The 280017-nt window shown below is 44.2% G+C and overlaps 3 protein-coding genes, 1 long non-coding RNA gene and 1 pseudogene across 16 annotated transcripts; 2 read left to right on the top strand and 3 right to left on the bottom strand.

Annotated features, from left to right (window-relative positions):
* The first annotated feature begins 76765 nt into the window (after positions 1 to 76765).
* On the top strand, positions 76766 to 84899 carry LOC123808814 (annotated as a pseudogene).
* A 19298-nt stretch (positions 84900 to 104197) lies between these two features.
* CA12 (carbonic anhydrase 12) lies at positions 104198 to 156290 on the top strand. 6 transcript variants are annotated; one of them, XM_045822027.1, is made up of 12 exons: positions 104198 to 104638; positions 109701 to 109721; positions 136174 to 136353; positions 137209 to 137351; positions 140685 to 140780; positions 141595 to 141658; positions 141884 to 142041; positions 143199 to 143325; positions 151790 to 151822; positions 152614 to 152701; positions 152823 to 152883; positions 153791 to 156290. In XM_045822027.1, the coding sequence occupies exons 1-12, from the start codon at positions 104554 to 104556 to the stop codon at positions 153800 to 153802; spliced, it is 1068 nt and encodes a 355-aa protein (XP_045677983.1). In that variant the 5' UTR covers positions 104198 to 104553; the 3' UTR covers positions 153803 to 156290. The 6 variants fall into 6 exon arrangements, with proteins under 6 accessions (XP_045677983.1, XP_045677986.1, XP_045677984.1 ...); XM_045822028.1 differs by having other exon boundaries at positions 104199 to 104638; positions 153788 to 156290; XM_045822026.1 differs by lacking the exon at positions 152823 to 152883 and having other exon boundaries at positions 104200 to 104638.
* APH1B (aph-1 homolog B, gamma-secretase subunit) lies at positions 117703 to 191674 on the bottom strand. Of its 8 annotated transcripts, none has more exons than XM_045822033.1 (7): positions 191491 to 191674; positions 189984 to 190154; positions 183701 to 183771; positions 182762 to 182884; positions 171259 to 171386; positions 165584 to 165778; positions 117703 to 117766 (listed from the first exon to the last, which is right to left on the bottom strand). In XM_045822033.1, the coding sequence occupies exons 1-6, from the start codon at positions 191601 to 191603 to the stop codon at positions 165611 to 165613; spliced, it is 774 nt and encodes a 257-aa protein (XP_045677989.1). In that variant the 5' UTR covers positions 191604 to 191674; the 3' UTR covers positions 117703 to 117766; positions 165584 to 165610. The 8 variants fall into 8 exon arrangements, with proteins under 8 accessions (XP_045677989.1, XP_045677994.1, XP_045677988.1 ...); XM_045822032.1 differs by lacking the exon at positions 117703 to 117766 and adding an exon at positions 148914 to 150639; XM_045822035.1 differs by lacking the exon at positions 117703 to 117766 and adding an exon at positions 190714 to 190782 and having other exon boundaries at positions 162451 to 165778; positions 191491 to 191622.
* Positions 191675 to 200854: 9180 nt separating this feature from the next.
* On the bottom strand, positions 200855 to 260665 carry RAB8B (RAB8B, member RAS oncogene family). Its single transcript, XM_045822935.1, has 8 exons — positions 260456 to 260665; positions 219729 to 219789; positions 216367 to 216427; positions 210705 to 210782; positions 209631 to 209720; positions 208035 to 208100; positions 205834 to 205884; positions 200855 to 205084 (listed from the first exon to the last, which is right to left on the bottom strand). Exons 1-8 carry the CDS (start codon positions 260577 to 260579, stop codon positions 204992 to 204994), a joined length of 624 nt encoding a protein of 207 aa, XP_045678891.1. The 5' UTR covers positions 260580 to 260665; the 3' UTR covers positions 200855 to 204991.
* Positions 260666 to 262255: 1590 nt separating this feature from the next.
* Positions 262256 to 278404, bottom strand: LOC123808906. Its single transcript, XR_006783849.1, has 3 exons — positions 278279 to 278404; positions 273518 to 273639; positions 262256 to 262612 (listed from the first exon to the last, which is right to left on the bottom strand). It is a non-coding gene; the product is annotated as an uncharacterized LOC123808906 (long non-coding RNA).
* Positions 278405 to 280017: the final 1613 nt, after the last annotated feature.

Here is a 280017-nt window from a genome sequence, read left to right as displayed (position 1 = left end):
AAATTGACAGCAGCAGGGGGCAAAGGGTATTTAACATTACTACCATCTTAAAGAACAAAGGTGGGAAAGCAGGGAGAGGGCCTTAGGGCCTTTTTGGCCTTTCAGTTATCTGTGGAGAACCTGTCACTTTCAGATTGGAAGTGGAGGCCAGAAGGAGCAAGGCTTCATGGAATTACCCTTGCTAAGAGCCCTTAGGGCAGAATGATTAGACAACTGGAAGGGTTGGGGGTTTCACAGAGGAGGAAACTGGTCTCAGAGGTTTCACGTGCTTGTCCGGCACTCCACGAGTTCTCCGCTTGGCTCCTGACACCTCAGTGTCCTTGCTTTCTAGAATCTGGGTGCAGCCCAAGTTGCAAAAGAGTTTTCTTGTGCATCTCACTTGGACTTTCCTGGGCTCATGATGCACAAGCTGGTTCTACTGGAGAAAGAAATGACTCTGGAGGGAAAAGCTCTGAATGCAGCAGTCAGTATAGCAGGTCCCTCCATAAATAACCTTCAGCCTCAAGCCAGCGAGCCCTCTGAAGGCAACAGAGGTTTCAGCACAGAGTGCCTGGCATGTAGGAGGCACTCAGGGAATTGCATTAGTTAGGGAAATAAATGTGCATTAAGCAGTGAGAAGCTCAACCTAAAGCTTACACCGGAAGGACACATGAGGAACTGGCAATAGCTGTTGGCTCTGGAGAGGGAGGCTGAGTCAGAGGAGAGGGAGGGAAATTTACTTTTTGCCATACATCCGAGTATTCCTTTTGAATTTGGTACCACTGGTTATGAAAAAAGTAAGTTATATTTTTTAAAAATGTAAGCCTAATGTGACTCCCCACTCAGGGAAGTGTGCACTGCAACAGGAGGGAGAGGGCTGGGCCTTTGGAGTTGAACAGACTTAACTTTGACTTCCAACTGATCCTGCTACTTCCCAGCTGTGTGTCCTAAAACAAGTTACCTACCTTCTCTGAACTCCATAGTATCTAACTACACTGGGGACAATGATCCTCCATTGGACGGTTATTGAAGGTAAAATGGGATGACGCGTCAACACGTTTAGTGACTCACCAGGTGCCAGGCACTTTTTCAAACCCCTTCTGTCTGTGTATTGACCTGTTTCATCCTCAAGTCACCCCTTTATGAGGGATACTATTGTTTTCCTCCTCCCCATTTTACAGATGAGGAAACTGAGGCCCAGAGAGACTAAGGAACTTGTTTAAGTCTCATAGCTAGGCAGACCACTTCCTGAACCTGGTTCTTCCTATCCCCACTCTGCTGCCTTGAAATGCTAGCATCTCCTTTTCAATACATAATTCTTAAATATGTAAACATCTTCAAGATCCCCAAAATGTCTTTATAATTGTGGGCTGTGGATGCAGTAACTGGTTAGTGAGGGCAGTACTGGTTAAGGAATCAGCAAAGCAGAAGCAGGCAGAGAGCCTTCTAATGCTATCAGAGAATATACCATATTTTGCCATGTATAATGTGCATGTTTTTGCCCAAATTTTTTAGGGAAAAGTAAGGATGCTCATTATACATGGGTAGTACTAATTCTGTATCTATATAAATGTTTTTAATTCTTTTTAAAATTTCTTGTACCTTGCATCTGTTCATGTGTTTTATAATTACTTGTTACATAAAATTTCCTGTACCATAATATGTTAAAAAATGCATGTTAAAATTCCTTTATAATTCAAAAACAAGTATCTAAATAAAAATAAATAAATAATTGAATTAAAAAGTTAAAACAAAAGATTTTTTCCCTGAAAGTTTGGGCCAAAAACAGGCGTATGCATTGAATACAGCAGAATATGGTAGTTGAATTATAGCACGTGTGTCATTTTCCTGTTTTATACTTTATTTCTATTATTTTTTAGAGTTTTTATTATTTTTAGAGAGAGGGGAAGGAAGGGAGAAAGAGAGGGAGAGAAACATCAATGTGTGTTTGCCTCTCGCACATCCGCTACTGGGGACGTGGCCTGCAACCCAGGCATGTGCCCTGATTGGGAATTGAACTGGCGACCCTTTGGTTTGCAGGCCTGCCCTCAACCCACTGAGCTACACAAGCCAGGGCTATTTCTATTATTTTTAAAAATTCGAGTTACATATTGGAAGAGGACACCAAGAGTTCATCAGGACCTCAGGTCTCCAAGAACGTTAAAGGTGGAGCAAACTTTTAGGCAGGGTTGCTGCCCTCATGCCCCTCGAGTGGGTGCTTGGCTGCATCATCTGCTTACGTTGCTGATTCTGCCTGTGGTATTGATAGTAGGTGTTTTTGTGGTTTACATCTGATACTAACTTATCAGATCATTTACCTCTTTTTCTTCTAATTTAATCAAAGAACAATTCCAATGAATTAATTGAACACCCAGGTAATTGGGTTTTTAATTTCATTGAGTTTTTATTGCACTTGTAAGAAAAATATGGAGTTACCTCAAAAAGTTAAAAATGGAACTGCCTTATGACCCAGCAATTCCACTTCTGAGACTATATCTGAAAAAACCAAAAACACTAATCTAAAAGAACATAAACACCCCTATGTTCACTGCAGCATTATTTACAATCACCAAGATTTGGAAGCTGCCCAAGTGTCCATCAGTAGATGAGTGAATAAAAAGCATGTGCTACATCTACACAAGGGAATACTATGTGGCCATAAAAAAGAAGAAAAAAATTACCCTTTGTGACAGCATGGATGGACCTGGAGAGCATTATGCTAAGTGAAATAAGTTAATCAGAGAAAGACAAATACCATATGATTTCAGTCATACGTGGAATCTAATGAACAAAATAAACAAACAAAATAGACACAGACTCATAGACACAGAGAACAGGCTGACAGCTATCAGAGCAGAAGGGGATTGCAGGGCTGGGTGAAAAAGGTGAGAGGATTAAGCAAAACAAACAAACAAACAAACAGACACCTCAAAGATACAGAGAACAATGTGATGATGACCAGAAGAAGTGTTGGGGGAGGTAGAAGAGGGTAAACGGTGATAGAAAAGTTGACTTGGGGTGGTGAACACAATACAATATACAGACGATGTATGATAGAACCGTACACCTGAAACGTATATAATTTTATTAACCAATGTCACCCCAATAAATTCAATGAAAAAGTAAAACACAAACCCAAAAACAATTCCAATGAATTGAACACCCAGGAAATTGAATTTCATTGAATTTTTATTGCACTTGGAAGAAAAAATTTCATCTGTGCTTCATTAAAAAAATGATTTTCAAAGTCAGAAATTAGTCTCAACTTGTATGGGGTGAAGACCCTTGTTTTGCTTGGCTGAGTTGAAAAGCCTTTTTCATTATGCCCCAGATTGTGTTTCCTCCCCATTTCCCTGCCCATGCCCATCATCTACCCCAGGACGCTCAGCATTTCCTACAGTCCCTCCCACCCACCCAACAGTCAGGCCGCTCCCTCCTCTAGGCCCTTCCCCTTTGGGAGGGGCCTTGTGCTCAGACAGGGAACTCTCACTGCTGGAACCAATCCCCCTCTTCTTGTCCCCCTGAGTGCTCAGCTTGGCAGTGAGCTTGGCCAAAGAAAGGAGGAACGACAAAACGAGCTCATCCCCACCTCCCACCACCTATTTTCACTGCAAACTTGCATCATCTCTTCCTGCCCATGCTCTTATCAGAAGCTTTCAACAGCTCCCCTCTAATCCCAGAAGCACAAAGTCTCCCCCACGTTTGGTCCTGACTGATCTGCCAGCCTTGCTTCTCTTTACACCCTCACACGGGCCTGATTGCTGAGCAGGTCCTGAAAGCTCTCCCCCTGGTTTCTCCCTCAAGCCGTTTCCTCTGCCCAGTTCACTCCAGCCTGCAGAAGTCCTCCCATCTTCTTGAAAAATTCTTCCCAGCACCCATCTCATTCATACTTTCTCTTTTCCTCCCCCTCTCCCTGCCTCTCTCAAACACAGTGTGAATTGATCTCCTTCATCCATCCATGTTCCCATGGGCCTCTGCTTGTACTTGAGAGATAGCACTTATTTCAGTCTGCTTTGGAATAGAATTCATGTTTGCCACACCTCCCAGTTAAAAACTGCATCCCTAGAATACAAGAGCTACTCATTCCTCATTTATCTGCACATTTATCATAGTACTGGCCCCGGGGTTTTGCACATATTAGGGTCTCAGTAAATGCTTGGCCCTTGAGTACAGTGACTAGATGGACAGAGCCTTGGCTTTGGCAATGGACAGAACTGAATTTGAATGTCTCTCCACTTCTCAATAGTTGTATGATCTTGGACAAACAACCTACTCTCTCTAAACTTCTTAGGTTCAAAACCTATAAAATGTGGGTTATAATAGTTCCTACCCCATTGGGTAATAAGGAATGACTGAAATAATGCATGTAGACCATGTAACTCTTGCCATTTGTAAAGTAGGTTCCTAATAAACTTGAGTGACCAGTTTCATCCTCCATATAATTTTAAAGCCCTGGGGAAAGGTTACTAGAACATTTACATTGGAAGACAAAGATGACCTTTCAACCTGCTCGTGTCTTCAGAGATGGCAAAGACTGGAAGAATTCTGAGGAGAGCAGGGGGCACAAAACTGGCAGTCCCGGGCCTTGTAGGGTGTGGGCCACACCCTTCCCAACTAGCGATGTCAGGTACTGGCCAGGAAATCGGCTCTTCCAATCTCATGTAATACAGTAGCACCCACTAGAGACCCTCCTCAAAGCCATCCTCATACTTTAATGTGAGCCTGGGTAACTGGAGAATGGAAAGGGCAGCTTAGAGCATGGAGAAATGGCATTTTCAAAGCAATGGGCCCGTGTATCTCTGGCACTGGGAGTTGAGGGAACAGAGGCCCAGTAGGGCAGGACTGTGGAGGGCCAGGGAGCCCCTCCTATTGTGGAGACACTTGCCAAAAACCTTCTGATTTTTCCTTGGTTTCCAGGAGTAGCGATCCTAGGAAGGAGTGATGGGGGACAGGGTATAGTAAGGGGTAGAGAAGGGTGGATGAGAACAGAGCACTGTCCTCTCTGGCTGCTCTGGTTCTCAGTGCACATTATTAAATGGTGTTTTGTTACATTTCAATCTCCTGAGAGTTTGGGCAGGACCATCAGCTGTTCTCAGGCTGAGCTCCCTTGAATAAGCTGATGTATTTCTTTCTGTGCACCATCCCCACCAGCCTGTCTAAAATCTAGGTCCCTGTGATGGGGCAGCGCTGTGGGGTCACGGGTGCTGGTGATACTGGTTTGCCAAGCAGTCATCGTGGGAAGATTTGAATACCATACGGCAGCCTTTCCCTTGTAGGTAGGATCCTGAACTAGGACCTCGGCATTTGAATGACTTCTGGAGATCATCCAGTCCAATCCTCCCTTTTATAGATGAGAAAACCGAGACCTAAAGAGGTCAAGTCAGTTCACAATGTATATGTAGATCAAACCACCACAGTGTACACTTGAAATCTCTTATATATAAAGCTGAAAAAAATTAAAATTAATTTAAAAAGAGGCCAAGCCAGAAGGAGAGCCCAGGTCTCCTCATCTTCAGTTCAGAGTTTTTGTCCAATTCTTCTATGATGGCCCCTAAAGAGATTTTGGTATGGTATGATGCAAGTATTTCCCCACGGTTGAGAATTATATATCTGGCTTTGACTAGAAAGTGTGGATCTTACTTGTTCTAATCTCAAATTGGAGCCGTAACTTACTCTTGGCCTGACGAGCAGCTGCGCATTGTTCTGGAGGTGTGGGAGTGTGGGGGAAGGGTGGGACCTGGGCAGACTGTATCTAGATTCACACTCTGATAAAATCTTGGGGTGGAGTTGGGGAAAGTCCAAGGCATGAGAGTTTTGGCTTGATCAGCCCGATTTTTTGAGTGCTGAATAGACAGGCAGGCAGGCAGGCAGGAAGGCAGGCATTCTCTCCTCCTTCCCTAAGAGATATTCAGCCTCCTTAAGTCCAAAGAAGGTTGGAGTACCAGGAGACACCCCTGGGAGGTAGCACCTGGCACTCCTCCCGGTGGTGAAAAATTGAGAGTAACTCATGTGTGTTAAAAAAAAAAGCACCAGTACAGGAGGCTGGCATGGGGGTGACTAAAGGAAGGGGGGTGTCAAGAGGATTGCTGGAACATCCATTCACTCATTCAAGAGCTCTTCCATTGAACACTTAGTTAAACCAGGTACAGTTCTTGGCACTGGGGAAATCAGAGCGAGAAGGGTACAGAGCTCCATGCAAGTGATCTGGAGGAGGAAAACTCAAAGTCATGGACAGATTTGCAGTTACGTGGAAAGTGAGGTTAAAGGAGGACAGTAGAAGGAATGGCATCTTCAAAAATTAGTCAGAGATTTCCAAAGGATAACATCTGCGCAGATAACATTTTTTAAAATATGAAAGAAAGGAGCCAGAGGGAGATGCAACTTGAGAGCCACTTTGGCATTCTGAAGACTAACCTGAAGTGTTTGCACCGCATTCTGGGATAACTCATTCACTCGGCAAGTACTGACTGAACATGCCCTGTTTCTCAGGCCACCGCTGGCCCCTGCTGCTCCCTTCTTTACCAGACCCACGCCCTCACCCTGCCTGTAATCTACCAGTGTCCCCTCCGTTTGAGGGCTCCCCTGCAAATACCACCATTTAGAAGAAACATAAACCAGCTGAAAATGCTATGACAGAAGAACAAAGAATATCCTACCGAGGACCCTGTCTATCTTTGTACACCAGTGCCAGGCACATAGTAGGCATTTTGGAGATGTTTGATGAATGAATGAATACCACTGCCAGGCACTGAGAAGGCCAAATTTTTAAAATAAGGAATGTTACCATGATTACAACGTTGCAGAAAGTTCATTTAAAAATGTTTTTAAAATCCACTGGAAAAACACTAACAGGGTTGATGATGGGATTATGGGATTTTTCCTTTCTTTTCTCTATATCTGCCTGCTTTGTGTACTATAGCAGCATTTTGGATAATGAAAAAAGTATATTTTAGCTCTCCCCTGCCCTGCTTCCTCTCCATAAAAGAATTGTGAGACATATAACTTACTACCTAATTTTTTGCCATGTGAAAACCGAGAAAACATGACCTGAATTTCATAATGCAACCAAGTAAAATTTCCCACCCCATTATTCTGGTGTGTTTGGTGGTCGATGTGGCCGTTGTGTAGCCAGGCATAAGTAACAGTTCTCATAAACACTTTGATGAGGATCGACCTGAAACAGCCAAACCGAGCCTTTTGTCAGGGCGCTGGGGGAGGGGAAACAGGAATTGGGCCAAGGAGGGTATGACTCTGTTGGCCTCACCAAGGGTCCCACTTTGGCACAGAAAGTGTCAGGACACGGGAGTTCTGGTGACCTAGGCTGACAGATGTGAGGGCCTCCGAGTGGCCGCAGAGCAGAGCAGTAACTGGGGCTGCTCCGGCTTCACAAGGAGCTTTTCACCCTAAGAGGAGTGGCGCTGTCACCCCAAACTCTCCTTTCCTTCCCCCTCTAGGGTCAGCCTTCTAGATACAAGAAAGTCAATAAGGATACTGTCTATAATGTCATCAGTACATATTTATTTGGGCAGCGGAACCACTGGTTTTCAGAGGGCTAGAAGGACGTGTTCATTCATTCACATGACACATATTCATTGAGAACCTTCAGTGCACCGAGCAGAAGCAAGGTCCTATACACACACGACATCATTTCTTGCTTCCATCAGACATTATGTAGATGTTATTGTCTCTATTATATAGATAATGAAACAGGCTCAGAGAGGTTGAGGAACTGGCCCTATCCACACATTTAAGACAGCGGTGGGAATTGGGTGGACGGGGACGTAGAGAGGGAGGGAAGGAGAGAGGGAGGAGGGATCCGCACTGACCTCTTTTAGACTTGGAAAGCCTCTCCCCCCACACTTCGCGTTGGGACAAAGCAGAGGTTTCCAGACTTGGTGTTTAAAGTCTGTGTGACCATCAACGATCGGTCTGGGCCTCTGTCTAAAAATAAAAGGCTTGAGAAATATGTTCTTCAAGTGCCCTTCCATTATTGGACTATTTTTGTGTGTGTGTGTGTGTGTGTCATAGTGTTTCCTTTTCTTGCCTTTGTAAAATCTTTTGGAGACTATTCTCTCTGGCCATCCACGCGGAACAACACAGGGGACTCAGGCCTCTGCTGGGATCGCCCCCTAGAGGACATCGGTGGTGCTGCCGGGGCCTGGGCTTCCTGGGAGAAGACAGCCAGCAGACAAAGCAAACAACGTGATCACAAGGGGGAAGCCAGCATTAATGACCTCTTTACCTTCAAAAAACAGATTTAGAAAACCTTCTCACAGCCCTTCCCACGCTCACCACACCAAGGCTGCTGGAACACTTAATGATGGGGAGCATTTGTAGCCTGAACTACTGGTTCTATGAGTCATTTGAAGATTGGATTATATTTTACTTTGTATACCTCAGTTTCTTTTAGGCCTTGTGAGGCCTCTTAATGATCCAGTGCTGATCTTGCCGGGCTGCTGAACTGTGATGAGAAAGTAATATATTTGTCTCCCTTTAGTTATTTTTATTACAATAGTCAATTTTTGGTTAGGTAATATATATACATTCAAAAGTCACTACAGAGTTTTCAGTAATTATCATGTGACCCAGCAATTTCACTCCTGGGTGTATACCCAAAAAATTGAGAGTAGGCATTCAAACAAAAACTTAAACATGAATTTTCATAGCAGCAGTATTCATAATAGACAAAAAGTAGAAACAACCCAAATGTCATCAACAATAATGTGGTTCATCAAAACAATGGGATATTCTTCAGTCATAAAAAAGACTGAAGTGCTGATACCTGCTACCACATGGACGGACCTTGAAGCCGTTATGCTAAGAGAAGCAAGACACAAAAGGCCACATATTATATTATTCCACTTATATGAAATGTTCAGAAGAAGCAAATCAGTAGAGATTTTCTTATCCATAGATTAGTGGTTGCTGGGGTCTGGTGGGGGAGGGGGCACTGGGCAGTGACTGCTGATGAGTACGAGGCCTCCTTCTGGGGTGATGCAGTTGTTCTGGAACTAGATAGTGGTGATGGCTGCAGAACACTGTGCATGGGCTGAATGTCAATGAACCGTACACTTTAAAATAGTTACAAAGGTAAATGTTGTATGTATTTTACCACAGTACAAATAAAGAAAGGATAGTCATAAAAACGAAGTCCCCCTTCCTCCAGGTCCACTTCCTGAAGCAACTATAAACTCTCTTCTCTAGCCTTCCAAATATATTCTATGTATGTATGTATGTGTATATGCATATATGTAGTGTTTATATTATTATACAAGTGCTTATATTATATATGGTATGTATATGCCTATATATGGAAAATATATATTTTCTCTCTTTTGGGGGGACACAGATGGTCACACCATTCTGTAACTTGCTTTTTCCATTTAAATGGTTTGGATGGTTCTAAGTCAGTACTTGGTCTTTTTAACAAATTTTGATCTTTCCAAAATGAGGCTTCTGATGGCAGGCTCTGGGGAAGAGGCAGCAGGCACCATGTCCAGCCTTGAAGGTGGCAAGAAGCAGCTCTGGAAGCAGCCCAAGAAGCAGGCCAAGGAGATGGACAAGATAAGGCCTTGGAGCAGAAGCAAAAAAGAAGCAAAAGGAACTTGAGGAGCTAAAATCGAAGGCCACAGGGAAGGGCCCCGTGGCCACAGGTAGAATTATGAAATTTGGCAAAAAGTGAGCTATTCCTTATGCCTTGGGCAAGGACGATCCTCAATCCCGTTCCTGTTTGGACATCTGGATTCCCTGTCATAACATCTATTGCCACCTAGAGCTACAATGAAGTGTTGCCTCAGAGCCTGTTGTACATTTAAGAATAAACTTTTGTAAAAAAGAAAGATGATAATAGTTGTGCCGTGGCCCATCTCTTCAGTTCTTCTCACTCTGCCATGTCAGCCTTAGCTGTGAGGTCAGAGTGACCCCAGCCCAGAATCCTGTCGAAGTGTGTTCTTCAGCCTGTGTTCCCCCCAGAATTCTGTACCACTTGGAATTAAACCAACTCACCTGAAAAAAAAATGGTAAGTGAAAAATGTTACCTCATTATAGTTTTGATTTTTCTTTTCTTTTTTTAAAAAATATTTTATTCATTTATTTTTAGAGAGGAGAAGGGAGGGAGAAAGAGAGGGAGAGGAACATCAATGTGTGGTTACCTCTCATGTGCCCCCTACTGGGAACCTGGCCAGCAACCTAGGCATATGACCTGACTGGGAATCCAACCAGCGACCCTTTGGTTTGCAGGCCAGTGCTCAGTCCACTAAGCCACACTAGCCAGGGCTAATTTTTACTTTCTTATTAATGAGATTGTGACTTTTTCATGTGTTTGAGACTCATTTGTATTTTCTCTGATCTGTGAATTTTCTTTTTCTATACTTTGCCCATTTTTTATGTGAGGTTGTTCATTTTTTTTCTTTTTGGTCTGTAGGTGCTCTTTATAAAGTAACATTCTTAGCTCTCTGTGTTGTGAATTCCAAGAAGGCTCAGCTTATTATATACAGATACCCGATTGTCTTTGGCCCTCTGCCCCAGTGTCTGCATAACCAGATGCATTAATTTTCCCTGTTTGAGTTACCTGCCAAGGTTTCTGTTTTTCTGACTGGCTCTTAACTAGTGCAACTGGGGGCGGGGGGCTTTTTTTTTTATTCATTGGTAAGAACTCTTTGAATATTAAGGAGAGTAGCCAATTATCTATTATTTTTACTGCAATCATCTTTATTAGCTTGTTTTTACCTTTATTCTTATTCAGAAGTTTTAAAATATTATATACTCAAATTTATTAATGTTTGCCTTTGCAGCTTCCATATTTCATGGCATGCTTAGATAGGCCTTCTTCATTCCAAGGTTATAAATATATTCATATATATTTTCTTGTTATACTTTTATGGTTTCATGTTTTGCATTGAGTTTTTTTACTCGACTGGAATATATTTTGGGGGAAGGAGTGAGGTAGCAGTATAATTTAAATGGTTTTCTCAAATGGAAAATGGTGTTTAGTTAATTGTCTCAATACCACTTATTAAATAGTCCTTCCTTTCTCTTTTGATTTGAGATGCCAATTTTATTAAGTATTACACTCACATGTATACTTGGGTCTATTTCTGGATTTTTTTTCTTTTGGCTTTTGTGTCTATTTCTAAGTCAGTTACATTCAATACTTTATTCGTTAACCAGAAATCAGCATTTGATTTGAACGACTCATTCCTTTAAACACCTCTACATTTGACGTAAGTAATTCTTGGAAGTCAAAACACATGAAAGGGAGGGTGGAGTCCCTGCATGTCTGAAAAGTCAGGTGTGGATTCAGGAGGATATATTGAAAAATGAATCTTCTAAACCAAGGCTTCTTGAATAATTTTTGGTTGATAATGCAAATGCATCTGAAATGTCTGATTTCAACCAAAAGTTATAGCAGGTTTCTTTTTTTTTTTTGGTTTGTTTGTTTATTTTCTGGGAGATTTCATAAATTTTATTTTCCAACTCTTTTACTGAGCTGTCATTTCTGCTGTCACTTTTTAAAAATTCCAAGAGTTCCTTTGTAAAAACAGCACTCTGTTCTTGTTTCATGGGTATATGATTTTCTCATCTCTCCTCTTTTCCGTATGCTTCTATTTTTTGAGTTCTTTGTCTTGTTTGTTTCAGCTTTTCTCATTTAGAGACCTTCCTCAGCTATATATATTATTTTTGGTTCATTATCCTTAAGAGTGAAGTGTGTAAAAGCTAATTGGAAAGGCTGTGTGTTGGGGGGAAGGGAGGAGAGAGAAAATAGGGTTATTGATTAAAAGACTTGAGGCAGGATAACTAGGCAGAGATCCCCACTGTTTATGTAGGTGATCTTTAACTCTTACTGCCTTCAGGTTTTTTCTTGGGCAAGTTCCTCCTGAAAAGAAACTTCTAGTCTCTTGTCTGTGGGTACATATCTGGCTGCCTGGTCCTTGGGAGTTAGGCTAGGAAAGAAACTGGGGGGTGGGCAGGCGTTGCTGGCAATATGGGGACACTGCAAAATGGGAAAATTTGGGAAGGGGAAATTTGATGTTTGCTGTCTCAAAAAAACATGAAAATACTACTATGTGGAAAATCTATGTTCAAGAACAGTAAGTTTGCTGGGAAAGGGCTCTGATACATGAAGTACCCCTGAGTCGATAACTATTGACATAAGTGTGTGTTTGAAGTACAAATGCAACACATATCCTGTACCACACCCTTCTCAGTTCAGCCATCTCTGGCCACTGTGGTGCTACCACTTAACACTGCTGTACCTACACCGAGGGGTGGAGACAGAAGGTGTGTGTGTGTGTGTGTGTGTGTGTGTGTGTGTGTGTTGGTGGAAAGTGGGGGATGTGGTGGAGGAAGGAGCCCTTGGGAAACAATTCCATCCACAGGAATCTTGGGTCTTTTTCCCTACATCCTTTAGGATTTTATGCTGATGAGCATTGTTTCAGGGGCCTGTCTGGCATCTCTATAAAGCTCTCAATTGTTCCTTCTTCCCCTTTAACTGGGGATCAGATGTGTGGGAAGATTTTCCTTTGAAATGTTATTATTCCAGCAAGAAGGCTCAGCTTTAAACACAACATGTACTTGTTTGGGGGCTCTGCTCTCAAATTCCAAAGGGAAAATCTTTTATAAATTTGCTGAATTCTCTGTGAGCCTGTATTCATTAAGCCCCACTGTTTGTGAAGTATTTTGCAGGGTGACATAAACACCATTTTAAAAACAGGAAGTTAGCTTTTAATCATTAGTCTGAAATCAAGTGCTTCAGAAAATTAAAAAGGCTACAGCCTGATCATTTAACATGACAAAGGTCACAAAAGAAAGTTAGGTGACTCTGGCTTTGCCTCTCCATTCACAGCCTCCTGGAATGTTCATTCATTTGTCCATCTCTTAAATACCTGTTTTGTACATGGCCTCATTTAACATTCCAGTCTACACCAATCAAATGAGCTACACCAGCAAAATGCAAGAACTCCGTTAATACATAGACTTTCCACGTAAAAGATGGGGAAGAGAGGCTTTATTTTCACTGCTGTAAAATATTCCCTCGTGTGAATGAACCACAATTCATTTATTCATTCTCCTGCTGATTCATGATGTTTGGGTCCATTTTTTTCCTATTACAAATGGTGCCACAATAAACAATCTAGCACAGCGCTCCTGGTGCCCATGTGCGAGTTCCCTTTAGGCAACAGTGCTCCAAGCGTGATCTGGGGACCATGGGGGGTCCCTGAGTCTATTTTAGGTACTTGTTCAGATCGATATCATTTATATAAAACCCCACCCCCAAACCCAGCACAATTAAAGCATGTATAGTTTAGAAATGCATTTGTGTTCACAAAAAACTGAAAACAAAAAATAAAAGGCAAGGTTAAACTCAAAATATGAAAGAGTGGTTGCTTTTTGTGGGGAGGCAGGGGCAGAGATGGGAAGAGACAGATAGGATTAGTTCTTAGGCAGCGTGTATTGTAAGGGGAAGAAGATACTGTTCTCTACTTTTTAAAGTTCTTTCAGCAGGTCTGATAATTAAATCTGCATGAGACAGATTAATAAGAGAAAATAGCCAAATTCAATTACACATGGCTGTGCAGGACCCAACGTGCATGAGAGAGTCACAGACCCTGCCTACGCGAGGGGTTCAGGGACAGAAGCAGACAGCGAGGCGTCTGTGACATTCTGAGCCACAGCTGAGGTACAGTGCCCCGGGGCTCTAGAAGGTCACTGCGGAAAGATAAGAGCAGATATTTGGTAATTAGTAGTTTGCTCTGCCATATAGATGGGTCAGAAAAAGTTACTTCTGGTGGTAATTCTTAGGAGGCGCAAGGTCCCTAATTTAAATTCTTTAAGGGACAGGTGAAAGTTTCTGGTGAGCCCTGAGGCCTTAGTTGCCTTTAGCTCAAAATAATCCACATACCGCAGAAGCACATCTCTTGAGGTGACTGACTCTGAACCCATATTGTTTATTATTGTGCTTTATAATTTACAGATATGCTGCATTTTCTTTTTTTAAAAACTTTTTTTTTTTTAATTTATTGATTGTAGAGGAAGGAAAGGAGAGAAAGATCAATCCATTGTTCCTCGTATCCATGCATTCATTGGTTGATTCCTGTGTATGGCCTGACCAGGGATCAAACCCACATCCTTGGCGCCTCAGGACGACACACCAGCCAATTGAGCTACCCAGCCAGGGTCTGCATTTTTGTTTTATATGTGTGAAATGCCATGTAAATTTTCTGTTCACTAAAAACAAGGAAGAAACAGTTTCTGCCATCAGGGACTCCCATCTGCTGCTGAGGTCTGAGTGGAAATCACACCCCTCTTCCCTCTGGGTTTCAACCAATCAAGAAACAGACCCAGGGCTAAATTTTTTTGCATGGGCTTTATTGTTGGCAAAGCTGGATTTGAGAAAGTGGAGGCCAAGTGGTTTTCTCCTCCTTTCTCACTTGATCCAGGTGGTCGGATGCAAACTGCTGACCTCTCCCCAAGTGGAGGGGCCTGCTTGGTGGAGAAGGAGGAGGCAGGAGGGAAGCCGCTGCAGGGAGAGGAGGGAGGGGCTTTCCTTCCTGGGGAGGGAAGGAAAAGTCTACTTCTCTGCCTGGTGTATTTCACCGGGAGGGAGAATTAATTCACTGGGATGCAGGGCAAGAGATGACAAGCGCCATAAGAGGGCCTAGAGCCAGCGAGCTGGGCCGAGCAGAGTTGTTTGCAGGTATCAGTGTGATGGGAAATGTCCCAGGAGAGGCCACAAGTGTTTTGCCTCCACATGGAAGATGGCTGGGGTCTGGGCCAGTAGGGGAGAAACGGTGAGTGAGTGTTAATCCAGTGGCTAAAGTCGTGAGACCCGGCATGGGTCCGAGGTCTGAATTAGGGCTTCTGTGAGCTTCATGGCACAGAACTGGCCCTTTTGTGGACACTAAGGTGTGTCACCTGAAAACAAGTGCAGCAGAGGGGTCAGCAGGCTGGGCAAGTGAGGCAGGGTCAGGGCAGGGCTGGCCAGGAGCCAGGAGAACCTCCTCCCTGTATGTGCCCCACTCCAGAGAGGATCCTTGCAGCTGGTGATGATTCCCGGGCAGGCACAGGAAGCCGGGAGGTGGCATGGGGGTCCTGCCCTAAAGAGGAATCCCTGCCTCACCACCCCAGGGAGACAGGTGACCTGGGTTTGTGACCTGGTGGCCTGCCAGCTGCTTGGCTTTGAGCAGCAAAAGGAGCCACATTCATTGAAAACCTACCTTCTATGGGTCAAGGCCTTATTTTCTGTGCGTCATTTTCTGTAACTGTACTTAATCCTCACAACCGCTCTTTGAGGCAGGCATCACTATATCGCCCACTCACAGATGAAGACTTTGAGGGTCAGGGAAGGTAGGTCATCACTCAAAGTCATGCAGGCGGTAGGGGATGCCATCCGTGGTGCTAGAACCCAGTTCTGTCTGCCGCTGATGGTGATATCCTTTCCATTACACTCCTTAATCCTTGTGGGCCTTGGTTTCCCCTTCTGTAAAATGAGAATAACAATGACCATAATTTGCCATGCATAATGTGCCTTTTTTGCCCAAATTTTTGAGGGAAAAATAAGAGCGTGCATCATGGGTAGTGCCTGAAATACCTGGTATCCGTTCTTATGTTTTGTGGTTATTTGTTACATAAAATTTCTTGTACCATAATATGTTCAAAAATAAATGCTAAAATTCCTTTATAATATAAAAAATAAGTATCTAAATATAAATAAATGAAAATTGAATTAAAAAATCAAAATGAAAGAATTTTTATTTCTGGAAAGTTTGGGCCATGAACATGGGTGCATATTATACACGGGAGCCCATTATACATGGGAGTGCATTATACATGGCAGAACATGGTGCCTCCCAGATTTGTCATGGAAACCAGCTGCACAGCCTAGCACAGCGATTGGCTTCCCTTCAAGTCCCAGGCGTAGGGCCGGGCTGCACCCTGAGGTTGACTACACCTCTCTGGGTTTGGTTATTCTCAGCCTCTTTCAGGGCAGGGACCTGCCCACAGAGGGCAGGACCCTGAGTCACACGGATCGTTTCACATTGTTCACTCTGTCTTGTTTCTAACTGTTAGATTGTTTCCCCTCACTGACTGTAGGGGGAGTGCCCCTCCCCCAGTTTATGCTCATTCACACCTAGGCTTAGCTCTATGCAGCCTCTCTCATGAGTTAGAAACTCTCACTCTTGACCTAAAAGCTAATCGTTTACCACAGGCAATGACTAAGAAACCAGAGTGCACCCACAGGGCGATGAGCTCGGAAGAGAAACCCCTCACACTGCCAGAATGGGCCCCAGCGTGGTGCCTGCGTCCACTTAGACACTGTGGTTTCAACAAGGCTGCATTTACAAGGCCAGTGGACCTTGTTTTCAAGGCTAGTTTACAGTTTAATTTGGTGTGATTCTATTTGATTTAATTCCTTTCAACCGTTAAGTGGCAGGTGCTGTGCAAGGCTAGTGTGTTTAGATTGCTGAAGCTCAGATCCCCAGGAAACAACTTTGTTGGGGATGTAATCCCAGAAATGGAGCAGGTATTCACAGATATTTTAACTAGGCTATGAGATGGAATGAGAGGTACCTGAAGGCTCTGTGAGTTTTATTATTATTGAGGAGTCTACTTCTCTGCCTGGTATACTTCACCGGGGAGGGGGAATTAATTCGAGTCTCACCCCAACCAGGCCAAGCCACAGGCAGCTGCTCCTCCACTGCAGTTTACAAACATGTATGTTTATGTCTCTGTGGAGCTGGGAAAGGAAAACCAAGGGGGAAAAATGCAGATCAAGTGGGAAAAACAAACAGCATCCTCTCAACTGGAAATTTCCAATTCTGACATCCTGATTAGTTTTTAATATGTTGAAAATATATCTTCATCTATTTTGAGTGAGCCATACTGACCACAAAACAATAAAGGAGGAGTGATAGATACCAAGTTTAGCTGGTAAGAATAAAATGAGTTAAACTAGCCAATTGCAGGAGAAACTATACATGTCTGTGGGACCTTACAAAGAGAGACAAAACAAGATGCAGAAAAAAAGACACACAGCAGAACTGAAGAATGTTTACATTCTTGCAACCACAAATGTGAAGTGAGCTCAGAACCCAGTGGGAGTTTAGCAAAATAGAGTGAAGATGGAGGTGAAGGCCGCCTGTGCTCAGTCCTGTTCTGGTTGCCCTGGTGATGAAACATCTGCCTTCCAGTAACGAAATCAGATTGAGAAGAAATTCACAAGCACAAGGGACTTGGTGGTGGGTCTACAGACTTGGGTCTCTCCCTCTGGTTTTGGCCTCATGAATGTAGAAAATGGATAAGGTAGTTGTGTACGGCTGTGGCCACCCCTTTGTACACACTGGTACCAATGCCTGGCAGGGAACTTCAGGATCCAGGGACTGGGCAGTGTCAGGAGCTTATCCTTCTGGAGGCCTGCCTGAGGGGACATGGATCAGAGATCTAACACTGGCCCTGCCACTCAGGAGGGGTTAGAGAGGGGAGAGCCTGAGTCCACTTAATAGCTAGCCAATTAATTCTTGACACGTCATGGAGATGTCACGGAGGGGAGGGGAAGGCAGATGCATCGACTCGACTAGTTGGGACACAAGCGAGCCCCATTAGGATGGGCAAGCAGAACACTACAGAAACGCTTTTCCTTGTCAGTGTTCTTTTTCTTATATAGGCCATGCTTTCACAGGAAAAAAGAAACAGCAGAAGGGAAGAATTAGAAGCCACTTCATATTACCCCACCCAGACAGAAGCATCATTAACATCTGGAGTATATTTTTTTCAGACTTTTATGCAAATAAAAGTCTTATATGCATGAGTTCAAGGCATATATGTGCTCTCCCTGTAACACATTTTTCTGAAACAGAATCATATTATATGTAAGATTTCACCTATTGGCACCATGAACATCTTTTCAACTAGCATATATATTAGCATCAATGTATTTAATATCTCCATTGCATTTATTATTTGACCTTAAAATAATCTAGTTAATTAAGGTGGAGAGATGGGTTTCCCTCAAGTCAGGTGAGGGGGACTCCAGTGACATCACTCAGAGAACCTGATGTGTGTTTCTTACAGTTTTTGGAGCCAGCGTTGGTGCCGATCCTGCCTAAGAAATCTAAATGGTAAGTGCAGGCTGGCTGGCAGCTGATGGACAAGATAAAGGCGAGGGGGCCATGCTGCGATCAGCCTCCTGTCCCTGGGTTGCTGGGTTGAGGATGAGTGAGCACATCTGAGAAACAAGTGGCTTGGTGAGTATGTCAACATGAAGGTTCCAGCAGGTAAAGGAGCTCAGACTTTACTTCCATGCTGAGGAGGACCCTGGGAGGCTGAGGCTGGAACAATGCCGTCAGAGCCTTACTGTAGGAGATGACTCTGCTAATTGTGCGTAAGACAACTGGAGGGAGGGGAGACGAGAAGACAGAAGTCAGCTCAGTGGCTGTCACCGAAGTCTGAACACAAATGTTGCCCCCTTCCAAGGGAGCTCAAGGGTCTGGGTTCAAGTCTGGCCTCTACCATCGATGGACTTGGATCCGCCAGTCTCTTCACTTTCCTGAGCCTTAATATCTCAGTGTAACAAGGGTATAAAAACACCCCCAAGGGATGATGCCCACGCTTTGGAACTTGCTAAAGGTCAAGGTTGTACAACATCCTGAATAACTGCTGAACTGTACACATTGTAATCATTAATTCAATGTTATATGAATTTTACCTCAATTAAAAAACAAAAACAAAATAACCCCAAGGTTGCTGGGAGGGGCAAGTGAGTCTAGTGGGTTTGTTTTTATTATGTATGAGCAAACATGAAACTAGTTTTCTTCTCATGATTACATTAACCTTTCTTGGCCTAGATCCCTCCACAGGCTTAAGGCAACTGCTTATTTAAGTCCCTTTAAGGTGGCCAGGCTTGTAGTTCAACTTGGTTACTAAAAATCTCAGTAACTGTGCTGTTTATAATTTAAATATAGGCATACCTCAGAAATACTGCAGGCAGGTTCAGATCCAGACCCCTGTGATAAAGCTAGTGTCACAATAAACTGAGTCACAATCTTGTTGCTGGTGGAGGATTTTGCCTTCAGTGTGTAAAAACACAACATCTGTGATGTACAGTAAAACCAGATATGCTGTGCCCTTCTCCTTCCTGGGTGTGCTGCTTCTGCAGGCAGAGCAGGCTGAGCCTGGCTGCACAGGGGTGCAGGTGAGGGGTGGGGGTGGGGGTTGAGAGGAGACAAGTGACGGCTGGCCGGCCGATGACAGCAGGAGGTGGTGTAACTGGTTCACAGTAACCTGCCTGGGGCTTCCCTTGCTTGAGTCATCACCATGTGGCTCCTGGGCACAGCCTCATCTGGGTGCTGCAGGGGATGGGAGGTTCTCTACCCGCTCCGCTAGGGGCAGTCTCAGTGGGGTGCCGTGCAAGGTTTCCTTGGGCAGCATTCAGCCAGGCCCGCTCTGAGGACCCCAGAGGCGCAGATATGTCTGTCTGGAGTGGAAGACTGGCTGCCCCGTTCCCACCCGCATCCCAAAGCTCTCTTGGTGCTAGCTGGGCTGTGACTGAGCACCCAGGCAACCCAAAGGGCCTCAACTCCCCCTCCCCCACCCGACCGATGTCTAGTTTCCTTTTGAGAGTCCCTTCCTGTGTCCTCCCAGCTCCTGGTCCCCCAGCTGCTTAGGGTGAAGCCCTTCTGCTGAACTGCAGTCCACAGCTAGTTTCTCACTGGCCACCAGTTATGAGAAGCATTTAAATCTCCTCCCCTCTGGCTTTATGCTCAACTTTTCATTGATTCCAGGCCAACTTTTTTTTTCAGTGACTCAACAAGGACAGATGATGGATGTGGTTTGTAGCTCCTCCCTCATTTGTCCCTGGCCTGTCGTGGTCATTACGTGGTAGACTCTAGAAAAGTAGTCATTGAGGAAAAAGGAATGGCAGAGAGAGAGAGAGAAAAAAAAAACAGACATTCTTAGCATCTGTCTCCCAGCCAGCCCTTGTCCGCCAGAAGCACACCCACCAGCCCCCTGAGATGTGTGCTTGCCAGCCCTTGAGACGTTCTGGCTCCTCTGGAGGGAGCCGTCACTGAAGACATCACTCAAGACGTGAAAACGCCAGGGCTTTTCCAACTGAAATGGAAGAGGCTGAGAGGCCTCTCTGAGGCCACCCTCACCCAGGTAAAGCTAAAAGTGCTTACAGACACCGGCATCACAGTATGGGTAAACAATGGCAGTGTTTCCTCGACCTACAGCAACCTCCGTGTTCTCTTTTCCGTGTGAAGAACTCCTACCAATGGTTCCAAGCCAAGCTCAAGTGCTGTCTTCTGGGAAGCTTCACCCACCCCCTGGGGAGCAGCTAGGACCCCTCCTCTGTGCACCCAGGGAGGACAGAATGTGCAGCACAGAACCTTCCTCTGTCCCTGCAGGAGTGTCCTGTGAGGGTCACTGGATGTCATGCATATATGCGAACAGGTGCTGTAGACTACAAAGCACCGTAGTAAAAATACTGTTTATCTGGCTGGGTTTAGTTAGTTGCTTGTACCTGTTCCTGAGCAGTGAACTCTTTGATAATAAGGACTCTTCATCTATTTATTTATTTTAAGTGTAGCCTCAACATTTTACACAATGCTGGGCACAAAAGTAAGCACTGGACAGGCGTGACAGGCAGGGAAGCTGTGTTAGGTGGACAGGCCCAGCGACTGGCCCAGAAGGCTGACCCCTGGCTCTGCAGAGCGGCTCTGCCCATGCGGAGGCCCTGGCTGGCTCTCCCTTTGAGACTCCTGTGGTCTTGTTCGCCTTCGCCTGCTCCCAGTGGCTTTGGCCACCAACTCTTCCGGACTCCAGGACCTTCCCACGTGCTCACCCGGCACTTGACCATGGCCTCCTTCTCTAGCTCCTCCTCCCATCCCCCTGGCAGATTCTCCAGCTGGACCTGCCATCACCTCCCCAGCACTGACCATTGCTTGACTGACCCAGGTTTTGCCTTATTAAGAGAGGCTATAGGCCACATGTGTGATACAAAGTTCCATACATTTGTATCAGGGTTAGAGAGAACATCGGCGTTGTGAACTAATGGGCCAGTCAGTGGTCATGGAAGAGCATGGGCAGACAAGGGTCAGACCCTCAGCGACTTCCTAGTTGTGTGATCATGACCAGTTGCGTAACTTCCTAGAATCTCAGCATTCTATCTGTACGTGGAGATTAACACACACACACACACACACACACCCCTAACTCAATAGTCTGGTTGTAAATACTATGGCACATATTAAGCCTCTGGTCTTGTGCCTGAGACATGGCAGCTTCTCGGTGTCAGTTTCTTTCCCTTCCTCTTTCCAGCTAAGTCCCTTCAAATCTAAAAGTCCAGGAGCTTGCCCTGGCAGGGAAGCTCCGGTGGTTAGAGCGTTGTCCCGGCACGACACGGTGGTGGGTTCAATCCAGTCAGGGCACGCACAAGAATCAACCAATGAGAGCATCAGTAAGTGGGACCACAAATTGATGTGTCTTTTGCTTCCTCCTCCCCTCCCCCCTCTCAAATTAATAAATGAAAAAAAATATTAAAGTCCATGAGCCTTTGCAACACATATTCCCATGTTAAACTACAATTTGGGGGGTCACCAAGCTGCTACAAAGTTTATCTTCCCAGAGGACCAAGGTTTCAGGTGACAGATTCTCACCCGCAGGCCCAAGTCCGGCAGGTCAGGAGGGGGCGCTGTAGGCATTCTGAGCACACGAGGAACACTGACAGGGTAGATGGACGCAGGGTCAGCTCCTAGAGAAGCAGGGAGTGAATGAAAGCTCTGGGAGGCCTGGGAATGACCCTGGGGCCCAGGGGAGGGCGGTGACGAGAGTAGGTGAGTCTACACAGTGGAGAGCAAAGGGCTCAGCCAGGAACCCTCTGGGCTGGGCGGAGTGCAGTCTGCAGGCGCTGACACAGACTCCCAGGAAAACAGGAAGAGCCGAGGCAGCACTTGCCCTGCCTTCTTCTTCAGGCCAGTGAAATGGGTACACTTTGGAGATGCCAAACTGACCAGAAAAGTGGTGGCCGTGCCACTTAGGGCAGTGGTTCTGAGAGGAACCCCAGGATCAGCAGTGTCAACCCATTACCTGGGTTTGTTAGAAACACAAATCAGAGGTCTCCACACCCTCCCCCCACCCCGCCAGGCCTACTGAATCAGAAACTCTGGGGGTGGGACCCCGCCGTCTAGATTGTAATAATCTCTCTGGGTGATTTTGATGCTCACTGAAGCTGAGAACCATAAACTTGGCGGGTGTTCTTTTTGTTCATTAACCTGAAATGTCCTTCCTCATGTGAAGTGGTGGGCGATGGTGAATGATTATAACTTTCAGAGACAAGATCTGAGTTCAGATTCTGACTCTGCCCCCTAGGGGCAGTGTGGTCTTGAACAAATCCATTTACCTGTCTGAACCCTGGTTCTTCAAGTGTAAAATACCCACCTGGCACGATTAGGTGGCTAGGTTTGGAGAGAATGTACGGAAAGGACTGAGCAGAGTGTCTGGCACAGAGTAGGTGCTTGTCATCACTGTGATCAATAACCACCACGGCTAGGAAGGGGCCCCTGGGGGAGCTACTGCCACAGGTGAATCAAAGGAAAGTTGTCAGGCCACACAGGGCACATCTTCCATGAGCATTTGATAAGCTGATCAGCATGTTACTTTATGCCACTTGTCACTTGGCTACATCCTCATTACGCTGAGAATGACTTAAAGATAATAAAATTCTTTTCAAATTTGAAGAGAAACTAACTTCCCTCTCTAATTTGCATATTCCAAGTAAAACTCCAAGGAGAGAAATCTTCTTCATTATAATGTAATCCGGACATCACCCCACCCTATGCACTTTCCCTTTCCTTTTTAGGTGAGTCCCTTATGCACACAGAAGCATTGGGCAAATATTTGTTGAGTGTGGAATGAATGGGTTGACTCAATGTGATTTGAAAATGCCCAAGCCTTGTGCAGTACAAGGAAACAAATGTGTGACCTTTAGCCTCCTAGGGAGGAAGCTCGGTGGGACAGGCCCTGGGCCCCATCTGGTGACATGTTGAAATCTGGGGAAATCAGGGCTGAGGGTGACTGTAGACCTCATTGGCTGGGACAGGGGATGTAGGTGGTTTTCTGAATTTAGCAAAGGCCGTTGGTGATGAGACAGCTAGTGGCCCTCGGTCCCTGGCTGTCCACCTGTCCATGCCTGCTGCACCCCCTAAGCCTTACCCCTGCTGGTGAGTCAGTTGTCCAGCGGCCTTCGCAATGCAGAGCAAACTGGAATCAGAGCAGCAAACCCAGCCTGCCAGTTTGCCTCCCGGCGGTGTGAACAGAAACATTGCCTTTCCGGTCTGCCTGAAAGGCGGTAAACCAGGCCCTTGGCATCTTCTTTCACTCCTGAATGCCGCAGTAGTCACCTTGTGGGCTTCCCTGCTTCTGTCCCAATCTTCTCAGTTCATCTTCCCCACGGTCTGCAACATAATATATTGGGTTGGCCAAAAAGTTCATTTGTTTTTTTCTGTAAGGTGGCTCTAGTAGCGCTTAGTTGTCTTTAACTTCATTTGAAATAATTTTGTTAGATTGTATTGTGACAGCTGTCATATCAGTGTCCATTAAAAAAACATCGAAATTGGTGGATTTTTGTATTGCCATTTTAATATTGAAAATAGAAGAAAATATGCAACATTTTGGCATATTATGTTTTATTATTTCAAGAAAGGTAAAAACACAACTGAAATGCCAAAAAAAAAAAAAGCATTTGTGCAGTGTGCGGAGAAGGTGCTGTGACTGATCAGACATGTCAAAAGTGATTTGCGAAGTTCCGTGTTGGAGAATTTCTCTCGCTGGATGAGACTCTGTGGTCGGGTGGACCAGTTGAAGCTGACAGCAATCAAATTGAGACGTTAATTGGGAACAATCAATGTTCTACCATGTGGGAGATAGCCAACATACCCAAAACATCCAAATCAACAAAGTTGTTGGTGGAAATGAAAAATGTCTCTTTTATTTTATGGAAAAAACTAAACAGGCTTTTTGGCCAGCCCGTTGTCTTCTCACTCACTGCCCACCTGCTGTTTACAGATTGAAGCCCCAGGGCCTCAGCGGGCCGTCAAGGGCCTTTGCAGTTTGGTCCCAAGTTACATGCCCAGCTTTAGGGCCCACAGTCAGCGCCGTGGCCTCGCCTGACTCCCGTCTGCTGGGGCCCTGCCCTTTGCCACTCGCCAGCCACCGACTGCTGTCTGCCTGGAGCGCCCGAAGCCTCTCCCCAGGACCCGCTCACACACAGCTCTCTGTGCAGGGCCCGCCAGCACCGAGGTGCTTCTTGAAAGCTTCCTGAAGTTTTTACTAGACCTGGAATTCCCTTTTCCTCCTTTTCCAACCCACAAAGTCCTAGTCTTCAGAACTTGGTTCTACGATTGCTTTAAAATTGTTTAAAAAATGATTCCTTGACATAATTTCAGACTTCAAGGGAAATTACAAGGATAGTAAGAACAAAGCATTCCTGTACATCTTTCACCCAGATTTCCTAAACATTAAGGTTTGGCCACATTTGTCTTAATCTTATCCATTTGTATGTATAATTTTATTTTTTCCAAGGTGTCTGCAAGTTATTTGTAGACATTATATTTCTCTATTCCTTCAGTGTGTGTATTTTCCATAACCAAGGGCTTTCTCTTACATAATTACAGAACAATAATAAAAGATAAAAGTTAAGAAATTAACTTTGATACCAACTATTATCTAATATACAGATCTTATTCAGATTCCACAAATTATCCCCTTAAAGTCCTTTATAGTGAAGGAAAATCCCAGATCGTGCCTGCATTTGGCATCATCGCTCTTTTTATCCCTTAAACTAGAACATTCCTTGCCTTTTGTTGTTTTTGTCTTTCATGACAATTGACGTTTTTAAAGCATCTAGGCAGTTACTTTATAGAAAGTACCTCCTTTGGGTTTGTTCGATGTTCCTCATGAGGGTTTATGTGGTATAGGTTTGGTCAGAGTATCCCAGAGGTGATGCTGTGTCCACCTTTGTGTCCTAGCAGGAGGCATTCGACCTTGTTTTGTCCCATGCCAGTGCCATTAACACTGGTCACATTGTCGACATGTTTGACTCCTCCCCCAGCCCGTGAGGCCCTTCCTGAGGTCAAAGAGGAGCCTGACCTGAAGTCCAGTACCTGAAGACGTGGAGATGCAGACAGGTGCGGAGCCAACACTGACTCAGCCCTGCTCTGTGGCTACTTCCCAGCTAAGCTTCTCGGCAGCCCTGGAGTGCAGTGGTGGCTGTGCTCGTTTTATAGGTAGGTGTGCTCGGAGGAGACAAGTCATTCGCTTAAGGCACTTACCGGCAAGTAGCAGATCCAGATTCAAATCCAGGTCTCTTTGCCACTTTCTATAGTACTAATAGACAGTCAACAACATCCATTGTTTAAAAAATGCTTTAGCCCTGGCCAGGTAGCTCAGCGGGCTCGAGCACAGTCCCAGAGTGCCAGGGTTATGGTTTCATTCCTGGTCAGAGCACATGCGAGTATCAACCAATGAATGCATACATAAGTGGAACAGCAAATTGATGTTCCTTTCTCTCTCTTAAAAAAATTGTTTTAGGCCCTGGTTGGCATAGCTCAGTGGATTGAGCGTGGGCTGCGAACCAGTGTCGCAGGTTCAATTCCCAGCCAGGGTACATGCCTGGGTTGCAGGCCATAACCCCCAGCAACCGCACATTGATATTTCTCTCTCTCTCTCTATCTCCCTCCCTTCCCTCTCTAAAAATAAATAAATAAATGAAATCTTTAAAAAAAATTTTTTTAAATTGTTTTAAATGGAAAAATCAAACACCAAAACCAACAAAACACTTAACAGCCTCCTACATCAGGGAGGATGGTTCTTATTTATTTATCCCATTAACAAATGCTTCTGGGGGAGGTAGCATGGTGGGGCTCTGCAGCCCAACTAGAAGGGCTTGAACGGTAACAAGAAGGCCAACGGCAGGGCAGCTCCAGGGCTGACTGCGCAGATCAAAGGTGTCAGGACTAAGATTTGGGTTCCCCGGAATTCTCTTAGCGTTTCTTTTGGGGATACAAGATGTTTGCCTTAATTTTAAGCAAGACATCCTCAAAGGAAACAAAGGGGACATTCCTGTCATGGTCCCTTGATGTGGGAAAAGAGTCTTGCTAGAATCGACCTCCTAATCGACTTCCCTTCTACCTCATCGGCCAGAACTACCTCACCAGCTTTGCCTAAATCCACCGCTTGGCAAGAGGAGTCAGACACCATCCCTCCCGCCCAGACCACCTCCATGCTCAGCCTTCCACGAAGCACTTGGTCCTCAGAGGAGTAGAAGGAGAGTGAACAAAATCCCAGTTTTTTCTTAAAAGGAAAAGAGGGGTAAAGGCTGTTGGGGAGGCAACTGACAGTATTTGTCAGCTCTCCCATTTACTACCTTACCAAACATTTACACACTCTGGCTTCTTAGAAACTCTTGTTTATATGAACGTAAATTTGCCTCATTGCTATTCCTTATATTCATTGTATCAAGTTCTACTTTTTTACTTAGTAAGTTACATAATGTCTCTATTTATCCCTGCATCTCTTTTGTCATCCCAAAATCAAGTCTCCGATTTCTAAGTGTACAGAATCTTAGCCAGGGAATTTTTTTTTAAGATTTTATTTATTTATTTTTAGAGAGAGGAAGAGAAGGAGGAAGAGAGGGAGAGAAACATTTATCAGTTGCCTCTCATGCCCTGCACTGGGGACCTGGCCCACAACCCAGGCATGTGCCCTGACTGGGAATCAAGCCAGCAACCTTTTGGTTCACAGGCCAGCACTCAAACCACTGAGCCACACCAGCCAGGGTGGTTAAACCAGGAAGGTTTAAAAAAGATTTAATAACTGGTTCTAGGATGTTCATGGACCACCAGACAGGATAGGGACCTGGGGGGTTCTGCTGTGTCAGGCACTTAGTTGCTGGGTGGGGAGATCCAGAAGGATCCTCATGGGGGGGCCAGGAAAGCTGGGGAGACACTCAGGGCCTACTATTTGTCAACTGGTATAGAGGTAGGTATTTCAAAATTTTAGCCACTAGAATGACGGTGCCCACGCGACAAGCGAGGCACCCACGCGACAAGCGAGGCATCAGCTCCGATTCCCACACGACCATTCACAGTGTCAGAACGATGCCTGTAGCACTCCCTGCTTCGGCCCCAGGTCAGGCAGTGGGGCTGCCTCCAGTTTTGTTTTAATCCTCGCCCGAGGATACATTTACTGACTTTAGAGAGAGAGGAGGTGAAGGGGACAGACAGGGGGAGAGAGAGGGAGAGGGAGAGAGACAGAGAAAGAGAGGGAGAGGACATCAGTGTGAGAGAGAAGCATCAGTTGGTCGCGTCCTGTATGCACCCCAGCTGAACCTGCAGCCTAGGTATGTGCCCTGATCAGGGATTGAACCTGCGACTCTTCGGAGCATTGTCCAGTTTCAACTGCAGTATTTTCTGTCTGAGCATCTCTGTATACACTTTTGTTACATTTTATAACATATAAAATATGTTTATATGATATATGAGTATTCGTAAATAGGTATTTCATATTTTTATTTGTGTCCTTGGAATACATTTCTCAAAGTGGGGTTCCAAGGTCAAAGGGTACAATCAGGTTTATAATTTGATATCGTGGTTTAAAAAGCATTAGCCGATGGCTTAGCAACCTCCACGCCTGCTTTTTCATGGGCCGTTGCTGGAGAGCTAGGGGGCACATGGAGCAGTGGAAAGAGGGTGGGCACTGGCAAGAGGAGAGCTGGGACCATGTGACCTTCCAGTAGGGGCTGGGGACCTGGCAGTCTCTTAGTTTCTCTGAGGTTTGTTCCCCTAGCTGTGAAACGGGGGAGGGGGGGCACGCTGCCTCCCACCGCACCAGGCACAGTGGGCATCGATTGCTCCCATCTGTTCCTGACCCTGAGGCCCTCCGAGGTCTTGTCATGGCCTTACCTACCACAGCCCACCTTTGAGTGATTAACTTCAAAGTATCCTGGAAGGTTCTGGCTTTGTACCTTAAGGAAGTGTGTAGACTGCCACCTTCTGGTGCAAACAGTTAGTGTCCACATGAGTTGGGGACTAAGCTGCGCCCCTTGTGTCCCCTTGAGGATCTATCCCAAGGGTGAAGCTGCAGGGGAAGGATAGGGAGGTTCTCCCACATATACTGGTCCCAGTGTCGCTGGCGACTTCAAGGTGATGTCCTCCTTCTGCCAGTGAAACCTGTGGAGAAAGATGCTGGGTTTTGAAAAAGCTGCTTATCATAAATGACAGTGTTTGGGGTTTTGAAGACGGTGCAGGTGCTGGCAAAGGCACCTGTGCAGAAGCAGGGTCTTTGTCAGTGGCCGGTCCATCCACAATCACTTACAGGACACCCACTGCGTGCCAGGCAAGTGCTCTGGCATACAGTGTTGAGTAAGACAGGCAGGGCTCCTGCTCTCCTTGTCTAGTGGGAACATTATTGGTAAGATGAACTATTCTAAAGGTAATGTACTTTCTTTCATTTATTTAATTGAAGACAAAATGGCATCTATAACAGAAAAATTTAAAACACATTTCACCTCCCAAACACCATAGCTACTTTTATTTCTATATCTTTCAGCCCTTGTACACTTGCATGTACATTTTTAGAGCTATACTCATAATGCCTGTAACTCTGCAGTTTGTTACATTTTACTGTAATAAACGCTTCTCTATATTGCTACTTAATCTTCATAGTCACCCTCGTGGCTCTGAGAAATGCAAACGTGTGACTGTTTAAAACCTATGCAGCAATTCCCACCAGCTTAGACACACACGTTGTTTTTTCCTTCCTCTCTTTTTGCTAGAATAGATGCCGCTGATGCTAACTTCTTCACAAAGATTTTTATTGCATTACTTTTCAATAGTCATGAATATGGTCCATCCCCTATGTTGCCATATTGCTTCCCAAACAAACTATTACTAATTTACAATGCCACCAGTGCTACATCAGGTGCCTTGAATATTGTTGTTTTCATATATATTTGAGAATTAATATTTTAAAGTGGGGTCCCAAACTTGCTTTAATCTGTATGGCTTTGGATACCAGTAGGCAGGTTCCTTTTTAGCACATGTGCTACTTATAATTGCTCTTGTGTGAAATGTCTGTTCACATTGTAGTTAAATTTTGAATGAGTTTCTTGTTTGATGTCTTTCCTTGGAAGAGAGGAAAGCAATAGAAGATTGCAATATTGCAGCCCAGGGTGTCAGAATGGCACTCGCTATGTTATTCATTGGGTTAATAACTCCTTCTGGAATCCTCCTTAGAAAGCTCAGCTGTTCCAGAATCTGGAGTGCAAGTCTCTCCTGCTGCCCAGAACTACTAAGTGAGAAAAGTGATTGTATAATATCCTTGGCTGTGCTTGACTCATCAGTGGAAATGACATAATTTCCCACTGTTTATGAAAAAGAGTTGGACCCCAGCCTAGGTTACAATAATCCAAATGAAAATTAATGTGATTGGAGAGTTAATTTCTTTCCTAATGACTCTGACAAATACAGAGTGTCCCTGTGAGTCTCAGTTGGAGGGGTCCTTCTGACATGGTCCAAACCCCTGGCCCGGAGAAGTGAAGTGACTTGCCCAAACTCACACAGCAAGCTAGAACCCCAGCTCCTGAGGCCCACGGTGTCTTTTCTGTGTCCCCAGTGTGAACGCAAATGAACCTGTGATTCTCTCCTTCCAGGCGCCGCCCCACCCCCTGCCCCGGGATAGTGTGCCTCCCTGCCTGGATGACTTCCAGAACAAAGACCAGGGAGTGCTTTCTGTGCTGGGAGTTGGTTTCCTTTTCCTGCCTGCCTCCAACAAGGACTCTGGGCCTCTTCTTTCCAGGAACTCGAAGTATTGCAGCATGTGGGGCCCAGAGCGGTAGCTCAAACAGTTTGCCAGAGCACAGGTCCTTCTCCTGAAGGAAGACTACAAACGTTAGCCACTGGGCCTGTACGAGGGTGAGCCATTTTGACTCTGTTTGTACAGCTTTTTGGTTTAACACCTCACTTCCATTTCCTGGGACGATTAGGTGAAGAAGGGAACTAACATTTGATTAACACACACTATGCATTAAGCACTGCTTCTTTTAATGTTTTAAAAACACCTGTAGAGTAACAGACTTGGAAATGGAGGCTCAGAGAGGTTGAGTGACAGCTAAAATGTCATTATCTCATTGATCCTCAGTTGGGGTGGGGGACCTAGAATGGCCACTCAGGATCTCCGGGAGCTTTTTCGGACGATCCCTGCATGTCTCCCAGCGTGTTTCCCACCGGGGACAGCTGTATCCTGCAGTGCCATCTGTGGGATTTGTTTGCTCTCGGGCTGCTACCCCACAGACGATCTATTCTGGACAAGTGCCAACAATCTGGTGCCGTGGAGTAGGAGGCAGAAAGAAGCCCATGCCAGAGGGGTTGTAACAAAGACAAGGAAAGTGAGCCCCTGGAAAAATTCCTCATGGAAGAAGAAATAGAAGAATACCAAGGACTGTGACACAGGGGACTGTGACTCAAGACCTGCGCTCATCCTGGTGGGCAGAAGGGTATGGGGGCAGGCCCCAGGGCAGGCTGGCCTGTTCCCAGGGAGAATGTGGTCGAGGGAGGGGGGCCTGGTGTGGGGTTTAGGGACGCCTGTGGCAGAGTCTCCGTCTACCACGTTCAGAGCAGAGTGGCAGCAGCTTCGGTAGGAGGAGCACTGAACCAGGGGTTTGAAGACCCAGTCCTGGCCTGTGACCTCAGGCAGGTCACATTGCCTCTCTGTGACTTGGTTTCTTTCTCTTTAGAATAATCATAACAATGACTTCTTTCTGGTAACCTCTCAGAAGGGTTGTGGGGACTGATGGGGCCCACTCGTACTCGAATGTCTTAGGAACGGTGAAACACTGTGCAGCTGTCACGGGGGCGGGGGGCGGGGGCTGTCAGGAGCAGCTCTAAGCTCTAATTTGTTATCACTCAGAAGTCCAGCCCCTCCGTTTGTTTTTGGTTGGGTTTTGTCAACGAGACAGAACTCGATGTCTGCTGACAATCTGCACAGTAAAGCTGGGCTCCGGGCAGGCCCCAGTGTTGTTGTATACTCGGCCCAAGTAGCATGGATTTCAGCTGCATAGAAAATGCCCTCTGACAGTGGGCCGACTGCCCTTTCAAATACCCAGCTCGTGTTCTTAAAGTAGAGTTTTTGGGGAAGGCTTCATTCATATAAGAATACATAGAGCATATTGCCCTGGCTGGTGTAGCTCAGTGAATTTAGCATGGGCCTACAAACTGAAGGGTCACCAGTTCTATTCCCAGTCAGGGCACATGCCTGGGTTGCAGGCCAGACCCCCAAGTAGGGGGCTCGAGAGAGGCAACCACACATTGATGTTTCTCTTTCTGTCTTTCTCCCTCCCTTCCCCTTGCTCTAAAAATAAATACATAAAAATCTTTAAAAAATACATACAGCATGTAAGTACAATATAAAGAAGAATAAAACAAACCACACACTAAGCTGAATTAAAAATATCCCCAGGACCTGTAGTGCCCCTACTCATCCATTCCTGATGCATTCCCTTCCCTCTCTTGTCCTCATTTTGTGTTAAGCTCTCTCTTCCTTAAAAAAAAATAGCTTTGCCATTTATATTATCCCTAAGCAATATGTTATTTAGTGTTTCCTGTCTCTGAACTCCTATAAAGGGGATTGTATTATGAGTACACTTCTGTAACTTGCTTTTTGCATCTGTGATCTCTCTGTGTTGAGAGATGCTGCTGTAGTTTGTTCATTTTCTCTTCTGCACAGCATTACATGGCAGGAGCGTAGTGTTATTTACCCATCCAACAACAAGTGGGCATTTGCTTGTTTCCAGTTTGGGAATATTATAAACAATGTTGCATAGGTCTTCTGTTGCATCTGTATGAGATTATATATATCATGAAAGTGCTGGGTCATATGGTATGTATGCCTTTAATTTTACAAGATAAGGCCAAGCTGTTCCAAGTGGTTGGACCAATTAATGCTTGCACCCACAGCATATGAGAATTCTCATTGTTCTGCATTGCTGTCCCTGCTTGAGATCCTTCTACATTTCTGCCAACGTGGTGGCTGTGAAACTATATCCCATTTTGGTTTTCATTTGCATTTCCCTTATTACTGAGGAGGTTGAGCATTTTTCTCATGCTGTGGTTTTTTTCTATTTCTTTATCTCTGAAATGCCTGCTCATGTCTTTTGCCCATTTAAAAAATTAAGTTGTCTACTCCTGTATGATTGATTTGTAGGGGCTCTTTATAGATTCTGGCCATGGCTGCTTTGCCAGTGGTCTGTGTTATTCATCTTCTCTGGTCTCCAGCTGGTCTTCTCTGTGATTTTTTTTTGATGAATAGACACTTTTAATTTTAGTGCAGTCAAGTTCAATCTCTTCTTTCATCTTTCCTTTCACATTTGACATCTCGTTCAAGAAATTATTTTTTACCTGAGATTAGAAAGATAATCTGTATTTTCCACTCTAAGTTTAAAAATTCCAAATGTCTGCCTTAGGACTGTTCTATCTCTGAGCTCCTGAATCTTTTCATAAAATGCTTCTGGAAGCCTGAGGTTATTTCTACTCCCATGGGTCTCATCTCAGCACAGAGGGCTTTGAGTTCTGATGAGTGCAAAAGAAAGCCTCCATTCATGGAGTGGGCGCTGCAGGCCCAGCTCCCAAAGGCCCCTGTGTCCTGAGCTCTCTAACGGCCTCAGGCCCCCAGGGGGCGCCCTCGCACCAGACAGGGACTCCCAGCAGTCCATGGGGCTTGGAGACAGCCCACCCAGGGCTCCTGGTGCTCAGCTCCTGCCAGCACCCTGCTTGCCTGCAGGCTGCAGGGGCAGCACCTCTGTCAGCCACGCCCTCCTGCTCTCCCCTAGCTTCACCCTGGGCCTGAACCACCGGGGCCCCAGCCTCTCTCCTTGTTTTTGAAGGAACACCATGGAAGTTTCCTAGCGAGTCTTGCTTTCAAATCTGCTCTCCTATCTCTTGCTGTCTTTCTCCTTGGAATCATCCTGATTCCCTAATATCTTTTGGAGGACAACTCAGTAAAGATTTTTTAATTGGGTCAAAAGCTACTGTGGTTGAAGTCTACCCCAAACCCTGCAGCATGTAACTGATGTAACTACAGCCTCCCCAAAGGATAAAAAAATAAAAATAAAAATAAATCCACTTTGGGGCCACAAAAGGTATAAAATGTAAGGCTGAGGCATAGAACCCTTTGCTTGTTTGAATATTCAATTTTGCCTTACCTTTTCATCTCCACCAGTTAATAGCTAGCTAATTGTGTCCTCTTACCTCAGTTTTGTTATCTGTCAGATTGAATTAACCATCACTGTCTTCCAGTTTTTGTGAGGATGAAATGAGATAACAGAGGTAAGGTTCATTGTGCCTGGCACAGGCACGTAATATGACGAGTCCATAAATAGTGGTTTCCATTTGCCTTAGCTTCAGTTCCCCAGAGAACAGAGCCCAATGCCCAGCTTACACACTTGCGTTTACTGGCTGGCTTCATCCCAGAGGAGCGAGAGGGAGGGGGAACAGGAAGCAAGACAGGGAGGAAGAAGGGCAAATTCTGGATGGCACTACTGAGCTGGCCACAGCTGGTTCTGCCGTCACGCAGGAACCCCTGGAGGACAGGAGAGCACCTTCCCACCTCCTATCTCTCCGTAGTCAGAGCTGGCCCTGTGGAATGTTAATCCCCTGCATTTCTGGGCTGGTACCTGAGCCTTCTGGGCGCCCTCTGGAGAAGCCAAGGCTTCTGTGCGTCCCCGGTTGGCACAGCCCTGGGTGTCTGAGTTGCTCTGGTGCCTGCTGCAGTGGGTAGGATGAAAATGATGGTGCTGCACTCCAGGCCTTGTCCTTGGGGGAAGCTGAGGCAACCAGGGGCGCTAGGAAAGGGAAGGATGGCAGTGGCTGCTAGGGCTCAGAGATCGAGAGCAGGGTGAGTTACTGCTAGGAGCACTTTGGCTAAGTAGCAGGCTGAGGGGCCCAGGAGTGGGACAGGGAAGGCTGGTGGCCAGGTAGCTCTAGGGAGTGTATGAACTGGATCTGGTACACCTTTCGCTTTTGTCCTGCTTCTGTAAGCCCTGCTTCCCAGGACAGGTAGCATCAGTATGGTGTTGTTCTGCCTGCACTCATTAATTCATTCCATCGTGATTTGCAGAATACCAATAAGAGTGCAGAGATGAATGAAGCGTGCATGGAGTATATGATCTCATGCACTGTGAAAATTCTGTATTTGGGAAGGACGTGGTGTGAATGGGTTCTGTGCTGTGCCGGACACTGTGGAGAGTTCTGTTAGAGTTATAGTTTCATCCAGGGGCCGGCAAAATGTTTTCTGTAAAGGCTAGAGAATAAACATTGTAGGCTTTGCAGGCCGCATATATCTGTTCCATTTATTTGTTTATACCTCTTTAAAAATGTAAAAACCTGGTTGGCGTGGCTTGGCTGGTTGAATCTTGGTCCAGTACACTAAAAGGCTGCAGGTTTGATTCCCTGTCAGGGCACATATATAGGCTGTAGGTTCAGTCCCAGCTGTGGCACGTATGGGAGGCAACCAATTGATGTTTCTCTTGCACATCGATATTTCTCTTTCACTCCTCTCTTTCTCTCTTTCTCTCTCTCAACCTCCCTTCCCTGCCAAAAGCAATGAAAAAATGTACTCTGGTGAAGATTTAAAAAGTATAAAAACTTTTCTCACCTTGTAGGCCCTACAAAACCAGGTTGGGGGCCTGTGGGTTAGTCTGTGCTGTACTAAATTCTAAAGCAAATTAGAACACATTAAAGACTCATTCGTGCTCACCACCATCCGGTGCAGGTCAGGGGTTCTCCTGCACAGCTGCGCTCTGACTTGGGGACTAAAGCACCTCTATCTCATGAGGCCACCATCTCTGCAGTTCTGATTCCTGTGAAAGAGAGAGACGGGGTCAAAGGCTTGCATGAGATCTTTTAAGGGCCACATTACTTCTGTGTAAATTTTCTTGGTTAGAACTCAAATGGCCTGAACTTAACAGCAAGGGGGATGAGGAAAAGTCATTTTCATATGTGTCTAGGAAGAGGCAATGGCATGGCAAAGCATAGCCTGGTCTGCACCACAGCGTAAAGGGCGGTTTAAGATGTGCTCCTGTCTCGGAGGGCCACAGGGTTGAGGTGGTGAGGAACACGAGCACATGGCTGAAAAGCGGAATAACAAAATACCACTGCAGGTGCTAAGTCAACAGTATTCTGATGATGTTGAATATACTGAAACATAACAATCAAAGGACTGTCAGAGTTCATAGGAACAAGAGATCAGACTGAGCTGGAGTAGTTGGGGGAAGTTTCATGGAGACAGCGGGACCTGATTTAGGTTTTGAAGGACTGGAGAGATTCAGCCAGAGGCAGAGGGGTGAGGATGGTTTCCCAGGTGGAGGACGCAGGATAAACAAGGGCCCACCCTGGGGAAGGTGAGGAAGTGCAGGGTTCACACTGGTAAAGTGCAGGCACTAACAATTCCTAATGGTGCTATGTGGAGGGTTCCTCTGGAGGGACTGGAGTGGAGGTGAGGGGTGCTCAGGACAGCAGTCAGAGGTGGCTGCCTGGCAGGTGAACTCCTCTCCCCCTGCTGCAGTCTTTTAGTACGTTAACAGCCAGGAGGCCTCTGTCAGTGCAGAGAGGCTGAGCATGTGCCTGCATCAGAGACGGAGGGCAGCCGAGGATGGAAAGACAGGTTAGAGTTAAATTGTGAAGGGCTTGAATTCCACAGTGTTTGGAATTCCTGAAACAAAGATGAACATTATCTTCAGAGACAAAATATAAGGTGTTTGTCCCACAGTTCCCTCCACAATGAATATCTAATAATGAACAAATGGTTAAATAAACAATAGTGTATCTATGTAATGGAATAATCTATCATGATTAAAATCAAGTTTCTGATGACTTGTTAATGACATGGAATAAGTGAAAAACTGTACATACAGTATGATTGATACCCCACTAGTGCCCTGACTGGTGTGGCTGTGTGGGTTGGGTGTTTTCCCACAGACTGAAAAGTCTTGGGTTCAATTCCTGTCAGGACATGTGCCTGGGTTGCGGCCAGGTCCCCGGGTGGGGGAGTGCAGGAGACAGCCAGTCGATGTTTCTCTTGCACATCAGTGTTTCTCTCCCTCTCCTTCTCCCTCTCTTCCCCTCTCTCTAAAAGTAAAGAAATAAAATCTTTATTTTACCTCTTATTTTTTAAAAATTATTTTATTATTGTTCAATTACAGTTATCTGCATTTTCTCCCCACAGCTCCTCCCCCACCCCAGCCAAACCCATCTCCCTCCTTTGCTTCCATCCTCCTCCTTGGTTTGGTCCATGTGTCCTTTATAGCAGTTCCTGAAAACCCTTCCCCCCATTATCCCCTCCCACCTCCCCTCTGGTTATTGTCAGATTGCTCTTAATTTTAATGTCTCTGGCCAGATTTTGCTTGCTTTTTTCTTTTGTTGATTATGTTCCAGTTTAAGGTAAGATCATACGGTATTTGTCCCTCACCACCCGGCTTTTTTCACTTAGCATAATGCTCTCTAGTTCCATCCATGCCGTCGCAAAGGGTAGGAGCTCCTTCTTTCTTTCTGCTGCATAGTATTCCATTGTGTAAATGTACCACAGTTTTTTGATCCACTCATTTACTGATGGGCACTTAGGTTGCTTCCAGCACTTGGCTATTGTAAATTGTGCTGCTGTGAACATTGGAGTGCATAGGTTCTTTTGCATTGGTGTTTCAGGGTTCTTAGGATATAATTCCAGCAGTGGAATTGCTGGGTCAAAAGGCAGTTCCATTTTCAGTTTTCTGAGTAAATTCCATAATGTTTTCCATAGTGGCTGCACCAGTCTGCATTCCCACTAACAATGTACTAGGGTTCCCTTTTCTTCACATCCTCTCCAACACTTGTTTGTTGATTTGTTTATGATGGCCATTCTTACTGGTGTAAAGTGGTATCTCATTGTGGTTTTAAATTGTATATTTCTGATGGCTAGTGATGCTGAGCATCTTTTCATATGTCTCTGAGCCCTCTGTAGGTCCTCCTTGGAGAAGTGTCTGTTCAGGTCTTTTACCCATTTTTTAATTGGGTTGTTTGTCTTCCTGGAGTGGAGTTGTGTGAGTTCTTTATGTATTTTGGAGATCAAACCCTTGTCCAAGGTATCATTGGCAAATATGTTTTCCCATATAGTTGGTTCTCTTTTCATTTTAATGCTGTTTTCTTTAGCCACGCAGAAGCTGTTTAATTTGATGAGGTCCTATTTGTTTATTCTTTCATTTATGTCCCTTGCTTTAGGGGACGTATCCGTGAAGATGTTATTGCGTGGAATATCTGAGATTTTCCTGCCGATGTTCTCCTCTAGGACTTTTATGGTGTCACGACTTATATTTAAGTCTTTTATCCACCTTGAATTTATTTTTGTATATGGTGTAAGTTGGTGATCGAGTTTCACTTTTTTGCATGTAGCTGTCCAGGTCTCCCAACATCATTCATTGCAGAGGCTATTTTTACTCCACTTTATGCTTCTCCCCCCTTTGTCAAATAAAGAAATAAAATCTTTAAAAAATACCCATCTAGTAATTTAAAAAATGTAAAGATATTAAAACTAAAGGAACAGCCCTGACTGGTGTGGCTTGGTGGGTTAGGTATTGTCCCACAAACTGAAAGGTCACTGGTTCCATTCTCGGTCAGGGCACATGCCTGGGTTACAGTTCTGGCCCTATCATGGTGTGTGAGAGAGGCAACTGATTGATGTTTCTCTCTTGAATCAATGTTTCTCTCTCTCCCTCCCTCCCTTCCCCTCTCTCTAAAAATAAATAAATAAAATTTAAAAAAACTAAAGGAACAAACATCAAACTGTAAATTGTGATTATTTTCAGATAATGATATTATACTTGATTTTTATTTTCATCATTGTCTATGTTTTGGCTTTTCTATAATAGGCACATATTACTTTTATTTTGAGTATAATAAGCAATAACATATAATGCTATTTTTCAAAAGCAAAGAGTAAACACGTGGAGTTTGGAGTAGTGGCCACTACTGCTGCTGTTTCATTCTTTCTCTGCAGGTGAATTCCATCGTCACTTTCACAGACCAGAGCACTGGGCAGTCGAGTGATTCAGCCCACAGTGGCTGGGCACCATCGGCCCCTGCAGTATCGGACTCTGCCTGCCATGAAGCACAGGCCCCTCCTCACATGTCCTCATTGCTGAAAGGCCCCAGGAGCCTCTGTCACTCCAGCGATTCCCTGAGGCTTCTGGGGTTCCAGAGTGAATACCTATATGAGAAAAGTGTGTGACCGCCGTGAGCACGAGCTCATGAGAACGTCAAAGACTGACACAGAATCGTAGGTGGTGAGAGCACCTCAGATGGGAGGCCTCTTCGTGGAGATGAGGAAACTGGGGCCTGTCCGAGTCACACAGTGAGTCAGTGGCAAGTAGACACTCAGACGCCGGTGGCCAGGTCCTGTGCCCTGTCATCCCCAGCCACAGGCTCTTAGACAACCAGCTTTCCTAGGTTCCAATCAAATTAATCTGGGGGGTGGGGGGGATTGGTCAAATTCTTTTTTCTTTTGTTTTTTTTTTACTATTCTTCAGCAGCTTCACAGTCAGATGTAGTTTGGGTTAAAGCTTACTGAACCCTATTTCTTGTCTATTCAGTTTTGTGGATCCTTGGCTCTCTTTGACGAAATTGTGATCTTGTTTAAATCCAATATGAAAATGGTGAAAATACTCTCTGAAAACAATCTGAAAGTTCCTTAGAAAGTTAAACAGTGAGTTACCATGTGACCCAGAAAATTATACTCCTGGACATACACCCAAGAGAATTAAAAGCATATGTCCACCCAACACTTGTATACCAAAGTTCACGGCAGTATTATTCATAACAGCCAAAAAGCAGAAACAACCTAAATGCCTGTCAACTGATGGAAGGATAAACAAAATGGGCTAGGTCCATACCATGTGACGTCACGTGGCAATAAAAAGGCATGAGGTGCTGGACATGCTAAACGTGGAGGAAACTCAAGAATGTTTGCTCAGGGAAAGCAGCTAGTCACTGAAGACTATGTGGCATGTGATTCCACTTACGTGAAATGCCCAGAACAGGCAAATCCACAGAGACAGTAGATTAGTTGTTTCCAGAGGCCTGGGGGTGGGGAGACTGGGGAGTGACTATGACTGGGGATAGGGTTTCTTTATTGAGTGATGAAAATGTGCTGGAATTAGATATTGGAGAAAAGCCACAATGAGAAACGTATTGTCATATAAAGGCCTCTGTTTCAGCTAGAAGCTTGCTCCTAAAAGAGCGTTTATAAGCAGGCCTCACATTCTAAAACATAGAGCAGAGTGGGGGACTGGGTCCATGTGGTGGACTAGTCCAGGAACATGTATGAGTGACCCACGGACCTGGACAGCGGTGTGCGCACTGACTGTGGGGTCAGGGGGTGGGCTGGGTGGAGGAGGGCAAAGGGGGGATCTGGGGACAACTGTACTAGAATAACAATAAAATTTTTTTTTAAAGAAAAGAAATGTAGATTCTCAGTCTCTGAGTCACAGCCTGAGATTCTGCAGGTCTAAAAATCTCCCAAGGCACGCTGTTGTTGCCGGTCCCTGAAAACAGCAGCACAGCATGGTACTAAGTCACTGGAAATATTAAGCTAAGAATGATTTATAGAACCTTCCTCAAGTAGCAAACTTGGAGTAACTATTTGAAGTAGATAGAGATACAATAAATTCATATGGGTTTTATAACTAAAATGCTTACACAGGCAGAGTCGGAGATACTATACAAGAGTTTTACAGTCCTTCCAGGTCACAGAAATATTTTTAGCCTTCCATGAGGGTCCAGAGTTGACATATACAATTCTAATTTGAGTCATAAATATTAATAGTTGCAAGGAATGGCAACATTTTCCAAGCACAGTTTATATCCAGTATCTCTTTTAATCTTCTTAGATGAAGTCTAGGAGGTAAGCAGAGCAGAATAATTGTTCTTATTTCATAGATGACAAATTTGAGGCTCAGCCAGATTAAATAATCTGTGAAGGTCACTTAGATTGTCCCTGGTTCCTCCCTGTACCTGGGCCATGACCCCCTTGCTCTTATGATGACATAACACAGGATTCTGTGCTATTTCAGATCTTCCTTCTAGTCCTGTGTGTACAAACAAGACAGCTTCAGGGACAAGGAGACTAGAGAATTTCTAGCAAAGGGTATAGTCAGAAGAGCAAGATAATAGAGCTAGTAATATTTCTACCCTTCTCCCTGACCCCACCTCATAAGTCAGGACTAAAAATGGTAAGTCTTGTCTATACTAAAACAAGCATGTTTGGGATGCAAACACCATCTTGTTACCTTCTTGCCCTTGTCGTTTGTTTATAGGACAGCAGGAAGGGGGAAGGTCTCCAGCCTTCAGCCCCATACCCTGTCCCTTCCACACTGCATACCTGGGCTGATCTGATTGGCCCCTGAAAGCTCTCAGGCTTTTGTGGGGGAGGGGAGGAACGGGGGAGGGGGTAGAAACCAACTCTCTTTCTAGTTGGAGCTTCTCTGTGTTAATTTATCAGTTAGGCATTCATGAGTACAAGGCTGTGTGTGATTTTCAACCTTGAAGGCTTCAAAATAGTGATGCTGGGGACCCATCTGCAGAGATCTGTGGTGGGGCTAGGGATTTTAAAAGTTTCCCAGATATTCTAATGGAGAGCCAGGGTTGCAAATTACCAGAGTAAGATCAAGGCTTTGAATAGATTCCTCTACCCCAGCCCCCACAGGCAGGTTACTTCTCTCTACCCCGTCCTCTGTACAGAGACTTTGCTGACCCCGAATTAAAAATGTTATATGAATTCCATTTCACACAAATCAAATTGTGGTGCGAAATGCGGGCTTCCAAGGAGGCTGGCTCATTTCTTGGCTCCACCACTTGCCATCAGAAAGACAGTACTTGAAGGGAATTATGGGTAGAGACCTCTGGGCCTGTATTCTGGACACACTGCTCAGCTTCCTAAGCCTCAGTTTCTTTATCTGTGAAATGGGGCTACTGGTTGTTGAAGGGATGCAGAGCTGGGAAGAGGACACACTTACATGACCCCAAGCATGAGTGTCTCCTCAAGTTTGCATCCTAGGCACCTCACTAGCCTTACCTTCATCCTTGCTCTGAGGGGCTGCAGGGCGATAATGCATGGCCAGTGCCTAGAGCAGTGCCTGCTACGTTCCAGATGCTCAACAAATGTTGATTAGGAACAAAAGCGGGTCTCCCACCCATCTCTTAAGTCAATTAATTCCACTGGCTGCAATCCAGTTTCCAGAATCATCTCCCTCCCTGTCACAGGCACTCCCCAGGCCAGCCAGGCGGGCACCCCTGTCTCTGCCCTGAACAGATCCCTCCAGCCGGGGCCAGGCCAGCAAGGTCGGCAGCTCTACAAAACGTTTCCTTACAGTCATTTTCCTGAAGGCTGTAAGGACCTTAGAACCAAGTGACCCCCCTGTCAATGAGGAGATGGCAAAGAATGATCTCATTTTACACACACTGCACTCCCCCAGAGAGAATCCTCAGCTCCACCCCAAGGCATCTTGCAGAGACTGGAGGTGGATTGATGGGGTTCAGGAGGGAAGAACGTTTGCAAGGACTCTGGCATGAAAGGACAGGGCCTGTTTAGGGAAGAGTCAGGAGACCGCCTGGCCCTGGGGGGCCCATGGGTGTCGGGGGCAGGGAGGGAGATGATTCTGGAAAGGGGTTACATACAGCCAGTGCTGAGGGTGGTGAGTGCCCGGGCTTCTGTTGCTTTAATGGGCACTAAGAGATTTTAAGTAGGAGAGTAACATGGTAAGATGTTTTATTTTAACTTTTGTCTATTGTTTCCTCATGACACAGACTATTACAATGAACTATATATTTAAAAAGTTTCCACTGCTAACGTGTTTTTACAGTTATTGAGTGCACATCAACTTCCCAGAACAGAAATTCACATGGGATTTTATTTATATAACCAATAATTAAAAGTAGATACATTCTATGTGTGGGTATTTTAACACATAACATAGTATATGTTTTCACATCTATTGAATTATAAATCCTGCTAAATGATTATGAAGTCTGAGCAACTCTGCCAAGTCTATAGAAAAATATGGCTTACTATTTTTATTTGCATTTTCAATTAAAAATAACTTTTCTTTGAACAGCTTCACCTGGGGACTGTTGACACGCGCCTGTGCTTACTGGGCGTACAGGATGTTCCCGCCGCTGCAGGGACATGGGCAGATCATCCAGTAACTTCTACGCTTCTAGAAACAGTAGCCAAGTTTCAGAATAAAAGTGTCTTCCCTGGTCTTTTACAGCTCACCTTGCACATTACTTAGCTATTCTAGAACTTTTTGTACCTCCTCCTCTTTCTTCTCGTAACTTTTTATTTAGAAAATTCGAATCTACAGAAATGTTACACACATAATACAACACTTGTATACCCTTCAGTGCGATTCACTAGGAACATTTTACCATGTTCTCTCTCTCCCTAACTGTACACACAAACCATTTTTCCTTCTTTGCCATCACACACATACTATTTTTCTTCTGGACCATTTGAGAGTAAGTTCCAGATACCGTAACTCCTCATTCCTAAATACTTTGGCAGGTAACTTGTAAGAACAAAGATGCTCTTTTTACGTGATCACCATACAGTAATCAAATTCAGGAAACTCAATGTTAATATCATACAATAATAAACATTCTTTAATCAAACTTCACCAGTTAGTCCAACAATATCCCTTACTGCAAGTTTTTTTCTCCAGTTCAGTTTCCAATTCAAGATCACACACATCTTTACATTTTACTCTCATTCTCTTCAATCCTCTTTCATCGGGGAGCATTCCTTAGTCTTCGTCTTTCACGATGTTGCCATTTTTGAAGTTTATCAGCCAGTTTCTTTGTTGGGTATCCCTTAATCTGGATTTGGCTGACTGTTCTCTCATGATGAGATCTTGTTTATGCATTTTTGGCAGAAACACAACAGAAACAGTGTGTCCTTCTCTGTGCATCAGACCGGGCGGCACTGGTGCCGGGCCTGTCCCCACTGGTGCTGTTCACTCTGACCGTGTGGCTAGGGTTGTATGTCCAGGTCTCTCACCTGGAAAGGGGCCTCTTCCCTTTATAGTTAATGAATAAGTTGTGGGAAAGGACTTGCAACTGTAGACATATTCTGCTTCCCAGCAAGTTTTCACTCGATGGTTTTATCATCTGTTGAAGATTTTTTGCCCATATCATTTATTAGTATAATGTCACTAAATGGTGATTTTCTTACCTATCATTTCATTTATTATTTGACATAAAAAACCTTTCCTTTCTCTTACCTTCTTGTTCTTTACTAACTTATCTATCTGTATATATGCTTGTATTTATAAGCACCAGTATAAGCAAATAGATTATTTTGATAGATATCATATGTTATCATCTTTTACTGTTATTATTTATTTTGATGCTGAAATTATCTCTAATTTGTCTAAGAATAAACCCTTCATGGTGGCTCCTTTTTAATTATTTTATTTATATTTATTTTTAGAGTGAGGGAAAGGGAAGAAGGAAGGGAGAGGAACATCAATGTGAGAGAGAAACATCAATCAGTTGCCTCTCACACGCACCCAGACCAAGGACTGAACCCACAACCCAGGCATATACCCTGACCAGGAATGGAACCAGCAACCTTTTGCTTTTTGGGACAACACCTACTGAGCTACAACAGTCAGGGCTTTTTAAAAAAATGTTTATGCCCCTATCAGTTCTTTTTAAATTAATTGAACTATCTTCCATAATGTTTTTAGCACTCTCTTATTTTCTGGGTCCCACAAGATGTTCCAGGCTCCCCTGGTATTTCCCTGCTTTCGTCCTGGACTCAACCACTCTCCAAGGAGTCCTCACTCCTTTTAGTGGAGAATGGGTTTTAGAAACCAAGATGTATATTCTGGGTGTGGTAGAGAATGTGTTTTAGAAAAATAAAATAAGACTCAGCAGGTCATGTGGGGAAAGCTCTACAGGGGGCCAGATGGTAGGCCTCTCCCTGACTTCCTGTCCTCACTGCATAAGGCACACGGGCATCCGCGGCCCTTCACTTGCCCCCATGTGCTTCCCTGAGCTGGGCTGGCTGACGGGACCCAGTGCAGAAATGAGGGAGCCATTCTTTGTGCCTCTGTCCTCTTTTGCTGCCTCCTGTGTATTGAAGTCTCTTGGGTTCCACCTTTGGTGAACCCAAGAGCTTGTCCTGCTCTGAAACTAGTCAACCCTCCCTATGTTCAAAACATTTATCCTGTCCTCCTGCTCCCTCCTTCCCTCCCACCCCCCGCTGTTTTCCAATGTGCTTCAGTCTTTGGAAATAGAAATAGGAAGATCTGGGCTCACCCTGGCTGGGTAGCTCAGTTGGTTAGAATGTTGTCCTGATACCCCAAGGTTGTGAGTTGGATCCCTGGTCAGGGCTCGTACAAGAATCGACCAATGAATGTATAAATAAGTGGAATGACAAATCAATGTTTCTCTCTCTCTCCCTTCCTTGCTCTCTCTAAAAGCAATAAATAAATTTTTTTTAAAGATTTGGATTCAAATTCTGGTTCCTCTATCTGTGTGACCATGAACAAGTTGATGCTTCTGGGCCTCAGTTTCCTCATCTCTAAAAGGGAAGAATAATCTTTAATATAAAAAAATAGCCCTGGATGGTATAGCTCAGTAGCCTGAGCACCAGCTTGTGAACCAGAGGGTCACCAGTTCGATTCCCAGTCAGGGCACATGCCTGGGTTTCCGGCCAGTCCCTGGTGGGGGGCCCACAAGAGGCAACCACACATTGATGTTTCTCTCCCTCTCTTTCTCCCTCCCTTCCCCTAAAATCTTTAAATAAACAAACAAATAAATAAGCAAACAAACTTTAAAGATTTTTATGAATCACAACACATTCATTAAAATGTAAGGGGCCATTATTACTATAAACTAAATCCTCTGATGTATTAATAGCTTAATGAGCTTACCCTCTCCAGTTACCAATATCACTAGAAACTAAATCCTCTGAAGTATTAAAAGCTTAATGAGCTAACCCTCTCCAGTTACCAAGGCAGGCTGATGAACTGGGAATCACTGTGAAGCCAGGGAGACCCAGTTTGCTATTCATTACCTGTGTGACCTCGGGCAAAGTCCCATAACCTCTCTGGGTCTCAGTTTCTTCATCTGTAAAATGGGATCACAATACCTACTTATAGTTTGTTTCTGGGTGTCTTCTGAGTGACAGAGCTTGCTCCACTGACTAGGGCCAGGGTGGGAGGTGCGGGGGAGATGAGGGTTGGGCTTCAGGGTGAGAGGGCATAGGGCAGGGATTCCCAATCTTGGCTCTTCCTTAGAATCCCATGGGGAGCTTTTAAAAAATCTCAATGCCCAAACTGCACCCCAGGCCAATTCTATCAGAATCTCTAGGAGGTGAGACCAGGCATCAGTTGTTGTTGCTAAAGCTTCCCAGGTGATTCCAATGTTAAATGAGCTAATAACCCTAAATGGAACTCCTGCCTTTTCTTCTCTGTTCTTTCTTGGGACCACGACCCAAAAGGGTAGCCACTGGTAGCCACGTGGGGCCTGGGGGTAGGGAGGTGAGGAAGGCCCTTCGAGGGGGGGGGAACAGGCCTGTCCGACTCCCTCTCCCGTGAGCAGCTGTGCATTGGGGCTGCCTGTCTGCTAACTGCAGTTAAGTCCAACTCGCCAAGTGACATCATTTGAAAGCTGAACAGGTCAGATCGTGGCATAAGGCCGATGCCTCACCACCCCCTCTCCAAGAACCTAGAATCTTATTTTTAAAAGCTAACCTTAATGATAGTTATATACTGAAATGTTGTTGAAGCTGCCTGTTCAAAACATCAACAATATACTTAAAGGTATAATAAGTACATTATGCATTTAACCTGGGGTTAGATGGAGAATTGTCATCTTGACCACATGTTGTGCTGGCTGGAGAGAGGCTTCCAGGAGACCACGTGGGCGCCCTCTAGCCTGGGCCTCCCAGGCCAGGCTGGTCCCTGGCCCGCATTGGAGTGATTTGGACTTGGGAATTACCATGAAGCTTTTGTGTCTACCTTATGTTCTTGCTAGCATGTTTTTGGAGTGCCTCAAATTTAATGCCTGAACCCCCAAAGATGGAGAACTGTATCCCTTTGCTGTGTCAAAGGGGTGGCAAGAAGAGCCAGAGCAAGAGCCATGAGTCTTGACTCCCTCTCCTCCTGGAACAGATGTCTTTGCTTCCTGGAGCTCCTTCCCTTTCCCGGTAAATGCCTGGTTCCATCTGCAATGAGGCCTACTGCATACATCAGGCAATAAATAATGCAGGTGGTTCTCAAAGTGTCTAGGGGACAGAACACCTGGAGGGTGTGGCGCTCTTTCAACCACTGCATATTGATGAGTTAATACGTGCCAGGTGCCTTGTGTGCATTGTTGTGTCTAATTTGGCTCTGCACCCTGCAGGGTGAATATTATCCTCACTTGTTTTCCAGTAATGAAACCATGGCTCAAACAGGTGAAATAAGTTGCCCAAAGTTCCACAGCTAGCAGGTGGCAAGACCAAGTTTGGAGCTCAGGGCTGACAGACTCCACTCTCAACACTAAACTACTCTGTTTCCTGTGGCCCAAGTTAACAGCAGCACCGTCGCCTCCTCTGGCTTCCAGAAATGTGAGGATTCACGAGCAAGTCCTGCTTCTCCCCCAAACAACTCAAGAGGCAGTACTTTCAGAAGTCCTGCCGCTCTTCCAGAAGGATTCCCTCTCACTGCCAGCACGCGAACGAGACCGATAGTTACATAACAAGCAGCAAGGAAAGGCCTTTCTTTCACTCTGGCATCAGGGTTCTCACTCTCCTTGTGACCTCTCTGTGTTTGTGCCCATCTATTGCTGGTCCCACCGGGGCAGCAGAGGATAGCATTGTAGTCTATTTATCTTAACGTGTAGTCTTGATTTGGGGCGGGGCGGGGCGGGGCGGGGCGGGGCGGGGCGGGTTGCGTTAACAACACATTTATTTCTCACAGTTCTGGAGGTGGGGAAGTCCAAGATCAAGGTGCCCGCAACTTCCTGGCTCACAGCCAGCCAGCTCCTCAAGGTGTCCTCCGGAGGAGGAAGGGATGAGAAGGCTCCCTGGGGCCTCCTTCACAGAGGCACTGACCCCATTCACGAGGGCCCTGCCCTCCTGATCTAATCAGCTCCCACCTCCTAGCACCATCCCACTGGGGGTTAGTTTTCAACAGACGAATTTTGGGGAGGAGACGCAAACATTTAGTTTATAGCTATGGAAACTTCCTTGAGGGCCAGGATGTGACCTGTTTGTCTTCACCTTTGTTTCTTTCACGCTTAGTTTGGAAACCCACTCCAAGGTTACTGAGTGGGTTTTGCCTGGGTGCCGGGCACAACCAACCAGACGGGGATTTGCCTGGGTGCCGGGGTGAAAACTGACGGCAGTGAGCAAGACTGGGTCTAGGAACCCCGGCATTTAAGCATCTTTAACCCTCCCTCCTCTTCTCCCCCCTCTCCCTCTTTTGTTCTCTGTCCCTCCCCTCTTCCCTCTCCCTTTTCCTTCCTCAGATTCGCTAGATCTCCTGTCTCCTCTCTAGACATTCATTCTTCTTTTCCTCTCTGGCATCTGGTCTTGATTTTTAAAATTCATATCCATACGGTTACTCTTACAGCAGTAAAGCTGGAAAGGATGTGAAAGATCACCCAGTTAAATTTCCTTTGTTTACAGCTGAGGAAGCTGAGGTCCAGAGTTGTTTCGACATCCACCACACCGTGAATTCCTGGTCAGAGCACAGTGTTAACCATGAAAGGCTAAGTCACAAGTCCTCTTCCCATTGCTGGTCTGTCCCAGAGTTTTTTCCCCTCTTTGACACTTTGATTCCTTTTCTGGAACCTACTACTGGGAGTCCTCCATCAAGAGATGAGGCAAGGGGGGCAGGGCCTGTGGCCCCTGTGGGTGGGTGCGGAGGGAGGAACCAGAGGCCACAGCTTGGGATCAAACGCAGCCTGGGGCGGCGCCTGTCACGGAACGTGTTCTGAGGCGGCAATTTCATGTGGCAGCAGAGTGGTGGGGCATTTGGCAGGGCCCCTCAGACAGATGTCAGTGTGAGGGAGCCCCCGTGGCAGGGGAATGCCAGGTCTGGGTCCTGCCCACCCCTCGCCCAGGGAACCAGCTCTGGGCTCCTTGAGTGCCCCACTCCTGTGTGCCCCCTGACGTGTGGCAGGCACTCAGCGAGCTAACTGCCTTTGAAACCACCTGGGGAACCACACCAGGGGCCCAGGTGCACTTCTGAGGTGTCTAGTCCTGTTTGGGACAAAGAACAGTATCTCATGCTTATCCCGCAGTTTCAGTTCTGAATGACTTTGGCAGGTTTTCAAAAATCCAATTTACCTTGGAAGGAAGAAGACTGGTTACTGTTGATGAGATTCGAAGGAAAGGCCTGCAGACTTTGAAGGCAGTTCTACCGGAAGAGGTCCCGAGAGGCTCGGAGCAGTGGTTCTCAACCTGCTGCCCATCCGAGCCACCTGGTGAGCTTTGACCTATCCCCACGCCGTGGCCCCACCTGCCTCATTCAGTCTGCCTCTGGAGGGTGACACCGGCATTGGAATCGTCAAGCTGCCCTCATGGTTCCGGGGTGCCAGGCTGAGACCCCGGTGCAATAAGTGGAGTCTCCCGGGCTGCTGACTTTGAGCAGGGAGGTGAGGATTTGAAGAGCTTAGTTACCATGCGGTTGCTCCAAACTGTCCCTCACCACCTGCCACTCCAGTTTACTCCGGCAGTGGAGCAGGCCTGGGTCCAGTGCCTCACTCTGATTGTGTTCAGGTGCTGCCCGACCCGCCACTGTGGTTGAGCAGCCCTAGATGGCCACTTGCAGGTGGCTCCAGCCTGTTACATGCTCTGGGGTGGAAAAGGGGGAAAGAAGCTGTGACAAAACAGAAGGATCTTGCTATCATCCCATTGGTTGGCCCCAGGCATTACTTCCTTTGCCTCTTCATCTTTGCTGCTGGGGAAACCCAGCTGTCTGCTGGTGGTCTTGGGAAAGTTACTTACTGTCTCCAGGCTTTGATCTCTTCCTCTGTAAAATGGGAATAACACTGACCTTGGAGCACTGAAGAAATGAGTAAATGAAATTATGTTGATGAGGCACTGGCCCACTGCCTGCCCAGGGGAAAGGCACTCTCTGAATGGTAGGCAAGGTTCGTGTTCACTCCTCTGCCAGGCCCTTTGTTATAACACCAAGACTTGGCTTATTTTTAAAGATGATGCTATAGCCGTTAGTTCCATTTGAGTGTGCACAGGAAAGGTGAGGAATTTCCACTTCTGCCCTTGTAACTGCTCAGGTGTGGTTACAGAGTTCACAGCCCCTTGTAATGACACTGGTCCAGCACTGCCCTTCTGGGGGCGGCCACATTTCCGTGCCACAGTGGAAAGCAGAATTCTGGGAAATTCCTCTGAGACATTATCTTTCATGATCTAAAGAAACAGCTCCCACCTCCGACATACTTTCGAACAGTGACTGTTTTCAAAGTCGGGCACAACAGAGCTGAGGGGCAGAGACCCCCATCGGTGACAGTCATAATTCTTTATGTTCATAAGATGCTTTCAGTTTTCAAAGTATTTTCCATAATCACTGCAGTGACCCTGGGACAAAGGCAAGGGAGCCTTCTACCCACTTTACAGGTAAAGAAACTGGGGACTAAAGTTACTGAGCAGAACAGGGGGCTGAAATGAGCGACGTTCCCCAGAGAGCACACTGATCCCGGGAGCCCTAAGAGGAGAGACTGGGCACCCTCGGTAGCGATGCACTCTTTGTGGCTCCCACGTCCTGTCTGAGCCAGGCCCTGTCTGAGTGTTAGGAAGGACAGTGAAGGGGACAGACGAGGTGCTGTCCCCACGGAGCCCCCAGTTTAATGGAGTTTGACCAGGAGACACACTCTCCACTTCCAATCTGCTCCTCTGCTCAGGGGGGTTGCTCTTTCCAACCCGAGCTCAGCAATGAGTCTCTCCTCTGGATCTCCACCGGGCACGTGCCCCGGAAAAGGCAGTTCCTTTTGCCCACCAGCCAGACACAGGCCTCCTCTAAGCCCACAGCTTCTGGCACTCCCCAGTTTGGTCAGCAGGCGCCCACAAACGGCCGGCGGTCGGAGCCCCACACACATCGCCTTTCATGTCCCAGACATCTGGGGCCTGCGGGGCCAGGCGGGAGGCTGGTGCTCAGAGGCCCATCCTCACTCGTCAGTCCAGAGCTAACAGAGGAGCCTTCTTGCTGCGTGTTCCTTTCCCCACAGTGTCAGTTACAGGTCCTTGGCCACAGGCCCAGTGTCCTCCATGTCAGGTGTTGGGGGTGGAAAGGCAAGGCACAGGGAGGTTGGAAGCTATTTTCATCTTGTCCCCGTGGCTTAAAACACCAGCTTCTGTTGTGCCTCATTTAGATGAATAGTCTCGCCCTAAAAAAAGTTAAGGCTGTGACTCAATGGGGCTTTCAAGTTTCTGGGAATGTTCTGGGCTCCTGTCTGGGGCTATTCTGAACGTCCTCAGATGGAGTGAGGTGGACACGATGGCTAGGCAACTTTGAAAGAGCTTTTGGAAATCATCTCCCTGGATTTGGGGCCAGGGTGAAACAGGTTGGTGTTTGGGGGCCCAGCTTGCTGTTTCTGCCCACTTTTATTTTTAAATGGCATGGGTAGGAGGTCGACTTAGCCATCCAAAAAAAAAGTGCATTTCTGGCCTTCCCAAGCAGAGGGTATGGAACTTGCAGACATGCCAAGGTGAGCCCAGAGACCAGGTCCTGCCTGGGGAACCACACGTACTATCTCTCTACCACCAGGAACACGCTCTTTGAGGAAAGGAGCCGCACGGCTGGGTAAACACATTCATTTCACACCTCTTCCTAACACGGGCGGCTGAGGGAAGCTGGTGGAACAGGGTGCGCCTGCCTCCAGTGTCTGGTGCGCACCCCTTCCGCTGGCCCCACTGTTGAGTCCTGTCCATGTCCCCCTTTCCCGGACAGCCCCCTCTGCTCCTAACGGATCTGTTTGCCTCGCTTTTTATCCATGCAGAACCCCCAGTGTCAGGAGAGCAATACGTCCCTCGCTTTATCCCAGTGCCCAGCCTGCCTGGTCTCAGGATCTGGGCAGCACGCACAGACAAGAAGAGGTGTGAGGGCAGGCATGCGGGTTCGAGACTGGGCTCGGTCCGCCCAGGATGCTGCCTGGCTGGGTGACCGCGCTGGGAGGCTCTTCTCCCCCATGGTTTCACGGCCGCCAATCCACAGAAACCTTCCTATCAGCAGCTCCTGACAAATACAAGCAATAATGGTGGGGCTTGTACGAGTTCTGAAATCAGCCTACAGTCACAATGTCAATGCTAATATACTCCGCTATCCACTCCAACGCAGAGAGGCCTGCCTGAGTTACAGTCAGCCGGCGGCGACGCTCAGAAGCATGCAGCCTGCAGCGCGGGCTCTGCGGCCAGACTGAGGCACTCACGAATATTATCACTGGTGGTTTATACACCTGGAGAGCACTCAGATGCAACATCTAATTTGCAATACATCTTACAACAACATCCTGTGAGAGGCAGAGAATCATACTAACTTTTCAAATAAGGAAATTCAGATTCAAACAGACAAAATGTCTTGCCTGGGAATAGGGCCCAGGTTTTCTGACTCCAAGACCTGGGCTCTTTGTTAATTTATTTTTTTTAATTCTCACGAGAAGTCACACTTATTGACTTTAGAGAAAGGGGAAAGGAAGAGAGAGAGAGAGAGAGAGAGAGAGAGAGAGAAACACAGATTTGAGAGAGAAGCATTGATTAGCTGCCTCCAGTACGAGTCCCCGCCAGGGACCAAACCCAAAACCTAGGCCTGTGCTCTTCCTGGGAATTGACCCCATGAACTTTCGGTTTACTGGATGACACTCCAACCAACTGAGACATGCTGGGCAGAGCAAGATCATGGCTCTTTCTATCGTTCTCTGCCACATGGACAAAAGAACTCTTAAAATTAAACAACAAAAGCTCATTACAGTTAAGACATACAAGGTCTGTCTGGAAATAGCCCAGCCATTGTTAATACAACCAGCATGGTTTACACGACATCGATGTAACCTGGTAGCCAAGGAGAACAGACTGGAATGTGCATGTGTGAACAGTGACTTCACTGTACTAGTCAGTGGGGGCAGCAGACGCTGCTGAGTGAGCATGTGTACTGTGTGGCCATTGCATTTGCAATGATTAAGTGAGTAGAGCAATGAATCTGTATCAAATTTTGCATTAAGCTTGAATATTCCTCCGTGGAAGCTATTCGGGTGATTCCGAAGGCCTCGCAGCTCTGGGCCACTGGTGACTGGCAGCTTCATCACGATAATGCAGTGCTTATACATGGCATCTCATGCAGAGTTTTTTGGCAAAACATCAAATCACACAGGTGACTCAGCTTCCCTACAGGTCAGATTTGGCACCCTGTGACTTCTGGCTTTTCCCAAAACTAAAATCATCTTTGAAAGGGAAGAGATTTCAGAACTTTGATGAGATTCAGGAAAATATGACAGGGCAGCTGATGGAGGTTGTGAGAATTGTGTGAGGTCCCAAGGTGCCTACTCTGAAGGGGACAGAGGTGTCATTGTCCTATGTACAATGCTTCTAGTATCTTTTTCAATAAATGTTTCTATTTTTCATATTACATGGCTGGATACCTTTGGGACAGACCTTGTAGGTCAATATTTTTGTAAATTTTCGTCGAGGGCCAGATAAAATCAAGCAGTGGCTTAGATATGGCTTTTGAACGGTGGGCTTCCGAACTCATTGTGTGCAGCTCTGTGGAGCTGCCAAGTCAGGTGTGACCTGCCAGGTGACAAAGGCGCTGTGAGGATGACCTCAGAGGAATGATGACGTTCCCCCCAAGGTGACTGACTGTTGGGAGCAGCCCGGGCTCTCTCTAGGCTGTCTGTGGGTGCAAGGGTGAAGAGGGAGGGAAGGAGACGTCAGATGACTGCTTCCAACGAGCTGTTTTGAGGGAGTTTCTTCACTGGAGCTTACCTGCTCTTCTTGAATTCCCACCTCAATTTAAAAATTAAAATTAAATATTTGGTTAAAGGCAGAATCCAACATTCCAACCTGAAAAATGGTTCCAGAAACAAGGAGGAACAAATGCAACTGAAACCCTCTGCCTGTGGCAACACTGATGGCAAAGCCCTGACTCTTGCATGCTGTTCCTTCCCCCGTCTGTGTGGTCCTTCTTTCATCTGATACATATTTATTAAGCTTTGGCTGGTGGGGCAGCCATCCAGAGCTGCTGGTGGCTCACCCCGCAGCCACAGTGAGCCGCAGCTAAGAACAGGAGCCCTGGCGCCTCTTCTCAGGGGCAAACCTGGCTCAGAGCGGCAGTGTGGTCTCCTCAGAGGGCCCCTTCCCTCCCTCCTTCCCTTTTAATCTGGGCCATTGTTCTCAGATGTGGTGAGGATGGTGATTTCCCAAAGCACGGCTGTTATTTTGTTTCCATATTCAGCCCACCTTGATGCCATATGTTTAATTTCAAGGCACCATGGGACCCTTTTTTTCCCCTCTGCTTCTTAGAAACAGGTCCTCCGAGAACTGTCCCTTGGCTCCTCCCCCATCACAGACAGCTTGTTACACCAACGCCCCCTCATCAGAAGAGCCCGGAATGATGCCTTCCTGCTGTCATTGTCGGGAATCCACACCCTAGTGGGGAGTCACATGGCTGTCAGGAGCATGGGGCCCAGAGCTCCTCCCTCCTGACAATAGGTGGGGGAAGGTGGGGAAAGGAAGGAGGACTCTCCAGCAAAAGCCAACAGCACACAGCCCCAGGAGGCAGGAGACCTGGGGGCTTCCTGGCTCCAGTCCTGGCTCTGCCAGTAAACATCTAGAACTTGCTCAGACCCCAGGCAGGCAGCTTCACCTTTCTCTTCTTCAGTTTCTTTATCTGTCTCTCTGGGATGGGTGCCTGCTTTGGCTATGGGGCTATAGGGCGACCACTAGAGACAATGAGATATCACATGTTAAAAGATTCCAGTTCTATCTAAAAATTAGTTGTTATGGAGGACAGATTGCTATAGGGACAAAAAGAGTCCTGCTGATCCCCTACCACTTGCTCAGGCTTTTCTGTGGCTGTGAAGTCAGGTGAATCGCCTCTGTGATCTGGGCCTGCAGGTTCATGCCCAGGCAGCTCTGGAAAGGGTTGAGAAGCCAGAAGCCTGTTACACAACAAATTCATAGGGCAAGTACTTAGAGATGGTATCACTGCTGGTACCTATGGTTGTAAAAAATGCAGTGTGGTTTCAAAGTCTTTAGCAAGAGTGTCCTCAAAGACACCAGTGGGAGAATATTCGCTTTGTAGGCAGGTCTTTCAAACTTCTTTTTCTCTTTGTGCATACACCTCTGTTTCTTCCTCTATTTACCCCATTTCACTTATTTTTTTTAAATTACTTTGTCTTTTTATTCCCACTTCTTCTGGTATTTCTCCCTTAAACTGATTGTAATTCAACACAAGACTAAAAACAATAATTATTCAAGGTTCATTGTTCTTACCTGTTTATTGAGTTTTAAATACCCTGTTCTGATTTTTAAATTGGATGGATAGAATATTTTATGAATGGTGAAACCATCAAGCAAGAAAGCTTATTTTTCACCAACATACTAGAATTTTTTTTTTTTTTACAACTGAGAGTTTTGAAACTATTTGCAGAGGATTCTTTTCAGGTCCTTAATGAGAGCAAAATCTTCCTTTCAGGGAAGATTTTTAGAAACAGCCAAAAAGGAGTTGAATTTGCCTCTGAAGATTTACCAGCTCTGTCCTTAGCACCTTGAAAACAGACTTTTATGTCCCCCTCCCTGCCTTGGGCAAGCTCTCTGGCTCCTGTCCCCAATACCTCCCACGTCTGCCTGCTCGGTTTTGGGGTCTGGGAGGCACTGTCCTCAGACCTGAGTAAAAGGGGCCCTTGTCCTGGGCCTTACACTTTATGGGGCCTGCTCTGGCCCTCCCCTAGCTCTGCCCTTCCCACAGAGTGAGGAGTTCACGGGCCGAGTGGCTCTGCCCTGGGACCCTGTGCACCGCGCCACCCCCCTCCACCCCCGCCCCAGACCTTCCCTGAGATACCAGGAACTCCCAAATTCCCTGCCCAAAGGTCTCCACATCCAATTTCAGGGCCCACACAACCTCTTTCTCAGCTTGCACTACTGCTGTGCTCACCCTTGGAGGAGAGGAGGTCAAGGGCAGCTGTTTGTGTGTGTATGTGGTTTGCGAGTGAGGCTGGGGCTTCGAGGTGCATTCATCTGATGCCCCTTGTGGTGTGAGGCAGAACTGGGAATGACAAGAAAATGGTTCAGGGGGACCTACAGGTTGGGGTTTGGGGGCTCTCCCCTGCGATCATATTTGGACTAGCATTTTAAGGAGTATGAAAATTCTAAATCTGAACCTGGCATTCCATCTTGTTAGGAAGGGATATTTGTCAAGGTTGGGGGCTAGGACATAGCTTATTTCACATTTTGTTACCTTGATTTATAATTTTAAATTTCTGAGGCACGTGTTCCCTGTTTGTCCTCTTACCTGTGCGTGTTCAGGGCCTGAGCTGCGGCAGGCCTGCTGCCCCGGCCCCGTGCCTGCCTCTCAGCCCAGCCCGGTTTACGGCTCCCCAGCGTGTCATGCCCAGTGGCCCAGGGCCAGCCTGCACCTAGCCCTGACTTCTGAGAGCCCTGGGGGATCCCCACAACTGGGAACCAGAGCTGGTGAATCGGTGTGGGGCTTAAGCTGGGTCATTGACTTGTCTGTCCCCCCTCACCCCACTGGGTGGTTATTTATTTATTGTTGTTCAGTTACAGTTGTCCCACCTTCTCCCCCATTGCTCTCCCCTACCCCATCCCCCTACCCCCGCCAACTCCCACAGTCAATGTCCCCATTGTCCCTGTCCATGAGTCCTCTATTTCTGTTCCTCGGCTTGCTCCCCCTGTGCCGCCCCCCTCCCCTGCCCCGTCACCCCCCTGCTGTGGCCTGCAGGCTGGCTCTTCCGGCAGCCCCACAAGAGATCTGGGGCACAGGTGGCACAACAGTTAGAGGCAGTGGAAGGCAGCTGGGGCTCTGCCAAAACCCCAAGGTGAGGGTACGGGTGGGCCAGGCCAGAAGAGAGCAGAGCCCAGACCCGGGGCAAAACTGTAAGTGAAGCCTGTAAAACCCATTCCAGAGTCAGCTGCGGGAGGAGCAGCTGAGCACTGGCTGATCAAGGGCAGTGGTGTGGTCTGAATGTGTGTGTCCCCCAGAGATGCGTATGTTGAATCCTAACCTTTGAGGTAATGGCATCAGGAGGTGGGGCCTTTGGGAGGCGATTAGGTCATGGGGATGGACTCATAATTGGGACTAGTGCCCTCATAAAAGAGACCCAGAGAGCCTGCTTGTCCCTTCCACCGTGCGAGGACACAGTGAGAAGGTGCCAACTATGATCTAGAACCTGCTCAGGCTGGCACCTTGATCTTCCTGCCTCCAGAACTGTGAGAAGTTAAATGCTGTAGCTTGTTACTTACCCAGTCTGGTATTTCATTATAGCAACCAAAGTGGACTAAGACAGTCCCCTCTGGAAATGTGCTTCTCAACACCTCTCATGGAGGTGCTGTGAGGTGTGGGAAGGGGCCCGGGTCAGTGTGGGGTCAGAGCTGAGAGCCCAGGGGCCTGCAGGGGCCAGCAGAGCTCACACGGTGCTCTCAGAGGCACTGGGCCCAGCTCTCACAGGACGTCCTCCTGCCCGGCGCCCCGCTCTCCTCTGGACATTCTGTGGGCTCCGAGATGGGGAGTCCAGTGGCAACAGGAGCACTGTGAGGACCGGAGCAGGTGGACTGAGGCACTGAAGCACAGGGCAGCTGCAACTGGTAGGAGTCCTGCTCATGCTCCAGGTTCTTCTGAAGCTTCCCTGACGGACCTACCCCTTGCTGGGACCCTCACGGCTTAGGAGTCAGGACGCGTATTTCTCTGTGTTCGGTGCCCTCTATGGGGCAGGCATTGTTTTCCTCCAACAGTGGTGAATGAGGCCTTATACTCTAGTGGGCAAGACGGACAAGGAAGAATCAAACAGATACATAGATAGATACCACATTTCAGGTAGGAATATGTGCCGTAAACAACGTAAAGCAGGGCATGGGGATTGAGGGGACTGAGTGGGGAAAGGATCATGAAAGGCCCCTCAGAGGAGGTGCCATCGGAGCAGAGGCCCCAAGGAAGTGAAGAGGCCCCGTGGGCAGGAGCTGGGAGAGCTGCACAGCTGGGCCGAGGCCCCGAGGCAGCCTGAGTGGAATGAGTGACAGTGGAAACGAGGGCGGGAGGCAGCCAGGGCCTGGGTCACGCAGGGGCTCGGTGGCTGTTGTGAGGCCTCTGGATTTTGTTCTGGTGATGGGATATTGTTGCAGGGTTTGATATAATATGACACGCACAGGAAAGGGGACACTGGACTTCTGCGCAGACAGTGGACTAGGGGAGGTCAGGTTGGGAGCCTGGAGCCTCCTGAGAAACTCCAGGCCAGAGATGCCGGCGTGCAAACTCGGCCCGGTGTTCTCATCCAGAATCCAGTTCTCATTCAGGGAGTTCACGTACTTAGGTGGGCAGAGGGGGTAGAATATATATGTGTATTCTGTCCACTCACTGCTAACTAAATTTTAGCATCCCTTCCTGCTAAATACAGGCAATAGATCTCATTAACATGAGTCATGCCTGTGACTTTGTCACCCCCAGAAATCACAGACGTCCCTGCAGGTATCTCCAAACATGGTTTACGTTCATTGCCACTCTGAAAGTATAATAGTTATTAGATCTTTTCACCTAAAGTGTCAATAATAAAGCACAGATATTAATATGTTTGTTATTTAAAATATTTTGGTATCTATATTTCAATATGACCGATTTCTTTTGTCATCCATAGTATTTTATTTTATGTGTTTAAAAACATGGTTCTGACACAGCGGTCCAGGGGTTCCTGGCAGGACTGGTGGAAACAGTGTATGTGGTGAGGCACCATCAGGGTCTGGATGTCTTTTGCATGCAGCGTGGGCAGAGCAGACTGATGGGTTAGGCGTGGGAAGGAAGAGGATTCGAGACTCCGGGGTCACTGGCCTGTGCAGGTGGACGAAAACTGGCAGTGTTACAGGGAAGAGGCAGACAAAGGGAAGAGCAGGTCTCGGGGAACACGAAATAGAAACTTCCATCTGGGGCATGTCGATTATTGGACAGCCAAGAGCAGAAGCCCAATGGGCAGTCATACATTTGAACCTAGAGCTCAGGAGGGAGACTGAGGCTGGAGATTGGAATTTGGGAGGCACTAGTCTACAGACTGTGCTTCAAGCCACAGGACTGAATGTGGCGAATACCACTGCACTCATCTGCTAGATACGACAACTGAGGCGAAGGACAATAAAGTGTGGTACCCACTATGGGCAGAGCCTCCTCTTTAAGCCTGGTCCTCCTCTACCAGGCAGCCCCCACTCTGCGCCAGCAGGCTGAAAGTAACTCTGTGTGCTGGGGCAAGGCCCTCACATTAGGACCGCCGCAAAGAGAAATTATTTGACAGAAGCAGTCTTGCATCCAAAAGACAAGCTATGTGACATTTCCTTCCATCCTGACAAGTGGAATATCAGCTACTAAGTCAGACTTTTGCGTGTCTGGGGAGCCCAGTCATTTCACACGCACTGGACCGCTCCAGCCACGACGTATTTCAGCCGAGATTACTTTAAAAAGGTGGTAATTTAACTGCACAGCCAGAGACATTCTCATATGCGATTGCTCACATCGATGCTAAACCTCAAACACTATTTACCAGGAGCACAAGGGTGGTTAGTAATTTTGTTTTCAGACACAAACGTGTGGAGCAGTCGTGAACGACGTGACTGACTGGCCTTGGTTTCCTTATCTGTTATCCAAAAGGGTTCAGCGGGGTCTTGTGAACATCCCCAAGGCTCTAAAATGAGGGTTTGCTTTCCTCTCGACTTGCTTCCACTTGTGTGAATGCCCAGTAATTCCAGGAAAATTGTCCATCCAAGTAGAGGGGTGGAGAGCTCCAGGCGAGGAGAGTTCCAGGTGAGGTCATCAGTTTCTGTTCCCAGCTGGCTGCTCCAATCTGGGGTGATTCTTTTTATATTTTGGGGTCTCCATCCTTTTTAAGCTCCTGAATAAGGAGCTTAAAAAGAACAAGAAGGGAAGCTTTCAGAAGTAACTGGAGAGATGAATTTCGTGATTGTAGAACTCTCTGGACGCAATACACGAAGCCCAGAAGAATCCTGTGTTTGAATCCCCCTGAAAGCGTTTCTCAGGAACTCTGTACCACACAGATCATGGCATTCACACAGAGATAAAATGCAGTGTGATGGGAAGAATGTGGGCTCTGGGGAAAGAAGACCCAGCCCCATTCTCAGGGCTGCTGCTTGCTAGCTGTGTGGCCTGGGGACAAGTTTCCGATCACAGCCACCACTGGGTGCCTACAATGTGCCAGGTGTTTTAAAGAAAAGGTTTCTTTCCAGCAGGATAATCACATCCACTTGGCATATGAGGAAACATTACATACAGTTCAGTGCAGGTCCCCAGCTAGAGGGTGTCCAGGATTCAGACAGAGGTTATCCAGTGGACCCCCGTTCTGCCCATTACAGCAGGGAGGCCTGGGGTAGAAAATACATGTGGAGAACCTGAGACATAATTGTTGCTCAGTGAACACCAGTTTCCTCTCTCTCTCTCTCTCTCTTTTTGTGTGTGTGTGCTAAAGCACATAATACAGGCTCACAATTCCAGAGGAGATTCTTCCCAATCTGTAACTCCGCTTCCTTCCTTCCTTTCTTCCATCATTTACTTTCCACCAGCATAAGAGTCACTGAGAAGTATCTGTCGCTGGTCCAGGAATTACGTGACCACCAGGAGGCTTCGGCTTCTGCACCATTTCCCTCAGCAGGCTGGGCTCTGCCATTGATGTCCAGGTCTGTGGGAGGAGCATTTCTGCAGAGCTTAGAACCAGCTCCTGTATGCTGAGCACTCACTATGGGCCAAGCACAGCAGCCAGCATTTGGAGTGTATTTTCTCACTTTATCCTCAGAAGAGACCCATGAGGTAGGTACGGTTGATATCTGTATTTCAGAGATGAGAAAATTGAGTTTTAGAGTGGGCCGGTCACCTTCCTATGGCCACACAACTTGCCAGTGACAGCCAGAATTAGACATCAGGTCTGCCTGACTCCTAAATTCTTCATGCCCCTTAGAAAAGAGGCGTTTCTTTGGGCAAATTGGGCTTTGCCCATCTCTTCCCAGCTGTCTGTTTTTCTCTCCCCATAACTCAGTAAAACAAAAACAAGCCAAAAACAGGTTATTTGTGAAATGAAGATTTCTAGGCATTTGGAGGGCCCAGGGCTTTCAGTAAATAGTCCAGCCATGGCCAAAGGGAAGCTCTATGTGTCATGTGGCAAAGGCCACATGGACAGTCACACCCCTGCTTTGTAATTGTACCCCTGGCATCCCACTAAGGTTATATTTAACATAAAAACACCTCCTTGAGTATATTTATCATGAAGTTATTTTAATATCTAAAATTTAGAAGCAACATAAATGTCCAAAATAAGGAACTGGTTGGGAACTACTGTGCATGCATCAACATGACTGGTCACCATGCAGCCATTACAGTGGTGATAGCCTAGACTATTTAGGAATAAGCAAGCATTTATGGACATATCACATATGGTTAAGTGCAGAAAGTACAGTGTGAGATACATATGCAACTGAGCCCACTGTGTGTGCGTATGGGCAAGTCCAGAAAGGGATTAACGAGAATGGAGCTGGTGGTGTTGGGTTGGTGAGATCGCAGGTGCTTTTGTTTCATTTTGTTTTTGAAAAGCAGTTTCCAAAAACAATAAAATACCGAGGAATAAACCTAGCCAAGGATATAAAAGACCCACACTCGGAAAATTATGAGACATAGAAGAAAGAAATTGAAGAAGATAAAAATAAGTGGAAGGACAAACCGTGCTCATGGGTAGGAGGAATTAGCATAGTTGAAATGTCCATACTACCCAAAGCAATCTATAGATTCAATGCAATTCCTATCAAGATTCCAATGACCTATTTCACAGAACTATACAAATAGTTCAAAAATTTATGGAACCACAAAAGACCCTGCATAGCAACAGTGATGCTGAGAAAGAAGAACAAAGTTAGTGGAATCATGCTACCTAGTATGAAATTATACTATAAGTCCATAGTAATCAAAACAGCATGATACTGGCATAAAAATAGACACATAGATCAATGGAACAGAATATAGAACCCAGAAATAAACCCACACCTTTATAGTCGATTAATATTTGACAGAGGAGGCAAGCACATACAATGGGCTAATGATAGTTTATTCAATAAATGGTGCTGGGAAAATTGGACAGATATGTGCAGAAAAATGAAACTAGACACCTTCTTACACCACACACAAGAATAAATTCAAAATGGATTAAAGACTTAAATGTTACGCCTGAAACCATAAAAATTGTAGAAGGAAACAGGCGGCAAAACCTTGGACACTGTCCATAGCACTATTTTATCTGATATACCTCCCCAGGCAAGGGAAACAAAAGAAAAATAAACAAATGGGACTACATAAAATAAAACGTTTTTGCACAGCAAAGGAAAACATACCCAAAATTAAAAGACAACCTACAGAATGGGAGAACATATTTGCAATACAACTGATAAGGGGTTAGTATCCAAAATTTATAAAGAACTTACAAAAATCAACACCAAAAATAGCAAACAACCCAATTAAAAAATGAGCAAAGGACTTGAATAGCCACTTATCCAAAGAGGACATACAGATGGCCAACAGATATATGCAAAGACATTCAATGTCACTAATCATCAGAGAAATGCAAATTAAAACCATGATGAGATATCATCTCACACCTGTCAGAATGGCTATCACCAATAAATCAACAAACAACAAGTGCAGGTGAGGGTGTGGAGAAAGGGGAACCCTTTTGCACTGTTGGTAGGAATGCAGACTGGTACATTCACTGTGGAAAGCAGTGTGGAGATACCTCAAAAAAATTAAAGTTGGATCTGCCTTTTGACCCAGTGATCCCATTTCTGGGAACACATATCTGAAGAGCCTAAAACACTAATTCAAAAGAACATAAGCATCCTTATGTTCATTGCAGTGTTATTTACAATTGCCATGATGTGGAAGCAGCCCAAGGCCTCTCAGTAGATGAGTGGATAAAACAACTATGGGGCATTTACACAATGGAATACTACTTGGTTGTAAAAACTCCCCACAAAATTTTACCATTTGCGACAGGATGGATGACCTGGAGAACATTTTGGTAAGTGAAATAAGCCAGTAAGAGAAACACCAATACTATATGATTTCACTCATATGTAGAATCTAATGAACAAACTGAACTAACAAGTAAAACAGACAGACTCATAGATAGAGAGCAAGATGACAGCTAAGTGGGGCGAAGTTAGGGGCGGAGGGATTGAGCAAAGAAGAAAAAGGACTCATGGATATGGACAATAATGGGGTGACTGTGGGGATATGGAGGTATTAGAGGACTGAATGGTAATGGAAAAAATCAATAAAAATTTTTAAAAATGAAAAAAGCAGTTTCTGCTCATGTCAAAAAAGTTCAGACAATGAAGAAGGTGTAAAGTTGAAAGTATTTCCACTTTCCAGTGGCAATTCCTATTGCATTTTCTTGTGCCCTTTTTATGGATGAATTTCTAAATTTAAAAAGCTCCTCAGTGTTATTTTTAGCTATAAACACCACAAAACAAGTCTTTTTTTTCCCACAATAGGCAGTACCTGTTTCTTTTGCATCATCTGGATTCATTTAATAAGATTTTACTTTCTTTATTTCCAATTTTTAATTTGAAAAATTTCAGACATACAAAAAATTTAGAATAGAATGTAATGGTCACATGTATACCTACTACCCAGTATAGAAACAAAACTGTATTTAAAATACAGTTTTATTTCTAAGGCCATTGGGTACACCCCCTAATCCCATCCCTCCCCCTTTCCTGTTGGTGGTCATGACTCTCTTGAATTTGCTGTTTATCATATTTTTCTACTTTTGCTATGTATTAGGTTGGCCAAAAATTTGTTTTTTTTCCCCATAAGATGGCTCTAGTAGCACTTAGTTGTCATTAACATCATTCAAAACAATTCTGTTAGATTGTATTGTGACAGCTGTCATATCAGCGTGCACTTAAAAAACTTATCAAAATTGAATTTTTGTGCAGCCATTTTACTATTGAAGATAGAAGAAAATACACAACATTTTCAGCATATTATGCTTTATTATTTCAAGAAAGGTAAAAATGCAACTGAAATGCAAAAAAGATTTGTGTAATGTACGGAGAAGGTGCTGTGACTGATTGAATGTGTCAAAAGTGGTTTGTAAAGTTTAGTGCATCAGCTAAACAAATCCCCCCAGGGGATTTGTTACTGGACGATGCTCCGTGGTTGGGTAGACCAGTTGAAGTTGATAGCTATCGTATAGAGACATTAATTGAGAACAATCCATGTTATACCACATGGGAGATAGCTGTCATACTCAAAATATCCAAATCAACAAAGTTATTGGTGAAAAAGAAAAATGTGTCTTTTATGTTATAGAAAAAATACCATATGGACTTTTTTTTGCCAACCCAATATATATAGCCCTCAAAAATATTTGCTCTTGCTTTGCATGTTTTAAGTTTTTCTATAATTTATACTATCTTGTATATCTCCTTTCCAACTTGTTTGTTTCACTTAATGTTATTTTTGTGAGATTTATCCATATTGACACAAATCATTCCTTCTTGCTGCTGTTTAATATTGCTGTGCACGAATGTAGCAGTCCCTGTTGGTGTCCCACCTGCTTATATCTTCTCGTGCTCACCCTTTCCTTGCACACACATCATTGCCTGAGGGATTTCTTTGGATGCTGGGGCCTTCTTTGCTTTGGACTTAACAGATGCGAGGAGCAGCCCTCTTGCATGCCTGAGGGGTGTTGATGGATAGATTCCCCACTCCTTTGCTCTTCTGGCAGGATAACTCTGAGTGACACACATGCTCTGCACTGTCTCCTGGACTTTCAGGTGGGACTAAGCTCCAGTTAGGTGCCCACAGTGGTAACTAGATTGATAATCACCTCAGGTTGGGTTCTCTAGAAGCTGATGCTGAACCAGAGCTTGGGGCACAAGGTAAAGTTACTAGGAGTTAACATCTGCAAAAGGAAGTCCAACACCAAGGAGTTAAAAAAGAAACATTCACCCATACTGGTAGGAGGGGCAGAGAGAGGCAGATGGGGTGGAGAGGATGCATCACAAGGCAGCAGCTGGAGGACTGGGCGAGTCAGTGGCTGGTGGACAGGGTGGTCCCACATGTATGTGCAGATAAACTGGGAATGAGGCAGACCATGAAACCCAGGGTTACAGCGCAGGGAAAAGAAAGCCTCAAAACCTCTGGCTGTAAAAATCTGTGGGGGTTGTGGTGGCTGGAGAAACTCCCAGCCTCACAGGAGAGTTCATTGGAGAGACCCACAGGGTCCTAGAATGTGCACAAATGTGCCCACTCAGGAATCAGCACCAGAAGGGCCCAATTTGCTTGTGGGAAGCAGTGGAAGTGACTGAAAGTGGGGGGCTGAGAGCTCAGCAGGCAGCATTGTTCCCTCTCTGACCCCTCCCCCACGTAGAGCATCACAACACTGTGAAGTGGGTTGCCCTGCCCTGGCGAATACCTACGACTCCACCCCTTACAACATAACAGGTGTGCTAAGACAAAGAAAGATGGCCCAAATGAAAGAACAGATCAAAACTTCAGAAAAACAAATAAGTGACAAAGAGATAGCCTAATCAATCAGATGCAGAGTTCAAAACACTGGTAATCAGGATGCTTGCAGAAATAGTTGAGTATGGTTGCAAAATGGAGGAAAAAGTGAAGGCTGTGCAAAGTGAAATAAAGAAAAATATATGGGGAACCAACAGTGAAGGGAAGGAAACTGGGACTCAAATCAATGGTTTGTATCATAAGGAAGAAATAAACATTCAACCAGAACAGAATGAAGAAACAAGAATTCAAAAGAATGAGGAGAGGCTTAGGAACCTCTGGGACAACTTTAAACATTCCAACATCAGAATCATAGGGGTGCAAGAAGGAGAACAGGAAGAGCAAGAAATTGAAAACTTATTTGAAAAAATCATAGAGGAGGACTTCCCCATTCTGGCAAAGGAAATAGACTTCCAGGAAGTCCAGGAAGCCCAGAGAGTCCCAAAGAAGTTGAACCCAAGGAAGCACACACCAAGGCACATCATAATTACATTACCCAAGATTAAAGATAAGGAGAAAATCTTAAAAGCAGCAATAGAAAAGGAGACAGTTACCTACAAGGAATTCCAATAAGACCATCAGCTGATTTCTCAAAAGAAACCTTACAGGCAAGAAAGGGCTGGAAAGAAGTATTCAAAGTCATGAAATGCAAGGACCTACATCCAAAATTACTCTATCTAGCAAAACTATCATTTAGAATGGAAGGGTGGATAAAGTGCTTCTCAGATAAGGTCAAGTTAAAGGAGTTCATCATCACCAAGCCTTTATTATATGAAATGTTAAAGGGATTTACATAGGAAAAAGAAGAATATCACAACTATGAACAGTAAAATGACAATAAACTCACCACTATCAACAACTGAACCTAAACCAAAACAAAAGCAAACTAAGAAAACAACTAGAACAGGAACAGAATCACATCAATGGAGATCACATGGAGGGTTATGGTGTGGGGGGAGGCGAATAGGGGAAAAGGACAGGGAATAAGAAGCATAAATGGTAGGCACAAAATAGACAGGGGGAGGTTAAGAATAGTATGGGAAATGGAGAAGCCAAAGAACTTATATGTACAACCCATGAACATGAACTAAGATGGGGAATGCTGGTGGGAGGGGTGGTAGAGGGTGAAGAGGAATAAAGGAGAGAAAAAAATGGGACAACTATAATAGCATGATCAATAAAATATACTTAAAAAAGAGCAAATGTTCAGTAATTAGAAATTTGCCTTGAATTATATATGCATCATAAAATGTTATCTATGGTAATAACTCTTACTATGGGCAAGGCCCAAATGTAAGTTCTTTAAGACGGAAGTAAAAGGAACATGTGTAGGGGACACATGGAAAAAGCCAAAGGAGTTAGGGTTGAGGGTGGAATGGGGGATGGTTGGGGTGGGGAGAGTGATGAGGGGAAAATGGAGACAACTGTGCTTGAACAACAATTTTTAAAAAAGAGGTAAAAGTTTCTTTTGAGCCTGCAGCATCTTAATTGCCTTCAGCTCAAAATCATCTACACGCCAACATAGCACATCTTAGGGAGGCCTGTCATGAACCCCTTCACAGCACAGCATGTCTACCACAAGAACACACCTTTCATTGGCTTCCTCATCTGTCACACTTCCCTGTCACAGATTTGGGATCACCTCCCATGTAATCTACTTGTACTCATGACATCATCTGAGGGACTGCTTTTGAGGGAACTCGAACTAAGATAATAACTATATCTCAATGTTCTTATCTACTTCCCTGTTCAAGGACACCCAAGTTGTTTTCAATGTTTTGGTACCGCAATCTATGCTGCAGTGAACCTTCTTGTACAGGTCTTCTTGTGTACATGTTTTGGAAGCTCTAAGATAATTACCTAGAGGGAGAATTCTTGAGTTACAGGTATGCAGGTCTTCAGTTTTACTAGGGATTTGACCAAGGCCCTGTAGCTAAGGTCAAGGTTGAGGCTATGGATATACTTGGGGGACAGGCTAAGATTAAAAAGGGTTTGTGCCAGGTGGACTTCATGACAGACCAACACTCAGAATCCTACCTCTAGAGCAGAGCACCTTCAACCTAAATGTTCATACAAACCCCCTGAGGATCTTGTAAATTGCAGATTCCAATCCCGTAGGTTTGGGCTGGGACCTGATATTCTGCGTTTTTGAACTTTGAGATGCTCTTCTGCTGCGCTATGGACCTCACTTGGAGTAGCAGCCCCAGAGAATGAGTCAGATTATGGGGCTGTCAGCATATCAAAGTTTAAGATCCATGATTTTTTTTGGCCATTACTGACAGAATAGGGTGAAAAGAGATGGCCTAACAGAGGGGGATGGCCTGTGGGTTAAACCATGAAGATGCCAGAGGGCGTGGGGTATTATGCTACTAGGTATCTATCTAGAGACCACTGGTGGATTTGGGGACAGTGCCAATTCCAGGTTACTCCTCATCTTTGTCATGATGGAAGATATAGACCAGAGTGGTCTTGCAGGAATACAAGTCTATCTTGTTGAATGTCATCTGATTTTTCGCCTCTTTTTCATTGGTGTTTCAGACAAATTGTTTGGCTGTCAATTTAAGAGTACTGTGACATTTGCTTTCAAAAAGAGTTCCCAGGCCAGGTGGGTTTGAACTTGAGTCCCCAGGGGGGTAGATCTGCTGGGCTGCTTTGAGGATTCATCACCATGAACCATCCACATGGGAGGGTTCTCTATTTATTCCCATAAATGCAGAAGGACATTTAACATAAGTTAAAAAAAACCAACAAACCTTCCATTTCTATTCAAGATGAAGTAACAAAGATTGAACTTACCCTCCAAAACCAACCAACCAAACAAACAAAAAACAAAAATAATCGACAAAATATTTGAAACAATGACAACAAATGAGATGGGGAACAAACGAGGTGAGCCCAACAGTTAACTATCTCACTATCTGGAGCAAGTTTTCAGGCCATGGCATATGGAGGGAGAGCCGAAGCAGAGCCGAGGACACTCTCTGAGACAAGTAAGCAGACATGGGGTCTGAGGAAGCCAAGGCAGCTAGAGCTCACGGGACAGAATAGCAGAGAGGATAGAGCTGAATACGGAGAGACCTGTGGAGATCTGCAGAGGGTCCCCCATGAGTACGTGTATGAGTACTGGTCAGCCCATGCTTGTGAAGAATCATGCTGAGATTAGGGGAAGAGCCACCAAACAGGATTTGAGGAAAAAGTGCTCAGAGTTTACATAGGGCAAAAAATAATGCCTGTTCCCAACAGTCAGAATAGAAAACCTCATAATTCAGGAGGCTCTGATTAGAATACCAAGAAGGGTCTTGCCTTGGGGAAAGATTTTAACTCTAAATTAAATGAAACTCTGATCTGGCCTAACAAAATTTAAAAAATAAGAAATGATAAAACAATATCCAATTAACTGCATTCCAGAACAAAACCCAAGAGTATTTACATAAATATAAAAATATTCAACATCCAACAAAGTAAAATTCACAATGTTTGGCACTCAAACAAAAGGTACCAGCAAGTGAAAAAAGGCAGGAAAAGAACAATCCAGGATGAGGAGAAAAATCAAGTGGTCAAAATGACCAAAAAGAATGCAGGTGATAAAATTTAGATACAGTAATATTTCTCAGGAGTTATCATGACTATATTCCGTATCTCTAGAAGCTAACGGGAAGACTCGACATAATAACTAGAGACATAAAAGGTATAACATAGACCCAAACTGAACTTTAGAGAGAACTATGGTGTCTGAGATGAAAACACACTAATCAGGATTACTAGCAGATTAGGCACTACAGAAAAAGGAAAAGTGAACTTGAAGTCATAACAATAGAAACTATCCAAAATGAAACTTAGAAACAAGACTTTAAAAATTAAAGCACCACTGAACTATGGGACGACTTTAACTGGCCTAACATATGGGTAATTTAGAGATGGAGTCTCTAAACTTGGGGCCCAGGGATCAAAAATGGTATTTGAGGTAATAATGGCCAAAATGTTTTAAATATGAAAAAAAACAATGATAAACTCTCAGATTCAAGAAGCTCAACAAACCTCAAGCACAAAAGCATGAAAAAGACATGGAGGCACATCGTAGTCAGATCGCTCACAGCCAGCAACAAAGACAGAATCAAAAGCAGCTGGGAAAAAGGGTGTTATTAAAGGGAAACAAAAATAACAATGACAGAAGATTTCTTGTCAGAAACAAAGCAAACTAGAAGACAGTAGAATTTTTGAAGTACTAAAAATAAAAAAATGATTAAACTAGAATTCTATACCCATGAAATATTTTTTAGAAGTGAAGATGATTAAGAGAATGAGAAGACAAGCCACAGGTTGGGAGAAAACATTTGCAAAAGACACAACTGATAAAATACTGTTATCCAAAACATGCAAAGAACTCTTAAAACTCAATAATAAGAAAGCAAACAAATAATAAAATGGGTCAAAACCTTAACAAACATCTTACTGAAGAAGACATATGGCAACAAGCATATCAAAAGCTGTTTCGTAATATATATGTTATAAAGGAGAAGCAAGTTAAAACAGTGAAATGCCACTATATACCTACTAGAATAGCCCAGATCTGGAACACCGACATTATCAAATGCTGGGGAGGGTGTGGAACGGCAGGAACTTTCATTCATTGCTGGTGGGAATACAAAATGATAAAGCCACTTTGGAAGACAGTTTGGTGGTTCTTATAAAACTAAACATACTCTTACCATAGATCCATCAGTCAGACTCCTTGGTATTTACCCACAGGAGTTGAAAACTTACGTCCACAAAAACCTGCGTATGGATGTTTATAGCAGCTCTATTCATAACTGCCAGGACTTGGCAGATACCCAGGTGTCCTGCAGCAGGTAAATAATCACAATAAACATTAAGGGGCTAAATATCCAAATTAACACAGAGATTGTTATATTGGACTTTAAAAAAAGCAAAGCTCAGCTATGTGCTGTCTATAAGATATCCACTTTAACTATAAAAACACAGAGAGGTTCAAAGTAAAAGAATGAAAAAAATATAGCATGCTAACACTAGTCAAAAGAAAAGTGGAGTAGTTATATTAATACCAAAGTAGATTTCAGAGAAAGAATATTACCAGAGATACAGAGGGTAATTCATGATGACAAAGGGGTCAGTTCATCAAGATGACATAGCTATCCTGACCATTTGTATATCTCATGGTAGAGTTTCAAGTTATATGAAGCAAAAATTGATAGAACTGCAAGGAGTTATAGACAAATCCACAATTATTGTTTGAGATTTTTTAAAAGAGATTTTGTTTATTTTTAGAGAGAGGGAAGGGAGGGAGAAAGAGGGAGAGAAACATCAATTTGTGAGAGATACGTGGATTGGTTGCCTCTCCCATGCTCCCAACTGCGGACCTGGCCCGCAACCTGGGCATGTGCCCCGCCTGGGAATCAAACCAGCAACCTTTCGGTTCACAGGCCGGCACTCAGTTTACACACTGATACACACCAGCCAGGGCTATTGTTTGAGATTTAGAAGCCTCTCTCTCAGTAACTGACAGGACAAGTAAGGAGGAAAAATCACACCCAAATGGTTTAGTTCAATCAGAATAGAAGGTACAGGAAAGGAGTGAGGAGGAAATTAATTAACTACCCTGGAGGGCATCTAATAGACCAAAATGTGAAAACAGGGAAGATGGACTCAGCAACTTGGGGCCAAGGAAAAGGAGGTGTTTGGCAAGCATGGAGCTCTCTCGTTACTAACCACAATTAGGTCGGAAGCTTTTCAGTTTCCAGAGTCTCAGCTATTCTTCTTATTGTTTTAATGAACAATCTATAAGTTTTTGCTGCAGAAATATTGTTGCTCTTTGATCTCACAAAACCAGTCTGTAGCAGAATCTTTTGAATTTTATAAAATCAAACTGAGAGAACAGTCTGTGACAGAGAGGAGTCCTGCTTTTCAGTCCGGTCCTATATGCACCAAGTGACACCGAGCATAGAAGGTTGAAACCAGAAAATGATGTAAGCCACCCTAATTCACTGTCCCCCAAGGGACAGTGAAGAATGGGCAGAGATACTGAGGAGACAATCCATCTGTCTACCCTGCCCAGCATCCATCCATCCCTCCCTCCACCAGTCATCCCCCTATTTATTTATAAACCCATCCATCCACTCACCATTCATACAATAAGTACTCACTAACACTGTGGGCCAGGGAGTGTGGGTGGGGGAGCACCTTCTCTAGTGGCTCCCTGACCCTTGGTCCTGTTCACTGAGATTTTATATCTTATTTGCCTTCAGGAGAAATTACCATCCAAGTACATTCAGACCATCACTGTCCCTTGGGGACACTCTGGCAAAAACAGATATCCTGTTGCATGCAACCATGACCTATCCTGTCAACTCAAGCCTTTTCAGATCAGGCACCTAAAGCACTGGGCTTCCAGGAAGTAGGGTAGAGTGGGAGACACGCCTAGGTCGAACCATGTTAAAGGGAGAGGGAACCAGTCAGACCTGTGGTGGTTCTCCAAAAACGGAAACGGAGGTGGATGGGAGCAGAGGTTCACTTCTTTCCCTCTATTTCTCCCATTCCTCCCCTGTTTCTATCTCTCCTGCCTTCTCCACCCAAGAGTATAATTTGGTTCTGAAGAGCCAAGAAGTTGGCAGATGCGCAAACCTTTCTTGGAAATGCTGACATAAATCCCATGTAGGAGGGAATTTGGAATCCTGAAGACAACATCAGCTTTGGAGTATAGGTTCATATCTCAGAACTTAGAAGTTGTATAATATTGCTATTTAACTTCTCTAAGTCTTGGTTTTCCCATCTGTAAAATGGGGATCATACCAGCCTTGTAGGGGTGATTGAGAGGACTAAACCAAATAGTGCATTTGTGGGTATTATATTCTCCAGGCTATACAATACTAGGTACCTAAAAAAGAAAATCAAACTTTATTTTTCTGTAATTTAACTTTAAACACTAGCCTGAGCTCCCATTTTGCCTGCTGGTTAAATACAAATGAACAACAGTAACAATAAGACAATATTCAATTCCAGGCAAACTCAGGCAGTGGAGGGTGTTTCTTGGTCATTTCCATTTTAAACTCAGTCAAGTCAGTATTTTCTCTTCTCTTTTCTTCTGGGGTATCTGTCCTCCTTTATCCTGGAGGGCCTAAATGTTATCACCATAGTGGATGAAGAAACATTCCCTTGTTTATTCCCTGAAATGTGATCCATGTTGACTAGCCTTTGTTCCAGAATACTGTGGCATCTCTCTCTAGAGTAGGCCTTAATTTCTCTTGGAAATTCTGGTCCTTATAAATCCAGGACCTGATGTGTTTAACTATCAGGCCTTAACTATCCCAAACCCAGGGCTCACCGTGCATCCACACATCGCTGTTGCCGTCCCACCTTTCCCAGAGAGTGAGGCCTCAGCATTGGAGGAAAGGGCTGAAACAGGGACATTTAGCCTCAAGGCTGTCTGTCCCTCTCCCCCACCTCTGAACTTGGAGAACCTCTCTTGTAACTGGCTTGTCTGTTTGTAAAAATTGTTCCCCCTACTTTGGGATTTTCCAACTGAATGTTGCCTAGTTAATGTGAACAAGAACCAGGGGATTCCAGACTTAAAAAACAATTTTGAAAACAAAACACAGAATAGAGCAAGTTTTAACATCACAGGAAGAATTTTTCGGTGGAGAGGTCATCCAATCCATTTGAGTTCCTCTTTAACTCTCAGCTAGTCCAGGGGTGTCCTTATTGGTCCTCTGGGAACAGCACAGCCAAAGCTTCTCCCTTTGGTTGCCCAGTGACACGGGCTGGCACTGGTACCCAGTACTAAATCCAAAGGCAGTGCACCTTTAGATCAGGGCAGTCAAGATCCTTGTCTTATTCCCTCTGTTTTCCAGGACCATCCACTCAGACCTTGCTTTGGCTAGGCCCATCCCCATGGAGTGAGAACAAGGAGCCGAGGGAAACCAAGGACAATGAGGTCCTTCTAGATCAGGCTCTGTGTGCCTGATGCCCAGGAATCCTCTGCAGAAATGACCCCAAGCCACCTTCCAGGGCCTTTGATGAACTCTTCCCCAGATCCATCCTCCCAAAGGCAGGCAGTGTATCTGATGTGCACACCCAGGGGCCCAAGAGGTAGCTAAATACTGGTAAGTGCAGGCAATTGATTTTGGTTTTGTTAAGGCAAGGACCCAAAAGTCTAAATTCAGGATCAATTCTGAAGAACAGACATGTAGCGTTATTCAAATTCATAAGAGCTTTAATAGGAGAAACTTACATACACAGGCAAAGTAACTGCTTGCTCCTTGTGGCGGCTGATCAGGAAGAAGTCCACACCCGCCCAGGACAGGGTCTCTTGTTTACAGAAGGTTAATAGTAAAAGCATATGGCGGGTAGTTGCATACACCACCAGAAAGTAGAGTGCAATTTTAAGTTAACAGATAAAATCAGGCAGTTATTCACACTCTATATTCAGTAACCTCCTTCCTGCGAGCTTGCCTTTTATTTTTGGGTGGTATTTCAGCTCTCTGAGTAGTCATCTAGCCTGAGGCTACAAAGAATTAAACACTCACAGAAGGTTAAACAGAGAGTTCCCAGCCACCTTTACTGCTGGAGCCATATCACATCTCTGAGTTCTCCTATAAGGTTGTTTGCAGACATGCGTGCAAGTCCTTCTGTAGTGAGGAATGGAACTGGGGGTACATAGAGGAGCAGTATGAGCTGCAGCCAGGGAACCCCTTTTAAATTCTTGCCTTTGCCCCTGAAAATGTTAGCAGTGGGCCTGCCAAGGAAAAACAGATGGGAAATACCCAGAGAAAATACAAGAATCATGAAACTAACACATTTACCAGGACTCTTGTTTTGGTGTAGGAAGAAAATTATCCCCAAAGCCATTGCATTGATAAACCTGCACTTATAGTTTAATTTATTTTTCATTTTAAAAATCAGATAAAATATTGATTATTCCAGTAACTGAGATTCATTTATTTAAAAAATCGTGGTAGAGACTTCTGGTCAAGATGGAGGCATAGGTAGCCATGGCTCCCCTCCTCGCACAACCACAGCGATAATTACATCTAAACTGCGAAACAACTATCTCCCAGAATGGTCAGAAAATTGAGCAGTATGGAAGTCCAACAACCAAGAAACTAAAGATGTCACATTCATCCAGATGGGTAGGAGGGGCAGAGATGTGGGGAGACATGTAAACATGGAAAAGGTGGTCCCACAACCACATGTAGTGGATAAAAATTGGAAGGGATAACTCAGGAGTGAGGGATCCCAGCCTGATACCAGACGACCCAGCACAGGGTTCCAATGCAAGGAAGAGAAGTCCTGATAACTTCTGGCTGTAAAAACCAGTGGGGGTTGGGGCAATGGAAGAAACTGCAGGATTCTCAGGCATCTTCTCTTAAAGGGCTTGCAACAGACTGAGGACTTACACAGACTCATTCCCTCTGGGCTTCCACACCAGAGCAGCAACTGGAAGAGCACCAGTGGCATACAGGGAGAATCTGACGTGTCTGACATGAGGGTGAGTGCCAGGGGACAACTTCCTCCCAGACAAAACTCCAGAGGCCAGGCAGCAGCATTGTCCCCTTTTCTGCCCCTCCCCCACACAGAGCAACAGAATGGTGACACTGTATTGGAAACTCTATCAACCTGGTTCACACAGATTGCCCCATCCTGGCAATTACCTAAGCTCCACTTCATCCAACTTATTGGTGTGCTTTTCTACAATAGGCCATGCCACTAAGATAGGGAGTCATAACAGCTCTATCTAATACATAGAAACAAATACAGGGAGGCTGCCACAATGAGGAGACAAAGAAATATGGCTCAAATGAAAGAACAGATCAAAACTGCAGAAAGGGGAGGGCTGGGGGGAGGTGGGCTGGGATGGGGGTAAGAAGTAAAAAACTGTACTTGAACAACAATTAAAATAAAATAACATTTTTTAAAAAAGCTACAGAAAAAGAGCTAAACAAAATGGAGATGAGCAATCTATCAGATGTAGAGTTCAAAATATTGGTTATTAGGATGCTCAAGGAACTCATTGGGTACTACAACAGCATAAAAAAGACCCTGGCAGAAAAAAAGGCTATACTAAGTGAAATAAAAAAAATTTTAAGGGAACCAACAGTAGAGTGAATGAAACCAAGAATCAAATCAATGATTTGGAACATAAGGAAGAAAAAAAAACATTCAATTAGAATAGCAAGAAGAAAAAAGAATCTGAAAAAACAAGGATAGGCAGGAGCCTCTGGGACAACTTCAAACATGCTAACATTCTCATCATAGGGGTGCTAGGAGGAGAAGTAAAAGAGCAAGAAATGAAAACTTATTTGAAAAAATAATGAAAGAAAACTTCTCTAATTTGGTGAAGAAAGTGGACATATGAGTCCGGGAAGCACAGAGAGTCCCAAACAAGAGAGACAGAAAAAGAACCACACCACAACACATCATAATTAAAATGCTGAAGGTTAAAGACAGAGAATCTTAAAAGCAGCAAGAAAAAAGCAGACAGTTACCTACAAAGGAATTCCCATAAGACTGTCAGCTGATTTCTCAACAGAAACTCTGCAGGCAAGAAGAGACTGGCAAGAAGTAGTCAAAGATGAAAAGCAAAGACCTACAACCTGGATTACGCTGTCCAGCAAAGCTATCATTTAGAATGGAAGGGCAGATAAAGTGCTTCCCAGATAAGGTAAAGTAAAAGGAGTTCAAAATCACCAAGCTCTTCTCATATAAAATGTTAAAGGGACTTATCTAAGAAAAAGAAGATCAAAACTATGAACAGTAAAATGGCAAAAATACATATCCATCAACAATTGAATCTAAAAAATGAGCAAACAAGCAAAACAGAAACAGAATCATAGATATGGAGATCATTTGGAGGGTTATCATTTGGGAGGAGGAAGGGGAGAATGGAGGAAAATATGCAGGGATTTAGCAGTACAAACTGGTAGGTACAGAACAGACAGGGCGATGTTAAGAACAGTATAGGAAATGGAGAAGCCAAAGCACTTATACGCACAACCCAGGGACATGAACTAAGCGGTGGGGGTGATTGCTGGAGGGAATGGAGGGTATCCGGTGGAGAGGATTAAAGGGGGAAAAGTTGGGACAACTGTGGTAGCATAATCAGTAAAATATATTTTTGAAAAATGACAGTAGTAGCTCTGATCTGTGTGGCTCAGTGGGTTTGGTGTCATCCTGCAAACTGAAAGGTCGCTGGTTCAGTTCTGCAATTCAAGGTTTGATTCCCAGTCAGCACACATGTCTAGGTTGCGGACCAGGTCTCTAGTTGGGGGCGTGTGAGGCAACTGATTGAGGTTTCTCTTGCACATAGATGTTTCTCTCCCTCTCTTTCTCTCTTCCTTCCTCTCTCTTTAAAAAAATAAATAAATAAAATCTTTAAAAACAATGGTGATAGTAGGTCCTTGTGTTATTGTGAGCATAAAATGAGAATGCAGGCAGTGTCTAGTGGAGGAAAGCACTTGATACTTGCTAATATGATTTTTCTGTTTTTCCCAGCTGGTCCCTAAGATAATGTTCAAAGCTTCACCTTTTCCGTCATTTGTCTTTCACTGTCTGGTGAGATATAACTAATAAAAAACAGATACTAAGATGTTTTTTAATGTCGAGTTAAGACAAGTTAGGACCTGCTTTCCCACCGTGTGAGAGCAGACTGTAGTCCAGGATCAAAAGCAATTGCTTTTCTACTTTTCAAAGCTGCCAGAATTCCCTTAGAGATGTGCACCTGGTAACTGCAGGGAAAAGCTTAGAATCTGAATATTGTTACAGCTCACACCAGATCCCAGTCTAATGAAGATATGATTTCATTCATCTTGTCTGGAAAGAAAGGAAGAGCTGAAAAACCATGCTGAGGAGCCATGCAATCCTCTTAAATGTCAAAACACACTACCTGGGGAGCACCTTCAAAGGCCAGTGAAGTCGCAGGGGATGCGGCTGATGCCAGAAATCACAGCGGTCACCCTCAGCGAGGTGTGGCGCTTTGTTGCTTCCACAGGGCTGCCGCAGACACAACTGCACACCGTCCTCCCACAGAGGCCGCGGTGCCTGTCCAGAGAGCACCCGGGGACAGAACCCTCAGAATTCCTTAAACTGCCACTTGGAGAGCGTGGCATTGGCTTTGGAAGGTGGATGGAGCACTGTGTGCTCAGTAAGTAGCCCATCGGTGGCCACTGCGATTTGGCTGTGCCACCCTCTGCGAAATCCCAGTGTGGAAGCCACAGTGCCTTCAGGGAACCCCCTACCCCCAGGGCCCCTGCGTTCACCCCCTCCACCGAGGAAGCTGCTGTGCTTATGCTAATGGACACAGGGTTTCGTCCCTCCTCTGCCTGCCCTGGAGGAACAGTTGCTCCTAACATAGGTGGGCATCAGGAGGCCCATGTTTTGAGGTGCAGATGTCTGCAAGGGAGCTCTGGTCTGCAGATCTGATTGGAGGGAATGGTCCCGAAGGTGGTTCCTCTCAGGGCTGGGGCCAGATGCTCAGCAACCTCATCGTGAGTGTTCAGGCTGGCGTATTCAGAGAGGAGCAAAGGTAAGCAGCCAGCCAAATGAACCCAAGCTTTCGTGGCTACCATTTATGGAGTGTCTGTCTGCAGGCACGAAGCACTCTTACACATGATCTCATTTAATCTCACAACAACCTAGCATTGGTTTTATTACTCACATTACACAGATAAGGAAACTGAGGCTTAGTGGAGTGAAGAAATTTCCCAAAGACATGCAGCAGGAAGTAACAGGGCTTCCTGTCAGAGTTCTGCTTATAGAAAGTCAGAAGAGCAGCCCTGGGGTCCAAGAGTGCTTCCAGGGCATTTTCTAGGGCCCCTTCTTTCACACCTGGCATTTTTATACTTCTAAGCACCATCACCTAAGATTCTACAAAATGCGCTGTGTTCCCTGTCTGCAGAGGTAGCACGCAGCCTGGCAAGAGGCATGGCTCACTTGCACAGTCTGGGTCTCCTAGTCCAGGGCCCCCTCCACACCTCCTGGAGGCTTCTCTGTGGTTACCACGACTGAGCCTGGAAAGTGCCCAGTGCTATTTGTCAGCTCTGACTTTCAGCAGCACAAGGAGCTTCAGCAGGGGATGTGTGGGAAGAAATGTAATTCTTCCCAAGGCCTGTCCATCAGCTCTGTGGGGGCAGAAACAACCCCCTGGGGCCCCACAGCTCTCAGGAACCAAGGTCTTGGTATTTTCTCAAAGGACAACATACCCCTCTCATCTGAGGTTCTGTTTCAGGCCACTCTTCTTTTTCCTAGTAGCGGAGGGAGAACCAGTGGATGCCTCCCTCCTGGGGCTGGTGGTTTTTAACCCTCTTGGGCCCGGGGTAGTGCAGAACCAGGGATCCAATGCCCAGGACTGAGGCTGGGTCCTGGGCTGGGCCAGGCAGATGGAGCACATGGGAGCAGACGGAGCCATGCCATGCAGGGACAGAGAATGTCTGAGGGAGCTTGACGGGAGGTGGGGCCTGGGTGCAGAAGACTGAAACTGAACCTGAGGAAGGGAGGCAGGTGTGCAGGCAGGAGCCAGGTGGAGCAGGGACGGCAGGAATCAGCAGGCCCTTGGTGGAAAAGGAGCGAGGGGGGCAGGAGTTTGGCTGGAGGAAACGGGGGCCTGTAGAGCTGGCTGTTCTAGCTTGCTGGGCCTATGGATTCATCAGAGTAAAAGAGAGAGAGAGACAGTCCATTCCAATTGTCCACTCCTATGGGGCATACTGTACAAGTTAAACTAAAACCCTTATAGGATTCGAAACAAACTTTTGCACACCCTGGCCTATACTTTCCTTTCCAGCCTTACCTCCACTGGTTCTTTCTCTCTTTTATTTTTAAATTCTCACCTGAGGATACATTTATTGACTTTAGAGAGAGGAAAAGAAAGAGAAAGAAAAACATCAATGTGAGAGAGAAACATCGGTCGGCTGTCTCCTGTACACGCCCTGACCAGGGATAGAACTTGCAACCCAGGCACGTACCCTGACAGGGAATTGAACCCGAAATCTTTTGATATACGGGATGATACCCCAGTTAACTCAGCCACCCGGCCAGGGCCACCAGTTCTCTTTTTTGTGTGCCCTAAATCCCTGCCAAAACCCTCTGTGTTCCTTCACATGCCGCACTCTCCTCGCTCTGCACCCCGTGAAGCCGTCCACTCCCTGTGAAGGGCCGTTCTCTGGCTCTGTGCCTGTGGGGATCCTGCTCCTCTGACCCAAACGGGTAAGACATGGAAGAGGTATAGCCAGGAAGGATTTTGGAAACAGTTATCAAAGACATGTAAATTAAAGTAATAACAAGGCATCACACAGAGTGATGAAATCAGCAGACTGAAAAAACAAAACACCGCAACAAAACAAACAAACCCACAAAACCACACCCAGCGCTGACACAGTTTTGTCAAGCAGGTACACCTGCTGCTGGCGAAGTTGCAAACGGGCCCAGCCTTTCGGGGAGGAACCAAGGAGCAATGGACTTCGGGAGACATTGCAATATTCATGCCTTCTGAGGCCCAACAATCTTACTCTGCAGAACAAAGCTGAAGAAGAGGATATTAAAGAATAAGCTGCAACTGTGGAAAAACTGGAAATAGCCCAATTATCACACAACAGAGGACTGTACAGGAAATTACATTCACTAACAGATGGAAATGATGATGAAAACTATTTAGCAAAAGGAAATGCTTACAGTGCTTAGGAGAGCACAAAGCTGTACTGGGATTGCATGGTAACAACCACGTAAATGCATGAATAAGGAGGTGTCAGAGTGCACAGGGAAAGGAAAGTCACTGCCTGTTCGGTTGCTACTTTTATTAGGATGTTGTTGATGTAATAAAAGTCTTCTACAGAAAAAGCTACCCTTCCTTCAAACTTCCTTGCTCCTGTCTGGCGTGCGGCCCTCATTACATCACACCATGAGTGTAATGGTTACAGCACACCGGGTTTAGCCCTTGTGGACCATGAAACTCTTCAAGAGGGAGGACTCTGTTTTACTCCTTTCCTTTGTCTCACCTGAGCACTGGAATTTGCCTGGCACATGGTAAAGGACAGATAAATATTTAATGAGTGAATTCAACCACTGCTAAGGATTATATTATGCTGAAAAATAAAACTCAGCAAACCACTGTTTCCACCCTCTTGTCTCTTGGCAAAAAGCACTCAGGTAAATGGATAACTATGCTATTCATTTATTTATTTCCTTTTTATTGAATTTATTGGGGTGACACTGGTTAACAAAATTACACAGGTTTCAGGTGCACAATGCCACAACACATCAGCTATACACTGTACTGTGTGTTCGCCACCCCAGGTCAAGTATAATTGTTATTTTCAAAGGCTTCCTGGGAAGGGACAATTCACATTTTAAAAAGTTAGCATTTTGCATCTGGAGAGAAACATAGAAGCAACAATGCAGACAATACTTGGGAATCTATCTACTAAGGCTCTTGGGAAGTATTTACCTTTGCCTCAGAAGACAACAGATGTTTATTAATTGAAACCTCACTCTTGCTGGTATGGATCTTGCTCAGTGGATCGAGTGCTGGCCTGTAAACCAAAAGGTCACTAGTTCGATTCCCAATCAGGGCACATTCCTGAGTTGTGTGCCAGCCCGTGAGAAGCAACCAAGTGTTTCTCTCACACATCAATGTTAAAAATAAAAAAAGTGAAGCCTTGCTGAGATTTGTCCTTTAGGGCCAGCTGGATCCGGCCAGAAGGAAAACTATTCGTCATGCCTGCTGGGAGCCCTGACGCTGCTGTGCCTAAGTCAGAGCCTGTTTTGTGTGAGCCTACACGTCAGGGCTGGCGAGGGGACAGGAAATGTGATAGAAAGGCAGAAGCTTATCCCTCCCAAAGAGAATAATGGAAATTTGCCAAGAAACTATTTCTAAGTACCCAGGTCTTACTGAGTGCCAGTCATGCTATGCGCCTCACCTGAGGCTCCTATTTTATTGATAAAACTTCAAGTTCAAAGCTATTATGTGACTTACTCAAGATCAATAGCTAGTGAGGGGCAGGGCAGGGCCTCCAAACAGCCAGGGCAGGATCCCGCCCAGCCTCGCCTTGCAACTCATTCTAAACAGCCCCATTCTGGCTATTTGTCCAGGTGGACGAAGTCTCTCTTTTCCTTTTTATTTTTCCTTTTTCAGTTTTCAGAAGGTAAGTTAACGTTTTTCCAGGATTATGGTGATGTGGGAGGAGGCAAATTCTGGCACATACTGATACCTTCTTTCATGTAGCCTGTGACTCAGACTTTTTCAACTGGCTTGTTTTTTTTCCCCCCGCTGTTTTCAGCCTGATTTTACTCCAGCTCTTTGAATTGCTGCGGTCATCAGTCATTTTCTCCTTTAGAAAAATCACACACTCCCTTTCATCAGTGACTCTTCCTGCTACTCAAGTTTATAAACCATTTGCAGGACGTGTTTTCTTTAACTAAATACAGTCTCACATATTGAGGATAAGGTTTGTAAACCATAATATAACCATTTTAAAGGAAAAGTAGTTGCTTAGACCTTAAAGACAATTACTTCTTTGGAAGTCCCCCCACGTGCGGGGGCCAGATCAGAAATGAGCTTTTGCCCTGGCTGGCGTAGCTCAGTGGATTGAGCATGGGCTGCGAACCAAAGTGTCGCAGGTTCGATTCCCAGCCAGAGTACATGCTTGGGTTGCAGGCCATAACCCCCAGCAACCGCACATTGATGTTTCTCTCTCTCCCTCCCTCCCTCCCTCCCTCCCTCCCTCCGTCCCTCCCTCCCTCCCTTCCCTCTCTAAAAGTGAATAAATTTAAAAAAATGAGCTTTTAAAGAGACAAATAGTAGACAGTCTAGGAATTTGCAATAGCAATACTAGGCAAGTAAAATGCACATATATCAAAAATATATGCTGCCTCTCTGAGTACCTAATCAGTGTGTGAAAAGTATGCACCTTAAAGCACTTTTATTATAAAATATGTCCAGCCTACACGAAGGATAGAAAATAAATATCAAACAGCATTTGCCACCCCCTAGCTAAAGAAAGAATATGCTAAGTGCAATGAAAGCCCCTCCCCCAACCACAAGCTCCTCCCCATCCCTCCCCAGAGGAAATCACTGTACCTAATTGGTGTTTACCATCCCCATGAATGTCCATATTTGACATATAGCTTCGCAGCTTTCTAGTTTTCTGTAAAGTGAAGCATCTGTATGCACCTACGATTTACTTTCTTTGCTTGATGTCAAGTTTTTGAGGTTTATTCATGTTGATGTGGGTGGTAAGACACCGGACTCTGCTCCTGGAAAAGTGGGACACTCACCCTCTGAGAGGCGAGTGCAGGGATCAAGGGGATGGTGGAATCTATGCCCCGTTTCACACTCGGAGCACGTGCAAGGTCACCTGCCCTGCTTACCTCCTCTCCTCCCTCTCCGTCCCTCCTTCCAGTGCAAGTACTAACATGTCACACGTGTGTACACAAGGTGATCCCACTGTAACATGATGTCGTAGGTTGCAAAGCAGAAGTCAGAGACTGTATTGTGAATCTTAGCATTATCCAATACAAATGAAATGGGAGCTACATAGGTCACTTGAAATGTTCTAGCAGCCACATATTACAAAGTAAAAATAAACAGGTAATTTTAATAACATATTTTGACCTAATATATCTAAATTATTATCATCTCAATATATAATCAGAATAAAATTATCACTGAAACAGTTCATGGTTTTTTTTCATACCAAGTATTCAAAATCCGACATATACTTTACAGTGGCAGTGTGTGTTAATTTGCACTGGCCATGTTTCAAGAGCTCAGTAGCCACAAGGGCTAGTAACTACTGTGTTAGTACAGATGTACCTTTAAAATCTGACCCGCAGACACACACCGAGCAATCTTTGATGGGCCAATAACCACATTAATGAATGAACATGGGGAAGGTGGTTGTGTCCTTCCGTGACACGAGAGGAAGAGTCTTTGCCCAGGGTCTTTGGGTGGCCAGGATGGTGCAGGGGAAGCAGCATCAAGGGGCTGGGGAGCCTGGTGGGAGGCCCCAGCACTATGACCCCCTTCCTCAATCTTGGGAAGGTCACTTGACCTCCTAACCTTTTGGAGCCTCAGTTTCCCTCTCTATGAAATGGGAGGGTCAACTGGAATCATTTTAAGGGCCCTTCTAGCACTGATGACCCTGAGCTTTCCGCCTCCTGTGACCAGTCTTCCTCGGAGTCTGGACAGTGCTGGTTCTCTGCCAAAGGGATGGGCTGCCATTCGTCTTCCCAACACAGAGCACCGGCAGCCTTTTGTTAGAAACAGACTCTGAGTGTTCCATGGAGCCTAAGTGTCAACCTTTGTTCTTCTGGGAGAACCATGAGTCCACCCCAGGCCCGTGTGGCACCACAGAAGTCCACAGTTGGCAAGAACCACAAACCAACTCCCCTGGGTAGCATGGTCCAGGCGGCGCTTTATTTAGACGAATGTTCACAGAGATGCTACAGTTCCATCTGGGCGTATGATTATATGTTTGAATGCCGTGTGGTCTTACGGGAAGTCAAGAGCCCTGACTGCAAATCCCAGCTCATGCCAAGTTCACCGTGCCCTGCCTTGGTTTCCCCTTTTCCCAAACTGGCAGTATAGCTGTTACTTATAGTATGACAGTTCTGTCCCAGTCCCCAGGCCCCTTTTTAAAGAAACATGAGCTTTTACTCTAAATGCAACCCAAGTCCAAGTTTTGAAGTACCTTTGGGCTGAAAGCAGCTCTGAAGTCCGGTGAGACCTCGGGCTCCATCCTCTGTTCTTCCTGAAGATCCAGTGGCACGAAGGAGGACATGCAGCTGTGACCAGTGTGGGAGAGCTGCGGGCATGGAGGGGAAATGGTAGATTCGATTTTATTCCTCGAGCCCGTATCGAAAGGGAGGTGGGTGAGCGTACCCCTGGATGAAAGGACTACTCTCGGCTAACCTTTTCCATCCTATTGAGACCGCACCAAAGGGACAGCCTCTCAGCCATCTCTCTTTAATCATGAGAGGGACGGAAAAGGAAGGCTCTTTCTAATGTAAACTCTACCAACAGTCAGGAGGTGCCACTGGCCAGGGCACTCTGAATCTTGGCAACTCATCACTGAACGCAAATCTAAAGTCAATATTGTGCTACTTCTGCCCACATTATCTCTTTAAAGAGACACATCATCACCCAAACCCTGTGGGCTCATTCAGAAATTACCTTCTCTCTGAGAGCTCATTTTCCTGGGCTATCTTTGGTTTCAGCCTCTCAGGACTATGACATTTATTTTAATTTCAAGACTACTGTAGAATTCAGGCCAGAGCTCTGCCACCATCACCGCCGCCTCTGTCTAGGCCACAACCAGGCCGTCCTGCTCCATAGTCTACTTCCCAGTCCAGGGCACAGTGATGCTGCACATGTGCTGCTGGCTGACCAGGGCCAGAACCAGAAGGAGGAGGTGGTGACTAAGGAGACCTGGCTGCAAGGCTCCCTCAAGGCCTCCTGTGTGTACAGGCAGCTCCCCAAGTTCCAGGACAAAGGCTTCACTCTGTACCAGTCCAACGCCATCCTGTGACACCTAGGCTGCTCCCTTGGGCTACAGGGGAAGGACCAGAGGGAGGCAGCCCTGGAGCACATGGTGAATGACGGCATGAAGGACCTTCGCTGAAAATGCATCATCCTTATCTGCAACAACTGTGAGGCAGGCAAGGAGGACAACGTGACAGACAGAACTGCTGTCAGAAGCCTTTGGAAGCCTTCTGAGACCCTGCTGTCCCAGACCCGGGGGGCCAGGCCTTCACCGTGGGTGCCCGGATCTCCTCTGTGGACTACGACCTGCCGGACTTGCTGCTGAAACACCAAGTCCTGGCCCCCTGCTGCCTGAACTCTGGCCCCCTGCTGCCTGAACTCTGACCCCCTGCTCTTGGCCTCCGTGGCTTGCCTTAGCAGCGGCCCAAGACGCAGGCCTTCTGGGCCTCCCTGGAGCACCGGCCCCTCCCCATCGGTGGCAGTGGGGACCTGGGGGCTTGTGGTGCCCAGAGCAGGAGGCAGGGGCTGCCTTCCTCTCTTTCTTTGGGAACAATAAAATTTCCAGGAGAAAAAAAAGTAATTTAGAATTCAGTGTAATTTATAAGGTTACATACACACCAACCTGATAAAAAATTAATACTATGGAAGTGGATTAAATAAAAAGTAAGTGTCCATTCCATCCAAGCCAAACGCCAATCTGTAACCAGTTTCCTGAGTTTTATTTCAAAGCTATTCTAGAGATAAAAAATATATTTTCAGGCCTTAATAGAAAGTTGTACCATTTAATTTTAAACCTATTTTAACTGAAGACAAGGTAGAAAGCTAGAAACACGTGGATTAAAAAAAGCAAAAAGCAAAAAAAAAGCAAAAAAAAAAAACAAAACCCAGAGAGAAAGGCCTGGGGTATAATTTTTTTAAATGATGTGTTGATGTGTTGGGTTTAAAAATATTTTGATGTGTTTCAATCATGCAAAACAAAATGCTGTGAATCACGGACTGTTCCAAAGAAACTGTCTCGCATGATTATATATTTTTGTGTTCACTTGGCAAGGTCATCTTAATGAGTTTACATAATAATATACAGAAAACAGGAGCCACCAGATAAACTGGAGCGAGCAAGGAGGGAAGGGGGCGGGGAAACACAGGCTGTCTCGGAGCTACTGCAGGGAAGAGGTGCCGAGAAGGAAACCGGGAGAGACTGGGCAGGTGGGTGAGCCAAGCTCCAGGCCAGCGCTTTCCTGAGGATTTTCTGCGACGAAAGGGAGTGACCACGCTCTGCGCTGTCCAATACAGTAGCCACTGGTGCCGTTGCACACTTGCAACGTGACTAATGTGACTGAGGCACTGGCTTTTTAAATTCCATTTGCTTTTAATTCATTTGAACTTCAATAGCCACATGGGTTAGTGGTCACCATACTAGACGGTGCCTATCTGGGATTCACAGCGTCTTTGGGAGCATCAGGGAGCACAAAGGAGAATTAAACAGAGAGAGAGAATAAGTGAGGGGAAAGTAAAAGCAGAAGAGAAAATAAGGAAGGGGAGGAGAGGGGAAGAACGAGAGGAAGGAGGAGCCCTTGGGCCTTGCCAGAGGAAAAGGAGAAGGGAAGAGAATAAAAACAAAAAGGACAACTCCAAGAAGTGAGGGTAGGAGATGGGAAAAGAGAAAGGCACAGTGGAAAGGCCCAGACAGCTGAGATCAACTGTCTCAAATGACAACAAGTGACACTGTACCCCTGGAAGGGAGCTTCCCACCGCCTCTGGCATTTGCGTATTTGGGGGTCTCTGCGACAGCAGCACTGGAACATCCTCTGGGGGGCTAACTTCTGCAACAACATCCCACCTGTGCTGACCTTGGGAGGCCTGTGGACCTGAACTACCTCACCTGCGACGGGAGCAGGGGTCCGCCACCCCAAGGACCCCGACACCCTGCCGTGTAAAATAAAATGGCTTGCTCCAAGAAACCCACAGGTTTGACCCACCACTAGGTGTCACCATTAACCAAAATGAATTTTTGTTTTTTATTCTATTTTTTAACCTGCAACATTTGGTGTAGGTCTCTTCTTCAAATTTATATCAGATCTACACATTTTATTTGATACTTACTCACTTTGTCACATAAAAGCAAAGTGGCTTGTGCTCTGGGAGCCCACTAAACAGGGATACCCATTCTAATTTGGTTTATTTTTCTTTCCAGTTAACACTTTGCTAAATGCCACAAATGTGATGAGTATGAGTGCACGCACACTCACTTGCTGCTTGTCATTCATTCAACATTTGCCACGTGTCAGGCAGGGGCCTCAGTACGGCTGTGTAAGTTTCGCACTGAACAACTGCAGGGGACACTGCTCACATAGGCCTCGATGTGACGGGTTCTCCCCGAGGTTGTTCGGCTCTGAGGTGCTGCAAGACTCTGGCCTGGGCCCAGGGGACAAAAGCATGGTCCCTGTTTTTTCCTTCCTCTCTGTTTTCTCCCTTAAGAAAGATAGTTAGTCTAAAACTTTCTTTGTAATTAGAGACATCTGTGCCCTATATAAATTTCGAGAGTTATACATACCAATGTTTCTTTACCTTCCATCCTCATAAGAACTAAACTTTTGTTCCTTTTCAGAAAAGTAATATCCCTCACTGAGTATCTTTTATGAATAAAGCAATGTGCTAAACCAGCTGGGAAAGTCAAGTCGTGGCCATTGCCCTTGAGGAATTCAAGAAGAGGCTTGATCATACTTACGACACAAAACAATACACTGAAGTCTTGCTGCCACTAGAAGAGGGGAAGTGGCAGTAATTGAACATGAACTTGTTGACTAGGACCTGTAGACTCTGGGGAATGTACCAATTAGGTTTTGCTGTGTCACAAATCACCTCAAAACTTAGTGGCTTAAAACAACAAACATTTATTATTTCTCATGATTTTGTAAGCCATTTGGACAGTTTTGATCCTGGCTGGTGTGGCAGAGCTCTGAGGTCCATGGGTCACTCACGTGGGGTCAGCCAGCCTCACTCATGTACCTGGAGGTCGACAGGAAGTTGGTCAAGGAGAGTCCGCTGGGATGGTTTGTCTCTGCTCCATGTGGGCTCTCATTCTCTAGCAGGCTAAGCCGGGCTTCACACGGTCGTCTCACTGTGGTGGTCTCACTGTGGTAGTCTCAGGGTACCAAAGAGTAGCAGGAGAGGGCAGGCTGCCAAGTGTAAGCCCTGTTAAATTTCTGCTTGTGTCATGTTTGCTCTGGTCCCATTGGCCAAAGCAAGTCACATGGCCAAGACTGTAGTCAGTGTGACCAGTATGACCTAAGAATGTGGCTACAGTGAGGTATGAATAAATTGAAGGCCGTTACCACAACAGTGTACTGAAGCAAGTTAATTTAATTTAAATCCTCCTTATTTCAATTTTTACCAAAATGATAATAATGCTTTCTTTACCTACTGCCCAGGGGTGCAAAAAGAATGAACAGAGAAGAAACTGCTATATTTCACTGTAAACATTATTAATTTTATTTCAGTTTCTTTTTTTTTGTCTTTTTCATGTCTCTTCCACAACATAAACAACCTATCTCACTTATTGAAAATTCCTATCAAACATAAAATAATATTGAATGTCAACTGTAATTGAACAATAAAATTTTTTTAAAGTAAAGGTAATAGTTTCAGAGAAATTTCCATTGGTCTCTAATCTTCACCTTTAAATAGGTACACGTCAAGGGCTCTGTGTACTCACCCTCCTAACCCACCTAACAGTGCGACTAGGACATTCTTTGGGGCAGAGACCTAGGAATGTCTGGCCGCTTGCCAACTCCCACCACTGCCCCTATATGTTAGACGTTGCAAGTATATTTTGCTCTAGATAGTTGCTCAGCACAGCACAGGTTGGATACCTGTTGTTACAGTGTTCTAAGGATTTATCTGATCCTAAAGAGAATGACTAGGCATTTACGGTGTCTGTTCTCATCCCATTTGCACATTGCTGAGTGTTACTAAAGATAACCACACCTCTGCAAATTCACATTCGATCCTGCTGGAACCAAGGTTAGGCAAGAGCATTACTTCACCCTCACTAATGACCTCTTTTTCCTGTAGTTTGTGATCTCTACAATTTAATTTGATAAAGAAACATTTATTGAGTATCTGTTATGTGTGAAGAACTGCTGCAGAAATGGAGGTGAGTAAAGCACAGTTCTTGCTCTCCTGGAGGTCACTGTTCTATCTGATGGGGCAGTTAGATAACTGACAACAAACTATAAGGCAAAGCTGGCAGATAAGCACTATGGGGAACATTCGGGAAAGAATCATTTACACCAATGGGATGAACTTGAGAAGATATCATAAGAGTGATGACTTTTGTTCTGCACCTTGATGAATCAGTAGAACTTCTCAATGTGGAGAAAGAGTGAGAGGATCCCACTGGGAGGGAACTCCAGGGTAAACAGGTCAGGTTTAAAGTTCATGTGTTCAGGAAAAGGCGATCACCCAGGGTGCTTTGAGTGTGGGCTATGTTGTAGTTAATGGAAAAGGAGGGGAGGCCAGCTTGTCAAGACACTGGATGTTATAGTGAGGGCCTCCAATGGTCTATGACTAAAGCATTCTCATGATTTTAATTATTTTAGAAATGTTACTCTGTCCTCCGGATCCTGACAAAATGGCAGCCCCATTTTAGGCTTCTGGCCGTCTCACACAGCCCAGCCTGCAAGCGCTGCAGGAAGGAGGCAGTTGGTGGGTACGAGTGTCTAGTGTAATGATGGAGAGAAGCCTCTAGAGGGACAGCACATGGCTGGCTCCCAGGGTTTGTGTGTATGTGACTGCTGTATAGGGTGAAGAGGAAAAGTGCCACAGGTGGGGAAACTTCTATCTTGGGCTCTTTTTCTTACCTGTGTTTTCATGGACAGATTACAAGTTACTCTAACTCCACTGTAAGACAAACAGAATCACCAATCCTGCACCAGCAGGAGATGGAGCTTGTGGTTACATTAGGGCAGGCTTAACTCCTGGGGGTGGGAAGGAGAAAACAGGTGCAGATTGATCTGCATTTACTCCAAGAACAGGAATTCAACAGAGTACTGGAGGTCTTGGCCAATGTGATAAGACAGGAAAAAGAAGTAATAGGTATAAGGATTTGAAAGGAAGTAACTGTCATTATTTATAGGTGATCTGATTATATACATAGAGTACCTCACAGAATTACTGGAAAATCCTGTAGAACTAGGCCATCAGGAACAAGATCTGCTTACAAAAATCTGCATTCTTCTACATCAGCAATATTCAGTCAGAAAAATATAATAGAATATGATATTTTTCATAAGAACAACAAAACTACAAAGTACCTACAAATTAACTTACAAAAAGTTCAAAATAAAGTTTTGGAGAAAAATTTAAAACTATGATAGGAAACAATATAAGATGTGAATAAGCAAAGAGATATGCATATTCAGATATGCATATCTGAATAATATTTGCATATTCAGATTTGCATATGAATAAGCAGAGAGTCTTGGTGGACAAAACATGTAATTTTGGGGTGTCTATTCTTCCCAAGCTAATCTAAAAATTCAAGTCAATCTTATTACATGCCCAACAATTTTTTGATGGAATGAAAAGGTGTCTTCAAAAATTTATATGAAAGAGGTGGGAGGAGGGAAAATTAGATACAGATGCTCAAAAAGTACAAATGTCCAGTTATAAAATAAATAAGTACTAGGGATGTAATGTACAATATGATAACTACAGTTAACACTGATATATGGTATATACGAAAGTTGTTAAGACAGGTGATCTTAAGAGTTTCATCACAATGAAAATAATTTTTTTCTTGTTTTTTTATTTATATAAGATGATGGATGTTAGCTAAATTTATCTGTGGTAATCACCTCATAATATATGTAAGTCAAATCATTTTGCTGAATCTTAAACTTATACAGTGCTCTATGTCAATTTTATCTCAATAAAACTATAAAAATGTATATTGAAGAATAAAATCAAAGTTCATAATCAATTGAGTCAATTTTGAAAGAAGAGCGAAGAGGAAGGACATGCCTCACTGTACTCCAATGCTGTCCACTAGAACATTGTGTTACTGATGCAGAAACATGCATGTAGGTGAAGGGCCAGAAAGTACTCAGAAATGTACATGTGTGTGTTTATGCGTTTGGGTGTGAGTGCACCTGCCATATGGAAAAGAAGTCACCACAAATTGGTGGGGTGGCGGGGGCGCTGCTTAGGAGATAGTGCAGGGAAAACTGGCTTACCTCCCGGAGAAAAATGAAGTTGGATCCCTAACACCATAAACAAAGGTGAACTTCAGATGCATTAAATCTATGGATGTGAAAAGCAACCCATCAAAAAATAGAAATATACATAGGAGAACATATGTATGATATTAAAACTGAGGAAGAACTTCTTCTTTTAAAAAAAGACCTAACGCCCTGACCAGTGTGGCTCAGTTGGTTGGGCATCGATCCACAAAACAAAGCTTGCTGGTTCGATTCCCAGTCAAGGGCACATGCCTGGGTTGTGGGTTTGATCTCCAGTCAGGGCGTGTACGAGATAACCAATCAGTGTTCTCTCTCACATCAGTGTTTCTCTCCTTCTCTTTCTCCTTCCCCTCTCTCTATGAATAAATAAATAAAATCTTAAAAAAAATAAAAACAAGATCTAACATGTGTAACCATAGGTAAAAAAATTGATAAATTAAACTATGTAAAATTATTAGTAATATAATAGTAGATATCAATTTCAAAATTAACTGACAGGTGATATACTGAGAAAAAAAAACATTTGAGACTTCTAAAGCCAGGAAAGGATTATTACCCAGAACATATAAGAAAGTGCTACCAGAAAAAGACAGAGAACCCAATAGAAAAATGGGCAAAAGCTATGAATATACAACTCACACAAGAAAATCCACTAGTTTTGCTCAACCTCACTAGTTATTAGGCAACCAAAAATTAAAACAATAGCAAGATAGCTCTTTTTACCCAGGAGGCTGGCAAAAATCAGGAGATTGGCTGGTACCAAACTCTGGCAAGGCTGTAGGGAGCAGAGACTCTCCTGCTGGTCCGGTGGAAAGCACGCTGGTAGAGCTGTTCTAGGGCATGTCAAAGACAGACAGAGCTAACGCCGGTTAAAGCCGTAAGGCCAGGCTTCATTCAGAACTCATGCAAGAGGGAAAATGAGTCCAGAGCGAACTGAACTCAACTCCTCCCAAATTAAAGGCTGAAGATGTTTTAAAGGCTAGGATATAAGGGATAGGCACTGAGGGGTGTACAGAGGGGTCAGTCCCTGTGACTAGGCCCCCTGGATTTGTTAACTGGTGCTTATGCACAGGAGAAACAAACTTCTCCCATCATTAAGACGGCAGAGGGGGGCAGTGACTCAGGTTGAAGCAAGACACCCACCAGCTGGGCCCTTATTCTCCCACTGGGACTGGGAAGAGCCAAGAGTTAACCACCCCACCCCCGCATGTTTCCTTTTCAGAGGGAAGCCTCTGGGGTCCTTCAGGAAACAGTTTTGGGTGGTTGATTCACATCTCCAAGATCAGAGAAAGGATTGGTAATTAACTGTAAGCTTCCTAAAGTAACTGCTCTAAGATGGGGTTCAGGGGCTACCTGCATATCAGCAGGCGTTCATGAGAACAAATGGTAAATCTTCCAGGAAGGCGTTTTAAGGAGGGATGTGACCTTCAGCCGCTAGAAGCCGTGCTAGAGTTTGGTCAGGTCTCTTAGTGAAGGGGTTTGGATGGAGTCTCAAGGTGTCCGGGGTTCTGGAGGTCTCAGGCACAGCCCACAAGTCCACTGTAAAAGCACATCTGCATAGATAGTGTACCTCAGCTGTGCCACTGCTGGGCACATGCTTCAGAAAGGCTGGCATAGGGCCTAAAGGGTCGTGAACAAAGATATTCATCTCACTGTAACACTGCTCACAGAGAGTCGTGGGGGGGGGCGTTGCTAGGGGAATGGAAAAGTAAAGGTGGTAGCTAAATTTAAAACTAGGAACCATACAAAATACCATCATGTATTTTGTAAGTACACATACCTGTCCAAGAACATATGATCGAAAACATGAGAGCGAAGACCTATGGGAGGGAGGGGAATGGGAGTGAGTATCAGGGATGAAGAGGGAAAAAATCAAACGAAACCAGAGCCGCTCCTTAGACAGATGGACGATGAGGGAGACATAAACTCCACTCACTGCGCTACAGTGAGAAAAGAAGGGACAGAGGGAAGGGGAGAGGATGATGGGGAGAAACAGAGAGAAAGTGTGCCGCTCTGGCAGGGTGGGTGAAGAATGAGAAGCTAGGACGGGGGAGGCCAGGGGAGAGGTGATGGGGGTGCAGGTGGGAGGGGAGAACTGTCACAAGTACAACAGAGGCCACAGAAGTGAGAACGAACAGTCAAGGAGTGTTGATTAAGGACCTAGTTCTCTGTGCCTGGAGCTGTTAGGCTCTTTCATTCCCTTTGGGAATGGATCCTAGACATTCCCTGAAGGTGGAAGCATTTATAATGGATGATATACTGAATGGGGGTCTGGTACATGCTGACTCCCAAAGGTTCTAACTCGTGCAACTGGGAGGATGATGGTGCTGGTAACCAAACTAAGACCAAGGTAAGGTGGGAAAGACACAAATTCGTGGCTTGGGATCTCCCAATCCATCACTTTGAAAAATCAAGATTCCAAGAAGGCATTTCTTTTGGTGGGGGGGGAGAGGTGACATTCATTGTACTCCTAATAATCACTGGTATTTCCATAACAACAAAAATGTTGAGTGCTTATTGGACATTAGATACTACATTTAAGATGTTTATACCCATTAGCCCATTCACCACCCCATAAAGTGGGTACTGTTGGTATCTCCATTTTATCGATTAGGAAACTGAAGCTTAGAGAAGTTAAGTGCTTGCCCAAGATCACAGAGTTTCTACAAACCCACGTCTTCTGATTCCTCAGCCCTGCGCTGTGTCAGACACCATGCTGCAGGCTTACTCTCGTGTAATTCCCACACGTGTTCCACGGGATGGGCTCATTATCTTCACGTCACAAATGAAAGCGAGGCTCAGAGCACGCAGATTGCTGGTGCAGCCTCTCCCAGCCAATCAGTGGCCAGCGTGGGATCCAAACCCACGGTCCACCCTTTTCACAAATGTCGGCCGTCTCTCCAAGCTGCTACTCAGACCGTTCCTCGTGCTCCAGTTCAAACTCTACCTACAGGCTAAATGAGTCTAAACAGACGATATTAGCCAATTGCAGAGTACAGACCTTGTTTGGGCCCATTTCAAACAAGGGGTTAGTAAAACCACCGAGAGGACTACTGGGAAAACGTGATATTAAGGAATTATTGAAGTTTGTGAGTGGTGGCAACATTGTGATTGTGTTTTAAATAAGGGAGCCCTTTTAAAGAAGAGATACATACATATGAAACAATAAAGTGGTTCTCAAAGTGTGGCTCCCGGATCTGAAGCACCAGCGTCCTCTGGAGACTTGTTGGAAATACACACTCTCGTCCCCACTTGGGACCTGCTGACTTGGAAACCTTGGGCGTGGGGTGCAGCAACCCGGGTTCTCACAGGCCCTCCAGGGGGTTCTGATGCACACGGAGCCTGAGAGTCACTGAAGTAATGTGAAGTCTTGAATTTGTTTCAAAATAACTTGGGGGAGGGGTGGTGCTTGGTGAGGGCCCAGAGGAAAGGAGGCTGGCTGTGAGTTGGGAATTGCCACAGCTGGGTGATGGGCACAGGGTCTCATTATAAACACACTCTCGACTTGTACATGTGTTTGGAAGTTTTCATAATAAAAGTTCTCAAAAATCCAAACCATTTTCTCCACCATGCCCCTCAACAGTTCTCTCCTCACGTCTCTTGGTCTCTTCCTTTCCAGCTCTCCTCCCTCTGGAACATTCCCTCCCGGCCTCAGACACATTAGCTCTGCTTATTCTCCTCATTTGCCCCAAGTTTTCCAAAGCTTCGTGGCTCCTTCCATGAAAGTTTTTAAATGACCCATCTATTACCATCATGATGCCCCCATTTCTCCTCCCAGGGTTCTTCCTCCCGCATCGCTCACTCCACTGTTTGCAGAAGCAGATTTCTCCGAGGCCCTAAGGACCACCTAGAGTCCAGGATGTTTCTCGTCACTCACCACTTGTGGTCTTTCTGCCACTTTTGTTGGCTAATGATGCCCTCTTCTCCTAGACAGTCTGTCGTTTCTTTTCTTTCTCTTAACAGAGAACACATCCGCCTTTTTTAATCTTAGAAAGAATTTAACTTGTGTGATTTAGTTTGTAACAGATTTGCTGTTAAAAACAACAACCCAGACAATACAGAAATGTAACAAGTAAAACTTGTCCCCTTGTTCCCTGGGACACTATCTTTCTAGTTACTTCCTACTGCCCTGGCTCACCGCTCCGCCAGGTCTGAGTTCATTCCCCAGGCTCCCCGGGCCAGCGCTCACTCTGGGGAACCTGAAGACCACAGCCCACTGATTCTTCATGCCGAAGGGTGGAGATTGTTGAAGGCAAGGGAGATGGCCAATGAAATAGAGGAGAGAATGACAGCAGAGCCCAGGCAGGGATGGCTGGCAGCCACCCAGAAGTGGGAAAAGAATGAAATGTCCCTCATGGATGTCCAGCTCTGACGACTCCCCAGACCTTTCCCTTCAGTGAGTGTCTCTCATTCTGAGGCATGACTTTCAGGCTCTTTTAGGAGCTCAGGGGCCCAGGAGCTTCTTTAGAAGACCTATTATACTGTTCAGCACATAAACTTAGAATGAAGACTCATTGTTATATACTGTGGCCACCTCTGCTCTCACTGTGACCTTGAACCCATCCTAGGGGTCTCACTTCCCCCACATGACCAGCACTATGTGAGCACTCACTTCCTCTTGTCCCCAAAGCCACCAAGCTACTGACTTACTGACAATCTACTCATTGTCATATTTATCTGAATCCATGAAATTGTATCTTTGTTGCTCTTCTAGGAGTTTCCTGACCCTCTTGAGGAAACCACTCAAGAAACGTGACCCCTGTTTTAAATTGCCAGTCGTCCCAGGTTTTGTGACTTTTTGAAACTTGCGATAAGATGTTATCAATGTTAAAATGAATACTATGTCAAAATGCAGGAAAGTGCTTATGGTCCAATGTTAGTTTTTTCAAAAGTAGTGTACAAAATATGGTATATTTACTCAATAGTAACCAGGTAAATGTTTTTTGTTGACACCGACAGGAATGAGAATGCAATGTGCGAGTAGGAAGTTATTGTCAGGGGGGCTGGATCAGTGGACAACTTTTTCTTTTACAGACTCCCTCTGACTGGGTTTGTACATGGAACTCACTGGGCTGAGGTGTTTCCCTGTGCTAGTGCAATGGTGAAAGTTCTCTCTCCAGTCTTGGCCAGGAAATGCTTTGTCCAGCATTAGACTTCCTGTTGAGTCTTCACCAAGTCACCGTGCTGCTCACGCACCAGCTGGAAGACCAAGGAGTTAGTTTTCACTTCCCTGCCACTCCCTTTTTGTCTAGACAATGGGCAACAAGTTAGCACTGCTTCTTTCCTAGCTTCTTCTCTGCCCTCTTCCCCTTCTGCTGACAGCTGATTATATGAGAGCAGCTATGACGGGATTTCCCTTACTTACTATCTCTGAATTGATTTCTTTCCTATGAATGGGGCCTGTGGGAACTTGTGTTTTCTCTCAGAGGTGCAGTGAGCCCGGGGATCCTTCTGATCACAGACAGGTCTGGTGCCCCCACTGAAAACGAGCAACCCCAGTTACAAACATCACTATTCTTTGTGGTGATGGATTATGGTGTCCTCCCTAAACACTCAAAAGAATTTTACAAATCCTCACTGGAATGAAGTGGTGCAGTCTCTATTATAAAAATGGAAAAATGGAGGTATTTGAGGCATTTTGCCTTCCCTGTCCTCCAGGGCAAAGAGAATTTGAAGAGAGAGCCCAGATTTCTTGGTCTGTGAAGAGAGAGCCCAGATTTCTAGTTTTCGGATTCTTTGAACATCCTTGAAGAACTCTCACTGTATCTTGTCATCATTTTCACTAATCCTCACCAAGGACATGTCTATTGATTTCAGAAAGAAAGGAAGGGAGAGAGAAAGAGAGAGAAATATTGAGAGAAACAATCGATCAGTTGCCTCTCATATGTGCCCCGACCAGGAATCAAACCCACAACCTAGGGATCTGACCAGGGATTGAACTTACAACATTTGGGTGTACGGGATGACATTCCAACCAACCGGGCCACCTGGCCAGGGCCTCTTGCTGTCATTTTTATCATTCACAAAGTCCTGTGAAGTAACAAGCTACATATAATATCAAAACTAAGTTTTGCATATTGGTGTTTAAAAACTGAGATACAGACATAAGTAGTCTAGCTATGATTTATTCCATTAAAAAGTGAGCCCAAGCGCTAACATTAAGGACAAGGAGTGGGGTGGGCATAAGGAAGTTAGCTCCATAGGTAAGATTTCTTTACTCAGCTAAGTGTGCTCACCACGCAGCCTCTCCTCAGGAAGCATCTCTGGCTCTCTGGCTGTGTTGTCTTGGGTAAGAGAACTCTGAAGCCTTGGCTGCCTACCTGCTCTGCTGGCCCCTGGATATACCTGAGCCCTTTCTCAGGGATTGAAAAGAAGCTGGATCCTTGCCAGGGCTAACCTCTGGCCAGAGAGGGAGATCCACTTGAGTGGTCTGCTGGTAAGCTCCCTGGTCTTCACCTGTCCATGCCATGCCTCCAGCGATGTTAAGTGCACCAGGCTTCCAGCCTTGTGAGCTTTGTCAGGCATGGGGACCAAAACAAGGTGGCCCAGTTCAGCGTGCAGACTCCAGCTGAAGAATCACACCGTGTGTTCCCAGTACTCTATAACCAGCAAAGATGAATGCAAACTGAAATGCAGGCAACTGGGGGTTTCTTGCTCATTTTCTTTGTAAGGAACTGAAATGAGGGACCAGCTTATAAATTCCTGCATTTTTAGGGAATTAGAGTACCCAAGCAAGAGGAAATTAACAGCTTATTGCAATAGTATGTGGCATCTCTGAGCTCAGGAATACCTCCCAGCGTCAAGACTTCAGGGATTAAGCGTTTCCTGTGGCCAAGCCACTCTGAGCCTACTACTTGTTTAGAAGGCATATTCATTGCTTCAGTGGAAAGACTGTGTTGCTACAAAGGCTACGTTATTTCAGAGACCAATGTGTAGAATTATGGGGGCAAAATATACCTGAAAATCTCCACTCATCATTCTTCTCTTAGTGTTTGTGCACTTCGGTGGGGTTACCCAAACTAGAAACTTATGGGGTGAAATACTTCACCTTCAGCCAGTCAAGACCTTTCTATTACAGAGAACCACCTTTTATGTAGTGTTAATTATGTGCCACTGTGCTAAGTTCTTTACATGCTTAGTTTAGTATATTTATTTCTTCCTATTGCTCATTGGGGTATACATACTCTATGGTCCTCAACTCCTTAAAAAGTAGGAAACTGAGACTCAGGTTAAGTGACTTGCCCAAGGTCATTAGGTGGTGCGTGGTAGAGGTGAGTTTCAAAACCCAGGTTCATGTGATGCCAACGCCCTTTGTCCTGCACCACTTGGCTGCCCTAACCCTGGGGGGGTGTCAGTGTTGATACGATGACTATTCACTTTAGGTCTGCACCTGTGAGCTTGCTGGAACAGGGGTGAGAGACAATAGTGCTTCAGACAAAAAACAAGAAGAACAGGATTTGGACCAAACCCCTGAGGTTGGCTGAGAGTGGATCCAACCAGCAGCTATGAAAGGAGCAAAAGTTCTGAGAACCCTCAAGCTGTTATAGTCTAGTGACATCTCTTAAGCAGCTTTGGTGTCAGCTAACTGTGGTTTTCAGAATAATTTACCTGGAAAGGGTAAAACATATTGCACTAAGGTTTATTTTTACTTAAAATGATAAATTTCCCTGTGCATAGAATTTTGAATTATTGCCATTTTTTATTAATCACACAGAGTGCTTTAAAGGAGTTCTGACAACAAGCCATTATTCCCTGCTCAACAGAAGTGGCAGCTAAAGGATTGGGTGGACAAGTAGTTGGACCAAAGTGCCCAGTAACCACGGTGAGTGGTGACGGGGGCCGGGTGAAAACTCTCAGTCCCTTGTTAGAATCCAGTTTTCATTTTCTTAGATTAGGAAACCAAGCCTGAGATCAAAATAACTTCTTTCTTTTGTTTCAAGTACACTGAGAAGTATCTAATTGACTTGCGTACATCAAGTGCTTTTATTTTGTTTTCCAAAACACTCGCACACCTATGGTCCCATGCCACACTGATAATCCTATGTGAGGTTAGACATTCCCACTCTAGCTGAACAGATCAGAAAACTGAGGCACATACCGGGCGAGAGATATACTCAGGGCCCAGGGCTGGCTCTTGGCAGAGCCGCGAGTCTGGCTCCTTTTTTGCAGGTCACATTGCCCTTCAACTGATCTGCCTGAAACTGAGCAGGGTGGTAGCCAGGGTTCACCCAGAGGTTATGACTCCAAGCCACAGCTGCAGAAGTAGCTGTGAATAAAGCCACAGAACTGACTATTTTCAAAGACATGGATCAGTGGGTGCATTCAAATCTTGGCCTTCAGATTCCCTCAGCCGCTGCCTAGTCGATGGAAACCCCATGGCCTTTTCCTTCCTTCTCCCTCCTTCACCCCTCCCTTCATCACCCCTCCCCTCCTTCCCCCTTCTCCCCCTTCCCCTCCCCTCCAGTTCTTACTCTGTGCTTCGCTCCACACCCTCTTCCTTGGTCAAAGCAGGCTTCGTTAATAGAATGCAGACCTGTGTGGCTGGGCTCATATTCTCTGTCTCTTTTACCAGAGAACTGTGTTGAAAGAAAACTCTGTGGACTCAGGTCCCTCCTGTCACACTTTGGCTGATCTCTGCACAGATCGAAGTGTAGGGTCCCTCAGTGACCCACGGGGCTTAGGGAGGACACAGCCATGCCTGATGCTGGGCATTACGCCATCGCCACGTTGTGCCCCTGGTCAACAGATAACTGACCACAGCGTCTAGAGAACTGGAGAGTCCACTGTCAGAGGGATCCAGAAACAAAATGTCCCCGTTGGAGGCATTTATTAGGACAGGTGTGGAAAGAACCTGCTGGGGCCTTGGAGACAGAATCATCTGGCTGAGAATTCAGTCTCTGTCACTCAAAAGCCTCATGAAGTTGTGTCCGGAAGGGATTTAACTTCCCCAAGCCTCAGATTCCTCATCCATAAGAGGGCAAACCTAACACTATCACCGCAGGTAATGAGAAGAAAGTGCTAAGCAAAGTGTCAAGCAAACAATAGGTACGCAACAAATGTCAGTTCTCCTCCCACCAGTCCTTTGTTTAGCCCCATACTCAGGTGCATTCCCAATTGATTGACACTATTTGAAGAGTTAATTCTTACCTCAAGAAACAAAATGCTCTGTACTCTAGCCCGTATGCCTGAAAGGTTAACAATTACGGCAAACACTGACAAGACTTCACTTCAAAGGCTGCATGAAGCCACAGAATCTAATCCCTCACTGCCCCAGGGCAGGACGGGTGCCTCCTGGTGGTACGTCAGCCTTCGATCGCACGTATTACCATTGTAATTACACAGTTATTTATGAGAGTATTTGTTTTATGTTTGCCCATTTGCCAAGAAGACTATGCCTAGCACAGTGAGTGGCCCATAACGGGTGAACGAGGGAGGGAATGGATGGAGAAAAACGTTCCCTCGCCTTATCTCCTTCCAGGGACACAGCAACTCCGTCAGGTAACCCAGGGACCAGGCTCACCCCTGCATCTTGCAGACTGAAGTGCGGAGGCTGCGTCACTGTCAAGGCCCTCGAGTGAGCAGTGGGCAGCCCAACAGCCCAGACCCCACGTCTCTTTCCTCCTCGCTCCTTTGCCTGTGCCCTCATGCCGATTTTTAGACTGAGGTATAATTGACGGGTAACATACTAGTTTTAGATGTGCAGCATCACAATTCAATATCTGCACACAGTGAGAAATGACCACCACAGTGAGCCCAGCCACCATCTATCACCATACAAAGGCACAAAGGAGTGTTTTCCCCTCATGATGAGAACTTTCAGGACTTCCTTTCCTGGCAGCTTCCAAGTACGCACTACGGTGTTGTTCACTGTCGTCACCGGGCTGCCTGTTGCCTCCCCGTGGCTTCCTTACCATTGGAAGTGTGTGCCTTTTCATGCCCTCCACCCATGTGACCCACCCAACACCCTTCCCTGTAGTGATCGCTGTTCCGGCCTCTGTATCTGTGGGTCCTCTGCTTTAGAGTTCACATGTAAGTGAAGTCACGTGGTATTTATCTTTCTCTGACTTATTTCACTCAGTGGGTTTTCCTCAAGGCCCATCCATGTTGTTACAAATGGCAAAATTTCATTTTTTTAATGGCTGAGCAGTATGCTGTTGTTTACCCATTCACCCACTGGTAGACACTTCTGCTGTTTCCATGACTTGGCTATTACAAATAATGCTGCAATAAATATAAGGGTGTATATGTCTTTTCAAATGAGTATTTTCATTTCCTTTGTACAAATACGTACTAGTGGAATTACTGGATCATATGGTCATTCCATTTTTAACTTTTTAAGGAGCCTCCATACTGTTTTTCACAGTGGCTGTGCCGCTTTGTATTTCTTCCAACGGTGCAAGAGGATCCTTTTTTCTCCAACTAGGGCGCCCTGGCCAACACTTGTTCTTTCTTCTCTTCTTGACGAGAGCCATCCCGACAGGTGTGAGGTGACAGCTCGCTGTGGCTGTGATCTGTGTGTCCCTGATGATCGGTGATGTTGAGTGTCCTTCCGTGTGCCTGTCGGTCATGTGCGTGTCCTCTTTGGAGAAAGGTCTATTTGGTCCTCTGCTCATTTTTAAAATAAATTGTTTGTGTTTTTTTGCTTTTGAGTTGTATGAGCTCTTTATATATTTTGGATATTAACACCTTATCAGATATATGATTTGCAAATATTTTTTCACTCCATAGGTTGCCTTTTCATTTTGTTCATGGCTCCTTTGCTGTGCAGAAGCTTTTTAGTTTCATGTAATCTGATTTGTTTATTTTTGCTTTGCTTACCTTTGTTTTTGGAGTCAGATCCAAAAAAAAAAAAAAAAAGAAAAAACCCATCACTAAGACTAATGTCAAGGAACTTATTATCTATGTTTTCTTCTAGGAGTTTCATGGTTTCAGGTGTTACACTCAAGTCTTTAATCAATTTTGAATTAATGGTTGTGTAGGGTGTAAGATAGTAGTCTCATTTCATTGTTATTTTTGCCCACTTTGTCATAAATTAGTTAACATATATGTGTGTTTTATTTCTGTGACCTCTCCATTGATCTCTGTGTCTGTTTTGAATCTAAACAATACTGCTTAGCTTACAATAGCTTTGTAATATAGTTTGAAATCAAGGTGCATGATGCCCCTGGCTTTATTTTTCACTCTCAAGATTGATTTGGCTACTCAGGGTCTTTTGCAGTCCCACACAAGTTCTAGGGTTGTTTGTTTTATTTTTGTGAAAAATGCCATTCGAATTTTGATAGGAAGTGAATTGAATCTCTAGATTGCTTTGACTGGTATGGATATTTTAATAATATTAACTCTTCTAATCAGATGGTGACATTTTGGAGATGCTCTGTTCCCTGGAGCCTTCTGTGTAGGTGTGTCATTTGGTGGCCATCTGCCTCATTGTGGGTGTGAAGGTCTATTTTCCATCCTCACCCATTGAGTACTGGCTGCTTACTGGCTGACACGGCCCTGTCTGATGGTGGCACAGCAAGTTGCTACATGTTTAGCCACTTAGACCTCAGGTGAAGCTACTGGCAAGTAAAGTTCTCAAGAGTTGGGAACTTATGCTGGGTAGTTTTGTGCTGTTTATTGGGGGAAGGTGGTGCCCTCGACATTTGGCATCAATGCTTTAGAAGTTTGGTCATTTCATACATTTCTGTTTGCTTTTCCCCTTTGCCCCCCTAAGATTTTTTTTAATCATCCAAAGCACTCAGAGCTGTGGGTCTCAGTTTATAGTCTCAGTTCTTTTTTAATTGCCACCCATGCTTCCTCCTTAACCAGGTCTCCGATCTAGACAAGCACTAAACATTCCAATCCTCTCCTTTCTTTCCATCAAACCCAGTTCACAGTTTTGCTTATTGTTCCATGAAATCCAACCCACTTTTTAAAAACCTCTCCATCTCTGGGGATCCCTGGAGAACAGGTAGAGATTCATGTTTGAGGAGAAACTGAACTTAATTTTTAGCCAGACATAAAGGGAAAACATCTGGGGTGGGAGAAAACAAAATGCATGTGCCCAGCCTGGTTTACCTCTGACTGGTCTTGAGACGTGGGACAAGTGATTTCACCTCCAGGGTCAGCGTGTGTATCTCTCTGAGCTGCAGTGGCTCCTGCCAGTCTGTGGTGTTCCTTAATGCAGTCATCTTCTAAAGCCCTGGATGACAGATCAGAGACACGAGTGTCTTAACCACAGGGAAATGCTCACTGGCCTCTCAGAAGCTCACACAAGGCTCTTTGCTGGGAGTTGCAGGCAGAAAAGGTCATCCTTAAGCCTTCTGTGGTCTGGAAGTGCTTGTAACAAGATTTTTTTTTTGTAACTACTTCCTTAATGAGACTTCAAAGCCCTTCATTAACGCAAGCAATGGCTGAACTGATAAGGACAGGACACTTGCACCCTTTGAAATACAGGTGGCATGTGCTTCCTCGTAACCTGCAGCACAGAAGTTGCTCTAACCCTCCAAAACCACCACCGATGAAAGGTTTCACTGGTCACTGAGGCTGGCCTGAGAGTCCATGTGGACTGAGGGTCAGGACAGACCTGAGAGAGTGAGGGCTGGTAGGCCACCGTGGCTGAGAGATGAGGGCAAGACAGACTAGGTCACAAAACCAGGGATCATGTGCCGGCGATCGGGGTGGGCACCCGTCAGCAGACCATGTGGCCTGAACAATGTCAGTAGGCAGCAGGGAGCCAAGAGAACAGGCCGGGTCACAGAGTGGGGAGGAAACCCAGCCCAGTGCCAGGAGAAGCACAGAGACACTCAGGGCGGGGGTATCCAGGGAAGTCAAAACACCAATGACAAGGGCGGGGAGAACAGCAAGTCACAGGAACAGCGGCAGGAGGATCTGGGGAGTACTGGAGAGAGCAGGTTAATGAGAACATCGACTTAACAACTGAACATGGACTACATGCAAAGGGGATCAGAACCACACGCATAGGTGGCTGTATGTGTATGTATACACATTTATTGAGTACAGATATGTGAGAAAAGTGGGCTGAAAGGAGCGACAGGTGATGATAACATGCACTGGAAACAGAACCCAGCCACTGACTTAGATCTAGTGCAGTGCTTGGCACATACCAGGTGCTCAGCCAATGACGTAAACCCCTTTCCTGCTACCCAGAGAAGTGACCCGCCCCCCTTCCTAGAGAATGAATGGATGTTATGAACCAGCATGAACCTGGTCTACTTACCCAATGCTAGGGGAAAATCTCATTGCTTAGTAAAGCTGTTCACTTGTATCCCGTTGTTCTATTTACTTTGTTTTAATTCATTTCTTTGCATCTAAATTTCGAAGATAAGACCTTATGAGAATACACTGTACAATCCACAGAAATTCTGAATTTGAATGCAGCCCCTCTGCTGTCTCGTCTAATCCCTAACGTGTGTCCAGTCCAGGCAGGCACACCCCTGGGGTCCTGAAGAAGGTTCTTGTCCATATGGCATTGTATTCAGGGGGCTTCTCATTAAGGGCAGTGAGAGGCCAAGGCCACTGGAGCGAGTCCCTAGACGCGCTCTTCCCTTTCCGATGGGGCCGATCTCACCCACGCCTACTCGCCTACTCGTTGCTTTCGCGGGAAGCTGGGTTCCCAAGTCAGTCGTGTTCCAGAGGAGCGCCCGGGGCCACAGCCCCACAGAGTGTGGCTGAAGTCAAGGCAATACCTCACCTGGGAACTGGGGCGCCAGACCTCCTGTAGGCAGGGCGTCCTTCCCTCCGCGCGATGACATCACGGAGCTGAGTCGCTGCATAAATGCAAGCCTCCAGGAGCCGGGAGCGCAAAGAACTGAAGTGCTGGTCACAAGCGCCTGCGCTGCGCGCACGCGGTCCGGTCCCTTCCTGGCGCTGCGCGCACGCGGTCCGGTCCCGTCCTGGCGCTCGCCCTGCCGGCCGCAGCTCAGTGACCAGATCCAGAACGAGCCATCCTGAGCCCAAGGCAGCCCGCGCCTGCCCCGCAGGAGTCACCCGTGAAGATGCCCCACCACAGCCTGCACGCTGCGGCCATCCTCCTGCTCATGATCTTAAAGGAGCAGCCTTCCAGCCCAGCCCCACTCAACGGTAAAGTTTCTGCCTCTTTCCTAACAGTCCTGGAGCGCTCAGTCACACCTGCATGGAAGGATTTCCTGCGGGGCTCTTTAATGATAAAGTAAAATCATTGGGGGTGGGGGGGAAGCAGGGAAGGACATGCATAGTATCAAATTGCACATTTTTAGAAGGGATGCTGCATTTTGCTTTGGAATGCGCAACCTGCTGTGGCTGGGGGAAACACACTGTCTTCACACGGAAATATGTTTGTGAGTCCTCTGAGCACCTGCGGCTCTGAAGAGGTGCTTGGGAACTTGCTCACTGAAGTGGGGGACCCAGGATTTAAAATATTAACACTGCTCCAATTCACGTGCGGGTAGTACCGTGACTGGAGCATCCTGAGTAGTGCCACTACCAAGAAGGGTTTGCAGCTGCTCCCATGCAATCCCCTCTGGACCTGTGGTGGGTGCTCGGCTTTGGAGCAGAGACTCTTTACCATTAAGGTTTACCTGCAAGTCAAAGGGATGATGCATCTCATCCTTAATCATTGTTTTTCTCTAGAAGAGCTCTACTATCCCAAACGTATTTGTGTGTGTGTGCACTGAGATGAGCATACACACCTTATTTCTGAGTGTAATTAGGGCCCTTAACCCCCACGGGCTGGAGGCTGAGGGTGCGGAGGGCGGGGGCAGGGGGTGGTGAGTGGACTTGACTGTAGACTCCGGTCTGTGCAGTGGGCTGCCCTGGGCAGCCAAGGTCAGGCTGGTTGTCTTTTGTAACAAGAGGAGGATCCCTGCCTCCTTCGCAGCCAAGTGAATGCTGTTCTGAGAGAGGAAATGGTGACTCTGTGGAATCTTCCTGGGTACCTGATGGTGGCTTCTGTCCTGGACAGGTGGCCTCCAGTTGTGGAGGCATTTGTGGGTGCTGTAATTCCTGGTCCCAGGTTAGGCTGAAATGTTTATAGAAGAGCCCAAAGTGACCATGATGACTGAAAGCCTATCCTCCCTGACTGGGCAGTGGTTGCGGGATACCGGTCCTCTTCTGCAGCATGAAAGCCTGGAGCCCTTTTTTCCTGGAGGTCATTGTGCCTGTGGGGCGGGGCGGAGCAGGGGAGAGTGGGGCGTGGGGCTGTCAGCAGCTTTGGTATTACTCTGAATTCAGTTCCAATCCACTGGCAGGCATGGTATGCTTGATAGCATCTCCTTCGGGGAGAAATAAAAGGTAGGTGGGAGAGAGGAGTTACACTTAAGTGGGAATTAATTTTTAAAACTGCAAAACTTTGACATGTATTCCCCTCTAGAGAAAACCACCCGGAGACCTGAGGTTTCAGCAGAAGTCTCCCTTTTCGATCCAGGCTGTTCTGAGACAGGAGAGAGAAACAGCCATTCATTGGCTCTGTTTTCCGAAAGCCTGCTACTGCCCTCACTCTGGGGACAGCTCCTCCTCCCAGCCTGCTCTTGCCCTGCCCCGTGTCCCTCCCCATCCTCCCCTGCCCTCCTAGCCCTTCCTCCTCACCCCCTTTCTCTCCTTTGCCCCCCTCTCCCCTCCCCATTCTCCAAATAGGGTGGGGGGAAGCTTGCAGTAAAAACTCCACTTTCACCCCACACTGAGTAGCCCACCTGCTTACCCCTAGATTCTAAGAGCAGTTTTTATTTTGTTATTCCTCATGAGATTCTTGGCTTTTTAAACTGCCTTGGGGACAAGGTCAAAGCAAAAATCACTGAGGTGTAGAGTATCCGTATTAACTGAAGGTTGGGGCTGGAGGTGGGGGAAGCTGGGTAATTTGGTCAAAGCTGGCCTGCCCTCTGCCTGGAGCACTTAAGTTTCCAGCAGCTGGCACTGATGGGTGCCTGAAAAACCCTGGCGGCGTGGAGTGAGGGAGCAAAATAAGATGAAGCCAGGTGTCTTCTGGAGAAGACCTTGGATTTCGTAGCTGCTGTGGGGGAACCTTTCAATGAATTCTGCTGAGCCTGCTGTGTCCAGACCTGGTGTAGAAAGCTGGGCATTCTCAAGAACTCAGGGAAGCTTCCAGCACCTTGGACTGGAAGCAGGCAGGGTCCTGAACCCCTGACTTGGGTTTCTGTAAATATCATTTCCTTGGTGAGCACCCCGGGCTTTCTCCTTGCCCAGTGCACACTGGGCGGGCAGGTTCTAACAGGCTTCCCGCTTGGCCTCCCCAGGCCTCTGATCTTCTGGAGAAGGAAACAGTTCCCCTCGGGCCTGCTCCCTCAGGAAGCCACCAAGGTGTAGCTGCAGCAGCCTTGGCTGATGCCTCTCACAGGGTCACTTTGGTCCTGTTAAGAATCCTGTCCCTAGAGCTAAGGCAGGGAATCAGGAGGCACCACTTCCAAATAAAACAAGCACACACACAGCACTTTATAAAGTCTGCCCATGGTCAGCTCTGAGGTGCCAATGAACAGGCTGGGGACTGACCCTCGCTGATGAGACCCCTGAATCAGATCACCGTCCCCTTGACTTTTACGATTTATGTCTTATGGTGCTTCCTTTCCCCAGCCTCCCGCTCCTGAGCCCCTCCAGGTACTGCCATTTATAACCAAAAGAACCAAGTCTTGAGGACCAGTGGGGCTTGCTCAGAGAGAGGAGGGCAGGAAAGTTTGCTCTGGATGTTGCTGCTTTTCAAGAACAAGTCTCTGGTCCTACGTCACCACCTGAGGCCACAGAGCCCTGGATGTCCGCTCTACGACCTTGGTCCCTGAGCTTCCCAGAGTATTATGCCTATGCCTCCTCTGAGGATGAACGCTACGACAGCAGGAGAAACCTCAGCTTAGCAAGCTTTGGGGAGCAGAGCAGAAGATGCAGGATATTGGGGGTATGGTTTGATTTTGGGGGAAGTACAACTTAAAAAACTCCTGGCCAAAGCAGGTCAGAGGCAGCAGCTGTTTTTCTGGGGGCCTCCAGGACCCCCAGAGGGGCCCATGTCTCTCCAGGGGAGCAGTGAGGATGAGCTCCCAGCTGCTATGAAACTACATCCCGAGCCTCCAAGTGCCCTGCCTGGCTAAGTGGAAAGAGTCTGGCTTCTCTGTCTGAAATCCACGATTGTATTTTAATAGTGAACCCCACAAACAAAACGCTGAAGGAAAATGTTCGGGGAAGAGGTTTGATGTCTTCTGGAGCTTAGGTCGAAAGCAAGGCTTTCTTTGTTCCTTTTCACTATTGCTTCAGTGAAGGGGCCAGTGTAAACCTGGGAGTCTCATACAAGTGGGGTTTGCCCATGGTGCTGAGTGCCTTCATCCAATTGCTAAATCAGGGGAGGTTCATCTTGGGATGCTTCACTCCTGTGGGGTCCCTAGCAAGTTTCAGGGGTTCTGTGGACCTCCTGAAATTAACTGTACGTGAACTTCTGTGTGTCTAAGCTTATGGGCATTTTTATGAAGAAAAGATCCATGATACACGTCAGATACTTTGAATGGTCTGAACTCCCCCGTCTCATGAACACTGAGGAGGAGACTCAAAGATTCCTTAAGTTCAACTGGGAATTGAGGGGAGGGATGTCAATAAATGCCTAACCTGAACAAATCGCAAAAGAACAATAGGGGCTCATGCTTTATAGCAAAGTGGAGATAATACCAAAAGAATTAATTAAAGAGTACTCAAAGTGGGCGCTCCAGGGAGCAGGAAAATGACCAGGGGTGTCAGGGGACCAAATTGTTTTTTAAAATAAAAAGCCTTGTAGACCACCTGACTCCTTAAACCATGCACATGTGTATTTTCATAAAATTACTAATTAATGTGAAGAATTAAATAATTAAAGTACCGAAGCAAAGAAAAGAAATAGAACTACAACAGAAATATGCGATTAAACCAGCTTAAAAAAAGAAAAAAGCAAAGTCCTCTTTTAGCTTTTAAAAACCACCATTGGTTTAAGTGGTAAGTGCCCAGTTGTGATAAGTGCCCAGTTAAGTTTTGCTGTAAATCACTTCCCCAGAGAGAAAGGGGATGTGAGAGCCTTCCTCTTCTCACTGTCCCCTTTGGGCCAAGAACACGGGGACATCAGGGGGAGCTAAGAGACAGGGACTTAGGAGCTGAACAGTCCCCTCATGTGGTGGGTCCCCTGAGATACCCTGAGGCTCAATTCGGGGTCTCAGTCTCCTTCTGGGGGTGAAGTGGGAGGTGTCAGGCAGGGTAATGGGAAATCAGCGCTGCAAGAACTTTTCAAAAATGTGTTTTGATGTAGGAACGAAGGGCTTTTCTGTGTGCAGTGTGGGGAGCGGGAAGTGGTGGGTGACTTTTGTTGTCTGTGCATTTCTGCAGCCCCTGGATTTCTAACTCGGATGAGGGTGGCAGCTTCCTCAGAGAAAAATGTTCCTTTTGAGATTAGTGTTCTCCTCTTTATGGACTGATGTGAACTGTTCTTCAGGATATGTTGTTGTTGCTTTTAAAGATCTTATTTATTTTTAGAGTGAGGGGAAGGGTGGGAGAAAGAAAGGGAGAGAAACACCAATCTGTGAGAGATGGCCCGCAACCCAGGCATGTGCCCTGACTGGGAATCAAACTGGTGACTTTTTGGTTCTCAGGCCAAGTGCTTAGTCCACTGAGCCACAGCAGCCAGGGCCAGGATATGTTGTTAAGTGGTGGGGAAGAAAGATGCGAAACAGCGTTTCTGACATGCCGACAGTTTGTGTGGAAAAAAGGGGGGCGGAATACAACTGCGTAAGTGCATGTAGCCACACTGTGAAGGGCCTACCAGCTGTTGAAACTGGCTGTCTCTGGGGAAGCAGGGAGATCCAGCTGGAGGAAGAGCTTTTACTGTTTACCCTTCAGTTGCTTAGGAGTTTTGAGCCTTGTGAATTTATTACCTATCTAGCTAATAAAGCTTGGCTTAAGATATCTGAGAAGGCTTCTACTCCAGAGGGCTCCTCCCTAGCCCAGGAACCCTGCACGAACTCACTGCCCGGCCCTCCCTCGTGAGCACAGCTGCTCCGAGGAGCGGTTGCTCTGCCCAGACCCTGGAACAATTTTAAGTTCCGGGCATCCACCTCCTTTTCAGTCTCACCCATTCCACAATACAATCGGTATTCCTCTCTCCCTTCTTCAAACTCAGTTGTACTTACTTGCTTTGTTTTGTTCTTTGCAGGACCCAACTGGACCTATTTAGGTAAGTAGAGATCTTAAATATTTTTATGAGAAGATGGCCGTGTTGCATGAGAAAGCCAGAAATGTCATGAGTGGTGGAGATTCTGTGTGTGTGTGTGTGTGTGTGTGTGTGTGTGTGTGTGTGGTGGTGGGGGAGAGGGTTGAGGAGACCCTCGACCCTCAGCAGCTCTGCTGTTGTTAAAAGGGCACAAAGGCCTGTCTAAAGAATCCACACAGGTTGCATGCTGCACTTTCTCTAAGCAGATGAGCCTGCTCTGTGCACTTGAACTTTGAGTGATAGTGTTAGGGCTTCCGGACTCCTGCAGGGATTCCTCCCAAACCTCCCAGGTGAAGATGCCCAATGTACTTGCACGCTGCAAGAGCCCCGGGCAAGAGAGAGCTTTCCTCTTCCACAGGACACCTATCCTACAATAAACAGAGAATAAAGGGCTCCTTTCTGAAAGGTTGGCTCAGGCCCCAGGACTTAAGCTGTCAGATCTCTACAATCCACTCCTTCTTGCCCTGTTTGTAAGCAAGCGTTAGGTGAAGTGGAGATGGTCAGTCCTGAGTGAAAAGGGACACTTAATCTTCACTGGGGAGAGAGGGACATCATCTGTTGCTGTGGGACTGGGTCAAGAACAACACTGGCCACTTCCGGCAGGACTGCAAGATAAGCAGCTTAAAATCAGCTTAGCTGGTGTGTTGCTGTGAACTGGAAACTTGGTTATCTATCAGCTGGAAGGGGAATGCGAAGCAGAGCACCTGGGTCCACTGGCAAATGCAGGAATATTAATACAGTAGTCACTAACTAACCCACGGTCAACCACAGTTGCCAATATATATATATATATATTCTCCCCCATAAAATATGTATATATTTTAGAGAGAGGGGAAAGGAGGGAGAAAGATCAATGTGTGGTTGTCTCTTCCTCGCCCCCAACTGGGGACCTGGCCTGCAACTCAGGCATGTGCCCCAACTGGGAACTGAACCAGCAACCCTTTGGTTCACAGGCTGGCACTGAATCCACTGAGTCACACTAGCCAGGGCCATGGGCTAGAATATTAAATGGGAAATTCCAGAAATAAACAATTCATTGGCTTTAAATTGTGTGGCATTCTGAGCAGTTGATGGAATCTTGACCTGTGCCATTCCATCCTGCCCGGGACGTGACTCATCCTCTGTCCAGCACATCCACATTGCGTGTGCTGCCCACCTATCAGTCACCGAGGAGCTGTCTTGGTTATGGGGAGGGGAGGGACCACATGCACATAACCTTTAATATAGTACACTGTAACTGCTCTACTTTATTGTTTTTGTTGTTGATCTCTTACTGTGCCTCATTCATAGCATACATTAAACTTTATCATAAATATGTATGTATAGGAAAAACATCATTTATATAGGGTTCGGTATTACGTGTATTAGTTTCAGGCATCCACTGGGTGCCTTGGACTGTATCCCTCATGGATAAGGGGAGGACTGCTGCAATGTCCTGTTAGGGACAGAGTCACAAGGGACTTGCAAGAATGCTTGTTATGGTGAGCAGGAGGGTGGAACTGGTCTCCTGGGCATAGGAAGGGCCGTGACAAGCAGGGTTGATTACTACAGTGGAACAGAATCCAGAGAAAGACCTGGCTTAGATTTGCAAAAGTTAACCTTTAGATGTTTGTTAGCCCAGGAGGCATAGAAAAGTCATCAATCAAGTAGCTACCTACAGGCCAAGGTCTCCTTGGCTCTAGCATTGTGTGGTTCCATTATTACTAACATTTCTCACACTCCTATGTGCAAAGTACTGTTGCTAGGTGGGTGGGTAATTAGAAGGGTAGGCTGTGGTCTCTAGCTGGGAATTACTTAAGGCTCACAATTCAAAGCTAAATGTAATAGATAATAACAACATATAATAAATGGTTCAGAGGAGGACAAAAATGCTAGGGCTACATGGTCAAGGAAGGCTTCCTGGAGGAAGAGTGGCTCTCACTTGGACCTTGGAGGATGGGAGGAATCAGTGTGACAAGGCAGAAGTGCTGTTGGCCAAGGTGATGATGGCATCATGTGAGTGCAGGGTGGTATTGGAGCAAAGTCATGTGGAAAAAAGGTTATAGGGAGAGTGATGGACTCTGAGGTCAAAAAGGTAGGTTGGGTCAAAGAGGGGAGGCATGGAGGGGCAGGCCAGACCCTTCCCACTTCGTCCCATAGATGGAGGGGAGGGGCAGGGAGTAATCTGTGTTTTAGGGGGAGTAATCTGTGTCTTAGGGAGAGTAACACAGTGGTGGGGGGTGAGAGGGAAGGATAAGTGGGAGGCAAGGGATTTGGCCTTTGTAAAAATGTTGTTCTGTGTCTTAACATCCGGCTCATGGTGATGGCAGTAAGAGGGAAGGACAGGGCAGGGCAGAGACCCCACAGAGGAAGCACAGACAGAGCCGAGGCCTCAGGGCTACTTGGACAGGTTCGATGTGTGGGATACAAGAGCAGCACAGGCATGTACAGAAGGCGGGTCCTGGGCCTTCTTCCATTGGGCCCCGACTAAGCCTCTGAGACCTCTGGGTCTTGCTTTCTCCCCCATCTGTAACCCAGGGAAGGTGTTGTCTTGCTCAGTGCTCCCCCAGCTACAGCTTGGGGTCAGCTGCATCAGAACCATCTGGAAGGCTTTCCAAGTATGCAGATTTCTAGGACTTAGCCTGGACCTGGGGAAGGGAGGGAACCTAAAGAGCTTGTCTATTTCATGTACTTTCTGTGTGACTCTTACACGCACTCTGTTCGAGAACTTCTGACCAGATGGTTCCCAAGACCTTTCCAGCCTGAGTCAGCCATAACTGGCCCCATCTCTTCTACTGGCCTCCCAGACGTAGTGGGAACACAACTTGAATCTCCCCAGGGCTCCCTGCCTGTGTGTGACAACCCCTGCCCCACCTAGGGCAGAATGAGATAGCTGCAGAGAACAGAGTCAAGTAGGTGCGGGAGGAAAATCTTATTGTTGCTTGATTGTGACATGGTGCTCCCTGAAGGAGGGCTTCTCTGTCCAGCTGTGTCGGCTATTGCAGAAGCATTTCTTCCTGACCACTAGCTCCGGCCAGCCCTCTGCCCCCTACAATTCGAGCAGCTCTTTGCTGAGGAAGCAGAGGGCAGAGTCTATTGCTGCATGCCACACATGGGGTGGGGGTGGGCACAAAGGCAAACCTGGCTTTTCATTGGTGATAGGAGCACATACGATGTGGGGTTAGCCTACAGCGGGGGCCAGTGAAGGAAGACAGATGGAGGACAGCCGAGGAGGCAAACAGGCCCTGGCCCAGCTGGCAGCTGGCACCTGAGCTCAGAGTCACACAGGTAGACTGAAGATCTGGCATAGGTGCTGAGGAAAAACTGTTTCCAAGCAGTGGGAGCTGCACTGAATGGGGCAAGTCCAACCAAATGCCACGTAGTTTTCCCAGGGCGCAGACCTCAGCTACTTTGCACGTAGATGCTGCTGAGTCATCCTGATCCAGGGACCTCCTGCTGCCGAGAACACGTGGCAGGACTTCTGGAATAACATAGAAGGAGAACGCTGCCCCCATCCCCCTCTACACTGAGTCACAGGCTGACCCTTCACATGCCCGCCTTGGAGACAGGAGGCCCATCTGGCAACTGAGGTGGGGCCAGCTTCCCTTGTCCACTCCTCCTGTGTGGCTGAAGCAGCAGCTGGGTATGTGCTGGGTTTGGAATTGCTGAGTGGGCTCTCCCCACTAGAACTCAGTCCCAAATCGACCCTGCCGAGACCCAGCAGCTTCACCAACTCAGAACTGAAGGGCAGCTGCAAATCAGGTTGTCCTATGAGCTGAGGATGAACTCCAGCTGGCTAAAGCGAGTCTGTGCTGTTAGGTGTCAGGATAGAGGGGTGCCTTCTGGGGCTGGAGGTGACAGCAAGGAGGCACAAGGAGAGGTGCTGGTCACGTTCAGTGCGTGAAAATTCTTCATGCTGTTCACTTATGATCAGGCACTTTTCTGTATGTATATTATAGTCCAAAAAGAGTTTAAAAATTCCAGCTGGCTGGGAGAGTCATCCTTACCCTGACAGTATTTTTAGTCCTCCTCCAGGAAAAACAACAACAGAAATTCCTCAGTGTGTTCAGAACAGCAGGGCAACCGAACAGAATGACTCTGTTGGAATGAAAACCCAAGATCACACACCACATCACATCACATGAGCAGAGAACGGGCATCATGCTCTGTCCCGAGGAAAGCCAGACGCTTTGGTGCTCCTCCCATGTGAGCCAGTTCCGAAATGGACAAACACCACTATTTGCTAGAGATTTGGGGGAAATGAGACCTTTAAACCTTCAAAGGAGAAGGAATGGAAAGGGAACCTAGAAGCCAAGCCCACCTCCTGGAGGGTGAGAGAGCCCCGGGCTCCTCTAGTCAGGGCCTGCAAGGCAGCCACCATCCCCACCCCTCCTGCCGCAGGGAACTCTGCAACGAGGGTGGCTTGGCCTGGGGGTGCGGGGCAGCAGGCTGCAGTGGCTCACAAGCCCTCCTGCCCACCTTCTCCACGGTGGCTGGCCAGCCCTCAGCTCTGGTAAGACACCATGTGACCCAGGAATGCCACAGCATTCCTCATGCTGTTCTCCTTTCTCTCAGGCGATAGATTCTCAGCCTTTGGGAATCAGGAAGGGATCCTCTATGGAGCAAACATCAGTTCTCGGGGCTCCTGCCTTCCGCCTCCACCCACCTTCTGTCCTGAATCTGCTGGAATATTAAATTGCTATAAATGACCTTTCCCTGGGAGCCAGGACAGCCTTCCAAGCCCGTCCCAAACTCTGAGAAGCAGACATGGAACACAGAGAAGGAGGCTGGGAGGAAGACCTCTGTCCTTCCTGCGCTTTAGTAGTGATGAGGGCAGTGGGTGACCTCACGCAACTGCAGGACGAAAAGCAGACTAGGTGAGAGCTAAACGGAGGACTCAGAGTGGCAGTGAGGGAGCATGTGCAATGAAAGGACTGACTGATTTAAGGAGAGCGCCTGTTTTTCCCCCCGAGGTGCAGAGGTTCAGCCAGCTAAAGCACCCCAGGGACTTCTCTCCCAGGCCAGCTGCCCCCCTGAGGCTGAATGAGGAGAGGCACAAGGCACTCTTAGGAGAGAGAGCAAGAAAGGCCAGAACATGTTTTTCCCTTGAGGCTGGCAATCCACCAAACTTCCACTTATTAACTTTGAGTTGTAGTTCCAGTTACTTCTCATTGAAGTTATAACATCCTGCTTCTGATTAGATATGGTAATGATTTACCAACTCATAACTATTTCTCATGTTTCCTAAGTTGTAGCATTGAGGCTTGTGTGGTCTGGAGGACCTTGGCCTGTAGCTGCCCAAAGACCTGCATTTAGCTGGCCTTACCGGCTGGGTAAAAAGGTAGGAAAGCTGGCATTAGTTCCTAAGGCAGGTACAGAGTCGGTGGGCAGGGGGTCACAGGCTGAGGCAGAAAACCAGGAGGAAGTAGTATAAAGTGTAGAGCCCCAGACCAGGCAGACCTCCCTGGGGGTATCTGCTAGGTCACCCTCTGGCTTAATGACCTTAGGAAAGTAACTTAACCTCTCTGAACATGGGTCAGAGTAATAGCACCTACCTCTGGTTCTCAAAGTGCAGTCCTCGGACCAGCAACATCAGCATCACCTGGGACTTCTGATGCCCCTTCCCAAACACTGAGAGTTCGAAGTGAAACACAGGGAAAGAGGTTGGGAGAAAAAAGCCAAACCCACCCGTCCTTTCCTGTTCTTCAGCAGCAACGAAAGCACTACGTGTGACTGTTAGAAATGTGGATTCTCGGCCCGCCCCAGGTCTACCTATGAGTCAAAAACCAAGACCACCAGGGGGTTCGGATGCTCACTCAAGTTTGAGAACCAACTGCTACCTAGAGTTGTGAGGATTAAATGAGATAATACAGCAGGACTAGATAAGATATGCGTACAATAAGATGCTTTAGGAATAACTTATTTATGTCAATTAGCCTATGGTAAAACTGGTTACGTTTTGCTTGAAGTCACAAAAACTATGGACAACACTGGTGTGGAAAGAGGCTAACCGTGCGTGGCGTGTGGGAAGCAGTCAGTAAAACTCGTCATCATTTTCTTTCCCTTCACCTCACCGGGTTCTGGTAGAATTATACTAGCGAACACGTGGGAAAATGCTCGTCAACTCTATAATACCGAGCAAACGTTAGTTTTGTTAGAAAGGACCTGCATCTCCATGCTTTTTTGAACTGCGGAGGTTTTTAACAGCAAGGAGGTTCTCCTTTTATAGTCCGAACAACCAAAGGGCCTCCCTCTGTGAGCAAGGAGGGGACTGTACGAAAACACAAGGGCTCTGAGCCTCACGAGGGCATCACAGGCCGGAATGTTCTTTGCTGCAGCTTTGTTCTTCTCCCGAGGGTAAAGTCAGATCTAATCTCCGTGGGGCTTTCCTGGCCTCTCGGGACCAGATATCTGGTTCTACAGCCATGGCCACCTCTGCCATGCAGCTGAAGTTGGGGGAGAGGAGGCTGAATCCCTGGCCTCCACACCTAACTCCTGGCGGCTGGGCCCCTCACACCTGAGCCTCTGGGCTGAGTCTTGACTTAGGGCTCAGGAGCAGAGGCCCGAACCTGGGGCTCTGAGCGGCTTAAGCCCAGCCTCAAGTGGGGACCCTCACCTACCTGAAGCAGAGCGGAGCCTCGGAACTGCAGGGCGAGAGCTGACTGGGAGACTAGGAGCCAGCCCTGCAAGGCCTCTGTCTGCTCAAACTTGCCCTTTCTGCTTCCTGCTAGTCTAGAGCCCCAGGCATTCAGGAGAGGGCAGGGCACCGCCCACCAGGAGCCAGTTAATGCCCTTGGCAGTCCTTTCTCAGCACAGACAGATGAACCTGTGGGCTAAACCAGCTCAGAGGAAAGATTTAATGCAAAGAGGCTGAATTCAAAGCATGTGAAGGCAGCTCCAGTCAGGTACTAAGAAGTCTGATTTCCAGGAGGAAGAGAGTAGATCAGAGATTGTTTCAGTCTCCTCGGAGGGAACAGGGGCTCTTTCTTGGTTGTTACTGTCTTCCCCCGCAGTGGCAGCCATGAGGCTGAAGGATGCAGGTACCACTGTGGAGCCAGGAGCACAGCCAGACTCTTCCAGCAGCCACTCCACGTGGCCGGGAAAAGGAGTGCCTACTGCAGACAAAGACTCTATTTCATTGATACTCAGATACACACTTTTCCCACATTTTAGCATATCTGAAACTGGGGTACCTCATCACTGACGTCTAGAAGCCAGGAAATGTGGCAGTTGCCTCACAGTCACTGAGGAGCACCCTGTTAGATGCTAAGAACACAAAAAAGGGAGCTGAAATGATTAATTCCAACAATTAAATAGTGAAAACAGTCGTAGCAAAAAAGTGTAAAAATAATGGCTAGTTTGCATGCTGTCCCCCATAGCACATAGGAATGATGGGGAATATTAGATTTTTAACTATAGCTTTTTCCAATTTTCAATCAATCCATAGTTCACCTATACTTTTTGATGGTGTTCGGTCAATATTACAAGTATTTCTAAACAAAGTAATTTAGATAACATTATTATTATTATTATTATTATTATTATTATTAACATTATTATTATTATTATTATTACAAATATTATTATTATTTATTTTAGTTTAGAAAAGTATTCCTTTAAGGAGCAAGCTTTCCAAACACCTGACAAGTATTTGATTTGTGCCAACCAGGAAGGAGCAAATACTAGCTACCACCTCCTTCTATCCATAAAGGATATGTCTACAACTTGTGTAACTCTGAAATGGTTTATTCAGCTTATGTTAATTTTTAAAATGATTTTGCAATCATTACCTTGTGACTAGATCAGCTAGGTGACTTCTGGGTGAACTGGCTGAGACCCACCCAGATTCTGTGAGCACGCTGGCAGGTTCAGGGCGAACGGCTCACGCTGCCCCAGCTTCCAGGACAGGTGGCTCAGGAAGGCTCCTTGGATGTGATGAGAGAATTTACTTGTAGCAGAAAATGGTGACAATGGTGCCTGGTAGTGTCATAGGGTGGTTCCACCTTTGTGCCCAGTCTTCTGAGGATTGCCTGAGAAGTGGAGAAGGAGAAAAGGTGACTCTGAAGGCAGTGGGACAAAGAGGCCTTGCAGCAAGTCTGAGGCAGTCACACAAAGGGCCGTTGTCCCTTTCGGCTTCTGCCACCAAAGAGCCCAGAGGCAAATTGGTGACTCCAACTTTTTTTTCTTCACATCTTTTACTTTTACTTTTTTAAAGTATATTTTATTGACTATGCTATTACAGTTGTCCCATTTTTTCTACCCCTTATCCCCTCCACCCTGCACCCCCCTCCCTTCAGCACTCCCCCACCTTAGTTCATGTCCATGGGTCATTCATATAAGTCTTTTGGCTTCTCCATTTCCTATTCTGTTCTTAACCTGCCCCTGTCTATTCTGTACCTACTAGTTATGCCTCTTATTCTCTGTGCCTTTTCCCCCATTCTCCCTCTCCCCGTCCCTGGTGATAACCCTCCTTGTGATCTCCATTTCTGCGATTCTGTTCCTGTTCTAGTTGTTTGCTTAGTTTTTGTTTTTGTTTTTTAGGTTCAGTTGTTGACAGTTGTGAGTTTGTTGTCATTTTACTGCTTATAGTTTTGATCCTTTTCTATTTCTTAGATAAGTCCCTTTAACATTTCATATAATAATGATGAACTCCTTTAACTTGAACTCACCTGGGAAGCACTTTACCTGCCCTTCCATTCTAAATGAAAGCTTTGCTGGATAGAGCAATCTAGGATGCAGGTCCTTGCCTTTCATGACTTGGAATACTCTTTCCAGCCCCTTCTTGCCTGCAAGGTTCCTTTTGAGAAATCAGCTGATAGTCTTATGGGAACTCCTTTGTAGGTAACTGTCTCCTTTTCTCTTGCTGCTTTTAAGATTCTCTCCTTATCTTTCATCTCAGGTAATTTAATTCTGATTTGTGTTGGTGTGTGCTTCCCTGGGTCCAATTTCTTTGGGACTTGCCCAACTTGAGTAACTGTCTATTCTCCCATGCCTTGCAAACCTGCAGATTCTCCCTGACAGTGCCTTTCCAGTTTATGCATGTGCTTCCTGATCCTGAGCCAAACTGTTATAACAAATAGATTTCAGGAATTTTTTCTAGAGTGGCACCCTACATTTTTATCCCTCTTTTATTCTGCCCATTTATAGATACTAATTTTTAAAAGATTTGTTTTTACAAAGTAATATATGAATGAAATAGTTATTTTTCCCCATTTATTATTAATCAAGACAGATATAAAAATTAACCAGTTTTCAATTGTTCCAAGATAATGGCTTCACATTCATTCCACAGATATTTCGTGAGTAAATACTAAGTACCAAGTATTGGACTAGATGCTAAGGAAATGATGAATGAGGTATGGTCCCTACCCTGTGGGCCCGAGAATCTGGTGGGAGATGGTAAATTAGTCAGGGCCTCGCAACACAGAGCGATGAAGTATGGAAGAGAGAGACCTCACCTAGTGTTTTCAGGAGTGACTAGAGAAGGCTCCTGGTGGAGGTGATGTCCAGGCTGAGACCTCCGACTGGAGGACACACACGAGCTAGCCAGGCCAAGGGAAGGGACGAAAGGGCTTTTGGGCAAAGGGACACACTGTGCGGTGACGACCTCAGCTGGTACATCCTGGGGATTACTGAGGACCTCGATGAGCAGGGAAGGGGCTGGGGAGAGGGGCCAGGGCCACAGTGCAATGGGCTCGTGAGTCAGGCTGAGGAGTTGGGACCTCGTTCTGGAGGCAGCGGGGGACGGCCGTGGTGTTCTAAGTAGAAAGCTGAGGTGGTCAGATAAGCATTTTGAAGGGGTCATCCTGGCAGGGCACAGAGAGGATTGAGTGTGAAACACTGGAGGAAGGGAGACCGGAGGGATATGGGAGAAGGGGTGAGGGATCTGAACAAAGGGAGGGGCAGTGGGGCCCCTGACCTGTTGGTCTAGTTCAGCTGGAAATGTAGACTCCTAACATGTAATCGACCAGTGCGGCCTGATTGAGGACGAGGCCCAGCCCTGCTGGGCTTCACAAAGCATTTGGAAGAATCAATCAGACTGATGTTAGTGCCTAGGTGGGACCCCAGGGCGGGGGTGCTGACGTTGCCATGCTCCCACCCCAACTTGTAAATGAAGAGATGGAAACTCAGGGTTGTCAGGCGTTGTGAACAGATCTCGAGGCGCTGAGCCAACGATGGAACTGCTGGACTGTGGCGTCCCCTGACTCTGACTTCCTGTGCTCTCCCGAGCACTCGGCAAGCATCTGTGCTGTGCCAATTGGTGCACGCCCTGCACTGTGCATCACGAGGCTGTGCAAAAGCCACTGGAGAAATGCATTCATTGTTTTAAAGCAAATAATATAGATTTGCCAGAAACAAATTATGCCAATTAACTTGCTTTTCTTCCCCACATTGGGATAAGAGGCTTAGTGGTTAAAGAAAACATGATGGACTTAATACCTCTTGACAAAAAACACTTGATATGGTTCCTTGCAACACAACCGTGGGAAATGCGGATCAAAGACCAGTGTGACTGCAAGGGTAGAAGCAATCAATTGAATCCAGTCATCATCACTGTTGTGACACAGCTGGGAAAGATGTCGGGATTCCTGTAGGGACAATCCTGAATCGATACCCTTTTCCGATTCTCAGGAAGAGGACAGGCAGCTGAAGGCGTGTGGGGGTGCAAATCGGAAAGATCAGTGCTAGAAGGGAGAACAGATTGCAGGGGACAGACGTGCGTGACAAAGTGTGCCAGGAAAGCGGAGCCAAGTGAGTGGGCCGGACAGCGGGGCAGGAGGTAGCATGTAGTGAGCAAATACCGTGTCGGCGCAGCACAGTGCAAGGCAGAGCCCCGCTGCAAAGACAGAATGAAGAGGAACACCTGGCCTCTGTGCTCAGTGTTTCAGGTCGTTCAGGAAGGTCACACACACACACGCACGTGTGCATGCCCACGTCCATGTTCATATGGCATCTGCATTCTTACAGGTGTCTGTACTGCCATGCACACTCACACTTCCATCTCCAACACCGAGAGAGGCCTTGGAGCGAGTCTCTCAGCTGTTTCTGAGTTACATCTCACTGCCTGGAGCGAAGCAAGGGGAAATCTTACTGTGACTCCTCTGTGCTTCCTTTTGGCAGCTCCCTAAGAATCTCCCCAGCTCTTGAGAAACTTTTTAGTGTAATGATGAAACTTGTCCATCACAAGGATGAAGTAGGGAATGTCCATTGCTGAGTGAAACTGAGTGTGCCAGCAAGGCTGACTGTGCAAAGTCATGTCATCAGAAAACTTGCTGTGCCCTGGAAAAAAAATAGAACTGCGGGAATCTGATGCTCACGACTGCCTAAAAATGTACACATGCCTCTTGAGGTAATAACTGAGTGCTGGCTTTCCAGCTAAGGCTAACTTGCTAAATTATCGCTGGGGAATTTTCTCCCTTGATGATGGTTTTTGAGCATGAGCCTGCTGCAAGCAGGGCAGTGGTCTAGGCCCTCCAAGGGGTCGAGGGATGAACAAGGGGCCATTTCTAAACTCGAGGAGAGTTCCCCAGAAGGAGGACGTAATGCCCGGCGTGTGGGGTGCAGCACCCTCGGGCAGATGCACCGTTGGGCAAATACACAGGGCTCAGACCTGGGTTGGGGGGTTCAGGTGACATTCCTTGAGTGGATGAGGAAAGAATCACTCATTCCTCTGTTTATTTTGGCTCTGGGAGTCAGAGAAGGCACCAGGGAGAAGGTGGTACTTGATCAGGGTGGTAGGATTTCAGAGGGGAAGCTAGTCTGAAACAGAATGCCACGTCACCACGCATTTCTCCCTAGGAATGCAAGGAGATACAAGGAACCCTAGCTCTGTTTTCTGGCGAGGTGAGGGGGGAACTCACTCTGAAAGGTTGGGAAGTGGCCCCTAAGCAAAAAAGGAAGAGTCGAAACCATTCAGTTGGAAAAGTCCTGGGAAGCAGCACGTGCTGGAAGCCCATCCTGCCCGGACATGGATCTCACGCTCCCACCCGTGCTCCTCGCCTCAGCACTGGGGGGCGGCGCCTGCCACTTCCACTTTGTAAGTGGAGCTCAGGGAGTCTAAGCGGAGTGTTCAAAGCCACACAGCTTGCAGGTAGCAGAGCTGTGATTGGCAGCTCGGTCGGATCGCTCCAGAGCCCTCTTCCCTCTGCCTTTTATGACCTTCCCTCTGCACGGCCTTCCCTCCACATGGCTTTCTCACTGCACTTCATGCCTCTCTGGAGAGGAGACAGCCTGGAGAAGAACCATCAAAAAGCAAGTTTTCTCCTTATAAGGGAAAACTGAGGGAGTATCTTTAAATAACAGCAAGAGTGCTATAGGTTAGATATCAGACAGAACTTTCTCATTGTCAAAGCTAATAGGTAAAGCATTGAGTCAACAGCAGGTCAATTGGTTTAGGGGCCAGTTAGCTCTCACTTTAGTTCATGTGCCAACCCTGGGTAACTGCAGAAAGTTCCTATGTTTTCCTCAGATACCCTTTTTCTGTTATTTCCAGACTCCCCGGGGGATGTTTATAAGGTCACATATCCCTCCATTGCTGCTTCTCCCCTCTAGCTCTGGGCCATTCCCCAGGGCTTATTGGCTGGTCACCTTTCACCACCTTGTAGCCACCACTGCTGCCCGGGCTCTGGACTCTCCGAAGCCTGCCGTGGTGGGGATGTGAGCTGTCGGAGTCAGAGCCCAGCCCTGCCACCTACAGGAGGGTGACTTTGGGCATGTTACTCACCCTCTGTGCCGTGCCCCAGTGACCTTATCTACTAAATGAGAACACAGCACCTATGTTGTCGGGTTGGTATGCAGAGTAAGTTCATTAGTACATGTTAAGAGTACAGAATGGGGGTTGGCAAACTATGGCCCATGGGCCAAATCCAGTCCACCATATTTTTTGTAAATAAAATTTTCTTGAAACACAGTGGTGCTCATCCACTTGCACAGTGGCTGTGGCAGCTTCTGCACTACAACAGCGGAGCTGGGTGGCAGCAACAGAGAATGCATAGCCCCACAGCCTAAAATGTTTACTCTCTGGCCATTTGCAGAAAATGCTACCAACCTCTGACATAGAAGGCTGCATGGCACATAGTAAGCGCTCACTAAATGGCAGGTTAGACAAACCGAACAACTCTGCAGGACTTGGAGTTTAACAAAGTTTGAACGAGGTCCTGGAACGACACAAGGCAATTACAGCCTAAAAGGAAAAGCTGAAACAGGTATCTCTGTCATCACTGCTCCCAGAGGGCACAGCCATCCCTTTCCCAGGGGTCCCCGGCCATCGTGCTGCAGGCGGTAGCCTCACTCTCCTGGCCTGGAGTCCTTCTGGCTGTGTTTCCTCTTTCCTGAGGCCAGGCCCCTTTCCTGCCCCAGGGTGACGGACAGAGAGAGGACCCAATTCCCTCGAAAAGAACCTCCTCCGGAGTGAGCGATCTGGCCCTTCCTTCCACAGGGTCCAGACGACACTGTCACTATAGTCTAGTCCAGGCCTTCTCAGCCTGTGCACTGTGGACATTTTGGGCAGGATAATTCTTCATTGTGGGGGACTATCCTGTGCATTGTAGGGTGTTTAGAAGCATCCCTGGCCACTATGCACTAGATGTCAGCAGCAAAAATGTCTGGGGACAGAAGCATTCCTGTTGAGAACCACTGGCTCAGTCTGAAATAACATCATGGAGGCAACACATTCCAGTCCCGGATGAATAAATGCTCGTGTAGAAAGACACCATTCTTTGCAAGGGCACAGACCTGTTGAAGATGCACTCAGTCTGGGTCACTGGCTGGCTAGACAAAATGCTCAGCATCCCAGCCTGAAGCACCAGCAGCTTACAGCTGGGGCTGCACTTTTGCAGAAATGCTGGTTCCCTCCCTCAGGTCTGTGTAACTAAGAAGACTTAGCCAAGTGCTCCCTCCCACGATGTGGGTAGCACCTCCCCAAGGACACTTTCTAGTCCTTCCCCCAGGACGTAGAAAATGCTTACGAACCCCAGCCTACCCTGCCCCCGAGTCCAGGCCAGTCTTCCAGTTCCATCAGTTTTATATCCTACTCCACCTCAAGCGACAGAAGAAACTGCTGTCAGCTTTAAAATAACAGTTCATTTGCTGACTCACTTATTCTGCCGACAAGCACTTAATGATTCTCTTTGTGGGCTGGTCAGTGGGGGTCAGCGGCAAGACAACACAGCGCTTGCCTTCAGCGGGCTGGCGGTTGAGGGGCTAGCAGACCTGTAACAGGTGATCACAATGGAGCAAATAAGCACTATGATAATGTGCACAGGTTCTGTGGACAGAGCAGAGGCAAAAAGCCTCAGCTTGGGGGCAAGGGTAGCACCAGGCCAGCCTGAGAAGCTGATTCTTGGAAGACAAAGGAGCCAGCAGGGCGAGGGGAGTGTGGGTGTTCCACGCGCGTGCATTTTGGGGACGGGACGCACCCCACACAGGCAGCAGGAGTCAAAGGGCAGGCGAGAGTGTGGGCACAGTTAGAGCGTCGGGGTGGCCGCCGCTGAGCGCTGAGCTGTGTGTTGGGAGACAAGTGTCCCTGGGTCTCGGGGTCCATCATGTGTGTGAGCAGAGGCACTGAGAGCCTTCATTCCAGACTTCATCTTTTCCTTCTGGCTTTCCCTGGTCCTCCCCGGCCAGTGCATGTTCAGAAGTTCAGATGCTCCGCTCTGTGCCTGTACCCTCAGAGTGCTTTTTCCCCAGGCCTGCCTCCCAGACCTCCGATCTCCATGTAACACACACACCAGACCAACACGTTCCACTGCTGCAAGTTCCTCAGCAGCCCCTCGAGCCTCCAGGATTAATGCCAAGGCCCACAGTGCAGCCCCCAAGACCCTCCCTCGTGACCCCACTCCCCTCTCCGCCTGTCAAATCCTGGGGGTGCAGGGTGTCTAAGATGGCACGCAGACTAGCCAGTCAGCCTGCCGTGGTTTCATGGATGCTGGCGAAGACACGAGCCTCCTGAGTCAGAGACAAAGGACACTTGCATATAGTTAAGTCCTCAGTGCTGACAGGCTCTGCAACTTAAAGCAAAACAACGTGTAACAGAACCAGTTTTAGCACTGGCCAGTTGCTGTGAACGAGGGTTGAGCTGCTGCAGCATGTTGTCCATGTTAAAACAACTTTGAACAAAATGATGGTATTTGAGGATCTGCTGTGCTCGCAAGAGTGACAGCGCGACATTCGCACCGGTTTCCCCAGCCCCAGTTTCACAGGGCGGTATAACAAGGGCCAGGCGACTGCCACCTACTCATGCAAACTGCTAAGCACATGGCTGAGGAGACCCCAATCTTTTAAAAGGGGCACTTGGCAAACCTGCCCAACCCTTGCCCCCAAGGGAGACATTATTCACTGGGCAGGAAACAAATCAGCCCTCTGACCCGGCAGGAGACACTCTGTCTTCTAAAACAATTTGCTATGTAAGCACCCTTGACTCTGAACCCACAGGTTCAATCAACTGCAGGTCAGAGCAGCATTTTCCATCCGCGGCTGGGAATCCGGGGATGTGAATGGCTGATGGTATACCTTGTGCTCCGCATTTTCATACGAGGGACTTGAGTCTGTGGATTTTGGTACGGGGGAGGGCATGTTCTGGAACCAGTCTCCCCAGGATACGGAGGGACGATGAAAGTTTGGGGGAGTTAAGCTACACAAGAGTTTTCAGCTGCACGGGAGGGTCCAGGAGGGTATGTCGGTGCCCCTAACGCCCAGGGTGTTCAAGGGTTGACTGTAATTTGTTTAAAAAGCAACCTCACCTGACACCGGGGAGTAAAAAGTCCTGGCTCCAACCACAATGCTGCCGGTGAGATGAGAAGGGCCCCTCTGCCCTCGGGCCTCACCCTGGAATCACCTGGGCAGCACGGAAAGCCTCCTGTATCTGGCCCCCACCGAAGACCAATTAAACCAGACCCCGGGCTGGGCCAGGGGCAATGTTGGAAGGTTTTTGAGATTCCAGGGTGCACCGAGGGTTGAGAAGCACTGCTCTGGACCAGTGGTTCTCAGCGTGTGGTCCACAGACCGGCAGCATCAGCATCACCTGGGAACCCGTTAGAAATGCAGATTCTGGGGCTCCGCCCGAAACCTGCTGGCCCGGGCTCTCCGAGGGTGGGGCCCGGCGAGCCATCCTGGGGTTCTGATGCACGCTCGGGTTTGACAACCACTGTTCCGAGTCCAGACCAAGTAAATCACAGGAAGTCTTCCTCAACTAGTGAGTGTTTACGGCGCATCCGGCACAAGTTTGGTTCTGTGCTGTGAAAATACAGAGATGTACCTCGACCCTCCTCTACATCTGGTGGGTTAGAACCTTGGAAAGGAACTTCTGCATCAAACTGAGACCAGCCTTTTATGGCTGAATAACATCCCACTGTGTGCATATACCACATTCAGTTTTCCTACAGATGTGTCCATGGGTGCTTAGGTTATTTCTGCCTTTCGGCTAATCTGAATAATTCTGTCTGAGTCCCTACTTTCGACATCTCTGAGTCTGTACCTAGTGGAATTGCTGAATCACATGATACTTGTGTGTGCAACTTTTTGAGGAGCCACCGAACATTTTCACGGTGGTTGTCCCATTTTACACTCCCACCAGGAACATCTTTCTGGGCTAATGGGAAGAGTTCTGGAAACGGACAGTGGGGCTCGATGCCCAACAGTGTGAAGGCACTTAATGCCACTGAATTCACTTAAGATGGTTAAAATAGTAAGTATTGTTATTTATATTTTACCACAATAAAAAAGATTAATGAAGTGAGTCAAGAAAACAGGTTTAAAAAAGGAAGTTCTGTTCCTCATGGTCCACAATGAGTAACAGTCTTTTTAAGGGCAGAGCTGGACATCTGGCTCTACGGTGGACGAGTGCTCTCACGTCTACCGCGATTCCCCTGTACACGGGTCTGGGAGACCAGAGGGAACGCCCTGCATTTACACCTGGCGGGTGGGGGCCTGGCTGGGCTTCACCTTGCAGTCAGGCTCCTACCACCAGAGCCCTGTCTGACGTCCCAGCGGAGCGTCACTGCTGCTCCAGGTCCATGTGTCGAGCACCTCGGTGGGCCAGGCTCCGGGGCAGGAGGCAGGGCTACAAGGACGGATGAGCTGAGAGCCGCGTGCAGGGGTTCTGAACTGTCCTCACACATCAGAACCACCTGGTGGGCTTGTTCAAGGGCAGATGCCCGGCGCCATCCCTGGAGTCTGACTCATAGGTCTGGGGTGGGGCCCAAGGATCTGCATTTCTAACACATTCCCAGGTGATGATGGTGATGATGTTCGTCCAGGGACTACACTTTGAGAGCCGTGGGTCTACTGGGGTAGGGAGGTATAAAATATTATTTTGATAAGTGTAGGGGCTGCTAGGTAAGTGAGACGCAAAGGGCTCTTTCTGCAGGAGCACCGAGGAGGGGGAAACACTCTGTCCTGCCTCTGTGGGTGAGAGGGGCAGGGGGCGAGAGCTGCAGGGGCTGGAGGCGGGAGGCAGCGCGGTGTGCAGGGAGAATGGCAGCAGCTCAGCTTTGCTGCGATCAAGGGTGGCAGTGAGAGCAGGCCCAGAGAAGTCCAGGAGCGGGCAGCTTGTCCACAGTGAGCAGTCTCTAAGAGGGGGCAGAGAGAGAGGAGCAGAAACAGACAGTGGTCCCCCATTTACCTTTGGCAGCCTGCAAACCACACTCTCCTCCCTATAAGAGCCTTCCCTCCGGAAGGAACCTGACACGGCCCCTTATTCTCCACCCACTCCCTGTTACCTTCCCTGCCCCCCCCCCACCCCAGCAATACTGCAGACTGGTTACTGGAGAGGGAGGGCCCCCCAGATAGGGCACGGTGGAGAGGAAGGACGCCCAAAGGCTGGCAGAGCGAAGTGGGCAGCCTCAGTGCTGCAGCGCACACCCTCTCAGCCGCCACCTGCAGACTGGCCTCCACCGCCCTGGCTAAGCCGGAAACGGTGCCGAGAGGTTTGGCAGGACTCTACCTGACCTCCGCCTCAGTCCTCCCCCTCAGTCCTCCCCCTCAAGCGGACCCAAACACAAACTGAAATAAGAAAGAGGCAAGTTTGATAAGAAGTTTGTATTGAAGCATCTTTAGAAAACTTTCCTGTTTGTACTGGCCTACATAAAATCCAAGGAAGAAGGCTGGGCCTGCTGTGGCCGTCCTGCTCGAAGCTGCAGAGTAGTAAATAGCCCTGACCCTCTCGCCCCTGCTCGCTGACCTGGCTCTGATTCATTTGTAACAGTAACAGAGGAAGAGCTTCCACAGCAGTTTGATACCTCGCCTCTGTTTGTTTATAATGAAATCATAAGACCTCATCCATCGATCATTAACCTGCAGCCCTGCTAGCCTAGCCTCCTTCCCTCCTGGGCGGGATCGAGGACTTCATGGCTGGCTTCTCCCCCCAGGTGGGGGGGTGGGGGTTGGGCTGGAAAACAGGCAGAGTCAGCAGAATGTGGCCTTCTGCGGGGGCCCTGGAGTCCAGCCAAGGCGGACGTTCTGGGGACTCATACCACCGACAGGCTGGACCCACTGGCCTTGTATGAGAACCTGTATATCTTTTAGTCAGCTTCAGAGGTGAACTGCAGGAGCTGTAAAGAATATGTTAAATCTATTTTGAAAATGTGGCCTCCGCACCCCGACAACATCCTGAGGAGGTGCGGTCTGGAAATGGGTTTAGAGAGGACCCGAAGGCTGACTTCCCTTCTGCATGAGGTCCGGCGGCCTAGCCTTGTTTTCTGTGACTCATGGTTGACCCCCAGAGAGGAGTGGGGAGCAGCCCCCTGAAAGGAGAACGTAACAGAGGGAGGAGGTTACATGAGCACGTGCTGAATGATCCCCGCTCAGCCTGGTGGTAGGGCAGTGCCCAGCCTGGCCGAGGGGAAGCTGGACGAGTCCTGGGGCTCCTGAATCTTTACCCCACACACACAACCATGCAGGCTCTCGGCTGCTGCGGGGCCTCCGAGCTTGCTCTGCCCTCTCTCAGGTTTTGCTCCTGGTTCAGTTCCATCCTTTAAGTATCAGTTTTCATGGAACCTCCTCTGCGAAGCCTGTCTGCACCATTGCAGACTACATTATTTTATTTATGTATCAGTTGGCTTATCTGTAATTTGTTATCAGCCTCTTCTGCTGGACTGTGCGCTCTCTGTGAGGACAGAGGTCAGATCCGTCGTGCTCCCCACTGTACCTTCACACCTGGAGCAGTGTGTGGCACACGGCCACTCTCGCTGAAGAAACAAATAAATTACCTTCAAAACTAAACGGCGCTCCAAGGAGGGTGTTAAGTGATTTCCCCTTTCACTCAACATTTGAATTGCTCATTTTTATTGCAAATATAATCTATTGTATTAAATGTGTATTCAAATTTGAGACATAACCTGTGATCACTTTCATATAAACACACATGCCAGGATGAGGTGCCCTTTTACTAAAGCCAGATCCCCTCACAGACTCTGGGGGTTGACCAAAAGATTTTATTGTACTGAAGTTTGGACTAAAGGTCTGTGCACACCCAGAATGTGTAAATCTCGTGCAGTTTTATCTGTCGGGGCAGTTCTGACCTGTGTTTTGGTGGCCAGTGCACAGCACCAGGCCCTGCAGCCAGTGGCTGGCCCGGCCCAGGACGCTGCTCACACAGGGCGGGCACTGACGGGGGCTCTGCCTCGAGGGGCGCGGCCGCCAAGCAGTGTGGGGGGCAGCAGGGAGACCTGACTCGGGTCCAGAGACAAACCTCAAAACAGGGTAATCATGAGTGCAGATTTATTTTTTGGTCCAGACTCATCAATAGAGTTCAAGTTACAAACAAATAAAAATGAAAATTTTTATTTTCACTATCATTTTTATTGTTCTTGAGCACATAGGATGCACAGTCAGTGAGAAAGAGTCATCAGTGAGAAACAGGAATCAAACTGTACCAGTAATCACATAGTTCTTGTCTTCTCAGGAGCTCTATGTACTTGCATTGTTATATGTTATAATGTGACATGTACCAGGTATATAAGAAGTGAATCAGCTCATAAAAACTTTTGCTACCTGAAACTTGTATGTCAATTAGAGTTGAAAATACATTTTTAAAAATTTTCACTTACTTCTATATTATATCTGCAAAAAAGTTAGAAAACAATGAAATTGCCCTTCATTTGCTTCCGTAAGTTATTTGCCCAAGGCAGTAATGAGTCTGTGAACATACACATACATACAGAGTGAACCCCCCCATTGGAGAGAGGTGAAAGGGGCCCTAAGGTCAAAGGAAGCTTCAGAGATGTACCGCAGCCAGTACCAGTGTGCGGGCCTTACTTGGACCGCGACTCAAACAAACCGTTAAATAAATCGGTGGGGCATTGGGGAAATGTGAACCCTCACTGGGTATTTGATGACAAAAAGAAATTACTGTTAACAGTTTTTAGATGCAAAAATGATACTGTGGTTACTTTGTAAGAGTTCTTCAGTTATGTACAAGCATCTATAGATTTTTTTCAAAGGAATCCACTGGAGGGGGAATGGGTGGGGTGGGGGTGGAACGGAACCGGTCGTGAACAGGTGGGTGCATGGGGATATTATACCATACTCCCCTTTTGTATCTGCTTTGGAATCTTATGTAACTACATTTTAAAACAAGACACAGGTATATTGATAGCCAAATATAAGTTTGGTTTTTAAATATCACATAGACACTTTCAGGTTCAGTGGTGTGCTCTGGCTGCGTACACCTCAGGGGGTGAAAAGCTTAGCCCGCCAGCCCTCCCACAGCCGTGCCGCTCCCTGATAGCCGTGGCAGGCCTGCTGAGTCCCTGGGCTCCCGGCTGGGCTTCCGCTCTGTGGGCTTCCTTTCCAGGAAGGCGGCAGTGGTCCGGTCTGATCCATCCACGGAGTGCCTCCTTCAGCCCAGAGTAACTTCTGCTTCTGCTGGCGGCATCCTCCTCCCCCAGCATCTTCTCAGGGCCACGCTCTACTAATGAGCCCCTCTGTCTCCAGATCCGCTTTCCTTCTCCACTGCCCCTTCCCTCTGCATGGGATATGCTCAGATGTCTCTGTTAAAAACCCGAGTTTCCCTGGTAGCTTCATCTTCCTGTAATGCACGAGTGTGATGCACAAGTGTGCACGCACGCGCACACACACACACACACACACACTCTTCTCTCATCCCTTTATGGCTCCATTTCTGAAATGAGCTTAAAAAACCCTTCAAATCTCAATTTGTTAAGTGTTTAGTAAGTGCCACTATGTGTTCAGACATGGTGGAGAGATGTGACAAAAATTGTAGCCTTCAAAAAGTCTTTGAAACTTGGAGGCTTGGAGTTCTGGTCTGGGACAGGTTTATGCTCTGATCTGGAGACAACAGTCCCGGGTGAACCGGGTTGAAGGACACTTCACATCAGTGTACCGTTGCAGGCTGAGGCAGCACTGGGGCGGCTGAGGCAGGACTTGAGCTGGACTTGGAGGAGTGGATGAGATTTGGAGGGCTGAAGGGGGAAGGAGTCATTTTATGCCAATTTTTCGCATGAGAACACTTGTGAAGGTTGGTGGGAGCAGCTTGTTCTGAGGACAGGAGGGCGGGCCTGACCACGGGGGCTGGCTGGGGATGGCCTCTGGAGGCCTTGACAGGCGGAGGCATTTGAGGCTCTGGTTCTGCTTCTTATTGCAGCAGGGCAGGGCGCACTGCAAAGAAAGGGAGCGGCTAACAGGAAATGCTGAGGCAGGGACCCTGCAGGGGGCCTTTGCAGTGTGACCCTTGCAGGGCCTGACCTGGTTGTGGAGGTGGTGGTGGAAACTTGACTCCTTAGGCCGAATGAGAGCAAAGAATGGGCGGAGCCAGCCTGGCCCGGGGATTCTGAGTCTTGGAAGAGTGGGTCCCATTGTCCTCAGATGAGGCATTGCCCCATGAAGTCGGGCTCCAGGCCATAACACACCCATTAACTGCCATAAGGGGACGGTATTGGAATCTTGAATTTTACAAATAAACCATTAAAAAGTTATAATTGGAAATGTTTGAATTCTGCCTGGATTCCATAATATTAAAGAACTGCTTACTTTTTAAGTGTGCTAATGGGATTATAGTTGAGTCCTTATGTTTTGGAGAGACACACTGGAGTCTGTGCAGATGACATACACTTGGGTTTATTTCCGAGTTATTTTGTGACAGGGGAGAGATGGGGCAGCAAAGATGAAGCCGGATTGGCTGTGAATTGTTAGCTGTTGAAGTTGGGGGAGAGGCGGGTGGGGTTCATTTCGCTCTTCTCTCTACCATTGTATGCATGTGAAATTTCCCTTGAAAAAATTCTGGTCCTCAGGTAGTGCAAGGCTTACCCTGGGCCTCACAATTCTCAATTCCAATCAGAAATCACAAGAGGCATTTTGAGCTGTGCCACGTTGATCTCTTGTTACATTTCAAAACAGAAATTTGGTCCACTTCTGTTTTGCCTAAAGCAGAAAAATTCACTCACTGGAAAGAAATGATGCTTTGCTTTTTTGTGGGAAAACAAACTGGGAGGTTCACATGATCTCCTTTATCATGGTCATGGAAAGGGTCCAGCCAGCTGAAGAGGCAAAGGCAAAACTCAAGAGAAAAGTCACATTTTTAGGTGGCTGGAAATAAATACTTCTTCCGGGAGAGCCAGTCCGAGGGGTGGTCTCTGACAGCGGAGCACACGGCACAAGTGTGAACGCTGAGACTGAGCTGAAAAACTGCAGCCTGAACCACAGCTGCCAGCCAAAGAGGCTAGTGCTACTGTGGTGGCAACCACACATCGCCCTGGCAGGGTCTAGGGGCAGAAGAGTAACCCCGATACTGGTTATTCTGGTGCCCAGCCACGCGGCACCTCCCTCACAAACCACAGACAGGGAGGCTGCTCTGACAATGTCCCCAGCTGTGCACAAAGGGAACACCAGCCATCATGAGCTGATGCAGGGTCCTATGAACTGCCACAAAGCCCCACAGTTGGGAGGCCACCTCCCAGGCTACAGGACAGTGACCAGATTTCTTTTTCAATGAGTGGTCCCAGACAGAACATATCCTTATGCTTGTAAACTAGCAAGCCAGGAGGGTCAATTTTGAACTTAAGTAAGTAACGCCATTTTCCTTTTTATTTTTTTTTTCACTTTTTTAAACCATTTTTTATTCTTGTTCGAATACAGTTGTCTCCATTTTCCTGCCAACACTTTCCCCTGCCCCACCCACCCCCACCTTCCATCCTACCCCCCTTTGGCTTTCCCATGGGTCGATCCTTTATACATGTTCCTTGATGACCCTTCTTCCCCTTCTTTCCCCCATTATCTCCCTCCCCCTACCTTTTGGTTACTGTCAGTGTGTTCTTTATCTCCACATCTCTGGCTCTATTTTGCTCGCTTGTTTGTTTTGTGGTCCTTTTCTTTAATGAGGAGGAGTTGCAGCGGGGAGTGGGAGGCTAGGGGATTAATATAGGTGTATGCTTCCCTGGGGACAAACCAGCACGAAGTCAGCATGAGAACCCAGTTCAGTGAGCGTGTGAGGGCCTGCTCTGTGCCAGGCACTGTGGACGGAGCATGGATGGATGAGACACGATTCCTGCCTTTACAGAGAACACAGGAAAGGGAGGAGACAGGTGCGCCAAACTCCTGGGTAAATATTGAAACAGAAGGGCAGGGAAGTCCCGTGACTCAGGCAAGGTACCTCTGTTACTAAAGTCTGACTTTGGGCAAATTGGTTCATCTCAATTTTTTGTCTATACAATGGGGCAATTCTTGTTTTGCTGAGTTGTAAGGACAGAGGCTAGTAAAATAACTGCAACAATAATAATGAATGAAGACGCATCCTCAGGCAGCTGCAGGAGGAATAGAAAAGGCTTTCGGACCCTCTCACCTAAGGGCCTGTGACGGGTGCTCAAGGAGGGGTGCCCCTGAGGACATCAGCCGAGGCCCACGGCGGGTTCCCGTTGCAGGCGCCGCCCCTGCCAGCCAGCCCCAGGTGCGGCCGTGCCCTGTGCCCTCGTGCCTGGAGTTGGTCCCCACTGGGCACCTTGTCACACCGGAGCAGCCTGGGCATGAGCCCCACTCCCCGACCCGTTCAGACTTGCCTGAATCGGAGGGCGAAGGCACTTAGTTCCAGTCATCTTCGCAAATCTCAGAGCCTGAGAGCCAGAGGGACATTCTGGAACGTACTGTCCAGGCCTCCCATCTGCTCGGAGGACAAGGAGATTTGGGCACGGAGTGTGACCAGCTCACGGGCACTGAGGTGGCACCGCCAGGCCGTTCCGTTCTCTAGGCTCTCCTGGTCCCCCAGAGCCGCTTCTCTTTCCCGGGAGCGTTTGCCTCCACGGACTCTGTTGCCTGTTTTAACCTTGGTCCTTCCTGTCTCCAAATACCTGATTTAGCCTAACATCCAAGAAGGAGTATTTAGAACAAATAAAAAAGGTGGGGTCTTTTTTGTATTTAGCAAATGCTTTTATTTTTTAGATCTTTTATTTTTCCCCCATTACCATTTAGTCTTCTTAGTCACCTTTTCTCAAGCTCTCTGTTCTCTGGGGTCTTTTGTTCTCTGGGAAAATGCTTCCTTAATGCTTGCTATGTGTGACCCTAATCACAACAAGGGCTCCCAGAGATGAAAATGAGAGGTCCCAGTCCCCAAGCAGCTCTTGGTTTAGCTATCCCTGACACGCTTTCTCCGTGACCTAGTTCCCTGTAGTCACGCGTGCGTGCCTCTTCACTTCCTGAGGCTTCCCATTCACCCCTGCCCGGCAGCTTCCGCCACCCGAGTGTGGGCCCAGTGAGCAGAGAAGTGGCCGGCAGCCTCACCCTGGAGAGCTCACCACCCACCTTGTGTGCCTCTTCCTGACCCTTGGGGTTCACATGGAACCACAGGAGTGCGTCAGCTTGCTCTCTCCTGTCCCCGAGGGGTTTGGTTTTGCCCTCAGCTGAAGGACTGCCTTCCTCCAGTTTGCCCCTGGAGTGATGGCTTTGGTGTCCCCCAGCCTTCTCCCCTATCACCTCTGGGTGTAGCTGAGCTGCCTTGAGTCTGGGCTTTGAGGTCTTGGATAGAAAAACAACAGAGTTTGGTGGAGAGTGATGCATGCAAGTGAGGACACAGGGGTCCAGTGGGAGGCTGGACTGGAGATTCTGAAGTCCCTCCCGGCGCTAACACTTCTGGAAAGGTCTCTCCAAAGGCGGACAGCCTGAAAAACCAGTGGGGTTCTGCTGTGTGTGCCCAGACCCAGGACCAACTCCTCAGCACTTTAAATGACCCTGGGCACCAAATTTGACTTCGGGCTCTCCCTGCTCTCTGATGAGGTCCCCTGGTCAGAGACGAGGTGCAGGGGATCGGGATTCTGTGGCCGGTGTGCACACTTGTGAGACGGCACTCTCGTCTATGGAAGGGTTACCAGACCCTGGTGTTCCTTCCACCTCTGCTGGAGTCGGCACCCTTCCCTGTGCCGAAATACCGGTGCACGGGCCCAGGTGGCAAGGCTTGGTGCCCAGCTCCGGGAGAGCCCACGGGCACCACGTTCTACTGAACGAGCCATGACTTGTCAATTATTTGCTCCTCTGGAGAAACCTCAGCCTGAAAATCTGTTTAATTACCATGGGAGATAATCTTTTAAACATAGCCTTACATTCTTTAAAGGCTTTTCCCTGTGAGAGTAGGAAAGTTTATCTGAAGTGGGATTGGATTGTTTATTTTCATTTCCAGCAGAAGGACTATTACCTGGTAGTTATCAAGAAGCCCTGAGCCCTGGCGGATTTATTTTTTAAGTCTGTTCCTCCTCACTGGTAGTTTGTCAGTTACATTGTAATAATTAGTCTGTAGTCTTGTCATTCTGTTTCTCAGTGTAAACCCTGCACTTGGCTCCGTGATTCCAGGCCTATAATTACTTGGTATTTGTCTGGTATCCCTGTCAGGTTGGGTTCCGTACGTACCGTACGTAGATGAGCGTAGTGTTGATTCTCAAGGGTATGTACTCGCTAGGAGAGGGTCATGCCTGTAACTCCATCAGCCTCAGAGACCCTTCTGGAGCTGTAGTCACTCAGACACCTATTTTTCCAACTTGGGGCACCCCAGCAGATTCATTAAATCCTTCCCCACTAGAACACAAGACTTGGCCAGCAGGGGCTCCCGTGCTGGGTTCCCCCCTGGCGGCTCTGGGCCCAGGGCCCAGGGCCCAGAGCAGTCCTGCTTGTAGCAGGTGAAGTGGCTGAAAGTCAGCAGGTTGTCACGTGGGGAGGGTGTGTATTGTGTCCCAATATAGACAAGACACAAAGCCAAGCAGAGCTGGGTGGGCCCTGGCCCCTGGCCTGGGGCTGCCCCAGGCCTTTCCCCACATCACTTTAAGGGCAAATGGTCTTGGGGCATTTTCCGAACCTGGTTCTATAGGCGGAGATCTCTGGGCCTTGAGGAAATTACCTCTGGATTAAGGAAAGGAGGAATTATATTGAATACAGAGTTCGAAAGTGAGGAAAGAGGAGTTTGTGGAACACTGATTAAATCTTGGGCTTAAATCTCTTTTTCCAGGTCCTGACGGGGAGAAAAGCTGGCCCAAGAACTACCCATTATGCGGGGGCCAGATGCAGTCCCCAATAGACCTGCACAGTGACATCCTCCAGTATGACAACAACCTTGTGCCCCTTAAGTTCCAAGGCTACAATGTGTCTGCCAATGAGCAGTTTACACTGACCAACAATGGCCATTCAGGTGAGGGAGAGACCCCAGAGAGATGTCGGGGATGTCTGAGCTTCTCTCCACTCCGTCTGCCCTCTTCCATCTGTTGGGGAGGGGGCTCCATGGAGACATCCGGGAGAGGGCCAGGGGGAGCCCTTGAGGGCATCTGGGACCACTCTCTCCAGGGAATGCTGGAGGCCCTGGGCTCCGGCCACTGTGCCAGAGCAGCACCTCTCAGGAGCAGCACGTGTCCTGAGATGGGAGGGGACAGGCCTGAGCCCCTTGGCCACTGGCTGCAGTGTGGGAATGAACTCTTGGGCATCATGAACTCAAGAAGCCACAGTTCACTGCGGGCACGCACCCAGCCTCTGGAGTCAGACAAACCTGGCCTGGAATTCTGGCTCGAGTGCTTATGAGTCATGAGACTCTGGGTAAGACTTTTAACCTCCTTGAGCTTCCACCTGGAAAATGGGCATATTGGTGGGTACCATGAAGATGAGAGATGACGTGCGTTGGGATCTGTTGTAGAGCAGATGCCTCTCGAATAGCAATTGTTGTTGCAGTGATAGAATTCTACAGCTTGGCAGGTACTTTATTAAAGGTTCTATTTCCGTAGCCAGGTGTGTAGTGCATGGATATGTAAACGAACAGCCACCCATTGGTCTAGTATCTGTGTTCCTGCCATCATTTTGCAAGAGGAACCAAGAAGGTGCAGGTGCCACTGGAATTGCTTTAGTGAAATAGGGACATTCTGAGGACAAGAGGCCAGGTTTCTGACCCACAGGCTGCCCCTCTCCAGTCTCCACCTTGCTGTATCCACCTGCCCCAGTCTGGGCCCGGGCATGTATTGTCTGCCTGACTCTGAGCTTGCCTCTCCACTTCCTGCAGTGAAGCTGAGCCTGCCCCCAGGCATGCATATCCAGGGCCTCCCATCCCGCTACAGCGCCACACAGCTGCACCTGCACTGGGGGGACCAGAACGACCCCCGCGGCTCTGAGCACACCGTTGGTGGGGAGCACTTTGCTGCCGAGGTGAGTGGGGTGCTGGGCTGGCAGAAGCTGCCTGGCGGTGGGTCACCTGGCATTCTTCCATTTAGCTGGTGTGCAGATAAGATCTGAGCGCATGGGGTGGGGGGGGCACAGCCTTCATGCTCTCCACACCAGCCCCATCAGCAGCATAGGAAGGTGTAGCTACTCCGGCCTCCCTGCAGCTCCTCTGTGGTGTCCTGGTCCCCTTTCTCTCCTAAACAGGCTGAGTTTGTCTCTACCTTTTACTGAGCGATGCTGCTCAGAAGGCAGTGCTCCCGGGGGTGGGGAGGGCACCGTGGGACACATATGCCCTTTTTCTAGAGATCGCCCTTCTGTTGGCACAGATTAAGATCCCATCAGCTTGTCTAGCTGATGCATCCTGCTGCTGAATCATACCGGGGTAACTGTCCCCCCAAACTTCTGTGTCTTCACACTCCATGCTGTTCGCACAGGTCTTTCCCATCGCATCTTTCCTTTCCCTGGACCTAGGTTGTGCTTTGAATATGGGGATCCAGGTCCAGGGATACTCTTCTATTGTACTTGGCCACATTCAGAGCCCCCACGGCCTTGAATTTGGAGGTGCGTTCTGAATGTTTACAGTGTGATACAAGGAGATAAATACTACTGATCAGCAAGTGGAGCCCACAGTAAACACTGACATGACCACTTTCCTCTGTTCTTAATTGCTGAACTGCTTAATGTCTCAGGCTAATTACAAGTTGAGTTACCAGTGTGGAAAGACTATAATTCTGGAGAGGCAGGACGGCACTGCTGGAGCTGCACGTATTTCAGACCAGGCCCCTCTCCAAACTTCCAGGGCTGTAGCCCTTCCAGGCTAACTGCCATGTGGGGGCGCCTACTTTCTCGTGGGGAATAAAGGAGGAGTTACGGTGTAGGCTGGGAGGGTTTGGACATTTCAAGATATTTCTAGTTATTGTATTTTCTGCTATTAAGCCTCATCATTAGACCAAGAGTCTGGTGAAGATGGGCCATAACATCAATAACAGAGAAAATACACCAGGTTAACCCTACATTGGTGGGTTCTCTATCCCGGGTCCTCGAGGATGTGGAGGTTCTTCATGGTTGCGTCTGCATAAGCAACCTCGTAGTCCTGTTGGCAGGGAATTCCCTTCTGTTCTGTTAGCCTTCACCCCGCGCCCCCCTTGATTTAATCTGAGCGCAGTGAGGAAAGTGCTAAAACAGATCACAAGCTCAAAGTCAGGCGTACAAAAGAAATAAGGCCCTAGGGCCTCTGGGTTCCAGCCACATAGACTTCTGCTCTGTCTGTCAAAGCAACGCCAGGCGAGGATGGTGTGGGGCAACGCAGGAGGCCACACCCTTCGGGTGGAAAAGGGGAAACAGGAGCCCTAAGAAATCCTTAACAGAGGACCACTTAAAAGAAGGAATAATTTGATATAACTTTTAAAAATTAGAAAGGGCCACTTGAAAAGTGGGGGACGTTGCGCTGTGTTCAATCAAATATTCTTGAATTCTGAATATAACCATATAAGACAGAAAAAAACATGGATAAAGACAAATGAAAGAGAGAGAAAGTCTCAGTGTGCCATAGCCCCGGGAGGCGAAGGACCAACAGAAGGACGTGCGTCACAGCTGTGGATCTACTTACTAACGCAGCATTTTGAGAACAAGGGATGCCGCCGCCTTTAGGATGAAAAATCAGGTTAAATGTTGTCAGACTTTGCCATTGCAATGTCTTGATGCCTACCTAGACCTTTTGTTCACTTGAGACCAAATACTAGGCCATATATTTTAATACACGTGAGGAAGAAGGATAAATAATTTAAGCCTGGTGAAGAGAATCCCTGGGTGTTCCATACGCTTCTCTCTCCACATGTCTAATTATAAGGTGCCTCTCCTGGCTGTTGTTGTGGCAGCAGCACTCTGTCCGTCTCCCTGTCATTAGCCCCCAACAGAACTGTCCCCAGTGAAACATCGGCAGATTTGGCTCCCTGGACAGTATTCCCTATTGTCATCTTTCGTGTCTCACACCCAGGAAATGTTAATTAGTCGCACCATTGTTGCTTTCAAGAGGATGGGCCAAAACCCGTGTGGAAGTTTTCTTCTTGGAAGCCGTGGTCCCAGTCCCTGAGCTTTCTTCAGCTGTGTTAAGTGTTACCTCATCACTGGGCCCAGTTGTAGAGAAATTAGGGAAAACATCTCAAGTATTAAAATGGACAGTAAAATCTTCTGTAGGGAATAGAGGAGGTAGTGGCCTTTGAGGGTATTCATCAACTTTTATGGAAGTGAAGCAATTTAGCCTGCTCATACAAAGAAGCCTGTCCCTTTCGGAACATAAGCATCGTCTTCTCCAGTGCCCTGCATTGGTCTCCGGGCACGGTGGGACTCCCCACCAGTCTGCGGCTCCGCCCTTCCACTCCGGGCCGTTCATCCAGGAGAAATGAAAGCATTTGTCCACACCAAGGCTTGCACATGAACGATCAGGAGCAGATTTACATGTAGCAGCCAGTGTAGATCTGGAGGCTGGAAGTCCAAGATCCAGGCCTCGCAGGGTGGGCTTACGGCGGGCGCTCTCTCCCTTGGCTTGTGGACGGCGGGCTTCTCGCTGGCTCATCACTTGGTGGAGAAAGAGAGTGGTGACCTCACCCAGACTTTATAAACCTAAGATTTCCCCAAAACTTCTCTCCTCCTCACTTTGATAATGACAATTTCTGCTTTGAAAAAATGAATTTAGAATTTTTTGTGAAGGTTAGTGTCTATATTCATGGAGCAAGATTTTTGTTTTATTGCCAGTTAAAATACGCCTGATAAAACCTTGATAAGACCATGTGGTGATTTTCTCTGCCAGAGGGATAAACACGTGTCCTCTCTGGACACAATGATGAGTAAGTTACAGTTAGAGGTTTACCGCCCCAGACCCCTGTGCTTCCAGGTCAAGTGCAGAGTGGCCAGACAACATGAGACTATTTCGGCCTGGGCTCTAAAACAAGCAAATAGAATCAGAAGGGAGAAGTGCTCCAAAGTACCCAGGGTTTTTCATGGCTAATATAAAAACTCATTCACTCACTCATTCATTCATTCATTCATTCACTCATTACCTATTGTGCACATGGTACTTTCTGAGCACCATATCAGACTCTGGGATACAGTGGCTAGTAAGAGGCAGTCTGCCCTGGCAGAGTCTGCAGGGAGGAATGAGGGAAAAGGGAAACTGGGGAGGCCATGAGGGGAGGGCCTGAGAGGCATAATCCACCTCGGGGGAGGTCTGTCCTCCCCATTAGATTCCAGCCTCCTGCAAAAGTGAAAGGTTCCCGTGAGTCGTGCACCTCCTTATAAGCAGTTTCTTGTCCACTGCAGCTGCATATTGTCCACTACAACTCGGACCGGTACCCCAATGCCAGCACTGCAAGTAAAGAGCCACAAGGCCTTGCCGTCCTAGCTATCCTCATAGAGGTAAGAGATGTTAAGAGGGGTTTTACGTGAAATTCAAAGCTGGGTGCTATCAGACTTGGCGTATGGTTCCGCACACACCTGTCTGTGGGATGTACATGGCTCAATAGCATCTAGGCTGTGTCTTGCCTTCAGAGCAGGGGGCGTTCCCCCACAGAGTTGCTTCTCTCTTGGCCTGGAGGCGGCACTGTCTGTGGCTGGGCAGCAGAAATGGGCATCTCTTGTAACATTGGGAAGATGAGCCCTAGTCCACAGCCCAACTGCATAAGGCATGGAATTGCCCAGTTGGATAGCACATGTGAGTGGGTGGGGGGGGGCGAGAGAGGGTGGGAATCATTCAATTCTGTACCATCTGATGCCTGAAACCCTGACACAACTGGCATCCAAGTTCCATCCTTGGTATGAACTCTGGGATGAGTTCTTTCCTAATCCCAGAAAATGGGACTATCTCCTGATTCACTTGCATTATTTTTCCCTAATGAGACCGTATGTACCTTGTTTCTTACCTGCCTTGTATGAACTCACACTCCCTTAAAGTTTGGAAGGACATGCCTTCCGGCTCACAGCCAGATAATCAGGAGCACAAGCTGTATCTCTTGCCCCGGACACTGCAGCCCCAGTGCCTTGAGCTGGAAACATTATGTCCTGAGCTACAGGGGGGCAGGACCACTGCGCCACCCCGTGCCAGCCTAGTGACCCATCACGGCCTGGCAGTGGCGACCACGTACCCCCAGCCAGGCCCTTCGATGAGCAGTTGTCAGTTCGGGCTCGGCCTACAGAATCTGCCCCCGTTCAGCTTGCCCTGTCTCCACTGCAGATGGGCTCCTTCAACCCCTCCTACGACAAGATCTTCAGTCACCTTCCAGATGTGAAGTACAAAGGTGAGCGGCCTGGGACGCTAATCGCCCTCGTTGGAGAAGGATATAGTGGCTCCCGAGTGACCTGAAGGGAAACGAAAGCTGAGGGCAGGTGCTGCCCGTGACCAGGCCCTTGGGTCAGAGGGCCCAGGAAGGGGCTAGTTCACGTTTCTAGGCTCAGGCACATGCTCAGCTGCTCCTCTGCCATGGTGAGCCAGGATGACGCCATCCCCCAACATGTCTCTCCAGGCCAAGAAGCGCACATTCCGGGTTTCAGCATCGAAGAGCTGCTTCCTGAGAGGCCTGAAGAGTATTATCGCTACCAAGGGTCCCTGACCACACCTCCTTGCCACCCCACTGTGCTCTGGACGGTTTTCAGGAACCCCGTGCAAATCTCCCAGGAGCAGGTGAGTGTTGTGCCCCTCCGGTAAGAGGCCACGTGGTGTCACCCAAATCATGATTGATGACTCACTGTCCTCACTTAGAGGTTCACTGGCGGCTATTCAAATGTTCTCCAAACGTCACGAATGCGTGGGAAGCGCTGCAGCCATTACATGGGGCTAGCAAGTCAAGCAGGAAAATGCGTCTGTCTCTTTAAAAAAGAGTTGTTAAGTTGCATTTCCTAGTCTGTCCCTCCATGCATGGTGTTCACCTCTCAGGTGGGAGAGAGCACGCTTCCTTTGCAGGGTGGAATGAAGGAAGGATCAGGTTAAATCGTTTAACACACACAGGAGCTGGGACACAGCTATGAGTGAGGTTCTCTGCCCTCAAGAAGCTCACAGTCTAGTGTAAAACTGGCAACAGAAGCCTCAGCAAACATCTCTAACACGCTCATTTTACAGGTGACGGAAGTGAGGGTTAGAGAGTTGACGATACTGCGGGATCACCGCTGGTTAGTGACAGAGCTAGACCAGGCCACTGCCCGTCCCTCTACCCCACAGTCTCAATTCACCGAGAGGAAAAAAGGCCGTCGGGGGCCAGGGCCGGGGCAGTGCTGCACACTGGCTCCTGGCCCACCCCACCTGTCACCCCCTCACTGTGGCTCCTTTCTCACTATGAGCTACTGATCTGAGTAACCGAGAGAACAGGCGCTTCTACTCCCAGAACAGCCTTGGAGACTGATCGTATAATCCATGTGGGGATATGAAAACTCCGTGGAACTGGCAGTCAGATGACCTGTGAAATCCCGCCTCCCTCTTTTTGTTCCTTTTGATGGGACCTGCTAGGCCCCTCTGATTTAGAGTTGGGTTCCAAATCAGGCTCAGGACAGTGGTGCAGTCTCAGGGAGAGACTGATCCCCCTACCTGCACCCAGATTTCAGGCACAACCTGAGGCTAACAGCACTGACCTTTCCCCAAGCCTGGGAGGTGGGAAGGCAGAGCAGCTCACCCCATGGCCAGTCACCCGGATGCCCACAGGGAAGGGGAGCAGTTCTCTGGCTTTCCCGCTGCTGTGTGGCCCACAAGGCTCTGGAGGTGAGAGCTGGCAGTCTCTTCCTCCCAGAAGCCAGGCAAGGAGGCCGTCCCTCTGCCTGCAGCGTGTGCTTCTGCTCTTCTCCCCGCAGCTGCTGGCTTTGGAGACAGCTCTGTACTGCACACACGAGAACGACCCATCCCCCGTAGAAATGGTCAAAAACTTCCGGCACGTCCAGAAATTCGATGAGAGGTTGGTGTACGTCTCCTTCCAAAAAGGTGAGGCGACGCAGGGTGTGTGGGGCAGGTGTGGTGGGGGGGGGAGTGGGTGCCAAGGTGCTCATCGAGTATGGAGGGGGGATGCCCTGCTCTCGGATTTTGTCCCAGATGCCTTTAGGTGGATTAAGAACAACTCTGGCCCCCAAAACAACCAAGGTACATGAGCAGCTATTGTGTGTGGGTTTACTGAGGTCGCCCTTCACCCACTCTCGACTTCCCTGAGCCTTGGTAGGAAGCACAAGCCAGGCCCTCCAGGCACGTGGACCAGAGCCCTCATTAAACCTGGGAGTCTCCCCTGCTGTGGGGAGAGAGAATGCTCTGGGGGACCTCTCCACTCTGGAGACCCACCCCTTCTCCTAAGACGTACGATAGCACCCTTTTCATGAGATCACATTTCCAACTTCTTATTCTGGGCTTTCTTAGCCTCATGGACCATCTCCAGCCTTGCCAGGTGATTCACGGCACTGCCAGCCCCATCAGTGCCCAGGGACACTCCTTTGCAAGGAGTCACATCCATGGTCACAAGCAGCTCGTGCTCTAATGTAGAAGGGCCATCCAGCAGGACAGCATGGGCGCTCACTGTCTTTCTGTCTCATCTCCTTGAAGCTTGCTAGAGCGCAGGCACCCAGGGGCTGTACTTGAAATGACACTGAGCAGTTTTCCTTATTGCTGATATTAGGAAAGCTCAGTTCTTCCTTCTAAATCGGCAACCCTAACTCCCCAGAAGGACATTTAACACCTTTACTTGCTCAGGATCTACATCGATACTGCTGGAATCTAGGGGTCCAGGAAAGGGGGTAAAGGAACACTCTCGGGGCCCACACCCTTCTTCATGCCTCCACATCTACTTTCTCATGGAGATGCTTGAGCGGCTCCCAGCATGGGAGTCTCGAGTGGTCAGACGCAGGTATGCCTGTGGAAGCATCACTTCTTACACGTCATTTGTGACTGAACTGGATCAGATCCGCACATCTAAGGATGGCCCCCATCCCTCACATGCCAGAAAATCAGCTCTCCTTGTCTCGCCTGGTGCACCATTTTATTCCTTCCTTATTGTGTGAGATTATAAATGTCACCTACTGAGCTTAGGGAAACATACGAAGATTGTGTTTCAGAGCCCTTGTCAGAAAGCTTTAGAAACATGCCCTTCTGAATCAACCCCAACATCTGGTCAGAATTCTGTCCTTTGTCAGTTCCTTAATCAGGAACTGCCCAAGAATTTCTCTCTCATGTTCTCCTCTCCAGATACTACTAGTTAAGGTAATTTCCCTCACTTTTCTGGTCTGACAACTGAGCCTGTGAGCAAAGGACCTTCCTAAAGGTTGAGGGTGCATTATTGGATACGTGATGATGACTGTGAAATCTTCTTTCCCAGGAAATGCTTCCAATGTACAGAATTACCCCTTTGTGACCTATTCTGGACATAACTTTCTCTTTTCCTGTTCCTCTAAATGGAGTATGTAGTAGTCAGAGGTTAAGTGGGAATACTTCAACTTGTAAATAAAATAAAAATCTCTGCCTAGAGATAAGGGACTTGGCCTACATAGGTAGAATTTTGCTTGTGATTCAAAGATAATGATCAGCTCTGTTTTCTGGGCTAGTGTATACAAGTCACAAACCACAAGGGACAGAGTGACAAAGACTCCCCTTAGTCAGAAGTAGGTTCAAGGCCTCGCTTTGCTTCCGCATGGCTGTATGACATGGGCCAGTGAGGTCCCTTCTTGGGCCTTGCTTTCCTCGGCCACAGGACAGCAGGTCGGGCTGGGTGGGCTAACGACCTCCCAGTGCTAATACCTTATGGTTCCAGGCGGACACTAACAACTGCCCTTCCTGACTTTACATTGCAGGGACAGTGTTTGAGGGCAGATACAGAGGATCAGAAGAAACCACGCAGGAACTTGAGTCTGACTTCCCAAAGTAACCCTCCACTTGTAACTGTCAGAGGTGGCACTGGGAGTAATTAGCCATCTTCTTAGACCGGCAGAGGTCTAAGCTGGCGCTTGCAGACCGGGCAGTGCAGTCAGACATGTAGTAGGGCGCTTCGGTAGAACATCCCAGCCTGGCCAGGGGAGCTGGAGGGGCCTCCAGGCGGAGGCCCATGTCTAGGCTTGGCCTGTCCAGATCAAAGCCCAAATGCAGCTTTGCCACTGCCTCTCCTGCACGGCTCGCCCGGAGCTGCTACCCTCGGGAGAGGAGCGAGAATCCATGACGGTCCAAGGCAAATCTGTTCATTTGGAGGCTGATTATAGAAACTTGGCCAGAATTCTCCCCTCCCTCTCACTCCCAAAAGTTGCAGGGAGCAAACAGGGCTGTCACCAAGGAGCAGTGAGGAGGCAGCCCCAGAGGAGGGGAGCCCCAGACCTCATGCCCCGGGGCACCTGCAATCACAAGGGCCTCTACACCAAACTGACGTGGGCCTCGGACATGCTGTGGGAAAGGTGTATGGGTGAGCCTGTTTGCCAGTGTGGACCTTGAGCAACTCAGACTCGACTATTTGTACGCTCTGCCACTGAGGCATGTCTGTCACGAGGTGTGGTTTGCTCAGGGTTTTCCCTGGAAGTTGTCAGGAACTTCAGAGTTGGAAGATTTCACCAGGAGGAAAGTAAAGTAAGGAAACCCTCTGGGAGAGAAAGTTCATGGACTTGGAGAGGAGGACCTGAGGTTTAACCAGACTGGAACATCGGGGACTGAACAGTTTAACTTGACCCTGCTTTGCCCTCAGCTGTGCTTACAGCAGAGTACAGGACCCGGTTTCTGGGCTCAAGAGGGGCACAGACTGACTGTGGCTTCACCCCAGGGCAGGGTTCTTCTGCCCATGCACTACTGGCATGGAGGGCTGGGTAATTCTGGTTGTGGGGGACTCTCCTGGGCACTGGAGCATTAGCAGCACCCTTGGCTCCTGCCCACCAGATGCCCATAGCATCCCCCCCTTATTGTAGCCAAAAATGTCTCCAGACACGGCCCAGTGTCTCCGGGGAAGGAACGCCAAAACTGCCCCTGATGGAGAACGACTGCCCCAGGGACTGTGCACGGTTTTCCTAGGCCCGGGCTGCTGTTTCCCACTTAGATCACTGGATTCTAGAGTTCTCCATCACATGCCCCGGTCTTTACTCTATCACAGTGTGACATTCTCAATCTGGTGATGGCTACCCCGGAACAGTAAGGTTGGGGTTACCAGGACAGAACAATCAAACCCAAGAGAAACTCTGATCTCCATATTTTTTTAGAAGTTGAGTATTTTTTTATATACTTCAGTATGTCCAAGGCTAGGAGTAGCGGGTGACAGAGAATTATCCACCCTTAAGATCACACATCTCTTTATCAGAGGTCCACACATCTCCCAGGTAGCACCTTTCTTCAGAACCCCTTCATTGTTCTTCTCCTTCCCTTTTGTATAGGTTTTTCCTCTCGTAAATGTTGCTTTTTGTTGTCTTTGGTGAAAATACCCACTCTTTATGGAGAGGTAGAAGTCATACCAGGCACTTTTTTCAGCTCTTAAAAGGTGCCCCTTCTAAGTGGCAGAGACAGAAACTTGAGCTGAACGGTGGAAATAAGACTCCTTATTTCCTTAAGGTGGGAACCCAGAGGGAGGGAACACATCCTGGAACCACTGTGGGTCTCACGGGAAGTCAGCGCCCACCGTGAGGAAGGTGAAGGACTACGGAGGCAGATGGACAGTCCAGGGGCCCGATTCTTGGTTCCTTTAAAATGACTTCTTAGCCACGGACACCAGCCTAGGTCCAGATGGTGATGGGCAATCCCACGAGGGCCCATCAGACCTAAACATGAATGTTGTCTAGCCCTATTTTCAACATGTCAGGGACCAGAGGAAGCCAAAAAGTTTCTATAATCATGTCTTTAGTGGGCCTGCTCTGAGCAGCTGCATGCCCCCCGCCAGAGAGCTGGAGCCAGCTGTGGCACACTTAGCCAAGGGTCGGGCGGGGTGCGGGGTAGGGCTGTCACCCACCGCCAATCTGTGGAGTAGCATGATTAGAATCCGCTTGACCCTAGGGAACTGGGCAGTTTCACAAAACCTTTAAAAAAGAGACAGAGAGAGAAAAAAATCCTACAAAGCTAAGATGGCTAATTATCTAATATTTTTTTTACCAGAATGTATGCTTTGTGGTTATTGACCTTGTGTTTCTAAAAGTTCCTATTTGTAAATAAAGTCTATGAGATGGGAAAGTATCAATTCTTCCAAAGGACCCAAACGAACCCCCACCCTGGATGTGCCTACCTTCCAACCCCCCCTGGATGCAGGGGGCTGAGTAGTCAGGAGGAATCGTCAAACGTGCTAAGCAGGCAAACCCCAGTCCCTTCATCTAGAGCAGTGTAGCACACTGCGTGTTTTCTGAGCACACCCCAAGTCAGGCACTGTGGGGCGCAGGGAGCCCCACCGTGTGTGTTGTCTTGCTCCTAACAACAAACCTCCGGCAGAGAGCAGACCACGTGCAGAAAAGACAGTGGGCAGAGGTGTGGGGCGGACAGCTGGACGGCGTGCACGTGTACACCCGTGCACACAGCACAGGGCCTCTCTCAGCATGGCAGCTTGGCTGCTGCCGCGCGTGTGTGCCCTTGACTTTGCCCACGCTATCCCCTTTGGGATGCCCCTGACCTCTTCCACCTGGGAAATTCTCTCAACACCCAGTTCCAATCATGTCCTCCCAGAAGTCTTCTCCGTTTCCCTGAAGGTGCCTTACAGCCTCCTCTTTCAGTGCAGCCGCAATAATGTGTTCGCCTCTGTGAGTCTTAGCGCACCACCGGGTGCTGATTTATTACCACACAGAAAAAGAAAAAGATGTCTGTGCCTTCCACTCACTACAAGCCCCTTAAGGAAGGGACAACTGTGTTGGCATCATGCCCAGTGCTCACGACAAGTCTGAAAGAATGTGACCCATCCGCCTCCCTGCCTCTCCCCTCACGGGTGTCTTCTCTGCAGAACGATTTGAACATAAGCCTGGCAGATTGTTAAATATTAGTTCTATCTTATCTTGTTTCATTATCAATTTGCCAATAACATTAAATCAATTCATTTAAGAAGAATTAAAGATCAGAACTTAGCTGCCAAGTTTTGAAAGCCTGACAGGGAGCTGCCTACAGGTGCTATCAGGCTTTCCGTGCTCCGGCCTGACGGGGATCAAGGCCCAGTCCCACCCCGGTCACTCCTTCAGCACTGGCAGCCCCGCCGCCCAGGTTGCTGGCTGTGTCACCTGCCCCTCGGGTGCCCCTTGGGGTGGTGTGGCTCTCTCTTCTGGGCTGCAGGCCTGCAACCTGGAGGGCAAAGCCCTTGGTCCCCATCATGGCTGCAGAAAACCGGTTCCCTCATGTAATCTGGTGGCAACCCTTGTTGGCAGATTTGTAAAAATTACTTCCTTCTTCAGTTATTTCCTTACAGTGCTAATAAGGAAAGGTCCCCAGTTAAGTATGTCCTCCAAATGCAGGAACGTTCTGTGGTGACTGGAGGCATCTTCCTTCACCCAAAGGGGGGAGCGAGCACGTGGGTTACTTGAGTCTATGACTTGTGTGCAGCATAGTAACAAGAGTTTTACCATTTGAAACTGGATTACCAAAACTCTGCCTGCCTCTTTCTAGTTTCACTATGTAACACGTCACCTACCAAAACAGTCCATACTTTAAAATAATACTTTGAAAAGTATTATTACAAAAGTAATACTTTGAAAAGGTTGTATTCCTCTTTATTCAAAATTCTGTTTGAACAAACAGAATTGCAAAGAGACCTAGAAAATGCTAGACTTGTTCCAGGAACCTCAAGCTGTGTCAATGAGGTGCTTGTTCCTCCGGCTGGACTTTTCTGTCTGCACTTGAGGCTTCAGAAGACCTCAAAAGCAGTTAAGCCGCATCCTTCAGTCCAGCAAGACGCCAGTGGAAGATGCAGCTCCTGAGCCAGCCAGACCAGGTAGCAATGCCCCTGTGGCAAGCAGCTTGCCGATCTCCTCCAGGGGTCTGCGCTTTCCTGGGCGAGGCATGTGACAGCCAAGCCCCTCCGTGTCTATGTGGTTTCCTTCTGTGTGTCGTACTGCCCTATCTCTGCTCGCCCCAACTTGTACCAGAGCTCCTTACGGTGAGCGGATGCTCCCCCACGTCTGTACGGCGGGCACCCTTCTACCAGCCAGCTCAGGAGTCCCTCTGCCACTTCCTCATCCAGTGGCTCTTGGGGGCCACCTCTGTCAACCAGCCTGTCTCTGTTTCTCCCATCTGTCCTGTTGATTTTTACTGGGAACTGCTCATCTTATTTGCTGTTCAGAAACAAACCATTTCTTTGTTTAATCTGCAGATGAATGTCTCTAGCTCTGTCTCTCCCGCGCCATCTCTGACGCCAGTTCCTGATAGCATCCCAGAGGCTCTGCTGTGACACAGGCCTTGGTTTGCCTCTCTGGGCCTTACTGCTCCAGTTGCCCCTACCAGCTCTCCCTCCGCCCCCTCAAGTCTCCTTGGCTGTTCTACTTTAGTTAGCAGATGCTTTGGTAGCCGCTTCCCACAGGACCCCAGCCCTGTGGGCTTCGTCCGGCTCTGCAAAGCAGCCCTGCTTCCTTGATGGTTGGCGCCACCTCAACTGGCAGGGGTTGGCATCCCAACATCTCCCTGCCCTGGGCTTCCTGCGGGGGAGAATTCCTCGTCTGTAGCGGGTTATTCTCTTTGCTTGCTCAGTCAGGTTGCTTTGTTTTTGCTGCAGCAAAGTCTTAGCTGAAAGCATCTGTCCCAGTCTCTAGGGCTTTCCTTGTCTTCACAGTTGCTCCATCTCCTTCACTGTCTCCAAGGAGAGGCGACTTAGGCCCTGGAGCAAGAAGCCCAGGCTAAAGCTCTACCCCTGGGTAAAATGAGGCTGTTATTTATAGGGCCTAATACAGCCAAAGGCATGGCTCAGTGAACCAGGAAACCAGAGTCTCCCTCCAGACAAGACCCCAAGCTGGGCTCTTGAGGAAAGTCCCACCCCTGGAGGCCCTGCTTCTGCAGACATTGCCCAGCTCCCTCAGACCAGGCACGGAGCCCCTCCTCCAGCCCCGGAGCTGGCTGCTCAGCGGTCTGGGGCCTTGTGGCTCGCAAGAAGTCTGAGCCAGCTGTGAAAGTAACGACTTCAGAAATTGTCCAGTTTGGTCGGCTTAGCCAAGTGGTCGGGCTTACTAGTGAGTCTTCTGTGGTGAGAACTAGTTTGGTACCACAAGCATCTGGAGTTTTAGGAAGAACAAATGTGTATTTCATCAAAATGCTTAGAAAGGAAGCCATGACTAGTTGGGGGTTTTCTGGGTTGTTGTTGTTTTTAAGATTCCAGAGGCCCTGGTCGCCTCTAGGTACCTTAAAAAGAAAAAAAAAAATTACCGTGTGCAGAGGCCACAGCCATGCAGGGAACAGAGCGTGTGCTGTGCAAACACTTGACATTCTTCCCAGGGAAACTCACGCCCTGAGTGTCTCCCCAGGCCACAGACTGATGCTCGTGTTCAGGTTACAAGAGAAGGCCTGGTGAGCGGTCAGGCCAGGGGAGCCACTCTCTGCCACCTGGGAGGCCGAGGGCTACTGGTGATGTCTGACAAGAGCCCAGAGAACAGGTCACCCTGTCCTTTGTGGACAGCTCCCCTCCATACCGGCTCTGTTCACCCTTACAACAGCCCAGGAGAAGCCAACCAGAGAGGCTGCAGACTCGATATGCGACTGTGGAAGACAACAGTAGGGAAAGGACACAGGGCTGATGGCCCCAAGGGAATCAGCCAGACTCTGGCCCCACGATGGAAGGGGTGAGCAACACCTCCCCCTGCAGTCTCGGGCCTGTTCCCTAGGTTGTCCAGTGGCCCAAGGGCAAGTTCCTGGCCCCCTGCTGGCATCTCATACTTGATCAGGGCTCACTCAGGGTGTCGGTTGCCACAGTGGGCTCTGAGGACACAGGCTTTGCTTAGTGTCAGGCTGGGTGGCCACCCCATTTATCCGCAACAATCACTTGTGAGAGAAGCCACAGTCCTGGTTCCACACGGCACAGAAGGGAGGCTGGCACAGAGCAGGAGTTTCTTCAGTTTATCCAGTGGTGCCAGAGCAAAAATAGAACCAAACCATGATAAGACTGGATGGGACAGTGCAGAAATCTGGTGACAGGTTCCAACTAAGCTCTGCCTGCCCCAGCCAGCCAGAACATGGCAGGTCCCTCACTGAGGAAGAGGGGTAGGAACCAGAGAGGAAGGTAACAGTCTGCCCAAGTAGACTCTGATTCTTATCCTTTCTCACCTTCCACTTTGGCCACTTTGTATCAAAAGCTGGAGTCTTGGCCAAGCCAAGAGACTGCTGTGATTAAGGAACATCAGAGGAGGGAATCACTGTGTGAATCCCCTAGGTGGACAGTTCCCTCTACCTCATCTGCATAAGCCCAGTACCTCCCAACAAAATGTACAGCTTCGATGTGTTCGTCAAACCTACCACAGTTTCACTTAATTTCCAATCTTTTCCTCTCCTTTTGAAGTGCAAGACCCTACCTACGCAGGACTGAGTCTGGGTATGTGGCCAGCTGGCCGTGCATGTGCAGCTGGTGATCGCTGTGATTCCCCGTGTGATCGACCCTGTGATACTTCCAGCCCACCCTCTGTGCTTCTCTGTGCTGTTGCTCTGGCTCCTGGCGCCTTCTCACTGTGAGCCTTGCTGTCAGATCACTCTCTGATTCACAGAGGAACTGCCAATCAAATGCTCCCCTAATGAAAGACCTAATCACTCTATATAGCATGTGTACAAAGAGCCTAAGATCTTCTGTTGGCCATGGTGGAAAGCCATTGCCTAAAGACATGCCTGAGCCCAATGTGGAGGTTGGGTGGCTGGCTACGTGACCCTGGGGATGGGCCCCTGGTTGTTTTGGACTGCTAGGACTGTGCAGTGGAACTTGGAGGGCAACCCTGATAAAGAGGCAACTTAATGGGCTTTAAGCCCAACAAGCAGTGATGGAGTAAGTTCTTAGTCTGTAACCCTGGTTTCTCCAAGTGTGGTGCATGGACCACACACATCAGCATCGGCCAGAGGTGTTTGGTTAAAATGCAGATTCCTGAGTGCCACCCCAGACTGACTTACTCTATGAGGGCGGGACTCAATAGAAGTCTACATTTTAAACAAGCTCTTCAGATGGTCCTGGTGCAAATTTGAGAAGCCCTGCTGGAGAATGACCACACTTTGCAAACGGTCCCCTCTAAGTACTCCAGCCAGTCCTGCTAAGGCAAAGACCAGAACCTGAGACCATATGTGGAGAAATTACACCTTCTGGCGGATTATCATGCAGCTGTCATTTGACTTTACACCCAGGTATCATCCTTTCGGTGGCCCTGGCTAGTGCTCTTGGCATCTGCATCATCCTGGCAGTATCCATTTGGCTTTTCCGAAGGAAGAGGAGGTAAGCTGGTTTTGCTTTGGAATGGGAGTGGGTGGCATATGCGCCCATGAGGAAAAATCTGTCTGGGAAGGCAGCCTGCACAATGAAGAGCCCCTGTCACCTGTACCAACACTTATCCTAGGAGACATGGTTCCTTTGCACGAGACGCTGGTCATTCAAGGGTCATTGTGCTTAGAGCCGAGGTGAGTCTGCCAGCCTTACTGCCACTGCTAAAGCCTTGGACAAGATTTTTGCTTTGGCGGGAGATCCCATTTGCCTAAATATAAGCAGCAAGGCTGTCTTCCTTCTAAGAGCTGTGCATTTATTGGGGTGACATTGGTTCATTAAATAGGTTTTGAGCGTACAATTCTCTAATGCATCATTGGCATATCACACTGTGTTCACCCCCCTGTAAAGTCTCGTCTGCTTCCATCACTACTTATCCTCTTTGCCCTCTTCTACCTCCCCTGACCTCCCTCCCCTCTGACAACCACCCTCCTGATGTCTGTGTCTGTGAGGTTTTTCTGAATCCCTTCACCGATTTCACCCAGCCCCCCAACCCGTGACACCCCCAACAGCTGTCAGTCTGTTCTCTGTATCTGTGAGTCTGTTTCTATTTTATTTTGTTTGTTAGATGTCACATGTAAATGAAACCATACAGTGCTTGTCCTTCTGTGAATCCAAAAGTGGAAGTGAAGGGAAACTTGATTTATCATTCACATTAGTTATTAATTCCCTTTGCTCATGTTTTTGTTGTCATGTTCATTTTTTTCTAAAACCTAATTTATTTTTCCTGGCGTGAAAAAAAAATTGTCAGGAACCGCACTATGGAGTGCAAGGTTTGACGCAGGGGCAGAAATGAGACCTTCTTCAAAATGCGGGCCTAGTATTATGCAGTGTTAAAGAAGAGCAGTTGGAGAATGAACAGGTTCCATTTTGGTTCATCTTTATCTGCAGCCATTCCCTCTGAAAACCAACAGAACTGGGGAAAGGCCCTCACGAGAGGAATCTGACCCTGAGAACTTGCCTCATTCCACAGCCAAGCCAAGCTGCACTCTCCCTCTCTCCTCTTTGACTAATAAGACTCTTGTGTTCTTCTTGTTCTAGTAGCAAAACAGGTGACAGCAGTAAGGGAGTCATTTACAAACCAGCCATCAAGAAGGAGACTGAGGTCCAAGCCTGAGGCCCCAGCGCTCCAGGCCCATCTAAGGGAAGGACTTTGCTTTGGATGGTACACACTGTGTCCCCCTGGACACTTGAAATACCTGAGGGTTCTATGGAGCTCACCCCGAAGACAGGCCAGACCCCTGAGGGGCCCCTAGCTGGGCACCCCGCTATCCGGATGCTACGGCCCCTCTCAGTGTGATCGTGGATGGGAAGAGCTCACCAAAGACGCAGGACTCTGAGCTTCTGCTCCATCTGCATGAGACCAGTGAGAGGTCTGGGTTCTGGGGACACAAACCATGTTGCCTGGCGGGGCTGTTGTTAACTGAAAACTACTTTTATTCAGGGGCTGACTCAAGTGGTGTTTCAAATGTCCTGGAAATTCCATTCCTTGTCTCAGCCTTCAAACCAGAATGTACGCCCTCTGCTTAGGCTCTGCTTCTGATACTCAACTGTGTTTTCTCAGGGAAGGTGTTGCTGTCTCGCTCTCATTTCCTTCTGCTGTGACAAAACCTTTAGTCTGACCTGGCAACCTGGGGCGTTGTGGGGGGTGGGGGTGGGAAGCATTAATATAGGAGGGGTCAGGGTGTCTGAGACAAAAACAAAACAAGAGGTATTCTTTCAAAGACAGTAGAGGCGTTTTCACAGTCGTGTCCTTTAGATCAGACAGACCTGAGAGAGAGAATGGGAAGACACGTAAGACCTGAAAACTCTCAGGAGCTGTGAGTGTGAGAAGCACAAGTATTAGGCCCAAGCCCAACCTCTTACCGGTAGGGTGGTTACATTTCATACCCTACAGATTTTTATAAATAATTAGGCTACTCCTTGAAAATGTGCTGTTGCTTACTCTCTCCTAGAGCAGATACGAGTACTGAGAATCTAGAGAAAATAGGCAGATTCAAAATGACTAAAGAGCTTTGTCTCTTGTGCCCAAATTTCATTTCTGCCACCTTTGTGGGGTCCCTACTGTCAACCCAGAAATGGGACTTACCTACTTCTCTGACCTTGAGGATGTTGAACCATGGCTTGCTTAAAATATATTTTTAAGGCATAACAGCAGGAAGTTATCTGTGCTGGGGCTGGCAGCGTGGTATTCAGGGACCAAACTAAGGGAATGTTACATAGATTCCTCGTGGTCTCCCCCTGAAGTCCCAAAGGCAGCTTCTGAGAAGCCCAAACTCCTTCACTCCCCTCCCACTGATGCAAGAGCCCGTGGAGACCTGTTAGTTCCATGACCGAGGAGGAGCCCCCACCGCCCACCTCCCGCAGTCAGCACCTCACAGAGAACTTCTGGTTCACAGTCCCACACTGGCTGGCAGCAATGAATGTCCTCTTGAAGCACCGGTTTCTTTTCCTTTGTCCTCATTTCCTTCTGTTCCTCCCTCTGACTCTGAGAGGTCTTTCTCTACTGTCACAACCTTTCGTAGCGACGCAAGCCCCATGTCTCTATAGCTTGTTTGCGAGGCAGATTACACATGACCTGGAGACTCGAAAATGTGGGTGTTCACGAAACCTCTGGCAGCGCTGGGGCCTGAGGCGGCATTCTCCTCCTGCTTTTAGCACCCCGGATGCTGATCGAATGACAGCAGGGACAACCCCCATGACCGAGCAGTGTGAATCAGGGAATGCTTTCTCGGCCTTGGCCCAAAGTTGCCAGTCAGAAACCAACACCAATGGCTCCAGAGCCAAGGGACTAGCTCAGAAAGCTCTCTACACCTTTTATGGACAAATTTAGTGAGGGAACAGACAGATCACTGTACCTGGCACAATGGCTTTCATAAAAAGAAAGACATGCCGGCCAGGGACAACAGTGGCATTTCTCTTGTCCTCCTCCCCCGCTGCCACAGCCCAGTCCCCTGTTCCTTGCCCCTCACGGCTGAGACAAAGCAAAGGCAAGGGAGCGAACACAAGGCTCCCAGAATCGGTAGGTGACTTCCCTGCTAACCCTGAAGGGACTCCTGGGGCTCCACCTTAGGAACTGGGCAACCTTTCCTCAAGTTTCATCATCCCACCCACACCAGTCGCCACGAACGAACGGGAACCAGTACCTTGGTGAGGGACACAGGACGCCCCAGCTCATCTGCCTCTCACTAACGCGGGTCTTGAGTCTCTCTGCTTTGTTTCTTTAGTATCGTCTGGTGAAAACCACACAAACCGATACCTGTTTTCTTAACAGACGTTCTAGAGTTCTGCTGCATTGACTTTCATCCCACTCCAAGTTCGGACCTTAAACTCTTCCCACCTGCAATGAGCCCTCTGAGGGCCTCTCCTGGCCGGCCCCTGGGGGCACAGGTTCTGCAGCAACCCTCTGTCCCTGTGCCCCCACGGACCACAGGCCGCTGTGAGGAAGGTCCATTCAGCACTTCTGTGTGTACTGTACAAATGATTGTAATGACGACGTTCACTGTAAACATGAGAAATTATAAATAAAAAGTTGTTCACATGAGTCTGGGTTTTCTGGAGGTGAGGTTAAAGCACTACTATTGGCAAAGCACTTTGAAGTTTCCTATCTATGGTGACAAGTAACCAATCAGAATGAGTAATCATGTCATTTGCATCCAGGTCGTAGAACCTGGCTCCAAAGGAAAACACAGCGAGGTACTAGTCACTGTACTGAGCACGGAGGCCTGCAGCTGTGCTGCCCCACGGTCGCACAGAGCATACTCAGGGGAGCTGGGAAGTCCAGGGTGGTTAGGGAAAGAGCCTGGGGAAAAAGTCAGATTTCAACAGATGCGTGGAAAAGACGGAGACATTCTTAACCACGGTGCCATGAGTATAGGAACCGCGTCTTAGGTCTCTTTACTGGGTTTTGTACCTGGCAGGCTGGTAGCCTTCCTTGGTTGCCTGACTGTTACCTTATTTTGTATCCTTTTTGCAAAATATGCTATCACCCTGCATATGATCTTTTTTGTCTAATTCCAGATTTCACATTCTGGTTTGCTAAAGGAGGCAGTCCTCAGAAGGTTACAAATAGGCCTGTCAACGTTTGTTTGAGTTATCTAGAGAAGCTTCCAGCTTTCACTTCAGTGGCCCTAGGACTGAGACAGGGGCAAAAGACATCATCTCCCTTCTCTCTCCACAGGCTTTCACCCCATTCCCTGAACTCAAGATTCACCTGCAGGGGTTCTCAGGAAGGGTGGTGGCCAGGGCCAAGGGCTGGCGGAGGAGTCTCCAGTCCTCCTTCAGTTTGGCCATTACCTCCTCACTGAAATCCAGCTAGGAGGACAAGCTAGAGCTCACAGTCCAGCAGAAGTACTATAAAATATAATGCAAAACATGTGACATTTCAAAGTTCTACAGCCCCACCAAAGTAAAAGAAACCAGTGACATTAATTTTAATATATTTTATATAACCCAATAGATCCCAAATACTGTAATTTCAATACATAATGAATATTTTAATATGATATTTTCATTCATTTTTTTCATAGTAAGTTTGAAATCTGGTGTGTATTTTACACTTCTAGCTCATCTCAATTCAGTTGCTAAATTTTCATTGAAAGTATTTGATCTATATTTAGACTTTATAAAATTTATACTCGAAAAAGCAGATTCACATACTTGCTTCCAAGACACTTATTCCAAGTAATTGAATCAATCAGCTTTTAAATTTAAATGTATTAAAATGAAATAAATTGAGTTTCTCAGTTTCACAAACCACCCTCCAAGTGCTCAGTAGCCACATGTGCCAGGACCAGCACAGCCACTGTGTAGGTATGAAAAACTGTCCTTTTCCTTTGGCATACCCTATGAGCTGGTTAAACCTAGAGGACTTTCACACAAAAACAAACCCTGGCAGAAAGCTCTGGGGAGGGTGTGGGGTAGGGGATGGAGAATGGGAGGTAGAGGACAGGGGTATCAAGGAAGGCAGATATGGAGGGTGGTAGAAAACAGGGATAATGGAAAATCAGGCAAGGCTGGCTGGTGTGGCTCAGTGGATTGAGAGCCAGCCTGTGAATCTAAAGGTCACTGGTTCGACTCCCAGTCAGGGCACATGCCTGGCTGGGGGTGCATAGAGGCAACCACACACTGATGTTTCTCTCCCTCCCTTCCCATTTCTCTAAAAAACAGCATTTAAAAAAAAATCAGGCAAGTGACTCAAGCTTGGGGCATCCCAGGACCTTGTTAGGACCTCAGGCTGTGGACACAAGGGCAAAGGGTTAACTGCAGGGTCTAGGCAGGGAGGCATGGGCGGGGTTACCTGAGGTAGGTCCCTGGCCAAGTGCTAGCTGCAACCCCACCCGACCCCCATCTCTTCAGAGCTCTAAACTTCCTGCACTTGACCACCTGGTATCTTCACTCTTCTGGAGCCAGGCAGCCCCAAAGGGGCGAGCACCTGAAACCTCAATCTCTTGAATTGTTAGCTGTGCCCCTATTAGAATAAGCTGTCTTCCTGTCTTCCTTCCTTCCTTCCTTCCTTCCTTCCTTCCTTCCTTCCTTCCTTCCTTCCTTTGAGGTGTGGGAAAAAGTCTTGAGACCCAGTTACAAGAGGAACTAGACCTCTGGGGCCAACTGTGGGGAAGAGGAGGTGTCACCTGTGCAGTGGGCACCATTCGGGCCTCATCATCCATGTCCACACTGGAAATGGCCTGACACGGATGCATGGCCAGGGATGCATGGCCAGGGAGTGGAGGCAAGGTGTGACACTGCCACAGAGGAGGAAGCCCGGGCCTCACCCATGCCCTCTCATTACAGAATGACTGTGAGGAGATAAGGGCTCGTGGTGGTACGGAATTATTCACCACAGAAACTTACTGTAACCAGGCTATCGTAATGACTGCAGGTCAACCAGGGAGTCAGTATTGCCTCCTATTTACATACCCTTGACCGTTTCAATGCACCTGCACTCCAACAATCCTGGGAAAGAGGGAACACTGCCCTTATGTTGTAAGTGGGAAACTAGCCAAGGGCTCTGGCTCTGGGCTAAGTCAAGGTCACACAGCTCCTACAGTGCCAGGATCTTCAGTGACAATGTGGGATCCACCTTCCACAGCTCCAGTGACATGGAAACATGTTCTTACAACAGAATTTACTATATTTATCTCAATCACGCTGTAACCTCATAAAACCCCTCAGGTTAAAGGCACCAAAGTCATCTGTGCCAATGATTTCTGGAAATCAACAACAACCCCCTGCCTCCAATCTGACTGGCAACACTAAACCCTGGCCTCTGTTCAGGAAAGTGTGACCAAAGAGGGACAACTGCAAGTAAGCAAAGGAGTCAGCTCAGCTCCTGGGATGTTACTCTCGCCTCCTAATTTGGCAGAACAATTTCCCAAGGGCATGTTCAAACTCTTTTCCTAAGGCTGAACTGGAGAGAAGGAATAAACACACCCACACGCAATTCCATCCGTATAAAATTCTAAAATACGCCAACTAAACTACAGTGACAGAAAGCAGATCAGTGGTTGCCAGGGATGAGGTCGGGGAGGGTGGGGGATGAAGGGACTGCAAAGGGGTACCAGAAATTGTTGAAGTGATGGATGTGCTCATTATCTTGATTGTGGTGATGTTTTCTCCACATATGTCAAAACTGTTCAAATTTTACACTTCAAATATGTGCCATTTATCTTACATCAATGATACCTCAATGAAGCTGCCCTAAAAAGGAGGTACACAGTGACACCTCCCCCACACAGCCAAATGATGCCCTGCCCTACGCCGGCACTTCCTTGCAGAGCTTGTCCTCCTGATGCACGCAGGAGGAGAAGCCTGTGGGGGTGAGCCCAGGGGGACACCAGCTTTATCCACCTGACTGGATATGGCCTCTCTGTACGCTAAGTCAAAGTCATTATTTCTGCCTGAGTTCACTCATTTCAAATATTAACTTTTAATTACCTGCAATGAAGACAACAAACATAGGGCCTATGGGTTCAAGGGCAGACTGAGACTCCTACAGCAGCTCCGTGCCAGTGATGACAGAGTCAACTGGCTTCTGCGGAAGGAGCAGAGACTCCCCTGGTGAGGCAGGTAACATAACCAGTCAGTCCATCGGCTGAAACTAGTGTCCCAAGCTACCTAGACAACCAACAGCAGCTCTCATGCATCTTAGTTTCTCTCCTTCCCAACTATCCAACACATAACCATCTGAAAATCTCTCCTGAATATGGTACATCCTCTCTGTGGAGAACACACATGGCCAGGAACTTACTCCCTGCCACTAGACACTGGGTGAATTGGGCAAAAATCTCCTATGATACTGTGATATACTAAGAAATACATATTTGGCCCCCAGTTTCTGGCACAGAGTTCCTAAATATTGTTCATAGTAAGCCCCTCTACCACACCTAAGTTTATGCAAAAGAGGTGGTGCTGGAGAATGGGGGACTGCTTGCCACAGGAACGAATCATATGATTAGTGGGTTGGTAGTTTCGGCCTCACTCCCTGACCTTCAGGGAGGGAAGAGGAGCTGGGAGTTTAGTTTAATCACCAGTGGCCAATGATTTAGTCAATCAGGCCTACATAATGGAACCTCAGTGAAAACCTTACACTACAGCTTCAGAACGCTTCCAACATGTGAAGGTGCTGAGCCTGGAGAGGGCACAGAAGCTCTGGCCCCCTCCCCAAACCTTGACTTATGTACCTCTTTATCTGGCTGTTCATCTGTATCCTTTGTAACATCCTTTATAATAAACTGGTAAATACAAGTAAATGTGAGCTGTTCTAGCAAATTATCAGACCTAAAGAGGGATCATGGGAACCCACAATTTAAAGCCAGTTAGTCAGAAGCACAAGTGATAACCTTGGACCTGCAATCGGTGTCTGAAGTGGAGGCACTCTTGTGGAATAAAGCCCCTAATTTGTGAGGTCTGCACTAACTTTGGACAGTTAGTGTCAGAACTCACTGAGTTACACTGCAGAACGTCCACAGCTGGTGTCTACAAGAACTGGAGAATTGCTCGGTGTGGAAAAACCCACACATTTGGTGTCAGAAGTATTATGAATAACCCTTTTTTCTCATACCTCCTTATTCAAAAGCAAAGATTTAAGGAACGTCTGTTTGCTAGGCACAGGTTAACTGATGGGGGTGCAACCATGATTTAGATAGAGTTCTAATATTCAAGGATAATTAGTATCACAGTCTCACTTGGGAAGACAGGCGAAACCACTAATTGTAACATACAGAAGAGAAGTATGAGGAGAATACTAGGTGTCCATCAATAGAAAAATGGCTAAACAAACTGTATAGCCATAAGATAGAACCCTACTCAGCAAAAAGTTGCAAAGTATGGCTATATGCAAATACATGGATGACTCGCAGAAAATTATGTTGGGTGACAGAAGTCAGACAGAAAAGAGTACATTTTGTGTTATTCCATTTATATGAAATTCAAAACAAGTGACAGTAATCTATGGTGACAGAAGTTGGAACCAGCAGTCCTCTGTGGAAGGCAGAGAACCACCTGGGAAAAAGGAAATGTTCTATTTCTTGATGGGGGTGGTAGCTACACAGGTGTACACATTTGTCAAAACTCCTCTAATTATACACTTCAGATCTGTACACTTTACTATATATAATTATTCCTTGATTTTAAAACATGCTAGGGAATCACAGTGGAGAAAGCCACTTGCTTTTCTGAGTCTAATCAGAGTAGACTTCACAAAGTCACATATTCCAAATATCCTCAGTCTTTTTAAAGGCTGTAAAGTGTTCTGCTCTCTGAGGCAAAGCTCTATGGATAGACATTTGTTATAGATTCATTACAATTACCTGAAGAATGCACATCTCCTCCACTGGCTTACAAGTTAGGTGCAAAAAACCCTTCATCCCACCCTGGCTGGTGTGGCTCAGTGGATTGAGCGCTGGCCTGCAAACCAAAAGGCTGCCAGTTCAATTCCCTATCAGAGCACATGCCTGGATTGCAGGCTGGGTCCCCAGTATAGGGCGCATGAGAGGCAGCCACACACTGATGTTTCTCCCCCTCTCTTTCTCCCTCCCTTCCCCTCTCTCTAGATAAATTAATTAAATTTAAAAATCCTAAAACAAATCTCTTGGTTCCTAAGGATATTTCATGTAATAACACAGTCAGTATAAACCTGGAGCAGTTTCATTACAAATCAGAATGAACGGGCATCATGTGGTTTTGAGTTTCAGGCCACAACAAATCTCTGTGTGGCCTCTCTAATGGCAAAGGCCAAGTTTGACCTCTTAGCTGCACTGTCTCCTCACCAAGGAGAAGAAAAACCAAAGGACTCTATGGGCTGCTCAGGGTCACTTGGTAGAAACTAAACTGTGCTCTCCTTGTCAATGGACTCCCATCTTTAGCCACAATTATATGATACTTTATAAATTCACTATTTTACAATTAGATTTTTCAAGGTGAGGGTCTGGGATCTTTGAGGATTCTCCTCCACTTAAGCTTTAAGACGTCTCAAGGAACTTCTGTGCACCAAAGTGTTTCTAAACACCAATGTGTTCAGAACAGAGGAATAAAAAGGCCTCATGATTTCACATGAGATAGCAAAGATTTACCTTTGAAAAAGGTCTCAGAGCTGACCAGTCATAAACAACAGAATGTACAGCCAAGTTTTATAAGGGACAAAAACTGTGATGATAACAGATGCTGAAGGATACATTATTCCAAAAACGAGGAAACATGGAAAATTAGTAGTGCCAAACAATCTTTTTATTGTTCACTAAAAAATACCAGTGTGGAAAGAGTCTATTGCATTGTGTAGTGAACGCAAGGTCTGACAGTGAAAGTACATACAACAACAGTGAAACACAGAAAATGGTACATATTGTACATAAAGAGAGTACCCACCTCTCCAAAGTAAAAAGCCACTTATTAAATGAGAAATGTAAACATTGCAATCATAAACAAAGTGCTCTGAGCAAAGCACTCTGAAATTGTTTTGTTGTGACATCTACTCCGTATACCGAGGTTTAGGAATGGTGGGGACCAGGAGAAACTTAGCTAACAAAAAACTAGCTGTCTAAGGAAGTGCTCAAGAGCACTATCAATTCTGTGGATAAGAAGGATACCTGGCACTTCAGAGGAAACCTGACACTCTCAGCAAACACTGGAATGTGTTTGAGAATGAAGACATCAACACTGGGAACAAAAACCATTTCCTATGCAGTCTGCAAATATCATCATTTATTCCTTTCAGCTACATTTTCAATAAGATGCACTGAAAGAGGCTATCCTGACAGGCCAGGATCAAGGTAACAAAACTTCTCTGGGTACTACTACCAATTTGAATGAATTAAAAGTAAATACACATTTACTAGAGAGCAACAAAATCAATCTCTATTATTCACATGGCAACATATTCAAGAGCTACAATGATAATTCACATTCCAAGGTCAACTTTATTACACCTATGTTTCCCTCCAAACTGAGAAAGTCCTGTGTGGACGACAGCATACAACATCACCACCACCTCCTCCTCTCCAAACACTGTCAGGATTCAGAAATCTTAGTGCAGATACCAAATGTTTGAAAATTGTATATATGGTAACAGAAGAAGACTATACTCTCCCTCTGGGCTTTCCCGGCATCAGGCAAAGCAAGGCCAGAAGGCTATTTGCAACAGTACCTAACCTACTACGGCAATGCTCTCATTCTAAGAGAAATCAGGATTATAAAGTTCCTTTATGCACAGGTAATCAAGGGTTATTAAATAACTTACTGAACTGAGACAACAGTCTCACAATCAAAGTTTTCTTCTCACCTGAGAGGTTTTTATAAGTGAGATTTTACAGTATCTCAGCTTCTTTACTTAATACTAAATTATCAATGCAAAGAGGATACCCTCAGAGCTCAAGAATGACTAATATTAATATTCTCAGATTTTTCTATACTATATAGATCAGTAAATATTCTATCAGTTTATCCATTTAAGACATTTGTAAATCAATAGTAATAACCAACTATGTATTTTTCTTATTCTATTCATAAAAAAATACCACGTTTCAATAGGAATAAAGCCCAGTTCAGTGGATAGCTTGTTCCCCTCAAGTCTGCACAGTAAATGGCACTAGTTAGTCTCTATGTCCTTGACATTTCCTGTGACTCTTCAAGTCTAAGGAAAATCTTGTATAAAGGTGGAAAACTGCAAACTCCTGCAGAAGCATTAGTGTAAGTACTGAAGTAGACTTCAAAGGAATGACTTTAATTGCTTATGAGACTACTTACAGCTTTGCTAGAAACCCTACCGCTCTCAAATCGCTAGACTGAGAAATTCCAGTAATTTAAACATGGGAGGGGATTTCACTGGGAAAGGTTCCAACGTAGGTTCTGGGCCCTGGAATGATGATGAGCGGCTAGCCCCAAACACTGGCCACGTTTCCATTTTCACCAAGTTCACGACTCTTCCCCACTAAGGGTTGTCAAGTTCTTCCACCCGTCACGTCATGGGGTGAGCCCTGCTATCGCTGCTCCGACTTCACCTGGATGTTCTACAGCACAGGTGGGACTCACTGAGGTTATTTATCACTTTAATGGATTGGACATTTCCATTTAACACCATCAGGTTCCTAAAGCCCTCAACTGGGAACAATTTCTAGTGAGTAAAGGCACAATTTACTGGCATTTCCCCTTCATAAAGGACATCAAAAGTGTTGTTTAGAAGCTGAACAAACACCTTGGGTATTCCTATAAATGAATGTTGTATCTGCTACCAAAACCCAGGGACATTTACTAGATATACAGACTATATAGATTATGTAAAAGCCTGAATTTGGCAGTTGAAGATGTATTCCCAATTTTACACCTACACCATTCGGGAGAAAGTGCTGGTTAGTATCACAGAAGCAAGTTAAAAGTGTCACCACCACCCTTTTGGTTCGTTTTTGCCATAAACTGCCTCTGGCTCCAGTGAGGCCTGTCGAAGGTTCCATCACTCAGCGGCCTGCAGTGCTGCTCCGAGAGAGAACAGCAGCAGTCACCTCCTCAGCCCAGCAACCTGCACTCAGCTGTGAGGCAGAGCCCACGAAAAAGCCTTAAACTCAGGGAAGACTTACAGAATGGCACTAAAATTCTTGGTTTGATAATACGTTCCCAGGAAGTCAGAAAATAATGGGCTTTTAGTTAAACTGAATCTATGCTCGAAAACAATGAATGCCTCAGAAAGCAAAACCTAGAATGGAAAAACTACAGACTAATTAACAGCTTGTTAATCAACAGTTTACTTTGGCTAAATTATCATAGTAAGTCAGTGCAATTTATTACTGTATTTAGAAGCACAGCCTACCATGTTCTCATAAGACAGAGTAGTGAAGTACACGAAAACAGTTTACAGAGATGCTAGCCCTTCAGCATTCTGTGACTTCAGAACCGAAAAAGACAACGGCTGACCAGGATTTGACATTCAGCACAAGGCGAGTTAGGAGACGGCTGATCTGATTCTATTCACCTGAGGCAGTCTCAGGAGGTTCCTATTTGGACACCGATGGTTCTCAACCTGGCTGCACATCAGAATCATCTAGAAAGCTTTTAAAAACTGCCGAATGAAAAAAAAATACAATAGAATAAAAATAAATAAAAATTTAAAATTTAAAAGAATTGCCAAATGCCCAGACCAATTAAAATGGGAGGATGAAGGCCAGATATCAGTATTCTTTATGCTTCCCCACTGAGTGGTTCTCACACGCAGCCTGGTCACACCACTCCCTTTAGGAGAGTGTTGCATGAAAGCTGTATCTAGATAGTTTTGTTTTTTACTAAATTCCACTGGGAAAAGGGAATTTTATAAAAAGGCACAGCTATGCTTCCTCCAAATACGCAGCTTACTGTTTGAGAGGTGCTGGTTCTCAGCGGTTACGTGGAGCGTGGGTTGAAAAGGAGGAAGTCCCTGTCTTGGCAGAGCAGGCACATTTTCAGGCTTCGGCAGCTGCCTCCAGCCACAGAGAACGCCCAGACGCCCATGAGCACCATGATCACATATGCTGACACCAGACTTATTGCATAGTGAGGACTAATGAAGGTCTGCAAAGGAAAAATAAAGCAGCTTGGGTAATAATGGCTAGCTTATTAAACATGTGGAGCAACCGAAGATGCAGGCAGATGTGAAATACTTTTAATAGCTGGGGTGTGCTTCACCAAACATACGATGTATGTCATGTCTTGAGGAATATCAAAGCCCACAAAGACACACAGGCTAGACTAGTCAACAGACACCAGCCCACAGATCTGTGCTTTCTCGAATTCAAATGGCAGCCCTAGAATGTAACCAGAAACCAGAACCTAATGGAATACCCAACGGACAAAACATGTTATATAACCAGGCCCAATTTATAATCATTTCTGTGTTAACTGGCTCTTACAATTTGGAAGAAAGCCAGACAAGTCCAAGTTACTTTAGGATGAATCCTTAGTACCCAAGGGAACATGAAGGAACAGCATCTCTTTTTCAGCTACACAACTGCTGTGGGTTCCATAAGTTCACCCAAAGAACATGGATGGGATGGGAGGCCGAGAAGACTATGTTACACAATGGGGAAGGACCATAGTGTCTATCCTAACAGTGCTCATACACTAGTAAGGCAGACAGATAATGAATGAAGAAATAAATAAATTATATAATCACCAATTATAATGCATACCAGATCAGAATAATTATAATTGTGATGGCGACAGGATAGGTAACAATACAGTGACATACTTAGGGTGGTCAAGCAAAGCCCTGAGAAAGTGGCATTTAAACTGAGACATACAGGAGGTGGAGTGAGCCAGCCTGTGAGACTGAGGGAGGGAACTGAAGGAGCTCGGTCAGCTGAGAACTTGGGGAGAGTCAATATCATCATGTGAGGTCAGAAAGGAAGGCAGGGGCCAGCTACAAAGCATGCTGGTAAGAAATGTGGATTTTACCTGGCTGGCATAGCTCAGTGGGTTGAGCGCGGGCTGTGAACCAAAGCATCACAGGTTCCATTCCCAGTCAGGGCACATGCCTGGGTTGCAGGCCACGGCCCCCAGCAACCGCACATTGATGTTTCTCTCTCTCTCTCTTTCTCCCTCCCTTCCCTCTCTAAAAATAAATAATAAAATCTTTTAAAAAATCTTTAAAAATGTGGATTTTACACGTAGGGCGATGGAGGGTCACAAAGTGTTTTAGGTAGGGGAGCTGAATGACGACTTAGATTTTTAAAACTGCAGAGAAGGGTTAAGGGAGGCTGTGATGAAAGCAGTGAGACTAGTTAGAAAGATTTTTCACTGGATAGGGAGAGTATTTGAGGGTGAGTTAGACCACGGTGGTGGAGGTAGAGATAGAGAGTGGATGGTAAGAACTGACAGGACTTGCTAATGGAGGGAGTGTGAGGGATAGTGAGAGGCCAAGAATAACTTCCATGTTTCAGGCTTTAGGTAAATGGTGGTGCTTTTAATGAGATAACAAAGACTTGAAGAAGATCAAGCTTGAAGTGGTGGGTGAGAATCAAGTTCAAAGAAGACATGCTAAGAGTGACTTACCTGTGAGATTTCAAAAGGCAGGTGTCAGGTAAGAAGTTAGATATATGAGTAAAGGGGAGGAGAGGTCTGGACTTGAGAAAGAAATATAGAGGCACAGTCCATGCATGGCATTTAAAACCGCAGCCATGAGTGCAATTACCCAAGGAGTTACTGTAGAGAGAAGGGGAAAGAGAAGTCAAGACCAATGCCTGAGAACACTTATAAATTATTTGTGCTATGGCAGGAGCAAATTAGAGTTGTCAGCAGCACTCTAGTGGCTTGACTAAGTGAACAAGAGTCAGCAAAGGAGTCTGAGAAGAGCAAACAGAGGTGAGAGGAAAATCAGGACAGTGGATGCGGAAATCAAAAGAGAACACCATTTCAAAGAGAGAGTGGTGAACTCTTTTTAAGGTTACTAGGGTGAAAAAAGAGCAATGTCCATTAGATCTGGAAAAAAGGAGGTCCTTTTGACCCTGACAGGTGCAGTTTTAAAGGGATGGCTGAGAAGATGCCAGACTGAACCAGAAGTATGAGAGGTAAAGAAGTGAAGACAGAATTTGGGGGGATAAACTGAATTTTGTTTTGATGGGGAACAGGAAGAAAAGGGTGGTGGTGAAAAGGGGAAAAGGCAATAAGCTGATGAGGAGATGGAAAAGCTGGTGATATAGAAAAGGACACAATTGAAGAAGTGAAATCATTAAGCAGGAAAGAATTAGGTCTAGCCCCAAGTCAGGGAACTGACCTTTGACAAAAGGAAGGATCCTCTGCTAGGACAGGATAAGTGGGGAGACTGGTTCCCATCTAGTCACTTAACGAAGGAGAGGATTGCCCTGGCTGGTGTGGCTCAGGGAGTTGAGCACTGGCCTGAGAAATGGAAGACCTCTGGTTCGATTCCAGGTCAGGGCACATACCTGGGTTGTGCACCAGGTTCCCAGTTTGGGGTGTGTGAAAGGCAACCGATTGATCGATGTTTCTCTCCCTGTTTCTCCCTCCCTTTCCCTCTCTTTAAAAAATAAAATGTTTAAAAAAAAAAACAAAGGACAGGATCTGATTGGGTCAGTCTGTCACCACACACCTCTGCATATTGGCGATAGGGGAGTGCCTCTGAAGCTCCTCACTTTCCTCACGCTCCCCCTCCCTGCACATGTCCCTGGCTAAGCACCAGCCCTGCCTATCAGCTCTGGCTGTAGAAACAGGCTAACTTTGCAGGTAGCACCTTATGTAGAAAGAATATTTTTCTCAAGAGGCATCTATGGGCATGATAGGCATTGAACATTTTCTGGATTCTTTTCCAGAATAATTCTATACATCAAATCTATTAAATTTTAAATGTAAACCATAAAGAAAAAGTTGATTAGACTACATTGAATAAACTTTGTTCATGAAAAGACATTAGGAGAATATAAAGACAAACCACCCTGGCTGGCGTAGCTCAGTGGATTGAGTGCGGGCTGAGAACCAAAGTGTCGCAGGCTCGATTCCCAGTCAGGGTACATGCCTGGGTTGCAGGCCATGACCCCCAGCAACCACATATTGATGTTTCTCTCTCTCTTTCTCCCTCCCTTTCCTCTCTAAAAATAAATAAATAAAATCTTTAAAAAAAGACAAACCACCTTACAAAAAAAGTTATTTGCAATACATACACCTGACAAATGCCTCTTTTAAATAATACATAAAGACCCCCTAAAAATCAAAACAAAAAAAGAGACACAACCCAATAGAATGATGGGCAAAGGACTTCAACAGGCACTTTACAAAAGGATTATCCAAATGTCCAATAAATATATAAAGACATGCTCAACCTTCTGCCTTTGGCTGCTCAATTCAGGATGCTCTGTTTCCAGACAGCTACATAACCAACTCTGTTTCATGTCTTTGCTCAAGTGGCACCTTCACAAGGAAGCCTACTCTGACTGCCTCATTCAAAAAATTCGACATCCCTCCGTCTCCCACACTCTGGATCTCTTATAACCTTTTCTACACCTCCTTTCTTTCACAGTACCTATCACTTCTGGCACACTATACAATTTCTGATTATGTCTCTTGCTTATTGCCTCTCTCTCCCCACTAGATTATAAAGACAGGGATCTTTAGTCTGGTCACTAAATTGTTTTGTTCACCTAGAACAGTACCTGGAACATAGAAAGCACTCAACAAATTATTTGTCAAATGAATGGTCAATTGGATGCATAAGGAAGACATTTGCTTTTTCATGTAACTTCTTTCTGATTATAAAATGTATGTTGCTTGTGGTCCCTCTGCCCCCCAAGGAGGCTGCCCTGAGGCCCCATTCCTCCTGACAACCAGGACAGGGTGAGGCCTTCCCCAGGATGGACCCTGGGCCCTGGGTGGTGGAGGGAATACAGTGACAGCCCTGCCCTGGGCTTACAGGGAGGTGGCATGCAGACACAGAAGCAGGTGCAGGGCCTGAGCAGGGAGGGCGTGTGAGGTGGTCCATGCAGAAGGCTGGCCTCGGTTGTGGGAGCAGCTCTGGGAGTGTCTCAGTGAACTGAGTGTCAGCCTGCGAAGCAAGGGGTTACCAGATCAATTTCCAGCCTAGGGCACATACCTGGGTTGCAGGCCAGGTCCCCAGTAGGAGGTGCTCAAGAGGCAAACACAAATTGATGTTTCTTTCCCTTTCTCCCTCCCTTCCCCCCTCTAAAAATAAATAAATAAAATCTTTAAATAAATAAATAAATAAACAAATAAATGTATGTTGTAGAAAATTTGGAACATGCCAAAAACTATGTAAAATAAAAGAATCCACCCAGCGATAAATGTTGTTAATATTTTAAAGCATTCTTTCCAGTCTTTGTTCATTAAGATTTGATTTTACATAGTTGCCATCATATTAAGGGAAACATTAGTAGCCTGCATCACTGGAAGGCTTTAGTGGGAGAGGCAATCAGATTGGGTAAGAAGGAAAGGAGGGTGGTATAAGAACACCTGATATAGATTCTAAGGGGATGGAGAGGAGAGCAACATGAGGCAGGACACCATCAGAAGAAAGCTTTTAAATCCTTTAGATGAAAAATAATAAGAGTCTGGATAAGGCAGTGATGGGGAGAATTCTGATGTAAATATCTGACAAACTGTAATAAAAGTCAGACCCAAGGTATTCGATAGTACTTATAGATGCATCTAGTCAAGTTTTATTTTAAACATTTCTTTTAAAAACTGACATTACTGTAATGTCAGAGAGAAGGGAATGCAATGGTCACTCTTGTTATCAATCAGATAGAGTAAAAATGGTACAAGCCTGTGGACATTATTTTAGCAATTTGTATCAAGGGCTTTAGAACTATGCATGCCATTTGACTTCATAATTCCATTCCTTGGAACAACATATTGAAAAAGTTTCATGTACAAAATGTCCAAGACAACATTATAATAACCAAAAGTAGCAACAGAAGGCATGAGTCACTTAAGCACTCTATAATATAATCTTTATGTAATGATATGAAGCCATTAAAATTTATATGTTAAAAGGATTTACAGGAACATGCAAATTGCTTAACATGTGTTCCATGGCAAACCCTAGTGCAATACTATTTTAGATTTAACTGTATCCACTAAAAAAGAGACACTAGAAAAAAATATTTAATGAGATCAACCAACAAATAGTTGTCTTTCTGTAGTAAGACTTAGATGATTTATCATTCATCCATTCTTTTTTTAAAAGATCTTATTTATTTATTTTTAGAGAGAGGAGAAGGGAGGGAGAAAGAGAGGGAGAGAAACATCAATACATGGTTACCTCTTGTACATCCCCAACCGGGGACTGGGCCTGCAACCCAGGCATGTGCCCTGACTGGGGATCGAACCAGCGACTTTTGGATTCACAGACCAGTGCTCAATCCACTGAACCACACCAGCCAGGGCATTCATCCATTCTTTTAAACAGCTTTTCTGGATTTCCTCATTTTCCCATGAGCATGCATTCCATTTAGAGTGGAAGCTACCATTTGAGACATGTGGATTTGAGCTCCAAAGACCAGTTTGAGCACAGTGGCGATACTCACCAGGGCTGACACCAGCAGGTGGGTTAGAAGAACTACCAGAAGGGTGTACCAATTTTTCTTCTCACAGCCATCAAAAAATACAATGCCCCAGAACATGTGCAGCAATATGATAACCAGCGTCATGAAAGCTGAAAGACAGTCACCCATTAGTGCCTAGTTATATGAACAGCCGATGCCAAAGCCCACTGAACACCTGGTCATGACACGTAGGCCCTTGGGGTAGACCACACCACTGTGAGGGCTTACTGACAGGTGGAAGCAGGACCACGCGACACACATTCGCTCCAACGTTAACTCAGAAAGCAACACTTCTGAACAAGGGGTCAGCTCTGCAGGAGCTTCTCTAGACTGTGAACCTGTTAAAAAGACAACTTGAATCTGGCTTTCAAGGAGTTCCTCTGAGGAATGACGCAATATGTGATATCTAATCAGCTCTTTCTAAATTAGCCTTCTGTACTCATTAAGAGAGACTTTCCTCAATTAAAAGGAGTATCTTCACTTTAAACAAGTCTTTTCACTGAAGTGAAATTTCTCCTTGGATTTTTTTTTAAAAGGCCAAAGGAAGAATACTAAACATTACAATAATTACTGAAGATTCTTGTTTAGCAACTGAAATTGAATTTGATTAGTACACACAGCCTTTCCTGTGGAATATTGTGTGTGTCCTGGATAACATTCTTCCATTTAACATGATCAAGATCCACATATTCTGAAAGCTTTAACATAAAAAAATAAAGACATACAGATTTTCCTTTTTCAGCCATTTAACAAGATACCATTAACACCTACCAGTCTGGCAAAAATTTAAGTCTGATGATTCTCTTTCACACTGCTGGCAGGAAAGCAATCTAGCATTACCTACTAAAGTTAAAATCTGTATTCTCTATTTCACTCTGGCAATTCTGCAGGTAAAGCTATGCTCTGAAGCAGTTGGAATCAATAGAGGGTTAGCACCTGAGAACTTGTTAGAAATGCAAATTCTTGAGACCCAACCCAGACTTACAGAAGGAGGTGCAATGAGCCCAGGAACCCATTTACACAGCCCTCTGGTTGATTCTGATGCAGTCAAGTTTAAGAACTGCTGCCCTGGAGAAACTCCCACATATTTTCATGAGGAGGTACACATGTGAGTATTTACATCAGCACTATTTGCAGCAACAAAAAATGTCCATCATTACCAGAATACACAAACTGTAGTGTATCCACACATGGAATACTATATGATCTGCAGTATAAATGATCTCAGGCATATAATGCTGAGTGGAAGAAAAAAGCACCTTGTGAAAAAATGACTATTACTTCACTTATGCAAAGTCAAAAACACACAAAACAAGATTAAAAAGATAAAACTCTTGTGGATGGAGAAAAGTCATTCCATCTCATGACAGCATGCCACCATTTCTGTAAATGATGGTGAATGCTTTAACTAAAGTAGAAGGGGGATTTTTTTTTAAACTCTGGGACAATGGCAGACTAAACTAAAATGATGCATTTTAATCCCAGTGATGATCCTAGAAAGGGAAGCTGTCCTAAGACGCTTCATCTGTCTGGTGACATGACGGTGAAGAGTTGAGACCACTGAAGACACTCAGGAGTTAAGTTTATATCAGAAAAGACCAGGGTAGAAACTATAATCTACACAGGCACAGATGCCCACACTCTAAGGTTTTTCTAAAACCTAGATGTCAATTAAATGTCAAGAGAAAGTAATGACACCACAAATATGTCATCTGTCTGTCAGCTTACATTTTCTGTGCGTTACCACAAAAGGAACACTGAAAACAGCCAATCGTGCTCCTGTGGTCAGGTCCCGGAGCTCGACTACTTGGGAAATGCTCTAACCTAGGGGAGGATCCTCAAGATATCATTAGCCCTGACCTTTCTTTCAAATTCTAAGTCCGTATTTGTTTGCAAGGCCCTTTCCTGCTTAAACAAACAAACAAACAAACAAACAAAAAAACCTTTGATGGGTTGACCCTGTCTCCAAAGTCAAGTCTATGTCTACGCCCATCTATGCCAGGCACTGTTCCAGGTACTGGGGGTATCGTGGTGCACAAAACACCATCTCATGGAATTCTGCCCCATCTTTTCAGTTTACTGTCTTCTCAGCACAATATCTAACAGGGACCTCCTGGATAATTACTGACACACTGTAATTTCTACTTGACTGCTTATTTATTCAGCTTGCACTATCCTCTGGCTGGCTTCCATGGTCATTTTAAGTCTCTATACTATTATAACATGTTACTTGGAATACTGGGATTTTATTGTTTATTCTCTCCACAACTGGTTAGAGGTCCAACAGAAACCAGGACCTGGATATCTAAACTATTCTGCCACAAACATATATATAGCTAGAGCTACAAACATACCATTCTGATACTCCTCTCCAGTAAATGGAATTAACTCCAATTAGAAATAGGGTATTATCTTTTAATTACAAAAACTTTCTCATTTCATGTTCCTAAATAGAAAATTATAAAAGTCCTTCAGTGACTCTAACACTAAAATTTGTTTTGGTCTAATGCCCTTAAAAGTAGAAAAAACTTCCCTAAATTAACCATAAGATTATCAAAATTAGTTTATAATCCAGATTAATGAAAGGAGTTTCCATAATTTGTAATGTTTTAAAACACTAAACAGAAAGCTGAACAATTCTAGTAAGTACGGTATAAGTGAAATTGCGCTGTCAAGTTCAATGATGGACTTCCTCTTCTAATAATCTTTTAAATCAAATTCTCTTGGTATAGAATGTTTCAATTTAACCCATTCCTAAGCAAAATGTTTCAGTGTTATCTTTAAGAGGCTACATTTAACTATTTGGTTCTTTTATCCTTCCTGAATGTACCCCAAATGCTCTAGCCCAGGTTCATAAATATCCTCATTTTCACATCTGTCCCTCTCTCCCTCATTCCTGATACCTACACTTTTCTGTCCTTGCAAAGGCAATAGCCTAGGACAGCAGCTAATTCTAATACAGGGTCCTGCCAGCACAGAGACTGCTATCTTCTGATTTCCCCTGACTCTGGGGTATCCCTAACTGTGCCAGAGAGAGCCAAGGGCTGCTGCTGGGTGGTGGCAGCAACACACAGCATGTGATTAACAATGGGCTTCTGGCTTTCTTTTTTTTTTTTTTTCCAAGTAAGAGAAGGGTCTAGATGTCAGGGTTTTGTGAAGTGAGAGACTCTTCTCCATCCCTCTTGACTGCAGAAACTCTCTGGATTCTTGAGCAATCTGTAATGACCTAGCTCAAGTAGAAGTCAGGCCACAGAACTAAATGTTTCTGAAAATGCCTTTCCTGTAATAGGGGTTTAACTTTAAACTTTTGCTTTAAAAAATGTAAGAGAATTCTGTGACCTAGTTTATTGTAATACAGGTATACATATATTACTAATCAAATAACATTCTCCAAGATTAAAAAGAGACATTTTAAAAATCATCTCACATTACATAGCCATAAGAAAGGCACAGTACTCTAAGGCATTAAGGCACAGTACTTAATACGAACCAGATCATAAAGAACATGTCCTGAAAGCAATTTGAGTGATTACAGGTGTTTAAGTAGCATCTACCATTTTATATTTATGAAAATGCCCTCAAAGTATGTTTATGAGCCAAAAGGACTGCCAAGGATGTAATTTTATGTTTAAGGTCCTTCTAGAAAATGTTGAAGAACAAAGAAATTCTCTCCTCAATAATGAGCTCAACAGTGTGGAGTCGGTGGGAAGGCCCTTAGAGGCTGTAGATCTAATCCCCTATGCGATAAAAAAGTAGATCCCACAGGGTCCACTTCAAATACTTCCATTTTAGGAGTTTACTTCATTCAAACAGTCACTGTAGGAAAATCCATTCTCATTCTAAACCCAAATCTGCCTTCTGACTCAGTGATTCTCAGCTGGGGTAATTTGCCCCCAGAGGCCATTAGTCAATGTCTGTGGACATTTGTGGTTGCCACAGCTGGGGGTGGGGTGCCCCCGGCATACAGTTCACAGAAGTCAGGGGCACTGCTGAGCATCCTACCACACACAAGACGACCCCCTGCAATGAAGAGTTATCTGATCCCAACAGTGCTGAGAAAGCTTAGGATCCTTGTTGATCCGACGAAGGTTCTTTGAATAATCACAAGTCAACTTTTTCCCCCGTAAGTAACACAGTAAAAAATACTCGCAACACTGTATCAGTCAGCTGTTGTCACAAAAATGCTACATAATAAGCCACGCCAAAACTCAGTGGCTTGAGTTGCCACTGGGAGTGGGGCTCTGTGGTGGTGCTCACAGGAACCTGGGGTATGTATAAATCCCTAATGGGGGACCCACCTTCTGGCAGCAGACAGTGAGCGTGGGCTCTCAGAATGTCATCTCTTTGTATTAATGTTTCACTGAGTTCTTGAAAATTAACTAGGAACTTTCCAGGTTTACCTCAGGTCTGGAATAGTTTCAGCCCCTGCAGGTTTTACTTTCTTTAAATGTTTCTTCCAAACTAGCTCCCAAGCCATCTATTCCTGCTGTCATATATAAATCAAAAGCAAGCCTACAAGAACTTGGGTGGAGATTTAAATAGAAGTTGGAGATAAGATTTGTTGTTGAGTTGAATGTGAATTTTGAGAAAAAGAAAATAATTAGAAATGACTCCAGTTCTTAACCTGAGCCATAGTAAGGATGAAAGTGTGTCAGCTCAGATGAGGAAGTGCTGTCCCACTGTCTTCTGTCCTCCAGAGTTTCTGATGAGCAGTCAGCAGGATTTCAAGTCATTGTTCTACTGAAGTAAGAGAAAGTCCTCCTAGAGATGAAAAAGCAGTCTACTATGGGGACTTGAACCTCAAGGGACTTTAATCTCAAGATTGATATCCAAGTAAACCTTTGTAAATCAAAATATTTAAGTAAATCTTTGGTGAAAAACTTTAGGATAATGAAAAAGGTGAAAAAGATCTATCCTTTAAATTAAACCTCAAGGTTGATTAATTTCCTAAAAGAACCATAAAGATTTCCAAACATTTATGTATATAATAAGGAAAGTCTAGTTCTGGGAAATCTGGCTAAACCCCATTTCAGGAATTGTGTTGGAAAACCTCAGAGTGCACCAATAAAATATGTTACAGTGTTACAATTTCCCCAGACTGTGCGATGCAGCAGCGCTAATGCTAACATCCTGATTTCCTGTAGCAGAGCTACGGAAATAGAAAAGTGAGCTGGTGCAAGTGGGCACCATGGTGAAGAGTGTCCTTGATGGGCATGAAGCAAGTCAGTAAATGCCAGGAGTCACAACAGCCGTGGAGCTGCACAGAAGCAAGCTGAGGTTGCTAAGGAAGGCCAGACTGATCAATGAAGTTGAAAACAGGGTGGGTTGTTTTCCCCTTTCAGATTATTATGCTGTATAGATTTGTAGCCTAAGAGCAATAGACTATACCAGATAGCTTAGGCGTGCAGCAGGCTATACCATCTAGGTTTGTGTAAGTGCACTCTGATATTCACATAAGGACAGAATTGCCCAGTGAGACATTTCTCAGCACATATTCCCTGGGCATGACTTCATTCATCCATTAAGTCTCTACTCAAACAGTGCTTCTTCCATAAGCTGTGCCTAGCCTTCATTTTTTAAAATAAGTATCAGTCCATCTAGAAACAAAATTTTCCACAAGGTGCTATGGATACTGCAAGACAAGACAGATGGTCCTCAGGATCTGGTTGGAGAGAAAGACCTAAACAAATCACTATACAGTTGACCAATTACTACAGCTGTAGTAAGTACAAAGAACTACAATACCATCTGAGCATGGGTTACAGCTTGTCTTCTGTGTACTCAAGGTTCTTCCTCATCACAGTATTTATCACACTTCATTATAATTAGCTGTTGTCTTATTCCCTACTATGAGTGGAAGGTACAGACATTTACTGAGATGTTTTTCCACGGCTTGGCATAACTCCTACAGAATAAAAACGCTTAACAATTATTTGAGATGAGTGATTAAATGATCAAATGGACTCATTAAAACTACTAAATTAATGAACCAGAATAAGACTTGAACTTAGGATTCCAAACCCTACAGTTTTGCCTCTGTTTAGCATTATCAAGTAATGGTAATGATTCTACTATAAGCTAATGCTAGTCTACTATACAATGACAAATAAAACAGAGTTAACTTAGATATGTTATCTATAAACTATACCTATCTATACCATGAAAACCCACATACATACAGCTATCATATAGTATATATCTTATACTAACATAGATATACTAATTAATAACCCCTATATTCCTTACTTATTTTATTACTTAGGCAGTTATAATGGAATATGTTAAAATGACATATAAACTTAATAGATTTAACTGAAAAATTAAAAATGAGCTCATACCTAAAAATGGTAACAATAGCAATTACAAATAACAAAAATACATACAAATAATGGGTTATTTTTAAATGCAAAAAAAAGTAATTTCTTGAATGTAGAATTCAAAGTGTATGCTCCAAAGAACAACATTACAACAAATAAGAGACTCCTGCACACGGAGAAGCAACCGCTGTTCTTTCACTTTGTAGGTGTGCATTCCCAGCATGGCCAGCCTGCCTCCCTGACTTCACTAGACAGTAAATACCTTATTTTCTGTAAATTTCCCTGTGAATTTACAGAAATTACAAATACAATCCTCAAACTGCTGGCCTATGTTTCTTTTACTTTCTTTCCAAAGAATCATTAAAGCTGGTTTTAGGAAAACAACCTAGCTCACCAAGGTGGATTAGCACCATCTAGTGAAAGAAGCAGAAAAATAAGTTCCACTAGGAGAATGCCACTTCAAAACCAAAAGGAAGTGGCTGATGTAAGCAGTATAACAGGCAAATTTAAGAATATATAGAGATCTGTACTGCTAAAACCCCCTCGGATTATGTTTTGTTCATTTATATTGGACTCTAACAGACTTTAGCTATTAATATTACATTTGTTCTAAAAACCTGACAGTACTATAATCATTTTTTAAAAATTCTAAGTATGGAATACTTAAAAAGAAGATAATTTTCTATGTTGGAAGCACCACTAAGTAAGCATGACCCCTTAATACACTGTCCCATTCTCTAACTTACAGCCAGATGTAAAGGGCTTTTGCCTTGCCTTTATCCTACAGACCTTGGGCAGCCATTACCCAGTCGTGCAGGGGAGAGTAGTTTGGAGGCTGTGTATGGGATGGACACACAAGGAAAGCGTGTTGAGGAAAGACTAACCGGTTGGGGGTGGAAGGTAATCATCGATACAAGAAATGCTAAAGCCAGAACTGAAACTGTGAAAAGTGTCCAGTGGGTTTAGGGATCACTACAATGTGCAGAATGTCTCTATACTTCTGCAGCAATATTCTTTAAAATTTCGCCATACCTCCTTATATCTTTTCTATTATTAAACTATACTGAAATGCTTAATCACTTTTTAGGATCTTATTTTCCCTACTAAAGGCTAACTTCCTTGAGGATAGAAATTACTTCAGTATAGAAGTTAAATAAATAATTATTTAATTTTAAGAATATGTGAATGAGGTCACTTATTTCAAATGATATAACTTGTGTAGATAACAAATCATACAGTGGGATTTTTAAAAATTACTTTCAAAAGGTTCTTCTTGTAAAATTAAGGAAAAATCATATGTTAATTATGCACATTACCAACTCTCAAAGTGTGATCACTTTAAAAAAGAATATAGTGTGATTATTTTTAAATATTCAAAAGCAGGAAAATTAAATATTAATTTTCTTTCAGATACATACAGGAAGGTAAAACTTTCATGCTTTATTGGGTTGGCCAAAAAGTCCATATGTTTTTTTCCATAAAATAAAAGACATATTTTTTATTTTCACCAATAACATTATTGATTTGGATATTTTGAGCATGTTGGCTATCTCCCACGATTGACTTCTAGTAGGTAGAGGCCAGGGGTGAGGCTAAACATCCTCCAATGCAGAAGATAGCCCCACAGCAAAGAATTATTTGGCCAAAATGTCAGTAGTACCAAGAAAATTCGCAAACCTCATTCAATCAGTCACAGCACCTTCTCCATACACTGCAGAAATCCTTTTTTGCATTGCAGTTGCATTTTTACCTTTCTTGAAATAATAAAGCATAATATGCCAAAAAATCTTGCATATTTTCTTCCATCTTTAATATTAAAATGGTTCCACAAAAATTTCCAATTTTGATAAATTTTTTAAAATGCACCCTGATATGACAGCTGTCACAATACAATTTAACAAAATTGTTTCAAATGAAGGTAAAGAAACTAAGCACTACTAGAGCCATCGTTCAGAAAAAACTAAACAAACATTCTGGCCAACCCAATACCTTCAAAACAAACATGTATACATGTTAGAACCCTAACTTTCAAACCTGATTAACCTAGGGAATTAATAACCCAAAAGCAGGACAATGGTTACCAGTGAGGGAGGAGTAATGAGGAACAAAGGACTCTAAGATCTTGCTAATGTTCTAGTTTTTAAGGAACAGGGAAAATGAGTTATTATTCTTTAAATGATACACAGATATTTAATTATATATTTTTTGATATATTACATTACTACACATTAAACAAGAGCCATTTTTTCCCTCTCAATTTCAAGATTAAATTATACTGCCTATCCCAAAAAGGGGCCAAGGCAACAAATTAATTAAAGATGAGAGCTGACTTCCAGTCAACATGGAGGTGTAGGCAGACATGGCTTGCCTGTGTTCGCACAACCTCATCAAAATCACAACTAAAACATACAACAATTATCACTGGTTCCTGTCAGAAATTGAATTGAATAGAAGGCTGACAACTATGGAATTAAAGAAACCCCATCCATCCAGGGGTACAGACATGGAATGGGCTGGTCCCAAACCCACATGCGGTGAATAAAAATTCAGGAGGGATGTCTCAGGAGTGAGGAGTCTCAGACTTACACCAGGCCCACCCCAGGCCCACCCCCCAGCCCAAGTTCCAGTGCCAGAAAGAGAGGTCCCCACAACTTCTGGCTAAAAAAAACAGCAGGGATTAAGTTAGTAGAAGAATCTGCTGGAGCCTTAAGCAGTTCCTCTTAAAGGACCCACACAGAGACTCACCTGCTTGGACTTATTCCCTCGGAGCTCCAGCACCAGGGTAGCAGCTGGAAAGGAACCAGTGGCATACAGAGAGAAACTGCAGAGGCCACTGGCCCTTTTCTAAACCCTCCCCCAACACAGCCACAGAACCAGCAAGCTGGTGCCATATCTGAGACTCCATCAACCTGGCTAACACAGTTGGACCAGCCTTGCAGATCCCCAGAGACTCCACCCCACCCAACGTAAGAGCCCACCCAACCCCCTTTTCCAGATGAACGGCTGGTCTTGGCTCATACTACACAACTTCTTAAACCCTTTCAGATAAGCAACAGCTGGCCTCAGGGAGCCCAAGGCCTGGCACTAGCAGCAGCCAGCCTTGATTCACAATTTGGCTTCTCCTAGGAATCCTCAAGCCCAGTACAAGTAGCAGCCATCTCAGATTGCTTTATAGCTCAGGCAGGGTGACCCCAAGCAAAATATAGGTTGGGGCTGACCCTGGCCTGCACCACCCTCAAAAACCCAAGGCCAGTGCACCCAGCTATAGACCAGGCTGGAGCACCACCATGCTGCCCCTGCACAAATGATTCTTCACGGAGGGCGGAGGTTGTGGTCAGTGGTCATGGCCAGTCCTTGCAGCTGACTGGTCTGGGTAAATCCCTCCCGTTGATCTGCCAATAGCTACCAATGCTCAACTACAAGAGAAGGGTACACTAAGCCTACACAAAGGGTATACCTCAAGTACTCAGCTTGGGTGATAGGGGAGGCTGTGACACTGGACCCTATAGGACACCTACTACATTAGGCCACATTATCAAGACAGAGAATCAAAGCAGCTCTACTTAATACATAGACAAACATAGAGAGGCTTCCAAAACAAAGAGACAATGAAACATGACGCAAATGAAAGAACAGATCAAAGCTCCAGAAAAAGAGCTAATTAAACAAAATGGAGATAAGCAATTTATCAGATGCAGAGTTCAAAATACTTGTTATAAGGATGCTCAAGGAACTTAGGAAAAAAGATTCAGTCAGAAGCGAAGGACACACTAATTGAAGTGAAGAACAATTAACAGGGAAACAGTAGAGTGGGTGAAGCTGAGAATCAAATCAATGATTTGGAACATAAGGAAGCAAAAACAACCAATCAGAACAACAAGAAGAAAACCCCCCCCCCCCACCCCCAATGATGACAATATAAGCAGCCTCCAAAACAACTTCAAGAGAGTTCAACATTCACATCACAGGGGTGCCAGAAAGAGAAGAGAAAGAACAAGGAATTGGAAATCTATTTGAAAAAAAGAGTGAAAGAAAACTTCCCTAATTTGGTGAAGGAAATAGATATGCAAGTCCAGGAAGCGCAGAGAGTCCCAAACAAGACGGATTCAAGGAGGCCCACTCCAAGACCTCATAATTGAAATACCAGAAGTTAAAGATAAAAAGAGGATCTTAAAAGCAGCAAGAGAAAAGTAGATAGTTACCTACAGGGAGTTCCCATTAGACTCAGCTGATTTCTCAAAAGAAGCTTTGTAAGCTAGAGGGGATTGGCAAGAAATATTCAGTCATGGAAAGTAGGGACCTACAGCCAATATTGCTCTACCCAGCAAGGCTATCATTTAGAATGGAAGGGCAGATAAAGAGCTTCCCAGACAAGAAAAACTAAAGGAGTTCATCAACACCAAACCATTATATGAAATGTTCAAAGGACTTATTTAAGAAAAAGAAGATCAAAACTATGAATAAAATGGCAAAAACACGTATCTATCAACAATTGCATCTAAAAACCAAACTAAGCAAATAAGAAGAACAGAGACAGAATCATGGCTATGGAGAGCATTTTGATGGTTACCAGATAGGAGTGGTGTGTGGGGGAATGGGTGAAGAGTTGAGGGAATTAAGAAATGCAAACAGGTAGTTATAGAATAGCCAAGGGGATGTAAAGTACAGTATAGGAAATGGAGTAGCCAAAGAACCTATATGCATGACCCATGAACATGAACAAATGTAAGGGGATTGCCTGAGGGAGTGCAGATTACTGGGTGGAGAAAGGCAAAGGAGGAAAATTCAGGACGACTGTAATAGCATAATCAATAAAATATCATTTAAAAAAGATTAGGGCTTATATTAAGATAAATATAAACTAATAAAAACAAAAAAGAGCATATATCCTATAAAAATTCACTTGTACTATATCAACTATACAGCAACATTAATATAATAAAATAAAAATAAACTTTATACAGCTAAATTCCACTCTAAAATTCTAAAATATTTTAACCAAACTTTTTATTTTCCTATGTCCTTTACCTTGTGATGTCTAACAGTATTTTGCCTTTACAAAGTATAACATAAATTTCTATTCACTTGAATTCCTAAGCCAGGCAACTCCAATAGGAAATGATCATTTAGACCAGAAGCCTGAACATTCACAGCTACCAGGTACCTACCTGAATTCAGGAAGAACTGTGGCGAGTCTCCATGAATCCCCACTGTGCCTGGTCCCAAGGAGTCAGACAGGGTATTTACAAAGGAAAATACTCCACTCATGATTCCAAAGCCCAGGCCAGACACTAAAGAGACATAAAACACTGTTAAACCCTTTCATGCCATGATCTGTCTTCAAATAAAACTTCCAAGGACCAGGGAATACTATTTTGTTGAAGGGGAAGAGGGTGCGTGTGCCATTGGAAAAACAGTGGAAAGCGGCCTCAGCAACAGCCAATGCTTGGTTAAATGATGAATTGAGTGAGAAGGGGGTAAAGAGGAAAGGAAATAAATAATAAAATGTAGCACAGAGAAAAGAAAAAGGAGAGAAAAAACATCTAGCAGGCACAGAAGCAACAGGTGAAGTAGAGAAGTACACGATGCTGAAGCTGTGGCTTTTGACACACTTAGTTTATGACAACAGAGCCTGCAGAATTCAGTTTGAAGGCTTGGACCTGGGAGCCACACTTGAAGGGTGACTGTAAGGAGTGATCCCTGGGCCAAAGTGGGTGATCCAACTTACAGACCCAGATCCAGTCTTTAAAACACAATTCTAAATGAGACTATGCAGAGGTATTAACTATAGTAATACACAGAGTCCTCCTAGTAAAACCAAAGTCCTGGTAACCACTCAGAGAAGGTAGCAGAAACCTTACCTAGAAATTGTTAATTAACTAGAGTCTTAAAAACCTAACTTTCAATCCTAGCTAATATTTAATGGACACACACCTGTGATCACTTCCCTTTACCTAAGGGCCTGAAAAGCTATAAAAACAAACAATGTACACCAACAGACCAAGACACTAATAAAATACTGTATCTACAAAGATATGAAAGATAAAAATGGCTTTTATGCCAAATTTAATTTTTTTTCCTGAGGATGCCATGCAGTTCTAACTTACCATAGGCCAGCAATCGCATAGAAGGTGGTGGCTCATCTGGGTTTACAATCTTCAAACCCTCATTGGCTTTTCTAAAATAAACCACACAGATAACTTTTTAAAAAGAAAAAGTAGTATATCAGGAAAATACACAAGATACTTCAAAGTCCAGATACTTACTGAGGCATTTGACAAGGTTATACTCTAAATGTAAAATGTGATTAAACAAAAATACAGCAAATTTTCAATCATCTAAAACAAACCATAATTTCCAATCTACTTTTGCCTTTTATCTTTTACATAAAAGAGAAAAATAAGAAAAATATAAATAAACAAGCGATCAGGAAAAAGGCAATACTTCTGACTACTTTTTGAGCTATATACTTCATTCAATATCCTGTGGCATCTACCATCATGAATTTTTCCCTATTCCCAAGAAAATACATCTTCACTCCCACTGTGTTGGTATTTTGTTTTGTCTTCCACCTGGACTGTACTTATTTTGCCACCCTCCCTTCTAGCTTTCACGCTACAGAACCTCAATTGTACTTAACCTTCAAAGTCTAGCTCTGGAACCAGTTTCTCAAAGAAACCACCTTTCCCAATGATTGGTAATCACTATTTCTCATTTCTCTTACATCCTACAATACTGATGAACTCCTACATGGGCATTTAATCATATGGTCATCTATTTTACATATTTGTTTCATATCCCCCTACCCCAAACAGGCTTTAGGGGAAAATAAAATGCTACCCTCAAGCCCTGACCAGTATGACTCAGTTGGTTGAACATCATCTCACAAAGCAAAAGGTCACCTGTTCAATTCCTGGTCAGGGCACATGCCTGGGTTGTGGTTTAGGTCTCTGGTTGGGGCATGTACGAGAGGCAACCAATTCATGTTTCTCTCTCATATCAATGTTTATCTCCCTCTCTCTCTTCTTCCCTTTCCCTCTCTCTAAAAATAAATGAATAGGACAGCAACATGCAAAAAAAAAAAAAAAAAAGAAACTCAACCACCAACTTACACCATACACAAAAATGAACTCAAGATGGATAAAAGACTTAAATATAAGTCATGACACCATAAAAGTCCTAGAGCAGAACATAGGCAGGAAAATCTCAGATATTCTATGTTTTCATTATTATGTCCCCTAGAGCAAAGGACATAAAGGAAAGGATAAACAAATAGGACTACATCAAAAGAAAAAGCTTCTGTACAGCTAAAGAAAATATCAGCAAAGTGAAAAGAGAACCAACCATATGGGAAAACATTTGCAAATGATACCTCGGACAAGGGTTTGATTTCCAAAATATATAAAGAACTCACATGAATACACTCCAGGAAGACAGACAATCCAACTAAAAAATGGGAAAAAGACCTGAAGAGACACTTTTCCAAGGAGGACATGCAAAGGGCCCAGAGACATATGAAAGGATGCTCAGCATCACTAGCCATCTGAGAGATGCAAATTAAAACCACAATGAGATGCCACACCACACTGGTCAGAATAGTCATCATAAACAAATCAACAAACAACAAGTGCTGGTGAGGTTGTGGAGAAAAGGGAACCCTGGTATATTGTTGGTGGGAATGCAGGCTGGTGCAGCCACTGTGGAAAACAGTATGGAATTTCCTCAAAAAACTAAAATGGAATTGCCTTTTGATCTGGCAATTCCACTGCTGGGGTTATACCCTAAGAATCCTGAATCACCAATTCAAAAGAATCTATTTATAATAGCCAAGTGCTGGAAACAACCTAAGTGCCCATCACTAAGTGAGTGGATCAAAAAACTACAGAACATTCACACAATGGAATGCTTCGCAGCAGAAAGAAAGGAACTCCTACCCTTCACAATAGCATGGATGGAACTGGAGAGCATTATGCTAAATGAAATAAGCCAGGCAGTGAAAGACAAAAACTATGATCTCACCTATAAGTGGAACCTAATCAACAAAATAAGCAAGCAAAATATAACCAGAGACAGTGAAATAAAGAACAAACTGACAGTAACTAGAGGGGAGGGGATAGGGGATAATGGGAAAAAGAAGGGGTAGGGCCGTCAAGAAACATGCATAAAGGACCCAAGGACAAAGCCAAAGCGGGGAGGATTGAGGGTGGGAGGTGAGGGTGGGGGAGTGGTGGTGGGAAAATAGAGACAACTGTACTTGAAAAATATAAATAAATAAATAAATGAAATAAAAATAAATGAATAAATCTTAAAAAAAGAAAATGCTACCCTCAGAAAAGAAGCTAAATGAATACCCAAACGAAGGATTACAATACTGTTAAATAAGAAGTGATCCTCAGAGTGGTCACATCTGTGCTTCTGTTGTGGACAACACGGATGTGTTTGGAATGCAAGGTGTGGCTGGTTGGTTCCACTACTGTCACTGTTACTAACCCTTGTTGGCTAGAAACCTGCAACAAGGATCCTGACTCAAAGGATATTTAAATTACATCGACTCTAAACATAAGTATTATTAAATTAAAGGTAATGCAGAGTTCAACAAAAATAGTAATAAGTAGAACAAAAAAGGTCTTTTATTTTTCTAGACTCAAAAGAAACAATTGGCCATTTCAGTGTTCTCCATTTGGCAGGGTCGTTTGGTCATGGACACAAGCAAATGACTGTTAACTTCTTTCTCTGGAGCAGTAACCACCTAAAATGTCGAATTTTCCTAAAAAGTAAATTCACCTGTCACTGGAATGTTGTTAAACGCTAATTAGAGCTTAGAAACATAGATAGTAGTAATAACCTCTATCGACAAACGAATATAATGATGTAACAGAATCAATAAATTTTGTAGGATTTCTGTTTTATATAAATTGTTCAGTAATGAATAAATGCTTTTTGCTATTTGGTATAGCAAAGTACTGCTATAACAAATACATTAAATATATAAACTCCAAAGTTAATAAAGTTCCTCATTCTATATTACAAGTTTGTGGGAGGAAAGGTCTATGGCACTAACAGTTCTCTATGTCGAAGTCAGAAAGTGAAAAGTACACACCACCATCAGCTTCCGTGTACCTGATGGACAGAAAACACACCTGACGACATAAGAGACAGTGTTCTTAATATGACCACTGTACTGAAGTGGAAAATTCTTTGTTTTCATTCATTCTAGTTTCCAAGAACTAAAAAGAAAAAGCCCAAGTTTTTTACATGCAATCTTTGAAAAACTACTGGTAAATCATTCTATCTTTCCCATTTGTTCTGATTCTTTTTTGCATGTGTGTGTAAAAGAGGTACAGTACTAAGAAATGTACATATAAATTAAATACAGCATTCTAGAAATTTTTTAAATTACTTATGCCTTTTAACCATTCTTTTTTTTTTCTTAAATCCTCACCCAAGGATATGTTCATTGATTTCAGACAGAGAGGGAGAGGGTGAGGGAGAGACAGAGAGAGACAGAGATGGGGAGAGAAGAGAGAGAGAGAGAGAGAAACATCAATAGACTGCCTCCCACACATGCCGACTGGGGATCAAACCCGCAACCTAGGTATGTGCCCTGACCAGGAATCGAACCTGCAACCTTTCAGTGTATGGGACCAAGCTCCAACCAGCTGAGCCACCTGGCCAGGACTAAAATTACTTATGCCTTCTAAGAAATTATAGCAGTGATTATCTTAACTCTTTCAATAAATGGCAGATATTCTAAAATTACCAAATATATATAGTATTAGCATTACAAAACAAAATTGAAAACTGCAAAAGCTTCAATCCAAGCAAAAAAAAATTCTAATGTATGTTTTAGGCAATGTACATACAGGATCATAACTTGGATTTTTAAAAAAGAAATTAAGGTAGAAAGGGCTGTCACCTGTGGCTACAATCCAATTTCTCACAGTGCAACTCTTTGTAAGGCTGAAAGTTACATTTTGCTCATTCAAGATGAAGTACTATTCTCAAGGCCTGATCCAAAAAAGAAATTTATATTAAACTGCAATGATAAATATTTTGATTCCAGTCAATATATGTAAAAAAATACTGGTGCAAACTCTCCATATTTTCATCTTGGCATCAAATTCAGATAGCAAAAATTTTATTGAGGCAGTACTTTAAATTTAAATGTTCAAAATGTACTTTGGCAGTGAAATACTTAAAATATTGATTAAACCAGTGCCTATATTTGAATGTAGCATAGCATGAGAGGAACTTAAATGTATCTACATAAATGTTAGCCATGAATACAGAATTCCAATTTTCAAATTTGTTTTAACACATAACTACATAGCATCCAACATTTCTAAAATCTACTAGAAAGATATTGTACAATATTCCATAGGCTTGTTAAAGGTGCATTTTGCAAAGGCAACCAAAGGCACCTGTTAATACAGGTTTATACTAATATCTTTTTGCAAATCTCCAAAGGCCCTTTGGGAGCAGTAAACATGGTTTTCCAGAAAGCCGAACAGGTTTCTCTGAACTTGCTGGCACGAGAGCCTGCAGACTGATGGCTGTAATTCCTTCAGCGTGTGGCCCTGTTCCCTCACTGCCCTCAGTAAAACGTCAACCAATGTCCAGTGTGTAGCCCTCTGGAGCCACCGAGTAGTGCCAATAAAGAGTTATATTTCAGATGGGAACGGTGAAGAAACAAGCAGATACCTGTTCAGCCGCTCTAGGAAAATCAGGTTTTAGAACCTAAAGTCCTAAAGGCTTACTAAATCCATGTCCTAAACTGTGAAAATCTGTTCAAACTTTTGCTTCAATATTAGAACCATCATATGTGAAAATGCCAGCATGAGCCAAAGATGTTGCTGACAGGAAAACCCAGTGCAACCTCAGGCTGAGTTCTTAAAGAGTGCAGCACCCAGGCAAGGATGGGAAGGGCCACTGTCCTCTGCACTGCTGCGACCACAGCCGAGAACTCCGCTGGGTCCCGAGCACTGGTAAACTCCAGGCACCGACAAAACGCACGTGGCTATTGACATAAAAAACAGAGACTAGAAGACGTTTGGAAGCCATAGACATGTCTTTCGAGGGCCAGGCGAAGAAATGAAGAATGTTTAGCTGTGGAGGAGACAAGATGACTACCATGTGACAAAGACTTCATTTGACTGTGTGGTTCTTGAGTGGGGCAGAGGTCAGGAGAAGGGAGATTTTGATTATCTTAATAATATTCTACAGTAAAATTTAATTTTGGAATGGTAGTAACTGCTGCATACCAGATGAATGTCCATCTGTTAAGGATATTGTGTTCCCATGGAAACTTATATTTTATCTTTGATATTTGTTGGTTGCTTTTTAGTATTTCTAAGGACTAATGAAAATTTCATTTTTAAACCTTTTCTAAGATATACCTTTTGCTTGTAAGCAATGGCTTAATGGTTTTCAATTTGAATTTAAATTGCTTCATTATTAAATTTCAATACCTGTTATTAAAAGCAGTAAGTAAAAAATGTTGAAAGCCTAGCATATCAGCAAGAACAAATTACCAGAAGTTATTATAAGAGACACTGTTGAGGTTCTATCTTGGTTACATTCACAAAATTCATGGAGTGTTTGAACTATCTCATTTGCTGAAATGTTAAGAGATAGCACATTTATCATTCTAAGTGTTACTACATAATCAAAGCCAATCTCATGACTGCCTGAAAGAAAATATGTTTCTAAGTTCAAGCTGTGTTTCAAATCAGTGGTTTCACGTGAGGTCCTCATGAATCCCAGATGACCTACTTTCTGGCCTAACATTCCCTAAAGGGAACTCATTTGCACTGTTTTTTTTTAAAAATGTGTTTTTCTATTACAGCTATGAAATCACATTAAATATCACAAAATGAACACCTATTTTCCCTAATACAATCAAAATAATGGTAGGTATAATCTCTTTAAGTATTCTTTATTTTAGTAGGTGGCAAAGGGAAGCTGATGTAAATTCTAAGGTGGAACTTTTTTTGTTGTTTCTATATTTCTCTAGCTTTTTTTGCTTCATGGCACTTACTAACTTCTAACATATAATGTACTTTCTTATTCATCCTTTTTTGTCTGTTTCTTTCCACTAAAATATAACTTCCATGAGGTCAGAAACTGTCTTTTAATCATGATGTATTCCCAGTCCCTAGAATGATGACTGGCATTGGGTAAATTCTCAAAGAGTATTTCTGAATGAGTGAATGAAGGAAGGAATATCCACAAGCCAAACTACTCAGTATTTTCAGGTTGGAAATGTTCTAATCCCTTGGCTTCAAACTATGAAGGAAGGCATGGACCCTTAAGTACCCCATTACATTGTTTCAAATTATTAAATCATAATTCAAATTAACTGGAGAAAAGGTCAACAAATATTTAACTTACTTTAAAAGTTTATAATATGCAAACCGAAACATCTCTTGGATAAGGACTGAGATTAACACTCCAAAGATCAGCAGATACTTCTGTATTGATTCATCTTTGTTTTCAGTAATGGTTCTTGCCATGAACCAGACAAGGGAGGAAAGCAGTAGAGATACCAACCAGAAGAAAGCTCTGAAAATTAGTGGGAGAAAAGTCACAAGTAAACGTAAGTACAGGATTACTTTTTTTAAAGTATTTGTAAAGTGATGCTCTGGATCCACTGTTCTTAATCAGTGTTGAATTTTCCCTGGTGAGATGAACATGCAATCCAGAAGGAATCTGGGATTTTTCCTAACAATCACTCTTTTCAGTGACCCTATTATTTAACTATCTGCAGACTATCTGCCAAGGACTGTCTGGTTGAAAACTTTATTTGATACTCTTCCTAATTAATGCTTTGCTCATTAACGTGCCAATATAAGTGTCTTTTCCAGAAAAAAAAATGTCTACATCTCTACCAACAGAGTGGTATAAAATCCAGAGGTTGAAAACCTGCACTCTGATCTAGAGCAGTTTTCCAAGCCTGGGTTTTACAACACTCTTGTGGATTTTGATGATTATAACAAGTTTTAACAAGTAATAACCTTTTGCCCAAATCTCTAATGCTTTTTAAATGATAGTGTGATGCAGCACTTTCAATACAGTTGTGACAGGTGAAGAAACTCAGAAAAGGTGAACATCACTGGCCTACCAGGGCTGTTTCTTCAGGTGCCAAGTGAGAATCAAGGGTGTAGGGGTACGTGGGAAGCCTCAGTAAGAGCTGCCAGGCAGAGGAAAACTGGGATTATGACCATATTCACCACCAGAGTTCGGTATTTACCAAGCTCCTGAAAAGAGACTGACATGTGCTTCTGTGTGTACAGGTTTCCACTCTTTGGCTGCACAACTGAATCACTTGGGGAGTTAAGAAAAAAAAAAATTCCACAGCCTGAATCCCACCCCCTAGGCATTCCGATTTAGTTGATCTGGGGTATTGTTGGGCATCCATATGTTTTAAAGCACCGATGCGCAGGCGCTATGGCTCTTAACCCCTGTGGGATTACAGAAGCCTGTAAGAACCTAGTTCTTAATGTGGGAACCCTGTGTCCAGAAAAATAAAACATGCATATTTGAACTTATCCACATTTTTTCATACAGTTTAAGTGACTTCACAACTCACTATAACTCACCCACGGACCCTACGCAAAAACTCAGGAGCCAAGTATCAGGGCTTTCTGAGACCCCACAGTGTGAGCTCCTTCCCCAGAGCCCGGTTTCTGGGGTCGTGGATCTCTAATTCTTTCCCCGCTGACCCTTGGAGGCGGGCGAGGAGTCCCAGAGGAGCGGGGTCTCGGATCTCCTCATCTCAACCTTTCTCCCCTCCAGAACCCAACATAGTCCAGCAGTTTGGTAGGGACGCCGGGGGTCGCCAGTACCCCCCGGGGAGAGGGGAGTCCTGGGTCCGGGTTTCCCAGTGCAACCGCCTCACCCGACGATGAGGAAGATGATGCGCAACGGCTCGGTGGCGATGGTGACGACGTAGAGGGCCAGCGCAGGCCCGAAGGCAATGAAGGCACAGCCGAAGAACACAGCTGCCGTCATGGCGACCGCTAAAGCTGGCCCCGGGGCTTGGCAGCGACGTTAGGTGCTGTGGAGCGCCGGGCGCAAGCGGAACTTGGCGCGGGGTGGGGCACGGGCGTGGCGTGGCGTGCGAGGGCGTGGCTGGGCGTGGCTGGGCGTGGTGAGGGCGAGGGCGAGGGTGAGACGGGTCTCTGGGGAGGGGCGGGGCTCCAGGGAGGTGGGTGATGCACTGCGGAGGGGGTGGGGCGTGGGCCTCACGCTCGCTGTCAGTCCTATCCAGCTTCTTGGGACCCGGCCCAGCAAAGCTGCGGTTTTTGGATCCGGCGGCTGAGTTAACTGGCGACTTTAGTGCCGGAGTCAAAGCGTCCGCGTTTACGTGGTACTACAGGAACACGTAATCAGGCCGTCGGTGCCGGCTGCCATTTGCTAAGGGAGGGGCGGTCCCCTAAGATTCCAAAACAACTAAAGAAAAACAGCGCCGGACAGGCTTCCATTTCTAAATAAAAGGTCTTTTTTAAGCAAATCTTTTCATTTGCATAGTTCCGAGAACTTCGTACTTTATCATGTATAAAGCCCAAGTTGGGATAACGGTACCTAGATGATAACCCACAGAGAGAGTACAAGGATGAAACAGTGGTGGAACGAGCTGTCAGGGTTGCGCTGGAGAGCTGGTTTTATTTGTTCCCCGCCCCACCCCCACCCCCGAGTCTTCAAAAAAGTAATGGTAGTATCTTCTTGCTCTGTTTTTGTTGCTCATTTGTCTCCCTCATTAAAAATAAACTTTTGGAGGCCAGGAGCTTTGTTTTGTTCTTTGCTGTTGCCACAGCACCTAGAAGGTGCTCACTAAATAAGTATCTGTTAAGTTACTGAAATAATATAAAAATTGGAACTTATAAACATTGGCTCTCTTATATTAATTTTAAATTTTCTAAGAGATTTAAAAATTAAAACCAGAAGGTTAAGTTCTCTGACCATTCACATCTAAGAATGTTCCCCATGTATAATGGGAATAATATGAATAATACCTAATGGGTTATTTTGAGGATTGTTCCTGCACATTAAGTGCTATGTAAGTGTTAGCCATTCTTATTCCTTCTTTAATGTCTGCCATGAATAAAGCTCCTGGAAATTAACATTGAAAAGAAAAATACCAGTAGGCAAAAGTTGGGACCTAAATGAAGATGTTTTGTAGGTCACCTCTGGAAACGGTCCCTCAAATAATACAACTGCAGGTATTTAATTTTATGGTAAAATATCATCTTTGCCCATTTAAAATAGGCATATATGTATTTCCATTTACTCCACAGTATGGAGTAAATGGAAATATTTGTTTTGAAATATCCAGCATCCATCAAAACTGAGGTTGGGACAACATTTCTAAGTGGTGGAGTGACTCATTATTAGATTCTTTGGGGCTCTATCCTGAATCAAAGTCATCAAATGCAACTCCAATATTTCAGCTCTGTGCAGAAATGCCTTCACAGAAGCATAATATGTTTGTGTCCTTGGCATAAATAAAGATTTTTACACAAGAAATGGCCATCTACAATTTTTCCTGCATATTTTCTCAAACTGATTCAGTATCATTGTTGAACATCTCTATAGATCCATGCTTTACTATTTGAGTTCAGGGCTAGAAAAAAGTTTTGTTTCTCCTGAAAAATTCATATACACTGTTTGGGAGCTAATTCATCACATTCAGGCCTTATCTTGACTTCCAGGAAGCATGGAGCTAAATTTAATAGTCAATTATAGCAACTATTTTTTATTATAATTACTGCTATGATGTCTGAGTATGACTTATTCTTTTATTCCTATTTTAATAATTTGATTACCCAAATTTTAACCATGGTCTACTATGTGTCTTGGTTAAAACTGCATGAAATACTTTGTAAGTTGGCAATTCAACATGCAGAGCTAAGTCACAGGGGTGGTTATTTATGCTATCTTGACCATATTTCAGTTCAGTCTTAGTTCCCAAGTCCAGTTAAAAAATGGGAAGGCAATGGAAAATACAATGAAGTCTCCCCTACCCCACCCATCTGTGAAGACATCTTTGACTGATGTCTGTTGGAAGAGAAGAGAAGAAAACAACTACACCGAACTGGCAAAGTAACCAATAAAATAGTCATCTTCAGCATTTATGATTATTTACTAGAAAAAGTTATTTTGAGTTTTCTCTGAATAATGGCACCTTAAATGGCTGTTTGGAAAGCACTTCACATTGATTCCAACAATTCTGTTTACATGTGAGAAATCTGAGGCTAAGTAACAGTACTATTGAATCCTTAAGTTTTTATGAACGTACCATTAGTTTTCCCCCAAGACCTAAAAATATAAGGGTACTAAGTGATTTGGGGAGTTAAATCCCTAAAAGGTGACTTGGGGAATGAGGTAAGCACGCACTATGGATACTGAGTCTGGTAATTCCTCAGAACTAACTGGGTGTGTGTTGGGGGTGAAGGGCAAAAGCAATACCACCTTTTAGCAATTTATTAAGTAAGGCTTTCACATAGCTACCGGTAATTCACAATATAGTAATGAATTCACTTGAGCTTTGTTTTCTTGCAGTGCTGATAGATGTATATTTACTCAAGCATTTATTCATTCATTCAAAGTGCATGTTGAATGCCTGCTAAGCATCAGGCATAATGCTAGGCATTGGGAGCTTAGTTGGTTGGGTGTGGTTCTACAAAGCAAAAGGTCACTGATTTGATTCTCTGTCAGGACATGTGCCTAGGTTGCATGTGTGGTCCCCAGTCAAGGCACTTATGAGAAGTTACCTAAAAAAAAAATGGCCCTGGTTGGTGTGGCTCAGTGAATTGAGTGTCAGCCTGTGAACCAAGGAGTTTACTGGTTTGGTTCCCAGTCAGGGCACGTGCCTGGGTTGTGGACTGCAGGGCGCGTGAGAGGTGGCCACACATTGATGTTTCTCTCCCTCTCTCTAAATAAATAAATAAAGTCTTTTTTTTAAGTGCTGGTCATTGGGAATACACCAATCAAACAGATGTGCTCCTGTCTCTATGGAGCTTACAGCCTAGTGGGGAAGCCAGCCAGGCAGGTATAGGATGCTGTTAGACTATACAGGAAAGGGAGAGGGCACCCAGCCCAAACTCGGGAGGTTTTGGTAACAATAACACTCACCCATTCAGGTCTCATCTTCAAAGTTAGCAAAACTAGGAAGTAGGGGAGAAATGGAAGGACAAGTGAATAGGCCTCAAAGTGAAAGAAAGTAGTTCAGGATGTCCTAGAAATGTGAGGAGAAGGACGAGAGATAAGACTGGAAAGCCCAGCAGGTTAGAGTTTACCTCAAGTCCTGGGTTTATCTAGCTGAGTGACATGACCAGATCTCCTTTGTTCAGATATGAAAATGGATTCCAGATAGGACATCTTCAGCACACTGCAGGCATGAGAGGATAGTGGCCTGAGTCAGGGAAGGAGCAGGAGCCTGGAAGGAAGCAGACAAATGGAAGAGAGATTTAGAAACTGTGCAAACAGAATTTGGTGACTGATGAGCTATATGAATTGAGCGAGAGGAAAAAAATCAAGGAAAGATATTTATATACATTTTCAATTTTTCAATTACAATTGACATTCAATATTACATTTGTTTGCTTATTTTGTTTTTTAGATTCCACATATGAGCCAAATCATATAATATTTGTCTTTCCCTGTCTGACTTATTTCACTGAGCATAATACCATCTAGGTCAACCCATATTGTTGCAGATGGTAAGATTTTATTCTTTTTTAAGGCCAAGTAATAGTCTGATGTAAGTATTACTACTTCAGCCTTTTTTTTTTTTTTTCATTTCCATTTACATGAACTATTTTTCTATCCCTTCACTTTTGGTCTATGTATATCTTTTTTTTAATACTTTATTTTTTAGAGAAAGAGGATGGGAGGAAGGAGAGGGAGAGAAACATCCATGTGTGGTTGCCTTTCCAGTGCCCCCTACTGGGGACCTGGCCCATGACCCAGGCATGTACTCTGACTGGGAATCGAACCAGTGACCCTTTGGTTCACAGGCCGGCACTCAATCCACTGAGCCACATCAGCCAGGGTTATGTGTATCTTTTGATCTGAAGTGGGACTCTTGCAGGTAGTATACGTATGTGTCTTGTTTTCTTCTCTGTTCAGCCACCCTGTGTCTTTTGATAGGGGCATTTAATCTATTTACATTTAAAGTAATTATTGATAGGTAAGTAGTTATTGCCATTTAATTTTTTAAAATTTTTTTAAATTTTATTTTAATCATTGTTCAAGTAGTTTTCTCCCTTTTACTCCTAATCCAGCCCACCCTCCCAACTCTCCCCACTTCCCTCCCATTACCACCCTCCCCCTAGTTTTTGTCCATGTGTGCCATTTTATTTTTTATATTTTTGATCTTTTTCTTCTTCTTAAAGAAGTCCCTTTAACATTTCATGTAATATTGGTGTGGTGATGGTTCCACCAGGTATTTTGCATGGTTAACAAATGTGGAAACAAGATGGTAACTGAAAGAACTATCCATTCATCTTTTGATTGTAGCATTTTGTCCTTAAAGCAATTATTGATAAGTATGTAGTTATTGCCATTTTTATTAATCATTTTCTGATTGTTTTTGTAGTTTCGTTTCTTTCTTATTCTCCTGCTCTCTTCTCTTGCATGGTGATGACTTTCTGTGGTGCTGTGTTTGGATTTCATCCTCTTTATTTCTAGTATATCTCTTACAGACTTTTGGTTTGTGGTTACCATGTGCTTCATATATGTCAAGCTATGTGGACAGCAGTCTCTTTTAAGTAGATGGTCACTTAAATTTGAACAGCCTAGAATCACTACCGTTTTTACTCAACCCCTGCATATTTACATTTATGTTTTTCTATTGTGTGTTTGTGTGTATCTCCTAGTTTGTAATTACATGTGATCATCCTGTTTTTGCTTTTTAGCCTTTGTACTATGGTGGTTGATCCATTGCTCTTATTATATGCCTTTGTCAGCAAGATTTTTTTCTTTGTAATATTTTTATTCATATTGATTTTTTTTCTTCTAAAGAAGCCCCTTTAACTTTTCTTATAATTGCTTGGTGGTGATGAACTCCTTCAGCTTTTTCTTGTCTGGGAAGCTCTTTACACGTCCTTTGATTCTAAATGGCAGGCTTGCTGGGTAATCTTGCTGTAGCAGGGCTCTGGTGCCTGCTGAATCCACTTTTGGGGTGTCATTTATGGAACTAATTGGGTGGTGCTCTGGTGTGTTCTGAAGCCTCTTGGGAGGGGCTCCAGTGCATGCCAAAGTCGGTAACTGCCTGTGTCCGGGCCCAGGGTCACCTGGTAGAACCTAAAAAGGTTCTACCTTCTGCCGTTGGTAGCTGTTTGTGCTGGGCTTGGAGGCATCTAGGAGTGTTTAGACAATGAACCCAGCTCAGCTGCCCACTAGTGTCCAGCTTGGGGACACGTAGCAAAAGGTATGGGACACAGCAAGGACAACTACTGCTTGCTTGGGGTCTGTGGATCTTTGAGAGATTTTAGGAAAGCCTGTAGTGTGGGCCCAGGACAGCCCTTGTGTGGACTGGCCTCTCAGAGAGGTTCAGGCCAGGCATGAGAATTGTGTGGGGTAAGGTCTCAGGGTCGGGGAAGAGAGAGGTTAATGGAGACTCAGACTTGATTCCTGCCTGCACCTGCTCGATGTGTATGGGGGAGGGCTTAACAAAGGAATAACAGTGCCTGTGTGCATTTTAGTCCTGGAAAAAGCTGCCCCTCCTGCCCTTGCCCTGAAGCCAGACAATTTAGTTCCTCCCCATGTGTCCCTGGAGCGCCTCTTTGCTGGAGCTTGAGGCGAGTGATTGTGGTGAGTCTGTGTTTGGGGCCCTTGAACAGGACATTTGGGTCCCTGATGATTTTCACAGCCAGCTGTTGTGGGGAATTCCTCTTCCTGGCAGTGGTGTTCCAGGACGGGGAGCCCAGAGTGGGAACCCCTCACTCCTCAGTGGGGACCTCTGCAGCCAAGATATCCTTCCTGATTCTTAACCACCACATGTGGATGTGAGGCCAGCCTGTTTCATTGCCTCTGCCTCGCTTACCACTTTCAATGTGGCTGCTCCTTTATGTCCTTAGTTATAAAACTTCTGTTCAGATAGACTTTAAGTGGTTCTCAAGGACAGTTGTTCTATAATTTAGCTGTAATTTTGATGTGGTTGCAAGATGAGGCAAACAGCGTTTACCAACTCCCCCATCTTGACCAGAAGTCTATATATTTTTAAATTAATAAATATGAATGTTATTTGCTCTGGGGGCCAAATTGAAAACCTAAATTTGGAATATAGAAAACATGAAAAAGGGGGTAGAGAGGGTTTATTCAACTTATCAATCCATAAACAGCATTCTGGGTGACCTATCTTATTAAAAGGAAATACTTCTGTATTTAATAGAGATTTAAAAAGTATAAGATATTTAACAAAGATTAAAGTACTGTAAGGTAAGGGCCAAAATAAAAACCAGAGAATGAGGTTGCTCTTTTTATTGCTATACTTACTCAGACATCAGTGAATTTACTTCAAATCTTTCTTCAAATTAAAAAGTACATGGTGAACAAAACAGCTCCTAAATTACACTCAGCTTTCTCCAGTAACATGTTCATTTTGACAACTGCTGAAGTTCACTGGTTCCATCAAGATTTGTTAAGCACCTACTATGTGCCAGGCTCTTTACTGGGTAGTGTGGATATAAAAACCAAAGGCCTGGTCCCTACCCTACAGGACGTTAGAGTCCAATAGGGAAGGAAGGTGCAGACCATTCAAATCCAGTGCAGTGAGTGACACTCTGGGCAGGCACAGGAGGGGACTACCCAAAGATGGGTAGTCACCGAAATCTCCCCAGAAAAAAACCCTACGCAGTCTTGAAAGATAAGGAGAAGTTAGCCAGAAAAGCCTAGGAAGTCAGCAGCAGGAGCAGCCTAAGCAAAGGAATGACAAAGCCGGATGAAACATTAAGGGAACTGCATTTCCTGGTGCGATTCAAAATGTGGGTGTGCATTAAGGCGTGATGAGATCTAAGGGAAAGATGTAGGGGTGGCAAAGGACTTCGCTTGCCGGGCTGAAGGGTTTAGGTTTTATCCCAAGGTTATGAAGTAGCACTGAAGGATATAATTTGGTGGTGACATAAGATTCCAGCTTTAAAAACCTGTCAGCACTGTTTCAACTGGATTGGAGCCGAATAAAATTAGAGACTAGGATACTGGTTAGGAGAGGCTGTGGAAATCCAGGCAAAAGATGAGGAGGCCTGAACAAAGACAAAGGGAGACATAATGGATGCCTATAGATTAGAAAGATCGAGGAGTTAGGACCCCTAAGTCTTGGAGGTTGATTAACTAGGTAGATGATAATGGGGAAAGGAGAAGAAAGAGCAAGTTTCTCCTGGGATTAAGGGTTGTTGGGGGGATTGCTGGGAGTGGGGAAAGATGGAGGGCTGAGTGTGAGTTAGCACCGAATTGTTGGGTGTGCCTGGGGCAGGTCCAAGGGGAGGGGTCGAGCAGGCAGACTGACTTTGAAGTCTGGTTCTTTGGAAGGAGGGTGGGGCTAGATGTACAAATCTGAAAGCTGTATGAATACCCTATTGTTGCTGTGACAGATTTAGTGGCTTAAAGCAACACAAACTGATTCTCTCACAGTTCTGAAGGTCAGAATTATGAAATGAGTCTTACCGAGTTAAAATCAGGGTGTCAGGGCTGGGTTGGTTCCCTCTGGAGACTTTAGCAGAAAATCTCTTCCCTCCCCTTCCCAGACCCTAGAGGCCAACGATGTCCCTTGGCTAGGCCTTTTCTCCCTGTGTCTATCATGACATCATTTCCTTTTAACAGCGACTCCTCCTGTGTTCCTCTCATAGAGGTCCTTGGGCTTACACTGGGCCCTTCTGGGTGACCCAGGATAATCTCCCATCTCAAGATCACATCTGCCAAGTCCCTTTCGCTACATGAAGTAACATTCAGTTTCTGGGAATTAGAACATGGACGTCTTTGGAGGCTATCATTCAGAAACACATTTAAGAGCCATGAAAAAGAGTGAAATTATTTTGAATCTTTTTAAAATTGACTTTACAGAAAAAAAGGAAGGGAGAGAAAAACATCGATTTGTTGCTCCACTTATTTATGCATTCACTGGTTGCCTCTTACACGTACCTCGATGAGAGATAGAGCCCACAACCTCGGTGTATCGGGATGACACTCTAACCAACTGCCCTACCCGGCCAGGGCAGACGAAATTATTTTGGAAAAGTGGGACAGACTGTCCCAGAAACTAAGGGAAAAGAACATTTCTGGGAGGGAGCAATATACTGGTGTAATGTTGCCAAGAAGTCAACCAAGGTAAGGATAGAAAACCGTCCACCACTTTTTCACAACTAGGCTGTTGTAAACACGACATGAGTGAAGTGACAGGGAGGAAACCAAACTGGAGTAGGCTGAGGAAGACAGGAAGACGAGACAGTGAAGACAGTATTCACAGACAACCCTTTGAAGAAGCTTAACTATGGCAAGAAGAGGAAGAAGAGCAATAGGTGGGAGGGACATGAGGCAAAGGTGTAGCAGAGTTAGGCACGCTTAGATGCTAAGGGGAAGGGGATCATACAGAATAAGAGTTTGAAGGTATCATAGCTGTGAGTTCCCTGAGACACAGGATAGAAGGGTGGGGGAACAGATCCAGAGAAGAGGCAGAGAGAAGCACGGAGGAGGAGGAATGCCTCTGACACGAGAGGAGGGAAGTGAGGATGAGGGTGGATGTAGCGAAGCCAGCCCAAGGGGGCTATAGGTTGGGGAGGGTGAGGCAGCTAAGGTGGCGTTAGACTGACATTTTTCTCTGAGGCAGGAGTTTAAAGATGTGTCTGCCAAGAGTGAAAGGAAGGAAGCAGGGTGCTGGAGAAGGACAGTGAAGGTTAGAGCTGGTTGTGGGGATGAAGGCGGAAGGCCACAGCCAGAAAGTGTACAGGCCAGTGGTAGACCACCGGCAGGGCTGGGGCGCTAGAACTACCATGTTATTTGGAAGTGAGAACCAAGCAAGAGAAACAAGACATGCGAGGTCTAAGGAGGGAAAGATGAGCAACGGAAGGCTGCAGTTCTATCACAGAACAATCTCAATGTATTCTGAACAAAGTATGGACAGGAGATGTGGCCATTTTTGTCTTTAAACAACTCTAAGTCAGAACGTTTGCTAAAGCACCCCAAGTCTGCCACGGTTCGAGTCACATGCATACATCTGAAGAAAGATTTTCAAACATACAACCCATTTCAGAGAGTCATGAGTATTTTCATTATGTAGTTTTTTTTTATTTTAGACGAACATTATTGTAAAAAAAAAGTTCACCTGGAATAAAATCCTTTAAAAAAATCACACAGCATCAGTATCAGTACACAGTTCATGAATTGGCTTAAGCAGGATTAACCACAGGACAGGTGCACTTTATCTGCAGGAGCCTCTCACAGGAAGCCTTTGGAGCCAAAATAAAATACGCTGAAGCATACACAGTAGGACACTTCCATGGAAAAACCAGATATGTTCCATTAGGGGCACGGTTTCAGTCGAACGGTTTATGGTACTTTGCATTAAAGGAACTGCAGTGTCAGCTGCAAATAAAATAAAACCCATCGGTAAGGCTATAGGAATGAGTTATAATAATTAAATTCACATTGTTTAAAAAGGTAAGAAAATGAAGCAAGACGTTCTATTAGTTCTTGGCAATAAAAAAATGCAACTGCATATGGTACAAGCATTTTAAAAAATAAAGTTAAACTTGAAAATACCCCTAAAAATAATTGTTTGCTAATTTTCATTTCTGTAAATTTTAGTCATTTAGATTTTTTCCTAGTGAGCATGACACCCATTAGTTTTATTAGTCTTTTTATAAAAGACGGGTTCTACTGTAAAATTACGCTAGCATTTGAAATTTTATTAGCCATACCGTCTCTCTAGGTTTCTCTAGGACAAGGAGTTTCATTTTTAGACATTCCTTTCCCCCTTCTTTAGCTATAACAAGAAGGAAAAAGGAATGTATTTTCCATTAAAACAAAAACCCTAAAAAACCTGATGGCAGAAATAACTGCTTAAAATCCGAGGCAAGTAAACTAACATAATGAAGTGCTGTTTTAAAATGTTAAGCTTAGAAGCTCATCTTTAAAGATTAAGAACTAAATTTATAGAGAAATCCAAGTCATGAACTAGAAAAGAAAATCTGCTTCCATGTGTCACTGTTCACAGGGAAAACTTTATATAAGCCTTAATACAGATTCTCAGGATTAGAACCTGTGAAATGGAGTTATACTCTCTTATTTAGAAATTTCTGCAAACATTTATCTATATTGCACAGCTAAATTTATTAATGGAGACAGGGAGATACTACTTTTCTTTTGCACTATTGGATATGACACGTGTGTTCTATTCTAAACTACCCGCTACTTTTCCCAATGATGCCTTTAGTTCAAAACAAAACATATAACCTAAATTGTGTTGGATGCTTACAGGCTGGCTCACTGTTTTCCTATCAGGTATTAGAATACTAGTTAGCTAAATGAGGTATAATTAAAAATAGTCCTTCAAAGTAAAGAGTATAGTCTTCTGAAAATTTATAACAAAGACTGCACAAAATGTTCATGTAAATAGTAAGAAACCCTGTGGCACCTCCTAACTGATGCACAGGTGGGTTATTTTCTTATAATCTGTCTGAAGTAAAATATAGCTAAAATAAGTTCCCAGTGAAACATTTTACAATCAACTGATTTACATGCTACTTAGTTACAGCACATCTGCATTGTCAGACACCCTCAGACTCTACTTGAAGAGGTCTAGTCCAATCACTGGCAGAAATCAGCACACCGATAATCAAGTGCAGCCACTGGATTCCACCAATACTGCTGCAAAAATCTTCATGTACCTTATCCATTAGACCACAAAAATGTTCACATAAAACTAGATTTCTTCAGTTTCAGCAGGGAACAGACAATTATCTCTCACTAAATTCATCTACAAATAGAAAAAATAATGCACTATATGTACATTATTAAGCAAAATGGAATATTTATTGGGTCATTTACCATGCAGAAGGTGAATTTCCTATGTTCTTAGCTCAAATTATATACAATTTAGCAAGACTAAATGTAAGAAAATAGCAAGGAAGATTTATTTCTATATAACACAGCATATACCCCCAATTTGCTGCTACTTCAAAGAGCACCTTTAGACTCATCTAGCTTTTACAGGCTCTTTCAAAGTGAAGTTCATGGAGACTAGTTATTAATCTACATAAGACAAAAGAGAGAAGGAATAAAACAAAAGCCAAGCATTCTTTTAAAAAAAGGCTAACCACAGAATACGTCAGTTTTGGTTTGCAGGCAACCCCTGAGATATAAATCAAAGTGTTAAGACACCAAATAGTCAGAGGTAAATTACTAAGAGAATTACATTCATACATGGTGTCAGAGCACTTGCCTTTTAGAAACTACTTTGTTACCCTCCAGAAAGCTTAACTGCTTGGATCTTTTTTCAGAAAATTAGTGAATACAAAATGTTTCTAAGAAAGTATTTCTTCTTTCCAAAAAAGTATCTAATTTTAAGATGGTAGACTTGCAATCAACTTTCAGTGAAGGAACCGCTTGCTTACACTGGGACACCAAAAGGTGCCTTTAAGGCTAAATTTTGTTAACAATAAGTTTAGTGTATCCATCAAAAATAGCTCTGGAATATTTGCTGCAGCTAAATTGTGCATAAGTTTCCAACCAAGTAGTAAAGATTGAGTGGTTCAAGCATTTTAATGATACATCTGAATTTGAAGCTGAATTCTCTGTGGTGACAAGCAATCCGTCTCCACTTTCATTTCCCATTCTTAATTTCAGGCCTGATAGTAAACTCTGTGAAACAAAGCAGGCCTAAGAGGAAGAGTAATTATTCCTTCTTCACCTCTTTATTACTCCCTTCTGCATTATGACACTGAAGGCTAGAATAAAAGCAATGACATAATGATCTTAATTTGGCACGTAAGTTAACACTAAGTACCTTTCTTATGTGATGGTTTCATCTATGAAAGTTATACCAACACCAGTGTTTCATAAGAATGGCAGCTAAGCTTTTGGTTGGCTTTGGCCCAAATGCCTAGACCAAGTTCTATAACAATGAACCTGAACAGATGGAACTGGCTTCTACACATTCAACAATAATTACTTTAAAGCTGAAATCCTGCTCACATTTTTCTCTAATGAAAAGGCAACATTTTTCTCAGAGATGTACTAGGTTTAATTACTTTTTTTTTAAAGCCCAAGTAAAACCAGAACAAAAATCATTGTTTTCACCATTACCAAGAGCTATCTCTACTAAATTTATGTTAACAAGTTAGTCTCTCTCCCTACATGTAAGCTTTCTGTGGACTAAAATCTAAATCTACACCCCATTAACTCTTATAGAAGGGAACACGGTATTATGACTACACCAGCCAGCTGAGAAGTAAACCTAAGGAAAAACATATTATGTGTGCTGATGCGATGGAACCACAATTAGACGCTGAAATAAAACCCTAAATGGTACACCTCTCTGCCCACGTAAAACTTCAGCTTAACACGTTCACGACTAGAAACAGACAAGGGTCAAATAGGTTATGTTTTAGATAACTGAGTGGTTGTAATAGGTCAAACAGAGGAAAAGAGCAAAAATACACCCCAGGAAAAGTGAGATTAAGGTAATTTACCAATGCAGTTTTTATAGATCAGGCAGAGGGAATTAACTGAAAAAAAGTGACTTACTTAGCTACCCAGACTCACTGGCAAAAAGGTAAGGAATGGAGCAAAGCACTAAATAATAAGAAATAAAGAAATTATGGCCTCTGATGAATAGCTGAGCATTTTTATGAATTTTTAAGATAAATTTTATCAGAATTTAATGATTCTTATTTAAGAAATTCACAAATCAGGGCCCTTAAATAAATGCCATGAACACAGTAACACCTAGTCCTATGAACCAGACCAGTGTCCTTTCATTTTAGTACACTGACCTCTGCTGTCACAGCTCTACTCTTTTTTTGAACATCCCCCAAAGCACAAATGTGCCTAGAAATTCACGAGCCAAAAGTGTGCGCATACGGGTCTATGACAGGGAAGGGCCAACACTGAAGTGCAAAGTGGAAAAGAGCGAGCGGCTTCTGCAACAGGCAGTAAAACAAAGGGAAAAAACAAGTCTTGCAAGTGTCTCCATATCATTGCTTCCACGTTTGAAAAAGGAGCCTGTGCTCTTGAGAGGCCAGGAGGCTGGCGTCCCCTCCGCGATCCGCGTGGAGAGGTCTGGGTTCGGAGGTGCTCTCAGCGGCAGCCTGGTGGTGGGATTCTGAGGCTGGGTGACCTGTGCTTTCAGAGAAGCAGGAGAGTGTCCTCTAGGTGTGCTGCAGTCTCTCAGAAAAAGTTCATCAAAGTAGTGAACATCGGAAGAAACTGGTCTTCTTTGATCGGTTTTCTGTTATTTTCACCGGTCCACCTGCCCCTGATGAATTGCTGTCATTCTAAAATACAGAAGATAAAGTTACCAAGAAGTTTCATTGTCTGACCCCAATTAACTAAAAAATAACAATTTCAAACCATACCATAAATGTGTATTCAGTAGATTATTTTATTAGAAAAAGAACTAGTTAAGATCCGATGTTGGTTTCTGTGGAAATGGTGGATTAAAATGAGAAAAATGTTTTTAGGATAGCACTTTTTATACATATTAATATCAGGTAGGAAACTCCCATTTCCAATTCCAAGAAATTATTGCCAAAGTTTCCAGGGTAATGATGGAAACAGTGTTAAGATATTGGTACAGGCAATCCTGTTGTTAGAGGCAAGAAGGGTTGGTTACGTAAGGTATACAATTACATTTAGAATTCAGGTAAAAATAAAGTTTCAAGGAAACTTTAGCAACTTTAAGATCATAACTACATATAGTTATGTGTCACATCAAAATTGAACTAGATAATATGGCAACAACCTAATTTGTGCCATTATTACTTTGATTATTCAGATCAAAATTCAACTAAAGCCCACGTAACGAGCCGGATGGAAGAACTGAAGCAGCTGCAGCTCAGAGACGAGAAACCCGAGGAAACGAGTGAGAGCAAGCGCAGCCAGGTGAGTATGTGAGTCGAGGGAAGATAAGTTAATGTGAATATATTATAATCAAGCCCATCCTTCTAATCAAATAAATACACAGTGTAAAGAAAACAAATGTATAAACAGCATAATAAAAATAAAAACTGTAAGTGATACAAACCATTTTTCTGTTGAGTTTTGTCATTATATCTCGAGCAAGTGTAAAAAATGCCTAAAGGTAAACCAAAAATTGCATTATTATATATTTATAATATATTTTTAAAATAGAAATATAGAATGTTTTCATTCTATATATATTATCTTAAAGCCTTTAATTGAGAAACAAACATAACTGTAATCATAGTATACACATGACTACTGTATCTTATTTTTCAATTACATCATAAATATTTACCAATATTATCAAATTGTCATTCATTCATCAAATATTTTCCATATGTAACATCTAAGCCAGTAGCTGACCCCCATTCCTAAGATGGCACATTTTTAAGTTATGTGTAGCTTCCTCAGCACACCAACAGCAGCTCGGGGGCAGGGGCTCTGTCTGAGCCTCCCCTGCCTACCCAGAGCAGACACAGTGTCTGGTCCAGGAGATGCTGAATATGTGCTTAATAAGCAAATGAATAAATATGTTTTACCCTATACCTGTAAAAGCTGTTTTCACAAATATCTCTGCCTTTTATTCCCAATGTCCTCTCTTTCGAATCACTTTCACTCTTACGCCTGAGAACATACATAATTTTAACACCCCAGAATCCGGACAGTGCCAGCAGCTCAGCTAAATCCACCACACTGGAAATCAGTTCCAATGCCGGCAGAACAAATCTGACTTATCTTAGTGACATTTCATGCCTAGCATCTGTGGCCCCAATCAAGCATGTTTAACCCTGCCATCCACCCCTACTTTGTTTGCAGGGAGCGGAGACTCTCAAAGCTTCTTCAGTGGTCTCTGTGCTAAACCAACTGCTATGCCGGCCTCTTTGTTCCCAGCAACGCCAGAGGCCCCAAAATGTTCTGCAGAAGGATCATTTCCAATCAAATCAGACAGAAGCAACACAGTAACTATTATTATCACTCACTGGTGGTGTGTCACTGTCACACTGGTCACCTGTGAGTCTAAATTTTTAAATGATTCCACCCCAGTTTTTATGAGGCGAATCACACTAAGTTAAAGCTCTGGGAAAATTGCTAACTTCTGCAGAAAACCAGACCAGAATAAGCAGCCTGGGCAACCCCCAGCTCTCCATTCCCATACCTCAATGTCTCTCTAAGCCGCGGGTGTGAGGAGGGTTCAGACACCGACAGAGACCTGAGCCTGCCCACCCCAGCAAGGCACGGCACCAAGTTCCCTCTGAGGGAGAAGCCCCATGTGGGCCGTCTCTGTGTGCAAGCTACTCTCCCGCCTCCACTGTGAAAGCTGATGTAAGAGGCTCCCCCTCTTTCTGATGGAAGGAAATCCTTTTGTAGCAAGCAGAAGGTAGCATTTTTCTGCTTATTCATGCTCATGTAAATAAATCAGTAGGGACCGTGTTTCCTAATGCCCATTAGCCAACCTGAAAAAATGAGTTTTATTTAAAACAAAGAAAAAGTTCTGATCGGTGTCCACTATCCAATAGTTATTTAAGTCTTAATTTTTAGCCAGATGAAATGGTGAACAGTGGTAGCCCTAGAAATTAAATGTTTATGAAATCATTGGTATTATTAAGTGAATTACATGCATTAAAACATATTACATGTAATACTTTTATGATCTGTTTTTAAAAAGAAAGTATTATCAACAATTCTACCTTTGGTAAAGAAAATCTATTCTTAGAAGACTTTAGGCTGATTTGGTTTTCTTTAACAGTTAACTTCTTGAAAATTTATTAAAGTACTCTGATAAACGCTTTCTTATTTCTACTAAAAGCTATCATGTTACAATATAGCATGCTTAATCTACTTCAAACATGTACAGTAAGGGAATCTGTTCAATGAGCTGACGTTTAATTCTTTCTCTCTCTCAAGCGAGATTTAAGATTCTCCTGCTACAGGCTCCTATAGGGTGACATGAACAATGATAAATGAGGAGAAGAAGGCACTGCACACGGTCAGCTAGTGTGGGATTTCCAGCTTCCAAAATACAGGGCAAAACTAAACTTAAACGGAATGTCTATCTTCTGTTAGTGAATCTTAACTGAGCCACCAAATATATTCCATGTGGAGGTTGGGTGCTAGAAATTCAACTGGGGTCCACATAAAAGTCAGAAGCTTACAAAGTGGAGGTAGAGGTCACATGAGGCATTCACTAAGTCAGAAAAAAACAAGCTTTTGAGAATTGCTCGAACAAAGGCACAAGTCACCAAACCTTTCTTTCTTTCTTACCTCTTCTACATTTGTACTGGATTTTGCACTTGTCTCCAGGAATTTGATCCCATAGTCAATTGCTAACTGAAAGGCAAACAGAAACATTTAAATTCAGTGCAAGTTGCTTGAACATATAAAGCACTTGTATTTTCTAGGTTTATCAAAGTCCCAAAGGTAGAGTATTAGTTTGGAACTCCTATGGTTCTCAAATCTCTGTGTTTTCTTCTACTGTGTTTGAAATTGAGGTATCTAATTCATAAGTACCACGGCACCACATCCACTCAAAACACAATTTATGTACTTCTCTTTTTTCCTAATACACTTTCAGTTCTCAATATACTTATAAGAAAAACAATGACAGACACTCACACCTACCATTTATTTGGGATTCATTCACCCCTTTTCAACTGCTCTGAAAGTACAATGAATTCTCCAACAGTTACTATACTGACTTTTCATTATTTTTTAATAAACTAGTGCTTAACAGAAAAGCTTAAGACACTAAGTCCTCATTGCTTTGGATTCTATTGATTATAACAAATGTGAACTCTTCCATATTTCCATCTACTCCAATGAATTCCCAGTTCATTTATAACACCAAGATTAAGACAATGTTTTTAGGAGAAAAAAGTTTCAGTCAGATTGAAAACTTTGTCTAACATACACACACACACACCAACTAAAGCAACATTTCAAGACTTAAAAATTGAAGTCTCTAAGTCAGTTCAGAAAATGCCACAGAAGTACTGTATTTTGCTGTGTATAATGTGCACTTTTTTGGCCAAATTTCTGACAGAAAAATAAGGATGCACATTATATATAGGTAGTACTAATTCCATATCTATATAAATGTTTTTCATTCTTTTATTTATGCTTATGTGTTAAAAGTGTAACTCTAGAAAGCAATAACAATATCCATATGCGAAATAATACCCTGGAATATGATAATTGGTTTTATATATAAATTAAAAATTGAATTAAAAAATTAAAACAAAAATTTTTTCCTGAAAGTTTGGTCCAAGAACTTGGGTGCTTATTATACATGAGAGCACATTACATATGGCAAAATATGGGTAAAAATGTATATATAATAAACTCCTTTGCTTTGCAGGACACAAAATAGAGAAATGTCTATAAATGACCTATAAAATGACATGCATGGCTTGCTCAGTTACAAGTTTATCCACAATGACCTAAATTTAATGTGTAGTACAATAAGTCTTAAAAAACATAATGAGTTGGAAAATGATTGCTGTTGAATTTCACCTATCCTATTTTTTTTCCAAGAGAATAAATTATTTGAACTGCAAAACTGGGCATTTTCACACAGATATGGGAGAAACAGCCTGAACTCTAAGCTGCAGGAATCTGAAAAAGAGCCCATTTGTATGTCCCAGAAAAGAGCAAATTCCTTAGGAGTGAGTCATGACCGCACAGTATATAGAACTGGATCTTGAATACTAATTCCTACCATTCAAGCACGAATTACATCTCTTTGTTGTTCTTAGAGGATTAAAATATAGATATTCAAAAACTTAAATCAATAATTACACTAAGAAAATAAACGCTTAATGTGAGTGGATTTGAATCGCTATGCATTCAGTCCAGATTCACCTTCTCCCCTCGTTCTTTTGACACTTGTCTTCGGTCGTTCATGTCACACTTGTTGCCCAGGATCATCCGCTCCACGTCTGAGGAGGCGTGCTGCGGGGAGAAAACCGGGTGTTGGGTAACAGTCTGAGAAAAGCGCTGTCGTTCAACAGACAAACTCTAACCCATCAGAAACATACTCATGCATTTAATAATTAAGGCAAATAATCTCTCACTCGACACAAGGCATGATTCAGAGAAAATTTTAAAAGATGGGAAGAGGGGAAAAGCTACAGTGGAAAAGGCTATGCAAACTTTCTTCCCAAAGGTTTGCAGTCATTCTCGGCTTTTTGTACATGACAAGCAGAAATAACTTATGGTTCTCTAATGATGAAACTTCCAAATACTAGTTTAGGTCTAAAAGAAAAAAAACATAGTGCTAAGTGAGCTAATGAGGAAGGTATTCTGGATTCTGAATTACTTAAAAAATAAATTTATGTAGGTTAATATGAGGGTGTACAAAATTACTTCTGAGAAGATTTCTTTCTGAAATGTCAAAGCACTTAAAAATCTTAATGCCAATCAATCTGAAATAAATAAAATTTAAAATATCTAAGATGGAGAAAACTCCATCTTAGAAGGGCAAAATGGTAAGTTGCTGGGATAAAGATACACCCTCTGCCAGTCAAAAGACGGTGGGACACACAGAACCTGAGAATCGGATGTTGTAATCCTGGCCCCCCCTTTTAAAGGCTGTGTTGGCACAGGCGAGTCACTTCTTTCTGGCCTCAGTGTGCTCATGTGTAAAATGGGGACTTGTGTTAAACTATTCCAAGATCTGGCCCAAGTTTAAAATCCTGTAAAACTGCTGCTCCTCTGCCTGCCTCCGCCCCCACCCAAGTCCAGCAGAGCAGTCAGACTGGCCGACTGGAGACCTCGGCCTCTCCGGCGCTCCTCAGAGCGAGGGCCTGCCCTGCCCTTGGCCTACTCCTCAGCAGCCCAGCTGCCCCTCCGAGGGCCAGGAGCCCTTTTTTAGCACCCAGCAGCTATTGTCAGGCCGTTCTCTGGTACCACCGTTCTCTTTCCATATGTACCTACCTCTTCAATGTTTCTTATCCAGTTTTTAATATTGTCAAAGGACTTTTCATTTGTGATGTCATAGACCAGCATAATTCCCTATAGGAGAAAAAAAGATCTTATTTAGTATGGCATATATTTAAAGTTATAAAATATAATGTAGATGTATTCCTCCCCTCCAGAAACGTTTTGGGTGTTTCCTTTCCTTTTCCCTTTCTTTCCTTCTTTCTTTATCAAAGGATTTCATAATACTATTGGGTTGGCCAAAAAGTCTGTTATTTTTTTTTCTGTAAAATAAAAGACATTATTTTTCATTTTCACCAATAACTTTATTGATTTGGACATTTTGAGTATGTCAGCCATCTCTCACTGTTGGCTTCTAGTGGGCAGAGGCCAGGGGTGCTGCCAAACATCTTCCAAAGCATAAGACAGTTCCCCAGCAATTAATTATTTGCCCAAAATATCAACAGGACCAAGAAACTTCACAAACCACTTCTGACATGTTCAGTCAGTCACAGCACCTCCAGACATTGAATAAATTTTTTTTTGCATTTCAGTTGCATTTTTAACCTTTCTTGAAATAATAAAGCATAATATGCTGGAAATGTTGCTTATTTTCTTCCATCTTCAATATTAAATGGCTGCACAAAAATTCACCAATTTTGGTAAGTTTTTTTAAATGCACACTGATATGACAGCTGCCACAATACAATCTAACAAAATTGTTTTGAATGAAAGATAACTAAGCGCTACTAGAGTCATCTTATGGAAAAAATATAACGGAATTTCTGGCCAACCCAATATTTTAAATTACAGAGAAGCAAAAATAAATAAATAAATTCTTCCATCGTCTCGCCATGTAAATAAATACTCGGTTAACATTTTCACTGTTAACCTTTAATGAATTAGTGATCATGGTAAAGATGATACAGCCTTTCTACCTGACCTCACAGGATAAGAATCGGCACCAACTAGAGCTGAAAGAGTATTTAAGTTACAATAGAGATAACACTGAGTGTAAGAGGCAATCACTTCTGTCGTGTACTTGTTTATTTCGAGGAGAAATTGTCTTGCTTCTTACTCCTATACTAAGATTGTAACATATTGCTTTAAAATTATTTCTTTTTATATGGGCTGATCAAAATACCACTATTGCTCTGGCCAGGTGGCTCAGTTGGTTAGAGCATTGTCCGGCACACCAAAGGGCTGCGGGTTCGATTCCCAGTCAGGACATGTATTCCTAGGTTGCAGTTAGATCCCCGGTCGGTGCGTGTGCGGGAGGCAACCAATCCATGTTTTCCCCACTCTCTCTCCCTTCTACTCCTTCTAAAAAATCAGTAAACATATCATTGGGTGAGTATAAAAAAGAAAAAGTCACTAAGTAAATCACAGACACTTAAAATATAATACATTTGTCATACAATTTTAATGAAAGACATTGTCATGTTTTTAAAGATTTCATGGCTGGTGTTTCTAAAGGGTTTATCTTCTAAATACTTCAAATGATATTTGTATGCTAACTATTTCAGAATCTGTATCACCAGATCATACCTCTGGATTAAGTGTTAGATCTACCCATCAATTCAGCCATTCAACAAATATTTAGTAAGCAGCTGCTGTGTGCCTGATACTGCACTAAGTACTACCAGCAGCAAACAAGATAGACAAGGCTCCTTTCTCTCATGCATGGATAGCAAACAAAACAATAAATCAATAATTATACAATTAAATATAATTTTGGTAATTGCTATGAAGAAGTACTAGGAGCTCTGAGTACAAATGCTAACCTAATCTGGCTGATGGGCTGGGGTGGTCAGGGAAGGCTTCCCTGAGAAAATGACATTGAATCAAGGTCTGAGGACAGAGTAGACCTGACCTAGGCAAGGGGTTGAGTATGGCGCAGAGGAGAAACGTTGTGAATATCTTGCTGACCAGAAAGGCCCAGAACCCACTGGATGTGAGTGAAAGAAAGTCAGCCTGGCAAAAGTGCACAGATCCAATGAGAGAAGAGCATAAGATGTGGTCAAATAGAGAGAGAGGGGTCAGATGTGACTTGGAGACCACTAACTGGACATCACGTCCCAGATGTCCTTTTGTAGTCACTGAAAACTAAGCAAAACACGAGATTGTCTTCGTCCCTCCAAATCTTCGCTTCCTTCTTGCACTCTCATTTTGATGAAGGGCAATGCAATCCTGTGAGTCAGCCCAAGCAGCTCCCTGGGAGCACTCGCGTTCACAGTCACCAAGTCCTGCAGGCCCAACAACCTCCCTGCCCGCCCACCCCCACACGAACTGCCTTACTCATGTTCTTAGCAACTAACCTTTACCTGGACTACTGTCATAGTCTTTAACTGGTCCCCTGCTTTCATTCTTAACCACTGCTAATCCACTCTCCATGAGGACACTAGTTATCATTTACTTGATTCCTCTCCATGGTACTCATAATGAAACTAACATTTCCTTACAGGGCAGGCAGTGTCCTTCAGGTCTGGCTTCCAACTTTGTAAATGAATATAAAATGGAAATGGAAATGAAAATAAATCATGTACAGTACAAATGTACACACAGACAAATAATCCAGAAAACAACAAAATGTTAACAAAAGCTATCTCAGGGTGGTAAGATTTTGGATGATTTCTTGGAGTTTTCAAAGTTTTCTGTACTACATGTAACCTTTTGACAACCAGAAAAATATGTATTATTGTTTAAATGACAAACAGTAATATCCTCTATTTTCCCTCCTCCAAGCCTGAAATGCAAATATTTCACTTTGGCTATATAGTAAAAGAGGTTCTTACAACTATCAATGCAAATAACTTAAAAAAATCAAAGTGAAGAACTATATACTTAAAGAAACCCCTCAAAACTGAATCAGAATAATTCCTGATGCAAAGTGTTTAGCTGCCTATAATATCAACATTAACCAAATAATTGCTATAGCTCTGTGACCCTTTGGGCTACACAGACAACCCTGACCTTTACTGGCTTATGCCTCTTGAGCAGCACGCTGGATGGCTCGCACAGGAAGCGTGAGCGCTGTGTAGTGGTTAAGGACATAGGCTCTGTAGTCAGAGGCATATCCTTCGAGATCCTAGAGATGTTATTTTATCCCTCTCAGTCTCCATTCCTCATTTGTAAAATGAGAACAGCATGTTTTCCACACTCAATTCTTTTGGGAATCTATGAGATATTACATACAAGGTATTTAACCTAGAACCCAGGACACAGCTTGGATTCAATAAATGGTAGCTATTTTTAATTTATATCTTTGGTTTCAACAGCAGAAATCCTTTGACTATTTCCTATGTAAGCAAACTGATATTATAAATCAGATAGAAATACAAACTCAAGTATACTAGTTAAAATTTTATATATCTGATATGTACCTATAATAACAACAGTGTCCTTACAGTTCTTAAGACAGTGTTCATACATGAGAAATGCGGACATCGCAATGACATGGTCCTTTTCTCCAAAAGCCTGATTGTCCATCAGGGTTACTGTTATGCTTGCCTATAAATGTTGTGAATAATTTAAAATAGACCAGAAGACTCTGTGATGGTGGCAGACTCCAGTGTAGAGCTTATTGGAGTGCTGCATACCTAAACCAACCCAACTAAACCTGGCAGAGCCACCACTTGCTGAAAAGAGAATGTGCCCCAGTAGGAACACGATGGCCCCAACAGAACGTGATGGCTCCACAAGTCACTGGAACAGACAACCTGCAGATGAGGGACTCCAGCAGAGCAGGATTTCCAGAGGATTTACCTGAAATTGTTTCTGGGTCTGAAATTTTCCATTGACTCACCTCTTCAGCAAGGGTTTATTGAGCACCTACTCTGTGCCAGGCACTGGCATTACAGAAGAACAAAAGAAACAGAAATGCCTACCTTCAAAGGGGAAAAGACAATACCATCTTAGAAAAGCCACAATTTCTAATTATTTGAAGTAATGTGAAGAAAGACTAGGCAGTAGATAAGTGAAAAACAATCTTCAAATCTAAATTAAACAACACGTTTCAATGCCCTCTTTCCTCGTACTGGGAACTAGAGCCAGACAACCAAGGGAAACACACTCCACACTCTAAGTGTTCCTGCCCACTTTCTGTGATAGCCAGTAGGCAAGTGTTGTCAATACATCATTCCTGGAAAATAAAAAAACTGGTCAATAGATATTCTAATCAAAATTACCTATAAACTACCATATTTTGCTGTGTATAAATGTGCTCCCATGTATAATATGCACCCATGTTTTCTGCGCATTATACATGGGATTATTGTACCCATGGTATGTAATCATTGTACCCATGTATAACGTGCATCCTCATTTTTCCCTCAAAAATTTGGGTAAAAAAGTGCTTGTTATACATAGCAAAATACAGTATTCCAAATCATCCCTAAGATGTTCTTATTTATCCCTATAATCATCCCTGGAGAAAACAAACAACAAACAAACAAACTTCTTCCTGGCACAGAAGATAAGTCCCTTCCCTTTGATTATAATCTAAGCAAAATAGAGAGTAGCTGACGACTGTCTTTTTTAAAATGCTGACCTTTCACAATCGTAAAAGTATCACAAGGATGAAGAGTGGGGAATATGTGCATATAAAATGTTCAGCAGTGTACAGTGCCAAGGTGATACAGCTTTGAAAAGGAGTACCCAGTATTTCTGTGCGGGTGAATTACTGGTACTCAAATAATAGAGGGTGAGTGGCAGTGGAAGAGGCAGGGAGGGCAGCATGATGATAAAGGGATCTGCAGATTCAGGTCACATCTCCCTGAAAGCAAAGGGACAGCTACCAGCCCTGCAGCTCTGACACCCTGACACCACTCCCAGGAACCCAAGTCTTTTAAACGATCAGCTGGGTATGATGGCAGCTGGTGCCCACAGTCTGCTAGGCTGAGTTTCGTGATCTCAACTACTCAGCCTTCTAAGATTCTCTGACTACACTGAGTTTTGTCAAAATTCAAAACTCCCAACTAGTGCTTGGATTAGGCCTACAAGCTAGAGATAAAGCCCCGGCCTCGGCCTGACATTCTAGACACGGAGTACGGCTCTGCTTCTGTGTTGCCTTATTCACCACTGCACTCCCAGCGCCACACAAAACCCGCTTTGAGCCAACAAGCAGTACAAATGGGTTACATAAATGAAGCCGTAGGATGGAAGATAGCCAAATGATGAGGTTATGCTAACAAGGATAAGGCTAGCATGTAGCAAAGGACTTGGTAGTCAAGATTCACCAGATTCTAAACCTCAAAGAGTCGCCTATCATCAGGCTGCTTCGTAGCCAGCTGGTAGGTGCTGGTGGGGGAGAATCCACAGAGCTGAGCCATTGAGAGTGGATACTGTGGACCTGGTGAGAGATAGGGAATGATAGTGGCAGCTGAATGATGAGAGGGGTGAGGAATGAATACTTATTTACAAAGCTTGTGGTTTGCTAAGCTATTAACAGAAAGAAAAATCACAAAAATATACAGTCACTCAGGCTAATTACCTATTAATATTATGATGACTAATGGCAAAGTACACAGGTACTAAATTAAACACAAAACATTTTTTTCGCATCAAAAAATCTCTTTTCCCCATTGTACTAGACTTTAGCTTGAGTCCTATAAGCTTTGACAAATGAATATTTGTGTTTTATTTTCACCTGAGAGTCACAAAGCCCCAAAAACACACTCACCATGGCTCCTCTATAGTATGCTGTCGTGATGGTTCGAAACCTCTCCTGGCCTGCTGTGTCCCTAAAATTTTAAACAAAGGAGAGAGTGGTTTTAAAAGGCATCACCAGCATGACTGAGGAGAGACCTGACACTGTAGGAGAGATAATTCTGGTTTGCTCACAAATGCAGCAGTTTCAGGAAAAAGGGGAACAAAATACAAAGGAAGCCTGTTGTGTGTCTGTGAGCTGGAGGTGGTGGTGGCCATGGGAGCCTGTCAAGAGTTCACAATGACTTGGGTGAAAAATTTGCAGCTTGATGATAAAAGCGGCAACAGGAAAATCCATGGCCTGCTAGGAGCTGGCATGCTGCATTAGTCAAACATGTATGGGAGAGAACAGAGAAAAGTTCTACATCCCTGGACTCCTAGAGGTAGTTAGAATGCTTTTTATAAATGCCTAATGATTAAGGCATTTTGCTCTCTTGAGTGAAAGTCTGATTTCTGTGCAAAGAAAGCAGTTGGGTTGGACACACTACTGAGTGAATTCTGCTCGGCAGAGCACACTGAAATGAATCTCCTCATGAACTGTTCCAGCTATGGAGCCCATAATTAAATGGGAACCTGGAGTTCAACATATAATTGTTGACAATGTTTCCAAAGACTTTAAAACATGAACAACACCACAAAATTACATAACTGTTCATATATTCTTGCTTCTTAGCTGATGCCATATTCTAATGGCAGACCATTAGAATATATTCTAAAAAATACAAAGGTTTCCAGTTACATTTATTGAAGTAATCCCTATAAAGCAGGTCAAATTTCCCTGATATCTGGGAAAATCACTATTGCTAAATTTGTCACTTACCAGCAGAACTACCGTATTTTTCGGACTATAAGATGCACCTTTTCCCCTAAATTTGGGAGGAAATGGGGGTGCGTCTTATAGTCCGAATGTAGCTTTACATTTACATTGGTGAAATATTATGTTATTTATGTTATTAAATGTTTCACCACATTTTTTGCTTCAAAATTTTTTTCCTATTTTCCTCCTCTAAAACCCAATGCATCTTATGGTCCGAAAAATATGGTAATTCATTTCTTGTGCTACTAAGACAAACTAAGCTGTGCAATTTAATTGTAGGAGAGAAAAAGGCACTTGTGAAAATAAACTAGAAATCTAATGCATCCCGAACCCAAACGAGAGATGAAGGCCCAAAGAAAATACGGTAAATCAAAAACAGTAAATCCTTTAGTACTTCTGTCTACCTTAGGAAATACTCTCACACGACAGCCTAGTGCGTGGTATCACCAACACCCTTGTTCTGCAGCAGAGGCAACAGGCTTGGGTGGGTTGCGGTGCCAGCTCAGCCCCTAATCAGACCACACTCTTGAATGGGACTCAAGCCCCCGACATCTTGGCCATTTAGTGCAGGGCTGGGCTTCCCCTCACAGTCCAACCCTTCCGGCACTGACCAGGACAGCCGTACAGGGCACTCGTCTGGCACATGGCAAACAAGCCATGGGGACATACAAACCAAGCACCTTTGATTATGGTTAGAACCATATTTCGATTCTAACACACTACTTGATTTAGAGCCAGCTCTGCAGTGAGGCTGGAGTGGAAACCCTTCTGTACTATGTGTCATGAAGACTACCATATCTTGCCATGTATAATGCACATCTTTTTGCCCAGATTTTTAAGGGAAAAATAAGGGTGCACATTATATAAGGGTAGTGCAAACTCTATATCTATATAAATGTTTTTAATTATTTTATTTATGTGTATGCATTAAAAGTGTAACTCTAGAAAGCAATAATGATATCTATATGCAAAATAATACCCTGGAATATGATCACATTTTGTTTCTATAAATAAATAAATAAATAAATAATTTAATTAAAACGAAAGATTTCTTTCCCTGAAAATTTGGGGAAAAAATGTGGGTGCACATTATACATGGCAAACCACATGTAAATAGAGACCATTTTGCTGTGGAGAATATCCATAAGTAGAGCCATGATGTTATATTAAATTCTAAATTAGCTGATCATCCACGGGATCCTGGAAGCACTCTCTATTGCTATGATTGGGACTATACAACACAGAACCAGAAATTCTCTTTGCTTTCCCCTTTAAAAACTGTTTTATATGTTTAAAATATTTGGCTTCTTACTAAATACCAATAAATGAAAAGGATAACCTGTGGTAACCTTCACGATGTTTTCTGAAGATATATACTAGGAACTAGCATACTCGTATATGAAGCACGATGTTCTAGGAGACTTGGGTAGTTGTCTGAGCTTTACCACTAACCCAGGCATATGCCCGGAGATGGACGTAACCACACTAAGTCCTAGTTTCCTCCTCCTAAAGAAGGACTAGTGAATTTCAATATAATGCTCTAATTCTATCCCTGTTTTGAGATTCAAAGAAGAAAAGCAGCCTAATAAATAAGTTCATATGTATTATTACTTCACTATTTCACCATGTGTAGTCTGCGTAGCTCTCCGTCTCTAAGCTATTTATCTACTGCTGTCATCATCACACATTAAATCAGCAAGCAGCATCAAAAACCTTTCCCAAGGTTCCAAATCCATGGCTCCATGGAAGGCCCTATACTGAAAGAAATTAAACCAGTTTAAAGGAGTTAAAAAAAAAATCTATGAAGAGTTTCTGAATTCAATCCAAAAATGTTCAACCTGGCAATCTGGAAGAACCGTATTTATTCATTATAGCTTGACAAATTCTTCAGGAATTAACCAGGCAGATTTGGGTGATCTTAAGATCTTTTTGCCTTGCATATTGCCACAAGAGAGATGAGAAGTATGACTTTCTTCCTCCATTATTTCCTAGACCAAGGTTCCTCTTTTTTTAATATAATAAGAAGATTTACGCAAACAAATATCAGAGCTGGAGGGGAACTCAGATATTACCAATCTAATCAATCAATTTACATACGAGGGAAAGCAGGTCCTAAGAAGGGAAGCAACTGGTTCCAGTCCTCAGTTTAGAGGTAGCCCTGACTAGAGTAGAACTGCACTTCCTGTTCGGGGTTCCCGATTTCACAGCTGGGACAGCTACAATAAAGAAATAACTTATGCTCTTCTAGAATTTAGTTTCCTCCCCTATAAAATTAGCATTTGGGAAGAATGAGTTCTCAGATCTCTTCTGATGTGAGTTAGTGATATCATTCCTTACCTTTCCAACTCTGAGGAGGGAGGCCTTTGAATATTTCCTCATTTCCCCTTTGTTCTCATGAAGACAATACATTTTAGGTATTACAAATCCCTTTAATTTATCACAATCCACATTTTAATTCCCACTTTCAATTCCTGACTAAAGTAGAAACTCTGTGTGTGTATATATATATATTTACTTACCATATCTGAAGTTTAATTTTCTTTCCATCTAGTTCTATCGTTCTGATTTTAAAATCAATTCCTGCCAGAAAAATAAAAAGAAAGGCATGCTAAATTTCTTCAAATATAATCCCAGTCTTATTAGGAAAAGGACAAAGATTTCTATTGAAAAAAAAAAAAAAAAAGCTCTCCAACGCCCTGGAAAATGTGAACACAGGGTGTGAATGGTATGTTTCCTCTGAATACAGGCTGAAGAAAGGAATGCTAATTACTCTGCAAAGAATTCCCACACATGTTAAATGCAATGCATTATATGCCTCACTATTTTGACATAAATGGATCCCATCCTTCAAGGTTACATAATTTAGATGAATTGAGAACATGCCTTATTTTTTACTTCCTGAAACACATATAAACAATGTTTCCCACTCCTCATGCCCTATCCGTCCCTAAAGACAGCCATGGGGCCTCTTCACAATGTCATCCTTCACCTACTTCCACTTGTTTCTTTAAAATCTGCAACTGGCTAAGCCTCCAAAACATACAAACAAACAAACAAACAAACAAACAAACAAAAACCCTGCCTATCTGAGGGGGGAGATGGGAAAGCCTGTATACTTACTTAGTATAGTTCAGAAGTATTTTACATACATCTTAATAAATGTTCCCCAAATCTTACTGGCTAGAACTGAAAAAACTAAAATAGTTTCAGCCTAGCTGTACTTTAGAATTACCTGGGGAACTTAAAAAAACAAAATAAAACAAAACAAAAAAACCCTCATAACTAGGTCTGATCCCTTCCCCAAATTCTGAGATGTTGACTTAATTGGTCAAGGGTAAAGTCTGAGCACGAGAATTTTCAAAGCTCCCTGGGTAATTTATTCAACCTGAAGCCAAAGTTCAGAAGCAGTCAACTGGGCTGACAGGTAGCATGTGAAAGTCATTTGGGACTCAAGCCCTCCCTCATCTATTTCCCCCACCATAGTAGCTCAAAACTTATTTAGCAATTTCATCTACAAAGCATCACAAAGTCCTGGACAGGTATCCACATGCTCTATCAGGAACAAGCCGCTACTCTTTCTAAAGGGAACTGTTAGTGAACACGACTCGGGAGCAATTTGCTAACTCCTCATATGGCTACTCATTCTTGTTTATTGTTTTTTGGGGATTTTTTAATTCTTTTGCATTCTATACAGAACCCCATAAAGTGGTTTCTAAGACATTTCAAAAAACACATGTCAATTATGTATACTCTAAATTGACTTGAACCCTTCCATTGCTATGTCACCACAATGTTTCTACATATCAGCATCCAGAGAGCATCTCATCTCTGAGAGCATCCAGAAAGGCTGCCTGCCAGCTGCAGCTTCATATGATGCCTGGGCATAAACCAAGTGGGTTCTGCTCTTCTACTCTGTGTGGCACTCTTCCCCCAGGGACCCCTTGTAGGTACTCTTGTGTATCTTGAAATAGACAACAATCACACTCAAGCTAATCTAGCAGGACAGCTTCTCGCTACTCCTCCCCTTAATAACCACCGTTACTGTTTACAAGAGCAATCTGAGACCCAATATTCCCAGGTGATCTGGCTCACGTTTCCTGCGGGTACCTCAGTATTTCAGGGTCAGCAGCGGCAGAAGCAAAGCTTAGTAAAACAGTATGAATATTATTGTTAGCATGACACAGATTTTTACTGTGGCCATTGCTTATCTAAGACCTAATATGCATTGATTTTTTAAAAATGATTTTTATTGTATATTTTTTTGCATTACCACTTAGTCCCCTTAGATCCCTTCTGCCCCCTGCATTGATTTTTATTGTGGTTTATCTTTTTATACATCTCTGAGTCCAGTGTAACAAAGACCCTCTAGGGATTCTCCACTATCCTTTATCTCTTTTTTGGTCCAGAGCAAGAACAATGCCCAACAAGTGCTCAGTAAATGTTCCTTGATAATAACATTTCAAAAGAATCATAATTTTCCAAATTTATAGGAACAGAAAATAGGATGGTAGTTACCAGTGGCTAGAGTTGGGGCGGGTGCAGAAAGGAGGGTTGCAGTTTAATGGGTAGAGCTTAGATTTTCAAAAGATGAGAAAATTCTGGAGACCTGCCTGACAACAGTATCACTACACTTAACACTCCTGAACTGCACACTTAAAAATGGCTAAAGTGATAAATTTTATTTTATGTGGTTTTAAAAAACCGTAATAAAGAAGAAAAAATCCATAACTTTCAAAATGCCAACTGTACAGCTGAAAACAACTTTCCCAATCGGGAGGCTGATGTTCAACATTCCATCAGTTACTAGTTCCTTCGCAGTTTAAATAAGAGACGATGTGTATCAAATGCCTGTTCATGGGAATACTTCCCTTACTCTGGCTTACTGAGACTGCAGCTCCTGGTCTTTCATGGCTGTTTTCGCTTGTAGTTGGGAGTCACAGGCAGCTTTTCCACCTTCATTCAACAAAGCCATTCTCAGGCTCCCTTGAAGTCTCAGTTACTCTCCATTCATTTAACACACTTAGAAAACTTTCTACTGACCTAGCCTCTTGTTTTTTGTATTTGTAAGAAGGATTACCTTTCTGTTATGTGAGGAGTTTTACTATTATCTGGGAAACTTAACCATCTTTTCACTATTCAGCGGTTTTCAGTGTTTGTAGGAGCTGTGAACTAGTATTGAGCTTTTGTTCATGTGCCTGTTGGAGCCACTTGATAGACAAAGGCTGTGGAGCACAGTCAAATGAACACAACTTGAATTTCACTAAAAATGGAAAATGTTGTTTATGTTACTAAGAAAAAGCACTGGACCTGGAAGTCAAAAGACCTAGATTGTAGATTGGGTTCTGTCATTTAACAGCTTTTGGGAGATTACTTAATTGCTCAGAACCTCTATATCCTCATCTTTAAAATAAATTGAGAGCATGTATCAGATAAATTAGATAATGTATATGACTGTGCTATGGGAACTCTGAAATTCCATGTAAATATAAGGTTCTACACATCCAGATTCTACTATCCTGCAGCCCTTGTCTCTTCCTGCTCGGATTATGGCAACAGCTTCCCAGGACGCTATGCCAACCACTCTCCCTGGTCTGATTCCCTCGCAAGCCACTGTGAGAATAACGTTCGACAATCCCTGTGGTAATGCCCCTCACTGTTTAAGAAGCCGTGGAGCCAACTTCCGACTTCCTCACCTTGGCAATACAGCCTTTCTCACTGGGTGCACCGCTCCCCCCACCCACCCCCCCGCCGACACAGAACCTCTCAAAGCCTCTCTCCAGCCTCAGCTTCTGTTTCTCGCAGTGGGCTCTGCACGTCCTCCCCCTGCATGTGCCCGGCTACCTCACTCAGCAGCCTGCTCTGAGGATGCCTCTCCCCCCATGCCATCCTCTCCCTTCTTCCTTCCTCAGCAGTCCACTCAGCCATGTCATCGCTTCCTGAAGGCCTGGCTTACGCACAGTAATTCAATTCTGTGTTACTTGGTTTATTAACATATTGCTCTGCCGTGCTCTCACTTTAAGCAAGGGTTCTGTCCTCTCTGCCAGGTGGGTTGCACACCAAAACATGTACACAGTAGATACCAAAAGGAAGGTTAAATACTCTTAGGAAATTACACAAAGGTTAAATGCTACTAAGCGTAAAGAAAGCTAAGAAAATCATGGAAGGCCAAAGTTTTCTTGGGATATGCTACAGTAGGATCTTTATATTATAATTAGTTTGAAAATAATATCAGAATATACAGTAGATGAATAACCACTTTAAAATTTAAAGAAAAAATAACTTCCTGAGGCTACTCCAGCCTTAAAAGAACAACCAGTCATAAGAATAACAATACAATGATATCAACTAGGTGCTTTCTGCTGCGAACAACAGAAACCCCAAGTCAAACCATCTTAAAGTAATTTGTTGACTCATGTGACAAGCCCAGTGGTGAACCAGGATTCGGAGACGGCTCAGGCCAGGAGTTCCGGCTGTGCCTCTGCAGCTCCTTCGACGGGACCCTCCCGGGAGCATCAATTTCACCCTCTGGCTGACAGCAGTTCCTGACTACAACAGCAATACCAGGAAGAAAGAGATCACCTTCCTGTGCCTCTTTCTTAAAAGTGAGGAACTGCTGCCCCAAAGCCTCTAGCGATCTTTCCTTCATGTCTCATTTTTGGACGTATAACCATGGGAATTGTCATGTTCTGGGTGCTAGGGCTGAACCCGTCACTGCATGGGCAGTTACCAAGATTAAATTAACCTCAGCCTATCCTAAATTTAGATTAATCAAAGCCCATCCCTGGAGCTGGGTCACTTCCCCGAGATCCACAGAGCTGCTAAAAGTAGGAGAGCAGAAAAGCTGTTGAGTCAATCCTATCTGTTAGAATAATACTCAAGTCTATCTAATTAGTACAATTACATTCATAGCCATACGAAACAGATAAATCATAACAGCTACCCCTACTACCTTGGCTGGCATGATGAATGTTATTAAATTTTGTGATAACTATAGCTCTTCCTTGAAGGCAATTTCGTTCACTGTTCACCACAAACCAGAAGGTATGAAGATGAAAAAGGACAATGAACAACCCAAGTAGCTGCCAAGACATCTCTGTGCTAGACCCAGGGGAGTGCCTGAGCCCACAGCCCCAGGGACCTGGCTTGGTCTCCAGCCCCAGATAGGGAGAGACTGCAACGGCAGGCGGGGGCCGTCTGCCATACCAACAGCAGCGAGACCTGTGTCACAGCTCGTCCTGCCATAAGGGAGCAACTTCTCTTTTCTTTCATTTAAAAGGCCTATATCATCTCAAAAAACATAGCTTCTGAAGGGCACTACGTTTTGGATCACAGTGCCCTTCATATTTCAATGCCTTTTAGAAAGCATCATTTTCTTTTGGCAGCATCTCATACTAATTCATGTTCACAATGATGACCCTGAGTCATCCCAATTCATGAGCAATCCGTGAGCCACCAGGCCGCGTGCAGCCTGCCCAGCTGCCAACCCCTGCACTTGTGGGGGACAGGGCTCCAGTGCTTCTTCTGTGTTTCCTGAACGTGCCCCATCACTAATTTTCTTATGGCTTGAAAGCAGTACCAGTTTTCTTATTGACATTTATCTAGTCAATAAAATAGGAAATCTAAATCATAAGAAAACATTCCCAAAGGACTCAACGTCATTTTCACTTTGAATTAAATATTCACATGCACAGCCCTGGCTGGCATAGCTCAGTGGATTGAGTGCGGGCTGCGAACCAAAGCATCGCAGGTTCGATTCCCAGTCAGGACACATGCCTGGGTTGCAGGCCACGGCCCCCAGCAACCGCACATTGATGTTTCTCTCTCTCTCCCTTCCCTCTCTAAAAATAAATAAATAAAATCTTAAAAATAAGTAGATAAATAAATACACACATGCAAATAGATTTTTGTTTTTCTGAATTGATTCTCATGCTAAAAAGTTGTTCACACCTGATACATGTTACACACTATAAGGAGGCAGGGAAGCAAGCATTAAGGAATCACAGATTTCGCATCCTACAAAGTACCTTAGGGATTGCTGAGTCCAGTATTCCCTTTGTACTTGAGAAAACTGAGGCCCAAGAGACACAGCATCTTATCCAGACTCAAAAAGGGGTTAAAAGTGAATTTTGGTGTTTAAAGACCAGGTCTTCCCACACAGACATGTATAAGAATGTCCATGTCTCCTGGGGAGGCTTCCTCTTTTAGGGCCATAGAAAAACCCTAGCTAACAACAGAAATGTCCACAGTAGGAGGATACCTTGGAATACAAGGGATACTCATGAGCAGTGAACAACAGCCACATACCAACATCAGTGAATCTAAAAATGATGTTAAGTGAAAAGAGCAACTGCAGCAAACTACAGTCAAACCATTACTGTAAAATTTCAAAAATACCAAAAGCAACAGTATGTGTCATTTTTATATATATCTGGGTGTAATTTAAGTATAAAAACATTCATGAGAATGATTATCAACAAAATCAGGGCAACTGTTATCTCTGCAGAAGTGGGAGAGGAGGAATTAGGGAGGGGTTGGGTCACAGGAACTTCAACTCTGTAATTTATTATTTCTACAACTGCGTGGTAGTGCATGAACGTGGAAGTGTTTTACATGAGGTGTACTTCTATATACCTGGAATTGTTCATAATTTTTAAAAAGCAATGATTAGTTATCTAGAAAAATGTCTTATGGAGGCACCCATTCATTCATGGTAGCAGAACCACCAAACCACATTCTAGAGATGAAAGGCACCTTCCAGATTTAGTGGGGAGGTGGAGCAGGCACGACCTCCTCCCACCCCTATTCAATATAAAGAGGCCTGTGAACAAGAGCAAGACCGTGTCAAGTTCAGAAGTGAGGGTACAGATCAGGGACTCTGGTCACCCAGGAATCCTGGTTACACAGATTTTAAGTAGGGGTTCAGCAACATTTCCTTCCTTGCCTGGAGGAATAATAGGAGCTTCTTTTGGTCACTACTGGGAGTGGCACTCTGGGGGAAGAACAAAGGAGTTCTCATTTTTCATTCCAAAGGCTGGAAGGAGGGAACTTGGAAAAGGCAGCTGGGGGAGGGGGCTGTGCCCTGCCCCTCTGAGGAGAAGGTAAAGTAGTCCTACTTGAGGCCTCCTTGTAGTCCCAGCAGCTCACTGGAACAAGAGCTGGCAGAGACCTGGCAGTGAGGCTTAGTGAGGACTATGAAGTCAGCACTTGAGAAGAGCACCGCTTATCAGATATTTCTCAGAAATCTGTGGTGCAAACGGAGGCAGCTAAAGGGAGGGCTTGACCAGCCGCAAGAGGAAAGGAAATGCTTAACTTGCCTCAAGCCCACAGGTAACAGACCTGACAGGGAAAAGTAACTGGGAATGACCAGTATTGGGACACCTTTCATTCTACAAATCAGATATAACTTAACATGGAAAGGGAACAGGTTGACAAAATTCTTTTACATTAAAGTTAAATCATTCAGACAACAGATATAAATAACATAACTTTTTGTTTCAAAGGAGTAAGGAGGCTTCCCCTGGGTTTGTAAATGAATGAATGGATGCCATTGCTGGAGTGTGGGAAAGAGTAGGAAGAAGGACTTTTCCCGGCCTTAATGCTAACTCTCTGGAGCCAGCCTTGTCCTGACCTTCAGCACAAGCTGTGACGTGCTGCATTTTTGCCCTGTGGGTGGTGTAACACACACACACACACACACACACACACACACACACACAGCTCTAGCTTCTGTCTGGTGTGCTATCTTGGCCTTCATGGGGAAGTCTGCTGCCTGGCCCAGGAAAATCAGGGATAAAGAAACATCAGGGACCTTCAACTGAGGTTTTAAACACCTGGTTCCCACTGAAATTCTTTTCAAAGTTCAATTTGGATGCAGTCAAGAGAGCCATGAAAAAAAATTCAGATTTCTTGGACATTTAGGCTTCCAGTGAATGACAGCAATGCGAGATTGCAAGGCTGGGTTTAACATCGGTAAAGAAAAAACACGGGTTATCTATCCCCTTTGACCCATTTTAAGAAGCGGAAAGTTGACTGCACTTTTACAATGGAAAACATGTACTTTGTTTCAAAAGGACATTTGGAAACGACATCTGTGATCCCAAACTATGTGAATATGGGTTATGTGGTTTGTCTATTTACATTTCAGAGATATTCCAGAAACAAACAAAGTTTTCTAAATACTAAAATCCACTTTAAGAAATGGAACATTCACTTCCTTACCCGGATGTTTGTTGTTAATGATGCAGACACAGTGTAGACGGATCTTGCCAGTTTGGAAACTGTAACACCCACATTTTGCTTATACTACTTTTTGCAGGCTTTTAAACGTGGAGATTAATAAAATTTTAGAGTAACTGATTTTAGGATAATTAGCTAAAATCTCTAATTAGAAGAACAGATTCCTGAAATAGGAAAAAATATGAGTCATAGATTGAAGCTTTAAAATATTTTTTTTCAAAATAAGTTAAGGTCTTAGAGAAAATGTGAATGCAGAAATAAAATTAAGAATGTTACTTGCATTGAAAGAGAGGAGTTCACATTGCTCTTTTGTAAATACACGTTTTGTAAGTCCATAAAAGCATATTTTTGCTAAGTGCCAAATATTTAGAACCGTTTAATTTTTGTTTTATTTGTATTCAAATTTACAATGTTTTTTCATTTGAAAATTAGAAAAGTCTAAAGTTTAGAAGGAAAAACATTTTAAAAGTAAGTTTAGAAGACACTTTAACAGCAGTTTGAAATGATCAGTAGCAGCCAGATATGTTAGTTTTGTTAAATCCAACGTAAGACAAGGAGAATTTTTTTAAAGTGTACTAATAAGTGGTCTGTGCATATAATTTGCTCTTAAAAGGGGCACCTAATTTTTTTTTTAAAGAAGACAAAAGGGAGACTAGAACTTTTCAGATTTCTTTGGTCCTTCCATTCTGTGAGTAGGGAGTGATAAATTAAACCCCATTTATGGAGTAACTCAACAGTGACACATATTACCACTTCCTGTTGAAAAAGCTGTACATCTTGACACTGTTTTAGAATTTCCTAATTGTTATTGAATTAAATTCAACTCTTGGCATTTTTCATAAGAGAGCTGTATCCATAAAATCTAATCACACCAACAAAAGATAAACTCTAATTCTAGAAATTAGGAAGGATTTACTAATTCTTCTTTGAGCCATAAACATATGCATGACAGATACAAAAGTAGTACAGTTAAGAATAGTTTTAAGTAATGTCTATATTTGAGAGTCTCCAAGGGCTTTATAGATTTAAATATAAAAACTGAAATAACATTTTAAATGTCTTTGGGAACATAAAAAGGCAAAACAACAAATCATTATATACTAAAAAACTACTAAAATATAACTTTGTTGAATCACAAATACAAGGTTTCTAAAATGCTAGAACTACCAAAATATCAAGAGAGAAAAACACAGATAGCAAACCAAGTATAGTAACACAGCTACAATCCCAGGAAGGACTGAGAATTTTAATCTGATTAAGGAGCCAGCAGAGATTACGCAGGATTGGGATCACCATTTGAGAATGGCCAAATGAATACAGGACAAATCTCTTTTGCAAATCTTGCACTTTCAAAAGGAAATGTGCTTTAAGTGTTACTCAGTCTGGAAGTAACAATGTGCTTGAAGTTGTCAAAATGCAGATTCTGGAGGTTCTCAATGAACATTATGTTTTACCTTCAATAAAATCTCTTTTCATAAACAGCCTAATTGATGAATTAAACTTGAAGAATAAAAATTCAGAACACTTCTAAGATTTCCATCCCTTTCCTGTTATTAAGTCATGAGCATCTCAAGAACCAAACTATTCCTAAATAACTCAGCTGCATCTCCTCTGTTCCATCTACTGTTTCTGAGCAAGTGTACCTTTATAGCAGGCAAGCCACTCCAGTATGAATCGCTACCACTTTCCTAAACCTGGAATTTCCTTGTTTGCGCTTTGAAAACTCAGGGTCAGTATGTTTCATTTAAGGGTGAAGGGAATATTGCGGTTATTCAAAAGATGAAGGTAAAAAAACAACCCCTGAATATACATACTATTGCTATGGGAAAACCATACTGCCAAATCACTGGAATTATCACAGGAAAAAATTACAACTATATTCCAATGATGTTGCAACAAAGATGCAGTGAAACTGATCTATTAGATCTTTCCAAGTATTGATCATGTACCATATTTTCCATTCATCTGGAAGTTAAGTAAAAGTGGGTGGGGGTGGGAGGGTATTACAAAGTAGTAAGTAACAATACTACATGGTGCCAACTAAAAACAAATGATATATATTTCTCCCTTTGAGAATGAATTCTTAAAAAGGAAAAACAAAAGAGGCTGTCACAAAGTAATATATTAATTAGCAATTAGGGCTGAAACAAACTCTGGCTACAATGTTATTATTAGTCAAGAAAATTTCCAAATCACTTATTCAAGAAAGATTTCAGCTTATACTGGTGCAAATTGCAAAATTTAGTAATTCTCCTCACCAAGTTAAAACAAATCAACTTTTTGTTTGTTTTTTAGGGTTGGATATCTGTATCAGATTACTGGAGGATGAAGAGAAGAATCATCCAGTCAACTTCCCCTGCAATATACCCACCTCACCTCTCTCCATCCTCTTCTCCTACTGACTTTTGTCTGGATAAAAGGAAAGTGATCAGAGATTGTAAAATAAACATGACAGCAAACTCACAGTGCTCTGAATCTAGTTAGCAAAAAAAGGCTTTTGTTGATCAAAACCAAAATCAATGCCACAGGAGTACAGTAAAAGTAAGCAGCACTTAGAGCTTGCTGCAGCCGTGGTGACAGATGGACAATGATAATAAGCCATTGCTAATGAGGAAGGTTAAAACAAACAGATGGAGTATATGCAAGTAAAAGGATGAGACAAAAATCAACAAAAATGGTACAGATTATAGTTTTTCCCAATCAAAAATGAAAAACTTCTACTGATGATTGTATTATTCTGATTTCTAAACACAATTTCCTGTAATAAAAGTTGAAAGTTAACGACACTCTCTAACCTTCATATCATGTAAACAGTTAATACTTGTACAAACCAATTATGCATCTCTCATATATATATATATATATATATATATATATATATATATATATATGTATGTATGACAGTCATCCATTTCTAAATACTTAAAACACTTTTCTAACTTTATAGGTGATAAAAGATTCTGAACATAAATACTTTCTTGACTTGGCTTTTAACACAGAATACAATGTTACAGCTGGGCGGGGAAACCCAAGATCTTCTCTAACTTATGTTTCAGACTTAAAGATGCTGCCGGGACTAATGAAGGAGCTAGAACACTTCCTTTTGTTACCCATTGTCCCCTAGCTAATGGCCATTTGCTTACTTCAAATACACAAAGGATGAGTAATAATTATATTCAAAGCATAAAATGAGTGGGTCATCAATATATGCTACAGCGGCCTTCACATTCGATCATTATTCACCTTAACTCCAAATCCCAATGTTTGTTGGGGGTGGGATGGAAAAAAACCTAAACGATATTGACAAGAGACCGTTTTTTAAAAAGCCACACTGATACTATCATGGCTTGGAATGTTAGCCAGTGCCACATAAAATAATTTCTCCAAAACTGACCAAAAATTATTTCAAATTATATTTTATCAGCTTGTTTTTTATAAAACCAACTTCAAAGTGTAACATCCTATCTAAGTTCCCCAAAGTTCCCCACCCAACCCCAATACCAAAGAAGAGGTCTCAGGTATTAAAGCAAGAAGCTAACTGCACAGTTTCCGCTGACTGGCCCCTAGTCTTAGATAGAAGAATTATTCACCTTATGTTTCCCTTTACCCACTTCTTTCAAAATACATAGTCTTCCCAAATCCTGGGGAAGCATGTTAGGGATCACTGAATGATGGCACCTGTCTTTCTCAGTCAAGTTTTACAAAGTTAAGAATACGAAATGTTTTTAAAACAGGTCATGATTAGGCGGTTGACCCTAATGGCAAACATATAAAATACAAAAGACTCATTTGGAAGTCTCTAGCCTGACCTTGGGTCCTAGAGGGCAGTGACCCTTATTTCCTCAACAGAACAGCTGGGACTGAACGCCCAAGAGCTCTGTCTTCTCTGAGGTAAGCACAGACACACTTCCCTGAAAAGAGCACCCCCTCCAATGCACATGCATCCCTTCCCCTTACTTCCCACGGAAGGCCTTATCCCTTCACCGTGAAGGGATATTCTGAACCTATGAAAAGTAATCCTTGATTATAATCAAGATTACACAGAAACTTAGAAAGTATTTGTTATAATGTTATAAAAGTTGCAAAGCATAAAATGTACTCTGTAACTATGTGAAAACACGTGCATATGGTCAGCAACATGTAAAAGTGTAAAAGAGTTATAATAGGCGATGTTACTGTAAAGGGATTTTCAGAATTATGAACTTAAAAATTTCACTTATTCTTCTATTATTTTTGCCATTAAGCAATTTTGAAGAAAATATTACACATGCTGAAGTTGAAATAGTGCTCACCACAACTATACTTCAAATTCTGGCTTGAATAAGCCTTGAAGGACTGCTCTTGCAGAATCATACCATTGAGTATAATGCTGCTTCTACGAGAGGGAAAACAACAGCATAGAAAAAGCACACCAAACAATTCACACACTCCATCTGAACCAAATAGCTCAGACAAATGTTCCTTTCTTCAATTCCTGCTGTCACCTGAAAGGGAATATGTGGCAGACAGACAAAATGTGAACTTGCTTTCACATGATGTGTCTCTGTGGCATCTGCAAAAACAAGCCCAGGAAGAAAGGCATCCTCTGAAGATCGCATTTTTCCATGCTATCTCTGTCACTAATTAACACAGATAATTTTGAGTTTGCCATACAATAATTTATTAATCATATTCAGTTAACCTAATCAGTTGTAAACCAGGAGAGGGCAACAGTGCAAGCTACAATGAGGTGAACTCCTTGGACTCTGGGAGCTGCTCAGCTGAAGCTCCCTGTGAATGCCACGCATACCCAAAGGGCAAAAGTAACCTTGGCGAATCATTTGCATTGTCTATTTTTAACTTGTCTTTCTACTCATAAGGACCCATATTACAGTGTGGATTAGAAAAAAGAAACATCAGGTATTTATAGATTATTTAAAAAGTAAACTCAGGGGCAGAGGGTAGAGAATTCTGGGTTCTTAGGTGAGTAAGGGTTAACTGGAGCCAGAGTATATCCACACATAAACAGCTGAGAAAAAAATAAACAAAACAAATGATGATCAAGTTGAAAATTTTACGTGTGCAAATGAAAAGGTAGTATTTACAATGTTAAATTTACCTACTCAGTGTTTTACTGATGCAAAAGTACACTGGTAGAACCCTAACTGTTACCCTCAGTTACTAATACGAAAAACAAAAGCAGCCTTGTCCACCCACACGATCATTTTACAGGAACACTGTCATTTCAAGGATGTCCTTAGGCAAGCCTGGGGCAGGGTTTCCACATCTGGTGGTCACAATGTTGCGCTCCCACTCTGGACAGGATAGTCATTAGGTCAGGAAATGCATACGACAGTGATGTAAAAAAGGTTAAGAAATGTGATACACAATGACTGTGTATTTTCACCCCCCAGTGGTCCATCAGCAGAATGAGGAAGAGGGTGAAGGAAAACGTCACTGGCCCTTTTGGGAACAGAAGAGAACACAACCCTTGGGCTGCTATTCTTTTATGAATTTCTGAAAGTGACAGGAAAAAAATTGTACATTCTAAAAACCTGATTTAAATTTACTTTGGATGAATCTTTGCAGGCCTCAAAGTTGGAGCCCATGCGTGTAGATACTGACTTTGCAACCAACTCTTCAGCCCGTGTGTGAGTATAATCCGTTCTCAAATTATAGAATTGAGAAAGAGAAACTGACTGAGAAACAGAAACTGACAAGCTTTACTTGGGCTATACAAAAGATATGGCTGAAGATTTCTCAACCACATGATACAGTAAGGTTTAGCTTAGTCAGATGTAAGTCACACTTAATGAAAATCAAGTTGACTAATGAAAGAGCAAGTTTTAAAACCTAATTGGACAAGAAGTATTGAGCCCAACATGAACCTGACACTGTACTAGGCACTAAAGAATATGAAGAAGAAAAGTTATGGGCCTCAGGGAGCTCCTAGGCTAGCAGGCACTAGAATTTCCTAATGTGAAGATCCTACACCATACTTGTATCTTTTGTTAAAGATAATATTCTAAGGCCTGCTCTTCAGGAGCAGGAACTAACAACAGATGAACCAAAAGAAAACATTTTCTAAGATATGAAACTGCCTGCTTTAATTCTGTCATTCCCACAAACAAGATTATAATTATTTCCCTAAAGGCGGAGAGTAAACAAGTGACATTTTGTCTATCACAAATGGCAAAAATGGCAACAGCAATTTTTCACTATTGTCTTGAAACCAATTTGGCTTAAGCTTTAAGACAGTTTTTTTTTTTTAAGTACTCACTATCCTATCACCTTCACATTTTCTCCCAGCACCCCAATATATAAATTATAGTTTTTTCTTTTTAATCCTTACTCAAGAATATGTTTTTATTGATTTCAGAGAGAGAGGAAGGGGGAAAGCAGGAAATTGAGAGAGAAAGAGAGAGAAACATTGACGTGAGAAAGAAACATTGATCAGTTGCCTCCCATACGTTCCCCGAATGGGGATCAAACCTGCAACCTTTTGGTGTACAGGTCAAAACTCCAAACTGAGCCACCCGGCCAGGGCTATAAACTATAGTATTAATCAAGTTTCAACTTCTCTCTGAACTTTAAGAGCTTTTATGACTAGCTGAAAATCAAAATGAGCAAACATCATATTTATAAAGAATGGTCATATTAAAAACTCCATCAGTTTTAAGCTATTATTAGTAATGGCCAGCGAGTGCAGCAAACCTCTGTAGCTCAGGTGCAGGGTCTCGAGTCCCAGACTCCAAAGTCCTTTGCATGATAAACAAGATGAAAATCTTTTAAAGACCTACCATTTATACTGTACCTACTATGTACCAGGTATAACTCTAGGAAATAGCCACCATCTCCCATTTCACTAATAAAAAACCTGAGGCTCAGCAAGGTCAAGTAAACTCATCCAAAATGACAAGCTAGTAAGTGGCTGAGCTGGGATACTTGCTAAGAAGGAGAAATCTGTGACTCAAGTGGCATTGACAATGGAGTCTCCTTTCAGAGTCCTCCCTGGAAGTACTAGCTCAGGTTATAACGGATCTGTGAGGAACCAGTTCCCAACAGCACACAAAGCTGAACCTAGCTCTTGGTCATCTCTAGATCACAAAAGGAGCATGGGTCCACTCTGAGGGGACCTGGATGTCAGGTATTCGTTTTTCAAAACCTTTGAGTGTGCTTAGTAGAGTCATTCCATAAAGAATTCTTATTCTAGATTAATCTGAAATAGATCTGATCATCCTGGCATGTTTCCAACTGGAAGACTCCATCACTACAAGTCCATTTTGAACCAAAGTAAATTTCTCCCCCAGAGCAAAGCCCAAAATAAGGAGAGTTCAGGTGAAGGGTCAGAAGCTCTTACGAAGGAAATCCATCCTGTGTCAGCCTGCCAGACAGGGACTGTGACACACTCCACTGGGGAACATGCTCTTGGTTCTATAGGAAAGGTTGGGATATGCGGGGTATTACCTGTGGTCAAATGTACATCCTGGCCATTTGAAAGCTATCTTTTAAATACCCATACATTTCTTCCTATAGGAGATGAATGCTTTCTACCTAATTATAGTTGCATCTTCCAATTCTCTGTTTCTAATGAGAAAGGAACGATATTGGAAATAACTATAAATGCTCATGAAAATTAAAATATGATCAGCTGGTAGACTGTTCTATGGCATCTCTGGGGCTCCAAACCCAGTGCTTTTTTTTTTTTTTTTACCATACACACTGCTCCATTAGGAGACAGTTTGTGGGGTATGGGTTGTTTCAAACCATTTCTAAGGATGCACCATAGGGGAAAAAAAAACACATAAAAGACAGAAGAAAACCTTTATGGAGCATTGTATCAGTCAGGGTCTAATCAGGAAAAAGAAAGCACTTCAAGACTTTACAACAGAAGAAATTTACTACAAGAACTTAGTTTCATAGTCATAAAGTTGCTGAGAGCCAAGTGCAACAGAAGGTAGTAAAAGGTTTAGCAACAGCAGGAAGCGACGACCACCCCTAAGGCAGAGAGACAAAATGAGCTGGTGTTATGGGAGCTGAAGGCCTAGAGTCATCTGACAAGAGGGCAGAAACACCGAGGGCCTGACCAATGGGATCTAAAGCCCCAGAGAAGCCATGTGAGACAGAAAGGGAAAAGCAGAAATACCCTGCTTTCTCCCTTTTTCCTCCCTTCCAGTCTCGTGCCAGTATCTCTGACTGGCTGAACCCAAACTGCAGCCACCTGAGCCAGCAGTATGGGCAGGGGAAGAGGGAGGAGTGGGTCAGAGGGAAAACTGACCAAGGACACAATCAACCTTTAGCTGCAAGAATTGACTGTGTATTACTGTTGTAAGCCACTGAGATTTGGGGGCTGTGTAACAGCAAAAGCTGACTGATACTGCCACAAACAGCAAGCAGGTAAATAAATAAGCGGACAGAAAAATCAGATAAATGAAGAATCAAATGTGAGATAATATTAATAATTATTTTCAATAACTGCTTTGTGGAAAACAGTCCCACCATTCATTTGTGAGCCTGGGGAAGAGGCCAGGCACCTGTACAGATACATCCCCAACCAAGCCCCAGCCCTGAAGGAGAAGCACATTTAAGAACCTGTCTAGCTGGGGGTAGAAAACAGCCCCGGCCATTACTGTCTTATAGCTTCACAATCAACCGGGCAGTTCAGGACAGGATGACCTGGTGAACTGGGAGTGTCTGATGCTGGCAAGTCGGGGGCCAGGCCTTCCAAAGAGGAAGTGTGTCACTGAGTCAGCACCATTGCCAAGCTGTAAGCCAGAGCAGTATCAACATAGCTCAAGGGTAGCCACTGACATGGTTATTCCAGCTTTTTGCTTCTAATACTTTCATCACACTACTCACAGTTCAGCCTTGTTAGTTACCTATAACCCCTCCCTTGGCCCAGAATAGACTGGGAGCACCCCCCAGATGTGGGGGTACCTTTTTAGCTTATGGAACTCTACAATTACCTGCCTTAAAATACACGGCCCCACCCAACATATCCAACCTGACTTTGCACAATTCCTTAGTAACACACCCTCAGAAATGCCTCCTTCATGTTCCTTCCACTCTGATATTCTCTGCTTCTAAGCATTTTTCAGGATCCTCCCACTGTCTGGAATAATCTCCATCCTTCCAATTAAGATTCAGTAACTCCACTTCCTTTGTCCTCTAGATACTCCAGTGAATCGAATCTGCTAACTCTCTACCCAAATTCCTGCAGAATTTATAATAAATATTATTAGATATAGCATTTAATTATTCTTATTTGATACAAGTTTTGCTTTTCCACTGAGACCTAGGCAGAGGATCTAGCACAGTATGCCACTGGTTAAGTAGGTGATTAATAAATGTTTAAAGGTATGATTTTTTTTAAAAGCCCTTTAGAAGCAGGAGCCTCATCTTTCACTCATAGCACTGCTTCTGGAACCGCCCTCCTGTTTGCCAAGCACATCATGGGCACTCAGTAAACACTTCCTGACATGGAGTAATCACTTCTGAACACAACCAGATTTGTGTATCTCCAAACTGATGCTGCAGTGCATCTTAATGAATGACAAATTAAGTTACTTACTTGTATAATAACTTTGGGTGATAAATGCAAAAAAAGAAGAAGAAAAAGAAAACATGTAAACACTAAAATATTTAAATTTTAGAGAAAGGGAAAAATCACATAACACAGTAAGTACTAAGTAAACATAAAAGAAATATCTATCTAATCCTTCAAATCTTATGTTAATTTAGACGAGCTCAGGAGTCTGGGTGATTTTTTAAAACACACACTCAATGAAATGAATACCAATTCTGTACTTATATTAGGAGGACCAATATAATTGCTACCACAAGGGGAGAAAACAAAGATTTGGCTATTTCACATTGGTTAGACAGTTTTACTTTATTCAGAAAGTGTAATATTCTTAAAACATTGGCAATGACCACAAAACCGTACATTGCGAATGTCTCTGCTGTGTTTGAACTTCTACCATTGCTCCAACAACCAGAATGGCTTATAGGGTCCACTTAGAGAGAAAAGGCAGAAAACCAAAAAAAGAGACAGTAATAAGCTCATTGCCCCAAAAAACCCTAACAAAAACTCAGCGAGTCAAACCAGTAGTGATGCCCTCCATCCCAAGGGCTTGACAATTAAAAGGACCAGTTTTCTTTCATGGGGAAAAAAGGGGAGTTCTCTGATTAAGTACAGCCTCCATAGAATTGGTTTAAAATTTTTTTTTAAGTCTTCAGCAGCAAATTCAGCCACAGCAGTAACTTTCTAGCTTTTTTTGACTCACAGTTAAGAAATACTCTTTATATCAAAGCATATATGCATACTTAAATAACTGAAACAAAAGCTTCAAGAAAGAGCGCTTGACCTCAACTCCTTGTTACTCTTGTACATATGACTCTATTTTCTTTTCCATTCTCTTAGGTTCTGGTCTATTCTCTTTTCCTCCATTAAAAAATAATAATAATTAAAAGTTGGTCTGGATACACTAAATTGACTTCATTACCCAATGGGATTGCAACCCACACTGAAAAATACTGGCCTGAAGAACAATCTGGAAGTCAACCAAAGGTCACATGCTATTTCTTTCTTTCTTTAAAAAAAAAAAATCCATTGCTGATAAGGAAAGGCTGCTCTGCCTTCACTTTCTAGTGAGAGAGAATGAGATGAAAAAAATGACAACTGCAGCCCTGGCAGGGGAGCTCAGTTACTTGGAGCTCATCCCACACACCAAAAGGTTGCAGATTCAGTTCCTGGTCAGGGCACATACCTAGGCTATAGGTTCGATCCCCAGTCAGCGTACACATGGGAAGGAGCTGATCAATGTTTCTCTCGCACATCCATGTCTGTGTGTGTGTGCATGTGTGTGTGTGTTGTGGGTAAAGTAACAGAAAGGAGCAGGCGGGCTAAGACTTAGAGGAGAAAATGGAGAATTCCAATAATGGAAATACTGCTTGGGCAACATGCCCGATCTCTTTTAGCATGGCATTGCCAGAGGTTCTGCTTCCTCTATCACTTGAAGTGTTTTGATCCATCGCCTAAGGCCACGAAGCAAAAGAGAAAAAGGCGATCATCACAAAGAGAAAAATCAACATGGTTTGATAACTGACCTTATTTCAAATGCATGGGACTACACCCTTTAAGTGAGAGAGTTATTGCCTGCATAATCAAGGACTCTAGTTTAAATCAATCCAGAATGGCTACAGCACAAATTGTACCAAAGAACAAAATGTAGCCAAACAAAAGGAGCATCAGGCTAGACAACCCTATAGAATGGAATCAAAAGATATTCCTCAAGATACTCTCCTGAGACCCCTTCTCCCCCTCAACAGAAAACAATGCTGACAGCTATAATGGGATAGGCTATCATTAATAAAAATAGCTACCACTTCTCAAGAGCCCATTTAGTTCCAAGCACTGTTAGGTACTTAATATATACCTTATCACTAGTCTCATTACCTGCCTGCCTGGAGGCCATGCCCGTTTTACACGAGAGGAAACTGAGGTCTAGAGGAAGGCTAGAGTCCAAATCACAGAGTGAGTGAGGGATGGTTAGGAGAGAGGAAGGGCCCTGAGACTGAATTACACAGACATCAGTTTTCAACTTGAGATTCCCTGGGTCCCAGCTGGTGCTCTGGGGCCAACACAGCATGTGGCCACAAACAGCAACAGCAGGTGTCTGCTGTTAGGAATGGGGAAGGGGCTTGGATTCCTGTTCCACTGCAGACACTTGATTCTATGGTAATGAGGTGGAAGGTATGAGGACATAAGTGCTCAGGGTACCCTACCAAAGTTAAAGACCTCAATAAACAAGAAAAAAATATATAAATGCTACATATGCATTTCATAAAAAATATGTTTTTCTCTTTTCTTAAAAATGAAACCCCCACTATAGGCAGGTTTTAAGTTTGGAGGAAAAAACAGAACCGTGAGCTCCCAAAAGCAGAAACTCACATCTCAAGGGATACATAAAAAAGGAGAAATGAGCTGCTGCTGAAATTGAAGGCCAGCGACCCGCCCTAGTCACATCCATTGTCAGAGGCCTGAGCTTTGTACACTGTTCGAAACTGAGCACACCCATTTCCAGGGAATTCAACACCACTGCAGAACCCTTTATTAAACTGAAATTAAGCTCTTGAATAACTGCATTAGACAGACCCTTTACCTCCCACACTGTAATACCTTGAAAAGAATGACCAATTTGAATTTTTAAGCACTGAAAATTTCTATATTTTACAAAACTGGTGGAGAGAAGAAAGGCACTTTCATTTGTTCTTGAGAGCAGATATGACATAGGAATAAGTGGGAAATGGAGAAAACTATTTGCAAGGCAGAATTTACCCATTTTAAATTTCCATACTCATAAACAGAAGCAGTTGGAAAGAACTCATATAAAAATTCCCCTAACCAGAGGAAAATTGTTTTTTTAGTTTAGTTTTAGCATCATATTACAACTTAAATTAACAACTTAATCTTTTATCATTACTTTTAAAATGAATGCTGCATTGTCTGCAGTCATAAGCACAGGCTACTGAATTTAAAAGAGACATACATTATGGCCTTAAGCATAAGCAGAGTGAGTAAATGACCAAGGTACCCTTCAGGCACTACAGTGTCTTGTCTGGGCATCTGGCACTATCTGGAGAACCACGACTTACTAAGCACCGATCCACTGGCTGAAGTCATATTATGACTGTTCCACTAACCTAACCTCTGTCTTTCTCCCCACATCCCACTTCCATACATATCTACCTGTTTTGGTGAAATAGTGCCTAGAAAACATTTAGTTTCATCAGATTTTATTTGAACCATAAAGCAATGATCTAGAGCTTAGTTACAATTTCAGGTACCAGCTTCCTAGGAAGCAGAAAAATGAAAATTAATCTATGTACAATTTGAAATTGTCCCTAGTTTTGAAAAGACATTAATCAGAAACTTTTGATTCCAAAGGGTAGATGGGGAAGAAAAAGAAAGGGGAGAGAGAGAGAGAGAGGGAAGGAGGGAGGGGAGAGTGAAGACTTAAGACACTAAAACATGCTTTAGTTCTTGCCAAAGTCTTATAAAAACCTAACACAAGCCTCACAGTTAACTACTGACAGTGGCATGTGCTTTTAATTATATTCTGAAAATGTGCAAGCAAGCAAGGCAAAATTATATCATGATTCTCATTTGCAGTTATCATGCCCTCACTATGGGAATATATAATCACATGCAGACATCTGCAGATGATTATATATGAAGATGAGCCTTTCAAGATCAAGCTTAAGAGTTCTAGTGTCTTTCTCTTCATACAGCAACCGTGAGGCACTTCACTAAAACTGTTTTAGTGAAAAGGGAAACACGCGGGGAAGTCCAGAGGCTCTCTCCCCAACGTGTACACAAATTTTATAATAATTTCCCTGATCCTCCACCTTCCTTCTGACAGTGAAGTTCAGAGGACATTTCCTCTCCCCTATTTATATTTATAACAATCACTTTCTACTTTATAACATTTTTCTTTGTAGGGATTCTCTATTTTTTCCTGAGTTAAAAGTGATGCCAAATTGTCACTACAGTATCTTGACTCTTCTGATCCTCGGTCAGAATTTCCCCTCCCCTAGTTGAAAGTGACATTTTCTAGTACAAAACTTTCCAAACAAAATGGGGTTAGACCAGAATAAATGAGTCACAGCTGAGCATGAACTGAAACAGAAAATGTGCTGGTAAAATCCCTCCCTTAAAAACTTTATCTCACAGCCCCGGATGTTTAAAAGTGATAAACATGGTGACCTATGCAACAACAACCTGGATGGCAAGTTTTTGTGGCTGTTTGTTTTTGCTGTGAACTAGTTCAGCAAGCTCTGTTGTTATGCTCCAAGGGTGCCTCTACACCAACTGCACCAACTCAGAAGGCAGGACCATAGTGCACTGTGCTAGGAAGACAGGGCTCCAAATGATACTGAACGACCAACCAACTGGGGGCATTTCACCTTCAGATCCCATGTACATACGCTGTATTGGTCAGTAAAGATACGGCAATGCTAAGGAAAACGTGGTGGTGGGCAAAAATTCACCAGGACCATAACTGGATTTAACTGGAGACTTTGAACTCATTTTTACTTTTAACAAGATATATGTAAAGGAAGCATTGGCTCAGTATAGTACAAAGAAGCTTTATAAAGAAAATTTCAAACCAGGGCTCTCAAAAGTCTTACACATTCTTTCCTGTTCAAATGGCCATCATAGTTAAGATATAATAGGGTTAAATAAGCCTGTCGGCGAGAGATGCAATGAGTGTACACAGCTTGGAACGGAGCACTGTTACAATACCCCACTAAGTGAGACAATCTCCCAACCTCCCAACACGTAAAGGGGCAAGAATTCACTCAACTTGGCTGCAGTTTCAGGGACATCTGTGAAACATTTCCCCATAATCTCAATAATTTCTATACTTCTGATCTACAATGGATATTCTACTATTTGTTCCCCTGTCAAAAAAGTTAGGCCAGAGAAGCCAAAAGAGATTTTAATGCAAAACACTTAAGCCAATGAAAGCAAAGTTAATCATTCACTTTTATTTGCATTTTTGCAGATAAAACTTATATCTCAAACAAACCTCAGAATCCTCCCCCAAATGCTTTTCCTGCTTTTATCTTTTGATATTGCAAAGGCTCCAGTAGGTCACTGTGTAGTGGTAGCTTTTGGCAAAAGAACTTTCCTTAGGTTGAGTTGAGGCCCTGGTTCTTCAAGGCTAATTAAAACCATACTGCATAGTATTGTTAGCATGCCGCTAGAAAATGCCTGCATATGATGTTAAGCTTTCATTCTCTTCAATAGACAATTTAATTTCTCATCTTTTATTTAAATACCAGTCACTCATAACACAAAACAAGCCTACAGTTAAGAAGGCCAAGATGGGTCACAGCTGCAGCTGCCCCCACCACGGTCACTACTCAGCACCCTCCCCACTCCTTTTTTGGTAGAAAAGACAAGATGGACGAGGTAGTGGTAAGCTCTTCCTTCTCCATTCAGGGTCTTCCATGTCAGAAACGCTGCCCTTTTCACAAGTCCACAATGACTGTGGTACTTCAGTGCAAAAAGCTGAAAAGTGACTTTACCACAGAAGATCTGAAACCCAAAGGAAGAGGTGCTTTGCACTGCAGGATGGTTTACATGAGGAGGCCTAGCTGGGTACTACCTGTCTCCCTTGCAGGTTTCCTTTTGCCCCATTCAAACTCAGGAACAAAAGATTTGCAGGGAGAGGTTAGAGCTAGACAAAGCAGCAAGGAAAAACTTTGTTTTTTTTTTAAAGAACGAAAGTGGCAGGTCTGTACATAGCTCAAAAATGGCCTTCTCTTAGACACTGAGAAAGCCTCATTATCTAGATCAGGCCAATGTTCACAGGGTGCCCACAGCTCAAGAGAAGGCCAGAGGCAAAGAAATTATAGCCTATCATCTGGGGGAAAGATTTTCAGGATGTCCTCTGTCAAAATGAATCACTTTTCAACAAAGGTTTCACAGGAGAATGTCAAATGAAATGTGTAATTTCTCAATTTAACCACCTCAACCACAGCCAACCTAAATCCAGTACTGAGATATCTAGAGATGCAGTCCAAGATTATTTTACCTTCAAAAGATAAGTGGGAAATCGTACTTTTTTCTATTCTCATCTGAGGACACATTTTATTCATTTTAGAGAGAGGAAGAGCATGGTGTGGGGTAGAAAAGGAGGGAGTGTGTGAGAGAGAAACCTCGATATAAGCTAGAAACATCAGCTGGTTGCCTACTTTATGCACCCCAACTGGGGATCAAACCCGCACCTTAAGTATGTGCCCTGACTGGGGCTCACACTCGCAACCTTTTTGGTGCATAGGACAATGCCCCAACCAACTGAACACCACAGCCAGGGCTGGACAATCACTCTTAACATGTTTTAGTAAACAACTGTAAATCTAATTTCAGAATCATCCAAAAAAAAATTCTAAGCTGCCCCCAAAGGTGAGAGCTTTATTTAACCAAATTATTTCATCCATATCACTCTGAAATTTCAGTTCAATGACAATTTTTTTGAGCACCAAATACACTGTCTGGCAATGCAAAGAACCAAAAAATAAAACAAGCCTTTGCCCTAAAAGAAGTTATCGTGGAAGTGGGGAGTAGGGTAGGTGGAGAAAAAAGAAGACAGCTCTACTTTTAATGCAGGAAGAAGAAATTGCTATACAAAAGTCCTAAATACCACAGAGCTCAAAGTGCCACTGAGGAAAGAGAAAGCATCTTCTGATGGGGGAAGGGCAAGGAAAAGACTCTGACATGGTATCATAAAGACACATCTCGGGACTTCCTGTCAAGATGGAGGTGTAGGTAGACACGCTTCACCTCCTCAAACAACCACAAAAAGACTTACAACTAAATCTCAAAACAAATAACACCCAGAACTGTCAGAAAATCAAACTTCATGGAAGTCTGACAACCAAGGATTTAGAGTAGCCATGTTCACCCAGATGGGCAGAATGGGTGGAGAGGCACAGCGTGGTGCAGAGATGTGGTGGTAGTGGAAAAGGCAGGGGCAGCCCCACATTCACATGTCGTGGATAATAACTGAGAGGGATACCTTGGAGCTAATGGTCCCAGCCCCAGACCAGACTGCACAGCCCAGGGTTCCAGTGCCAGGGAGATAAATCCCCGTAACTTCTCGTGTAAAAACGAGTGGGGTTTGGGGCAGTGGAAGAAACTGCTGAATTTTCAGGAAACTCTGCTTAAAGGGCCTGCAGGGTCTCAAAATGTACACAAACCCACGTACTCTGGGATTCAACACCCAACCGACAGCCAGAAGGACACCAGTCACATACAGGGAATGAGTGAAGTGACTGGAAATGGGGTGAGTGACAGGCAAACCTCCAGAAGCCAGCCAGTGGCACAGTCCCCTTGCCAAGCCCTTCCCCCACATAAAGCAACAAAGCAGTGAAGTGGGTTCCCCCACCCTGGCGAGTACAAGGCTCTGCTTCACACAATTTACAGGTGCCTTTTTGACAATAGGTCACACTACTGAGACAGGGCATCAAAGCAGCTCTACTTAATACACAGAAACAAACACAGGGAGGCTGCCAAACTGAGGAGACAAAGAAATGCGGGTCAAATGAAAGAACAGATCAAAATCCCAGAAAAAGAACTAAGTGAAATGGAGATAGCCAACCTATCAGATGCAGGGTTCAAAACACTGGCTATCAGGATGCCCAGAGAACTCCCTGAATATGGCAAAAAAATAAAGGCAGAAAATAAGGTTATACTATGTGAAATAAAGAATAAGCCACAGGAAACCAACAGAAAAGGAAAGGTTGGGATTCAAACCAACAATTTGGAACATAAGGAAGAGGTAAACATTCAACCAGAACAAAAAGAAGAAACAATAATTCAAAAAAAATGAGATAGGCTTAGGAATCTCTGGGACATCTCCAAACATGCCAACATCTGAATCATAGGGATACCAGAAGGAGAAGAGGAAGAGCAAGAAATTAAAAACATACTTGAAAAAACAATGAAAGAAAACTCCCCTAATTTGGTGAAGGAAATAGACATACAAGTGCAGGAAGCACAGAGAATCCCAGACAAGATGGACACAAAGAGGACCACACCAAGACACATTATAATTAAAGTGCCAAAGATTAAAGATAAAGAGAAAATCTTAAAAGCAGCAAGAGAAAAGAAGAGAGTTACCTACAAAGGAGTTCTCATAAGACTATCTGCTAATTTATCAAAAGAAACTTTGCAGACAAGAGTGGACGGGCAAGAAGTATTCAAAGTGATGAAAAGCAAGATCCTACAACCAAGATGACTCTATCCAGCAAAGCTATAATTTAGAGTGGAAGGGCAGATAAAGTGCTTCCCAGAAAAAGTCAAGTTAGAGGAGTTCACCACCACCAAGACATTATTACAGGAAATATTAAAGGGACTTATTTAAGAAAAAGAAGATCAAAACCATGAACATTAAAAAGGCAATAAACTAACAACTATCAACAACTGAATCTAAAAAACCCCACAAAACCTAAAAAACCAACCTAAGTAAACAATCAGAACAGGAACAGAATCATGGATATGGAGATCATTTGAAGGGCTATCAGCTCGGAGAGGGAAAGGAGAGAATGGAGAAATGGTGCAGGAAATAAGAAGCATAATTGGTTGGTGCAAAATAGACCAGGGAAAGTTAAGAATAGTATAAGGAATGGAGAAGCTAAAGAACATATATGCATGACCCATGGACATGGACTACGGGAGGGGGGCATTGCTGGAGGGAAGAGGAGTACTGGGCAGAGGCGGACTAAGCGAGGGGGGGGGGGATTGGGACAACTGTAATAGCATAATCAACAAAAATATAATAAAAACTTAAACACAAAGGACAGGAGATGGGGAGATGAGTGACTTGAGGAAGCAGCGAATTTAAAAGATTCTGTCCCCTTATTTGAATGGGGACAGTTTCAACAGGACTGAAAGAACAGTAGAAAGGGCAAGAAGAGAAAGAGAAGACAGAAGATGTAAGATAGGAGGGGAACACTGCCAGAGCTGGGTCCCAGGACAATGGGAAGGTATTAATTAAATCAAGAACATCAACCAACAGGTCAGCATAGCTCCTTGGGGAGAAGGGGAAAGGAAATGAGAGAAGGTGAAAATACCCAGAAATTACAGATCTTAAGAAAGTTGAGGAAATTCTTGGTAGGGAGTCACGCAGTCTTTTCCGGAAAACAAATGCAGAGAGGAGTCACTTGCTGTGTACAACATGAACAGCTGCACTTGAGGACAGTACCATTAGCCATCAAGCGTCCATTCAACAAGCTATTACTGAGGGCCTTCCATGCCCCAGAAAGTGGGCATTTATGCCTGGGCATAAATGAAGTTAGCAGCCATCTGTTATTATAAATACTCTGGGTGAAAGAGAAACAGGTTGACTTTATCGTTCTCACATCTAGAAAAAGACCAGAAGCAATAACAGGTGATAATTACACATCCTTTGAAGCTTATGTATGTGCTAATGGATGACATACCACTATTGCAGGAGCCCAAAATCCATTCCTAAGAAGAAAATATATGGTGTTGGTTCACTTACTCCACAAAGGAATACAGTGTGCCTGCACAACAGATAAATGAGCTCTGAAGAAGCAAGTTCCTGCTCTCCAGAAGTTCACAAGCAGATGTGATGTCCCGAAAGCCTCTGCCCTTACCATCATTTTGGCACATTGGAATGCTTGATGCATTAACTGAACCCACCATCACAATCTTTATGCTTCATTAGAAGGCAAGACTCCAGCCATATGAACATTTTTAACACAACAGTTTTCTGGATGTAACATTGTTTTAGGGAAGGGACTGGATCAGAGTTCCATGGCATGGTTTTACAGCACCATTCAACCTCCAAATTAACTCTCTCAAAACCACTGTAGCTTTTTAATTTATAGACCGAATGTGTCACTTCCCTGCATATAACCCTGCATATGTCCTTTCAGCTACAGTCAGAATAAAACCCATCTTCCTTACACTGACCTTTGAGGCCCTTCATGATCTCATCCCTGTTACCTCTTTATATGGCGGGGGTTTTTTTAACGTTTGAAAAATCTTTTGAACTGGTGAAAAGCAACTCAACTCACTTCTCTGGTTCAAAGCAAGTAGGGTAAAAACCCAAACCCAACTGCAGACTTACGTCTACCACGTAAATGTAATCATCATCATGTACTAGATAGCACAAGAAAGAAAAGTGTTAAAAGGGGGGAAATCATGCTTTATGCTTATAATGACACATTTATTTCACTAATTCTCTTGATGAGATAGTTTAATGACTGAAAAGAAATTAACAACATGTATCGATATTATAAAAATGTGATTAATGACTTCTTGAGATTAAAGTATCGTCATCTTGACTATTAGGTAAGGAGAAGCCTATTAACTAACTTTCAAGTTGGGTAATTTACTCCATTAAAATAGGCTACAGTATTTCAAGATTTAATGTATTGTTCAAATTCATGTATGCAAACAAACTCATTAAGATTCAGGAGACTTCATTTGGAAACTCACTGCACTTAAAATTCAGGGCCCTAACAGAGGATATTTTCATTTGAAACCTTTGTCCTTTCTAAACAGGGTATTCTACACTGACTTGGTTTTTGTTTTTATTTTCACCCAAAGGAAAGAATTCAAAATGCCCTCAGAGTTTGCAGCAGCTGGAAGGCTTCATAAAAACAACTTGCTCCTTACATTACACTGACATTTTGGGCCCAAGGTCAAGGACTGCTGCTCTGGGACACCTCCTTACACCAGAGGATGCCAGAGACAATCACCTTCACTCTGGGAATGAGTTTAAAGACAAATATTTCTTTCTAGCTTTGTAAAACACATTATGTGGTCCTAAACTTTAAGAACTCACTTTCAAGAAAACTGAAGCACATCCTATTATGTAACCAAAATGTCACTGAGCCTGACTGTGGGGTAGGTAGGCCCTGTGCTAAAGGCTTCATTACAGGACTACTAAACCGCCGCACAACAGTCCTCTGCAGATGAGGGCACTGGGACCAAGGAGGTTAAAAGAACTGGTGACATCACCCAGCTGGTAAGGTGAGGTGCCATTGTTGAACTTGCAGCACATGGCTTTCTTAAAGATAACCCATCTTTTTGTTTGTTTGTTTGTATGTTTAAATATTTCTGACTCTCCTGGGACAAAAGGCACAGTGGTTGATAACACATACTCTGCAACCAAACTGCCTGGATTCGAGTCTGAGTTGATTCCACTACTTACTAGCTGTGTGACCTTGAGAAGTTATTCAACCTTTCTGTGCCTCAATTACCTCATTTGGAAAATGGAAAGAACAATGGAATGCACCTATGAGGTTGTTTGAGAGTTAAAAGGTCAGTCCATAAAAAAGTGTTAATTCATGTGAAATGCCTAGAGCTGCACCTGGTATACAGGAAGAACTCGATAAAGGCTAGCTCTTATCATTAAGGGCAAGTGTTCTAACAGTAAAGGCCCCAGGACCTTCACTCACACACGTTCACACACAAGTGCCTTTTTTTGTGTGTGCGTCTTCCATGTGTCAAAGATTGTATACAAACAATAATTCATTTCATTCTCAAAAATAAAATAAAACAAAAATCTGACATAGGAGTTACTATTCTGCCTTTATCAGTAAGGAAAACTGGTTAAATAATTTGCCCAAGGCTTGCAAATACCAACTAGCGGGACCAGGATTCAAATTTGAAACTGCCTCAAAAGCCCAAGTTCTTTTATTTATACAATGTTATTCTGAGTTCTCGTTTCCACTTTTTCTATTTTGTCAGGGAGTCTACAGGATCATTTAGGAGCAGAGTTTGGGAAGGGACTTCTGAGTATACCTAGCACAACACTTTCTTTTTGCTTATGAAGAAATGGAAGCCTAGAAAGTTTACTACTGACTTGCCTGAAGTCATACAACAAATGCCATCGCTGGGTACCACACCATTTCTTCCACTTGGATGCTGGTCACCTGCCTCTAGGAGGGCCTCAGCCTTGCTTCTGATCTTTCAGGGGCTCAGTGAAACCAATGACCACTGTACTAATCAAGAATCCATTGGCTAAGTGGGGACCTAGGGGCTTTCCTCTCAGGCAAGTTCATGAATTTTAGCAGATGGACTTTATTATACCAAATTTAGCTACTTTCTGCTTTCTGGCTCACTGCACCATTCTGGAGACTCGGAGTTAGCAAACAAATCAGGTGTCAGGCTAGTCTACAATGCATTGTGACTCTGAGGAAAACTCTGCCAACCACGGCTTTCCAAACAAAACCCAGAGCGGAGACAACTTCACTCTGAAAAAAAGGAAAGGACAGGCTAACAGGAAGTTTAAATCTCATCTGTCCAAGGAAGGAAGCTCACAATTGTGGTGGCTGCTCCTAGTAATGTTATAGTCTATCTAAGGCCAACAACAGAAACTTAACAATCCTACAAACCACGTGGAGAGGCAACACTGAGATTTCTGACATAATTAGTTTCTTTACCACAAAAAGGGTTGGACTCATAATTAAACACTGTCCCCTCCTGCCCACATTCTGCTGCGTGTATATTTGATTGCTTCTATGGGACTGGGTTAGAGGTCGGGAGACAGCCCCAAACCACAAGTTCACTGACCTCCCAGGGCCAACGGGCAATGTGATGCATGTCTGCAATAGCTCTTCTGGGTCCTGTCCACAAAGAGGTTGATCTCCTCTTTGTACTAAACATGTTTCTCAAGGGTCTGCTGGTCAGTTTACACAATTCTAACAGACCACTGGAAGTGACCACTACCACAGGCTAAGTGCCAATGCACTGAGTCCCATGGAAAACTCCAGGACCTGTTTGGAGAAGCAGGTTGCCATGAACACACTGTGGTTCAGAACTGAAGTGAGAGGCTGGAGTCCTGGCTCCTCTACCTGCTTCCTTGGTTGATCAGAACCTTGGCTTCCTTGCCTAGAACATGGAGATAATGATCTCTGTCCACGGACAGGAATATTGAGAAATTGAAATTGTGATGTGAATGAAAGTACTTCATAAACAGTACAGGTCCCAGCGAAGGGAAGGGACAACCAAGACTGTCTGCCCATCTCCTAACTGGTCTCTGTGTGTAAAATACCCAGTGACTACATGCTCAGGATAAAAGTGCAGACCCCCCAAACAGGTTTAGAATCCTTTTGTAATCTGTCCTCTATTACCCTTCGACTTCACCTCTCAGGGCATGCCCCGCTTTACCTGAGGCTTTAGTCAGACAGGATTTCTCCAAGTCCCTGCAGAGGCCGTGCGGTCTGGCAGATGTGGGGAAGAGTCGTCCCTCCTTAGGCTCTCCCATTTTACCCAGCCAACTCCTTCAGGTTCTGATCTTAGTTTAGGTGACATTTCCTCCTAGAAGTCTGCCTCTACCTCCCCTCTGTACTTTCATAACATAAATACAAGTATTTATCCATTTGTAGTCATTTTCATCATTGCAGTAAAACTGCCTGGATACTTGTTACTCTTGCCCCTCTCAAAATTTGTGGACTAATAATGTTGTTTGCGAATTTAGTGAACCTACTAAACAAATCACTGTTAGTTGATTGACAAATCCCTGAAGCTCTCTCTCCCAACTTCTCCTTTTTACTGATTAAAACAACGAAGGCCAAAAAAGAAAAAGAAAAGAAAAAAAAGGCCCCGAAAGGATTAAAGACTTGGCCAAAGCACATGGTGAATCGAGGGTGGAGAGGTACTGGGACCCATATCCCCTAGTTTGGTCTGACGTTTCTCCCACATGTTGACTAACCACATCCAGATTTTATGCTCTACCATCAATGTCTTTTCATAGCAAGAGAACTGGAGGCATATGAGGTATAAGAGACACTGGAATTCAGAAAACCAAAGCTCGAGGCCAGGCTCTGTGTGACCTTAACCAACCTCCATGCCTCTGAACCTCAGGACCCTCACCTGCCAAACAGAAATTGAGCATCGGCATACCTAAGCAGCAAAAGGCTTTTATTATTTTACATTATATTTCACCTACTTTGCCATATTTTATATGAAGAAAATAAGATAATTTGAAAATATGCATCTCCTTTGAAGTAACATTTTTACAACTTTCAAGTAGTTATTCTGGTGGCATTTAGCTTTATTACCAAAATCAAGGCATTTTGAAGGTCAGGACTCGAACACAGCATGCCGTTTCTTTAGTACCAAGGAAGTTTAACTAACAAGATCAACACAGGTTGGGCTTGAATGAACTAATGCTCCTGCTTCTTCCTTCTGTCTTCATGTCATCAACACACTGGTGTCCACCTGCAAAAGAGCCCTTGCCTATGATCATTAACTGAAGAACAAAAAGGACAAACCCTCTTTTCCTTACAGACACTCCTTGGTTTCAGAGATTCACAGAACGCTGCGGCCAGAGGAAACTCTGAAGACCATCGAAGCCTGCACTTGCCTGCATGGTGAGAAAACAGGCCTAGTCGAACTTCCTTGGGAGGAACTTGTGCCATGACCGACCGGAAACATGCGTCAACTGTTTTTCAGAGAACTACACACTCTATTTCATAATAATAAAGAGATAACTTGATTAAAAATGTGCTGAATCATACAATGAGATCACAATATAAGTTTAAAATGGAATGGTGTTTTATCAGAGTGGAAGTCTGAAGGGCCATGACAGAGACACATCTCTGACTATACTATATAAGCATGTTTTAAATTTTAATTGTAATGGAAATTTGTGAAAGTGAAAAAAATTATTTCAACTGTCTCACAAATTTTTCATGCTTCTACAAGAACTGAAAATTTTCAAACAATAGTTGAGAAAACAAGAAATGCACTCACTCAAATTACTGTTTGTAGATGACGCCCTTTCCTGCGTGTCACTGTATGATACCACTGTATGTCAGTTGTGACTGAGACAAGCACCATTTTTAATGTTCTAGTTCTAAACAATAAGAGAGCGATGCAGTCAGAGATCACTGTTAATTCTCGAACTATTTTAGGCTGGAGTTTCTAAAACCCAAGAGTTTACTCCAACTGCTAACAAAAGCAAGTGACTGACCAAGTAGCCAAAGAAATAGATAAGGGAGGAGGGTAGGATGTTGCCTTCGTTATTCTCTTTCCAATCCCATCTCCTGTCCCCAAATCTCGGTGTGGGTGAGGTGTTCATGGAGGAGTGAAATGAGGTGGTCTGGGTCATTCTAGAAACAGAAGTTAACTCTCAATAAAGAATTGTTTCCTATGCCATCTCAAGATTTTATTCAGAGACCACAAGAAGAAAAAAAGTTAAGTATTCTTCACTTGAAACCATAAACAGCTACTCCATCCAAATTTATGAGCAAAACCAAATTACAGTAGGATTAGTCACTGACTTCTCACAACATAAACTCGTTTTTTTGTAATGGATTTTGTATATTTTGGTTGTTAAAGAAAAATTTTAACCTCCCTGGCTAAGAATCTTTTTAAAAGAAAGGGTTTATTGGGCAACTGCCAGTAAGGGGGAGTGGGTGGGGAAAGGACCAGGTCCTGGGGCATGAAGTCTAAAATCAACAGCAGGTGGAAAAGACAGCACGTCTGCCACCTGAGAGTTGGCCAGCCCGTTTACCCATCCATAAAGTAGGGGGAAGAAAGATGTATGTTGTTCTGAAGAATTTACACTGGCTACAGGTAAAGGGGGTGGGAGAGGGTGAACGGGGCTAGTGCCGGGACAGGTGCAGAGATGTGAGGAAGAAGTATTTGCTCCGTTGGACTGGTGATGGGCAACAGCCTGAAAAGTTCCTGTGTAAACAAGATGTGAAGAAGGCTTCAGGGATCTGATGGCGCCTGGCTATCCCTTCTTTCAGATAATAGCCACCTGGAAGTTAATTCAAAGTTCCAGCACACACTCAGGAATGTGAACGGTTTGGTTAGCTGGCCCCCAGCTATTCACAGCCTAACCGCTCTTTCTCTCACTCTACACCCCACTGTAATTTAATTAAGAACATCCCAGAATTTCTTTTCTTGTCAGTGTGTATGACATTAGAATATTTTACAATACCTATCCCAGATAAATATTGCCTAGTGTCCCAAGAAACAAACTATTAAAATTCTGCTCTTAAATACATCACTTATATTTCATGGGAAAACCTCTTCACACATTTTAGAGATTGTCCTTCTACTTTATGTATCAGGAAAATATCTATGAGTTATTAAAATAGTTACTGCCAAGTGCTTTGCCAAAACACGCAAAATTATAATGTGATCTGGGGGAAGTCACGTCAGTCCAAGCTCTGCCAGGAAAGCTGTGCAACACTACACACGTTGCTTAACTGCTTTGTGGTTGGTGTGCATCATGATGAGGTGAGATTCCAACCTAACCCAGCTTTTTCGAGGTGCTCTGAAGTCCCACAATGCTGTCATGGGACGCAAGCTGCACTGTCGTCCAGTCTCTCTCAGTGGTGACAAGAATAAACTTGATGAACATTAAGGACATGTACGGCTTTAGCGTTTTCTCCTGGGAGCCAAGTTCATGTCCGAAGGTTCAGCAACAGGTAAATACTAAAGTGCCAAATTAAATTGATGCTGAATGCTACAGGTAGGAGAGCAACAAAATACTTCATCACAGCCAAGTAACAGGGCTGCTGTGGAGACTTTCCAAATTGTTTCCACCACTGTATATGGCTTCCCAAAGGAAGTCCTGAGTAACTAAGTAACAAAAAAAATAAAACAAAAAGCAGGCTTATTTCTTCTTCTGCCATCAGGCATCCACTTCCTTTAAGGTTCTTATTAATTCAAATCAAAATAAGAAAAGTTCCAAAACACAAATTCAGGGACTTTCCTACATTCAATAGGAAAAACGAGAAAAGGACACGTCTCCATATACAATATATCCAATAATCACTCACCAATAATATTTCTAATACGGAAATTTAGACATAATGCATTGGATTGCTACCTACTCACTTTAGGAAACAGGCAGTGTACGTGTATGACGCTGCCATCCACTCCTCCCTCCACTGCTATAGCAGACACCAGGGATCCATGACAGCCCTCGAGATCGCTGAGCTGAGACAGGACCTCAGAATGCTATACAACACAGGATTCCACCTGGAATCTGACAGATTCCAGGTGGAATCTACCAATCTGTCAGTAAAGCCTATTTTGTCCAGGCTTCACATATGCCTTAACATACTATGCCAAAATATTGAAATGGATCTTCAAAGAAAGCCACTTCCTGATAGCTTCAAGATACAGTAAAACCTGCATTTAAGCTAAAAAATGGTGATTTTTTTCTTAAATAAGAGCAGAGAACACAACTGCAAACACTAGTTTTACTCCAGACACTATGCTATTCCAGTGAGATATGCAAATGGTTCTATATAATAAAGGTTTATATTCATCGTTTTAAAAATAGAATTTGGCTTTATTCAACACAAACACTAAGTTCCAATCCACTCACTACCCTGTCACTCAAAGGAGTGCTGGGCAGAACACAGATACAAACACGGCTCCATCTGCTAATTAAAACTGGGCACAAAACTGTTAACAGGCATCTGTTGCATTGTTTAAATCTAATGGGCAGAGACAAAGCTGAAATGGCTCTTCAAAAGCAAACGCAGTGATTTCACTCATTTTCTCTTTGGTATTTATGTTAGTGGGGTTTGGAAGCATGGTGTTAAACAGCTTATTATGGAGTCTGAAAAATAAGCGAAATAAGTTGCACATTTTAAAACATCCCTTTAAAACTGATCATAGAAAGACAGCATTTCATACTGGAGCAAATAGCATTCTTGTCAAAAGAATACATATTCAGCACTTTTAATCTTATCAGATATATCATCTATAATATTATGAAAGATAATTTCTAAAATACAAGTAGTGCTTTACAACTTACATAGTGCTTTCACAATTCATTATCCAGTCATTCACTCATCCAACTGAGTGGTCATTTAATACAGGCCTTGGTGATTTGAAGGTAAATAAGACTTGATTTCTGCCCTAAGGCATTCACAGCAATTCTGAAAAATTGGTACGATATTATTACTCTCGATAATAGATGAAAAAGCCAAGGCCTGGGAGTAGCCTGACTCACAAATGGCCAGGAAACTAGGAAAGGCAGATGCCAGGACAAGAACCCAGATCTGACCCCAGATGCATTGCTCTCCTTAAGGCACCACGCTATCTTCCTCACACCAAACACGGACAAGTCCACTTCACTGGCTACTTACCTGTCAAAAGCTTCACACTATGTTTGTTCCACAATATTATTGCTAACAACCTAAATCTACTGCCCCAACCCCACTCTAATGTTCTTCTTATTCTGCTATGAAAACGTCTTTCCTGCAAAATTTTTCCAAATAGCAATTCTAACACGTACAAGAGGGATGGTCCCCAGGACTGCTGTGTGTGCAGGCAATCAGGCCTAAAGGAGAACCAGCTCCAGGCCATGCCAGCAGCATCCTGGTCATCCATCCACTTCTGATTCCATGGTTCTCTCAGATTCAGTTATCAGATTCAATTCAAAAGCCAACTGCTAAATTTTTCCTTGTCTTCAAAGACTAGACTTATTTCCCTCCAAGACAGTATGCAAACCCATTTCCTTCCAGCTCTTCTCTGTGGATCCAAATAATCTTGGTGCTGTTGCCAAGAGAATCTCTTCTCTGATTTGTTGCCACACAGAACAGCTGGCCAAGCTCCTTATTAAAGTACACTTACGCTTAAGACACACCGATGTCTGTATTCTAGACTCTGTTTCCCCACTCCCCTCCTTAATTTTTCGGGCAGTTTTTTTCATTTACTAGAACATGAACTGAAGACATGAGGTTAACCCTTTATTATCAAGTATTAAATTCTACCTTTTCTGAGGTATTGTTATTACTTTAAAGCTATCACTTAGAAATCTACTGACAGCTTTGAAAGAACACAATGAGATTAAAATAAGGCTTTATGTACAAAATGTTCAATTTGAAGATGAATGTTCTGTGCATATTTTTGTTTGAAAGGATGAAACGAACAAAACCAACTATGAAAATTAAGATCAACTTGCTCTATGTATCTATCTGGATTATACTCAGCCAAATGTTGATATCATCTTGGATAAAAATGTAAACATGACAAAGTTTGTTTTTCCATCAATAAGTCTTATTAAAAAAAAGCTTTGAATTGCTACCAACGAAAAACAGTTTTTAATTTTAACCTGGGTCGGCAAACTTTTCTATAAAGAAATGGTAAATATTTTTAAGCTTTGCGGGACACATATGGTCTCTGTTGCATATTCTTCTTTGTTGGCTGATTTTTTAATATCCCTTAAAATATGTAAAAACCATTCTTAGCCTATGACTGCGAAAAACAGGCTGCAAGCCACATGTGGCCTATGGGCAACAGTTTGTCAACCCCTGATTTTGAGAAAAGTGAATCCAAGGGAAAAAAATGCAATGTTACAAAATAAAACATCTAAAAAGTGCTCTGGTGCAACGAGGCTGCGGCAATAACCAGCACAGCACTATTAACATGATTTCATTATTTATTTCGTACATCGAAGGAGTTTTAATGACAGGATGCCCTTTGATCTCCTAACCTGAAACTGTAGACACAGAAAGGGCAAAGGACAGCTATAGTATGCTGAGCTATCCCTGTACCTGCTCCTACAGCACTCTGAATCATTGCATGAGCATTTGCCATTTCCCCGAACAGAACTGGCTAATCAAAGTGGGGGCATTTCACTTTCTCCACATGTAAGCCTATGTGCAAAACCTAATTCCTTCCTAGAAAAGGTGGTGACAAGTTTATGACAATGGTCATATTGATCAGAAACAGCAGCAACTTGATTATGAAAAGTGACACAGGCTTGCATTTGAGGTTCACTGGGGGCTCTGCTACAACCATCTGTGTGATCTTGACAACGTCAACTTAACCTTAGCTTTCTTATTTGTAAAATTAGGGCCAGAGCATAAAGTAGATAATCTCTAAGACTCTTTCTGCTGTCAAACTATGACTATACTAAAATGAAACCACTCAGGAAGTACCCTAACAGGAAGACGGTGGGGGTGGGGGTGGGGAAGACGGCAGGGGAAAGACAGCAAAGGGAAGAGGCTCAGACTGTCCTGTCAGAGGACAGGCCCTGGTGTTCTTTTTCCTCTGCCAGCACCATATTTAGTCCAGGCCATTCCAGGATGTCAACGTGCCCTTGTCTCAGTATTAAAAGGCACTCATATCCCATAGAAAATATAATAAAAGCTAACTGTATAGCTCTTTCCTAGTTGTCTTAATGTTACATTTTATAGACATTTAATTACACATTAATTATGACGAGGTAAAGGGTTTGGAGAAACCTATCAAACAACTTTTGTCAGTTCTCAAGTATTAATACCACCCAACAGAGTAAAACGGAAACAAGGGGAGCCAGGACATCCAGGAAGACAGCAGCACCTTAGAAAAGGAAGAAGAAAGCACCTGTGAGACAACCGCATCTGCAATGAAAACAGCTAATGGTCTCCTTCCTTTCACGATGGCAGAAGCTCTATGAAAAGTGTCTAAAGACAGCAAGATGCCCCTTTTAAAACTACTTAAAGTTTGACAAACCAAAATTGAGTCTTAAAATGTACCCTTGTGAGAAGAAACAGGCATGGAGCATCCATATCTACCAAAACACACACACACTCACACTAACCCCAGGCGGTAAGAAACGGGTCTCTTCTGTGACACGGACCTTATCAAGTTTTGTCAGCAATGCTGCTGCAGGCCTCATCAAAGTCTAGTCATAATAACCCAGGAACTTGCACACTTAGGGACTTCAAACACTCATGACTGGGAGGGGAGGGCTCACTAGCTCTCACCTCAGCAACTTCAGATCACCCTGGGGTGGGAAGGGGTGCTGAGTGAGTGGGATGTTGCGGCTGGAGATGTGGACGTTCCCAGCCTGTGTTTGCAGTCAGTGGAAAGTGTGTGGAAATTTTTACTAGGATGGTATTAATACTCACCTTACTTTCCTAACTTACTTCCAACTACAAAGCATTAGGTTTCAGGTATAGAAATTGTTCTACCGTTCGGAGGCAGCATGCTGCCACTTCCTGTCGGGGCTCTGCGGCGAAACGAGAGGCACGGAGGGTTTCCCCTTCCTTGTGTCAGCTGAAGACGCAGCTCACAGCCTCCTTTTACCACATCCACCCCACAGAAAATGCAAAGATGAAGATTATTCATGAGATTCACCTCATTTAACTGTCTACCACCTGTTCTAAACAGTTCCAGGACACTGTTTTTCATGCCTTAATTGCTGCAACCCTCCAGTGAATGGAATTTCAATTAAAAAATAAAATCCATGCAAGATTCTCATCCTTCAGAACTAAAAGTAATTCTTAAAAGCTACTATTGTAAATGGAAGTAGTACCCTTCACAGAAACTGTGGGACAAAAATTAAGGCAAAAAGGGGGAAACTAATAAAACTATTACAAACAAGCAAAGGTCATCCAAAGAGCTTAACAGAAACAGCATCTGTAGAACTCCCTCACTTTCAAAGCAGGAGAATGCTTCTGGGAGGGTCACACGTCGAATAGACAAAAGACTGCCCAGTGGAGTTGTCAGAAGTTGTCCTTTACCAACTGGACTGCTGCATGCATTCAACAACGTAAAACAGGCCCGGGCCGGGGAGCTCAGTTGGTTTGAGCGCTGTCCCAATACTAAAAGGTTGCGGGTTCCATCCCTGGTCAGGCACATACAGGAGCCAACCAGTGAATGCCCAAATTGGTGGAATGACAAACTGATGTTCTCTTTCTCTCCCTTCCTCTCTCTCACTAAAATCAATAAATTACAGCACACAAACAAACAAACAAATACAACAAAAAAAAACAATGTAAAAGGGTTACTCAGGGTTTTGCAATTAGTACCAACATCAAAATTAATGCCCTTTAGTTGTTGTAACAGCTCAACCAAATCTCTTAGGAATACACTTGAGACATGACATTTAAAATCTGCTTCCTCAGAAAAGAAAAAGTCCCACTCAAAACTGCCTGCCAAGAACTTGCAACTCAAACTTCCCTAAGCCTAGACATCATAACACCCAGGAGGTTTCAGACCACTCAGTCCATATGGAAGAGGCCAGAACAAACCAACAAACCATAACCTCCTAGTACTTGATTTGAAAACCACCCTATAACCAAATATTCTTTTTAAAAAATGATAAATTATCCTTAAAATATACAAATAATCAAATATACTTACTACCATAGTACTAGCTCCCTATAATAATCCCCAAAATTCATGGTGAAATAGGCCATAAGAACAATTTGAAAGATGCTTAAGTGAGCTACTCTTAACAGCCATAAACGCCACCCAACCAAAAGCTAAGATTCTTAAGGTACTTAATTAACTGTCGCTATTTAACACGGAAAATGATGTTGTATAGGCAGCATAAAACCAGCTTTGATTTCCTCTTCAGTTTATAGTGAGAGAATTTGTTACCTACATAGTCTTCCAGTACAAAAGGAGGAGGACAGCTCCCAGCCAAGATCAGAAAACACTGAATCAATGGGAAGTATTGTATGCTGTGATTCATTGAGCAACTAATAATTAAAACCAAAGCAACATATACAGGGAGGCAGGCAGATTCCTCAGCTAAGTTATTAAACATTCAAGCCCAAGAATTTTAAAAATTGAAAAGTGTTGCTTTGCAGGAGATGGTAGTTAAGGAGTTGTATTTTCCTGACCGCACTATTCCCTAAAGTCACCAATTCTCTTAATACTGGTAACACTCACAGAACAATTTATTGCTCCACAGACACCATCCTATCGTTAGTAGTCACTTTTTCTCTTTTTCCTGCACTTGATCCAGAAAGGAAGTAAGGAGAGAAAATGGTAACAGTGCTCCCAGTTACTGAAGAAAGTACTGCTTTCCTTTTCCTCTCCTTTTCCCACCTTCTCTGTCTTCGCTGCTCAACCTCGGTGCTGCATATCCTGCTTCCTTTTTCTGTTTTTATCTCACACCCAGCTCTCCTCTACTTTCTCCGCCAAGTATCCTCGTTGTATCCTCTGGTCCCCTGAACTCTTCTCCTATCCAGTTTTCTTCTGCCCCCTACCATGACATCTGTGAAGACCTCTTGTGCCCCTCGTCTCTCACCTCCTGATGACTTATTCCCCTGAATTCCCTTCCCATTGCTGGATTCTCACCATTCTTGTCCCTTGTGTCCTCTGTTCCTTTACTTCACGTCCCTCCTATTACCCCAACCTTTCATTTCCCCCTTCACATTTCCTTCCTTTTTCCTGTCTTTTAATCCATTTTACACCCACTGTGCCTTTCTCTCTTTCGGTGAGATTTCTTGTGCTCTCCCCCGCCACACACTTTGTCCCTCTAAGACCCTTCCCTGTCACCTCCCAACCCTCTCATTTCCCCTAATACCCCTGGTCCTTGTTCCTCCGGTTCCCCTTCCCCGTCCTTTGCCCCTCGCATCTCTGCTCGCCCCTCTCCCTCACGCCTTTACCCTCTCCCACTGCCCTCGCCGTCCCGCCGTCCCCGGGGTCCCATCCCCGGGCCCCCCAAAGCCCCCTCGCACCCGCCCCCTATTCACTCCCAGTCGCTGGCCGCGGCCCCTCCCTCACCGATGGTGGAGATGAAGGTGGTGTTGAAGGCGTCCTCGGAAAAGCGGAAAAGGAGGCAGGTCTTGCCCACCCCCGAGTCTCCGATCAGCAGCAGCTTGAACAGATAATCGTACGTCTTCGCCATCTTCTCGCTCCGGCCCTCTGACCGGAGAGCGAGAGCAGCGGCAGAGCGAGGCGGGGAGGGGGCCAGGGATGGGGGGGCGTGCCCGCCCAGCCGCTGCTGTTAGCACCGCCCCCACCCCGCCCCTTCCCTTAGAGATGTCCTGCGCGCCCCGCCCCGCGTGGCCAATCCGCCGGGGTTTTGTCATCACCGCCCCACGCCCCGGGGCTTCATGGGATTTGTAGTGCTTTGAGAAGCTTCGGGCGTGCCTGGCGCTGGCTATTTGGACTGCCCCAGAGGATAAAAGATCCCCTGTGGGTGGGGTCACCAGGTGGACTAGGCGTTTTGTCTAAGCTAGGAAGGCAGGCCAGGTTTCAAACTCTGCGTGTCACGCCGCAGGTACTTAACTTCGCCATTTCTTTGTGTGCGGGCGCCTTTCAAATACAAAACCTCGGAATCTAAGTCCCACGGTTCCTGCTTGTCTTCCGCCGGGACCCAATGCTTTCTTTCCAAATCGCTGCTGTGGCGCAGCCTGTAGATTATCTGCAGTGCATTATCTGGCTTCTCCTCCAGTTTCTGTCCTGAACCTCCCAAAGCCCCCTCCAGCACCCCCTAAGTTACAGAGCTGTAAAAGAATGATTGTTCTTCTAACTTGAACCACATTCCTATTCTCTTTTTCAGGCCTGCAGACCAGAGCCAAATACGATGGGTATTTTAGAGGATCTGCTATGCTGCCCGGGGTGTCCAACCCGCGGTATAGACTATGCAGACCGCTCCCCTGCTCCCGCAAGAGGATGGATTAAAAAAACGAAACAAAACTGGAATTGAAAATATTAAGGGTGTGCTACATGCCTGTGCCCTTAAAAATTGCAAGCATCCTGTGAGGCGGGAATTATAACCATGGGAATCTAGAGACAAAGAGTTGGATTTTGTCTTGGTTTAGCTACTTAACTGCACACAGGCAGGCTGCCTGCACCTCGGTTTTTCTTATCTGTAAAATGGGTATAAAACAAGCTCTTTCATAGGATTGTAGGGAAAATGAAATGAGACACACTGTGAAAGCACTTTGAAATTCACAAGGCATTGTAGAAATGTTAATGGTGATGGTACATACCTTCTTTAACCCTCCAAGGCAGGCTCTCAATGGATGACAAATTCGGGTGGGGGTGGGGAATTCCCAATTTAACCCTTTATATTTTAGACTATTCTTTATTTTTGTAGAAGTACTACTGGTCAGGCCTCTTTCATTTGCTAGTGGCAGAAACCCAACCAGACCAAGCTGTCTGAAAGGAGTATCCACTGGCTCAGGTAAAGCTGAAGAACAAGTAAGGTAAGGAGGTCTGGGACAAGAAGCTCCACCCAGTCAGGGCTCCCTGTCTCTCATCTCTTCTTCACCCTTCTCAGTTTTAATCCTAATATGTCAAATACCAACAGATAAGACCACATGAACAAAAGCTCTTTAGAATCTTCATTGTTTTTTAAGAGGATAAAGGGGTCTTGAGGCCAAAATATTTGAGAAACATTGGCCTAGGCATTTCCTTAGATCTAAGGAAACACGTTCTGGTAGGTTGGAGGAGGTCATTAAGGGAACCACTGGACTCAACCACTAGTGGAATAAGGAAAAAATTTGGATAGTTAGTTGAACAAGACAGCAGGCTTTTATAAAACACATCTTTAGTGCTTTGTGACTTCATGTACAATGACAGTGAGATTACATTCAGTCTTGGTATGGAAGAAGATTCAGTTGGCCCTAGTATTGGCCTTTACATTGTATATAGAAAGAAGATGAAATGTATCATTAACTCACACTTTTTGATCATGCATTACCCAGAAAGTTGTTGCTAATCTAATGTCTAATTCCTAGAGCTCGTTTGATGGGAACAAAGCTCTAAGGAAATCAAAGTCCCAGTTTTCTGCCACCTCATGAGGAGGGATCCTGCCCTCTGGCACAGGCTGAGCCTCCTTGCTCCAGCCAGTTCTTGGGCAAGTCTGTGAACTTGGCATCAGTCAAGGCTGAACAAATGTGGACAGCTCAGTTCTACACCTTCATCTTCATTCTGGAAAAGAAAAAAAAATCCATAAAGACCAGTGGGATCTTCTTTCTTTTATAAAATATGCACTGATTAAAGTAACTTTTAGTCCCACTATCTGCGAGCAACTGTTGGCATTCTCTTTTTGTGTGAATAAGAACATGCTGATGTGGTAAAGAATTTAAGTTCAGAAGAGAAGTTATAGTTAGGAATGTTAAAGTCCCTAAATTTCCTTAGGGGGATTTTGTTAATTAATGGGAAATTTTTTAAATTCCATTTTATTTTCACTTCCCCAGTTTTTCTCTACTACCAAGTGTATATAACACTGGGACTTTCTAGCAGGTAACTATGTGCACCACTGTTGAACCATCCAAGCATTTTGATATATTGACATTACTTCAAGAAAAATCCATTTTTTCCTTTATGCATTATTAATTTTCATATTTTGTAAAATAATATATTACTTAGACATGTGATTTTGGTGGTAGTAGCAGTGTTATTGAATCAAGGCATTTTGCTCAAAGGAGTGGACAATACATTCATAGATCTGAGAGTACCACAGGTAAACAGGTTGCTGGTTGCCACTTTCTTTTTCCAAGTGGCATCTACAGATAATTTTTTCAAGAAAATCACATCACTACTCTTCTGCCAGTTATCCAAACCCACTCTTGAAATGCTACATCACTGCAGAGCACTAGTCAGACCAGCACATTCCATTTGACCCTGAAAATGCTTATTGAAGCTTTTGCACGTGGCAGCTTGACTTACAGAAATCTAGACATCCAAGGAGTTTACCCTCTTTGGTTTTTGCCAGGCTAGCATTCTTTCTTCCTGCTTTTGGGAAGCTGCTCCTCCCCCACCGGTGACTGTGAATCATGGTACTTTACTCCTCCAGCCACAGAGGTGGGCATATGACCAGGCTGGGTCCACTTGAGTTCTTTTCTGTGAATTTTCTAATGATACTGAAAGGAAGTCTGTCTGGTGTGAGGTCTGTGTGAACTCTTGGTTTTGACCAGAGCTCCAGTTCATTTTTCTGTATTCTCTTGCTGCTGCCCTTCTCGATATGTTTAATTTGTCATCAGGCTAGCTTTCCTCGTGGTAGCAAGCAGGACTGCCATGTTGCACAATTCCGAAGGCATTATTAACTTCTTACAGTAGTTTATTCATCTTAAGGGTCAAAGACCTCCAAGAATCTACAAACATATTCTTGAGGGTCTGTGTGTTCTCTAGGAAAATTTTCAAATTAATTCAAGCATTCTTTAACTGGTTTGAATTGCTCCATGAAACGTGATTACAGGAAATGTCACCTTTCTTAATTGCTTAAATGAAATTATATTTGGCTGAGACTCCTTCTCATCAAAGGCTGACACATTTAGTAGTAATCATTATTGGGACTTTTCCTCCCCTTAATTTTATCCTACAAGAATCCAGGTGCTTATGTGGTCCTGAAAAATTAGGGGCAAAGCATCCTCTGCCCTTCAGTCTGCGCTCATCCATATTGATGCTTCTATCCAACCACTCCTGAGTTCTGGTTCTCTGCCATCTGTTGAGCACAGCTGTCCCGGTGGGCTACAAAGATGTCCTTCGTGGTGATTATTTTCACTGACTGATGACTCAGCCATTGAGTAAGTTGTCTCTGTTATCTAATAATAGTTTATGTACTTCTTTGTCTTCTCCCTTAAAACTTGAGCTGATTGAAGAAAGGGACATTGCTAATTTTTCACTTTGTCCCCAGCATGCCTAGCATGATGCCTTACACATAGTAGGTGCTCAGTTGAGTTGTTGAATGAATGAACATCTGACTATTATGCCAGCACTCTAGGTATTTTAAAAATATCTGGGACACCTTCATTTTATTATTTGCTACAAGACCTAGGTATTTTTGGTCTCACTAATACTCTTTTGGTTGTATTCTAGCCATCTATGTATGTTATTCATTCTCTAAGGATTCTATTCATTGTTGTGATTGTGTATTATTTCTCTAGCTCGTCAAAGTCATATTGAATAATAACTCCTCAAAAATACCAACTTCTCTTTATCACTTACGTGTCATCAAAAAATATGCTATTTGTTTAATGATATTCCAGTCGGATAATTCTATAGTTATTTTTATCAGAGAGGGTCTAACTATACTCTTTCCACCCACTGATGTTTTCTGAGCAATCAGTGGGTGAATATTATCTACTCAAACAAATATTCATTAAGCTCACACTATAAAACCAATGCAGCAAGGTGTCCTAGAGGATACAAAGAGATCTATCATGTGGTCCCTGCCCTAAGTTTGCTTCTCAGCTAATTGAGGAGAGGATGCGCAAGTGAGAAGTTTAATGATCAATGGGAGGCAGATATTTGGCTGGTACACACTTCATTTATTCTGATGGGTCAGGTGTCTATTCTGATTGGTTGGTTTTAATTAGGATTGATTAGGCATTCATTCCGGCTGGGTATCCATTTTGATTATTTGCATATACATTCTGATTTGTCAGACTCCCAATCTGATTGGTTGAATGTTCATGCAAAACTGATACTAAAATATTTTGCATATCACCGCTGGATGCAAAAGTTAAATAAAAATGGTATGACAATCTAAAAAAATTGCTACATGAAAGTACAGTATCCTCTTGATCAACAAATCTGTATAAAGGTAGCTTCTTATAACAAAGTCAGCAAAGTGTAGAGGGGATGAGAGGACAATCTGCATCCCTCAGACCTGGGTTAATGAACATAACTGAATGGAAGGCCATCTATGGCACGGGCCCCTAGTAATAGGCAAAGCCATGGTCAATGCCCAGATGAAGGCAAAACTCTTTTCTTGGGAGCTGAGAGCAGATACCTAGTCTCCTAGAATAGACAAGAAGCCACTCAAGTTGCAAATATTATGGGTGGCTCCATTTCTGGAAAGGGTCTAACCCACAGAAAGAGGTAGAGCTTAGCTTGTGTAGAGAGTCGGCTCAGTTTTTACTCTACTAAAGGGGGATGGAAAGGAACCATTCTTTTACCTCTTATATTATTTCTTACTCTGATAATAAAAGTTTTGACAATAAAACATGTTAGTGAAATTCTTTCTTTTCATTAACCTCAGCGTTGCTATGTAAGATTTGTGTCAAATTGAGCATATGCAGTAAGTACTAGGAATTTTGAGTACAGATTCTTATATGCTTGAGTGATTAAAGAAAGACTTCTGGGACCAACTTTAAAATGAACTCTGATCCAATGGCAAAGTCAAGACAGACCAAAACTTAAAATCAGCATCATAACAGGTACTGGGAAGCTTATGGTAGTAAATAATAGAACACTAAATGGCTTAAATAATTAAAAAATATTTATTTAATCATATACTGAAATAATAGTGACAGGTGAGTAACCCAGCAGCTCAAATGATATGCCTGGGACCTGGTTTTCTCTCTTTTGGTTTCTTAGCAATGCTTCCTCAAAGTAATATTTATTTCAACAGACTGTCGCCAGGTGGTTACAACATGTCTTCCTGAAACTCCTGGGACTCTTTGCTTTCAGATTCAGACAGAGCAAAATGTAGAGAATCTTCCTCGAGAGTTCAAATAAATACCCTGGAACTGAGTTGCCTGAGCCATGACTACCCTTGCCTGACTAACCCTAGGGCCAAAGAGAATGGTATAAGCCAACTGGCTTAAACCATTGGAGCTGAGAGTGAGGTCAAACTCACCCTAAATCACAGGGTTCTGTTAAAAATAGAGAAGACAGAAGGAAACAAGGCTGCAGAAGCAGCAAATGAATATCTCCACATGTTTCAGTGTCAAGTGCATATTGACATTTGTATCATGTACTGCTAAATGGTTGATTATGTTGGAACTTCTGTAGAAGTCATGGGTTGAATACAGGAAAATTCTGACTTGTCATTCTCTTAAACAGATCTTGAACTGGGAAGAAGCAGCACGAAAGAAACATTGTTTCCTTAAAAAGGGGATGTGTAGTCCAAAGCTAGAATTACCATAAGCACCTAGACATCTGGTCCCTTTTCTACCCTACTTCAGCAACCAGCTAAGGTTAAACACTCCTGCAGCATTGAACTTAGTAAATTCTCAGACAGGCTCCATTGAGTCTGTTCTGGGGTTTTGTAAAGGAAAGAGGAGTGAACTAAGCGTCTGGTGACCTGGGTTCTGTTCCCAGCTCTGCCACTAACTAGCTCTGTGACCTTAAAAAAAAAACAACCACCTTTCCGTGGCTCCATTTCCTCATCTGTAAAATGAAGGAGTACTGGATTAGATAATACCTTTGTGTCTATAAAATCCTTTGGTTCTTGAATCAAAGTTCCCCTAACAGATGACCTGAGGTTTGCCATGGGGTTTCTGGTTTTACAGACAAACCAAACACCCTGGTGAATCAAGGGGATTTATCAACAGTTTCCAGGCCTAGCAGATCCCATGGAGGCCAGACAGGGTGTAGTGCTGGGAAAGGTGCCCAAGACTCCTAGTTCCTTGTTCTAAATAGCATTCAGTTCACCCTATGACTCAGTTATCAGGACTTCTCTCTTTACAAGGAGTGCAAAGTTTCAGTCCCCTCTGTGACGGCAGCAATAATTTATTGGGTTGCCAGTCTATAGGGTTAAGTGAAAAATGAAGTTCTGCTTTGTATTTAGAACCATATCCAATTAGATTCCTGCCTCAAATTATTACTGAATAATCTCTCCTGAATAATCTTTTTTTTAAGATTTTATGTATTTATTTTTAGAGAGGAGAAGGGAGGAAGAGAGGGAAAGAAACATCAATGTGTGGTTACCTCCCGCGAGCCTCCCACTGGGGACCTAGCCCACAACCCACGCATGTGCCCTAGACTAAGAATCGAATTGGCGACCCTTTGGTTCCCAGGCCAGCTCTCAATCCACTGAGACACACCAGCCAGGGCTCTCCTGAATAATCTTAAACATAGACTATTTTTTTCCTAACTTAGTAGCAAGGGCTTATAGATGGAGTTAATCAAAGAGCATGTTGAATGCCCCTGAAATTATGATAAGCCACACTTTTTCTCTTGAAATTCCTTGCTCTCACTAGTCAGGCAGAACTGAAGAGTTAATATGAAATCAAGCAGAACTCTTTGATTACTCATTTTTAAGATTTGTAATTATAAATGATGGTGGTAATCTAATAGAATGCTGAAGAAATAAAGCTGAATAGGTGATTCTTTTGAGCAAGGGTGAATATTTAGATTAAGAAAAATTGCTTATGAATCTGCAGTCACAGTAATTCCCCACCTATTACTTTCTGACACTCAGCCCCTATAGGATCTAACTGGGACTGTTTGCAGGGTTATCACATCTCATTTCTGCAATGAATGGCATCATTCAACATTTAATATTCGTTGAGGCTTTTAGGAAACAGAGGTTTCCATATGTCTCTAGACCAAAACATTTGTGTTTGCCATCTGCTACTCAAGGGTAGTTTTGTTGAAAAAGAATGCAATTGCTTGGTTCTTTAATGACTTCGAGGTTAGACTATAGGATAGTTGGGGCTGTGGGACAGCCCATTCACTGCTGGGAGAATACTGTTGTTTACTCAGGCACCAGCTTAAAGAATTCTTTGCAAACAAATGACATGAAAAGAAATTGAACCCTAATATTTCTTTTTTTAACTTAATGCAAAGACTATTTTGAAGTGATGTGTGAGATTTTTTTTTTTAAGTTGGCATTAAGGATACGCTACCTAGGACACAGGACTTTAAGGTCAGTGTAGCAAGCATCAGTTCTCTTTTCGTAGTCCTGACCAAAGACATACATGGCTCAGTACTTAAAAATAATAATAATTAAAGGATCTCCTTGAACTCAGTATCAAAGAAAAGGCAATTTAGTCTTAGTCACCCAGGAGCTAATAACCTGGGCTTTGGACTTTGCCATTTGTTTCTCCTTCCCTCTTCTCATTAGCTTCTTGAATTGTGGGTAATTCTCTGCTCAGTGACATCTCCACTAGCCTACGAATACATACCATTAGTTTTGCTTAATCAGAAGTAACTTCAAACAATAGGGTTTAACCAGAAGTGAAGACCCTGGAGTTTAGAGATTACCTGTAAATTCTATTATTGATGATTTTTCTAGCCCTCCTCACTGTAAAATTTCATTCATTGGGGTTTTTAGCACATGAAGTATAAGAAACTGCCAAATTAAAGGGGCCTAGTTTGGCCAGACTAGCAATGAGATCTTACTCATGGACCTCTGATTTCTTAGACTGGTTTCTGCTTTATGATTCTATAAAACCAATAAATATAGAGATTGTTTATTGTAATGCTTCCAAAGTTCACACCTCAGCATACTAGGTGAATCAGCAGATATTAACAGGTGAAACTAGAAGAAAGGATTTCATGGTCAAAGTTTTTTGAGAATGCTGCTATCAGTGTTTTGATGGTACGGCCTCTCAGACCTTTAATAGGCTGATGTGCCTTGTGACTCCACAACTGGGTGTGGTGTGCACTCTTCCCCACATCCTGCCTGAGGTCCCTCTTTGATAATGCATCTTATGGGACCTGTGTCCTGCAGAATATAGGTTGAGAATCTCTGGTTTAATCTAAGCCCTTAGTTTTAGATATGCAGATCTAAATAGTAAAGTCCTGCTGTTACGATGAAAATCAGCATGTTTACAGGAAGCTGTCTGGAAGGGAGGCAGCATCCATTACCAGAGTTTCTGGCAAACTGGCCCTGGAACACCTGTTCTTACCTCCTGGGTTTTTCCTAAGTCCCAGAGCAGGGCTCCCTCATGCTGCTTCGGTTCCTTATCCCTTATTGGACCCACAGAGAGACCAGCCAAGGGTGTGGGCATGCCACATGGCTGTTTCCTCCCTACCTAGGGCAGCTGCTTTACCCCCGAGTTCTGGGGGACCGGCAGACATTGTACCAAACTGAAGTGACAATCACCTTATGTGCAGAAGCACATTTATCCAGAATTCTGAAAGTACAAAAAACCAGATTTTTAAGTGAACATTCTGGATGCTGTGTTTTCGTTTCTTTTTTTTTTTTTTCAGAGAAAAATACCACTAGTAAGTAATTAAGCTAACATTCACTTTTTTTCTTTTGTATTATTGTGTATTTTGAGTGAGTTGTAGGATATGTCAGAGGGTCGCATCATACCCAGGCTAATTTCCTGTAGTGACATGTAAATTCTGTAAAATGATCTGCACAATAAAATGTTTTTAAAGGTGAATTATTTAAATTTCTTGAAGGCATGAATCATATTCACATTGTATCCCTAATGACTAACACAGAGCTTGGCATATATTAGGCATATAGTGATAAATATGTTTGCATTAATTACTAAATTATAATCTGATGATTGGACTTTCAAAAATAATGGTAATATACTAATGGAACTAATAACATACTACTTTTTCAAAAATCTCAAAGATAAATTCCTTGACCTGGTTAAGATTTACAACCTGGTTAACACTCCTTATTGCACTCCATTCTTTTCATAGACTGCACTGTGTTGTGGTGCTTCTTTTAGGCAATAATGAATGAAGTCATTTTAGTATTTGACTTTTAAACACATGCACATGCAAATTGGAATGAGTCACTAGATAGTCAGTCCTAACTTCCAGTCATTGTAGAATTCCCCTTTCAGCCACTTGGAGTGTATTAAACATTCTGAGAGCTATTAGCCATAAAATGAAGCTGAAGAAATGTGTGATCCTGGAGGGCCTTCTGAGTCATCAATGAAGGATGCAGTTATGTTGGTAAAGTAGTCTGTGTCTATATTTTCATTCATTTAATACATTATTTTATTACCTACAGTGTATAAAGCAACTCACTGGGTGCTCTAAGGAAATAAAGATGAAACTGACATAGACCATCCCTTAAGAAGCCCACGGTCTTAAAGGAGAAATGGGGCACACACGTAAATAATTACAATGCTAGGTAAAATTAGGATATGCCAGCAATATGCTGTTTTGTTGGTTGCTGGTTCTTTCAATATTAATTTTCCTTCCCACACTGGCAGTCTGCAGTTAAGCAGATTACCCATTGCGTTAGAACTCCCCGTTCCCTAGCTGCTCTGGATAAGGGGAAGTTTGTATCACTTGGTCTCAGTGATGTCAGGCTTTACCAGCAGTCATCAGTATCATACCAGAGCCATGCTTCTTATTAAATGGCAGGCCAGCATCACCCCAGCACAGTCTATTGACCACTACTACTAAGTCACTTAGTTTGGACACACACTGCACTTGAACGGGATGTGCAAAGAAGACGAATCGCAGTGATGTGAGAACCTGAACTGTGGTGGGGCGGCTGTGGGTTTGCTTTCAGGAAGTTAGATACTTGTGTGGGCAGCAGCTCAGTAGTAGACAGGCCAAGTTGTCAAGTGACAACCAGAAGTGGGGTCATATAGGCATATAAAGTGCTCCTGGCTCTGCGGAGCAGCTCTGACTGAACAGACAGTGAATTTGTTCAGGGCAGGTGGCTATGGGAGCAGGAGAAAGACCTGTCTGTCCACAACTCAGAAGTGACTACCACCTGATGTTGTGGGTTTGACTCTTGTTCTGATTTGGGCCATATCTTTATCTCTATTTAGAAGGCAAAAATTTTTAAGGAGTTGATTTATATGACCAACATGGGAAGATCATTAAGGAATTATCTCATTTATATATTAGGAACAACCCCTTCAGGGAAGGTTGGACTAAAGCCTTTGAGCCAAAAATCCAGAATTCAATTCTATTTAGCATTGTTAACATATACATGTGTTAGCATAATACAACAGCAACAAACCAGCACTAAGGCACACACTTTACACATCTCCCTATTGCCATCTTTGCTTTGGGAATTGATGATAAAAATACTTCTTATATGTGGACATAGTTCCTTCAAAAGTAAGTGTTGTGAATCATTAATTTAAATAAAATTGAGATATGAGTGAATAAGGAAGCTCATAATTTTAACTTCCTTGCATGTCAAACCAGGACTGTGATATGACCCCAATCTGAGGGAAATTATATGGACAGAGGGATCTGTTTTACCCACAGCTCCTTGCAACCCTGGCTGGTTCAAGGACACCTCTGCAAAGGCAAGGTAGCACATACCAACCTGGTGGCCCAGAGAGTCATGTTTTTCTTCTTCCTCCCATTTGGTCCATTTGGGTGAGACAAAAGCAGGGGTACCCACCCTAGGATCATCCAGCAGGGGTGTCTAACCCGTGGCCCAACACAAAATCGTAAACTTACTTACAACCTTTTCTTGCTCACCAGTTTTTGTTAGTGTTTGTGTATTTAATGTGTGGCCCAAGTCTTCTTCCAGTGTGGCCCAGAGATGTCAAAAGGTTGGACACCCCTGCTAGAGCTTTGATACCTGCTTTTTTATGAGAACTCAACCTCTCCAGTTAAATATTTAAGTACAGAGTTTATTCATTTGATTTCTAGCCCTTATACCTACCAGAGACCATGCCTACTGCCCAGAGTGAGCAAGTTTTCTGTGAGAGGCAGCAGACAAAACACTTGAAACAGCTCGTGCCTCTGTATTTTATAGTTGAACAATTATTTATGCTATCCAGATTTGTACAGGTTCCAGCATTAACTCACACTTTTGGCTTATTTATTATTTGTCCAGATATATTAGCTCTTAGGTCTTGGCAAGCATAACCCTTCTCCTGCGGATTGCTCTTTAGAGACCCCTACCCTTGCCCTCTTCTGGTCACTTCTCCCCACTGGGCAAGGAGTCCACAGGCCAGACGGATTTATTTACTCAGAGACATGCCCCCTCTTTGGCCACACTCTGGGTACCTAGACCCCAGAATTCTTGCCAAAAGCTCTGCTTCCAGGACTGGTGTGGGCCTCTAATCTTGATTTACCCTTCAAAGGGTGGACTGTGCCACTGGTATGGCACCAGCAGCCCAAGTGGTGGCCAAAAGGTGGTGGTGATGTCGCCAGAGCTTGAACATATGGGCTGGAATCCTGATTGTGTGTGTGAACTCGTCATGATGTGGGCTGGGCCTGCAGGTGGGGAAGGAGGACATTGGTCTGGGCCAGGACTGCTCTCCTTGAATCACTACATTCTGGTGTGGAGCTCTGAGCCGCCAGAATACTCTACATTCAAACCCGTTTTCTAGGTCATTATGAACATGTATCTGTTAAGATATGAAACTAGCTTGTTAACTTCAGCTACAGTTTTTAAGTATTTAGATACATGGTATGTGGGCCTCCATTTTTATTCTTGTCCCAGGCCCCACAAATATGGGACTAGACCTGCTGTTAGAATAGGTTTGATTTTAAGTTTGTTTAAAATTACAATATGAAGGATATGGTAACTGAGGGTTGAAGGGTGAGTAATGGGTGGGCTGCTTTCCACCAGGCCAAATGTAGCATTGCTCTGAAGCAACATTCCAACTATGTCTCAATGTCTTGGCCCTGCCCCCGACCTGGCAGGAGAAACTCTGTGTGTGTGTGTGTGTGTGTATGTACATGTGCATATGTGTATTCAATATCCATTAAGAACCACAAGAATATGACTTAGCTATTTGCAAATAATTCAAACCCCACACTGGTGCTCTGGTCTAGATTATTGCTGTTTCTCTGCCAAGCATCTCTTCCCAGTTGACTTCCTTAAGCTGCTCGGAGTTAAGAGCCTGGCACTTTGAAGGCCTCTTCCAAGTAAAAAAAGAATAAACTAGACAGGGAATTGGGCCAGGTGTCCTTGATTGAACACCACTTCGCTTCAGCAAATCCCTAAGCCTTTCTGATCTGTGTTGTCAGCTGTAAAATGAGCAGACTGATTCGGCCCTACCGCAGAGTGGCAGGTTTAATTAATGATGACTGGGATGGGCTTTGTAATGTAAAGTTGTGTATAAATGAAAAGGGAGCACTGGAGCCCTTTTATCCAAAGTCTGGAGTGCATCCTGCCTTCCACTGCCACAGTTAAGCCTCTAAGTCCTGATCACAGACTTGTGCAGACTTCAGGGGTCCTGAAAAGCAGAGCTGGGCTCACATTACCTGGGCAGAAACAGGGTTTGGTAACAGGAGTGGAGCACAGAGTGAGTAATCAGCGCATGGTTCCGATTTCTGGCAGCACCAAGATCCACTGGTCCAGCTGGCGGCAGATGATGGAATGGTTTCTGCAAAGTACAAAGAACAGGTGTCCCCATTTATTCTTAGGACTATCCTGGAAAGATCCTTGAGATCTAAAGTGTCACACTGAAGGAAAAGCTCTTTCTCAAAGACCTCCCCTGCACTTCTTCCTGTTGTCACTGTCATGGTTGGTTGGCTGACAGCTCACCTTAGAGGTGTTATCTTCAGGCGCAGTGTGGATAAAGCCTGTCGAGGACCCACTCCTTCCTTTAAAGTCTTGTGTCTTATTCTTGGGGGTCACATTCCACACTTCACTTAAAGACACGGGTACGTGATTTACCAGAAGTCATATCCAGACTGGTGAGAACCCGGGAATTGTTGATTACTTTGGCTAACATGGGATTTCTGTCTCTCCTACACAATTCATCTAAAAACATGCATATGCAGCAAATCATAACTTTTATATACTTAGTAGACATGTGCTCTCTTTCCCGTAATCTCCTGGAGCCTTTGTGTTTCTAGGATGGAGTAAAATGTTCACTATTATGTCATAACTATGTTTGTACAGCTTCTTCCTTAATATTAGGAGACCTTGGGCTCCTTGAAAATCCTGAAAGGGTCTTAATCATTTTCTCATTGCCCCTGACATCAGTTCCTTCTTTAGAGGACACACACACATTGTTCAATGCATTGAAAATAAAAAGACGCAATGAGGGATGAAAAGTAACAGGATGGGGAATGCGATGCAGCACAGAGTGTGTACTCAGCACATGGAGAGGAAGGCCTAATGCCCTTTGGGAGCTTCATTTTCAAATATTTTTTAATGTATTGTTGGAAGATCTAAGTGTATTATATTAACATCAAAGGTCTTCAAACAGACTTAGACCTATATCTTGGTTCTGCCAGTTACCCTTCGTGGGACCTCAGGAATGGTACTTGACCAACTCTGTGCCTTAGTTTCCTCATCTGTAAAATGGGAACAATAACACTATTTATCTTATTGAGATGCTGTATAGATTAAATGATAATTCATGTAAAGTGCTTTACACAATGCCTGGCACAAAATGAGCACTTATGAAAGCATAATTATCAGCATCATCATAGATTGTAGGGGAGGAGTCTTGGTTCTTTGAGAGCCTAAGAGGATAACCTTCAGATTTAACAACCTGCCCCTACAGTTCCATTAATGCCACCTTATAAATCTGAAGCAGGACCCAGTACATCAGAACCTCCAGGTTTTCTGCTTCTAGCCCCTGATTTCAGATTATATTCTTTGGATAGTTGAAGAAGTATAAGGTAGTTCTCATTCAGACAATATAAAAGCTGTTTAAAAAAAGGCACTTCGCAAATTAATTACTTGAGTCTATGCATAAGTAATTTTGTTGCTTGTAAAATACATTGTTAGGCAGTGTAGATCCTTGTAAACAGGCTCAGTTCCAATATATTGGTACATTTTTAATTTAAACTGGCTTCTCTCCTCAACATTTGGTCCCTAGATTTGATTATTCTACATGAAAAAAATGTTTTTGTTGCATATATTCAGCATCAATTTGCTGACACTCATGAAGGTGTGTTCCGTGAACAAACTATGTCCAGCCAATGTTCAGTGGTTCAGGGGGAGACAGAACACCAAGCAGCAAGGCAGCCTAAAGGACGATGATTTAGACTATTGACAGGAGTAGTTGCCTTATGGGGTCTCCATTTAGCCTATGCCTCCTTCCCTAAGAGCTTCCCCATCCCCTTCCCCAGGGTGGCCCCAGGAGTCACTATCACTCCAAGCGCCCAGAGAGGATGAGCGCAGACACTCCTAAGCTGAGAGAACCAGATTCTTTTCCAGGGCACCTGGAATGGGGACACAGGCCTTCTGGTCAGGCACTACTGACCCCAGAACTAGGACAGCACATAACAGGGAACAGGCATGGTCACTTTCACTGCGTGCTCTGAGAGGCAGGAAAAACTGGGATGTAGACAAAGGAGACTGAAACAGTGTCAGGGAGAAGCAGAGATGAGAAACCAGGTCACCTCTGAGAGAAAAAGAGACGTGGCAAAAGAATAGCCATCTCCATTCCCACTGGCCTCTTGGGCTTTGTTCTGACCCCCATGAAGCCCAACTACCCTTCCTGCCCTGGCCCAGGTCCAGCACACTCTCCATTTTAGCTCAGGCAAGCTTCGGACATATCTGTTACATGAAACCCAAGGAGCCTTGGCTAAGTGAGTGAGCTGGCGCTGAGAGAGAGGCTAAGCCAAGGATTCTGGTTACACGGGCAGGGCCTGTCTCATGAGGACTGCCTGGGTGGTCCAATCACACTGGTCTGCCAAAATCAGGCATGCACACAAGTAGTTTTTGCTGATGATAAAATTGAATAGAACAGATTTAAAGTTATTCCTGAAAGAAAGTTCTCAGTCACTTCCTGTTAAACAGATGGCATTATACGTGGCACACCCAGAATTTTGTCCAACCCTGAATACTTCTACATGGTTATGTGTATCTGTGGCTGTCATTGGTCATGCATGTTTCGGCAAAAACAAAAAATACTGGATAAACACTAGTCTCTTCTAACGATTTGTCAGTCCCCATTGCTGGTGACTTAACACTCATCCACAGCTTTGGCCTTGCGCCAGATTCAGTGACAGATCCCGTCTCTAGCTGAAGGCTCTGAGAAGCCTTGTTTCAGTAGTTTAGGGGACACAGTTAGGTTACCCTGTGACTTGTCCTGCTCTGATCAAATACCCTGGTTCTGGCTTCTGGGCCTCTGCCTTCATCCTGACACTGAGTCTCAGTTTTGATTCCCTCTTTCAGGACCTGAGTCCTTAATTGCTCAGGCTTCAGCCCCTGCCTCCATAACCTGACCAAGACCCTGGTCTCTTCAAAATCAGGACTCTAATTTGCTCATGTCTATTTTTCCCAAGTAACAAACCTGAAATGCAGAGCAAGTTGGGGGTGTGCTACCTGTCCCTTGTCCTGCCTGACCCACACTGCCTGTCTGGGTCACTCACACTGTTTTCCCAACATCTCCCACCATTCCACCACCCCCACTTCACCACTGCCAGTAATCAGATTTGTTCCACTTGTGGGACATCTGCCTTTTGCTACCTACCAGACCTTTCTAACCCTGAATCTCTCTAAGTCACTATATCACCTGTTACTGCTTGAAGGATCCATGTGGTCCTACAGCTCTGACTGCCTGGCAGACCCCTGTCCACTGACTTCGACCGGTCACCAGTTACAAAGCCCAGCATGCAGCAAGGTGACAGGGAGACAGTGTGGTGTTATGAGCCTGACATGAGCGTGGGCATCTTGAGTAGGTCTGGTTCAGATCCTTGTTCCTTTACTTCCACAAGTTTCTTAATGCCCCAGAACTCCAAAGGATTGTTGAAAGGAGCATATGAGATAATGTGTCTGGCAAAATTTAGTAGTTATTTAATACAAAAATTTAGTGTTTAATAAGATACATCTGTCTTTCTTTCTTGCAATTATATTTTTCAACAGACTTACTGGGATATAATTCACATATTAGTCAGCTCACTGTTTTAAAAGGTATAATTCAAAGGTTTTTAGTATATGTACTAGACTTAGATTCCTTAAAATGCAATTATAGCATAAGGGATATGAGGTTTAATAACAGTTAAAAAGACTAAGGATTTTAATGAGCTATAAGTTATATAAATCAATCATGTGATGCCACTGAATTACCCAAAAGCTTATGTGATATTGGGCTGTATTGATGCACATATAATTACAGAATAATACAAGTAATGATTCCGTGTTATTCTGAGCTGGCAATATGTTAATTCATTGGGCCTATTTTAAGGGGAATATGGACAAATTGGAGCATGTCCAGAGAAACAGAAAGGGTGATGAGAAAGTGCAAAGACTGTAGGAGCCTGTGATATTCATCCTAAAGAAGTAAAGCCATCCTCAATTAGCTATGGGGATGTCATTTGGAAAATAAATGAATGTATTTTTGATGTGCCCTTCCTGGGCCAGAATCCAGGAAGGGTTAATGTGAATTTTATTAATTTAAGTTAAAAAACAAGGAGATTTTGCTCTGATCAATGTGGTTCAGCTGGTTGCAGTGTTGTTCTATAAACTGAAAGGTTGCTGGTTCAATTCCGGGTCAGGGTACATGCCTGGGTTCCGGGTTTGGTCCCCTGTCAGGATGCATGCAAGAGGTAGCTGAATGTTTTTCTCACACTGATGTTTTTCTTCCCCTCTCCCTCCCTGTCCCCTCTCTAAAGTCAATCAGCATGTCCTCAAATGATGATAAAAAAACAAAAACAAAAACAAAAGTAGATTTTTACAGGATATATGGAAAAATTAGAGCCCTAGACAGGTGGCTCAGTTGGTTGGAGCATCATCCTGTACACCAAAAGGCTGTGGGTTTCATTTCTGGTCAGGGCACATAGCCAGGTTGCTGGTTGAGGCAACTGATGGATATTTCACTCTCACATCAATGTATGTTTCTCTCTCCCTCATTCTCTCTCTCTCTAGAAAAGCAATAAATATATTCATGGGTGAGTATTTAAAAAATAACAGTGATAAAAATAAAATTAACAAAAGAAAAAAAGGAACAATTATAACTGTCTAAAACTGGAATGGATTGTTTCCTCCTAACCTGAAAATCTATATTTAATATAAACCTCTCTATTAGCAAGTCAGACAGCAATGTATCATAGAACTCTTACTCTGTTATATGTTGTGCCCAGGTGGGCCAAATTATCCAGTAGGTCAACTCTTCTTTATTCAAGGTCATCCATGTTGGGCTTGTTTAGTAGTCCATTCTTTTCCTTATGTTTCATTCCCACTCTCTGCTTCTTGAACAAGGAAAGAGAAAAGGAAGCCCCAAACTTCCTTTTATTTTCATTAGTAATTCTGATGGTAGTGGAAATACTCCTAAAATAAGTCTATGGCATTACCTGAACAGAAGACTGTGCTCATCTATCTCTTCCCCACCTTAGTACATGACTTCATCTTAGTACTTGACACTGGCCACAGTGGCAACATGCATGGAAATTAGCAAACACTACAGGTCAGTAACACAACTCTCCTCCCCCAGCTCGTTTCCCAGTGCTCTGCTGCTTTGGTCTAGGCTACCCAATGACCACCAATCTGGCACAGTTAATAATGAAGGTAGACCTTCTATAGATTTTTGGACTATATGTCTCTATAAAAATATATACTTAGAGCCAGTGGTATTTACTTTTACCTAAAGGCAATTTGGAATTTAAGTAGTTTAATGTAGTTAACTAGTTCCAGATGAGTGGGATATGTAGGGGAAAATATTTGCAGAAGACTAGAGTCACTCTCTGCTGCCTTCTAGGCCACATCTCTTTTTCCTTTCAGAAATCCCATAATAACCATGGTCTGCACAGCTACTTATGGAGTGGCCATGTATGTAACAGACTAGGAAGGCATCTCCAGGACAAGGGCCCTTATCGAACAGAAAGACAAGCTCTCTGCTGGCCAGTGCTTGTCCTGCATAAGAAGTGACTTCTTGTGCCACCTTTTGGATTTTGCAAGAACAATCTCTAAGCTTTTGATCAAAGGTAAGACTCCTGCAAACATTTTCTGCAGATGGAATATATTCATATTTTCCTTAAGGCAGAACTGTTGTAAAAACATTGCATTTTACATGTTATTATGAAGGAAATCACCATCAGGCCAAGGTTCCTAGAGCCAACTGATTTCTATATCAATGTGAATAAATAAAATACCATTCTTAATACTTTGAACCCTTGGGCTCATTAGCCTTTTAATCCAATTTTATCTAGTGGTAAAAGAGAATGATTTCATTTATTTTGCCTGTACACACTTTCCAAGGGAAGCACTCACTATAATATCTCACCAACCCTAAAATGACTTAGGGTTATTTTCCCAAGTTAAGACACAAGTTAACTGAGGCTTAGCCAGAATTAAGTGGTCATTTGGTTTTTTCATCATACCAGGTTGAGGCAGAGGAAAGGTCAAAGGCATGTGTCACAAAGAACCTAGTAAGTTACAACTAGAATAGAAGGGCTATAGATAGACTAGAGGGGCAATAGTTATTAGTCCTCAAAGAATGACCATCAGGTTAGTTGTGTTGAATGTGGCACTCAGTGGGCACATTCCTGCACTTATTATGCACTGTTTTAGGCATGTGAGGAGGTGAGACCAAATCACGATTTTAGGAGGGCTGTGGACTTTTAGAGAATAGAAGACATAGATACATAAACATAAAAGGAAATGAAATTACAGTATAGTACAAGCGCATAAAACAAAAAACCACATAAGACAGAAATGGTTATTAAACAATGATTAACGTAGGCAATAAGTGCTGCAGGAGTTCAGAAAAGGGAGAGATGACATTTGCATACATTTCTGCTTACCCTAACATCTTCACAAAACATCTTCACTGTGAGCTGTGAGAAGACAATGGAGTTTGAAA

Source organism: Phyllostomus hastatus, unplaced genomic scaffold, assembly GCF_019186645.2.
Source record: "Phyllostomus hastatus isolate PE091 unplaced genomic scaffold, TTU_PhHast_1.1 phas_scaffold_501, whole genome shotgun sequence".
Taxonomy (NCBI): domain Eukaryota; kingdom Metazoa; phylum Chordata; class Mammalia; order Chiroptera; family Phyllostomidae; genus Phyllostomus; species Phyllostomus hastatus.
This window is presented reverse-complemented; position numbering and strand designations above follow the sequence as displayed.

Coding starts and splice junctions, on each gene's coding strand:
- RAB8B (XM_045822935.1), bottom strand. CDS start 260,579: ATGGCGAAGACGTACGATTATCTGTTCAAGCTGCTGCTGATCGGAGAC. Junction 219,790..260,455: donor CACCTTCATCTCCACCATCG/GTGAGGGAGGGG, acceptor TTTTTCTGGCAG/GAATTGATTTTAAAATCAGA. Junction 208,101..209,630: donor CAAAAGAACGAGGGGAGAAG/GTGAATCTGGAC, acceptor TTTGCCTTTCAG/TTAGCAATTGACTATGGGAT.
- APH1B (XM_045822033.1), bottom strand. CDS start 191,603: ATGACGGCAGCTGTGTTCTTCGGCTGTGCCTTCATTGCCTTCGGGCCT. Junction 190,155..191,490: donor ATCATCTTCCTCATCGTCGG/GTGAGGCGGTTG, acceptor ACTAATTTTCAG/AGCTTTCTTCTGGTTGGTAT. Junction 182,885..183,700: donor TATGCGATTGCTGGCCTATG/GTAAGTTAGAAC, acceptor ATGTCTCTTTAG/TGTCTGGCCTGGGCTTTGGA.
- CA12 (XM_045822025.1), top strand. CDS start 104,554: ATGCCCCACCACAGCCTGCACGCTGCGGCCATCCTCCTGCTCATGATC. Junction 140,781..141,594: donor TCCTAGCTATCCTCATAGAG/GTAAGAGATGTT, acceptor TCTCCACTGCAG/ATGGGCTCCTTCAACCCCTC. Junction 143,326..151,789: donor GTACGTCTCCTTCCAAAAAG/GTGAGGCGACGC, acceptor CTCCTTTTGAAG/TGCAAGACCCTACCTACGCA.